Here is a 288,358-nt window from a genome sequence, read left to right on the forward strand (position 1 = left end):
TGGAGCTCAGTCTGATAATCTTGGACTTCTCCAAGAAAAGCTTGTTTCATCTGTGCCTGGTGATCACTCTGTATGCTTTGAATCATTATTCAAGTTTGGTATTGGGTAAGGTCTATGACTTAGGAGTCTGATGTGATACTCTTTGGGCTAACCAAGACTTTGCATACAAAAATTATTTTGCACTTATTAACTCAGAAACATTCCTGTTTTAAGTTCTATCAGTCCAATATGGACTGATACTATACTTTGGATAGAATTTGGCAATATGAAGGATTATCATATAATTGAAATAACCTGATAAATGACATACATGCATTTATTTGAAACTTTATTATATAAATTTTCATTTCTTTTAAAGATTACAAAACCTGTTCTGTGACAGGAATACAAGCAATATTGTTCCAGGATTATTCATGGATACATCTGAAAGAGCTTAGATTACACATTAATAGTATGATTTGAAAACTTCCCAGATTAAACTCTTAAGTAAAACAATTTAAAGTATTCAGTGATATTTAATCCTTTACAAGCATTTCATAATTATGGCAGCAGGTGCCAAGCATCTGATGTGATTTGACCACCGATAAAAGGTACAACACATAGGAACTCATGATAAGGTACCTTGGGCTTCTGGCATGCCTCACTAGAGAGAAACTAGTATAAAGTAAGATCATGTATAATAGTAGAAAAATACTTGTGATTTTTTTTCTTTTTAAAAACTGTTTAAGTAGATGCCCACCCCATTCCCACCCAAGGCCAGAAATGCAAAATAATTACAACCCTTAGGCGTATACCTTCCCTTTTGCTCAGGGTAAGAGTTAAGATAAACCTAATACATGTACATAATTTTAAGAATTAAAACCTCATCACCCACAATTAATAAGGATGCTAAGGAATGGCAATTATATATATATATATATATATATATATATATATATATATATATATATATATAAAGCTTTAGATGGTAAACTACACTTAGAGAAACATAAACCAAAACCTTTATCCTTATGCCCTTGCTTTGTATTTAAAAGTTCTACTTTAAATACTTGTTTGAAAAACTCAGTATACAGTTCATTCAGTACTATAGTGATAATAGGAGTAAAGATTTTCACTTCCATTAGATAATGAACTAATCTACTTAGACTATTACAGAGACTTCTCCTCTCACATACGTTTACATATTTTGTATTCAAATGGTACATGCTCTCAAGAGGTTTTCTTGAGGTCTGCATCTCTGAATTTAGTCTCTAAATTTTCCTTTCCACTAATCTCTATTCAATGCCATATACTTTGCTAGTTGCTTTGAGAGAAGTCATGGACATTTAAACAGCTTATCATGCACTTCAAGGTTATATGGCAAAATAATGAGGAAAGTGCCTTAAGAGGTAGGAAGTAGACTCTCATCCCAACCCTTGGTATGCCCTGTTATGAACAGTTAAAAGACTAGAATCAAAGTGGTAAATGTGAGACTGATAGTAATACAAGGCTTAAGAAAATTAAGTCGACTTAATTACCAGAATTCTTTGAGAACACTCAGTCACATTGGAACCAGTTACAAGTCACCTGACCACAAAAAATACAGCAGTGTCAGAAGTACATAAAGCACACTGTAGATACAAATTTTTCTTGGCCATCCATATTTAGGTACTATAATTCTGTAGATTCTTCACTAGAAAAAGTGGTTAAACGTGGCTCTGCAGAATACCACAGTCGCAAGAAAGCAAATCTCATTCCTTCATTAATTGGTCTCCACCAATGGTCACTTGGGGAAACCAGCAAGATATAAGCAATCTGGAGGTGAAGAGAGGACTATTTTCACTAATTGAAATATAAATACTGAGTTAAGTCAACTTATCTGTGAAGTAACTAAAACTCAAAGTATACATCTAGTTTGTGAGTCACAAGGAGTTGAAGCTTTTGGAGGGACAGAACTCTAGGACTAGAATTGGAACCTCTTGGTTTAAGCACCACGGGTCAACCATGGAACCCGTTGCATTTGTTAATCACTGAAAACAGACCTTTTCTAACCCTTCACATTCCTGAGATATCTGTCCTAATGCCTTCATAAATCTCACAAACACTTGATACTACATGAGAATTTTCTCTATAAAATACAGTAAAGCGAGCTGAAAAATGTTCATTTATAAAGGCCAGCAAGTAGAGAATTTCAAAGCCATGTTGAGATATATATTGCTGACTTCCATAGTGATTAAGTACATCTGTACCAAGGCTCCCAAATCTTGAATGCTTTTCTGCTCTCATCCCAGGCTGAACCCCTCAGCCCCTTTCCAACCCAACCCATTCTGCCTACTCATGAAGCCGTTGCACCCCACTCCCCTTATAAGTCTTTCCTGTACTGAGGGTGCATGGCACAGCAAACAGGCTAGCCCCACCTCCCATAATGTGTCCTGGCCCCAACAGCAACGACTTCTTAAAATTAGGTGAGAAACGGTTGATTCAAACCCATACTTTGCAGCCCCGGGCATGTGAAATGTGAATCTCTACTGCATACACATCACACCACTCACTAAATGGCTTTTCCCACACATTAACCTTGCAGCATCTTGATTCTGTGCATTGGCAAAATCACTACATTTTTGGATTTCTGGGGTTGCATGTGAATGAACAAATCCGCATCAAAACTGTTAAAGTTAAGGAAGGGTCTATTATTGTACTTAGAAAAAGGCATCTCTATAAATTAGAAGGAGCTGAAATGAGTTATATAAAAAATTAAAAGGACAAAACTTACCTTAATTTAACATCATCACTTGAAAGAGAAGATATAAAACTCATGGTAGTGTAATCCATATTTTTCAGCGTGTGCTTGGCAAAGTTAAATGCAATCTTCAATTCTAGGTATTATTTTGGATTATAAGGTAAGAGGGGGGTTGTAAAAGTGGCCTGATAGTTTCGTTCCTTCTTTCACACTGAAATATCTTTAAGACTGAACTTAAACCTTCCTGGGAGAAGCCCTGGTAACCAGCAAAACTAACTGGTGAAGGGCCCAGAAGTGGACTCAGAAATTAATGAAAAGGTAAACCCAGTGCAAGCACTACATTTAGAGCACAATTGTTGGCCAACTCGCCTGTTTTAAGTCAAAGGCAATAGGAAACCCAGGACCACAGATGAAATAAATTAAGGTTATGAACTGCATTTTAGGCAAAAGCCTTCACTTTTGTGAACATATGACTTGATTTTCTCCAATAAAACTAGCAGCTGGAGTAGGCAAAGAAGGCAATATCTTTGAGAGCAATCAATTTGGCATTCATATACCAGTAGAGTAAATGTCCTAAGAACTATATATATATGATTTGAACAAGTCTGCTCATGGTTGGGTGATAATATGAAGGGAAGGCAGCATGGTGTTACGAGGGTAAAAAACCAAACGAGAAGTCTTTGCTTTGGGTCTTAGGTTCTTTACATGCAACGTGAGAAAGCTGGACTAGATAATTTATAAGGGTTTACACATTTACTTCTGGTTCTAAGATTATGATGGACAAAACACCTAAGCAATTATGGAATTGCAACAGTGTCCAAAATTTGCAAGTGTATCTTTTTTCTGTCCAGAGTTACATTAACATTTTAAAAGTGACAAGAATTTGGGATGGTCATAGTTTGAAATACTGAATAGAGAGAGAAAGGAAAAAAAAAGTTTTCTTTCCAGGCAATGGGAAGCAGCTTTTGATAGTTAGCATTTGTATACTCAAAAATTAAAAAAAAAACAACACTTTCTCCTACTAGATCTTCTGATATCCTTCCTCCTATATGTTTTTTATTTAGAAGATAAACTTACATTTGATTTCGATGTGATAATCATTTTGTGTCACTTAAGCAAAATTAACGTTACAGACTTTCCCTTTCTCTTTAGTTGCACAGAGGAGAAATTAAGAAATGATAAGTGGCTTCCAAGACATTTAACTAAAGTATGCTTTCTTGGCTTTGTACTTTCAAGAGAAGATTTAAAGCTTCAGGCAGGAAAAAAAAAAAAACCTTCTGATGTAAATGGCTTAGTACATGACTATGATCCGTTGGGTACATTTCTGATAAGGCTAAGCTAAATCACTTTCTCTTTGTTCATGTTTTTCATATTATAAATTGATGTATGGTAGATAGCTTGACCAAAATACAGGTAATAATGGATACAAAAGTTTCCTTAATTAAATGAAACTGTGAAAACTACCCAGATTAGATGTAGATAATGAATACTGTAATCGAAGCAGACCCAGTGACCACTATGAAAGCTGATCAGTTCTGAAGTTAAAGGAAAAATTATAGGGCTATAAATCATCAGAAGGAATTCAGAAAACACTCAATGGTGAACATTCACTTAGCCTACCTTAGCTATGATTTCAGGTGAGAACAGATATTGTTTGATCAAGAATGTTTTATTCCCTCGAATAAGAAAGTTTAAATCCAATTTCATATAGAGGCTGGTGGCCTTTATTACATTCAAATTAGTGTTTAATATAGAGCATTGTAATGGGACAGAACTCATTATGATTTACCTTTTTTTTCCAAAAAAAAGCATACTTTTCTTGCAGGTATACAAGAACATGTATCCTGTTATTCATAAGTGAAATTCTGCAACTTGATCTATTTAAACATGAAAGATCCAATGGACTTGAATGACCTGTTGCTAAATTTTCCTTTGCCAATCTCTTCACCATAACTCTTAAAGGCCTGATGTATACTGGCAAAATCCCAAATTATATGCCAAATACTAAATATGGATACTATTCAAGATTAAAAGTGCAAGAACTACTTCCTCAACTAAGGAAAAAAGAACCCTAAGGAGTTGCAACGTATATGGACTAACTTCATAGTTGTACTCTTGATGTCATGCCACACACATGTGATAACTTTCTCTATCATAACAGCTCTCTAGGTTAGTCTGACAAAGCACCTGACTTTAAGAAACAAACAAATGAACGAACCAGTGAAACAGACATGGGGAAAGATATGTACATTTTGGAAGTATTACATTCAACAGCTGTTCCACAATCTGGCCATTTTTAGGGCTGTCCAACAATACTGTTAATCCAGGTGAACTATTTAACCAGATTTAATAGTCAATTGATTAATAATAATAGATTCCAAGTTAAACAAAGCATGTATACATTAAAGAAAGCAGTACAGAAATGTACTGTATATGAACTGTTTACAAAAACATACAAAATGTTGGATGGCACAAGGGATACAGTGCTAATAGAAACGGATTGTTTAAGCTAAGTGCTTAACATAAACTGTCCATCCCTATAACTAACAAAGAATATTTCAGGGACATGAAATATTTCCTATAAAAATAATGCTATATGGTGTAGAGTACTTTATTCAGTGTATTTTTAGGTGGTATTCATATGTTCATTATTCTCGTTGATTCAGTGAATATGTCTTCATCATGTTTCCATTTTCATTTCATCCGAAGCTCCAGGAAAATCTAACTTGCTAACAATCATTTAAAGCGAGAAGAGACGGAAGCAGGAGCAGCAGCAGGAGCAGCAGCATTATGGGTACCAGCTGGGACAGTGTGTGCTTGCAGGTGTCTCTCAGATATGTGCTACCTGTCGCCAGAACTTGTGCTATCAGCTTACACCATGGTACCAAATATCTCACTGAGGTCACTTCACAGGGCTGTGGAGGTGATTTTTTTAATACCTCTCCGCTGAGCAAGAGTAGAACGGCCTACTGGTTCCAAAACCGGCGACTGATTACGGTTTAAAGCAGAATACGTAGCTGCCATGGCACCCTGAAAACAGGAAAGAAAGGTCACAACACAAATGACAATGGGTAGTCACATGTACACAGAATATGAAATTGAGATTCCCCCCTCCCTATTTTCTTCATATGAAAATTTATACAGATTTAATAGGGCTCATAATGAAAACCACCACCCTGGTCAAACCCTCTGATTTACCTAAAGTTGAAGATGCAAATGTGGGTGCCTGAAATTATGGATGAGAAAGGACAGGGATGGTCTTATAACAAGCAGTCCTCACTTTTCTCAGGACTATTCAACTTGTTGTTTCTTTGCAATCCTTTAATGTGAGAGGTAGCAAAGCATGCTCTTTGGAACCTGTATTTTGCCACCACTGGTGACCTTAAAGTTTGTTTTGGGTTTTGCATAAGAAAGTAAAGTATAGAAAAAAATTAGGAAATGCTTAAGCTTATCTGAATGATAAATTCAGAAGTCATTCTTTTTTAAGAATTTTTTTAACATTTATTTTATTTTTGAGAGACAGAGACAGAGCACAAGCAGGAGAGGGGCAGAAGGAGAGGGAGACACAGAATCCGAAGCAGGCTCCAGGCTCTGAGCTGTCTGTCAGCACAGAGCCTGATGTGGGGCTTGAACTCATGAACCGTGAGATCATGACCTGAGCCGAAGTCAGACGCTTAACTGACTGAGCCACCCAGGCAACCCAGAAGTCATTCTTAAACTAGTTTTTTTTTTTTAAATTTTTAAAAAATGTTTTTGTTTATTTTTGAGACAGAGAGAGACAGAGCACGAGCAGGGGAGGGGCAGAGAGAGAGGGGGACACAGAATCCAAAGCAGGCTCCAGGCTCTGAGCTGTCAGCACAGAGCCTGATGTGGGGCTCGAACTCACTGACTGTGCCACCCAGGCTCCCCTTAAACCAGTTTTATTGTGATATTTTGGTGTGTCTTGACTTTTCCTTTTCTTTTTTAACGTTTATTTATTATTGAGAGACAGAGAGACAGAGCATGAGCAGGGGAGGGGCAGAGAGAGGAGGAGACACAGAATCCAAAACAGGCTCCAGGCTCTGAGCTGTCAGCACAGAGCCTGACGCGGGGCTCGAATTCACAAACCATGAGATTGTGACCTGAGCTGAAGTCGGACACTCAACCGACTGAGCTAGCCAGGCACCACGACTTTTTCTTTTCTAAAGCACTCACTATAAGGGAACTCCATTCGAGAAATGGAAACAGGATGAGGGAAAGGGAAAGGTGGTGCGGGCATGGAGAGGGCGGCTCAAAGTCTTCTGCAGAACATGTGGAAAAGGGTGCCTGAATAGGGACACTCACCTTGACTAGATGGGGCGCGTCCTGTCTATTTAGTTGGTATTGCGGCAGTTGGTCCCAGTGGACAATCCAAGGATGCCTGAGCACGAGGGCAGCCGTCAGTCTCTGATGAGGGTCCACATGAAGCATCTTTGACACCAGGTCCTGGGATGGGAAGAATAATAATAAGACAAATTTAAATCTTTCTGTTTGTTTTCCTATAGCCCTTGACACTGGTCAGCATTCTTCCTTAGCTTCTATGACACTATTTTTTCCTGGTACCTAACCTTTGGGCTCAAAGCAATTTGGTCAACATGATAATTTCTTAAAAAAAAACAAAACAAAGAAAAACAAACAAAAGCAAAAACCTAAGTCTCTGTTTTCTCTTCCCTTAGTTAACAGTAATTTTGGTGCATTACAAAGAGTAAATTTACCACATTTATGTATCTTGAAGTACTTTGGCTCTTTTTTTCATCTAGATATTCTGATTTTTCTATACCTTTGTAAGTTTATTTCTAAGTAATTTTTAGCTACAGACTTTTTTTGTGCTGCTAGTAATAATGAAAAACAGAATGTAACTGCCCAATAATATAAATTTAATTAGAGGGCTCCAAATGCCCCCTACAAAAGATTAGAGTTTTTTTTTTTTTTAAATAGGATCCACGTTCAATGCAGGGCTTGAACTCACGACCCTGAGATCAAGAACTGAGCCAACTGAGCCAACTACCAACTGAGCCAGCCAGGGGCCCCAGATTGGAGTTATTTTTATTTTTTCCCACTTCATAAACAACTTATAGGCATTATAAAAAAAAAAATTAAGAACTACAGAGAAGCAAAAGAACATGAAGAACTCCCAGAATCCCATTCTTCAACAAGAGACAAATGCCATCTATCCAAATGCTTTCCTATGCTGAGGTATAGATCCATATAATTGCTAGTTTTATACTTTCAAAAATAACACAGTTACGATTTATAAAAGCCATCTCCAACTTGATTTTTCATTCTGAATGTATCTACTAAGTATCCACTGAAGGCCAGGTATCCTGCTAGGCATTGGGTATTTAGCAATGAATAAGATAAAATGAACTCTAACCTCATGAAGCTTTCAGCCCTGTGAGGGAGAGACAAAGAATCAATTACAAAGCAAACAGTAAGTTCTTGGATGGGATGAATAAAGAGGTACAGTTGAACACAAAGAGATGCTTAACCTGAACAGGGTGCTGTGGCTTTGGAGTGACTTCCTTAGAGGAATGTGAGACCTGAAGGATGAGCAGGAGATGGATTAGAGAAGAAGGCGGGGGGGGGGGGGGGGACAGAGCAATTCAAGTAGGCAGAGCCCTCAGGGATAGGAGAACTTGCCACAGTTAAGGAAGTGAAAGGAACGGGGCAATGTGGCTGTAACAAAATCTGCAAAGGAGACCGTGGCAGCAGATAAAGTGATAAAGGTGAGAAGGGACCAGACCCTGAAGGCCCTTGTAAGCTACATTAGCAAAGTTGCACTTTTTCCGGAGGTAAGAAATCATTTAAAGCAAAGGAGTAATACAGTCATGTTTGTACTTTAGAGAGATTATGCTTACTACATGTGAACGAAAATGGATTGCAGGGTACAAGCCTGGAGACTCCAATGTGAGACCGGTGAGAGTTGATGGCTTCAGGGCAGTATAAGAAATGGAGAAATATGGATGGAACTGAGGTACTTAGAAGAAACAACAGAACCCGGTGGCTGACTGGATATTGCGAATCGAGATGTTATTCTAAGGATTCCTCTGCTATTAGATACTACCAGTTTCTTATTTTTAGTTTTCATTAACAGCTAAGAGCGGGAATAAGTTACTGAACAGAATTAGAAATAAACGGTGAAACAACCAGTAACTCCCCTTCCAAATTCTTAAAGTGCAAAAATGTTCTTCAAGTACATAAAAGATTGCAAAACTGCTGAGGGACACAACAAAACTCTACTATAACTTTAATCAGACCTGCGCATTAAGCAGTGCACTTGGGCCAAGTCACTGAGAACCACTTCTCTTCCTCCTGTTCTGTTATCCTTCAATGGCTATTCCTCCTAAGCTTTCTCGTTAAATGGTGGTGGCTCCCTTGAATTCCTTCCATAGCTCTCATCACTCTGCTCAGATAAGCTCCTTTGTGCTCATGGCTGTAGCTACTCCAGATGATGACAACTTCCAACTCCACAGTCCACCCAAGACCTCTACTTCTTCCTAAAATCTACATCCATATAGCCAGGTGCTTCATGGACACACATCTCTTAATTATATATCACAGTCACATTTCAAATTCTTAATTTCCAAATCTGTAGTCATCACTCCTTTCAAAACTACTTTTGCATTCCACATCTTGGTGAAGGGACACCACTACCCTGCTCGTTTGCCTGACGTGGAAATAAGGACTACATGCTTGCTATCTGCTTCTCCCTTGCTTCTTATGTCCAATTAACCACCGAATCTATTCTGCCTGCTAAATTTCTCTTCCATTTGGCTTAAATCCTGCTACTGCTCTAGTGTAGGTCTTCATCATTCATGACCTGAACTACTGCAAAACCTTACAAGTAAAGTCCCTAATATTAGGTCAGTGAGGAATGAATGAAATAATGTAGGCAAAAGTACTACCATAGTTCTTGGCACATAAATGCCCAGTAAATGGTCCTGTTCTTCTCAAAGCCACATATGAAACATATGGCCCATATGACTGATGACATTCACATGTGCAATGTACTCTTGAGGTGACATAGCATATTGATAGAACCCTCCTTCTTCCCAATATTGTGGGTATTCAATTATCACATTATACTTGCAAATTCAAGTCTTTAAAAAAATTTTTTTTTATGTTTATTTATTTTTGATAGAGAGAGGGAGAGCACAAGCGGGGGAGGGGCAGAGAGAGAGGGAGTCACGGAATCTGAAGCAGGCCCCAGGCTCTGAGCTGTCAGCACAGAGCCCAACATGGGGCTCAAACTCACCAATTATGAGATCATGACATGAGTGAAGTCGGACGCTTAAGTGACTGAGCCGCTTAGGCGCCCCAACAAACTCAAGTCTTAACTGGGCAAATTAGCAAAAGTTGTTAGTAATAATGTAACATTTATAAGAAAGGCTGTGACTTAGATCCCATTTTTATCTCATCCTCACTTTTCTTTTTCTTTCGCCCAAAACAGCATACTGGCATGCAAGTCAATGAGAATGAAATTATCAAAATTAGAGCAAGGTGAGGTTATCTCTAGAATTTATTTAAAAAGCAGGCAGTGGGTAAGCTCTGATACTTCATATGGTGACATTACTTGATATGCCTCACAATTGATCATGGCAATTTGTGGTAGACTCCATGGATAAGAATTACCCCACCACAGAATAAACTTAAACAAGGAAAATTTTCAGGGTGCCTGGGTGGCTCAGTTGGTTGAGTCGGTTGAATCAAGACTCAGTCTTGATTTTGTCTCAGGTCATGATCTCATGGTTTGTGAGATCGAGCCCTGTGCTGGGCTCTGTTCTGACAGCACAGCCTGCTTGGGATTCTCTCTCTCCCTTTCCCCCTGCCCCTCCCCTGCTCGCTCTCTCTCAATAATAAACATTTAAAAAAAAGAAAATGTGATCATGAAAATGCTTAAGATTTTTCAACACTTCTCCAATACCTAGAATAGACCCCAAATCCTGAGCATAATCTACAAAGCCTTTCATAATCTGGGTTCATCAGCTACCTTCTCACGTGTACCCTGTACTAGTCCCATCACACCGTGCACAGCCACCTGGAGGCGTTCTGCCATGCTCAGGCTGTCGTGACCACAAATAGCATGTGCTGCTCTCTCAGCCTGGGATGGAATACATCCTTCTGCTCCCTAAAGCTGCCAAGAAAGTCCCTTCACTGCTTCTGGAAAGCTTTCCTGGAAATCTTTCTGACTGAGCACCATCTGTGAACTTCTTCAACATAAAAAAATGTACCACTGTTACAGCACACGTGACACTGTACTGTATACTTGGGGCCGTCTCCCAACTAGACTGTGAGATTCCTGAGATCAGGAATTCTATCTCAGTCACATCTTTTATCCCTGGACTTTCACTTATTAAGTAGGTTGTAGGTGCTCAATACATGGAAGAAAAAGAAATCCCAGAAAAATGAATCATCTAGTTTAAGAAATGTTATGGCTAATAAAAGGGAAAGGATACCAGGTCGTTTTAAATCAGTTATAAAGCCAAATGTTATCTATATAGACATTAAATTGGCTAACATAGGCTTCATCTCTAGGCCAAAAGTATCAATCGACATTTGTTACATGCCCTATTTACTTACACAATCATCTCACCTCAGGCTTCCACCTCTAAGAGACACCAGCAAGCACTTTTACCAGTAATTATCTTCTTTATCTCCTCTATGTTTTTCTTCCTTGGAAGTGGAAAACTCTGCTCTTCTTTTTTTTAGGTTTTTTAAAATGTTTATTTATTTTTGAGAGAGAGAGAGCACAGGTTGGGGAGGGGCAGAGAGAGGGAAGGAGACACAAAATCTGAGGCAGGCTCCAGGCTCTGAGCTGTCAGCACAGAGCCCGACGTAGGGCTCTAACTCACCTACCTTGAGATCATGACCTGAGCTGATGTTGGAAGCCTAACTGACTGAGCCACTCAGGCGCCCCTCTTTTTCTTTTTAGTTTTTAAATTTTTTGCTCTTCTTTTTAAAAGAGCATTTTCTACGAGTAAAGTGGAAGTAGAGCAGAATTGGAAAGCAAGTCAGCCAGAGGATGGCAGATCTTTCAGGGACAAAGGCTTTTCAAGTGGATTTCAAACAGATACTATAAAACTATACTACTGTTTACTGTGAAGAAGAGGAGACCCCTTTCTACATAATATGGACCAAAAAGAGAACATGGTATAGTCTATTCTAGGGAACAAGGGCTTTGCAATCAACTGTTTAATTTGAAGCACCCACATGTAGCTGGTGGGTAACCAAAAACAAATTCACACCAAAATTCTGGGCCTTGGTTTCCTTCTGTGAAATGGAGATACTAACGCCTATTTTACAGGGTTCGTTAAGAAGATTAAATGGGATAATTTAGGAGAAGTGCAGTGTGAGGCACAGAATAGACACACAAATCATGAAGACAACCACCATTATTATTCATTATGTTTGTAAGTAAGAAGTAGTTTTAGATATATAGACAATAACAAAGCCAAACCAATACCTCTGGGAAACAAATTAATTGGTCCATTTGTGAGTTCAAGTTATTTGGTAACATCACTTCAAAATACTACTTCATAAACAAAAGTTTTTAACTGGCATTATTTTTTCTCACTAGGGATTATGAAAAATTATTTTCTCAAAAGTTTATTATAGGAAGCTATACTTGCCTTTGCTGTGTCTGAAACAGAATTCCAGTAACCACCACTGAGTGAGAATTTCCCGCTGCCTATCCGTGCCAATATTTCCTCTGGTGTATCATCAGGGCCATTTGCAAATGGAGTGTAACTATTTTATAATAAAATTAAAATGTTAATGAATAAAATTTCTTTTTGGTTGGTAATCTTCACATTTCTTTGCAGTATCCAAGAGTACTCTGAGTAATTTAATGTAATACTTCACTGAAATCTCCAAAAGTGAAAAACATCAACATCATGAAGCTTCATAAAGCGCCAGTTCAAGGTATAAGCTATGAACTATTAATTAGACTTAATATATTATAAAATAAATATTTTAAGATATGACATACAAGAATAAAATATTTAAAGTAGTATATATTTATGACATAAGAATACAAAAAAAGGCATGGAAAAAAGTCAAGGTAAGACCTTAAGACATTAGTAAATGGTACATTATAGAAAATCATCAATGATACAGTTATAAATATATATTTACAAATCCACACACACACTACAGGATTGTATTATTAGGTAATAGGAGAAAACATGAAAAGAAGGATATTATAATGCAGAAATGAAAGAAATAAAACTAGATAATTTGAAGAAAATATTGATGAATAAATGCTTGCAAAATATGGTCCACTCACCCAGTAAGCATTGTATAGAGGAGGACACCAAGACTCCATATATCACAAGCAGCATCATAGCCTTGTCGTTTTAAAACCTAGAAAAAATAACAATTAGTATTAATACACCACTGTTTACTTAGAGATGTGAATAGGCCATGAACTACACTGTATCTTCTAAATCAGTGTATTTAAGAAAAACTTCAACAGAACATGATTAGCAAACAAGGCAATAATATATTAACCCTATTCCAAAACATTCTATGACTAATATTTCATATATATGTAAAATTTCATTTTGGTATTTGAATTAGCATTTATTGAGTGCTGCTGTAGCATAGAGAGAACTATAAAATAAATTGAAGCTAAGTTTCTTTCCTTCCCATCCCCACTCCCCTCTAAGTTTCTTATTTAAATGAATATATATTTAGTTTGTATAAGGCTGCAAAACTGGTTACATAAAACCATACTTTTAAGAACACATATGAAAGTACAAATGATAGAGTGTAAAATTATACTTCTACATATATAAAATGATTCACTTGAGCATTTAGTAGTCACCAACTATTCCTAGGAATGAACAGTGATAAACACAAAACACTCTGGTTTCCTTAAGAAAATCAGAATATGGCAGGGGAAATAAATAAATAAATAAATAAATAAATAAATAAATAAAGTTAATAATCCAATGTGGTAAGTATTTTTTGGCTGTTTTTTTTTAATGTTTATTTATTTTGAGAGAGAGAGAGCAAGCAGGGGAGGGGCAGAGAGAGAGAGGAATAGAGAATCCCAAGAGGCTCCACGCTCAGCATTGGGCCCAATGCGGGGCTTGATCTCATGACTGAAAAATCACCACCTGAGCCGGAATCAAGAGTTGCACTTTGACAATGTAGTATTATAACAAAATTATATTTAAAGTGGTCTGAGTATAAAGATGAGGAAAAAATTCATTCTTGAAATGTGGAGAGAAGGAAGGCTAGAGGGCAGCCTGCTTGTACTGGGCCTATAAGTAAGAATTCAGGAGGCAAAGGGCAGAGGCAAGCGAGCAGAGCATGCTTAAGGAGAGGCAAGGATTCAGTGTGGCCAGATCTCTAGGTAGGGTACACTGGAGAGAATGAAAGGCTTTTACATGTATCTTGTTAAGGAATTAAAATATTTTTCCTGTAGGCAATCAGTTGTCACTGAAGCATTAAACAGGGAAATAAAATAAGTAGATGTGTACACCAAAAGGATAACTCAAGGTATAAAGGAAATACTGGTAAGAAGACAGAGTGGAAAAAAGGCCAAATGACAGGAAACAATTTGTATCAAACCAAGTGAAAGGCTGTGAGGAACCACACCAAGGCAGGACATGGATAGAAAGAGATGTAAAGATAAAAGAGGAACAACTTAGTTCAGATGAGATGTACAGGGTAAAGGATAAGAGGTCTAAAATATTTAGGAATCAGAATGGAAAGGGTTTGGTGACCCACTGGATGTAGAGAAATGATAGGGAAGGAGGATTTTAGGAGGGCTTCCAAGTTTTAACCTGGATGACTAAGTGGTGAGTAGGAGACGAAGAGTTAAAAGCTCAAGTCTAAAGAGAGTTTAATTATGGAAGATTTCCTGAAAAAGATGAATTCAGAGGCTTTGAAACAAAAACATCCAATGTGCCAAGGCAAAACAGCTACATGGTGATTTCAAGAAGCAGATTGATTGTCTGAAGCAGAAAACACTGATGGGGAAAAATGAGATGGCTAGATGAAGTGACTATGCTTGGATATGTGTCAGATGCTGTGGGTATGTGGACAAACAAGCAGAGAGTCTGTCCCTCATTAGCTCTAGTACCACCAGAACAGGTGCAAGGAGTCTTTTTAAAAGTATTATTTTATAACTCAAAGTAAGAAAATTACAAATGTTTGGTAAATATAATGCAACCATTCTAACACTACCAACTATTATCATTTTTTGTGAAATATATAATGGTAAATGCACAGACTTTGCAGCCATATTGCTGGGGCTCAAATCTCGACCTGACCTCAAACAAATTATGTAACCTTTCACTGTGCACCTGGTTTCCTATAAGAATTGAGTGAAAGTATTTACTTCACAAAGTTATGATTAGAAGGAATTATTACATGTAAACCCTATGTTGTGAGGATGAAATCAGTTAATACATGTGACTGGCACATAACCCCTATGTTAGGTTTGACTATCTTTTTTTAACTTTATTTATTTGTTTTGAGAGAGACAGAGAGAGCATGAGTGGGGGAGGGGCATAGAGAGCGGGAGAGAGAGAATCTCAAGCAGACTCCACGCTATCAGCGTGGAGGCCAATGTGGGGCTCGAACCCAAGAACCGTGAGATCACGACCTGAGCTGAAACCAAGAGTCAGATGCTTAACCAAGTGAGCTACCCAGGTGCCTCGGTTAACTATTATTTTTTCTTATCTAGTTCATAGTTATGTGTTTTTACACAATGATAATAAAAAGACAAGAAATCTTGAGGGCAAAGCAGTGGATTTTAGATTTGCTACAACGGGGAACAGAAATTTCTTAGGAAAAGAAGCAACTTGATCAAAGTAGGGCTTGAAAAAGACTTCAGTAACACTGCAGCTCTTCTGTGGAATGATCAGAGATCGAGAAAGGGAGCAAGGTGAAATTAGGCCATGGCAGTCATTTGGGGTGTGGTGAAGGAAGCAGGGCCTAGGATGGCAGTTTTGTGAACAGAAGAACCTCAAACTGGTTTTTGAGGATAACAGAGATGATACCTAGTTATGTAGCTAAAGACAAGAAGAGACCATGATGTTTTAGCCTCAGAAATACAGGAAGATGGTGTCAAAACCAGTAAATTAAAAAGGATATTAGGAAAGGATGAGAATAAGCTACTTTCCATTTAATTCCATGCGCTGACAAGCACAAAAGTGTTAGTGACAGTAGACCACTACAGATGATTGATTATGTAGAAAGACAGAAGTTAAGGCAAGAAAAGGACTAAGTAGTAGGGGACTGAGGACAGGATGAACTACCATCAGAAGAAAAAGAGCTGACATTTTATTTTAATTATTTGTTCAGTAAGTCTTCAATTAAACAACTATTAACTACTCCATATTAAACACAGCAAATGAGTTTTTAAATATACTGAAATACTGGAAGCAAATAATTTCACAATTACCTCTGGTGCAACAAAATTTGCAGTATAACAAGGAGTCATGAGAAGACCGTTTTCTGCTCTTAGCTGTTTGGCAAAGCCAAAATCGCAAATTCGAATAGATTCTGGATTGCCAGATTCATCCACGTAAAGAATGTTGCTAGGTTTCAAGTCTCTGTGAACCACCTAATTGAAATACAAATTAAAGAGGTACATTAACAATACAACAACACATTTCCATGATGGAAAATTCTTTATTCACAAACTGTCAAGCAATGTACTTAACAAGAGGATGTGAGTGCTGACCTTCAAATGATCTCAACATTATAAAAGGCTGATAATGTAAGCATAACTCTCTAATACAGAACCAGGGCAAGGAAAGAAGGAAGAAAAAATAGTATGTACTTCCCTCCTCTTTGTCCATTGAGTACGTAGGTTAGGTTAAGGTAAAATGCAAATAGCAGTAATATCTGCCCCTAGGTTATTCATTTATTCAACAAATATTTATTGAATGCCTATCATGTGCCAGGGTATTATATAAGAAGCTCCAGATACCATATTAAACAAGACCTGTAAGATCCTTGCCTTTCCATGCTAGGAGCTTGCACGGTAGTGAGGAAGGCAGAGAATAAACAGGTGAGAGATGCGTCTCTAGAGGAGGTAACATCTGGTCCAAACAAGCTGGAACAGTGGGGGACAGTCATTCTAAGGAGAGGGAACAGCATGTATAATGGATGTATACAACAAACAAGTGCTGACAGGCTCAATGGAACAGGCACTGGGTTTAGGGGTAAAAAGGAAAAAAAAAATCCAGACTTTAAGTACTGCCTATTTAATATCCAAGTGACAACGTCACACATACTAAAAGATATTGTTCCTTTAGATTTTTGTAATATTTCTCCCCCTTCAGTTACCTACTTGAGTACTTCTTTCACATAAACCTTGACATTCCTTATTAGACTTCTATGTTTCTTCTACCACTAAATTCTGAGTCTAGATTCTAATCAATCACCTCAGTTTTAGTTTCTAACATTGAGAACATTACTTCTCCAGATCATCTGAGTAACTAATTACTGCTGAAGCAATGGAAAAGAATATAGAAGACTTAGATGACTGCAAAGTCATCAATTCTCCAGTGACTATGGAGTCCCACTAATTCTTAGCTAGTATACTAGGCAAATCTTGACCAGCTAGAAATCAAGAAGCTCTAGAATGAAAGTGACACTTCCCAGTTGTTAGCTTCTAGGAGTAAAGACAAACAAAATGAGAATAACATATTGAAAATAAACTCCTTAAGAAGTAGTCTCTTAATTTCCTTGTATTTATTTAAAAAAATTTTTTTTATGTTTACTCATTTTTGAAAGACAGAGAGGCAGAGCACAAGCAGGGGTGGGGCAGAGAGAGAGGGGACACAGAATCTGAAGCAGGCTCCAGGCTCTGGGCTGTCAGCACAGAGCCCGACGCGTGGCTCGAACTCACGAACTGTGAGATCATGACCGGAGCCGAAGTCGGATGCTCAACCGACTGAGCCACCCAGGCGCCCCACGTATTTATTTATTTTTTAATGTTTATTTATTTTTGAGAGAAAGTGCGAGCGGGGCAGGGGCAGAGAGAGACATGTGGAGAGAAGATCCGAAGTGGGCCCTGCACTGATAGCCGCGGGCCCAATGTGGGGCTCAAACTCACAAACCAGGAGATCATGACATGAGCCGAAGTCGGACGCTCAAACAACTAAGTCACCAAGGTGCCCCTCTTAATTTCTTTTTATAAGTGAATACAACCCATGATTCTATGGTTGTGCTTCTAAACTTGCAATGGATCTAATTCTCAAGAGCACAGAGTGGCCTAGCAAAAATGGTGATACGTCTTCCTGGTCAGAAGACCTCACTCACTTTTTGTTGGGAAGCATAAGAACTTAATATAAACAAGTCAGGATTTCAAAGTAGCACTTCAACCTTGGTGGGAGAAATTTTAGTAAATGAAGAACAGCAAATAATTAAGCTAATAGTATTTTCCATTAATGCATAAAGTAACTTCTACCTTTGTAATTTTAGTTCAAACATTCAGAAAGAATAGGTAAAAAAAAAAGAAAAGGTGAAAGTGTGTGTGTGTATGTATATATATGTATGTATGTATGTGTGTGCATGCGTGTATTTGTATATATAAAATGTTAAAAAGACTTACCCCTTGTGCGTGAAGATATTCAACAGTTTTGGTTATAGTAAAGAGGACAGCACTGGCCTCTCTTTCGGAGAAAAATTTCTGTCTAAGAATTTTATCCAGCAATTCACCCCCTTTCATAAGTTCTGTCACTACATACACGTATTTTCCATCATCATATACCTGTAAGATTTAACACCAAAATGTCAAAAATTATTTGAGGCTTTACATGTGCTCAGAACAAAGTCTATAGTCAAGGAAATTTTTATTTATCACAACTGATGGAGGATATAAAATTTGCAAGCCATTTTATACATGCAAGAATATTAAAACAGGAATTGATTAGATTGAATGTCAGAAAAATAATCTGCAACTTCCTTCTGTGAAACCTAAGTCATGGCAATCAAAGTAACGATGGGCATCGTATATGAAGGGGTACTGAACTGTTGCTCTCAGGTTTGTTTCTCTTGATCTTTCTATCGATGACAGCGGGGACTATGATTTTCCTGGAACTTCTGCAACTGCAGAACTTCTATATTTACATAAACAGTACAACGAATCAATTCTGGTTTTGATTAAACTGAAATACAAGCTGTGGCACAAATTAAGTAGGAAGATCAAGTAGCAGAAAGATATTCCATCTAACCACACAGAAGCATACAAGTTTCCTCCCAATGCAGAAATAGAAAGCTCATTGTAATTTTGGATTTGTACTTCAGGCAATCCCAAACTGAGATAGCCTCTTTATTAAGCTTCAGTTTCTTTTATTCCCCGTCACCACCGGGTTACTGCACACCTTTATTTAGCTCCGTAAGAGGTAGTGGGTGCTGGGGCCCCAAATATGTAGAAAACAAGGTACCTGTCCTCAATGTTTTTATTCTAGTAGGGAGAAACAGACATAGAAATAAGTTAAAAAAAATGTTGGAGATGCTGTGATAAAAGCAGGGAAAATTTTAGAGACCTTGGAATTTGAAATCAAAGAAGGAGGAAAGATGTAAAAACCAGTAACAGCTTAGGGAGTTTCCAAGTCAAGGAAGAAAGAATTTTCTGTATTTCCTTTTTTATTTAGTTGGTCAGATTCTTGGAGGTTATAGTAATTAAAGAGTCACTTAAGATATGCAGCTTCACATTTTAATGGGACTAAGTTAACATTCTTCTTCTAACAATGAGCAGTGATAAATTAATCTCAGGAAACTGGAGTTTTGGTTAGGAAAAAGGAAGAGTAAACTTTGGAATTCACAAAATCTCAGAGGTGAAAGGCAAAAGGTACCTTAGAAATTCTCTGGCTTAGTTGGCCATGTGACATATCAGGTCTATGACACCCAGATATGGCCTTTGAGCCTATGTGAGCACCATGAGCAAGAGAAGGTTTAATGCTGCCTGGGGAGTTCACACCCTTCGCCAACAGCTCTGGTATGATAAAACCACAGGCAGAAAGGAAAGGATACCTCACTTGTCTAGGGTGTGGCAATCCGAAGAACAGACCTCCTGGAGGAAGTAAGGTTTTAGCAAAGTTTTAGAGGAACGGTGGTTAGCCAGGCAAAGAAGGGAAGTGGTACTGTTCATTGAGGAAATCATAAATTCAGACAGAGCAGCATGAGAAAAGGAGGAAAGCTGAAAGATGTGTACATACTAGAGCATGGTTAGAGCATGGGGTATGAGAGGAAGTGTGAAAACTACTGCAGACAGAGGAAGGCAAGGACTGGAGGTGAGTGGGGGTATGAGATGTAGGTAGGCAAGTAACATACCTGAGTGTTTGCTTTCTCAGGCAGTACTGTGGAAGAGAGTTTGGGGAATCCATAGAGTCTGAGACTAGGTAATCCCTAATACTAATTAATACCCACATGTTCCAGTAAACATAGGTATTAAAAGCAATAATGTCAGTAACATTTTTCTTCTTAAAGCAAAAATACAAAAATTAACTACATAAACATATTTTTCTTTATAGCTGAAATTATGCTACATATGTTGTACTCCAGTCAATTTTTTTAAAACTTACGATATCGAGTTCTTTGTCTACCACATGATATTTGAAAACATTCCCAGAGTGAGTTAGACAACTGATTCAAATGATCGGAGTTAAAGAATTTACTACTTACATCCTTTAGAGTAATGATGTTTGGATGCTGTCCATAACGAAGAAGTATTTCAATTTCTTCTGTTGGGTCTCTCTTGCTTTTATCAATAATCTAAAAGGCAGGTATTTATCATAAAATCTCATGAACTATACAGTCACAAACCTTAAGTATTAAAGCTACAGATCTTAAGTATTATCTTATATAAATACTAGACATATGAGCCATTTATCAACCAGTCTTATTTAAGTCCCTGGCCACACTGTCTAATCAAAATTTGAAAGCCAGTCTAAGTTTAGAACTTACTAAATACTCAAAGGCCTCAAGAAAAGGTACCAAGAACATCTCTTTCTTCCATCCTTGAATGTCTTAAGCCCTTGTAAATGTAGTCAACTTCTAACCCCTATCAATACAGAAAATTAAGGAAAAGACGTATATATGTATATATAATACCACCACTAGCCATCTGTTTACTAAATTACCTTTACTTCCTTTAATAAAATGCTTCAGTGGAAGAACCCATTAGTTGTAAGCTACTTATAAAGAATTAATTAAGAGTTAAGTGGAACAAGCTCATTTTTGAAGCTAGGCAGAAAGCTAAGCAGAAAACCACACCTAGAATTTTACTTGGCTAAAGTTAAGTTTAATTATTATAATAAAGCCCTTTAAAATACTAATGTAGCTTTCCAATCCTTTTATGTCAGCTGTTTCTTAAAAATACATCTCTTAAAGTTTTAATCTGTTAAAGTAATATTATATATATTTTTTAAATTTTTTTTAACGTTTATTTATTTTTGAGACAGAGCATGAACGGGGGAGGTTCAGAGAGAGGGAGACACAGAATCCGAAACAGGCTCCAGGCTCCGAGCTGTCAGCACAGAGCCCGACGCGGGGCTCGAACTCACGGACCGTGAGATCGTGACCTGAGCTGAAGTCGGCCGCTCAACCGACTGAGCCACCCAGGCGCCCCAGTAATATTATATTTTTAAAAGGATAACACGTTTTGCTTTCATTTTGTCCAGAGGGTAGTCTGAAACAAATTTTGTGACCTACATATTTTCGATTTAGGCTTAGTAATTAATGTACACAATAAATAACTCCAATGCTCCAGCAATCTAGGAAAGAGTTTGCAACTCACAGTGTGAGCCAAATCTGCTATCAGAAGTGTATTTAGTTGTAAAACAGTTCCGTATGTGAAGAACAAGGAATACAAACATAGGTGTACACTGTAATCAAATGCAAATGACAGTGTGGAATTAGGCAAATGGATGATTAAGAAGAAGGTATATTGAATAGACATGCAAATTCAAGGGAGATGAGTCTTCTGAAGACGAGAACACACTGGAAGGTGTTATTCCTAGCAACAATCTCTTTCATCTGTTAATCTGAGCAGAGCTTACATTTCATTCATACTTTTGCTTGCAGATCTTTGATTTGTAGTAATTTCAGTAGAATGAATTTATGCTGGAATTTGTTTTATGAATCTAATTTAAGTCACAAGACTCCACACATAGCTTGGAGATATTCTCAAGGTTTTGGTATACTGCTCCTGGTTTATGTAATTCAAAGGGGGCCTCAGGGCATTTCTACTTTTTTCTGATGTGTTTATGGAGACAAGATACATCCTTAAACTGCCTACCATGTACATTACTCACCTTATCTCCTTTCATGTAAGCAATCAGAAAATTTCTATGTACTCTAGATTTCACTATGAGCAAAGAGTAGAGAGCAAATTAAAATGCCTTTTTATGGTTCATCCTTACACTTTACAGAAGGCCAGACACTGATGACTTTTAAAGCAATTACATCCAAGTTTAGAATAGTAGTAACAATTTTTTTGTGTATGTGTGTCTTCCCAGCTATTTGCTATGCATATATAAAAGACATTTATTTTTACACAATGAAATCATGGTAGATCTGTATGATAGATGGATGTACAGAAGTAATAACAATTAATGCTACTCCCCTACTAACTAAACATTTATAGATCACTAAACACTTATAGATCATTTCTAAGGTTCAAAATAAGCTGAAAGCTTTAGACATTAAATTGTTTGCAATGGGAGAGCAGAGACTACCATCCCAAGAAGTGAAAAGGCAGAAACCTGAATACAGTATTTTTTCACTTTCAACTAAAGGTTTGTAATTCAAACTTTATCATAGAGCCATGTGCTTTGGTTTTTGACTTAGAAAATTCTTACTGTCTTGACCCTTGATGAAATTAAAACAGCTAATGATAACAAATTTTATAACGGTGGTGCATATTCTTTTATTGGTGCACAGATCCTTTTAAATGTGAAGGACAGTATGAACACTTTTTGCCAGAAAAATGTAAACATAAAAAATTTGGCATACAATCTTGAGGAATTCCTTGACTCTTAGACCACAAAATTGGGGACTTTTTAGAGTAAAAGAGTGTTACTAAAAATCAGGTGTAAACGATACTGTCTTGAGCAAACTGTAGGTATGCGCTTACCTTTAGCTTACAGGTGAATCCATGGTTCCAGATTAAGGGCCCTGAAGGTTGCAGATATTTCAGTTTACCATACCCTCCCCCCTCCTTTTTTAAATAAGAGAAAGCACATTTACCAAAGAAGAGTGTAATTTTTAAGTGGTATGGACATGCATGAATAAGAACTGTTAGAGATGCATTTTAAACCTAAAAATATTTACCTTCACTGCAAACTCCATGTTTGTAGCTTTATGTATGCATCTCTTGCAAACAGAGTAGGAGCCAACGCCAATATCTTCTTTTACTTCATATCCATCAGTAAACTGAATACTGTTTCTGTGCAACTGCTACAAAGACAATTATAGGTTGACAAAGAGTTTTATAGTGACTGTGGTATAATTCATAATAGTGGAATATGTTACTCGGTATGCATTGTTGATATTAACAATAAATATAAATGAGTATCGGCAAAAATAAAAATGAATCTTTACAGCATTTATTCTTCCACAACTGTGTATTTTAGCAGTGTCTACCATAAAATGTACAGCAAAAAATAGGCTAAAAAACTTGTGTTAAAAAGAAATAACTGAGTATGTACAACAGAAAACACAGAGTTATTGATAAGGAGCTGAAAGCCTTGCCTGTGATTGAACCCTATTCCACTCCCCAGCCAACGCTAGGTCCCTGAAGTACTTTTGCAAACAGGGAGCAGTGTGAAGCCTCCGGTACGGGAGAAAAGATTTAGGAGGATTCAGAATGAGAACATCTGGATGCTTGTCTCAGATGCACCTCTTGCAGGCTATGTAAGCCTGAACGTGTGTTTTTTCAGAGAGCAATGGTGAGGATTAAATAAAATATTTGAAGGTGATACCTGTTATTGTCATTGGGGACTATCAGTAGCCATGCCCTCTGTTCTCTACCCTCAAGTCAGAGCTTCAATAGACCTTCTGCTAGAGAAGCTGTTAATGGGTTAAGGACTAAATAACATGGGGTAGGATGGTGGCTAGCAAATGAGCGCTTTCATAAGTACGCTGAGGGAAGTTGTGCTGCTCTTGGCTATACTGAAGGGAGAGCATCCCCTGCCACATCTGGTGTCTATGTGCTTTGTATAGGTTAAAATTTGAATTCTGTAGAACATATGTTTGTGACTTCTATGTTAGGTAGAGAAGTTATAACTTATAAACTTCCTATACATCACATGCTTGTTACAGTAAAAGGGACAGACTATTTCAACCATGAATTTTATTTAAAAACCAGTGCTTAAAATGGTTTTCTCGAAAGTGGAAAGCAAGATGACTAACCCAGGAAAGAAACGTTAGAGCAAAAGCAACTTCATCATGGAGCAAACTCAAGCATTACTTAGTACCCTAAAAAACAATCAATGCTTCAAAAGACATATCTAGCTCCCTCTATGATTAGGAAGATGAATTACATTTATCTTTCCATGATACTAGGATGGGAAGGAATAAATCTAATGGTTTATACTATTTGTGTTCCTCGAATAACATTTAATTTACTAGTCCAGTCTCCTGTTACAAACACACAGACATCTAGAAACCTGCTTCTGTGGCTTTTACCTCCTTCTCCAACTCTGATACACAGATGGGATAATGAGGAAGGGCACACCCTAAGGTAGTACCTGCAACCATTTCTTCCTAATAGCAATGGGGATTCCCAATGAACAAGGAAACAAAACACGGAAAACATAAGACTGAAGTTCACTCTTATTTCTTATACATTTCTATGGCAGAAGTTGGCAAACTATAGCTTCTGGGCCAAATCTGTTTCACTGCCAGTTTTTTTTCACTGCCAGTTTTTATAAATAAAGTTTTATTGGCACACAGCCATGCTCATTCACTTAGCTACTGGTCTATGGCTGCTTTTGTGTTACAATGGCAGATATGAGTGGTTGTGACAGAGATCATGTAGCCTACAAAGCCCCGAACATTTAACTGGCCCTTTAGAAAGCAAGTCTGCTGAACCCTGTTCTAAGCTATCAGGGAACCAGGAGACCTCAGTTCATCATAGCTGACCTGACAGAGTCAGAAGATGAAACAAACTAGGCCTGATAAACATTTTTTCCTGATAAACAGGAAAGGGTGGAGACAAGATGGTGATATATGTCTCAACTCTCTTAGAATTCCCCTTTTAAGTCAGACAGATATCCAGAATTTTAGTGCATGCCATCTTTTTAAAAGCAAATGAAAGGAATTTCTAAAAGCAATGTCAATGGTATAAAATTTATTTTAAGCTGCCCACTTAAAATCAGATCAAATATAATCATCCACACAGTGAACTCTATCTTACAACATTTCAAACTTTAAATTACTTATACATTCACTCACCTGCACAATTGAATGCACACCAACTGTTTGCATAGCTTGGCTTTCATCATCTGAGGTGATAGCAACAAAACTAAACCCCCGAAAAAGCTGATGTGCATTAGCACTGGGTGGAATGCCAGGTGAGTCTGAAAAGAATAATACATTACTGAGAAGGTAATACTTGAAAGGTAATTAAGGGAATAACTGTTGACAGTATGGCCTTTCTCACTAATTCTGGAATTTTACTTCTTAGGCACCCAGTGCTTCCAGGATAACTCAGTAAAATCAGCCCTGTCCTGATGGCTTATGGGTATCAGAGCTCTAACATCCCAGTTCTTCTGAGCCCAGAAAATAGCTAATTCGTTGAAGAATATAATAAATCGATGAATTACTGGGCTAATGTTATTGTAAATTAGCAATGATCCATAGAATTTTCTGTAGTGATGTAAATTTTCTTTATCTGTGCTGTCCAATATGGCAGCCCCCAGCCACATGCAGCTCCTGAGCATTTGAAATGTGGTTAGCGTGACTGAGAAACAAAATCTTAAATTCAGTGCTATGGCTCCTGGTCATGTGGAGATACATGTTCATCTACAGATAATTTAGGAGAAAGGAATTTAGGCCAGTAATCTTAATACACAATATCAGAATCTGGAAATCTAAACTACAAGTTAAAAATTACTGTATTTAGGGGCGCCTGGCTGGCTCAGTTGGTTGGGCGTCTGACTTCGGCCCAGGTCATGATCTCACAGTTCGTGGGTTTGAGCCCCACGTCGGGCTCTGTGCTGACAGCTCAGAGCCTGGAGCCTGCTTTGAATTCTGTGTCCCCCTCTCTCTGTGCCCCTTCCCTACTCACGCTCTGTCTCTGTCTCTGAAAAATAAACATTGAAAAAAATTACTATATTTATATATATATATTTAAGGATCAAAAGTAATATTGAGGAAAATCATGGCATGTAGTCCTTAAACTGTATCTTATGACATGACATATATTGTTATTCAAATTATTTATGTGGAATCTACTGGCATTAACAAAAACAGAAAACTACTTTTAAAATATAGTTAATAGTTACTATAAAAATAAAATCATAACAAATATACTACTCATAAATGTAAAGACACAATTAAGCATACTAATATTTATAATCATATTATAAAGGCTAAGGGCAAAAACCAAATAGGCAAATCTACTTAAACATCAACTCTGCATAAAGTTCTTTTTTAACATCAGCTTCATAGTATCAGCAATAAATACTGTTTAGTGAATTTTAAATCAAGGTGACAGTATTCTACTGAAGACTTTTGCTAACTACCTGGGCAGAATACAATATAGAATTGTGCTATTCTGAGATCTTTCCTCTATCAGGACAAATTGTAATGAGAAAGCAAAGTAAAACATTACCATCTATCACCAATTCAATGCATATCACTGTTTATGTTTTTGAAAAAATTGTGCTGATGTATTAATTCAAATTTCTAAGACTGTCTTATAAAAATAATAAACATCCATCAATGCTTAACACAAATTATGAGGATACTGACTGGAAAGCTTTTTTTTTAAATTTAAATTTATTTTTTTAAATTAATTTTATTTTTTAAAATTTACATCCAAAGTAGCATATGGTGCAACGATTTCAGGAGTAGATTCCTTAATGCCCCTTACTCATTTAGCCCATCCCCACTCCCACAACCCCTCCAGTAACCCTCTGTTCTCCATATTTATGAGTCTCTTATGTTTTGTCCCCCTCCCTGTTTTTATATTATTCTTGCTTCCCTTATGTTCATCTGTTTTATATCTTAAAGTCCTCATATGTGTGAAGTCATATGATATTTGTCTTTCTCTGACTAATTTCGCTTAGCATAATATCCTCCAGTTCCATCCACGTAGTTGCAAATGGCAAGATTTCATTCCTTTTGATTGCTTACTAATACTCCATCATATGTATATATACCACATCTTCTTTATCCATTCATCCATCGATGGCCATTTGGGCTCTTTCCATACTTTGGCTATTGTTGATGGTGCTGCTATAAACACGGGGGTGCATGTGTCCCTTTGAAACAGCACACCTGAATCCCTTGGATAAATGCCTATAGTGCAATTGCTGGGTCGTAGGACAGTCCTATTTTTAATTTTTTGAGGAAACTCCATACTGTTTTCCAGAGTGGCTACACCAGCTTGGATTCCCACTGACTGGAAAGTTTTATAGCAAGGTTTGAATGATGTGCTCTATGGAAAATACATACAAGCACACTTTTTATTTATTTGCTTGTCAGTGATAAACCTGGGGTCTGGTACACCTAAATGAGGGAGTATTAGAGCGCAAAACATACCCTTATGTGTATACACACACTAATAAATATAGATTACCATTTCAAAGATAATTTCTCTGTAATAGTCACTGTTAATGCAATTTTAGGATAAGGCATGACACAGGATATGAAGCATTTTTAAAAATGTTTATTTATTTTTTAGAGAGAGATAGAAAGAGAGCATGCACAAGCAGGGGATGGGCAGAGAGAGAGGGAGACACAGAATCCCAAGCAGGCTCCATGCTGTCAGCACACAGCCTGACGTAGGGCTGGAACTCACGAACCATGGGATCATGACCTGAGCCGAAATCAAGAGTCAGAAGCTCAACCAACTGAGCCACCAGGTGCTCCTGAATTACTTTGAAATGATGACACCTCATACAAAGTTTAAGCTATGTTTTGGATTTAAACTTTACAAGTACTTGCAGAATTGTACTTAATATTAGAGTTTTAAAGAGCACTATCTATACTGAATAGTGTTTTAAGTAGAAACAGCTACAGGTAAATAAACACACAACCAAATAATTTTTTCACATAAATAGTATCAAAGTTTAAGGCACAACATAATTTGCTAAAAGATTTTTTTAACTTTGAGAGAGAGAGGGAGGGAGAGAATCTTACACAGGCTCCATGCTCAGTACAGAACTTGATGTGAGGCTCGATCCTACAACCCTGGGATCATGACTTGAGCCTAAATCAAGAGTTGGATGCTCAACTGATTGAGTCACCCAGGTGCCCCCATAGTTTGTTATAAGGTTCAACATGGATCTTAACTGCTATAAAATGCTGTAAAGGATTTTCGAATTATCTAGTTACCTTAGCAGGCATATGGTAGGAAGGGGAGGTATGAGGATAGCATAAAGACTTATATATCTATATACAGTCTTACATTTGGGTTTTCACATTTTCTCCTTACCTTTGGGAGTTTTTGCAGTAAACTCAGGATCAAAATAGAACGTATCTTCAGGTCTGCCAGTTGCAGGTTTAAAAGGTGGATGAATTTCTCTTCTGTACAGTTTCTAGAGGAAAAAGGAGAGACTTAGGTATGCGTTAATTATAAAAAAATTCAAGCACATTTTCATTCTATACTTACATTCCAGTCTATTGTTGAGAAAAATGAGTGTCTTTTAATTTCCTCAACTCCATCTGGTCCTGCACCTATCAAAAATTAAATGGTTTAGAATTTTTGATTAAATATTTTTATTTCAAGGAGGAATATATAGTTTATTTAGACTTTGCTTTTAATATTTGCCCTAATATGTCATAATTACACATTAAAAACAAATATCCACCTCCCCCTGCCAAAAAACCCCAAATACCAACAAACACAAAAAAGAAACTAATTACAATTTTTACCTAATCTGTTTGCAGGATTTCGTTTGAAAAGCATTCGCAAAAGACTCTGGGCTTCAGGACTCAAAAACTGTGGCATCCCAAGTTTGGCTCTAAATAATAAATCCACATAACAACATTTTATTTTCTGGAAGTATCTGTATTTCATTTTTAAAACTTTTAAACTAGTCTTTTCATTTTAAGATAATTGTGGGTTTATACTAAGTTGTAAGAAATAATACAGATAGATCCTGTGTACCCTTTCCCCAATGGTAATGTCTTACAAAACTAGAGTATACTATCACAACCAGAATACTGACACTAATGCAATCAACTTATCTCATTTAGATGTCTCCAGCTTTAACCGCTGGAGTTTGTTTGTGTGTGTACATGGAAGTTTAGTTCTTTGCCATTATATTATAGGTATAGGTCCCTGTATCCACCACCATAGTAAAGATAATGAACAGTTCATCACTACCAGGATACCTCACACTGTCCCTTTATAACCATACTGGCCTCCCTCCCTCTCCAATTCCTAACCTCTGGCAATCATGAATCTATTCTAAATTTCTATAATTTTGTCATTTTAAGAATGTTATGTAAGTGGAATCATAAAGCGTGTAATTGTTTCACTCAGCATAAATTTCCTGAGATTCATCCAAGTTGTTGCATGTATGAATAAATCATTCCTTTTAGTTGTTGAGTAGTATTCCATGGCATGGATGGACCACAGTTCGTTTGTCCGTTTACCTGTTGAAGGGCACTCGGACTGTATCTAGTTTTGGATTACTACAAATAAAGATGCTATGAACTTTTGTATATAGACTTTTGTGTGAACACTTAATAGAATTTTAGTCCATAATCTTCTAATAAACTTTTCCATTTTTTCTGATTTTTGCAAAAAGCACTACTGTGATCTGAGTCTTAGTTCCTGCCCTGTTACTAAGAACTTTGTGACCTTGTGAAAAGACAATCCCTTTGGGTCTGTTACCACTCCCTCATAAGCAAAGGGTTGACCGTTACATCAATGGCTCTCTACTGTAGCCTTGGAATCTTTTTTCAAAAGGAATTTAAGAAATCCACTATTTTTAAAATTTTTTATTTTTAATGTTCATTTATTTTTGAGAGAGAGAGAGAGACAGAGTGTCAGCAGGGGAAGGTCACAGAGAGGGAGACACAGAACCTGAAGCAGGCTCCAGGTTCTGAGCTGTCAGCACAGAGCCTGACGTGGGGCTTGAAACCACAAGACATGAGATCATGACCTGAGCCGAAGTTGGACGCTTAACTGAGCCACTCAGGCACCCCAAAAACCCACTATTCAAAACTGCTAAAAGAAATGTGCTTCATATGCCTATTTTTTCCTCCCATTCCCTTTAATAGCCCCACAAGGAAGAGCAGCTGGTGGGAAAGGGGTCTGTGGGACACCTAAGAGTCTGTGGCACATAGTCTGAAAACCACCAGCCTGAATGAGCTTGAGGGTCAGTTTCAGCTCTAATATATAATTTTATTCTTTTTCCTAACCTACAAATTAAGGCAACTACTGATCCCGTAAGTATGAAAATAATAACAGAGCTGGGGAAATGGCTAGCGGAGAAATTTCTACTTCAGAAATAGATCCATTTATTATTCAGTGAGTTGTTATTGCGCTACTATGTGCCAGATATTGCCCAGTGCTGAGGAAATAGAGATAAAGATAGGCCCCCAGAGTCAGCAAGGAAGACGGAGACAGATAACCCTAGTACATTAAGAGAAAACTTCAGAAGGACATATGGAAAGACTGCTAAGGGAACAGCAGGGGATATCTAATTTAACATGAGAGACTATGAAAGGCCTTAAATGCAGTTTAAAAGTTGAGAATTTATTCATTTGGCCAGTGTCCCCCTAACATTTTACTAAATAACATTAATCTTGCTAGAGCTCAGCAACGACAATAAAAAGATTTCATGATCTAATGAATTTGTGGAATACTATCTATTTTACTCCCTGTTGGAGACACAGAATAAAATACATTGTATATAAAAGGCTGAAAAATCGAAAGTAAGGAAATCATTATTTTTCTAAACATTTGTTTCCAGTATGTCTTTTTCAGAGAATACCTATTCACATCTTGTAGAATTAGGGCTCTACCAAACAAATCTGGAAAATACTGCCATATTAGGTAATAGGTATATAGCAGAGGTTTCTTTCTTTTAATTAAAAAAATTGTTTTAAAGTTTATTTATTTCTGAGAGAGAGAGCGAGCGAGCGAGCAAGTGAGCATGAGCTGGGGAGGGGCAGAGAGAGAGGGAGACACCAGAATCTGAAGCAGGATCCAGGCTCTGAGCTCCGAGCACAGAGCCTGACATGGGGCTCGAACTCGTGAACTGTGAGATCATGACCTGAGCCAAAGTTGGACACCCAACCGAATGAGTCACCCAGGCGCCCCATAGAGGTCTTTTTTTTTTTTTTTTTAAGTTTATTTATTTTGAGAGAGATAGAGGGAACGTGAGCCAGGGAGAGGAGCAGAGAGAAAGGGAGAGAGAGAATCCCAGGTAGGCTCTGCACTGGCAGCACAGAGCCTGATGCAGGGCTTGAACCCAAGAACCATGAGATCACGACCTGAGCTGAGACCAAGAGCAGGACACTTAACCAACTGAGCCACCCAGGTGCCCTTAGCAGAGGTCTTTAAACAGTGCACTAACGTGACCAAATTTATTTCCAAGAAGGTAACTGCAAAGGTAGTAGTATAGAGTGATCTGGAGTAGAAAGCAGTGGTAGGTTGTAGGCATTCTATTTAGGAGCTTGACCCAAAGTGTAGGTAAGAGACCACCATGGTCTGAGAACCGTAAGCAGTGCAACGCAAAGGAAAAGCTGGGACACTGAAATATTTCTAAGAGCAAATTTGATGAATACCTGCATGTACAAGAGAAGGGAAGAAATCAAGAATGATTCCAGGTTTCTGGCTCGGGAACTGAAAATACAACAAGAAGAAAAGAACAGCAAACGGATAAATTTAATCATGTGTTTTCATGTTTTGGGAGAGCCATGCAGGTGAGGACATGCAAATACAGGTCTGATGTCTGGTTAAGAAAGAATAATTTGAGAGTAATTAAAATGCTGAGAGTAGTTACAGAAAAGACTGAGGTCAGCCAGGAAAATGAGCACAGAAGGGAAGAAAAGTCTATCAAAGATGAAACCCTAGGAAACAAGAACATTTAAGCAGTGGTCAGAAAAAGAACAATTTGGGCATTAAAAATAATGAATGCAATTATTTGTAATTGCTGAATCATCCTGATTATTAAATCCCGGGGTTCATTATAGTAAAGTAAGAAAAAGTCAAAGCTAACATAAAAGTCAACTCACTGGACACCATCCCCACTGGAGGTAACCAGGGCTCTGATAACTGGAAATAATTAAGAAAACAACCAAACACTTATTCTGCCTTTCTTGTTTGAGCCTTATTTCAAGGTATTTCAACAGCCCTAGCTGATGAGAGAAAGTTCACGGTTTTGGAAAATATCAGCTAATAAATGAAGAAAGAATAAAAGTAATAGAAAAGCACAATTTTGGAATCCCTACTAAAATTGTTATTTCAAGTAATGATTACCAATGTTTGAAACCACTAGATGAAAGCCTGCCAGGGAACGTCGCATAGAGAGATCAGGTGTAATCATGGGAACTCATCACTTAAAGTTGGGCAACCAGGTGTTGTAACCCTTCTGATGTGATGCAACAGAATGCAGCATGAGCTATGAAATAATCTTGCCAAAAAAAAGTTTAACCAGAAATGGAATAAAGGAACAAGTTCAACAATATTATAGGGAGAATAAAACAATTTCAATACTCCTAGGAAAAAACTAATTGTTGTGTAACCATGTTAACAAGAGAGCCACAAAAACTGGCTTTAAATTCATTCAATTGAGCAAAATCAACTTGCCCAGGTAAAGTTTTTTTTTTTTTAAATCAACCAATCAGTAACTGCTGTTCATCTGTGAAAATCAGACAAAAAGAAGGGACTCCAACAACCACACCTGAGTGCAAACTGATCAACAGTCCCACCCAAGTAACCACTCTTACAGATGATGTCGACCCATTTATGGCCCTGAAAATCTGCCAGTTCTTGAGCTGCACCCTTCCCCAAAATCCTCTGTAACAACAGTGGTCTGTGCTGCTTAGGCACTCTATTAGATCAGCATCACTCTTCCTTACTAGAGTAAGCAACAGTATCAGCTTTATGCTTTTTGTTTCATATACTGAGAGGTTGTCTTTTGACAGGATAAATACAGAAAGTGGAATTCTATAAAACTGTATTGGTTTCTTCTACAAGTAAACGGTAGGGGGGAAAAAACAAGGGTAGACTGTTCTAGAAGAATGGAAGCTTAAGAAATACAACCAAATGAAATGTTCAGATGTGATTTGGGGCTGTAAAGACAAAGTTCTGGAGAAAATCTGAAAAATCAGGTTATGAATTGGTGTTAGTGGATACCTTACCAATGTTTTGTTAGGTGTGGTTATGAATGAAAGAAAACATCCTCACTTTTTAGCAATGCACACTTAAGTGGGTGACAAACGATATGTCTGGAATGCTTAAAATATTTCAGTGAAGAAGAAAAAGAAAAAAGCAATAAATGAAGCAAATGTGGCAAAATCTGATGACTGTTGAATGTAGGTTCCTGGTATTTGTGTGTTCACTGTATTATTTCTATTTTTGCAAATTACATTAGATAGTTTTCATAATTAAGCAGAGAAAAGCAGGCAGAGAGGAATGGTCAAGCAAGAGATCAAAAGAGGAACTGTTAAGGAAGTAGGAGAAGCAGATGAGAAGAGGAAAACCTAAATGGGGAGGAAGGTGCCAACAGTGTCAAATTCTCCTCAAAGAGACTTTTTTTTAAAATATGAAATTTATTGTCAAATTGGTTTCCATACAACACCCAGTGCTCATCCCAACAGGTGCCCTCCTGAATGCTCATCACCCACTTTCCCCTCCCTCCAACCCCCCATCAATCCTCAGTTTATTCTGTTTTTAAGGGTCTCTTATGGTTTGGCTCCCTCCCTCTCTAACCTCTTTTTTTTTTTCTTCCCCTCCCCCATGGTCTTCTGTTAAGTTTCTCAGGATCCACATTCAGAGAGACTTTTCTTAACTGCCTCACCTAAATTGGCTCCTGCCCCTGCCCCTGCCCCTTCCCTCACACTTAAGAAATATTCTGGTTTATTATCCCTATTGCTATTACTTTCTGAAATATATTAATATTAATTCCTTGTCTCCCCAACTAGAATGCAAACTCTGTGAGACCAGAGATCTTCTCAGTCTTGTTAACACTGCATCCTAAGTATATGTTGCAAGACCTCAATCATCTGTTGAATGAATTGTGTGAACAAATGGTACAGAGAGTTGCCTTTCTAACAATCTGCCACTGATTTAAGCAACCAGATCACTGGTAACCATAACAAGAGGAGTTGCAATAGAATGGTGGAAATGAACGACAAACAGGGTGTGGAATAAAAGCAGCCAAAAAATGGTAACAGAAAGCACAGACTACTCTTTACAGAGGCTCTGTGTTGAAAGGATGCAGGAAGATGGTGCAAAAACATGAAAGGAAGGCCAGGTCAAGAAAAGGGTTGATTTTTCCCAACACTAGAGTATGTTGGTCAGCTGAAAAGAAGGGGCCGAAATAGATGGAGTGATGAAGGTTTAGTGAACATTCATTTATATAGCAAACATTTTTTTTTACCTTTTTTATTGTGAAAAATAACATAAAGTGTAAAACAAACAAACCCTGCACAACCCCAACACCAAAGTATACAGTTCAATGATCTACCACAAAGTGAATAGTCAACTGGCCAAAAAATAGAACATTGCCAGAACTTCTCATCCAATGTAACCACTTTTCTTATTTTGCCTTCCCTGTTGCCATCTGAATACGGACCTTAAAAAACTGTAGTTTGTCTGCTTTTAAAACTTTATATACAGAATCATATAGTATTTATTTTTTGGTGTCTGAACTGTCCTTGCTCAAAATTCTTGCACAATTTACCCAAATTGTTGCATATAACTATGATTTGTTCATTTTCTGCACCCCTGGACCAAAGGCCTCAGCCTGTTTTGGTATGGCTTTTGAGCTAAGAATGGTTTTTACATTTTTAAAAAATGTGTATTTATTTTTGAGAGAGACAGACACAGTGCGAGCAGGGGAGGGGCAGAGAGAGAGGGAGACACAGAATCCAAAGCAGGCTCCAGGCTCTGAACTATCAGCACAGAGCCTGATGTGGGGCTTGAACTCACGAACTGTGAGATCATGACCTGAGCCGAAATTGGATGCTTAATCAACTGAGCCACCCAGGTACCCCTTTACATTTTTAAAGTGTTGGAAACAAACAACAAACAGTGAGAATATATGACACTGTGTGTGGCCTGTAAAGCTAAAACATTTACAGAGAGTTTAACAACCCCTGCTGTATTCCATTGTATGAATATGTCATAATTTATCAATCCATTCTACTGCTAATGTCCAGTTCCCACTTTTTAGCTATTACAAATAATGCTGCTATGAACATCTTTTACTACTTTCTTGATGTGCAAGTACCTTGATGCATGTAAAATGAGTGCACCCTGAGGATTCGGATTATTGGATGAGGGTGTATATATACATTTGGCTTTAGAAAATAATGCCAAAAACTGCTTTCCAAAGTGGTTATAGGAGTATTTATATTCCTTCCAACTATGGATCAAAGTTGCCACTGCTCCACATCCTGCCAGCACTTTATATTGTCAGTCTTTTTACTGTTAGTCATTCGGGTGGGTGTGCAGGTGTAGCTTGTTGTGGTTGTGATCTGCATTTTCTGATTAATGATGGTGAGCAACTTTTTATAAGTTTATTGGCCAGTGAATATCCTCTCTTGAAGTCCTTATGTCTCCTACCCATGTTTCTACTGGGCTATCTTTTTCTTATTGATTAACTGGAGTTCTTCATATATTCTGGATACAAGCCCTCTGTTGGTTATGTGTCTCACATGTCTTCTACTCTCCAAATGGAATCAATGTGAAGTTATCAGTTTTAATGTAATAATAATTTATCAATTTTTTCTTTTATGGCTAGTGTTTTTTGGGTCCGAAGACTATTTTTCCAACCCCAAAATCATGAAGATACCCTCCTATACTCTCTTCTAGAATCCTTTTTGTCTTTTTACACATATATATAAAATATATGTATATTTGTGGCTCACTTTGGCAGCACATATACTAAAATAAATGTATATTTGTAATATTCTTGGAAAGGATTTTTGTGTGTGGTGTGAGGTAGGGATTTTGTTTTTATCTTTTTCTATATGAATAACAATTTTTCTTGCATAATTTATTTAAAAAGGCTGTTCTTGGAGCACCTGGGCGGCTCAGTCAGTTAAGCATCTGACTTCAGCTCAGGTCATGATCTCACAGTTCATGAGTTTGAGCCCCACATTGGGCTCTGTGCTGATAGCTCAGAGCCTGGAGCCTGCTTCAGATTCTGTGTCTCCCTCTCTCTCTCTCTGCCGCCCTCCCCCCACCCCCCACCACTCATGCTCTGTCTCTCTCTCAAAAATAAATAAAAACATTAAAAAAATAAAAAGGCTGTTCTTCTCCTATAATTTCCAATGGTCATAAATCGTGTCTATATATGTATAGGTCTGTCATCTGACTCTCATTTTATTGTGCAAGTCTATTTTTTATACTTCTTTCAGTGACATATTGTCCTAATTACATTTATAGTAAGATTGGATATTTGGTAAAGCAATTCTTCTTATCTTGATCTCTTTAGGAGTGTTTCAGCTTTTCTTGGTCCTTTGTATTATGTGTTATCATATTAGAATCAGTTTATCAAATTTCACACAAAAACTTCTAAAAATTTAAATTTGATTTGCACTGAGGCTATGGTTATGCTGTTCAATATGGTAGCCACTAGCAGCAACAAACAGCCACCAAGGACTTGAAATATGGTCAGCCCAAATTCTAAGTGTAAAATGCACACTGGAGAAAATAAAATGTACACTGAATTTCAAATAAGTACGAAAAAAAATAATGTATCGTATTGCATTAATCATGTTTTTGTAGTTTTTTTGTTTATTTATTTTTGAGAGAGAGAGAGAGACAGGGTAAGCAGGCGAGGGGCAGAGAGAAGGGAGACACAGAATCTGAAGCAGGTTCAAGGCTCCGAGCTGTCAGCATAGATCCCCACACATGGCTCAAACCCACAAACTGCGGGATCATGACCTGAGCTGAATGCAGAAGCTCAACTGACTGAGTCACCCTGGTGCCCCCTATCATTTTTTTTTTAATGTTAATTACATGTTGAAATGATAATATCTCAGACATATTGGTTAACTAAAATATATTACAATTAATTTTACTTTTTTTTTTACTTTTTCAATGTTGCCACTAAAAAATTCACAATTATGTATGTAGCTCACATTACATTTCTATTGGATGATGCTGATCTATACAAACCCACATCTTTACAACACTAGGTCTGTCATAATGTGAATACAGTACAACTTTCCAAGTTATTTTGGTCTTTAAAATTTTCTTTAAAATACAATCTTCCAGTTTTCTGCATGGAGTTCTTGCATAACTTTTGCTACATTTATCTAGGTATTTGAGATTTTTAAAATACTATTGTAAATACTATCTTTTTAAAAAAATTTATTTTCTGTTGCTAGTATACAGACTTGAAATAGATCTTATTTACTGACCTTTTATCCAACAACTTTGCTAAACTCTTATTAATTCCAAGAATGTATATGAAGATTTGGATTTTCTATGGACACAATCATGTTGCCTAAATAATGACAATTTTATCTCTTCTTTTTAAACCTTAAACCTTACTTCTTTTACTTGCCTTACTGTAGTTGCTAGTACCTCCAGGACAATGTGAACGGAAGTGGAATAATGGATGTCCTTGTCATATTCAAAATCTCAAAGGTAAAGCTTCCAATATTTTAGCATTAACATGAGGATTATATGAGTACTCGTTTGGAGGGTGTAAACCAGAAACCTGGGCCCCTGGAGTTTCTGCTTGGGGCAGGGATCTTGTCTCTGGCTATATTTGGTGGGGGGCATGAATAAAGGCCACAGGCTCCAAACATGTATGTGGCAAAAAAATAAAAAGGTAAGTTGAGTACTCTAAATCTATGGGGCTTGTTCATATTTCAAACGTCGTATCGATGAATTTCTTAGGTATTTCTTATACTATAGCCAACACTCTAAAATTTCATTTTTTAGTTTGAAGCATTTATTTTTAAATCTCACCAAAACATATCCACTAAGGAGTACTTACTTAAGAATCATAGTCATTGTTTCTTTTCGATCTTTTCCTTGGAAAGGTAGTGTACCAGTGAGCATTTCAAACTACAAAAGGCAATATCATTAAAGGTATTAGTCAATAAGTATAAAATCTCAAGGCCAGAAAGTAAAAAAGCATCATCGTAATTACAACCAAATCTTGTAAAATTGCTATATAATAAAACAAATGATTTATAGTTCTACTGTATTTATTACTGACCTCAAAAACACCCCAAACCTTACCATTAACACACCAAAAGACCACCAGTCTGCACTCTGAGTATGACCTCGACGATTAACTACTTCTGGAGCCATATATTCCACAGTTCCACAAAAAGAGTATGCCTTCTTTTCATGGTCAATAGACTCTTTACTTAGGCCAAAATCTGCCAAAATAAATATTGAATTAATAAATATCCTACAATAACTTCCCCACTTAAAGTTTAAACTCTGAGTGCCAATATTTACCTTAACTATTACAAAATTCTAATCCAACTTTTCAAACAACGTGCTACTCAATATTTGTACCATGATCAACTTAAAAGAAATTATATAAAGTAGAGGAGAATATTTTAATAAAATTAGGATTTTTACCTGTTAACTTGATGTGACCTTCTTCATCAAGAAGTATGCTGAAACAAAGTCAGAAAATCTTTTCAAACCACTAGACAGAGATTTATGGAAGCTAGGATGGAAATTACTGTGTTAAGGACTAGATTACTACATTATTCTAAAATATTTAGACTGTGAATAAAGCAAAGATAAAAAAGGAGAAATAGTTTTTAGATGCACATATGTAACAAATCCCAAAGGCAAAGTCTTACATATGTGTATTAAGGACACCTAAAAGCTATTAGAAAAAGAATCAAAACCTATATATATTCTTTCCAATTTCTAGTTGCTTTCCTTTTTTTTTTTAAATGTTTATTTTTGAGAGAGAGGGAGAGAAAGAGAGAGAGAGAGAGAGACTGAGTGCAAGCAGGGGAGGGGCAGAGAGAGAGGGAGACACAGAATCTGAAGCAGACTCCAGGCTCTGAGCTGTTACCACAGAGCCTGACATGGGGCTCGAACTCACAACTGTGGGATCCAACCTGAGCAGAAGTTGGATACTTAACTGACTGAGCCACCCAGGTGCCCCTCTAGTTGCTTTTTCTAATGCCATTCTTCAGGAGTAGCCTAATGCTTGCACAATAGACAGATAATCCACACATTTGAGTCAACTGCATTAAAGGTGTAATTTTCTTGGTCATATTTTAGGCATCTGACTCAATCATTCTTTCCTAGCTTTTCCATCCAATCCTGTTCTTTTTTTAAATTAAATTTTATTTTTTAAAGTTTATTTATTTTGAGAGAGAGAAAAAAAGTACGAGTAGGGGGAGGGTCAGAGAGAGAATCCTAAGAAAACTCTGCAGCACAGAACCCAATGTGTAGCTTGAAACCACAAACCGTGATATCATGACCTAAGCTGAAGTCAGACACTTAACGACTGAGCCACCCAGGTGTCCCCATCCAATCCTCTTAATACACCTTCCTTACACTCCTGGTTTTTCACTGACCTATCCCTTCACTGTATACAGTCTCCAGTGTTTTCTCTCTTTCTCAGTAAACTGTGAGCTCCTAGAGGGTTTTACCTTATTCATCTTGTAGAGCAGTGCCTGGTAGAGCAGAGACAAATAAGAAATGTATGTTGAATGCATGGGGCCACTCTACAATGGGTCAATAAGGCATGCCAAATAGTTTGGGCTTCTTCTCAAGTGCACTAACATAAAAGGTTTATATGCGTGGAGGGTAAGGATAATCAGATCTTCATTTTTATAAAACAATTTGGAGGGGAAAATAAAGGGTATTTGGTGATCTCTTAGATATGGACCATGATAAAGGACATATAGAGAAGACACTCAGGTTTCTGGCTTTAACAGATACTTCAGTGGAGAGTAACATCATTAATTAAGGAGCTATAAGAAGGGGTAAGTACTAAGCTGTAAGCCAATAATTCTATTTCTGGATAGGTATTTTAGCATACTGACTTGAAAGGCCAAGTAATAAACTGTTTCACTTATATTCAAAGCTATTCCATAACATAGGCATTTCCTTACTTTTAATTCTAACTAAAAATATGTGAAAGCCAAATTTTGCTCTAATATAATTTTACTGTGTCAAACTACTAACCCTCCTATGTCATTAATTCAACTATGATTATAATAAACTTTACAACTGAGGATAATTCATTAGGACATATTTTTCATGTCTCTTTCATAAGGGATTTAATATGAAAAAAATAAAAATCTTGATTATTCTTGATTACAAAGCAGACCAACCATTTAAGGAATATAAAGGGAATTATTAGGTATGGTGGAAACCATCCTTCCTTCTTTCCAATAAATACATAAAAGACAGTTCTAAAAACAAAACAAACTTCAAATCATTCTTAGTAATTTTGAGAAAAAAAGAAGACATGGCTAAAAGAACATTACTTATGCCTTCTATAGCAAATTCATTCTCTTAAGATAACCATGCTCACCCTTTATATTTGAAAGAAAAATATAGTTATATTAATAGGGAAAGTTCCCTTTCAACTATTAATAATCATTTTTAGCCATATTTATTATAAGAGAGTTCTGGTTTAAATAGAATCTGGAAAATCCTTTACAGTGCATAAAACAGTCTAAAAACTGAAATGTCTTCCAAGTTCTATATGATGGTATATATTTGGATTATTTAACAACTAAATGTTATTTCAATTAAAAGCATCATCTAGACATCTATATGAAAGATCTCACTTCTTACATACATTTGCTCTTATTCAACCCTTAAGAAGGGCTGATGTTTTATACATAATTTTATTACCAATGCTACTCCAATGGTCTACAGTAAATACATTCAATTAAAGGACATAAAACAAGGGGCACCTGGGTGGCTCAGTTAGTTAAGCATCTGACTTCAGCTCAATTCATGATCTCACAGTTCGTGGGTTCAAGCCCAGCGTCAGGCTCTGTACTGATAGCTCAGAGCCTGGAGCCTGCTTCGAATTCTGTGTCTCCCTCTCTCTCTCTCTGCCCCTCCCCTGCTCTCACGCGGTCTCTGTCTCAAAAATAAGTAAATATTTAAAAAAATTGAAAAAGGATATAAAACACTAACACATATTTTTATTACAAATGTTTAATCATGTTTATAGTAATTTTTTTTTCTTCTAAGGACTATATGCTTGAATATTTATTCTCACCAGAAATTATATTTTATGTCATGATAGTTAGAAATGGGTAAAATAATGTGAAAAGCTCAGTAATTATCTGGGGAGTAACAATGGAACCAATATGAAACTTATCCAAAACCAAAATATATGAAAAACAAAGGTAAAATGTGAAAGTGTAACAGTTTCTAAATGATCATGTAATAGGATTCCAAAGGAGCATTTCCTCTGTTTCCTGTTTAAATATATAATTTAAACATTGTATGTAATGTTTTAATGTAAGTAGTATCTAAATTCTTGATAAAGATGATGGTTGTACAATTCTGAATATACTAAAAACCACTGAACCATACATTTTAAATGGATGTTTTGTATGGTAAGTGAATTAAATCTCCTAAAAAATAAAGACTCTTATTTATATCTTTAAAAAGGAAAAAAAAACTTTCTTGCTCAACGCAGTAGATAGTAAACACCAGCTAATTAAAACACAGAAGTGTGTGAAATTTAATATCAGCTTCTTGATAGCTGCTACTATAAAAACAATGGGAAATTTGCTCAACTCACACTTAAAATTTGAAATTATGTGGAAAAGGAATAAATGGTATTTGGAGGAAAGCATTAGCTCTATGCCATCCTTCATACCAAAAAATTTCCAGATGCAGTTAAAAGTAAAAAAAGAAACCATAAAATTAGAAGAAAAGTATCAGATTATGGGATTGGAAAAAGCTTTATAAGAATAAAAGTCATGGAAGAGATCACAAAAGATTGATCTGAGGAAAAAAAATACTTGTGTAGGTAAAAAATACAAAGTTAAAATTAAAAAAAAAACTAGAAAAATCTATTTGCAATATATGTCAAATGGTTAAATTCTTAATTTGTAAAGCTCTCTTACAAATCAAAAGGAGAAAAACAATACTCCAAAAGATAAATGAACAAAGGCCATGAACAGAATAGTCACACAAACATACAAACTGCCAGGGACACCTGGGTGGTTTAGACGGTTAAGCATCCGACTCTTGGTTTTGGCTCAGGTCATGATCTCACAGTTTGTGAGTTCTGGCCCCATGTTGGGCTCTGTGCTGACAGCATGGAGCCTGCTTGGGACTTCTCTCTCCCTCTCTCTCTGCCTCTACCTGGCTTGCTGTCTCTTGCTCTCTCTCAATAAATAAACAAACAAACAAACAAACAAACAAACATAAAAAAATACAAATTGCCAACAAACATATGAACATGGATTTCAACTTCATTAGAAATAAAAAATGCGGGGCGCCTGGGTGGCGCAGTCGGTTAAGCGTCCGACTTCAGCCAGGTCACGATCTCGAGGTCCGGGAGTTCGAGCCCCGCGTCCGGCTCTGGGCTGATGGCTCAGAGCCTGGAGCCTGTTTCCGATTCTGTGTCTCCCTCTCTCTCTGCCCCTCCCCCGTTCATGCTCTGTCTCTCTCTGTCCCAAAAATAAATAAAAAACGTTGAAAAAAAAATTAAAAAAAAAAAGAAATAAAAAATGCAAATGAAAGCAAGATAACAATAACAGAGATTATGATTGACAGATTTTTAAAAGTATATAGTGTTAGCAGAAATGTGAAGCACAGGCGTTCTAGCACAATTCTTGTGGTAGTTCTATGAAGTAATTTTATTTTTTATTACCTCCTAAATAATCACATTACATTGTATTCGACTTAGTAGCATAATTCCTTACTTTTCTGGTTTTAAGTCTCTATAGATTATTCCCAGGCTATGTAGATGGTCTAAAGCAAGTGCAAGTTCGGCCAAGTAGAATTTGACATCTTCTTCTGTGAACATCACCTAAAATAAAATAATAATTTTTCTGTCTTTATTTTCTTTCTGTGTCTGTAGTTTTTATTTAAAATTCCATCCTAGAGTTCAAATATTCAAAAATGATAAATATGCTAATCACATGTAGTTTTATCCACAATTTACTTATGAAAGGAATTTGCAAAAATTGTTGAATCAGTTGACTAATCACTTTCTAAATGCTAAATGTGCACTGTGGGAGAAATAATTTTACATTTTGTTAAGTAACAACTATATTCAGATTGTGACACTACTGCCCCACCACAGTAACATCTTAGAAATGAAAAATGATCTTTAAAATGTATGCTGGATTTCCACTACTAATTGTTTAAGGATATCTTGATATATTATTGCTTCTGAAAAACTATAACTGAAAGAAGCAGGACAAAAGACAAAGAATTTATTAATTTAAAGTCCTACTTTCAGAACAACTTCAAAAAGGAGGAAAAGAACTCTTTTTGGCTCTAATTCCTTAATATAAGAATCTTGTGCCACTAGAGAAAATACAACACAATATTGAAATATAACAAAGCTTTAGTTAAAACAGTATACATATAGATAGATTAAAAACAGAGATTAATTATATACCTCTTTGGATAAGCGTGTAAACAAATCTCCTCCCCTGAGAAAATCCAAAATAAGATACAACTTCCCTTCAGTTTGAAAAGCTGAATGAAGAAATGAAAATTTGTTTAATCTACCAGGTTTTTTTTGGCTTATATTAGGTCAACTCATTCACAAATGAATGTCATTTTTAAGCAAATTAATGATTATATCACAGATCTAAAGAGATTTTTATTTAGAAGATAACCAATGATTTTCTTAGTTTCCATGTGGAAATGTTAAATGTAGTGTTTCTTATTATGGAACCACTAGAACATTTGTTACATTTTCTTCAGGCAATAGTCTCTCAGGAATATAATAGTTTTAAAACATGTGATTAATAAGAAAAATTCCCAACATGGTCACTTTACCATGAAACAACAACAACAACAACAAAAACATGTCACTTAAGTGCAGAAAAAATGTGGGTTGGTTAGCTTTAATCACACATAATAAGAATCATCACAACTTTACCCACTGAGAAAAAGCACATATACCTTTGGGGAAAAGAAAGGTGATAAAAGCTTCAGGATGTGACATTAGGGATTTTTTTCTTCCTTTTAAGAGAAGTTGGGTTGGGCTAACACATATGGACTACAAAATGCTGATACACTGTTATTAATTATTATAATAAAAAACAATGATTATTATTACCTATTCCTATGGCTACCACTCAGAAACATAAGTATAAATGCAATAAAAGCTTCGAAAGTTTAAGAAGTAATGGCTTAATTTCCATGACTTTATTTATCTATTAAACACATATAAATCTACACAAGCAAATATATACATTAATACATCTGAATGCACTCAGGGAGTGAGGCATTAGGTGGAGGAATGAGGCTGCAGGTGGTTCACAACTTACCATAATGCAACTTGACAATAAAAGGATGATTAACTTCTACCAAGATATCACGCTCCATTTTTGTCCGAACACGGTCTCGAACTACAAAATATTGCACATATGGCTATACTACAATAGCTTTCAGAGACAATCCTTAAGACAAAATCTCTTTGGGCACTATTTTAAATAAAATTTTGCTAAAATGTGAATCTACATTTTTATATATGCCAATAAAGCTATTTATACATACAAATAAAACATGACTCTTGAAGTTTTAAAATTAATATATTGTCTACTAAATTACACAACCAGAAGAAATTGTTTGTATTTAAAAATCTGTGCTTTAACTTAAAAAAAATACAGATAACATATCAGATGTTGAATCAGACGTTGGCTTTAAGATCAAATTTACAAACATTTTAATCTAAGTTATGAAAATGGCCAAAAAGGAGTAACTTTTGAAAAACAAGGCATCCCAATGAAATATTAAAACATACACACAAAAACGGAATAGATTTCACTACCCCTACCAACCTTATCAACCAAACAAGCATTCATTAAGCATCTATAAAATGTGGCAGACATGGTGAAGGATGAATGAATATACCGAAAAAGGTCTATTTTGAGTTAAGGAAGAGAAGGAGAGGGAGAAGAAATAATGTAGTGCAGCTGAAAGGGCGAAGGCTTTCTGGAGTTACAAAAAATATCTCGATTTAGATCTGTGTAATACTGAGCAAGTTACCTACTTAAACTCTGAGTCTCAGTTATCTCTCATAGATAAAACAGGGATAACACCACTGTACCTTTGGGGGCTGTGTGACCATTTGAGATAAGGTTTGTACATCCCAGAGCCTGGTACATAGGAGATACTCAATTAAATGGTAGCTATCGCACCATGAATACGGTAAAGGGATAAAATGAGTTATTACTGGGAATAAGGAGTACAGGAATTCAGAGAAGGGAGAGATGAGTTTTACTTGCATGGGAAAGCTAGAGGGAAGAGGTGGATTTAGGAACTTTTAGAGTGGAACGTAGATGGGTGGAAAGGATCAGGCCTAAAGAAGAAAAGTCCAGGTATGGAGTACCAGTGCAAGTGAGAACATGGAGGCATGCATGAAGAAAAGAAAGCAACCAAATCAGTATGGAAATTGGGGAGGTGAAATTGGGAAGACCCAGATTCTTGATAATTTGGAATGGCACGATAAATTTATGTTTGATCCTGTAGGCAAAGCTCTCTTTTACCAACCAAACATTTCCTGAGTAAATTTTGTGTGTCAGGCACTGGGAGATACAAATACAAACAAAATCATCTTCAAGAAGCTCATAATCTGGTGGGAATGACAGATGAGCAAAAAAAAAAAAAAATTGAATACATTCTGGTAAGTATTCTGTGTTGGCAGCTCAAGGGATTTGAGAGGTGAAAATAATCATTCATTAAAGTTTTAATTTTTTTCTGTTGCATAATAAGGATAAATCATAAATAACTTTTATTTTTCAGGCCAGAATGACTGAATGGTTGTGTCAGATATTAAGCAGAAAGAATGGGAAAGAGAATCTTTTGTGGGGGGAAAGAAGGGACAGAAAAATGAGTTGATGGGGTTTTTGGGTTTTTTTTTTTTTCAATTTAAAGTGACTGCAGATATTTAAAACACAGAAATAAGACCTCTGGAAAAAATAAACAAAGAAGCTAACACAAAATCCTATGTTTCCCATTCTACCAATTTTCCACTTCCAACTGGGAGATTTTGGTGCCAGTGACTGGAAATGGGCAAACCAAGTATAGAAACCAATTACTCTTGATACCTATAAAGCTTTGTTTTTTAAATGACTTGTCCAGCTGGTGTATCAAATTCAGTATCAATCTCTGATTTCATTATCTGTCCTATCACAACAACTCTGGTGTCTTCTATTATTTATGTGAATGAGGTTCATCACCTAGGACTGCTGATAATTCTGCTCCAGTCTAGCCCACATCTGTGTTTTTTCTACTGCTACCCATATGATCTTGGATTCAGTTCCTATTACCTTAAAAGGTAGATTCCAAATTCCTACCTCTTTCAATAATTATACAAACATTACAAATCTTATCATTTAAAACTCACCTCTCTGTTCAGTAAGCAGCAAAAACATCCACCAACATACTTACTGTATATCTCTCTTCTATTATTCTACCACAATGAAAAGAACAATCATTTGGGAGTCAAGAGCTACAGTTTTTAGTGGCTCTGCTAACAACTGAATTACCTTAGTCAAATCCTTACACTCCTTGGGGACTTCCTGCTTCCTTCTCTATAAAATGAGAGGCTAGAGGGACCCCTGGGTGGCTCAGTTGGGTAAGCATCCAACTCTTGGTTTCGGCTCAGGTCATGATCTCACAGTTCATGAGTTTGAGCCCTGTGTTGGGGTCTGCACTGTCAGTGTGGAGCCTGCTTGGGACTCTCTCTCTCCCCCTCCCACCCCCCTCTGCTTCTCCCCTGTTCTCTCTTTCTCTCAAAATAAACAAACTTATAAAATAAAATGAAATGCTAGAACAAGATGATTTTCAATTATGATTATCTTGTGAGGTGGTTTCCTTACATGTAACACTGATGAGACCTTGTTTAGTTGCAAATGAGCAGTGAGATATTGTCACTAAAGGATTCCTTCATTTTGTCTGAGGTAGGACTGTTTAATAATTCTAATCTGGTTTCTTTTACTTATGTAAAGACCTGTTGACAAATATAAACCATCCTACAATCAGGAGTTCTGATGAGGATATAATGCTTTAGAAAAAGGCATGTTTTATATTGGTAAACTCTAAATCCTGAAATAGAATTTGTTAATAATGACTCATGCTGGCAAAGCAACTACGTTCCTCTGAAATAATTTTTCTCATATAGTAGTTATTAGGTTTTAAATCCTCCTTGACTTGAACATGAGAGTGAACAAGAAGAAATGGTGTTTATGTTTCCAGGATTATATATTAAGAAACTGTTGAAGCAATGGTTTACAAAACTTTTAGGCCCACAGACTACTGTATTAGGACAAAAGTCCCCACAAACTCAACCTCACACTACTGACTTCTATTTGACCCCACTTATTGAATTAATAGGAACTCTGAAATGGAAACAAAGAGACTTCTGCTTAAATATAGATGTTTTATTTTCTACTTTCTTACAAACCCCCAGTGAAATTACATTAATGGAACAATTATGCATAAACTTGTAAGGACAAAGAACAGGAGAGGAAGCAAGAGCAGAAGTAGATAAGAGAAAGCTAAAAGCTAAGACTAAGGGAATGAAGCCAAGGAGAAATAAGCAAATTCTTGCCAGAGAACCCTTTCCAATTGGTTATTTGGTACTTCACTCTTAAATGAGAAAGAGTTAGCAAAGGACCCATAGGCATTTGAGGAAAGGCTCTAAAGATGAAAAACAGCTCTCAAAATAAATAGAAAGAAAAAGGAATATGGTGAAACAGAGACAATGTAAAGAACACAAGAAAACTTAAAAATCACCCTTGTCATTTATATCCACCAAGAGAGCAAAAATCATATGGCACCCATGAAAAAGAAGCTTTAAAAGGGATAGGGGGAAAGGAACCATTATCTTCAATAAACTACAAAGAAAAAAAGTGTAGAAGAACTCACAGATTAAAAGACTTAAAAGAGATTATCGACCAACTACAAAATATAGATCTTATATAGATCCCGATTCAAACATACTGCAAAAAGAAAAATGAATCATAACAATAGTCATAATTGGAAATGTGAATACTGACTGGATATCTGTATATTAGATTTTTAGGTATAATGTTAGAGTTGTATCATTTCTTTTAAGAGTTTTTATCTTTTAGAGATACATACTAAAATATTTATGGAAAAAATTGTACAATGTCTGGGATGTGCTCCAAAGTATCAAAAGAGGGGGAGGGGAAGAACACAGACACACACACACAAAAAAAATTGACTGTGAACTGTGAAATGCTGAAGCAGCAAGGAGGGTATATGGGTGTTCTCTATATTCTTTGGTTTCTTTCTTCTTTTAAATTTTTTTAATGTTTATTTATTTTTGAGAGAGAGAGAGAGTGAGAGACAGAAAGAGAGAGAGAATGAGCGGGAGAAAGGCAGAGAGAAGGGGAGCGAGGATCTGAAGCAGGCTGTGTGCTGACAGACCAACACGGGGCTCGAACTCACGAACCGTGAGATCATGACCTGAGTTGAACTCGGATGCTTAACCAACGGAGCCACCCAAGGTGCCCAATTCTTTAGTTTCTTTCCCTAAATGTTTGACACTTTCTTTCTTTTTAAAAAAATTTTTAATGTTTATTTATTTTTGAGAGAGAGAGACAGAGACAGCGAGTGAGTGGGGGAGGAGCAGAGAGAGAGGGAGACACAGAATCTGAAGCAGGCTCCAGGCTCTGAGCTGTAAGCACAGAGGCCGACCTAGGGCTTGAAATCACAAACCGTGAGATCATGACCTGAGCCAAAGTCAGATGCTTAACTGACTGAGCCACCCAGGTGCCCTGACACTTTCTGTGAGAAAAGGTTTTAAAAAATGGAATAGAGAACAAGGAAAATCTAGGAAATTAAAAACGGTGGTCGAGGGGCACTTGGGTTGCTCGGTTGGTTAAGCATCCAACTCTTTATTTCAGCTCAGGCCATGATCTCATGGTTCGTGGAATCGAGCCCCACATCAGGCTCTGCACTGACAGTGTGTAGCCTGCTTGGAATTCTCTCTCTCCCTCTCCCCCATTCCCTCTCTCTCTCTCAAAATAAACAAACAAAAATGATGGTAGAAACAAAAAGGTCAATAGAAAGGTTGAGAGACAGTTGATAATATTTCCTAGGATATAGGGGGAAAGGACAAAACTGGAAAACAGGAGGGAAAAACAAAATTAAGAAATGATCCAGGAGGTCCAACATATTTGAAGAGAAGCTGTCACAAAATGGGGAAGTAATGACAAAACACTCTGCCAAAACTGAAGAAATGAGTTTTTAGAATGGAAGAGGCCACCCCATACCTGGTATGATGAATTTTAAAAGTCCACACTAGGGGCGCCTGGGTGGCGCAGTCGGTTAAGCGTCCGACTTCAGCCAGGTCACGATCTCGCGGTCTGTGAGTTCGAGCCCCGCGTCCGGCTCTGGGCTGATGGCTCAGAGCCTGGAGCCTGTTTCTGATTCTGTGTCTCCCTCTCTCTCTGCCCCTCCCCCGTTCATGCTCTGTCTCTCTCTGTCCCACAAATAAATAAACGTTGAAAAAAAAATTAAAAATTAAAAGTCCACACTAAAGAAATACCACTGTACAAGTTCCAGAACACCAGGGATAAAGTATAGAGTGATTCTAAAGACTTCCAAAGAGGAAAAGCTGCTTATGCACAAAGGACTGAAGTCAGAATTGCAATAAACTTCATAACTGCAACACAGGGAACTGGAAGACAATGGAAACAATGCCTTCAAATATCGGAGGGAAAATTACTTCTCACCTAGAATTTTACACTCAGCCAAATTATAAATTAAGCGAGGGGCAGAATAAAGACATTTTAAGACATTCAAGGTCACAGAAAAATTAGAATCCATTCACCCTTTCTGAGGTAGCTACTAGAAGATTATGTTGCACCCAGAATGGAAAGTAAACTGAGAAAAAGGTAGAAACAGAATTTAGAAAATGAGATCTAATACAGCAAAGATGTGAAGGAAAAGTGACTCCACTATACTATTTGGCTCAGTGAGGAACAGTATGTACGTACATATGTACGTATGTATGTATGTATTTATGTAAATTTAGTTGTTTATTTTTGAGGGGGGGCGGAGGGACAGAAAGAGAGGGAGAGGGAAGATCCCAAGCAGGCTCCACGCAGTCAATGCAAAGCCTGACGTGGTGTTCAAACTCACAAACCATGAGATCAAGACCAAAGCAGAAACCAAGAGTCATATACTTAATTGACTGAACCATGCAGATACTCCAAGAAGTTTTTATAAACCTGCAATAATGAAAACATTACTGGGAAGACATGAAATGGGGAATTGTGTGTGGGTGATAGTATGAAAGAACTAAATCCTAATCTTCCATGTTACAAAGTCAATAAATTATAATATCACCAAATGAAAACAATCAAAGAATTGCAATAAAGAATACTGAATGTGGAGGTAAATGGCAGAAGAAGCAGTTGAGTAGATAGACGAAAGTCACTGTCTCTGAGGGTCAACAACTGGATGGGAGGGGTTGGTAAAGCTCTGCTATTTTATAAGATTCTATATATAAATTACTTTGATAAAAATAAAAATTGAGTTTAAGAATACATTAAAAATTATCTGACAGTTTACAATTCCAATATGTCAGATATTTTCACTTTTCTATGGTTTCTTCTATAGCTCATATCCATATAATTTTACATACTTGTGGTAGCCAAATTTGTTACAATTGTTTACTTTCATATTTTCATTAAGTTCATTTTGGGGATTATATTTGAAATATTTCCTTTAAATAATATTCTATTAAATTATATGCTATATTAAAATATTCCTCCATTTTTCAATGTTTGTGTGATTTCTAAATTATCAACATTATAAATTAATGTTGCTGTGAGAACTGTCAAGTACATGAATTCTTTCTTTGAGATTATTTCCTGAGGTTAATTTAGCAGCAATAATGGCTCTGTATTTACTGCAAAACCACTTTCCAATTTATGTTGCCATCATATGAAATAACTCATTAAAAAAATTTTTTTTAACATTTATTCATTTTTGAGAGACAGAGAGAAACAGAGGGTGAATGGGAGAGGGGCAGAGAGAGAGGAAGGCACAGAATCCAAAGCAGGCTCCAGGCTCTGAGCTGTCAGCACTGAGACCGACTGGGGAGCCCAAACCTACACACCGTGAGATCACGACCTGAAGACACTTAACCGACTGAGCCACCCGGGGACCCCAATATCCAATTTTTTACATGTATTTCTTTATTAGCAAAATGAACATTTTTCCAAAGATTATTTTATCCCCCTGCATAAAACTTATCCTGAAATCCTTTAGGTAGAGGTTGTAATGTTACCTTTTAGGAACTCCTATTAATTGTTCCTTTTACATTTATTAGTTGGAATTCTACTATAAGGAAGAGCCTTCCCTTTCTCCATATTACTTAATATATGGATCAATTCATGGATTTTATACTATCACTATCATGGATTTTTGCAATGTTCAAATTGTCCTAGATTTGGCTGTAGGGGTCCTTTATTGATTCTTCATATTATTATTTTGTAATATTTGAAGTGAATGATTTCATGATTTCCTATTTATACTACTTTTCATTTTATGAAAAGCTAAAATTTTTGAAGTGTCAATTTATTTGAGATTTGTAATTTGCTCAATATCTCTTCACAACTTTCTTAGATGTGTTAATTTGTAAAATCCACTTAGATTGTTCAGTTAGATTGCTATATTTTTTATGACATAGAGTTTAAGAGAAGACTAATTTTTTTCCAGGTTGCCCAGGAATATTTCGAACAAAACTTATGAAATCATTATTTCTCAATGTTCTGTATACCTGGTTTGTCATACAGCACAGCAAGTACTCGATATTTTTATAAATACATTAAAATTTAATATGTAATACTTTTTTTCATTCCAATTCACATTCAATCAGTGTTTACTGAGGGCGTAAAATATGCCACTTTCCTTTTTTAATTTTTTATTTTTTTCCCTTTTTTAAATATATAATACTTTTGTGATGTTTTATTCTGATTTGTATGCCTATGTTATTCCCCCCAATAACATAGTGAATTATTACTGTTTTTTTTTTTTCAACGTTTTTTATTTATTTTTGGGACAGAGAGAGACAGAGCATGAACGGGGGAGGGGCAGAGAGAGAGGGAGACACAGAGTCGGAAACAGGCTCCAGGCCCCGAGCCATCAGCCCAGAGCCTGACGCGGGGCTCGAACTCACAGACCGCGAGATCGTGACCTGGCTGAAGTCGGACGCTTAACAGACTGCGCCACCCAGGCGCCCCGAATTATTACTGTTTTAAATAAGCTTTAAACCTGAGAGAGCTTATTCCTTTCCTATTCTTCTTTTTTCAAATATTTTTTGAGGTGTATGCTTTGTTTCAAATGAAATTTTAAAAAATTTTTAAAAATGTTTATTTATTTTTGAGATAGAGAGAGACAAAGCATGAACGGGGGAGGGTCAGAGAGAGAGGGAGACACAGAATCCGAAGCAGGCTCCAGGCTCTGAGCTGTCAGCACAGAGCCCGACGCGGGGCTCGAACCCACGGACCATGAGATCATGAGCCAAAGTCAGACGCTTAACCGACTGAGCCACCCAGGCGCCCCTCAAATGAAATTTTAAATATTTAAAAGAAAATTCAATTGGAATCTTGAGGATATGGAGCTAATTGGATGGATGGCTAGATGAATACTGGGATTCTTAACAACAGTTGGCCTTCTGTAAAAGGAATTGGGCATTTATTTTCCTTCCTGATATCTTTTAGATTTTTCAGTTTCATAGTTTATGTATGTTATGCACAACACAGATCCTGTTAAACATATGAAACCTACTTTTGTTGCTTTTGTGAATGAACTCTCTTATGTAAGTTCCACCTATGGAGTTTTTTAAAAATTAATTTTGAGAAGGGGGGGGAATGAATGAGTGGGAAAGGGGCAGAGAGAGAATCCCATGCTGACAGCGTGGAGCCCAACACAGGGCTTGATCTCACAAACTGTGAGATCATGACCTCAGTTGAAATCAAGAGCCGGACACTTAACCAACTGAGCCACACAGGCGCCCCTCCACCTATGCAGTTTTATAGCATGGAATTCCTAAGCATAAAGTTATAGAAGTACTGATATAAAGGAGGGGACTGAGGATAAAATTTAATTTCCTGGTTGTAGCAAGAATCAACTATGTAGTGTTCCAGGAGTAGAGACTGGATAGGAAAGAAAATACATTCAGGAAGGGAGCAAGAGAAAGGAAGCAAAGGATGTTTATAGAAAAATGTGGAATTTCTTAGAATAATGATATCCAGAGTGGGTGACTAGCTGGGAAGAATAACATCAGAAATAATAAATGATCATCACAGATATTCCTTTCAGAATATTCTAAAATCTTTAAAATTACATGTAAATTGAAGAAGAAAAAAATGATGTTGGGAATCAATACAAAAACAACTGGAGGTTATGTGGTAAAATAACCAATACTACTACATAAAAGATGTAAATATTTTAAAAACTATGTGTAATTTCCTTTAAATGACTATTTACCTGTAAGAGTCAAATCCTACATTAGATTGTTCAAAATCTGAGGCTTAGTATAAAAATTTACTTGGAGAACAAGATGATAAAGTCCTTAAAATAAACGGTATTTTGCATCCAGTAAATCAGTAAGTTTTCAAAACATTAAAATAATGACAATAATTTGAAGATGAATCAAACCCAGTTTGAATCTTCTCAACTTCTACTTGCATAAGCCCAAGATGAATTTACGATACTTTTATAATATGGCAACTCCCATTCTCACTAGCCATATGATTCCTAGCCCAGTAGGAAAAATTCACTAAAAGAAAGTCTAAATTTAAAGACAGTAATAGGAACAGATTCAGAATGTAAGTAACTGGCCTAGGAGTCACTGGAGATCTACTGAGACCTTTCAGTCTGTTTACACTACACAAACGTTATAAATAGTCGCAGCACTTACCTTTCAAGGTGGCCTTCTTCAATACTTTCATGGCATAAAGCTGTCTAGCATCAGAGCCTGAGATTTTTTTGACTAAGAAAACCTGTATTTAAATGAGAGAAAGAAAGTTTGACAAAGTATCACAAACGACACCACTGTTAGAAATGAGACCATTTCTATAATACAGTTTATTATTAGAAAGATTCTAATACACTGTAGAGGCCGATTTTCCTTATGTATCAATTATAAGTACAATGAGTTGTAACAGCTGGCTATAACTTGAGGTGTCAACATAAGTGAATACATTGTTTTCTTTCTTTTTGTTGTTTGCCAATTCTCGAAAAGCATGTCACATATAAGACACAAATAAAAATTTTTAAGCTATGTCATAATTAGATAAAAGTCTAACTTGTTTGAAGTATAACACAGGTGGTCATTGCTCTGCTTTTAACAAAACAAAAATTCTTCTGATTCCATAAAAATTGTCACACAGTTGTTCCCCTTGACCACAATTTTCTGTTGATACAATTATTCATTGATGATTGGTCTTTTCTATGTATGAAAACTACACATAAATTTCTCATTGCTGGGCAGAACAACTTAAAACAGTTACATTGAAGAAGGCTATTCACAAATATTTTTTTAAATTTTGATTATTTATTTATTTTTGAGATAGAGAGACAGAGTGTGAGCAGGGGAGGAGCAGAGAGAGAGCGGGAGACACAGAATCTGAAGAGGCTCCAGGCTCTGAGCTGTCAGCACAGAGCCTGATGCCGTGCTCGAACTCATGAAATGTGAGATCATGACCTGAGCCAAAGTCGGCGCTTAACCGACTGAGCCACCCATGCGCCCCGTTGACTGTTATTTATTTAATATTCTAGTTTTAAATTCTTTTTAAAAAAAAATTTTTTTTCAACGTTTATTTATTTTTGGGACAGAGAGAGACAGAGCATGAACGGGGGAGGGGCAGAGAGAGAGGGAGACAGAATTGGAAACAGGCTCCAGGCTCCGAGCCATCAGCCCAGAGCCGGACGCGGGGCTCGAACTCACGGACCGTGAGATCGTGACCTGGCTGAAGTCGGACGCTTAACCGACTGCGCCACCCAGGCGCCCCTTAAATTCTTTTTTAAAAATATAATTTATTGTCAAATTGGCTTACATACAACACCCAGTGCTCATCCTAACAAGTGCCCTCCTCAATGCTTATCACCCATTTTCCCTCTTCCCACCCCACCGTCCACCCTCAGTTTGTTCTCTATATTTGTTTCTTGTATTCACAAATATTTAATGTGACTTAAGCCAGAACCCCACCTTTCAAAAATCAAATTATCACATATATCTAAATATGCAAAACACAGTTCCTAGGTATGTTACTGAGCTTCTTGACTTACCAAATATTTTTAGCTGCTTTCAAAATACAGTGTGAAATTTATGCAAGATGAATAAAGTCTGCTGTAAATAATTCATGGTTGTGCTATAACATGGCTAATACAAGACTACCTATAAATCTCTTCTATTCATTTTGATCATTAGGCTTGTGATCTTTTTTTTAAAAAGTTTTTATTTAAATTCCATTTAAATAAAATGGGCACCTGGGTGGCTCAGTCACTTGAGTACCTGACACTGGCTCATGTCATGATTTCATGGTTCGTGGGTTCAAGCCCCATGTCAGGCTTTGAGCTGTTAGTGCAGAGCCTGCTTCAGATTCTCTGTCTCTCTCTCTCTCTGCCTCTCCCCCAGTCGTGAGCTCTCTCGTGCTCTCTCTCTCTCAAAAAAATTAAATAAACATTAAAAAATTCCAGTTAGTTAACATACAGGGTAATATTAATTTCAGGTGTACCACATAGTGATTGATGATCTTTTTCATGAAATCTTTACACATACTTGCTAAATGGACCTGAATTCCAACTCTTTTTTCTACCTAGCAGTGTTATTGAGCTGCCACAGATGGGAAGAGAAGCAATTATAATCAACAATTAACTTTAAGGTCAGCTCTCAATTATATGCACTAGCATGCCAGGTTATTAGCACAAAATTAAAAAAAAATATTACATTCAACTGATTCTAGGGCAAGGCAGAGTTCCTCACTTTGAGAAATTGTGCTAAAGGTGATTGGCAATGACCTCAAGCCTAGTAAAGAGCACCACAACTTGCACAGAAACCCTGATGCATTGGAGGTTCCTCTCCCCAAACCAAACCCCCCATCTTATCCCCCTCTGTGATGCTCCACTCTTTAGCTCCTTGTAGCCAGTTAGCACGGAGCCAAACTACGGAAAAAAAAAACATTCTTAATCAGGTTCCTAAGATGGAATGACATTCAAATGTTAAAGGTAAGCAACGATTATTAGTATTTTTGAACAGAAATAAATTTTAATTAGGTGGAGATAATTAGGATTTTTCTAATATTTATTCTTAAGATTCCCTAACCAAGCTTCTTTGTGCCACTGTACAAGAAAAATTCTCCCTGTGGATTGCAAGCTTTCTTCACCCTTCTTTGAAAGTACTTTACCACATCGGCTGCCTGGGTAGCTCAGTTGGATAGGCATCCGACTTCAGCTCAGGTCATGATCTCATGGTTCATGAGTTTAAGAACCACATCACGTTCTCTGCTGTCAGAACAGAGCCCACTTCAGATTATCTATGTCCCTCTCTCTCTGCCTCTCCCCTATGCTCTCTTTCTCTCAAAAATAAAATCATTAAAAAAAAAAAGATTACCTTAATACTTTCAGCACATGTTAGTTTGCAAAGGACCTTCACAAGCATTTGTAATACATCATCATGATAATTTTGGGAGGCAGGAGGACTGAGCAATGCCTATTTATAACTGCCCAAGCTAGGGCTTAGCGAGGTTAAATAATTTGACTAGTGTCACAGTGGATGTATTGGAACGAGAACCAGGCCAGCCACCCAGTTCTGTGCTCCTGCTTAGGGCACTATTAATGTTCCCTCTGGCAGGTTACCAGTCAATGTAGCAGGACCAGCAGCGGTCCCAGATGCCATCGGATCTTCCCCCACCAGAGCATTTGTGACCTTTCGAACTCCCCCATGAAGCTATTCTAAGCTCTGACAGGTCATTCCTGTTTCCTTGGCTTACGCTGACTTTTTAGGATGAGTAAGAAAGGAGACGCTGTATTTTTAATGTTTGCTATTTATAGTAAGGTATTTAAATTACTTTTAAAGAAATAAAGGGAGATGCATGCTAACTTCTGGCAACTTAAATACTCTATTCCTTGAAAATCTAATGTATAGAAAGGAACCCATCTATTTGGGTTTATCTGTAATGCATTGCAGGATAATACAACTCCACAGCAGATATTATGTGCATGGCCTTATATTATTTAATTCTCACGACTAACCTATGAGGTCAGGACTATTATTTACTCATTGCTTCTTTCCAGAATTATATGATAGGTACTGTGTTGCCAGCTCAATGCTGAGACATGTTACAAAGCATGTCCCCTGCACTCATGGAATGAATATATAAGAGACAGCCAATAAACAACTACACAAATGAAAAGCTGCAATTGTGGTGAGTGCTGTGAAGATGAGGTATAAGATGTTCTGACAGGGTAAAATAGAGGAATATGACCTAGTCAGAATGGCAGAGAAGACCTCTTTGAGATCATAAGCATGAGCGGAGTTAACAAGATGAGGAGGGGGTGGGAGTGGAGCGGAGTGTTGCGTGCAGAGGGAAGTGCATGTGCAAAGGCTTTCTAGTGGGATGGAGCCTGGTGCATCAGGACTGAAAAAGGTGGACAGCGTGGCCAGAACACAGGTAGTGAAAAATACATAAAGTGATGCTGCTGAGGTAGCTAGGCAGCACAAAAAGGGGCTCCTCAGATATCTTAAGAATATGTCTTTATCCTAAAGACAAAGGGAGGCTACTAAAGTATAAGATTAGTTCTTGTTGGCTGTTATGTAAATAGTGGCTTGAGAAAAGAATAAATTTGGGAAGCCCCAGTTAGGAGTCTCCTTCAATAGGCCAGGGAGAAATGGTGGTTCCATAGACTTGAGGAGTGGCAGTGGAGAAGGACAGGATAGACAAGATTTGAGAAATCATTACTAAATCAATAGGACTTACTGACAGATTAGATTGGTGGGGGGGTGGCAAGAGGAAAGGGTAGGCAGTAGAAGGATATGTCAAAAATGACTCCCTAGTTTTTGGCTTAACTGGATACCATTCATAGCTGCAGAGAAAAATGAAACAGGGCAGGTTTGGGGGGGCAGGGGAAAATCATGAGTTTGGTCTTAGACATGTTGAGTTTAAACTGCCTTGGAGACACGTTAAGAGAAAAAAATATGCAGCTGTCCAGAGTTCAGAGCTTAGAGGCATGATCTAGATTGGAGATAGAAATCTGTTAAGACAGCTGTATATGGGTTATAATTAAGATAGTGGGTATAGAGAAAATAATTAGTAGGGAGTGTAGAGTGAGGAGAAGGAAGCCTAGAATGGAACCTTGAGGAATTTCAATACTTAATGACTGACTGGGAGGAAAATGAGGCTCTAAGAGGTTAAATAACTTGCTCAAGAACATGAAGCAAGTTAAGCAGAAGGAAAAAAAAATCGGATCCAAGTCTGACTGACCTATAGGGCCCAAACTTGCAACCATTATGTTATGCTGCCTACTTAACCTATATGTGAATTAAAAGCATCACTTTGGGGGGGGGGGGTTGAAAGAGGTTAACAGCTGTAATAAATTACCTATATTAACCAAGAATTGCTAAAGAGTCCCTCTAAAATACACAAGGAAGCTCAAGTGTTGTTTTGAAGTTTGCAAAGCACATTATCTTCAAATGTCTCCTCACAGGGAGGTGGTAAGGAAGCACTGCAATGTGCAAGTTGAATGCAATCTCAGAATTTTCCTATCACTGAGAAACGGATTAGCAGAAGAATGAAGATATTGCATTTTGCGGAACAATTTTAGTTGGTGGGTTTGGGAAACATTTTTTTTTTTTTAATTTTTTTTTTTCAACGTTTATTTATTTTTGGGACAGAGAGAGACAGAGCATGAACGGGGGAGGGGCAGAGAGAGAGGGAGACACAGAATCGGAAACAGGCTCCAGGCTCTGAGCCATCAGCCCAGAGCCTGACGCGGGGCTCGAACTCACGGACGGCGAGATCGTGACCTGGCTGAAGTCGGACGCTTAACCGACTGCGCCACCCAGGCGCCCCAACATTTTTTGATAGTAAAGACAAACCTGGACATCACTGAATACAATGCAACCTTTGTATTCATTTTAAATTTATTTTATTTTTATATTTAAAATTAAAAAAAATATTCATTTATTTTTGAGAGAGAGAGAGAGAGAGAGAGAGTGAGCACATGCAGTAGGCTCAAACTCACGAACCGTGAGATCATGATCTGAGCCCAAGTCAGCGGCCTTAACTGACTGAGCCACCCAGGTGCCCCAATATTCATTTTAAAGACAAGATGTAAGTCCCCAAAATTTCATGACTCATATTGGCAATCCCCACCCTAATTCCTTAGAAGTATTCATCTACTTTCTACGGGTATTAGGGATAGTCTGGAGGGAAAACTGAGACATATTGTGATAATGTATCTGCAAGAGCACCTTCCAATTCTACATGAGGACTCAAAAAGAGTATCATAAAGTGTACAAAGGGAATATTTTTTGATTTTTAATCATTTGCAAAGTGCAATTAAGAGAGGTCACATGTTCTTTTTAAAAAAAATTTTTATGTTTATTTACATTTGAGAGAGAGAGAGAGAGAGAAAGAGAGAGAGTGACAGTGCACGAGAAGGGGAGGGGCAGAAAGAGAGGAGACAGAATCTGAAGCAGGCTCCAGGCTCTGAGCTGTGAGCACAGATGTGGGGCTCCAACTCATGAGCCATGAGATCATGACCTGAACCAAAGTCGGCTGCGCAATCGACTGAGCCACCCAGGCGCCCCTTAGAGAGGTCACATGTTCTTGAAGATAAAATGAATATGAAGTGAATACTGCCAATTTACAAACATTTCCAGTGTAATTTTCAATGACTTTATTCACTTTCCAACACTTACTGATAGTGAGAAATGTAAGAACATAGAAACACTGCTTGTAGGGAGATCAGTATTTCATAAAATAGTTCCATTCCCCATCTGTACTAAATACACATGAATTCCCCCCAAAAAACTTTTTAAAAACACACACTCATGACTTACCTTTCCAAATGATCCCTGTCCCAATACTTTTAAAAGTTCAAATTGGGAAGGATCTGCCTTTTCATGTCCTTCCTTTACATGATGTGTGATTGCAATTTCTTTGATACTGCCTTCTTCCTGTTGATGCAAATATAAAGAAAAGAGAGTCAGAGATACTTTCTCCAGCTAAAAGTTAAGAAATATAAATTTAACATATCATATTAGAAATCCTCAAATTATTATTTTTTTAAGGAAGCTTTATGCCCAACATGGAGCTTGAACTCATGACCCTGAGATCAAGAATCACATGCTCTACCCACAACGTACTTTCAACTTAAATGTAAGAGAGAATAATAGCAGCCCACTACATAGACCAATTTAACTTCTACTTGACATTAGCACTGAGTATTTCCAACTCTTCATTCTTCCTACTGGAGATAATTAGAACAAATAGTTTCATGGGGTGAGTGCAGAGGGTGTAAAGAAGTCTGAAAACAGATTGGAGTAATCTGCTGTGCTTTGACATGTGCTTGTATTTGGTAGAACCAATGTTACACACACACACACACACACACACACACACACACACACACACTTTTTGGGAGATGAGTTGAAAAATATTCCAAGGCAAACATAGAGATTTCTATCCTCAGTAGGGCCATTTGAATCAGTATGCTGAAGTTTATTCTGTTGGAAATATGTTAAGATACGTTCTGTTTCTAGGACTACTTGAGATCTGACAGTGGAGAAAGGAATAGCTCTAAAACACAAAACCCAAAAAGATTTACCATTTGGACAGAGGATTAGACATAGGAAAAAAAAAAAAGTACTATTTAGCATAATGAACAGTGGAAGGTCTTGGGATTAAGAAGATTTTTAATTTTTTTAATGTTTATTTATTTTTGAGAGAGACAGAGACAGAATGCAAGTGGGTTAGGGGCAGAGAGAGAGGGAGACACAGAATCTGAAGCGGGCTCCAGGCTCTGAGCTGTCAGCACAGAGCCTGACACGGGGCCCCAACTCACGAGCTGTGAGATCATGACTTGAGCCAAAGTCAGATGCTCAACCGAGCCACCCAGGTGCCCCGGGGTTAAGAAGATTTTTAAAGACAGTGGGTGCTTCAGTGTATCTGAGCGAAAGTATCAGAAAGGAGAGAAAGGTTGAAAATACATCCAAGTATACACAGAATTTCAGTTACTTATTCACTCTGGGATTAGCAGATTAAGTATACCTTATTTAATCAAGACATGTACTATATGTTACAGCCAAAAACTACAATAAGACAAAACTCAGACTGTCAAAGACTGTTTTTACTTCTTTTTTTTTTGGCCTATGATGTTATTTTTCTTAGTGCTTATTAGTAGAATCTAAATGTGCTGTACACAAATAATTCATTATTTTTATTATTCTTGTTTTACATAAATGTTTGAACTCAATTAACACTGAGACAGAATGTTGGCTATATATGGAATTCAAAGATTTCTGAAAAAGAATATTAGGTATCCTAATGTGGCAGGTTTTGAAAATGAATAGTAAAAGGAAGAAAAGCTCCTATAACAGGTCAAAAAATACATCCAGGCCCAGCATTTTACTCTGTAAGACACAAGTTTGTAGGCTGTGCTACAGTGAGGCAGCTTAATCATGTTGGACTCTCTCAGAACTTTGGCAACAATAAAACAATCTCCTAATATGGTTTAGTCCTTTATTTGGTAATTTCACATGCACTACCCCCTGTACTTCTCACAAACATCTTGTGCAGTAGGTATTAGGGTAGGATCAAGCATTACCTGACTCTGAGACTCTGCCCCATTCCTGGGCACCCCTTCTCTGCAAATGACACTGGTGTACAAGGGCTCAAGAACAATAGCTATTTGTAGCTATATTAGCAAAGGCAGGAAGCAAATTACTAAATTCTTTTAAGAAAACTTTCAAAGAACAGTGCATATGTGGAATTAAGTAAGATTTGGATTAAAATTCAGCAAATATTTATTAAGCACTTACCACGTACCAACTCTGGGTTAGGTACTTTTTCACATTTTTATCTTATGCTTCATGACAAATCTTTAACTACATATCAATGTTAGAGTTGATAATAACAGGGTGGAGTATACCTCAGAGCAAGCAAAAACATCTCTGAATTCTCTACAGACTCCCCCATTCCCCACTAGAAATTTGACAGACCTTTTAAAGGTCAAATGGTTTGAATATAGTCTGAAGTTTAAAGAGATTAAGTAAAGAACATAAGCCAGTAACTGGTAGACTTATGGCTCAATTCCAGGTTCTGACTTCTAGTGACTTCTAAAACAAGGCTTTTAGCATTATTCCACACTGAGAATGTCATAGGCTTCTGGTGGTTCCCCATCCAAGATCAATGGCAGGAACATACAGACTTATTCCCTTGATCTTTGTAACTGGTCTGTATCTCTTGGGTCAGTTAGCTAAAGTGATTAGAGAAATGTCTCAGAACCTTTGGTAGCATATCCTTACCAACAAAAAATAATTTTTTTAAATTAATTAGCATATACCCAATATTTGTACACTTATTGGCTTATAAATTATATATACTTTTGTATTGCTAAATTATATACCTTATGCATGGAATGAAACTATAAACAAGTTCTCCTTTTCTGTAACCCAAAGTGCTGTCACATCACATTTTAAAGACTAGTGGATTACAGACTTAAGAGACCAAGTTCATGGGTTGGATTCCAGCAATGTGCCAGTTAGCCTCCTATGGAAAAAATCATCCGTTCAAGAGCCCAATGGGAATCTAACAGCCATTTTTGCCCTTAAATCACGAGGCTGTGAAGAACTATACTCTATAAGGTTCTATATGTCTTACCAGTTTTCTTTCTTGGGTAAGTGGGATTTAATTTTAGGTTGCAATATTGTTTCATCTTTTATTTCATAACAAATACTATAGTTGTGTGTCACAATGATGCAACACAGGGAAGGCATCACTTAGTTAAAATGTTTTGCATTTTGTAGCAGGCATATAGAATCAAGCCTTACTTTCATAGTGAGAGCTACAATCAGGTCATGGATATCAAAATAAACAGCAGTAACTATTTAAGAAAGATTTCATCTTTGATGACTACCCTTCCTTTCCTCTCTTGTCAAACAGGTTACCAAAAACCATGGAATCTCCCTTTGATCCTTTCATTCAACATACACTAAAATATCTACCATGTATCAAAGATGGTAATGGAAATATCCTTTCTTTTCTTTTTCTTTCCTTTTTTTTTCTTTCTTTCCCTCTCCCTTTCTTTCTTTCTTTCTTTCTTTCTTTCTTTCTTTCTTTCTTTCTTTTGTTCGTTCTTCCATTTCCAACAGCACCACTCAGGTACAATCCTTCATTACCTTTCCTGTGGAAAATTGAAACTAGCTTGGTTACTCAGAATGCTCCTTTGTGCCACTGCCAGTCCAATTTATCCTCCTGACAAATTCGTTTTCTAAAAGGAGACAGCTTCAGTCATATGACCAGATGGCTCACTCTTCTCAGTTTTCCCAAATTAAATGTACTGCTTCACCTTGGAATTTGAGGCCCTCTACAATACGGCTGCAACTTAGTTTTCTGGTATTTTCTCCCAACATTGCCTTACATGTAACCTTTCATCAACCTGGGTTATTTCCTGTTCCTTAAATGTGTTTTTAAAATTAAAGTAATATGTGCACACAAATGACAAATCAAATAGTGACAGAATACCTTATGATGAAAAGCAAGTCTCCTTTCACCCTCATACCTAGGCCTTTAAACAAAAGTTAGTTCTTTCTGCACTTACTTTGATAATTCCTTGGTTGATTAACTTTAAGACAATGCCTGCTGATTTAAAAAAAAATTTAATGTTTACTTATTTTTGAGACAGAGAGAGACAGAGCGCGAGTGGGAGAGGGACAGAGAAAGAGGGAAACACAGAATCTGAAACAGGCTCCAGGCTCCAAGCTGTCAATACAGAGCCTGACATGGGGCTCAAACCACGAACCTGAGCCAAAGTCAGACACTTAACCGACTGAGCCACCCAGGTGCTCCAAGACAATGCCTGCTGATTTAAAAATTAGATGATTCACTTATATCCTTTTATCATCTTTCTCTCCACTGTTTGATAATTATATTACTTCTACATAAACTTTTCTTTTTTTAATGTTTATTTATTTATTTTGAGAGAGAGTGCCTGAGCAGGGGAGGGGCAGAGAGAGAGAGAAGGAGAGAAAGAATCCCATGCAGTCTCCAAGCTGTCAGTGCAGAGCCCGACACAGGGGCTCCATCTCACAAACCCTGAGATCATGACCTGAGCCAAAATCAAGAGTTGGACTGAGCCACCCAGGTGCCCCAAACTTATGTTTTCTCTTAGTTTTGGATAGAATCCTAACTCCTCACTTTGTAAAAGGAGGCTAATTAGTGCCTGTACATTTTTTTCTCTCAAGCTTCCCCAATCTGCTGCTGATCGTATTTTTACATTTTTATTAATATTAAGAAAATTAACATTCTCTGCTATAACCACAGCCAAATCCTTCACGTTGTCTCCACAGTCTGATTTTAAAAGCAGAAGGCTTATAAGCCAGCATCCACATATATTTTCATGACAATATATTGTTTAAATGTAGGCTAGAAAGTACATTTAAATTTCCTTTTATATGGGCCTGTAACAGTGACTTCCAAAACAATCTGAGGGGACTTAAAAAACCACCATTTCATCAAATGCTTAAATTCATGATACATTTTACTTTGAGTTCTATTGGGACCATGAATTTTTTGCATGTTTTTTTTTCCGTTTGTAACAGCAGCAGCCCCCACCCCCACCCCATCATTCTGGGGGAAGGGAAAGGTTAATCTGACCATTAGTCTTAATTTCTCCTTAACCCTTTACCATACTTCCCATTCTTCTGAGAGCACTCTCTTACTCTCCCATCAGGAATGGTTGTTCTCTAGGCCTTGCTGCGCAGCTATTACCTCCGGATATCTCTTCAGTGCTTTTCTGGTCGAATCCACTATTCTCAGTTTCCCATGTCTTTCTCTTTCTTAGATTACTCCCTTGTAACCTCCTAAGAAAGGTGATGTAGAAAAAAAACTTTCTGAAGCTTGCACATCTGAAGATATCTTTATTTTGTCTTCACATTTGTATAATTTGGCTTTGTACCAAATTCTAGAATAAAAACAATCTGGCCTCAGAACATTGACACCAATGATCCAATGCCCTCTAACAGCCAGGACTGCTACTGAAATGGGTGATGTTAGCCGGATACACATTTTTGGGAAGGTGAACTGGTTTTCTTTCCAGAAGCTTTTTTTTTTTTAACTTCTTTTTTACATTTATTTATTTTTGAAAGAGAGAGACAGAGCACAAGCAGGGGAGGGGCAGAGAGAGAAGGAGACACAGAATCCAAGCAGGTTCCAGGCTCTTAGCTGTCAGCACAGAGCCCGATGTGGGGCTCAAACTCACGAACAGCGAGATCATGACCTGAGCCAAAGTCAGACGCTTAACTGAGTGAGCCACCCAGGCACCCCTCTTTCCAGAAGCTTTAAGAATTTTCTCTGTCCTTGTGCTTCTGAAATTCCTCATTAGTGAGATAAATATGGGTCTTCTTTCCTTCCGAATGTTAGATGGTTAGTGAGACTTTATAATCTAAAGACCTGAATTCTTTGCCTCTGGGGGAAATCTAACATTTCTTTGATAATTTCCTTCCATCCATTTTTCAGGGTTTGTCTTTTTTCAACTCCTCTATTTAGTTGGGTATTGTATGTCTGGGATTGAATCCTGTATGCCACTTATCTTTTCTCTCCTATTTTCTGAGACACTTCCTTGATTTTATTTTCCCACCCTCATACTGAATTTCTTATTCTGGCAAATCTTATTTTATTTTATTTTGTTTTTAAAGAGAGAGGGAGCATGAGTGGGGGACAGGGAGAGGGGGAGAGAGAGAGAGAGAGAGAGAGAGAGAGAGAGAGAGAGAGAGAATCTTAAGTAGGGTCTGCACTCAGTGCAGAGCACCACATGGGGCTTGATCCCACAACCCTGGGTTCATGACGAGCCCAAACCAAGAGTCTGAGGCTCAACCAACTGAGCCACTCGGGTGCCCCCAGCAAATCTTGTTTTAAAATAAATTTGAAAGTGCTCCTTTTCTCAATGTTTCTTAAAAAAAAAATAGCAACTTTGGGCGCCTACGTGGCTCAGTGCGTTAAGCATCCGACTTCAGCTCAGGTCATGATCTCGCGGTTTGTGAGTTGGAGCCCTGCGCGCATTCTGTGCTGCCAGCTCAGAGCCTGGAGCCTGCTTCCGATTCTGTTTCCCTCTCTCTCTGCCCCTCCCCCACTCGCTCTCTCTCTCAAAAATAAATAAAAAGTTAAAAAATTTTTAAAAAATAGCAACTTCCTCCACTCCCTACCCTCTTCCCCCAAAATGGATGCAATCATTCCAAACCTCTTTGAGGATATAAACTAGAATTTCAAAAGTCTTTTCTAAATTGGTGCTAGGGAAGTACAAAAAAGTGTTCTTGGGTGTGGAGACAAAAGATCAAGGCCTATGGCCCAAGTTCTGAAAATCTGTCACTGTTTTATCTTCAACACATGTTTTTGTTCCTTCCATGTTTAAATTTTTACTAGTTACATTAGCAAGCTATTTTCTATCTACTTTTATGTATATGTAGTCATAGTAGTATAAGAGGTAAAACATCCTTGGTTGGTATCTCAATGTCTAGCCTGTACTTAATGTCACCCGTGTTTCCAAGTTATGGGACCATGAGTATTTTAGAAATGAATTTGAGGTTCACCTAGGACGTAATATTAATAATGTTTGGGCAATCTTGGACAACAGGTAAAAAAGCAAACATGTGCTCTTCTAGCTCATACCTAGAATCCAATGAGATGGATGCAGAGAGGAATATCAAATTTGTGAAGTCAGGACTGACATTTGCATGTGAAAAACATATCTTGTCAATAAATCACCTGTTACTGAAATAAATCTGTCACATGAAAACATAGAACTACAGTTTGACAGTTTATAAAATTGTGTTTTTGCCTGCAAGTACACAGAAAGCAACTATAATTTTATGAAATAAGAATGTTGCCAATGAAGTAGAGCACATATTTAACTTATATCCATTATTACTCTGTGAGGTTCACATATTTATACATTTTCTAGTACAAGTGTATTTTCTGCCCATTCATCATCACAAAAAAACTTACTTTGTGTATTTTCAAAAGTTATAGTAAATTCTGTATTTTTCTTTTTACAAAGTCTATGTTTATTTTGTAAGTAAAGTTCTAGTTGTAGGCAAAACTGTGAGGCTGGCAGCTGTTCTATACCACAATCCTGTATCATTTGTCTATACTATCACTTTCGGATATTTGCCACCCCCAGTCTAGGTGTTCAATACCTTCAAGCTATGTATGGGAACTCGTTTGTCCATTTAAACATTTCTTTCCTGAGTACCTAATACATGCCAAGCACTCTTCTAGGTCTCCGAGATATACAATAAATGAAACAGACCAAAATCTCTGGTGTTTTGGGGAGAAACCAAACAATAATAATAGGTATATTCATGTTAGAACATGATAAATATCATAGACAAAAGATATTAAGTTGGGTAAGAGGGATCAGAAGTGCAGAGATGAAAAGGACAGCTTCCAATTTTAAATAAAATCATCCGTGTAGGTTTTATTGAAAAGGTGCTATGTTAGTAAAGACCAAAAGGATGTGATGGAGTCAACCATTTGGGGAAAGAGCATTTCAGGCAACAGACAAGCCAGTGCAGAGGTCAGTGTGGGAGCACACATGGGAACCAGTGTTTGCATAAGAGAACGCAAAAGAGAAGAAAATAGGTCGAAGAGGGAACTAAAATTCAGGAGGCTCTGTTGCTTCTGCTTCTTTCTGATTGGTTCAAATGGAAATGTTTCTGATCTATGACAGACTCTCTTAGAAGACAACTCAGATCATAAGCCAGGTAGTGTGCTAGGTGTTACAGATACTAAGATGAAGAATAGTGGGGCGCCTGGGTGGCTCAGTCGGTTAGGCATCTGACTTTGGCTCAGGTCATCTCGCAGTTCGTGAGTTTGAGCCCCATGTCGGGCTCTGTGCTGACAGCTCAGTGCCTGGAGCCTGCTTCCGATTCTGTGTCTTCCTCTCTCTCTGCCCCTCCCCCACTCATGCTCTGTCTCCCTCTGTCTCAGAAATAAACATTAAAAAAAATTAAAAGAAGTTTTAATATCATCACTGATGACTGAAACTATGATACATCAGGAAATTAACAAATTCACTGTTCTATTTATACTGTGATTAATACCCACATCCAATAGTGAAATAAACAGGAACAGTTTCTCAGGTGTGACAGACTTAGGTTAACAAAAATTCACTCTTTGTGTAGCAAAGAAAGACAGTAATTTGATCAAGAAAATGTGCCTATAGGGGCGCCTGGGTGGCTCAGTCAGTTGAGCGGCTGACTTCGGCTCAGGTCATAATCTCACAGTTCGTGGGTTCCAGCCCTGGGTCAGGCTCTGTGCTGACAGCTCAGAGCCTGGAGTCTGCTTCCGATTCTGTGTCTCCCTCTCTCTCTGCCCCTCCCCCACTCTCACTTTGTCTCACTCTCTCAAAAATAAATAAAATGTAATAAAAAAAATTTAACAAGAATAGTATCTTCCCTCTAGGAATTGACCTAGGGATTCCAAGATTTATTATTGGATAAATACTTGTTGAGATATGACCCCTGATAGAAAAAGCAAGGCCAGTTCAGCTAAAAAATATATAATTTTAGGAATTCTGCAAAGAATGTCATTTTAGACATCACAGAAAAATGGCAGAAGAAAATTTATGGACAGGTAGATCTTATGGTGTTTCTCCAATCACACAGAAAGCCACCCTGTTTGTTTCCCAGGACTACCAAGAGGTCCATAGGTTCCTTCCTAAATGACCCTTAAAGTTCACCCTTTAATGGGGAAAAAAATTAACTTGGCGTTTCCTTTTTAAGTTGAGAGGGAAAAGATACAAGTTTGTTCTTAAAATGTAAAAGGATTAAAGAAAAGGAACAGAAAGTGATGTTATTTGAGTTATAGAAAACCTAATATTGTAACATACTGCCATTAAGTAAACAAACTGGGTGATATTAATTGATTTTAAAGAATGATTCAACATTTGGCATTATGCCCTGACTTGTATACATAATTTCCTTTTTCCTGCCCTCCCGTGAGTCAGGAAGTGTGTTCTTAAGGCATTTGTATTTTCTAAATTGTTTTGAATGTCAGAAAATATGGTTGAAACTTGAAGTAAACTATTTAAATGTTTCTTGGTAAAAACTAATGAATAAATCTTTTCTAACCATGAATAGTAACCAGTTTTTGGCCGAACATAAAGACCTTACAAATGAAAAATGTATACTTTATTTGCCTCTTAAATGTAACTCAAAATCAAAGCATTAATCTCTATATAGATACAAGGTTCTATAATGTACCGTATTTTTTAATTAAAAAAATGTATGCTAATTTTTAGATGATCAAGATACATAAAAACTATTTGGCTGTGACATAATTAGGCTGGTTATTGAAGCCATGGTGAAAGCCATATTTTAATATATTCCAGATTACAATTTGACCAAATCCAATTTACCTTTTTTCTAATGGATTATAAATATGCTCAGCATTTTTCAGTTAACCACAGTTTCTAAGAGAGTATTCCAAGCCAGCTTCTTATATTTGTTTGAGAAAACAGCATTGCTGTTTTCCAGACTAACTCTCCTAATCACTGCCGCAGAGAGCACAATTTTCTCCTAATCGGGAATCCCAATCAACAAATTTAATTCTCTTTAAAGAGCAGCAGGATAGCACAATTCTCATGGCAAAATATCAAGTTAATTTGGCAGAATTTTAGATGACATAAAATGCAAATTATCATTTGTTAAGCACATTTCAACAAAGTAATGCTTTGAAAACTCTGCCTACTCTAAGTCAGATAAAATTACTCAAAGTCACTTAAATATAGTTGATAAAAAACTTCAAAATTTTAAAAGAACCAATTTCAACAAAAGTCTGAATTTAAGGTCTTGATTCTTTAAAATAAAACATTCTCCTACCCATTAAAATATTGCTTACATTATAGTAATCTCCTATTAGTAAGTTCACAATTTTTTTCATGTCTAGTTTAATACTGAAAGTTACCATCATCATAAAAAATTATACCATATAAAATTACCATCACTAGCAAAGTAAATATTACTCTACCAGTAAAAGCTAATGCAAAAATAAGTTTACAAAATATACAGAGTTGAAATGTATAATACACATGACTGGCTTACTTTTGGCCAACAGCCTACAAAAACTGGTTTTGAATTTTGAAGAGCTTCTTAAAAGAACATATAAAATGAAATTACTGTTTAATTAGTATAACTATACTTAGCTCCAACTAAAACATTTTAGTCTTTAAAGAAGTTGAACAAAGCTTACCTGTATAGAGCGAACACGAAAAGACAAAAATTTAAACATGGCTACGAAACCATGATGGTGATACAAGAATTTCTGACCGTAAAACTTAGGTTAGAAAGGGAAGGCCAAGCCCCTGCAAAGTTTTCTCCTACCAGCTGTTCCGGCAATTAGAAAATTTCCTGTCAGGCGGGTCCTGAAATGCTAGAAAAAGAGGCCTGACAATTTTCCTGTGGTAAAAGAAAGGAGAAACGTAATGGCGAGGGCACTAATGTAGCTGATAGGTAGGGAGGCCAGAACAGGAAACCAAAACAGATTTGCTGATAGCAAAATCCTGTTGAAATGTTCTTAACTCCTGGTTCCCAGCAATCTAGACAATTTTCACAATCAGTGAGATGAACATTATTTCATTTCAAAATCCTGAGAAATTCTAGTATTTCTTAACTACATGACTCTTCAAAAGCAAATGAAACTAGTCAGCACTATTAAAGTCATAAAAGTCATTGATGCACATGTGAAATTTTATCCTTTGTAATGTTTACACACACACTCCAAAGGGTAGTCTCAAGACTATTTTAAGGTTATATATAGACAAGTCATGGGTGTTCTCTGTCAGTGAGGAATTGCTTCATAACTATGGGAAGAAAATGACCACTTGTTGATTGCAAGCAACTTTTTGATTGTGATATAAGGACAAATTTTTTCAGTTTTAAATGAAAGTAAATTACATTTAAATTCACATTGGTTATAGACATCAATTATCAGCCAGGTTAAAGCCTTTTAGGTCCATGGCTAAAAATCCTAGTTGATAAAATCTAAATTAAAAAAAAAAAGTCTAATCCCTGGGTTATTAGTGAGCAAAAAGAACACTTACTGAATGAGCCAGACTGGAAAAGGAGAGGTCAAGTTACCAGACAATACTTTACTCCATTTCATCCTCTAATAGTCTCCAGAAGTTTTTCTAAGGTATTTTTATTTTGGAAAATATTTTGTAAGTATTCCAAGAGTCAGAATATGATCACTGAGATAGTGGCATTTAAACAAAACTCAAGGGCAGAAACATCGAGAGCTGTGGGAAAATGCTCTACCTGATGTACATTAACCTATGTGGAACCAACAAAAACATCACGACCTAGATGAACTGAATAAAATAGCTGCATTTTCAAAACCCAAAGAGTCTCTAGAAAACCCCAAAAATGACCAGCTAGTTTTCTGGATGAAGGAACCATGGTCAAGGCAGGCACATACTTGATGATATATCTATAATGGAAGTTCAGTTCAGTACTCCTTTACTGAGCAAACATTAGAGTGTCCATTGGGTGCTTACAGGTGCCATATGGCTCTTCCTGTCAGATCACAATTTTGCAGCTATGTTCTATAAATGTTGCTGCTAAATTTAATTTTTATGGCAATATTTTACAAATGACATAATCGAAGTTAAAGAATAAAAAAATTGCTCAATTTAAAAAATTATCCTATATAATACATTAGAATCAACTGGGAGGGGTGCCTGGGTGGCTCAGTCGGTTGAGTATCCGACTCTTGATTTCAGCTCAGGTCATGATCCCAGGGTTGTGGGATCAAGCCCCGTGCTGGGCTCCATGCTGAGCATGGAGCCTACTTGGGATTCTCTCTGTCTCCCTCTGCCTCTCTCTCTTGCTCGCATGCGCTCTCTAAACCCCCCCCCCCCAAAAAAAAATCAAACCAAAAAACAAAAAAACAAAACCAGAAAAATCTTTAGAATCAACTGGGACCCAGATAAACGTCCAAGATAAAATTCTGAATTCTGCTAGGAGATTGTGCTGTCCTCTTGATTAAAAATGCATGCCTGAATTTTTCACCAATCTTAAGGAAAGCACTTAAGATTGATTTTCCATCAGAACATGAACCTGCCCATCTCCAGAAGGAATTATTTAAGTCTCATAACAATGCTACAAAAGGGCAGCAAGGTTAGGACAACCACCTAACATAAAACTGCAGTCTAAACATGAGGTGTCTCTTAAGACTGCCAAGGAGCAGCAAACAAACAGCATGGTTAATGCACAACTGATTAAGACGTACAAAACAAAATAGGAGTGTCTCTATACAGCAGTCATCAACTTTATTCAAGTAATACTTAAGGAACAACCAAATAACCTTTTTGGAATTTAAAGGATTAGTCTGAATTGGCTTTAATGACTACTGATGCTCAGGTTAACAGTCACATTTTGCTGTGTGCTGTGCTTTTTAATATCACCACTAAGAAAATGAAGCAGTATTTCAAGTACCGAAACCTAAAATAAGTTTTCCTGAGTTGAAATAATACCTTAATTAAAACAGTGTGGTACTGCTATGTAAAAGATAAACAGGGCGAGAAAAAGAGTAAAAGAATAAACTTGACACTTTACATCTGAGGGAGGGAGATATTAGGACAGTTGGTTATTTGGGAAATGGAGAAGCCATAGAGGAAAATATTGATACAGATTTGATTATAATATTCAAAAACTTCTCTACATCACAAGGTACCACAAATAAAGTTACAAGACTAGTTCAGGTGATTAGAATCCCTTATAATTATATTACGACTCATCACAGAGCAACTGCTTTATTTGGGTGTTAGCTATTTCCTAACCAAAAATGAAAGCTCTTAGGCCCTTTGGTACACTGCTTAGGGCACTGATTACTGTTTAAGTCCATGCCACTGCCCCCGCCAGATTGTTCTTCAGAACAGGCACCATACTTACTTTTGTATCTCCATAGCAAAGAGCATATAGTAGGAATTCAAATAAAGCCTGCCTGAGTAAGAAGCATATGCTGAAATCTGAAATGGACACTACTTGTGCGGTTGTGTGCATGAAACTAGATATTATTGTTTATGTTTATCCTGCCTCTTTTAACTTTACTTAAATTTGTTATTAAAATTTCGGCTAGTTTTTCTTTATCCTTTTATCTTACTGGTTTTAATGTTTTCCTTATTATTTAAAAAAGTAAATTTTATTATAAAAAGTATGCATGTCCATTACAGAAAACTTAAATAATGAACAAGAAGGAGAAAAACAAAAGAAAAAAACCACAATTTTATTTGGTGCTTTTCTTTCCAGTTTTTTTTTCTGTATACACACACGCATACACTTGAATCCTACTATATGCATGTATCCCTTTTTTCTATAAAGGGCTGGACGGTAAATGGTTTTTGACTTTGTAGGCCATATGTTCTCTGTCAACTCTGCTACAGTATACTCTGTATACTGAGGCTTAGTATACAGCCAGAATAATCTTTTAAAATTTATTTATTTATTTATTTATTTATTTATTTATTTATTTATTTATTGAGGGGGGTGGGTAGGGCAGAGAGATAGAGAATCCCAAGTAGGCTCCACACTGTCAGTGCAAAGCCTGATGTGGGGCTTGAACTCACGAACTGCGAGATCATGACCTGGGCTGAAATCAAGAGCCACCACTTAACTGACTGAGCCACTCAGGCGTCCCACAGCCAGAATAATCTTAAAACAGAAATCAGACTGGGTCATGCCCCTGCCTCAAATTCTTCAATGGCTTCCCATCACAGAACAAGACCCCAATTTCTCAGTCTATGGACTGTAAAGCAAGCACTAATAAACACTACTTCATCCTGACTTGGGAATATACTCCCTAAATCATTCAGATACGATGTCAATATTTGGTTTTAGACAGTGTTTTATTATGTTAAGGTCAGACTTTCTCTTTACTAAAACAGGCATGAATAGTCTATTTTATAAAATGTCTTCTTATCTATTAATATAATCACTTAGTGTATCTCCTTTGACCTAAAGATTTGATAATGCAGATCAACAAATGTCCTACAGTCTGTATTTCTGGGAAAAATCCATTATTTTAATATATGTATTTGATTTATAATTTATTTTATTTTTGATGTTTTATTTATTTTTGAGAGAGAGAGAGGATCAGAGAGTGAGGGGGACAGAGGATCCAAAGCAGGCTGTGTGCTGATAGCAGCAAGCCTGATGTGGGGCTTGAACTCACAAACCATGAGATCATGACTCGAGCCAAAGTCAGATGCTTAACTGACTGAGCCATACAGGAGCCCATGATTTGTAAATTTTTAAAAGGATTTTTGCATCTACACTCATAAGTTAAATTGGCACAATTTCCTTTTGTGTGTTAATTTTCATTTTTAGGGCCTTGTTAACTTTACAAAATAAACTAGAAGGCAATGCAAATTTTTCCTATGCTTTGGGACAATTTAAAAACCACAATTTAAATGATCTATTTCTTAAAATTTTCAAAGATTTCTCCAGGAAATCATAGGCACCGTAGTTGGGAGGCACAGAGTTTAATAGCTTAAATTTCTCCCTTGCTATTGGTATATTAAGTTTTCTATACCTTTGTAAATGATACCACCTAGATTTTCCTAGAAAAGCACATATTTCAGCAAGACTTTTGTATTAGTATATAGTTACACTTAGTATTCTGTTTTCAAAATTAAACTTATGGAAAATTTCAAGCATATCCAAAACTAGACAGAATAGCATAAGAAACGCTCATGTCCCCAGCACTCAGCTGTAACAATGACCAACTCACCGCCAATCTAGCTGCATACACTCACTTCACCCTACTCCCATAATTAATTATTTTGAAGCAAATCCCAGACATTATATCACTTCACCTATAAATATTTCTGTTGTTACAATGTTAGAAACTCTTTCCTATCTATGATTATATTGTGTTTTGCTTTCTGAATGTTGTATATCTGCCTTTTATCTCAACCTCCTGTTTTCTCCTTCACTGATTTTGGAATCTGTATTTAGTTCCTTCCTCTGACTTTCTGTAAGTTCACTTTGTAGTTATTTTTCTAGCTTCTTTCACTGAATCCTTAGATCCTTTATTTGAATTCTCATTTATTAATAAATTTTTCTTTCAAATATATTTCTAACAATATCATTTAAGATACTGTATTCTAAGCACTGTGGTTACATGAAATTATTTGTTAATTCTTACCACACTGAGATAAGTACTATTATCCATACTAGAGATGAAATAACTGAGGCATAAAGAGAAGTTAAGGAAGCTGCTGCCCAAGTTCACACTTTCTTGAAAGTGGGAAGGGCTGTGATGTTGGTGGGAGCATAACCAGGCAAGTCTATCTGGGGAAGGAGCACGTATTACGTACGGCCAGTGGCTGACTTAGGACACAAACCAGGAGGTACTAAAACTTGTGATAAGACCCAGAAGAAAGATAGCTCAGTAGAGGGTCCATAGCAGAGTTTCTGAATGCTTTTCTACACCATACATTATATTCGTCTGGAAAAACACCAACCCTGGCCAAACCCAATCATCAACCATTTTCATAACTCCACGACAGCTGAACCATGCTGGGGAAAAATCAACCCCTACGACAGCAACTTAAAATGAACATATTTTCTAAAATGAGTTCTTTAAAAACAAAACAAAAAAGATAAAAATAAAAAATAAAAATAAAATGATTTATTTGGATACAATTTTTGTATGGACAAATTTTTCAAACCCTGAAAGGTTTAATATCTAAGGTTTTCCACTTAAGTACAGAAGAGTTACTCTCTAGCACACATCCATCAGTAGATAATGTTACAAAGAGCTAAAGCTCTAAGGTTTTAAATCAGAGATAGGAAATATCACGAACCCGAACCAGATAGTAGTGACTTCCTAGAGCACTGAGAGGGGTTCCTTCTAAGATGCTGTCTCAATGGAAAGCATGCTGTGTTCCACTTGCAACATCTCCCATGAGTATGGAGAGAGCGCAAGGGGGCAGCTGCACCAACGCCCGAGGTAAGAATACTGCAGTAAGCAGGGATACATCCTACTTGGTACTGCTCATCAACTAATCCACACGTGTTTTTGTGTTGTTTTCTTCATTTAGGTACAGAGGTTACGACTTTGAATATATGACAGTATTTCAGATTGACTTAATAAACCATTTATACTTAAGCAGAACTTAATCAAATCAGTTTTCTCTCTTTCCAATTGTGGATTAGATCACTCAAATTGAAAAAAAAATGTGTAGACTCCAGCAAAGGAGAAGCAATTTTGGATCAGAGGTCCCATATGAGGTAGGCAAACCATGAAAAAAGGGGGGATATTTTATGTTTTTAAAAGCTCTTAGGGGTGGATGAAAGGGACACTAGGGAGTGAAAAAATAGCCCTGAAAGAAAGCCAAAAATGTAGCAAAGGGAAACCTTACATACTTGGAAATTTTGCCTATTGTACACATACTCCATTTAATGCCACCATGCAGGCTAATTATAATGCTATTTATCTCAGAAATATTTTCCTAACTGATATATACTTACATGTACTAGAGTGTATTTTTCCCATGTTCTGAGTGCTAAAATATACTCTCAGCCAATGAGTTAGAACAACACACAATACTCTACACAATTAGTAAGTGTCGTTAATATACCACTCCACAAATGTTCCCTGCCAATGAGCACTCTATTGTACTTGCCTGTGTTGAGTGGGGTTTTCACTGTCTATTGTCTACTCTGCTAGTTTCCCTTTCTATAGATTATTTTGTGTTTGACCCATGGTGACTGCAAGAGGTGTGCAAGTTATATGCTGGACTTGTGGCTATGAGTATCACTTTGGATGTTCAAATGCAAGTTTTAAGGCAGCATGAGGGAAACTTCAAGGAAATGGAGGAAATCAGCAGACAACTGGGAACTGGTAAAATTCCCTGGATACTATGAAGGCCATTATACACATTACTGCAGCCTCAGGGTTGCTATATGAACCAAAGCTAGAGCATCATGTGGAAATTGGAAGAAACTACTGCTAAAGGTCTATCATGACTTCAGGGGATGTTAAAAGAATAGGGGGAATTTCAGGGTGCTGCCTGTGTCCTTCATAGGGGTACTACTCCTTAACCTGGCATTTAAGGTCATCTATGACCTATCTTCCCTGTATCTTTTTAAGGCATTTTTATCACTATTGCTTCTAACAAGCTTTCTCCAATTAAAAAAAAATTTTTTTAATGTTTAGTTTTGAGAGAGAGAGAGAGAGAGAGAGAGGGAGAAGAGAGGGCAAGCGAGCTTGAGTCAGGGAGGGGCAGAGAGAGAGGGAGACACAGAATTTGAAGCAGGCTCCAGGCTCTGAGCTGTCAGCACAGAGCCTGATGCAGGGCTCAAACTAGTGAACCATGAGATCATGACCTGAGCCAAAGTCGGATGCACGACCGACTGAGCCACCCAGGTACCCCCAAGCTTTCTCCAATTCTTGACAATCATGCAAGGGACTATGATACAAGAGCTACAAAGACTGAGTTGATAAATACAGTGTTTAAGACTATAGTCATATAATATTATGAAGTTGATGTCATAAGTAATTAATGTATTCACAGTCACTGGAAATAAATAAGAGAAATGGAAGGGTCAAAGGACCAAGTTAAGAGAAAAGTAACCCATTTCATATTTTTTTTTCTGAGGCCAGGCCTATTGTCAGCCACAAAATTACTGCATATCACCATAGTTCCTAAGAGGCATACTTTATCTCTGGTGAAGTCTGAAAGACTAGGATCACACTCTGGAAGGAAGAAGACAGAAAAATGAACACTTACTGGGTTCCTACTTTGTGCTAGGCACTTAATTATCTCCTTTAATTCTGAAGCCTCAGAAGAACATTTGCCTGGTACTGCAAGAACCATTAAGATAATTATTTCCCTACTAAGCAAGAAATTGTTTTAATGACGGTTCCAGGATGACTGTAGAGACTTAAACAATCAAGACTCCCTATTTCTTCAGCATGGATCCTGAAGAGCATGGACTCCTCTAGCCAGCTGAGAAAAGATGGAAAATTCTGGAGTCCAGGAAGATATCTTGACTTGATATACTACATAGCACTCTACCTTCTGCTATGAAGGTAGTCTCTCCCCAGCTCCACCAGAATAAAGGCTAAAAATAATCAAGTGTCCAGCAGGGGGTGCGGAGAACAAAAGACACTGGCTAGAACAAGTTAACTGGTGAGAAATTCAACAAGTTATATGTAAATATGGATTAATATGCAAACATTCCTGTTATATTCCAGTATGAAACAACTGGATAAATTTTCTTACATTTTATGATACATGGAGGAAATAAAAGTTTTTACTTCAGGTGAGTAAAACAGGAAAGGATTGAACCTTTTAAAAGTAAAAATAAAGGAAAAGAGTACTGAAATTCCAGAAGATGGAAGAGAAGTGGATCTACGATATGGAAGAAGGCAGAGTGCAGGACAAAGAACAAAGGGAAGAGAGAAGAGATGAGGTGGGAAGAAGGCAAACAATCCAGCTAGAATGATATGGCTCTAACATAAACAGAAACCAGTAGACATGTTCAAGAGACAACACAAGGGCAGCTCCATATATCAAGAGGGTCTGAGTGGAAGTATTTTGTTTAGGAGAAATTTGGCTTACTTTTATGATTATCATTTTAGTCAAACTGATGTAGCTACCTCTCACATTCCTCTCCCCACTTTTGGCTTTTGTTTACTCCATTTTCCCATGAGAATGCCTTCACCCAAATATTGACATTTACTTCTAAAAACCTATACCAAAATTTTATGTCTTCTGTGAATTACCTAATTACATCAGTTATACTAATTTTATTTTAAATTCTAGTCAACTTAAATTTTTATCAATGGTTAAATGGTCAAATAGTGCTGCAAGGCTTATATGACAAACAGCAGTACCTAGTGCTTCTGGTACCCTTCCAGCTCTTTTCACTGCTCCCTCTGGTATTTATCTCTAATCAACAACATAAGAAACAACAGGCGTTGGCGAGGAGAAAGGGTAACCCTCTTGCACTACTGGTGGGAATGCAAACTGGTGCAACCACTCTAGGAAACAGTACAGGGGTTCCTCAAAAAGTTAAAAATGGAACTACCTTACTACCCAGCAATCACACTAGGTATTTACCCGAAGAATACAAAAGTACTGATTCAAAGGGTTTCATGCACCCTGATGTTTACAGCAGCATTATTTATAATAGTCAAATTATGGAAAGAGCCCAAGGGTCCATCAACTGATGAGTGGATAAAGAAGATGTGGTGTGTACACACACACACACACACACACACACACACACACACACACACACAGGAATATTACTCAGCCATAAAATGTAATGAAATCTTGCTGTTTACAACAACATAGATGGAGCTAGAGAGTATTATGTTAAGTGAAATAAGTCCATCAGAGAAAAACAAATATGATTTCACTCATAGTGGAATTTAAGAAAGAAAACAAATAAACAAAGGAGAAATAAATGAAAGGCAAACCAGGAAACAGACTCTTAACTATAGAGAACTGATGGTTACCAGAGGGGAGGTGGGCAGGTGGATGGGTGAGACAGGTGATGGGGATTAAGGAGTGCACTTGTTGTGATGAGCAACTGGTAATGTATGGAAGTGCTGAATCACTATATTGTACAGCTGAAACTAATATTATACTGTGTTAACTGGAATTTAAATAAAAACTTAAGAAAAAGAATAACCTTATATTACTTCCTTTTGACTCATCAATTTCAGATATTATCTTCAGACATTCTATTCTATGATGACTTAACATTCACATTGCAAGGTATGGTTAAGTCAATATTTAGCTTTTATAATTATTATGACTATGCAAACATTGTTCACTGCTAAGAAATATACTCCAGTTATATTTCTTGTGTACAACTTCTGTTTTCTTCTTAAGTTTGAAGTTGGTTTGTTTTAGAATTTGCTTTCTTGGTGCCTATCTCAAATTCTTCTCACTGTGCCTCTTAAATGAATTTTCAATACTCCAACCTATTGGATAATTCATCACTTCTATTTTTTTTCCCTAGGAGACAGCCTTCCTGGAATCATCTGTCTGCTTCAATCTGGACTGAGTACTCTCTAAGCCTACAGAATGAACCAGTCTTCTGAAGCACCCTTTATTCATCACAATGGGAAGGAACTGTCTTCATTGTGCTTATAAATGTTGGATCCTTTGTTGCCTGAATCACATGTCTTTTTCTTAGTTAACAACCATCTAGTGTTGGCAAAGCCCATTTTCCAGCAACTTCCTAAAAATAGGTATATGTCTGAAAATATCCTGGTTGAAAATCATTTTCACTAAGCATTTCAAAGGCATTATTCCTTGCCTTCTAACTCAATGTTGAAATGTTTCATATCATTCTTATATCCAGTCCTTTATATATATTTTAAAAATCTCTAAATGGGGCGCCTGGGTGGCTCAGTCGGTTGAGCTTCTGACTTCAGCTCAGGTCATGATCTCACGGTCTGTGAGTTCGAGCCCCGCGTTGGGCTCTGTGCTGACAGCTTAGAGCCTGGAGCCTGCTTCGGATTCTGTGTCTCCCTCTCTCTCTGACCCTCCCCCATCCATGCTCTGTCTCCCTCTGTCTCAAAAATAAAATAAACATTAAAAAAATGTAAAAAATCTCTAAAAGCTTGTCTTAGTCCATTTGGGCTGCTGTAACAGAATACCATACACTGAGTCACTTATGCTAAACAGAGATTTATGTCAGAATTTTGGAGGCTTGGAAGTCCATATCCAAACTGTCAGCAGAATCAGTGTCTGGTAAGAATCTGTTTCTTCATTCATAGACAGTCATTTTCTTGCTGTGTCTTCACATGGCAGAAGGGGCAGGCAAGTTCTCTGGTGTCTCTCTCTCATTTTTTAATGTTTGTTTTTGAGAGAGAGAGAGAGAGAGAGAAAGGGAGGGGGAGGGTGGGGAAGGAGGGAGAGGAGAGAGAGAGAGAGAGAGAGAGAGAGAGAGAGAGAGAGAGAGATAAAGAATCCAAAGCAGGCTCCAGGCTCCACACAGAGCCTGACACAGGGCCCAAACTCACAAACTGTGAGATCATGACCTGAGCTGAAGGCGGAAGCTGAAGTCAGAAGCTTAATGGACTGAGCCACCCAGGAGTGTCTGTGGGTCTCTTTTATAATGGCACTAATCCCATTCACGAGGCATTTGTCCTCATGACCTAACTACCTCCTACAGGCCCCACCTCCAAAAACCATTACGTTGGGGATTAAGCTCCAACATATAAATTTTGGGGGGACACATTCAGTCCATAGCAAAACTTCCAGGGTTGTTGATCACTGGTGTTTGAGAATTCACAATAATGATTCTTCTTGAGAGTAGGTATTCTTGTCTGTTTGTTTTTATTAATAGGCTTTCGGTATGCTGTTTAAATCCAGAGACTCACAGTCCTCATGTTGGGGGAATTTTTTTTTTAATCTAAGAGAATGATTATCACTGTATCATCATGGAAGAAAAAAATACTAATTTGAATGTGTCACACCATTGACTTTAACAAACATTTTGATTTTAGAGATATTAAAATGTGGGGGACAAGTATCTTTATCTAATTTCTTCCTTTCCATTTCCCTGTTGTCTCTTTCCGGAATTCTTATTAGGCAGATGTTAGATTGCTTCTTTTTCTTTTTGTCTCCTATTTTCTATCTCTTTCTCTTATTCTCTTTTTTGGGAGATTTCCTTAACATTAGCTTCTAAATATTCTACTAAAATGTAAGATATCCCTATCCCATTTTTTTTTAAAGAGAGAGAAAGAGTGGGGAGAGGGAGAGAGAGTATCTTAAGCAGAACACAGAGCCTGACATGGGCTCAGTGTTATGACCCTGATATCGTGACCTGAGCCAAAATCAAGAGTTGAGCCCTTAACCAAGTGAGCCACTCAGGCACCCCCCCACCCCATTTTTATTTCTAAGAATTTATTCTTTTTCTGATTATATAAAAACAGCATCCTACTCTTATTTTAAGATTATCAATTTTGTCTCTTAACACTCAAAAGATAGTAATTTGACTTTTCTTTTTCCTTTTTTCTACATTGTTCCTTCAAGAGCTTATTCTTTCATTTAGAAGCCTTCCTCAAATGTCTAGTGATACTTGGCTTTTTAGTCATACTTAAAAGTGAGGCACTAGGGAGTAGACCAGATGTCCTGGAGCTTGTCAACTGTCAGGCATTTTTGTAGGTTAGTTGGCCAAGTAGGCAGCCTTTACATTAAAGATCTCCTAAATGTCACTATCTGAAGGACTTTTATGAAAGACCATTCAATTTATTCAGGAAAGAAGACTTTACTTTTCTGCCTGAAGATATGGTCCTGGTTGGTGTAATGGGTAAGGGAAGGGGGGCATAACACCATTTAGTAGTAGGTTCTCACTTGATCTCCCTGTTTCTAGCCCAGTGCCTCACCTCACTTCCTACTATACTTTGGGTTCTGTTAAGTCTGGAGCCACTGTGATTCATTTTTCTCTATAAAATATCTTCTATCTCTTCCAGGAGTAGGAGAGGGAAGAGAATGGAGGCTGTTTATATTGACATTCAACCAATCTCTGCTTTAAGCCTCATGGCATTCTTCCACTTTCCATGGTACCTGGCAACCTCATTCTTGAGCTCTTCTGGGGCTGTGAGGGCAATAAATAAGGCATACTTCCTGCCCCTATAGCCCTCTAAAAGCACTTAGGTCCTTTAACTTAGGTCCTCTTGTTCTGACTCTTTTTCTGCTTCTCATATTTATATGTTGTGGTTCAAATTACAGAAGTCTTCTAACTTCAAAGACCATGTTTCTGTTTCTTATTCTCCTTGCTATTTTGTGTGATTATTTACCAGAAGAGAAGAGGACAAAAACAACTTTATTTTTCCATTTAAAGACTTAAAAGTTTCCCTTAAATGCCTGTATGCCTCCAACAGCCTAGCAGAGTTCTTGGTACCCAGCAGAAACTCACTAAGTACTTGGCTAATGAACGATTAGAAGTAGAGTACAGACTAAACAGCTATAACAAAAAGACCCCAAAATACAATGGCTCAAACAAGGTAAGTGCCTATTTTCTTTCTCATGGAGCAGTCCACAGGTAAGAGGGTAAATTAGGGTGAAGAGGTGTCACAAGACCATTAGGTCAATAAAGGACCCAGGCTAATTCTCTCTTGTTACTCTCCATCTATCCTATGGTCTTATTGTGGTCAAAACTGGCTATTCATCATATTCTACATTCTACATTAAAAGGTGCCAATCAACCTACAAGAAAGCCCACCAGTTAAAAAGCTCCCATTGATATAATTATTAATCACAGTTTCTATGGGCCAAGAATCTGGGCTAATGAACATGTAAGCTTGGATGCAGAACCTTTTTCAGTCAAAGTTCAGATGAGAATCTAGCCGTGGCCAACTCCTTCACTGCAATCTGTGAGACTCTGAACCAAGGGTTCAGAGAACCAAGGACCCAGTTAAGCTGGGTCTCCCAGATTTATGACCCATAGAAACTGTGAGATAAGAAAAGTATGTTGTTTTAAGATACTAAATCCAGGGTAATTTGTTATGCATCAAACACATAACTAATGCAAGATCTCCATTTTTGCTATTTAAATTATCAGTAATTGACAAAATGAAAACTTTTAATTGTACATTAAAGCCGAATACAATTTAAAAGTATAAGGCTAATATAGATTTTGACAATCTTTTGGATTTAATACCATTAAAGAACTAGTAAATATTAGGCTTTTGTCTTATACTCAATCCTAATTCCTATAATCTGGAATGATCTGCTAAACAACTTGATCCACACTGCTAGTAATATTTTAGTCCTGCATTTTTTCAACCCTATCTCTAAAATGCGATGTTCTTCCAGATGTAAATGTTACTAATGTTCTGAGGGAAAGTATAAGCCATACAATATCACAATGGAAAATGGTTTTAAACTAGAGAGAATAAAAAATTTGAAGGTTTTCCTTCCAAAGAAAGTGTTACATAAGGAAAAATAGGTAACTGGTGGCATAAAAATCAATATTAACACTTACTATTTGTTTTTATGTTTGCTTAAATGCTAATAAATATATACTACAGATGAATGAAGTAGAATGCCTCAAATAGCTTGGGAGGTGTAGAAATCCAGACTAACTGTGAAGGTACCCTCAGGCACAGGTCCCAGGCACAGGCCTGGGACCCTGTGTTAGCCAACACTTAGTTTATGCATTCATTTAATTAACAAGCACTTATTGAACACCTACTGGGTACTGGATTTAAAACAAGGAATAAAGGGGCGCCTGGGTGGCGCAGTCGGTTAAGCGTCCGACTTCAGCCAGGTCACGATCTCACGGTCCGTGAGTTCGAGCCCCGCGTTGGGCTCTGGGCTGATGGCTCAGAGCCTGGAGCCTGTTTCCGATTCTGTGTCTCCCTCTCTCTCTGCCCCTCACCCGTTCATGCTCTGTCTCTCTCTGTCCCAAAAATAAATAAACGTTGAAAAAAAAAATTAAAAAAAAAAATAAAACAAGGAATAAATCAGACACAGTCAATGCCTCATGCAGCTCACAGTTCACTAGAGAATAAGTAAATAAGTAATGGGATCTAATGTGGTATTGCCATTTAGGGTATACTCACAGGTTGCTATGGAAGCACAAAGGAAAAACACTTAGCTCAAGGCAGAAATGGAAATGGTAGTTCTGTCAGGAAGATACCTCAGTTGAAGGGATATCAAACTTGGACCTGAAGGATAACTGGGAATTAACTGGAGGGAGGTGCTAAGGGAAAAGAAATCTGGGACAGGGACTATCACCCATGAAGGCCCATAAGCAAAAGAGAACCTGATACACTGGAGTGAGTACACTTTCAGGAGAGGGCAGAGGAATGTGGCTGACACAGAGAAGTACACAAAGGCCTTATTATACAGGGCCTGATAGGTCACACTGTAGTGTTTGGACTTTATTTAAAGGAAGCACAAAACTACTGATGATTTTAAGAGGAGTACAATGATCTTACTCTTTCATAAGTGACAAAATGTTTATGACAATTTGCATGATTTCTGAAAACTTTCCCAAGATGTTAAAAAGCATAAAAAACATAACATTTTTATATACTAGCAATAACTGGATGGAAGACAGCAGAAAAGAAATCCCACTTATAATATAACAAAAACTATAAAAAACCCACGAATTATCTTAATAGATTAATGTATAATACTATAAGAAACCATAAAATTTTGATAAAGGATATAAAAGAGTATCAGAGTAAATGTTCTTGGGAAGTGAAGATTCAACATTATTAAAATAATTTTTAAATTATTTTAATAATTATTTAATAATTATTAAAATAATTTTCTTCATGTTATTCAGAAAATTTAATGGAATTTTGATAAAAATCCCAATAACCTTTTCAGGAGTACTTGATAAATTGATTGCAAAGTTCATCTGGAAGATGTATAAGACCACAATTCTGAAAAGTAAAAAGGTGGGAGGGCTTGCCTTGCCACATAAAAAAAACATAGTAAAAGTACAGTAATTGAAAATGTATGTGAGACATTCAGGGATGCTATGAAGTGAACTGTGTCCTCCAAAAAGGTATGTTCCATTTCTAATCCCCAGGACCTATGAATGTGATCTTATTTGAAAATAAGGTCTTTGTAGATTTAATAATGTTAAGATGAGGTCATAATGGAATAAGATGGGCCCTAATCCAATGACTAGTATCCTTATGTGAAGAAGGCAATTTGGACATGGAGACTTATAGGGAAAACACCATGTGACAACAGAAGTAGAGATTGGAGTAATGTGTCCAAGGAGCACCAAGGACTGCTGACAGGCACCAGAAACTGGAAAAGTCAAGGAAAGATCCTCTCCCAAAGCCTTCAGAGAGCATTACTCTGTCAACACCTTGGTTTTGGACTTCTAGTCTTCTTGACTGTATGAGAAGAGAATAAATTTCTGTTATTTCAAGCCACCCAGTTTGTGGTACTTTGTCAGGGAAGCCCTAGGAAACTAATACATGGAGTACATGGCAATTTTATATATGATAAAAGAGGAATCTTGAATGAGTAAGCTGTATAGATTTTATTTGTTCAGTAATTAGAGGTTAGGACAAAAGGCTATTTGGAAAGAAAAGTGAGATTTCTACATCATAATGGGAACTAAAATTCCAAGTAGACCACAGACCTAAATGTAAAACACAAAACCATAGGTGGCAGATGAAAATGTAAGAGGATATTTTTATCACCTTGGGGCTGGGAAGGATCTTCTAACTGAAATATAAAACCCACGGGGCACCTGGGTGGCGCAGTCGGTTAAGCGTCCGACTTCAGCCAGGTCACGATCTCGCGGTCCGTGAGTTCGAGCCCCGCGTCGGACTCTGGGCTGATGGCTCAGAGCCTGGAGCCTGTTGCCGATTCTGTGTCTCCCTCTCTCTCTGACCCTCCCCGGTTCATGCTCTGTCTCTCTCTGTCCCAAAAATAAATAAACGTTGAAAAAAAATTAAAAAAATAAAATAAAATAAAATAAAACCCAGAAGTCAGACCTGACCATTTAAAAATGAAAACTTCTGTACACATACAATGAAAGACCACGTAATAAGTGTTAAATAGGGAGAAAAAATTTGCAAGAGACATTATAGACATGGAGCTAATATCCAGAATGTATTTGATCACATAGACCATGAGGAGATAATAAGCAACACAAAAGAAAGTTGGTGAAACACAAAAATACAAAGGCCAGTAATACATGGATACTCAACTTCACTAATAATCAAATGAGATGCAAACTGAAATGAGAAAGTATTATTTATTTAAAATGGCTTGAATGAAAAATAATGTCTACTAATATCCAGGGTTGAATAGGATATGCTTGAACAGATACTCTCATACACTGACACTTTTACAACCTTTTTGGTTTGGACAGCAATTTGGCAATGTCTATTGAAATTTAGATGTTCATACCCATTGTTCTAGCACATCCTTCTCTAAAACTATATCCTATTGAAACACAAGTTCCCAAAAATAAATAGGAGGAAAATTATATTAAGTCTAGGACATGCATAAAATAGAATATCATGCAACAATTTAAAAAGAGGCAGATTGGGGCGCCTGGTTGGCTCAATCAGTTAAGCGTCCAACTCTTGGTTTTGGTTCAGGTCATGACCTCATGGTTTCCTGGGTTCAAGCCTTGTGTTGGGCTCTGCGCTGGCAGCATGGAGACTGCTTGGAATTCTGTCTCCCTCTCTCTCTGCCCCTCCCCACTCGTACTATCGCTGTCTCAAAATAAACAAACTTAAAAAATAAATACAAAAGGCAGATCTACATGAATTGCCATAAAAAGATGTTCAAGACTTAGTAGGTGAAAAGAACAGTTGGAGAGTATATATATTTTGTAAGTATCAGTAATAATGATCTTATGTATGGAATAAAAAGATAATAACTGAACTTTTTTTTTTTAATTTTTTTTTCAATGTTTATTTATTTTTGGGACAGAGAGAGACAGAGCATGAATGGGGGAAGGGCAGAGAGAGAGGGAGACACAGAATCGGAAATAGGCTCCAGGCTCTGAGCCATCAGCCCAGAGCCCGACGCGGGGCTCGAACTCACGGACCGCAAGATCGTGACCTGGCTGAAGTTGGACGCTTAACCGACTGCGCCACCCAGGCGCCCCAATAACTGAACTTCTAACAATGAATCTCTTATAGGCAGGGAATTTATTAATTCATTCATGTAATATTTAATGAGTGTCTATTATGTCCCAGTCACTGGTCTAGGTGCTGGGGACTTAGGAGTAAATAAAAAAACAAGATGAGGAAGGGGTGAACGTTTATCTTCTACATTAACTATTTCTTTCTTAAAAAATGTTTACTTATTTTGAGAGAGAGAGAGAGAGAGAGCTAGAGAGCAAGAGCCAGTGAGTGAGTGAGGGAGGGAGGGAGGTAAGGGCAGAGAGAGAGAATCCCAAACAGGCTCCACACTGTCAGCTCTAAGGCTCATACGGGGCTCAAACTCAACGAAACCTGAGCCGAAATCAAGAGTCAGATGCTTAACCAACTGAAGCACTCAGGTGCCCATACATTAAATATTTCTGTAAAGAATCACTTTATATTTTTGTCCTAATGTGTCTATGGTTAGTGTGATTTTTTAAAAAAAAATAAGCTGTAAGGTACTAATGAAAAACTTTCAACAACATAAAGCAAATTATTTTGTCTTTTTCGTAAGATCAGTCTTATCAAACAGTTCTTTTTTAATGTTTTATTTATTTTTGAGAGAGTGCGAATGGGGGAGGGGCAGAGAGAAAGGGGGATAGAGGATCCAAAGCAGGCTCTGCACTGACAGCAGTGAGCCAGATGTGGGGCTCAAACTCACAAACCGTGAGATCATGACCTGAGCCAAAGTCAGACACTTAACCGACTGAGCCACCAGGCATTCCATTAAACGGGTTTTAAAAATGGCACTGGCAGGGGCCCCGGGTGGCTTAGTAGGTTAAGTGGTTGACTCTTGATTTTGACTCAGGTCATGATCTAATGGTTCATGAGTTTGAGCCCCACATTGGGCTCTGTGCTGACAGTGCAGAGCCTGCTTGGGATTCTCTCTCTCTCTCCCTTTCTCTTTGCCCCTCCCCTGCTCATGCTCTCTCTCTCTCTCAAACTAAATAAACTAAAAAAAAAAGGCACTGGCATATTCAAGATTATATTTTGGTAAAATTAAGAAATCATAAACAAGTTTCTAATACCGTAGAATCATTATTTTGTCCAGTTAAAAAATAAGAATACTTAAATTTTATGGTATCTGATTTATCTATATCCCTTATGATACAATATTTTACTTACAGTTTGTGGATTAATCTCCTCCTCTCCCATAGGTTCATCCATAATTTGCTGTCCATTCTGTGAAAAGCACAGCAAGCAGAAAGTTACCAACAGAGATTTCACATCAGTTAACATTAAATGAAGGCAGACAAAGCAAAATCATAATAGAATATTTTCACCCCTACAGGATTCTAATGAAGTACCAAACCACCAGATAAGTATGTAGTTGTCAATATGCAACCGGTTGTGTTTTAAAAGTTAACTATAAAAACATTTTTCCATGGAAATTATATAACAAATGATGATTAACTTTCCAGGTGAGTCCTTGAGTTTATTTTAATAGTTAAATGAATTACAAATAGTATTATTAAATCTCACCAAACATCATTTATAATACTTTCTATGGCAAAACACATTCTAAAATCCAACTCCATTGACTGATTAATCAGGGCAATGATTAGTTATTTCAGGATTTGAAAAGTAAGCTAGATCTCCATATCAAAATCGATTCCAGATGGATTAAACATTTAAATGTCAAAAATAAAATTATATAAGTATTATAAGAAAATATAGGTAAATAATACTTATGGGGTAAGGAGGGTGGAAATAATAAAGGAAAAAAATGACATTTGAATTGATAAAAGTTTAACATGTCATCTACCAGACACAAAAAAGATAAAAAGACAAATTGATTACAAAAAAAGCAACATATGACAAAGGGCTGGTATCCTCAATGACATAAAGACCTTTGTTTTACCAACCTGTAAGAGAAAAATGATGAACCTCAACAGAAATGAGCAATAAGGGAAAAAAGAGTTTAGCCTTAGTACTAATCAAAGATACACATTTAACCGAAAGATACCTTTGCCTCTCAAACTGGTTATGATTTACAGAAAAAATAAAACCCAGCACTAATATGAGTATGGGGAAAAGAGCACTCAGGATATACTGCTAGGGAAAGTATAAATCAGCACAACCTTTTAGGAAGATAATCTAAGTCTGTATTAAAACAAGTGTGCAAAGATGTACATACAAGAATGCTCACCATAACTTTTTCCAAAAAGAACTCCAAATTGGAAACCTAAATTCTTAACAATAGAGAACTAGTTAAATATATGATGGTACATCCATATAATGGAATACTATACAGTCATTAAAAATGATAATAAAGATGTAAATTTATTGACATGGAAAGACAGTCACATGTAATAAGTGAAAAAGCAGTTTACAAAACAATATGGATTGTAATGATCCCATTTTAAATAAATATATACATGTTCCAATGTATATATTTCTATGGGAAAAACTCTGGAAGGGTATACACCAAAATGTTAACAGTGGCTATTTCTGGGTGGTAGAATTTTAGACAATTTAAAATGTTTGTTTTGCATATTTGAATTTTCTGATGTGTCTACAATGAATATGTATTATTTGTGTAATTAATAACAAAACAAAACCAGAAGTCAGGAACACAACATCTTCTCTATTAGTTCAATGAAAAAAGGAGTAAATGCCCCTGACCACTTGTCAATTCAACAAATGTACAAGGATCTAAGCTAACCATCTTTGGAGCATTATCAACTAGGATATGAAAGGTAGCCCACCCATTACCCTACCCACATGAGGCAGATGCTTTGAATTTGAACTCTGTCTACTCTCTAAATCCCTGTTTATCCATCCATTCATCCACCCATTTCATTTCATTCACGCTAAGATTTAGGTGCCAAGCTGGAGATGAAGGGTTAAGAAAACATGACCCCCAACCTAGAGATCCATCCTAGAGGGTCTCACAGGTATACTGACCCATAAAAAGAGCACCTTTTATTTTCAAACACTCATAGAGTATGCATCTAGGTTAGGGAATACCTATACAATATTACAAAGCACAGAAACGGTGCTAAAATGCAGAAAAGGAGGAGGCAGGTATAAAATCTTTATTATCCTAAGACACTTTCAGAAGCTACAGTATTGCTCACTGCTATGGTAAGGGCTCAAATAATTCCAGGATACATCTTTCTACCAAAAGCCACAACCATTTACTCAATTGAATACTGATCGTTTTTATCCTAACATCACAGATAAACCTTAAACTAGGTCATAGGAATGCTGGTTTTGGAGTCAGACACCTAGATTCAAATTTCTGCTCTTACACTTAGTATGAAGCCTTGGACAAGTTATTTAAAATATGCTTTAGTTTCTTCATATGAAAAGTAGAGATTAAAAAGTCTCATCTTCAGGGGCGCCTGGGTGGCGCAGTCGGTTAAGTGTCCGACTTCAGCCAGGTCACGATCTCGCGGTCCGTGAGTTCGAGCCCTGTGTCAGGCTCTGGGCTGATGGCTCAGAGCCTGGAGCCTGCTTCCAATTCTGTGTCTCCCTCTCTCTCTGCCCCTCCCCCATTCATGCTCTGTCTCTCTCTGTCCCAAAAATAAATAAACGTTGAAAAAAAAAATTAAAAAAAAAAAAGTCTCATCTTCAGAGAGGTATTGTAAAGGCTAAGTGAGATAAAGGATATAAAATCCTAAGCACAGGGTCTGGAACTTAATAAACAATCAATGGTAGCTATTTTAATTATATCCAAAATTCAGTCACCCCCTTCACAGCCCACCAATTTGCTACTTCTCCTGTATTTGCTATCTTAGTGAACGGTACCATCACTCATCTAGTAGTGCAAACTAGGTTTTCTCATTAATTGTACACAGAGTTCTCTTTCTATAACACAGATCTGCTGAATGGATCCCCATTATTTGACTCTCAGAACCCTTGGTCTAACTGAGCTACAATTACACTTTCCATGGGAATATAATTTGAGAACCATCTGTTCCGTGTAATTTTCAGTGCATACAAAGCCAGAATCACAACTTATAACTTACTTTTTAAGGCAAACTGGTATAGTAGAAACAGCACTAAACTTGGAATGGTAGACCAGAGACAGAGCCCTAGGTCTGCCACTTACAAGTTTTATGACTTTTAGCAATTCAGACAGTCTCTAGCCTACTACCTTATCTGCTTAAAATGGGGATACGTGCCCTGTCTACCCAAAGGGTTAGTGTTAGACTCAAAACTGAGATAACTCAAAAGAAAGTACTTTATAAATCATAAAGAACTGTACCAATGTAAATTACTATTATTAAGGTGAGGTAGCTTCATTGAGGATAAAATAACACTTCCACAAAGTCCTTTTAATCTTTGAATCAAAAAAAGTTTAGGATTGGTAAGGGATCTTGAAAGTCTTCTGTTCCAAATAAACATCATATGCTTCAATTCTTTTTTTGCCATTCTCACCTAGATTTGAACACTATCAGAACAAGAATATACTACTCATGTGGCAGCCTACTAAACTATCTCAGAAAAAGTACTGGCTGCTAGATAAGATTCTTCATCATATAGTAATTTTCCTCAGCTACAAATTCCCTTTAATAGGATTACTAACATACGATGACTAACTTGCCTATAGTCTATCTGCAAAATCACAGGAAGTAAATCTACACCTATGACTGTAAATCATCCTGAGTCTGTTCTTCACTAGATAACTCAAGTTCTTTCAAACATTCCTTTTAGACAGATGAGACTAATTTTCTGAGCATGCACTCAATTCATCTTAAAGGGTGATATACAGAACCGCATTCAATTAACACTCCAACCTTGATACAACCAATGCAGAGTAAGGAACATTATCGCCTCCCCTGTCCTAGATAACAAACTTCTATTAATTCAGTTCACATATGCATTGTTTTTGAAATGTCTGAAACACATTGCTGAGTCATACTAAGTTTTCTGTCAATTAAATTCTTGTCTTCCTTCTACTGCAACTAAGTCCCATACTTGTTACGCTTAATCTCATGAAGAAAACCTCAAATTTTTGATTCATCTTTTTCTAGTTGTGATCTTCTATAGTATTACTACAGCCTCTACAGAATGACTTCTGAATCTGCTAATCAGCCTCTTCACTATTTTCATCTTCATGTAATCCATAAATTTTACAATGTATTTTCTTTTCTAAGCTCCTCATTCACCTAATTAACAGTAATATACTAACAAAGCAATCTGAAAAAAAAATTAAGTGAAACATGATCTAAACGCAGTTTATGCTCTACCTTTTGCAAAAATATCTACTTCCTTTGTGAGTTTAGCAAAGACTGAAAATTTTGAACAATTTAATTTTAAGGCAGGAAAATATAAAAGCCAATGTTGTCCTACATATTGGGGAAGCTTTACAAATATCTACTTTAAAAAGCACTTTTACTTCAACAAATCTTTTGTATCATTTCATCAAAATAAGGACTCAAATGTTATCTATTAGAAATGAGCATAATTACTCTTGCAGCTAAGAAGTTTCCTTTTTGAAAATGGCCTTTGGCTTCACTAAAGATTAGGCTACAATGGGCCATCAGTCTGACTTGATATTTCAACTTCTACAGTTTCAAAACACATGTGGTCGAACCTCGCTACCAGGTTTAAACCCCAGCTGTTACCTGATGTTGGGGAAGTTACTCAACATTCTGAGCTTCAGTGTCTTTATTTGTAAGATGCATATAATATCTATCTCAAAAAGATGTTGCACTTAAATGAATACATCAAAAGACAGTAGACGCTAGGTAAATGCTACTTCCTGTCCCTTCTCTTTTGCCTGAACTGTGTAATACATACACTTCTACAGTTAACTTCTAAAGATGTAGAGCAATGAGAAAGTACAGGAGAGTGTTGAGATACTTATTTTACCACCTAATATAGTCAATTTCCCACCAAGCAGGGTGAAAGAGATCATTCATACATGTGGTATATTTTTATACGATGTGGCCAAAGAATGAGTACAGACAAAAAGGATAGTTTAAAAGTGAGGCAAATGTATTTATCCTCTCTCATCCCACCATTATGCCATCCAGCCAAAAAACTACAGAGCTTGGCAGATTGTACATATGCAAATATTATGTGAAATACTGGAAAAGGTTAGGAAATGCTAATCATGCTTTACTCCGTTAGTCTGAAATGTGTAAAAGTCAAAAATTAGAATAACGTACAATATGGGTCTCATCAGAACAAATCAGACAAAGGAGACTGTTAGCTTGCATTTCAGCAGGAATTGTTTTCAAAATAACTTCTAAGGTTGTGATATAAAATGATCACTTAAGATCATCTTTCTGGTTTCAAGAGGATGAACAATTCAAATCAGTAACTCTGAACCAAGGTTTCAGGACTTCTAGGGTATTCCCAAGTACTTTAAGAAAAAATCTGAAATGTTAAAAAATATGAATATTTTACTAAATAAAAGTTTCATTTTAAGCAACTTTATTAAACAGATTGTTTTACTGTAATGGCATGTTACAACAATGCACATTTCTGGGTTGCTGTTTGATACCTTTGAAGAAAATATAAAATACGTTAAAAATGCTTTGAGCCCAGTAGGAGATCATCATGTATGAGTATACTAGAACTAAAAAAAAAAAAAAAAAGAAAAGAAAAGAAAAGAAAAGAAAAGAAAAGAAAAAAAAAGATACGTGATTGGTAAAATGCTACCTTGAGATTACTAGAAAGTATCTACTGACATCCTCCTATGTAAAAATGAAATATATATATGAACACTGGGAAAAAAGAATTCCTCACAGAGAATAAGAACCTGAAATAATAGGAAGGGGGGAGGAAAAGAAAGGCTCCAGAGCTCTACTGTGCTAATCTGGAGACCCAGGTTGTAGGAATAAAAAGGACAATATATAAATATTTTTTTACCACCCTCAAGTTCCCACAAGTATATTTGCCTTCCAAGCTCCCTGATATTAGCAGTGGTCTTCTTGCCCAAAGCATATGGAATAGAAGTTGCATGAAGGTGCTGAGGATGAGGCATAAGAAACCTCTCTTGAATTTCAGTTCAGATACCATCAAATTATTCAGAATCCAAAGAATCTTCTATGCAATCACATCGAAACAATAAGAAACAAGCATTTTATATTCTTAATAAGGAATGTATATAATCCTTACCAATATGACAGGATTAAGAATCAGCTCCTCATTTATCCTAAGGAAATATCAGAGATGTGCATAAAGACTTATGTACAGTGATATTCATCATACTCATTATACTGAAAAATAGAAAACAATCTAGATGACCAACAGGGGACTGGTTAAATAAATCATAACACATCTATTCATATGTAGGAATACTTTGCAATGCTTAAAATAAGGGCCTCAAAAAATTAATGATGCAAAAATATGCTTGTAATATATTAAATTAAAAAGGATACACAACTATATAGTATGACCCCAATTTTGCACCCCCCCCCCAAAATGTGTGCATGTAACTGGCAAAACATATATAAAATCTTAGCAGTAGTTACCTGGGTCCTAGGATTTTCTTCTTGTACTGTATTTTCAAAATTATATGCATTTATTATCTATTCTTTTTATAATGAGAAAAAAACAACCAATATATTAGAAAAATCCATTATTTCTAGTTAAGGTGCCCTTATGCTTGCTTTGCTATTCCTTGAGTAACTAAACACCTGCTATTACTCAGGACTGTTCTACTTTCTAGACTAGGGTAGAAATGACCTCTGGTTATATCTATGTTTTTAAGTTTTAGAGGACCCTTTCAGAAGCTTTTTTTTCTGTCTGGTCCTGTGGTTATGGCCTCAGAAAATAGATCAGTTTTAGGCCTGAACCCCATCTTATGTTTCTTAGAGTGTACCCCTAAGGGAAATTCTGCTTATGAAACAGGAGTATGTTGAAGTAAGAATTAAGAAATGAAAACACAGTAGCCAAAATTAAATCTGCATTGTGAACAGCAAATATCAGAATTGACACTGCAGAAAACAGAATCCATGCCACAGAGGACAAACTTGAATAAATGAAAAAAAATGAAAGAAAATATTAAAAAACTATGGAGGACAGACATAGAAATAATCTATGAATAACAGATGTTCCTAAAGAAAAAAAACAGCATTTTAATCAATCAAAAGTATAAGAAAACTTTCCAGTTCTGAAAAAAAATACCTGAGACTGGAGACTGAGAAGGTTCAACAGAGATCATCAACACCAAGACATGTCCTGGCAAATGTTTTTAAATTTCAAGGATAAAGATATAATCCTACAAGCATACAAGCAGAAAAAAACAGGTTATTTTCAAAGGAACTAAAATCAGACTGACCTCAGATTTTTCCTCTGCAACAATAAAATGCCAGAAGACAATGAAGTAATGACTTACAGAGAGCTGAAAGGGGAAAGTTATGAGCTAAGAATTGTATACCTTGTCCTAGTTTTTCATGTACAAAGGTCACAGGAAATTATTCTTAGATCTGCAAAGTCTTATAAAAGTTCACCATCCTGTTAGTACCTTTTTTCATAATTTGTTCAAAGGTATGTCCTAGACCATTGAAAGAGAATCAAAGTAAGAACTTAAGAATATTGAGGTCGGAAAGAACTGGTGAAGTATACTGACACCAACTTAATATTTACAAACAAATGAATAAAATAATTAACCCCACTAAAGGAGAAAGGGTCAGTAATGAAGAGTAAATAGCTGATATAAGTATATAAACAATATAAAACCTTAGAAAGCTAAAGGTAGGATTTGTATTCTCAGGCTAAATTAATGTGGACACAAAAGAGGTAGTGGAAGAATGGAGAAAAAGATTCTCAATTCTCTCTTTCCTAAAAGGATTATTTAAAAATCACTATTTTTAGTAATTACCTAATAAATATACATTTTTCAACGTTCTGAGAAACCATACGATAACCAAAAATTTTATTTATTTATTGCAGCCCAAATCACTAGAGAAGATAATAACTGACAAAGACTATAAAAAGTACTTTACGAAAGCATCCCATTCAACCCTAAGAACATGAGGTAGGTATAATTCAGTCCTATTTTACAGATGAGGAAACCAAGGCTCAGCAAAGTCAATTAGTGAACAGCAAGAGTAAGACTCAAACCCAGGTCTTTCCAGCTCTATAATTCTTTCTTCAATATTTCAGAACCTCCTCAAACAAAAACAATCTGCATGTCAAAAGAAAAAAAACAAACCACAAGAATAAAAAACTTACAACAGAAATTATTCCAAAAGTAATAATGTAAGAAATGTAAAGTTTAAAGTGTCTATTTAAAAGAAAAGTATCTTACTAGAATTTGATACTATTACAGAATTATTGGCATTTTTATGAGTTTTGATGGTATGGTGGTTAGTTATTTTAAAAGTCTATCTTTTAAGAAATACAAATGAAATATTTACATATAAATTTATGTATCTAGGATTCCCTTCAAAATAATCCACTGGAGGCAGGGAAAAGAAAAGAGAGTGTGTATGGGGGGTGAGGGGAGTATAGATGAAACATGAGTTGATAATCTTTGAGGGTGGCTTATGGGAATATGGTAGTTCATTATACTATTCTCTTGGGGTGCCTGGGTGGCTCAGTCAGTTAAGTGACTGACTCTTGATTTCAGCTCAGGTCATGATCTAATGGTTCATAGGACAGAGCCCTGCACTGGGTTCTATGCTGACAGTGTAGAGCCTGCTTGGGATTCTCTCTCTTTCCCTCTCTCTCAAAAATAAATAATTAAACCTTCAAATATATATATATTTTATTTCATTACTATATATATTACTATATATGCACAGTAATAAAATTACTACTGCCTTAAAATTTTTTTTACCCTTTATTTTTGAGAGACAGACACAGCACAAGTGGGAGGGGGCAGAGAAAGAGGAGGAAACACAGAATCTGAAGTAGGCCCCAGGGTTAGGGTTAGGGTTAGCTGTCAGCACAGAGTCTGATGTGGGTCTCCAACCCATGAACTACAAGATCATGACCTGAGCCAAAGTCGGATGCTTAACCAACTGAGCCAGCCAGGTGCCCCTATTTACTGCCTTTTTTAAAAAAAGTTTGTTTGTTTGTTTATTGAGAGAGAGAGAGAGAGAGAGACAGACAGACAGACAGACAGAGACAGGCAGAGAGCCAGGGAGGGGCAGAGAGAGGGAGAGAGAATCCCAGGCAGCCTCTGTGCTGTTAGTGTGGAGCCTGACATGGGGCTAGAACCCATGAACTATGAGATCATGACCTGACCTGAAATTAAGAGTTGGACGCCTATTGGACTGAACCCCCCAAGCCCCCCAAATACTTACTGCTTTAAAGAGAAATTCAAACAAAATAGGTAAAAATAGCACAACGGACAAATAAAAATAAAGTGTTTGTAATATTAAGGCCAAAAATAAAATGTAAGGCAAAAACCTTAATCCAATTAAAAAGGTCATCTGATTTGGACTAAAAATATAATTAGTGCTTAATACATATAGTGATAATAATTGCTATTGTTTACTGAGCAATTACCATACACCAGGCAAATGTTAAGTACCATAGATCACCTTTGATGCTTTTACCAACTCTGTGAGGCATTATCACTAATTTACAAATGAAGAAATTAATTCAAGATGAGTATGTCCATCTATTTAAGCACTATATCCTCAGGCCCTAGCAAAATGCCTGGCACACAGTAGGTGTTCAAAAAATACCTGTCACAATAAATAAAGAAGTCTAATATCTTGCCTAAGGTTAATAAGCAGGGCCTAAATTCAATCCCAAATCTGAATCTAAAACCCCTACTCTTAATCACATTTAAATCTTTTAATAATGATATTTCACAGAAGAGTAAAATTGTTTATTTTCCTTCTGCATAGGTTTCACTATTTTTTAGATCTTCTATAATTAGCATGTTATTTGTTCAAACAAGACATTAAAAATAATAAATGTAAAGTAGTATTCAACATTAAGTCACAGAATAACAACAAAACACAAAAGATGTTTTGGGGACTATAACATGAAATGAACACAAAATAGAAGGGGAAACTTTAGCACACTCGTATAAGCTAGCATAATGAACAATATAAGGACAAAGTATTTGAAGTAATTTACATTAGAATAGGTATTGAATTTTATAATGTAAAAAGAATGTTCTTTTCAAGTATCTATGAAAAACTATAAAGATTGTATCTAGATCATAAAGTAAATACAAAATGTTTCAAATCAGGAATTGTACAGATATTTTCTGATTATGATAAAGAACCTGAATAAAGAAGTAAAATAAAGCACTCATTCAGAAATTAACATTCTTACAAATAACTACTGGTTCAAGAAAATATTAATGGCAATCATCACTTACACAGTGGTTTTTTTGTTCGAAGTACAGTGTTAGCCATGTTACATACATTCTCTAATTTAATCCCAATTAACCATTAATAAACCATGAGGTATGTTATTATGTATAGCAGAGAAGAAAAACTTGAGTTACGAACTTGCTCAAGATCACAGAGCTATCAGGTTTGCAGATAACCAAACCCAAGTCTGAATTCAAAGCTCATCCTCCTACACAGAAATGCTATCATATTAGTCAGAATTCATGTACAGACATCTACCTATGCTCATTTCTCTCTATTTATAAAATAAAAATTTATACTAACAAGTAGAGAAAGCTTGAGTTCCTCCACAATTTACACATGTTCTGAAAGTGTCCATTTGTTAAATACACTATTCTAAGAAGGCAATGGTTCATTTTCTAACATATCGTTCAGACACAGTATTTCAAATTGCATAATCTCCTAAAAGCAATCCCTTTGAATATATTTACACTCTCAGTAGGGCATTTAAAGAAGGAAGAAACCATAAAATTAGATAAAGTAGGGAATCTATGGTAAACAGGATCTGCCACTAAACTAACTTCTAAAAAGCAATATGATTGTGGAAAAGTCATTATTTTCTGGTACTTATCTGCAATCCATGAGTTTGATGGAACCTTGGTCAGCATGGATTTGAAAGTCTGCCACAGGACTGTGGGCAAGCCCTTAAGCCTCTCTGAGTTGTGGTTTCTTCATCCATAAAATATGTGGATATCTAAGAGCTCTTCCAGCTTGAGAATGTTATAATCTTGTGACTTTAAGGATTAAAGTTATTTAAAATTTGTAGAGCTTTTACACCTGAGGAAATTAGATTCTGTATTTAAAGGTGTTTTTATGTTATTTTTTTTAGTTTTTTACATTTATTTATTTTTGACAGAGAGAGACAGAGTGTGAGCAGGGGAGGGGCAGAGAGAGAGGGAGACATAGACTCTGAAGCAGGCTCCAGGCTCTGAGCTGTCAGCACAGACCTTGACGCGGGGCTCAAACCCATGAACTGTGAGATCATGACCTGAGCCAAAGTCGGAGGCTTAACCGACTGAGCCACCCAGGCACCCCTATTTTTTTAAATTTTGTAAATGTTTATTCATTTTTTGAGAGAAAAAGAGCGTGACAGGGGGAGGGGCAAAAAGAGAAAGACACAGAATCTGAAGCAGGCTCCAGGCTCTAAGCTGTCAACACAGAGATGGACACGGGGCTTGAACCCACGAACTGTGAGATCATGACCTGAGCTGAAGTTGGACGCTTAACCGACTGAGCCACACAGGCACCCCTGTTTTGATGCTATTTCTAAGTCTAACTCCTTCTTTCTCTTCTGCATCAAAACTACAGTTTTATCTATATCCTTCAGTGGTGCCTTTGTTCCCAAGTGTAAACAAGGAGAATATGAAAGAACAATCATTTAAATGTTGTCATCTGAAAGAGAAATACTAAGAAAATAAAACACTGTTTTTCTGTGCAAAATAAGGAACCTAAACCAATTTTATGATTTCCAGAATCCAATTTTACTATTCTTTTTATTCTTTCTTTCTTTTTTTTTAAGATTTTATGTTTATTTTGAAGTAATCTCTACACCCAATATGGGGCTGGAACTTACAACCCGGAGATCAAGAGTTGCATGCTCCACTGACAGCCAGCAGGGTGCCCCCCAATTTTACTATTCTTATTTCATTTGTGTTGAAAACTAATTGTCAACTTGTTGTTTAAGGTCCTCTAAATTCCCAAACTTATTCCTGCTTTCCTAATACGTTCAAGTCCCACCTCTTAGTACTCTAATGGAGTTGGTAGTATTTTCCAAATCTGTCTGATGACCAGAATCACCTAAGACTCCTGGTAAGGATATACTACCTGGCCTTATCCCAAGCTGAGTCAGAAGTTCCAGAAGCCCCATGGCCTCATGGTATTTCATTTTTTAAACAGGTACTTTAGGTGACTCCTGTGATTAGACAAGTCTGGGAAATCACAGGGTAGAGAAAAGGTCACGGGCTTTGGAGTCTGACATATTAAGCTTCAAAACCTGACTTTGCCCTTTACTGTAGGTGTGACTTTGGGCAAGTTACCTAACATGAGCCTCAGTTTTCTAATCCGTAAGATCTGTATACTGGTTATGCTGCAGGTTTTGGTAAAGTTCAGGGTCTAGGGGGTTCAGTGTTAGCTTCTCTTTCCTCCTGCTCATCTTGCCAGAGAAAATGACAAGTACAAATATTTGAGGGGATTCTGATGAGTCTCATATCCTAATGCATCCACTTCCATGTAGAGGACTAAAAATCTGAGTACTAGATAACTCTTTAGTGCATTACTTGGGTTGGCTAATTTAAGAGTCTCAGGAACAAGTCTAATGATTTCATCTGGTTTCCAGAGGCTTAATGAAGCCCTCCTATCTAAAACAGATACAGTGTGATGATGGGCTTCAAAGCCCAAACTTCTGGGGGGCACCTGGGTGGCTTGGTCGGTTAAGTGTCTGACTTCGGCCCGGGTCATGATCTCACGGTCCGTGAGTTCGAGCCCCGCGTCGGGCTCTGTGCTGACAGCTCAGAGCCTGGAGCCTGTTTCGGATTCTGTGTCTCCCTCTTTCTCTGCCCCTCCCCTGTTCATGCTCTGTCTCTCTCTGTCTCAAAAATAAATAAACGTTAAAAAAAATTTTTTTAAAAAAAAGCCCAAACTTCTGTTATGTGACTGTGGCAAAAGGACCTGAACCTGTTTCCTCTGTCTCCACATTGGTAAAACAAGTGATGCTTAAATGTTTGCTGAAGTGAACCCAACATACGTTACTGATAATATAATGGTTAAAAATCACTTAAAATAAAGATATACAGTCTTACAAACATCCTTATGAACAAAAAGAAGGCAGCAATAATAGCTTGCAAGTAAGTAAAACAAGACAGAATGGGATTTGCTCAAATACACCATAAATTAGAGCTTAACATTCAAGCAAAATTCCTATTTGTGTAGTAGAAGTTGGATCTTAACACAAAGTGTTTTAGACAAGTTGGGAGTTGAATTTACTTGGGGAAAAAACAATCCAAACTACTCACTCATTAAAAAAAATATGGGTATACATATTTAAAAATTACCACAGGTATAAACACAACCTGGCAGGAAGGCTTATTTCTGAAAAAATAATGAAAGATATAGTTTCCACTTATAACTCCATGACTAATTCTAGCTGCATATTTAAACATAAACACTATTAATAACAGCATTTTACTAAAAATTGTTACTATTAATTGCTCAGATAAGCTATAAAGTAACTAAACGCGTAAGAAATTTTTTAAAAACTAAAAATCTGGGTTCATTCAAGACAGAATAAAAAGTTACCCTCGATTCTTAAAAAATAAACAATAAGAAAAAACAAACCTTAAATCCTACTGAAAATAATTTAAAGAACCACGGCTTTCCTATCAATTTATTCAAATTATTCTTTAATGCAACTAATTTTTTCATTTAGTTCCTGCCCTTTGATTATTATGTTAATTTTCAAACATTTAATCTTTTTTACTATTTTGGATGACTTTTTTTCCATTACCATTTCTAACTAGGAAAGCCACTTATTGATTTCTTAATATATTTTGTATAATACCACCTTATTAGACCCTCACTGGTTTTAAAGAACTTTTTTAGTGATTTCCTTAGATTATCCAAGTAGATGATTATATCAACTATGAATAGTAATCCTTTATTAATTCTTTTTAATACTCTGATTTTCTGGTCTAATTGCATTAGTAAACTCTCCCAGAATGTTAAATAGAGGTGAAAACAGCAGGCATAATCTTAATGAGATTGCCTTAAAATATGTCCCCATCAAGCATGATGCTGGCTATTGGTCTGAGACTGTTTTTTTTTTTTTTTTTTTTTAACGTTTATTTACTTTTGAGACAGAGAGAGACAGAGCATGAACGGGGGAGGGTCAGAGAGAGGGAGACACAGAATCCGAAACAGGCTCCAGGCTCTGAGCTGTCAGCACAGAGCCGGACAAGGGGCTCGAACCCACGGACCGCGAGATCATGACCTGAGCGGAAGTCGGCTGCTTAACCGACTGAGCCACCCAGGGGCCCGTGAGACTCTTTTTTAATAACATTAAGGAAACACCCTTTTGTTCCTATTTTACTAAATTTTTAATTGAGAATAGACATCGAATTTTATCTAGTGCTGACTTTTTTTAACTTTTAAATTAGAAATGATTATAGATTCACAGGAAGTTGGATAAATAAGAGAGGTCCCATATACCTTTAACCCAGGGGTTACATCTTACATTAACTTCCTGTCAAAACCAGGAAATGTATACTGTACAAAGCCCAGACCTTATTTAGATTTCACTGGTTTTACAGGTTGTGTGTGCATGTGTTCTACAGTTTGTCACACTATAGGTTTCTGTATCTACCACCACTATAAACATACTGACAGTTCATCACCACCAGGATCTTGTGTGCTGCTCCTTTATAACCCACCTCCCTCCTGCCCTCTTTTTAACCCTGGCAACTACTAATGTAGTCTCCATGTCTACAATTTTGGCATTTCAAGAATGTTATATAAATGGAATTATGCAGTATGTAACTTTATTCATGAAGTATGAATTCCCTTGAGATCCATCCAAACTGCTGCATGTATCAATAATCTATTCCTTTCAGTTGCTGAGTAGCATTCCACAGCGTGGATGTACCACAGCTTGTTTAACCATTCACCTACTGAATGACATTTGGTTTCAATTTTTTGATATTACAAATAAGACGCTATGAAAATTTGTGTACAGACTTCTGTTTGGACATATATTTTCACTTCTCTGGGATAGATGCCCAGGACTTTCACTGCTGGGTTACAGAGTAAGTTTATGTTTAGTTTTTGAACAGCCAAACTATTTTCCAGAAAGGCTGTATCCTTTTACATTCCCACTAGCAATGCATGAGGGATCCAGTCTGTCCACATCTTCACCAACATTTGGTATTGTCACTATTTTTTAATTTGGCTTTTCTAATAGGTGTGTAGTGATTATCTCATGATTTCAATTTTAATTTCCCTGATAGCTAACCATACTGACATCTTTTCATATGCTTATTTGCTATCCATATATCCTCTTTGGAGAAATATCTGTTCATTTCTTTGGTCAGAATTCTAAATGGATTGGTTGGCTTAAGTTAGTTAAGTTTTGAGAGTTCTTTATATATTCCAGATACAAGCCCTGTCTCAGATACAAGTTTGCAAATATTTTCACCCAATCTATGCCTTGTCTTTTTATCCCCTTAACAGGGTCTTTTTCATAGAGCAAATTTTTGAATTTTTTGATAAAGTCTACTTTTTTTTTCTCTTATGGATTGTGTTTTTGGTGTCTGGTCTAAAAACTCTTGGTTTAGCCCAAAGTCCTGAAGATTTTCTTCTAGGTTTCAATTCTAAAAGTTTTATATTTTACATTTAAATCCATGATACATTTTTTTTTCTGTTTGAGTTGATTTGTGTGTCTGTGTGTGTGTCTTTTTAGCAGAAAGTTTATTTTCTATTTTTTATTTTAAGTGCTGTATAGTTACCAGTGTTACATTAGTTTCAGGTGTACAACATAGAGACTCAACAATTCTTTTTTTTTTTTTTAAATTTGTGTCTTTAACATTTATTTATTTTTGGGACAGAGAGAGACAGAGCATGATCGGGGGAGGGGCAGAGAGAGAGGGAGACACAGAATCGGAAACAGGCTCCAGGCTCTGAGCCATCAGCCCAGAGCCTGACGCGGGGCTCGAACTCACGGGCCGCGAGATCGTGACCTGGCTGAAGTCGGACGCTTAACCGACTGCGCCACCCAGGCGCCCCGAGACTCAACAATTCTATACATTATTCAGTGCTCATCAAGATAAGTATACTCTTAATTTCACCATGATATATTTTGAATTAGTTTTCATATGAGTTTATTGTTTTACCCATGGATCTGTAATTGCTCCACATACCACTGTTGAAAAGGCCTATCCTTTTTCCAGTAAATTACTTTTGCATTGATAAAAATCAACTGGCTGTACTTGTATGCATCTATTTCTGGGTTCTATATTATATTCCATTCATCTATGTGTTTATCCTTTCACCAGTACCATAGAATTTTGATTGCTAAAGCTATATGGTAAGTCTTAAAATTGGGTGGAGTGGATCCTCCCACTTTATTTTTATCTTGTAGTAGATATTTTAGTTCCTTTACCTTTCCATATAACTTTTAAAATAAGCTTGTGTTAAACCTATACAAGAATTTGGGGAGAACTGATATCCTTAGTATGCTGAGTCTTCCAACCTATGAACACAGCATGCCTTTCTCTATATTTAGATCTTTGAATTTTTTTTATTGGCACTTTTAGTTTTCAGTATTTAAGTCCCATAAAGTCCTATACATGTTTTGTTAGATTTATACTTATTTTTTTGAGCAATTACAAATGGTACTGCTTTTCATTTTTGTTTCCACACATTGTCAGTATGCAGAAATATAATTTATTCTTGGATTCTCATCTTGTATCTTACAAATTTGCTGAACTTATTATTTTTAGTTTTATGTAGATTCCTTCGGATTTGCACTGGAGATAATCATTTCACTTGTAAATAGGGACAGTTTTATTTCTTCCTTTCCAATCTGTATGTATTTTATTATTTCCTTTTCTTGCCTATTACACTGTTAAGAACTTCCAGAACTATGTTGAATAGCAGTGGTGAGAAAGGAGATCCTTGTGGCGCCTGGGTGGCTCAATTGGTAAAGTGTCCAACTTCAGCTCAGGTCATGATCTCATGGCTCATGGGTTCAATCCCCACGTCAGGCTTTTTGCTGACAGCTCAGAGCCTAGAGCCTGGAGCCTGATTTGGATTGTGTCTCCGTCTCTCTCTCTCTCTCTCTCTGCCATTCCCCTGCTTGTGCTCCATCTCTCTCTCAAAAATGAACAAACATTTAAAAAAGGACATCCTTTTCTTGTTCCTTCCTGATATTAAGAGGAAAGCATTCTGTCTTTCACCATTGAGTATGATGTTATCTGTGGGTTTTTTTGTTTTTGGTATATGTTCTTTATGAAACTGAGAAAGTTTCCTTTTATTCTTAGTTTGATCAGTTTTTGTTAGGAATGTTTAATCCAGTTTAATGCATTTCTGCACAATTAACAATGTGATTTTTCTTCCTATTTAATATGGTGGACTATACCAAATGATTTTTGAATACTGAGCTAGTTTTACATCCTTGGAATAAAATCCATTTGATCACAGTGTACGTTTCTTTTCATATGTTACTTGATTTCTTTTGCTAATAGTTGTTGAGGATGCTGTGTCTATGTACTTGAGGGATACTGGTCTATACTGCTTTCTCTTCCGTACTGTCTTTAGGTCTTGGTTTCAGGCAATAATGTCCTCATAACATGAGTTGTGAAGTGTTTTCTCTTCTTTTTTTCTGGAAAAGACTGTATAATTCATGTTATTCTTTTATTCTTGATATTCCAGATCCTTCTTTTAAAATTTCTTTTCTGCTTGAAGAACTACCTGTAGTCATTCTTCCAGGGTCTGCTATAGACAAATTCTCTTAGCTTTCCTTTATCTGAGACTGTTTTGAACATACCTTCATTCCTGAAGGATATTTTCACTGGGCATAGAATTCTGGGTTGGCAATTCGTTTCTTTCAGCACTTTAAAAATGGTGCCATTTCCTTCTGGCTTCCATGGTTTCTAATGTGGGATCTGTCATCATTTGAATCATTGTTCCCTTATATGTAATAGTTCATTATCTTTAGCTGCTTTCAAGATTGCCTTTTAGTTTAAATTTTTAAAAATTGTGGTAAAATACAACATAAAATGTGCCATCTTAAACACTTTTTAGTGTACAGTTCACTGGTGTGTTAAATACATTTACAGTGGCACCTGGGTGGCTCAGTCTGTTAAGTGTCCTACTCTTGGTTTCGGTTCAATCATGATCTCACGATCTATGAGGTCCAGCCCCACAGTGGGCTCTGGGCTAACAGCATGGAGCCTGCTTGAGATTCTCTCTGTCTCTGCCCCTCCCCTGCCCATGTTCTTGTTCCCTCTAAGTAAATAAACATATTCACATTGTTGTATGACCGATCTCCAAACATTTTCATCTTGTAAAATTGAAACTCTATACCAATTAAACAAGTTCTCATTTCCAAAGGTTTGATTTTGATGTGTCTGGGCATAGATTATTTTGGGTTTATCTTGTTTGGGTTTCAGTTTCTTGAATCTGTAAGATTTTGTCTTTTGCCAAATTGGGCAAGTTTTAGCCATTATTTCCTCAGGTCCACCATAAATCTTTTGTTAATGTTCCCCAGAATCCTAATGCTCTCTTATTTTTTGTCAGTTCATTTTTTCCTCTGTTGTTCAAATCAGGCAATTTCTGTTGTTCTATCTTCAAATTTATTCTTTCCTGTTATCTCCATTTTTCTATTAAGCCCACGTAGCAAATTTCAGTTACTCTATGTTTCAGTTCTAAAGTTTCCATATTCTGCTTTGCATCTTTTCTGAGACTAATTTTTCATTTGTTTCAAATGTGTTTGTGATTGCTCACTGGAGCATTTTTATGATTGCTGCTTTAAAATCCTTGTTAGATAATTCCAACATCTGAAGCATCCTGGTGTTGGTATCAGTTGACTTTTTTCTCATTCATGTTGTGATTTTCCTGATTCTTAGTATAGTGTTCTTCAAATGAAGAATGGACATTTGGAGATAAGACTCTGGATCCTACTTAATCTTTTTTAGCAGGCAGTCTACCAGTTGAGATGTAGCGTGAGGGCAAGGTGAATGTGTATGTTCAGCTTACCGCTGGGACCCACAGAAACTACCCTGGGAAAATAGGAGCAATGACTCTTGCTTTTTTGAACAGGGGTAGGATGGAAGTTCAGCTACATTCTTGGTCCCAGTGAAGGTTGGGCAACAACCTGCACCATCGCATTGCTTCTGAGTAGGGGTGCAAGCTCCCTGATGGATCACATTGACAAAAGGGAGACAGAAAGCAGAGGGATGACTCACACTGCTTTGTTGCTATAAGGTAGAGTGGAGAGCTCAGCTTCCAGAAGGGCCCATCTAACAGGATAAGTGGAAGGCCAACCAGCCCTGCCATCCACCATTTTGTTCTGCCTTATAGATGCCAGATGGGGGTGGAGGCTGAGCTGTCCACCAGGCCCCAATCACATCAGGAAGGAACGGAAGCAGAGTTGACTAGTCCACCTCCAATCATCTTGTTCTGCCTTGTTGATTTTGAGTGATGGGGTAGGCTCAGCTCCTCAGTAACAAAGGGGAGGGGGAGGCTTACTGGGGACTAGCCTTGCCTCACATCACTTTGTTAAGTCTCGTTTCCAGATTGGGGTTGAGGCTCAACTTGGCTCCTAGACCCCACTGACACTACTTTAGTGACAGCATCACGTCCTTCTGCAGGTGGTGGGATGGGGGGGGGGCAGTGAGGGAAGATCAGACTCCTACTCCACTTGTCAAAACCACTCAGCTGGGGGAATCAAAGTGTTGTCTGCTTTTGCTAGTCAGGGAATGAGATATGAGGTCCTTGATCTGCATAGCTAAAATCACCAGGTGGAGGAAATCAAGCACTGCCACTTGCTTCTTTGGAGTAAGATAGGGCTTTTCTGGAGTGTTTGGCTATAGTAGGGAGTGTCCTACCAAAAAATCAACTGTTGTTCAGCTACCCTTTCCCCAGTCACTTGGCTAAAGAGAACAGACTTTTCCTGATGCCCTTTTTGTCTGTGCCTGTTTGTGGTTCAGGTTGGAGGCTTTTACAGGACCCTGTCCAAGATACATGGGAGGCAATAAAAAAAAAACCCAAGGAACTCACTATTAGCGTCATTCCTTGAGTACCAAAGTCTGTAGGAAGTCTGCCTTATTTCCACATTTCAGTGTTCCTGTGCTTGTTTGATGTGTTATGTCTAAGGTGTTTTAGCTGTAATAGAGAACCTAGGAGGAATAGGGCTCCTCCAGCGGGCAGAACCAGAAGTCTACCCCCAAGTAATTAATTTTATGTTGAAAATAACATTTATCTTCTTTGTGTGTGTATGTGTATTTTAAAAGGAACTTTATTGGGTGTCAAGGGTAATAATATTTACTTTCTAGTCTTCTACATTATGGTTAAAAATGCACTATGGAAAATTGCTATAGCATTATGGATCATAATTTTCTCTTAAAGTTCCAATTATATCTGTTTATAACATTCCTGGCTAATTTAGCTTGCTTCATGTTATTTAACTACCCGTCCACTTCAGTACTTTTTAACTATAATATTCTAAAGGAAAAAATTCTGTTTCATTCATCATCACCTAGTAATATACTTTACACACTCAGAACAGCCAGGGTGAAAAGTTCACTTTAAAATTCATTTATGAGCTCTTTTCGATAATCCAAAGGTAATCTTATTTTTAATTTGTCTGTTACATTTCTCTCTTTAAGAAACACCAACTCTGCTACCAAAATCCATTGTGATAGTTATTCCTCTTAAATTATACCAATAGCCAGCAGAACTTGAAGGAAAGGAGGCAAACGGTTTTGTTTTGCATTTTCCTAATTCTTTAAATGAAACACCTGTATATCTCACCTAACCTAAGAAATGGATTCTTGAATTCATTTATCTACTGACTTATATTTAATTTCGGAGAGTCTAGACATTTGGTTTTGACTGACCTTCCATTACTTCCTGTACTCTTGCTTTAAATAAGAAACTATAGAACAGTATAACAAGACTGAAGAGACTGTAAGGAAAAAACCATTGCTTTGCTCTTTGCTTTCTTGCTATTATTTCCTATAATTAACATTCTTCATTGTGTTCCTCTAGAAACTCTGCTCTGGCTGGGAAAAGGGGTAGTCCAGGTGATGAGGTAATATAAGGTGTCTCCATAGAATATAGGGCTCTACTGACCCAGTTGGAAAACCAGAATTCTAGGAAAAGCTTTGAATTTATCATATATAAAGATGAAAACAAATCTATTGAAAGCACAGATTGAAACTAAGTTTTCTGAAGAAATATGTACAAACAGTCCTTGACTTATGATGGTTTGACTTCTGATTTTTCGACTTTACAATGGTGCAAAAATGAGTATTTAATTTCATTCAGTAGAAACCACACTTTGAATTTTTATCTTTTCCTGGGCTAGCAATATGTGGTACAATACTCTCTCATGATGCTGGGAGTGGCAAGGAATGGTTCCCAGGTGGCTATGTGATCATGAGAATAAACAACCAGTAAACTTAAAATAATTGTTTTTCACTTTCAGTTCAGTAATCAATAAATTACATGAGATGTTCAACACTGTTATAAAATATGCTTTGTGTTAGATGATTTTGACCAACTCTAGGTGAATGTAAGTGTTCTGAGCATGTTAAAGGTAAGCTAGGCTAAGCTATGACGTTTGGTATGTTACGTGTATTAAGTGCATTTCCAACTTAGGATATTTTCAACTTATGATGCAACATAACCCAATTTAAATTGAGGAAGATCTGTATACAACAAAGCATAGATAAGGATCTTCTATTAACAGCATTAGAGCAAACACTCCATTTAAGTCTCCAAATCAGTAAAAAATAAGCACAATTATGTATACAAGTAGACGAAAAGCACGTGAAAAGATCCTTAACACTCTTAGTTATTAGCAAAATGCAAATCAAAACCACAATGAGATCCCACTTATTGCATACTACGATGGTTATAATGAAAAAGAAAGTAACAAGTGTTGGTGAGAATGTGGAGAAACTGGAACTTTCACACACTGCTGTTGGCAATGTAAAATGGTTCAAGCAAGTTGGAAAACAATTTGTCAGTTATTTAAAACATTACATATAGACTTAACATATGACCAAGCAATTCCACTCCTAGATATATATCCAAGAAAATCGAAAAATGTATGTACAAAATGTTCACAGCAGCATTATTCACCATAGCCAACAAGTGGAAACAACCCCAGTGTCCATGAACTGAGAAGTGGATAAACAAAATGTGGTATATCCACAGAGCAGAGCATTACTCAGCCCCCAAAAATGAAGCATTGATACATGCTATAACATGGATGCATTTTGAAAATATTGCTAAATGATGTGAGACACAAAGGTACATATTATATGATTCCATTAATACGAAATGTCCAGAAGAAGCAAATCTATAGAGAAAGTAGATTACTGGTTGCTAGGAATGGGGACAAGAAGGAATAGGGACTGACATCTAATGAGCATGGACTTATTTCTGGGGTGACGAAAATGTTCTGGAATTACTGGTTGCAGAACCTTGTGAATACACTAAAATCCACTGAGTTGTATACTTTACAAGAATGAATTTTGTGGTATGTAAATCATATCACAATTTTTAAAAAATTTAATTAGGGCTATTTAACCTAACAGTTAAAAAAAAAAACCCACACAAAGGAAAAAACCCGCCAATGATTATGCAAAATTTCTTTAATTTCCTTTTCTTATACTGTAGCAAGATAGATGGTAACTTTTTCAGACTGAATCATATCCTATTTTCTGATACTTTGAGGGAGTGTCAAATACACTTTTCTGAAAAGATGCAAGTATAAGGAGATAATGATTTAATATGTGGCAATTCAAAAACAGAGCACAGTTCCCTGAGCACACACCTAGGGACTTCTATGTGAAGAGCTGATAATTAACATCTGGGCAGCCCCTCTTTTTCCAAATACTGTAGTTTTTATTTCAAATGTTCATTTGTAAGACAGCTGTTTAGAAATACCAAAACATTTTCCTGTACAATGTCACACTGTTTCTCAGGCCAGCTCACAAAAGCCTATTTAACCCATAGTATGTTTGGAGAGTAATACCAATTTCACTTTTAATAACTCTACCTATACTTTCCCATAGAAATATCTTCTCATGTAAACCACCTAGAACCTCTCTCCCTATAGGAGATTTCATCTTGAACAAGTCACTCACCTACATGCTGTTCTCAACTCAAGCAGGGTAGTCTAGTGGAAAGTCAATGGAATTTGCAACCTGTGATAATTGGGTTTGAATCCTGCCTTCTCTACTTACTAGTTGTGCAACCAAGAGCAGCTTAGTTAACCTTTCTAGGCTTCCTTTCTTCATCTGTAGGTTGAGAAGAATTAGATCTACCTCATTCAAGTTGATATAGACAGTGTCCATTCAGAGAGGGCATTCAGTAAACATTAATCTATGGGATGTATCAATCCACTTTTCTAGTATTAATTAGCACAGTATAGTGAACAAAATATAACATTTTTTGATAGCTTAATTTCCCCAGTGCTTGGTGTTATCACTTCAATGATAAAGGTCACTGTAAAACTAGCAAAACTGTAGAAAGTGCAGAATGGTGATTTGAAGGGCATATACCATGTAGTAGAGTTTATAAAAAATCTTCAGGGTAGTCGAGGAACAAGACAAAGCTGATTAAACATAATTTGAAAACGCATAGTAAATATGTTTTCATTTAGAAAAAGCTTTAGCCTATTAATTTCAAAATAACAAATAATAGAATGCAGGGCTGAAAAACACTGGTGTAGAAAAAAAGTTGGATTTGTACTAATCCCATAATCTAGAACTGTGGTGTTCAATGTGGTAGCCGATAGCCACATGCGATTATTTAAATTCAAATTAAATTTAAATTCAGTTCCTCAGCCACACTAACTACATTTCAAGTGCTCAATACCCACATGTGGCTAGTGACTACCGAACAATGCTGATCTAGAAGTTTTGTTTTGTTTTTAAGTGAATCTTTCAATTATTTTATATTGTTTTCAAGCTCCTAAAAGTGAAAAATTGAAATAACGTTTTGGGTAACAGAGGTGTTTAGCATAGGTCCTATGACATTTCTGGAGACAAGTTTTCTCCCAAAACACTGTATGTGAGATACACTGCAATCTATTATGTCAAAGTGATCTTTGGCTTCAGACTATCACTTGACATCTACTTCTAACACATATCAAATGACAGAACCAAGTTTCCTGTAACAAGCTTTGTGGACCACAGGATTAGAGGCAAGCTCACAGAGATCTAGATGACCAGGTCAGGTTTGAAGATGAGATCATCATTATCAAGATTATAAAAGTCAATTTACATGGTAGATTAAACATTAACTAGTTTTTAAGGTATGTAAGATACCATGGATATACTAGTTAAGATAGGGAAATCTGATTTAAATTATGCTACTGCTGTAATTCTATTCATACTAATAGAAGAATGACAGGAAGTGTAACAACATTTTTGGTTTACACATAAATGTAGGGTAGCTAATAGTCAGGAAACTAGCACTATTTCATGAAAAAAAAAATCCCAACAAAAATCTCCAAAAGACAACATGGACACCTAACTCCAGGAGGGGCAGCAGGACTAGCTTTCCGTCTTATAGCTGCCTGCTCTTTAGCTTATTCACAGTCGTTTCTACTGACACCTTCCAGAGAGGAAGGTAAATATGCAGAGCAGGCAATGCCAGGAAGTGAGCCATTCAGTCACTGTACGCTGAAGCATAAAACACTGTTTATCAGTAGGTAATGTGTCCAAAATGCCCTCGATCCCAGAGGTATGTGTATACGACACACAGAGATCATGAAAAGGGTAAGGATGTTATTTTACATTATTTGGTAAGCTGCAAGTGTAACAAGGTTCCCAAGTTAAAAATGACTGCATCAAATTATCATTAACCTTAGCTGTTTTCTAGTAACTGCAAATTACAAGCAATTGATTTAAAAAGGAGAGTGGGGGAGGTAGGCAGGTTGATGGCAGCATAAAGTTGCCAAATGATAAAAAGAGTTTTTAAGAATTAAGAATTTGAGACATAAGTTACAGAGCAAGTCAATATAGAAACCACTTAATGAGGGCAATTAGCTTGATATTATGGTAGAATATGACCATTAATTTTCAGAACATGGAATAAAAAAGTTTAAGTTATCTTAAGCTTTTATTTGAATTATATTTGCCCACTATTAAGATGGAAAATTGTTCTACAATCTAATTTACAAGATTTCAATCCAAAATCAAACAAAAACTCTTGACAGTTAAAGAAAAAAGCTTTGATAGAGTCAATTAAACATAACAGCTCATTTTCAGGCAATACTGGATCATGTTACTATAGTTATCAGACTGTCCAAAACTGTCCTTCAAAGCACTTGTGTCCTCTGAGACTTCAATATGGTTCATGAAAAAGGGGTTCTGACATCAAGTCTCAAATGCTGTCGGCTATATCCTTTTTGCAGATTCATCATAGATAACATCATCTTCAAGGTTCTATGAAGTTATGCAGTAAAGACATTGGTCAAACCCTGTTTAACTCTATAATTCCCAAATTCATTTGATTAGGTCTCACTCCTTTGGTTTGTATGTTTTTGGTTTTGGATGGCAGAGATGGTTGCTGGGGCACAGATACCCCATTAACATTTCCAGAGACTTCCCAGCTAAAAATGCTGCATACCCTACATAAAGTTCTTTAAGTACAAATACCACATAACAGACTAAATCCAAAGTATTATATTTCTAGACAGAAAAAACCAGTTCCTCATGGCATATTCAAATAACCAAAACAAATGTATTTAGAGTAATGAGGAGGGAGGTGTGCCATATTAATTTCTGTCCCTAAAAGTGAAATTAACAAAATCAATCCTAAAGTATAAAAAGTGTGTACATTTTGTTTTGATATGTTTTAAAAAGTAAGTTAAAATTCTACTTCTTGAGACTATATATTGACTTCATACATTTCTTCAGGGACATACTTCCTTCAAGAAGTTGACAACCAGGATACACCAGGTTTCATCAATTATAAGGCACTATCATGTGTAAGATACACTGTTATCTTCTATATCACTACAGAAAAAAAAAAAACACACTGCTAATTGAACAATGGTATGCCATGGACTATGAGATGCCTTCCAATTTGACCAATGTTGAAATGTGAACTTTTCTTTCTTCCTTCTTCCACACATATTCTTCAAATGTTCTTTATCTGTTTTCCCCTTTTAAAGAAGATATCAAAGAGGGGAACAATACAAAAAGGGACAAGATTCAAGAGATTTGCATTTACCGTACCCTTACAGTTATATTCGGATATTATAATGGCTCTGTTTAAACAGATCAAACAAATCATTTTTAATTGCTCTACTTGATTCTGAAAAAATCACCCCAGAGGAAAAACAGAGAACTTCCTCAGACAATTCAGTTAGAGACAGGATTCATTATATTACTTATTAAACACTTAAACCATGCACTGAACCACCTACCTTATGTATATTATCATTTAATTCTTACCACAACTCTATGAGGTAGGTATTATTTCATCCCTCTTTTTACACATTAGAATGTTGCAGCACAGAGACCTTAAACAACTTGCATAAGATTACTAAATTATTAAGTGGCAGAGCCAGGACTCAAAACCAGGTCTGTATGGCTCCAAAGCCTAAGTTCTTTAACACTTTGCCATACATTCAAATTATCTCATAAAGTGCCTTCTCAATTTCAAGGAGATAAGTAAAATTGAAATATTTAATTGCTAGCAACTGACATATAAAATGTATGAAAAACTTATGTCTTATATGGATACATTTTATCCTAAATCTGCTTCATAAAATGCATACATTTGTGTTTTTTAACTCTACATTTCATAACAATTAAAATTTATAGTTATTTTATCTTTGCTTTTATGTTATTTGGTATTAAACTGACAAACTGGAATATATGAGATCTGCTAACTGTTCCAGATTAATGATACGGAAAACTGTATCAATTCTGAAGTGCAGGAGGGGAAGACATCTAATGCCAAGAATTAAAATACAGTTGTTTGTATTTTCTATTATGTGAATTGGGGAATCAGATATATAATATATATGTCTGCACAATTGTATCCCAAGGCTTTGAAAGTTGTTATCCACCAAAACACATAAACAACTGAGCTCTATCACACTCATGCATTACCAAGAGACCACCAAGATGTCACTGTTGTACACTGTAATCTGAATCACTGGGTCTAAAGCATCTGGTCTGCACTTGGCAAACCGGGGCCTTTCACGTCACCCAACATTCACAGCCTGGTATATCACATGTCCCTGGAACATGGAACTCTAGAGCAAATCTTGTTAATGATCACAATGGTATAAACTTCTTAGTACATGACAAATTTTTTAAAAATATTTGCAACAATTCTGCCATTCAGACTTCTGATAAATGATCTGCTACATTTTTGATCAATCTGTAATTCACTGATTATCATGTCCTAGGTCAAGAGTGAACATCCCAATTATGCCACTCTCCTTATATAAAAATAGGATATACTCATTGTGATTTCCTAAACATATTTTAAAAAAGGCAAAGTCGGGGCGCCTAGGTGGCTCAGTCGGTTAAGCGTCCGACTTCGGCTCAGGTCATGATCTCGTGGTCCGTGAGTTCGAGCCCCACGTCGGGCTCAGTGCTGACAGCTCAGAGCCTGGAGCCTGTTTCAGATTCTGTGTCTCCCTCTCTCTGACCCTCCCCCGTTCATGCTCTGTCTCTGTCTCAAAAATAAATAAACGCTAAAAAAAATTTTTTTAAAAAAGGCAAAGTCTGCCTATACTTGTTTCTTTAAGTTTATCTCTATGTTAAAACTTAAATGTACCAAATAAATTTCACATTTTGGGTCAACCTAATTAGTATAGGAGGAGCTGTCAAAATAAAACAAACTTTCCTAAGTTTAACAAAAACTGACATCCTATATCATAATCAGTGAAAACAATGAAGTGTTCAGTAATGTGTCACAGTTATTCTAACAGTTGGCATGTAACAATACCTGTCCTGTCCTCAGATCTTCACTTGGGGGAAAGAAAAAAACCCTGAAAGGTGGTACAAATGAACAGGAAAAGGAAAAGAAACTTAATGAAACATTTTTTTTCAAAATCAATGATCATACTTTAATAGAATGTTTTTCCCTACACATAAAATATAAGAAACCTAATATCAATGTAGTAGAAATACTATAGAATCCAGTATGATCTTTGAAGATAAAAATGGATGCATATCCACTGAAGATAGTTTCTAACACAAGGGTCTCAAATTTTTATAAAGAAAATATTTATGTAGTTAATATTTTAATTCATTATGGGTACTTGCTATTTAAAAGAATTCAAGGCAGCTATTTTTATACAGCACATTTCTATAAAGCAAACATAACCTTAATTTTATTATTTTGGAAAACTGTTCTTATTTAAATTTACTATCATTTATCCTTTATTGAAAACTGAGAAAAAGTGTCACTTGAGGTCAGGCTTATGATCCAGTAAGTGTTATCTCTGAGAGCGGTGGCAAGGAATTTACAGAAGAGCCACAGTCCTTGATACCCATCTCCTAAACAGTCAGATACTCAAAAACATACTAGCATCTTTCAATAACTCATTAAAGAGTTGTGAATTCACCTGGACTACTCAGGAAGCTATTTTGTTTTTAATCTTGTACCAACCTTGACTGCTTATATAGTACTTCCTTTATTATCCTAAATTTGCTTCTTTAAACATTTGGCCTAGTTCTAGCCTATCACGTTCTGACCCATGTTTGAGTTAACCACAAGGGTTTTTTTGTTTTGTTTTGTTTTGTTTTGAGCATCATGAAACCCATATGAGGTTTGAAAGCAGGAAGGCCATGTAAAGGAATGAAGAAACTGCCTGTACTGTCGGTGAGGTAGTCAGGTCTTTTAAGATTGTTCATATTTCAATGTAAGATTAAAATGATAAGAACAGAAAGAAGATTGATAATCACCCTATTCCTCACCATCATAATTCATTCAGTGGTCATCTACTGGGTCCATAATACATATGTGCCAGGCACTGTGTTAAGTGCTGAGGATACAGAGGAAAAAGTGTCTGCTTACAAGATTTCACAATCTACTAGGAAATTCGAGGCCACAAATTTAAATTCCTATAGAGACCAACCCTGAAACCTTTCAGCCTGGAGAGAAAAAACTTGATGTATTTACTCAAATACATGACTTTCAAAAAACCGATTTTATTCTAGTAAAATATAATTACTCTCTGGTAAGTACTCCTTACTGAGGAGGAGATGGCATAATAATAAATCCAATATTAGACTTCTGAATGAAAATTCTCAACCCTTTTCCTTACTGGCTCCAATTTCCAAAGTTGTAGCAGAAGTAATTTACTTGAAACAGCTGAACAACTAAAGGCAAAATATCTACAGTCAATTTTTAAAAATCTTTTTAAAATTAATCTAGGCAACACTAGCTCTGTGTGACATACCTTATGCCAAAATATCAAGAAGATTCTTTGAACATGGCAAATTATGGAATCCTATCTGCCAGGTTCTGGAGACCATGACAGTAACTGAAATAACTAGGCTTTAACAAGTGAGACTGCTTATATTATCATAACTGTTTCTGAAAAATACATTACCTCTAACTACTGGCTTATTTATACCCTAAATTTTTCCACAAAGGATTGGAAGCAGCTAATATAAAGCGAAGCACATGAATTACATGCACCTGGGTTTGAATTATGGCTCTGCCATTTACTATTTATAATCTTTGGGCCCTTAACTTCTGAGATTCAGTTTCTTAATCTGTAATAATGAGGACCACAATCGTACTATGTTGGGTCACAGGAAGGATAAGATGAAATAGCATGTAGTATCTGGCATATACTAAGTGTCAGTTTTGTGCCTTCCTTATCCAAAAGTATGCTATGTAGAAAAAGGATAAGGTGGAATTTTAAATGATTTTTTTTAACACATTGATACGTGCCAAGCAGAAATGTGGACTGATTATGAGTTGCAAATGTTACCGTTTGCATGTAACAATCAGGCTCAAAGCAAATTCAATTTCTTTTCACAAGGTCAGCACTTTGAGAACATGTTATTAACCTTTTAGCTACACTGTTTAACGCAAAAAAAAAAAAAAACGTGAAGGAAAAAATGAATGAAAAGACCCTATTGGTATACTGATTTTCACACTATCCATTCAAAGAATGATTAAACGTTCTAAATTCAATTTTCTTATAAAACATCTATAGAATTAAACGGGCTAACATAATTTTAAATGTAATTCTGCTAGTCTTATAAACGTGATTTCCTTTAAAAAATATTCAGTAACTTATCTCAAGATCTTTTCTATTGAAAAGCAGCGTTTAGTTTAGATTTTAAAAATATGGTCCAAGTCACAAAATACCAGTCGTAAGCACTATTACAACTCTGCTCACGTTAGGGAGAGCAAGTGAACATTTTAAACAGCAGTGGAGGTGACTAGGAAAAAAACTGAAAAGCGATTTGAACTGATCCCCCTCCCCCTCCATTATACCCGAGAATGCAAGTGTCCCGCATCTCGCTCAGATCAAACTGAGCCTCGGTCTTACTGACGTAACCGGTAACCCTATCCACCTCTCACACTGCGGAGGCCGGCAGGGCAGCGGCTGCCGCCAAGTACACCACTCATCCGAGCCTGCCCCATTCCACCCCCGCGTTTCAGTCATGCTTTCCAGAAATGGGGTCACTCACTAACTATTACACACACGCAGCCTATCATCCTGTAATCCCCCAAAGTCCGCTGCGGGGATAGAAGACAGCAAAAAGTCAAGAAGGAAGAATCACAGACAAGCCACCATCAGGAAATGATTTTCCACTTCGGAGAGGAGCGCTGATGCCCAGGAGTGGGTCTCGTCTGGATTATTTTCGCAGACCCCGAGTTGGTTCTGGGACAGGGGCGGCTGCAAAAGCTCGATGCTGTGCTGTGTCCAGGGAAATTCTGTTTTGCCGTGTTTGGGTACACTGTTTGGGTTTTGGGCACTCGGTTGGTTGTCTCAGGGACGGTCACCCCGGGCGAAGAAAACCTGAAAGCCCTTTACGGCGGCTGCTGATCGCCTTGAATATCACCCTCTCACCTCCAAGGACAGGAAAATCGAGTTAAAGCTCCTAGGGATGGGGTCCTTGAGCTCAGTGACCTCAGATATGGGGGAGGAGGAAGGACCTCAGGCTTCCACTTTCCCCTTTGCACCAGCAGAAACCGCTGCGGCAGACAGACTGGGGGAAGGCAAAAACCTTGGCTGTCTTGCACCCCTTAACCAAAACCCCCACAGGTCGCCAACCCTGCCTTGGGCCCTTCCAGTCCCCGCGCGCCCGACTCAAAGCACCAACTCTCTCCCCTGGCCGGACTCGAGAGTCCCTGCTCCCCAATGAACCCAATCCATACCCCTCCCTTACACCCCAGAGTCACCGGGATCCGGGGGGGGGGGGGGCCCAACCAGGCAGGGCCAAACTTCCCAACTCCTCTCCGGCCCCCGCTCCGCTTCCCGCTCCCCCCACGCAAAGTTGATTAAAATCGGCTTCTTGCAAAGCCCCAGCGCCCACTCCAAACCCCACGCGCCACCACACCACAGCCCCCCGAGCGAGGGAGGGGAGGTGCGGGTGGAACAGAAGGGCAAACAGACCAACCCCAACTACCCAAACCGGAATCACGGACCAAGGGGAGACGCGAGCGGCAGAGGAAGGGGCCAAGTGGCCAGCTCCAGGGAGGGGAGCTGGCCGGCGGGGGCGAGGGGAGGGGCGCACCAGCCCCCGACCGCCGGGCTGCACTCACCTCAGCGCTGTCGGACGGGCTCTCCACAGCCATCTTCTGCCACGGGTCCGCCAGCTGCGCCAGCGGCATCTTCCCCCCCGGCCCGCCGCCTTCACCGCCTCCTCCCTCCCCGCCCGCCCCGCGGCCGGCCCCGCTCTGTCGCCACCCGAGCCCCACGACAGCAGCGGCGGCGGCAGCAGCAGCACCAGCGCAGGCTGCCCGGGAGAGGGCTCGGCGCCGACACCGAGCCTCGAACGCCGCGCGCCTGGCTGACGACGTCCGCGCGCCAAGCGAGAGCCTCGCGCCGCTGCCGGGCACCGGGTCTCGCCCCTTTCTTCCTCTCCTCCTTCCGCCGCCGGGACTACAGCTCCGCCCCCCCCGCCGGTTCCCGCGCCCGCTCCCAGCAGAACAGCGGCGGCCGCGCGCTCCCCCACTTCCGCTCACAACATGGCGCCTAAGCGATACCTGTCTCTCAAAGCGAGGCTCTGCCGCCGCCGCCACCGCCGCGCGCACCCGGGGGCGGGGCTTGAGAAGACACGCCCCCTGCCGCCGCGCTTTGCCCCTCCCTCCTTCCTCGCCCTAGCCGGAGATTCTGGGCCTCGCCTACTTTCAGGAAGGGCGAGCCGGAGAGATCTGGAGGCGTCGGCGGGTGGTGGGGGAAAGAAGAGGGGAAGGGCAAGAGGAGCGAAAGGCTAAAAGCTTTTAACTGCCAAGGGTCCGAGCAGGTCGGAGGATACTTAGCGATGTAGAAAACAGTGGCCCCGCCTAGCTGGGGAGAGAGATGGGCGAGGTGCAGTGAGCGCAGTCCGGTGCCAAGGACCCGGGGAGGGAGCGTGGGGTGTCTTTTCGGTCTGACTCCTCGGTGGGTATTTGTGGGCACGTCATGTCTATGGGCACATCCTTTAATGGGCCAGGACCCGCCCTATCCAGGCTCACACGCTGAGCATTCACCTGCCCCCCCTCCTTAACGCACCCCACGACGGGGACACGTAAGGCTTTGTGCCCTGGAGCCCCCTGGAGGTTTGGCTCTCGGTTTAAGGCTCTCCAAATCGAGGATTTTTAATGTTTGGAATGTGTTTGTCTTGCTTGAGTTGCCCCCCACCCAAAGTCTGCAGAGCCCTCAGGCATCATTAGCCTCGGTTCTCGAAGTCCTCCACTCCCTGCTACCTAAATCTGCACGAAGAAAACAAGGATGTTTCTTGAGGCCGCCCCTCTCGGCAGAGGTTGGGGAATTATTTTAAAATATATTGTTGGCAGGAGCCTGGGGTTCCTGCTCCTCTTGTTGACTTTAAATAAAAGATTAGATTAAAAAACCAGGCTGGCCAAGGGTGGAGGAGGGAGAGTGAGGGAGGGGCTCTAACTCCTCCTCCGGCCTAAGATAGGGAAGCCCTGGGTTAAGGAAACCCAATCCCCAGACGGCAACGGAATCCAAGAGGACGGAGTGTTTGTGGGGAGAGGCCTGGGCTCCTGGACTGAGTCCCGCCGGGGGTGGGGGTGGGGGTGGGGGGTTCTACCCCGTGTTCTCCGCGCCGGGTGCCTTGCGAGCTCCGTACGCGTGGGCAAAATTGCGTAAAAGTCCCCGGGCTGAGTGGAAAGGTACTGCAGCCACCGGTCATTGCCCGACCCCCCCACCCCCACAAGGAAAAGGAAAAAAAGTAAAGGGAAATCTCCAGGCCGGCCAGTGCCTTCACCCCCTCCGGCCTCAGCTCAGGCGCCCCAGTCCTCCCACGCCCGGCGGCCACAACGCGTCCCCCACTGAGCTTCCGGTGCACGCCTCTTAACAGCTCCCTTTCATCATCCCGGGACCCAGACACCTGGCGAGCACTCGTCCTCCTCCCTAACGCAGGTGTGAGGTTGAGATTAGAGCCCCACACCTAGCTGGCCTGGTCTGCGCGGGCGGTGCAAGGTTTCTCGCTGGGCCCGAGGGAGGCAGGTGCTGGGATCTTTCTGCTGCCTTCGCCTGCGCGCCCTCTGGCACAAGCTCGAGGCCCGGGAGCCTCGTGGCCACCTGAAGAGGCTCCATCTGTTTAGGGAACCTGAGGCCGGAAGTCCTTGCTGCGCGCCCTGTCTTGCAGCCTTGGACTCAGGGGGACAACTCAGGGTTGAGCAACATCTGGGTAGGCTCAACGTGGTCTGGGGGGTGGGGAGGATTTAGCTCGTGATTTTGTCACCTCCCCCAACATGCTTGATTCAAGTGCTGCAAATCCAGTCTGAATCCAAACTTAACTAATTTTGGTAGCACCGACTCCGTAATTCCAGACGGTAAAAACAATTCACAGAAGTTTCAGGATAAGGAGTTGTGTATTGTTTTGCATTTACGTAGGAAGTGCCTAATTTGTCTTTCATTTACATTGCAAAGCCACATTACCATTACTTATAGCGAAAAGAAGTTGGTCAGTTTAGTTGTTTTAAGGTAAATTAGCTCGCTAAACAGTGATCAATTATTCCAACTAACATTCTTGCTTTGATAAAATCATACCTATTTAAGGAGACAATTATGTGTCCTAACACAGCCCCGTGTGAATAATTCACTGTAAGGGTGAACCAGCCTTTTTAAAATCAAATTGTTTACTGAAAAGTTGATTTCAGTATCAACTTTTATTCTTTTCACTTCGAGAACTAGAAGAATAACTTCTAAAACAAAGTTAATGTGAACAGTAGTCACATTGCAGGAATGAAGCATGAAATGGACTGTTAATAATGGTCTGTGTACCTGATAAGTATTTGTGAATTGATTTAGAAAAAGCACCATTCTCCTTCCTTTGGCCCAAAGAGAAAAGCGATATTTTTTTCTTTCAGTTAACAACCGTTTTCGTTTATTTATTTTATAAATACAAGAGAAGTGCAAGAATTGGGGAATTGGGGTGGGAGAATTTGGGAAAATCAAATGAGGCTGGGGGATATTTCTTGTAGGTGGCTGCAAAAAGAGTTATTTGAATAGAGAAGCTGACATTACCCTGAGCAGGAGTAATTTTTTTTTCTTTCCTGTTTAAGAGAGGAAAACCCTTAAGTGTAGTTATTCAAAGAATAGATGCCTCTAGAGATCACCCTGTGCAGGCTAATATGGTAGCTACTAGCCACACAGGGCTCTTGAAATACTTAAAATAAGATTGGCTGGTCGCAAATGAGATGTGCTGTAAGTGTAAAGTTCACACCAGATTTCAAAGACTTAGTACAAACAAAGAATTTAAAGTAGCTCAGTAATAATTTTTATATTGACTACATGTTGAAACAATATTTTGAAAATATGGAGTTAAAATATTTCATTAAAATTCATTTCACCTGTTTCTTTTACTTTTTCACATGACTACTATAAAACGTACACTTATACACTTATATATGGGGCTTACTTGTCAAGAATGGAATTATAGTTCTAGAGGACAACACTACTTTAGAACTTTCACATTCAGCCTTTTATGTCCTAATATAATGTTAAGTGATATCCTCACATCCTACTGTCTTTTTGCTGCTTGGTGTACAACCAGCACAAAGGGCTGATTCTATGCACCCCCTCCCCCCGCATAAGTCTCTCAGTCAGAACCGAAATATTGGAAAGTTATTACTTGAAGCTACAGCAAAAGGAAACAGCAAACCTCAGTCGAAAATCTGGACTAGATTTCCAAGAAATCATTCCTGATGTATGACAAGACAACCAAATTTAACTTCCTCTGTCCCCAACAATTTCCTGCTATAATTACAACCTTTGTATACAAGTTTAAATGGGCATTTACTTAACAAAATAACATTTGTTCAAAAAATGGAGTTCCATCAGTCTGGAAAAGTTACAAGATGACTAACTCTGGCTCATGGCACAATCTCTACCTTATATACATCCAGAATTCACAGCTCTATTACATATAGTTTTGTTACTACTATAGAAAACCCATGAGGTGTAATCACTGTCAACTCTCTGAAAAGTCCTTTCCCTTTACATTATCTGAAGCATGTTTATTATTCACAAAAAAAGAAAAAGTAATTGCTAGAGACTATTTAACAATTTCTTTACAGAGAGAAAGAAAGAAAACTTAGGTTCAAATTATCTCATGTAAGATAATAATCGAACAAAATACATGGTGACATATCTTGCATGTGTACAAATTTTGTGTTTTTTAAGTTCCCAAATAAATATCAAGAATATTTTCTTAATTGACACACATCTTAAGTGACAACAGGAATTTCTACATCTATTTGAACATTTTAGTTGAGAGAATTCAAATTTTGGGAAATGTAAGGATTTTCTCTAGGTTCCCCTCAAGATACAAAGTTCAATGATTCTAGAGTTGCCTATGATGAAAGACGCTGATATACTCTATAAAGAGCTAAGGGTATTCTATGATACAAATACTTGAAATGCGTCTTTAACATTCTTCCCAGTAAGGCAATATGGGATCATGATAAAAGCTGAGACAGGCCTTGGCCCAAACTGCAGGTTCCTTTATGTCTTTAAACTTCAACTTGTTGGCCTAGAAAAGGGTCTGGCACATAGTAGTTGCTCAGTAAATGTTTGCAGACTAAGCTTTGTTTTCCTCATTTGAAAATAAGGGTGATAATAATACACACCTGGTAGGACTGGTAGGAAGATTAAATGGAAACAACATCTGTAAAGCATTCAGCACAAAGCCTGCCACATAGGAACCACTCAATAAGTGGAGGCATTGTTATCAGCTTCAGAAAGGGAGTATTCCTGCCTATATAATGTAATTCAAATACTTCACTCAAAAGTTATGGTTGTGTGAGCATTTTATTATGGTATAATCTATTTCTTTAGTGCATTCTTGTATCACAAAAAAATGATATGGTGAGTAACTTCCTGTGGAATTCAAATAAAAGAGCATGTAAGGTAACTTACTGCTCTGTTTTTCAAGCCACATATGTTGAAATGCAAATGATTACAGGTCAGTTGCCTCATAGGCTATGATCAAAACTTTGTTTATGTAATGCTCAAAAGAAACTACCCAATGTCTGATTCAAAGTTAACATTACCTGACTCATGGAGGGAGGATAGGAGGAACAGGGAAGTATGGAGGAGAGGTCTGTGTCAGACATGCTTCAATGTTTTCTTTTATTGGTTTCCAAAATGCTTAATCCTTAGAGGTGTCATGTTGTTTCAGAGTTGTTTGAAGGGAAAGAATTATGGGACTTTGAGACATGACAAGGAACTGAGAAGCCATTCTTGGAGCTTTAATAAGCTACTGTTTTCCTTCAGTTTACATTTTACTAGAATAGAAAAGACCCACTAAATGTTCTTGTTTATGAACACTAATTCATAAGAGGGAGATAATACATTAAAATTTCATTTTCAAACTGATATTAAAAACGGCTGCTTTCACATTAACCAAAAATTGCAGTACAAAGTACTCCTTCAGAGGATAAACATTGCCGTTTTCTAGCTATCAATTTAGTTTGGTCAGAGCAGTGGTTCTCAAATTTTTTCACTCCACAAACCATTTTAAAGGAAAAACCAAAGGACCACCAGTTTCTACTGATCACTGTGAAAAAAAAAAAAAAAAAAAAAACTTTATGGGACTGTTGTTTTAGACCATGGATGTTATTGTGGTTACATTTTTTAAAAAGTTTATATTTGTGTTTTTGAATGCAGATTTGAGTCTGCAACTAGAAAAGATACTTTAAGAAAAGCCTGACCTTTTTTTTTACTGAGTTGGATCTAAGACTAGCCCCACAACAGGACCTCCACTGAGGAAGTGACTTGGAGGAAAGCTATGGAATTAAATGGAACTCTATTCCTTGACCACCAACTGAACTCCAAGTCTATATGCTTGGAAATCTGCAGCTTTAATCACGATAATTATATGAATGAAGGAGTGTTGAATCAAATCTGTCGCAGGAAAAACTGGCTGTAGATTATTAATGCCTTACTTGTGGATGAAATATATTTTTTATCAAAACAACACACTGATTATGATTTCAGTAGCTTATTTTAAAGGCACGTTCCTGTAGACTAGTAAATAAAATGTATACTTTGGGGCACATAAATATTAAAGAATTCCTTTATTAAATAAGAAATTGGTACAACTTCAAGAAAAGAAAAAGAAATTGAATTTAAATAACTTACAATTGCCTACTAAATAAGGGATGAATTCTATTGACCAAATGAAATTCAAAGAAACCTTACCTAATGAAACTACATGAATATGTTGAGTTCAAGTGGTGTTCATAGTTTCGAACACTTTACCATCTTATATAATGATGGTGATGTTGACAGTAATGCTAGACATTTACTGAGTACATACTATGTTTCTGGCACTATTGTTAAGTGTTTCACAGGTATTAACCTATTTAATATTTATTGCAATTCTTTTTCTTAAAGAAGTGTATTTACATTGAGAGAGAGAGAGAGAGAGAGAGAGCATGTGTGCATGAGAACAGGGGTAGGGGCAGAGAAAGGGACAGAGAGAATCCCAAGCAGGATCCACGCTGTCAGCACAGAGCCCAACACGGGGCTGGATCCCACCAGCCATGAGATCATGACCTGAGCCAAGACAAAGAGTCAGACGCTTAACTGACTGAGCCACCCAGGCACCCCAATAATCATTGCAAGTCTAAGACTACTAAATATATATTATTGGCAGCTAACACCTATTGAGTGCTTGCAAACTGTTAAATGTTTACATACATTATTTTGTTTCATTCTAACAATAGATACTGTTAGCAAAAATTAGCGTTTCATTCTGATAAAGAATAAATGTTTTTCACTATAATTTTTTCAAAAAATGTTCATGAGAATGCTTGGGGAAAATGTGCCATAAAATACAATTACAGAAGTGTGTAAAAGGATCTTTGTTAAATATGTTTGCATGTCATATCACTTTCTTATTCTTTCTTTTTTTTCACCTTGGTAGGGACAGCAAGATTCTGTGAATGTCATTTTGCAAAAAAAAAAAAAAAAAAAAAAAAAAAAAAAAGATGTTTCAGTTTCTCCGAACAGTAATCAATATAAAGCTTTTGAAATAATGCTAAAGGAGATAATTTTCAAATGGAAACTTTTCTTTCTGTAATTCATCAAGGGTCTTTAGACCACTCTAGTGGATTGAATTGTGTCCCCCCACAATGATATATATATATATTGAAGTCCTAACACCAGTGCCTCACTATGTGACCTTATTTGGAAACAGGGTTTTTGTAGATATAATTAGTTAAGATGAGGTCACACTTGAGTACAGTGGGCTGCTAATCCAATATGACTGGTGACTTTATAAGAAGATGGCCATGTGAAGACAGAGACGCAGAGACAATGTCATGTAAAGACAGAAGATTGGAATGATACATCTATAAGCCAAGGGACACCAAAGATTGCTGGCAAACCACCAGAAGCTAGGAAGAGGCAAGAAGTTAGGAAGAGCCAAAGAAAAATTCCCTTACAGCGGTCAGAGGGAGCATGGCCCTGCTGCCACCTTGATTTTGGACATTTAGCCCCTAGAACTGTGGGCAATAAAGTTCTGTTGTTTTTAAGCCCCCCAGTTTGTGGTACTTCATTACAGCAGTCCTAGAAAACTAACACAACCACTGAGAAGATTTTTGCTTATACACTTGTGTAGCGTTTTTCACTTCTGAAAACATTATACCTACTATTAAGGATTTCCTAAAATAGCGGGTACATCTCTGTAAGCAACAGAAAAAAACAATGATAGGTGGGAATTTGGAACGTGTTTAAAAATGGATTAGGAATAGAGCCTAAACTTTAATTTCTTCAGGTTAAACACTTAATGCTGACAAAAGAATCCCTGAGTTTTATTTATAGATCTCCAGAATCCAGATGATTGTATATCAGCATTCCACCGCCCCCCCCCAGCATAGTATAATATGCACTCACTATTATTTGTTAGATTCAAGCGAAAAAAATTATGCTGCAGCTTCATAAATAGTTCCTGCTGTCTGGGAGGTCTGTGTTTGGGCTGATTAAGTTTTTCATTTGGAAAGTAACTTCTTTCTACTTCTACTTCTCTTCCTGTATTTCTCAAGGTGGTTTGTGACATTACCGGCTACTTAGTTCACCAAATTAGAAATCTAGAGTTCATCCTGTCATCCTATTCTACTCCCTCTTGCCTTGCCCACCACGTTATTTGACAACTAGATTTTGTTGATTCTATTTTCTAATCTGGATTCTGTCAAACTCTCCTACTCGACCACCCCCACTAGAGCTCAGGCCCTCACCATCTCTGGCCTGTATTATGATGGCTCCCTCTAGAATCTTCCTGACTTTAACCCATTTTCCACACGGTGGCCAAAGGGTGCTTCCTAAAATGAAAAATTTCATTTTGTTCATCCTCTTCTTTAAAAACATTTTTTAAAAATGTTTATTTACTTTTGAGAGAGAGAGTGAGACAGACTGTGAGTGGGGGAGGGCCAGAGAGAGGGAAACACAGAATCGGAAGCAGGCTCCAGACTCTGTGGGGCTCAAACTCATGGACTGGGAGATCACGACCTGAGCTAAAGTCGGATGCCCAACCGACTGAGCCACCCAGGCTCCCCTTTGTTCATCCTCTTCTTAAAACCCACAATGGCTTGGGGCGCCTGGGTGGCTCAGTCAGTTGAACTTCTGACTCTTGACTTTGGCTCGGGTCACGATCTCTGGATCGTGGGATCTAGCTCTGTATTAGGCTCTGTTGTGAGCATGGGGCCTGCTTAAGATTCTCTCTCTCTCCCTTTGCCCCTCTCCTCCACTTCCACCTTCTCTAAAAAACAAGCAAGCAAGCAAACAAACAAACAAACAAACAAACAAAAACACCTCATAATGGCTTTCCATAGCTCAGGATAAAATCCCAGAAGCTTTGCATAGATGCAAGACACCTGCCTTTTTCTCCAGCCATTAATGGCAATTAAGAGAAATAAGGATTTATCATGCCTTTTCTTGTATAAACTGTATTTCAGACCAACCATACAAATTAGTTGATGAAAGTTCTTTGTAGAAGAATTTTGGCTTATAAATGTAGAAGAAATGATAGACCTAGAAAAGCACCATTTTGAAACCTGTAATGGAAGAACTGATTTAGGCAAAAACTGTAAATTAATGAAGTCATTAGATGAAAAGTGGATGGGGAACTTGAAATGGAAGGATCAGGCTATTTCCGCTTGAACTCACTGATCATTCTTAGCACTAGAAAAGGTGGGACAACTAAACACTATAAGCCTCTTATGTCATGCAAAGGGAATCATATAGTACTACCTATGAAGTCTTCTTTCTAAGAACCTGAAGGGATTCAATTAAGCCTCTAGAGCTGTGCTGTCCATTATGGTAGCCACTTGTCACATATGACTGTTTAAACTTAAAATAAAATAAAAATCTAAAATTCATGTCCTCAGTCCAACTAATCACATTTCAAATGTCAATTTTCATCTATGGCTAGTGGCTATGGTATCCGTGTACATTGTAAAACATTTCCACTCTGGCAGAGAGTTCTATTGGACAGTGCTGCTTTAGAGCTAAGTTCTGTTTTCAGGAAAAAGGAGGCTAGAGGAAGAAATTGAATGACACCAGAAGCAAGAAAGTAGACAAATAGATAAAGCAATATTGAAAGAGAAGAACAAAGCTGGAGGTATCACAATCCCAAATTTCAAGATATACTATAAAGCAGTAATAATCAAAACACTATGGTACTGGCACAAAACTACACACATAGATCAAGAGAACAGAATAGAGAGCCCAGAAATACACCCACACTTATATGGTTAATTAATCTATGATAAATGAGGCAAGAATATACAATGGGGAAAAGGCAGTCACTTAAATGGTGCTGGGAAAAGTGGATAGCCATATACATGCAAAAGAATGAAACTGGACCACTTACACCAGACATAAAAATAAACTCAGAATGGATTAACAGCCTAACTGTGAGACCTAAAATCATAAAGCTCCTGGAAGAAAACTAGGTAGAAACTTCTTTGACATTGGCCTCAGCAACATTTTCCTAGAAATGTCTTCTGAGGCAAGAGAAAATAAAGCAAAAATAAACTATTGGGACTACACCAAACTAAAAAGAAGCTTTTTCAGAATGAAAGAAACCATCAGCAAATGAAAAGGCAACCTACTGAATGGGAGAGGATAATTGCAAATGATATAACCAATAAAGGGTTGATATCCAAAATATATAAAGAACTTAGACAACTCAACACCAAATATCCCTACAGATAACGTGCCTGATTAAAAAATGGACAGAGGATCTGAATAGCATTTTTCCAAAGAAGACTACAGATGGCCAACAGACACATGAAAAAAATGCTCAACATCACTTTCAGGGAAATACAAATCAAAACCACAGTGAGATATCACCTTACACCTGTCAGAATGGCTAGTAGCAAAAGCACAGAAATAACAAGTGTTGGTGAGGAGGTAGAAGAAAGAGAACCCTCATGCAGTGTTGGTGGGAATGTATATTGGTGCAACCACTGTGGAAAGCAGTTATGGATATTTCTCAAAAAGTTGAAAATAGATATACCACATGATCCAGTAATTCCACGACTGTGCATCTACCCGAAGAAACAAAAGCACTGGTTCGAAAAGATACATGCACTCCTATATTTATTGTAGCATTATGTACAATAGCCAAGTATGGAAGCAGCCTAAGTGTCCATGGATAGGTGAATAGATCAAGAAGATGTGGTATATATATAAAATGTAATATTACTCAGCCATAATAAAGAATGAGATCTTGCTATTGGTGATAACATGGGTGAACCTAAAGGATATTATGCTAAGTGAAATAAGTCAGGCAGATAAAGACAAATACCAAATGATTTCACTTATATGTGGAAACTAAAAAACAGAATCAAATAAACAAAAAAGCAGAAACACCCACAAATACAGAGGACTGGTGGTTGCCAGAGGGGAGGGAGGCAGGGGGATGGGCAAAATAGGTGAAGGAGAGTAGAAGGCACAGGCTTCCAGTTCTGGAATGAGTAAGTCCCAGGGATAAAAGGTACAGCATAGGGAATATAATCAATGGTATTGTAACAGCACTGCCTGGTGACAGTAGCTGCACTTGTGGTGAGCACAACGTAATGTATAGAGCTGTTGAATCACTATGTTGTACACCTGAAACTAATGAAACATCGTGTGTCAACTATACTTCAATTGAAAGATAAAATATCACTATTAAATCATGAATTCTAACAACACGAAAGAGAAAATAGGCAAATATAAAGAATGTGGGGGAGCCTGTGTGGCTCAGTCGGTTAACCAGCCGACTTCGGCTCAGGTCATGATATCATGGTTTGTGGGCTCCAGCCCCGCGTCGGGCTCTGTGCTGACAGCTCGGAGCCTGGAGCCTGTTTCAGATTCTGTGTCTCCTTCTCTCTCTGCCCCTCCCCCGCTCATGCTCTGTGTGTCTTTAAAAGATAAATAAACATTACCCCCCTCCCAAAAGAATGTGATTATATTCTTCAGGTTTAGTTGGTCCAATGTCTGCAACAAGTCAATGAAATGAATAAAAAGGGAGGGGAGGAGGAGGTAATTCATGCTCTATATTAAAAAAAAACAACCAGATGTAATGCGTGGACCTTGTTAGGATCTTGATTTAAACACACGAATTGTAAATATGTTTTTGAGACAATCATGGAATTTTGATTATGGATAGAATTTTAGTGGTTTTAAAATTTTTACTAAACTGTGGATCCCATTTAGCTGTTAGGGCACCCATTTCCCTAACTTTAACATCTGTGGCAGCTTCAAGTGAGAAAGAGGACTCCAAGTCTGTCCACAGGACATCCTGAATGTAGTGAGTGAGCAAGCAGGGAACAAGGCAAAAGCAAGCAAATATGGACATTGGGGAGAGAAGAGTTGTCCCTTCTGTTTGGCAAAAGGACCGCCCACGGCAAACAGTCCCCGAGTGCGGCAGAACTTTAGAACTAGTCTAAGGTGTGTATCACTCTCCCAGGTATGTCTGCTCTTTGGGAGCAAGATGGGGCTGTAGTTCTGAGAAGGATTGGAAGCCAACTGTATTGTTAATAGAGAATAATCAGTTTGATGTGAAGCCAAGAGACCAGAATTGAGGTCTAGGACCGGGAGATGGGGCTGGCAGGAATGAGAAAAGAAGGTGGATCTGGGGTTGGAATTTCCACCATGGTATTATAAGCCTGGATGATTGGAGAAATCAGGTGAACTCTAGAACCCTGGAGAGAAGACAGCCAGATGAGCAGATTGCTCTCCCCTTTCCTTTACGGAGGAAAGGCTCAACTCCAGAACCCTGTATCTTACAGTGGTCCTTAAAGACAGAAGGACCATTTTCAAATCCCATTTGCTAGATTGGATTCCACTAGTTTCAGACTGCACAAAATTTGCTTCCTTTGGTTCTCCTTTTCCTCTTCCCCTACCCGCCCCCCAAATATGGGTCATATCCAAAGTTCTACCTTTTAAAAGGTATTTGATTTTTAACTATGATAACAAACACATAATGTAAAATTTGCCATCTTATCCACTTAAGGGTATAGGTCAGTCAGTAGTGTTAAGTATATTTACACTATTGTGCAACTGATCTCCAGAACTTTTTCATCTTGCAAAACTGAAACTCTGTACTCATTAAACAACAACTTCCATTTCTCCCTCCCCTCTCTGGCCACCACCATTATACTTTCTGCTTTTATGAATTTCACTATTTTAAATGTGTCATATAAGTGGAATCATACAGTTTTTGTCTTCTTGTGACTGGCTTATTTCACTTAGCATGACATCTTCAAGGTCCATCCATGTGTAGCATGTGTACATTTCTTTCCTTTTTAAGGCTGAATAATATTCCACTGTGTGTATATACCACGTTTTATTTATCCATTGTTCTGTCGAACACTTAGGGTTGCTTCCACCTCTTGGCTATTGTGAGTAATGCTACTATGAACATGGGTGTGCAAAGTCAAAGTCCTTTGACTACTTTGGTAGATTGCAAAATGGCCATAAATTATTCCCCTTTCTGTATCCATGCCCCTTTGTGATGTGACTTTGCAGTTCTCCCATCAAAGCGTGGAGTTTACTTCCTTACTACTTGAATCTGAGACAGCCTGATGACTAGCTTTGGCCAGCAGAATGAAATGGAAGCAGTGTGTTTCTGGTTCCAAGTCTGAGCCTTAAAAGGTTTTGCACACTTATGCTTGCTCTCTTGGAATTCATGTGTACAAGCCAAGGTTAGACTAACAAGACAATGAGAGAGCATATGGAGCAGAGATGAACCATCTCTGATGAGGTCTGAAGGATGTGCATTCTACATAATAGATAGGTAGCAATTATGGAGTCATACTCATAAAGTTTGAGTGGTAAGTTTTATCAATATCCACTTCTACATAATTCCAACAACTATCAGCAAAGCTGATACATGAGTGAGCCTGCAAGAGACCAATATAAATGTCCAGCTGAACTCAACCCAAATTGCTAACCCACAGAATTATGAGCTAAATAATTGGGTGTTGTTTTAAGTATTTTTGATTTGCTATGCAGCAATAGATAAATGCTACAGATTATTTATCTTTTAACTGTATGACTTCCTTGGAAATTTCATCCAATTTCTCAGAGACTTCAATGATCACTTCTATATTAAATGACTCCAAATCACCCTCCCTAGCCTTGACTCTGATCTTTTGCACAGCCTTATCTTGAATTTGGAAGTTTATGTTGCATACTCCCTCTGGATATATTGTTAACACTTCAAACTCAATGTTTTGAAATCTGAATTTATTATATAATATCCAACCTTTATATCCTCTACTGATGTTTCTATTTCTGTTGGTGGTACTATCATTCTTTTAGCCAACCATACTTGAAACTTCAGTGTCGTCTTTGATACCTCTCACTTCTTCCCATAGATGATATTTTTCAAAGTAACTTTTTTTTTGCCATCTTTCCTATCTTTATGTCTATAGAACTACTCACTCATCAAAGCTTTCTTACTGTTCTCCCATCTCTGGCCTCTGCATCCTCCAGTTAATCTCATACACTGATTTCAGTTTCACTTTTCTGAGATTCAGAGTGATGAGTTCACTCCTCAGCTTTTCTCATTACAAGCATATTTTCCTTATGTCTGCCTATTTCAACATCTGGGTCATCTCCATTGATTTTCTCCGTTGTTATTTTTTCTCTTGAGTGTGGTTCATGTTTTTCTCTTTCTTCATATGTCTAATAATTTTGGATTGTATCCTGGATATTGTAAATGACATGTTTTTGAGATTCTGGATTCTGTTCTCTTCCTCCAAAGGAGCTTTTTGTTTGTTTTTGCAGGCAGTTAACTTGGCTGAGCTCACATTCCAAACTGTTTCCCCTATGGTGGGCAGCAGCTAAAAATCTCAGTTGTTGTTGTTGTTGTTGTTGTTGTTTTTAACCTTACCTAGACTTTTTGGAGTCTGCTCTCTATATGTGTACTTCTAGGATCAGCCAGAGATTTAGGCGAAGTTTAAACATAGAACTTAAAGTATTCCCTTTCTGCCTCTCTGTTCAGATTTCTATCCCCTCCCCCGCCTCAGTCTAAACTCTGCCCTTGGGTTTGTCAAACCAAGAAAACTGAGGGTTTAGCTGCCCTGCCAGGTGAAGACTGGAACTTGCCTTCAGGCAAGAAGCTATAAAATAAATATGGGAAGAGCTGATGCTGTCCTTCAAGTGTTGACGCTGCCCCCCCCCCCCCCCGCCCTGCCTCCTGCCACCCCAGCATCTGCCTGCTTTTGTTTTGCTCTCCAGCGACTTCAGGTAGGATTTAAAAAACAATCTTGTCAAGAGTTTATACTTCTCATCTAGAGAAGAGTGGTCACAAAGGAGCTACTCCTACTTTATCAGGAGCAGAGTCACTCCACTGATTCCTACTCAACTTTGACCAAATCTAGGACTTGGTATCTATTACAGACTCTCCCTAAATGGATTACCCATGTTTCCCCACTTCTGCTCAGCGCCTTGCTGTCCCTGAGCTTTTGTTCACTTTGTGAACAAAATGCCTTTCTGATCTCTGCCTATCAAAATGCTATCCACCTCTCAAGTGCCCCAGGGCTTGGTCCTAGGTCTCTGTCCTACTCTATCAACACTTTCTCCCTACTGATCTTATCCAGGTCCATGGCTTTAGAGACCATCTATATGGTAATGATTTATAAATCTATGTCCTCAGCCCATTTGTCACCACTGATCTCCAGATTTGTATATGTAACTGTCTACTTGATATCTCCACTTGGATGTCTAAAGGTTATATCAAACTTAACATGGTCAAATTAGAATTCTTGTTTATCTCTTCCCTCAGGCTTACTCCTGATGCAGGTCCTCTCAATTGCAGTAAATGTCACCACCATATATAAGCCAAAATCCTGGGAGTCATCTTTAATTCTTCTACTTCCTTTACACTCCACATGCTATCTATCAGGAAGTCTTTGGGCTCTAACTTCACCATGGATCTTGAATCTAGCCACTTCTCTCTCACCCCCGGTCACCATTGGAATTTAAATCACCATGATCTCTCACCTGTACTTTTTCAATTGCTGACTCCGAGGTATTCCTGCTGCTATGCTTACTTCCCAACAACACCTCCATCCTGCAACCACAGGGATCTTTTAAAAATGCAAACCAGATCATGTTACCTTCCTGCTCAACCCTTCAGTGCCTTCCCAAAGCACTTAGAGTAAAATCCAGACTCCCTCCTATGGCCTACATGGTCTTACATGATTTGAACCCCACCTACCGCTTTGACTTCATCTTCTATTGCTCTCCCCTTTCCTCATTACGCTCTGCCCACACCGGCCCTATTTCTATTTCTTGATTTCACCAAACTCTTTCCCTTTCCCTGGAACACTCCACTCTCAAATCTTTATCTTCTTGTCATCTACATTCCCCATTGGATTGCACCTTCTGTGAGGGCTGGGACCTTTCCAGTAAATTTTTCTTGAAAGAAGGAATGAATTCAGCATCAATGTACTTTCTCCACAAAGCCTTTCCTATACCTCTCTGATGGCAATATTCTCTCACTGTCCTTGAATTTTATATCCACATCTCATTTAACATTTACTGCTTCCTATCTCTTGTTGCAGTCATTTGTGTATGTGTTTTATCTTGTCAAATTAACTCTGATATCAGAATGGGCAGAATCCCTGTCTGATTCATCTAAATATTTCCCACCTGGCCTACTACAGGGCTTTGCACGGAGTGATGCTTAGAAATGTTGAGTGAGTGAATAAATAGCCAAGACACTCTTTATTTCTCTTGAAGGGGAGTATTATTAACATTAAAAACAACACCAACAACTGTCTTAGGCTATTGCTAAATTCCTTTGAAATTAATGAAACATAATTCACTAAAGCCTATTTTATGAAATGTTTTAAGTGGTTTGCAATGTTCTAGTGCTTAACTAGAAATGGCAGAAGCTACTGAAGTATTCTGATTGAGGTACATTTGAACAACACTGCCTGAAATGCTCATGCAACCAATATATCTAAATGTCCTAAAAACATACCAATGAGTCATGACTAATTCAGCCAACAGAATTCTGTGGGTACATTCTATATAATGGATAGGTAGCAATTTATGGAGTCATACTCATAAAGTTTGAATGATGAGTGTTATCAAAACTCATTTCAACATAATTCCAGTCCCTGAAATAGAAAAATTTTCACTATGATTATACAAATCTTAGAGCTGAACCTTAAATAGACTGCTTTTTATGATCTCATCTTCTTCCTTAGCTCCATTTTACTTATTCTCTCTAGTTTTCCAGCTCTTGCTTCTGAACTATGGTTTTCCCTCATACTATTTCAAGCCCCTATTCAGAATCTAAACTCATTCACTAAGCCCGTTAATATCATACCACCTTCATCTCAGAGAGAAATACTTTTAAATATATTTTTTCATCTCATAGAACTATTCACAAGTTTTATTGTCACAGTTTACTGGTCATCTTCAGCTCTTTTTACTTGCTTTATTAACTTTTTATATAGAAAAATCAATGCTTTAGATTGTGGATTATTTATTTGGGGGTGACTGTTTACTTTTCCATTTTCTCTATTTTTCTGTTTTGCATGTATTCTGCTATATTTTTCTTAGGTTCAACACAGAGGAGTTTTAATAAATTGAAAAGAGAAATTAAAGCAGAGCCAACATGGAAAAATGACTGAAAACTATGTGACTAAGGTAAATGAAATGCAAAGTTAAGATGCTTCTAATCTTGAACTGCAAAAGACATTGCTCATAAATGACACTGTGGAACAAAGTATTAAATAATTCAAGACCATTGATGTCATTGTTATCTGCACAAAAACATTTAACTGAAGATAAATAATCTTTTCTCTCTTCAAGTTATTTTGTATAAGAGATTTCCCCTTCTTGTACAAATTTAAATTCTACTCATCTTTTTATCCCAGTGGCTAAGCTTCTAGAGTAATGCACAAAAGTCTAGTTAACATGAAATGAAGCTAAAATATTGCCCTTTTGTATTTATACCAGAAGTGGCTTATCAGTTAGGTTGTTTTTGACTGCAAAGAGATGAAGACCCAACTCAAAGAAGCTTAAGGAAAAAGGAAATTGTTATCTTATTTACCAAGAAAACTAAGGATAGAGTGATTGCAAGGTTAATTAATTTAGAGGCTTGATAATGTTATTGAAAGCCCAGGCTCTTTTCATAGAATTCTCTGCCATTCTCGGAGAATTGGTTTGGTCCTCAGGCATGTCCCATCATATCTGCAAGATTTTTACAACAATTCCTGCTGTCATATGTAGACAACAGAAATTTATTCTCTTGTAGTTCTGTTGGCTAGAAAGAAGTCCAAAATCAGTTGTCAGCAGGATTGTTTCCTTCTGGAGGCCCTGAGAGAGAATCCATTTCATGCTTCTCCCCTAGTTTTTGCTACTTACTAGCAATCCTTGGCATTCCTTGGCTTGTAGATACATCCCTCCAACATATGTCTTTGTCCTAACATAGTGCTTTCCCCCATGGGTCTTTGTGTCCTCACATGACTTTCTTATAAGAACACCAGTTATTGGTTTAGGGGCCTTCCTAATCCAGTATGAGCTCATCTTAACTAATTACATCTGCAAAGACCTTATTTCCAAGTAAGGCCACATTCAGAGGGTATGGGTGGACATGAATTTTGGGGGATACTATTCAACCCAGGACAGTGGTTAATTGCTTTCCAGACCCTTGTATAACTTAATGGGAAAGAAAGAATTTTTCCAAAGGCAAGTCGATGGTAAGTGAAATGAAGAACACTGTAATGAACTTCTTTCACTATTAAAAAAATGTACTTCCTGGGCGCCTGGGTGGCGCAGTCGGTTAAGCGTCCGACTTCAGCCAGGTCACGATCTCGCGGTCCGTGAGTTCAAGCCCCGCGTCAGGCTCTGGGCTGATGGCTCAGAGCCTGGAGCCTGTTTCCTATTCTGTGTCTCCCTCTCTCTCTGCCCCTCCCCCGTTCATGCTCTGTCTCTCTCTGTCCCAAAAATAAAATAAATATTGAAAAAAAAATTTAAAAAAATTGTACTTCCATGCATAAGCATTTAACACATTCCAATAGAATGTGTTAAAATGTGTACATACAACTCTGTAAAAACTGCTATTTTATTTTTGAAGGGCTCCTTCTATATTCTCTGAATACATTATAGGTATTGAGCAACTCTCTCTATAATGTTCATGCACAGATCTGTATACATGTGTGAGACTACATGAATACTGTAGGTACCAGACAGCTTGATTTGTAGTGGATGATTAATGGCAAATATACGTTTGATGACGTTTTAGGAAAATTATATTAAAATACAGCAAAATCAGAAACAATAATCCTGACTGGATAGTATTTAACAAAGAAGGATTCTCAATATAATTTCCCCAAGTATGTCCAATAAGTTGTAAAGTTCTTGATGCAATCTTTCCCAAGGCTTCTTCCTTCCATAAATAGAAGCTCATTTTTAAATACCTCTGGCACTATTATTGCTTTACTCTTAGATATCAGGATGAACATAGATTTTAACATACTGGCTTCTCAGGGTAAAAACTGGCCAGCAATTTATCAGAATACCATGGAAAATTATTGAACTCAGACCACTTAAGCATTGCTAGAAAGATCAGGAAAGAAGACAGGAACTGGTTAGTGTCTTAGAAAACTCCTTTTTGGCTTTTGTGATAAATATGGGTAATAGATATCATGTTCTTCCCTTGTCCAGAGACTTTAGAGGCATTGGTGGATAAATTGTCACAAATATAAGAGCATCTTGTTATTTCTCTTATGTAACAATCATCACACTTATAATTACTTATTTGTGATCTTCTCTATTCTAATATAAGTCCCATGAAAAGAAGGACTAAGTGTGTTTTATTTTTGTGTCCCTAAGGCTTGGCACAGTGACTAGCAAAGGTGAGTCAAAATAGAAATGGGCTTAACTTCTTATGGATATGGATAACTCCACTGGTAAATATTGAATGAGATTCCATGGTACCCTATTAGAATTAATACTTTTTTAGTGTCACGTTGGCTGACACTGCAAGGTACTCCCCAGTAACCATTCTCTTCATCTTTAGTTGGGAACATGGCTACCTAAAACAAAGACTACATTTCCCAGTTTCCCATTTCCCAGTGTGGCCAATGGATATTAGCAAAAATGATGTGTGGTAGTTTCCAAGAATCCTCCTTAAAAGATGGCCAATGTGTGTTCTTTGTCTCTAATCTTATTTTCCCTTTCTTCATCTTGCTGCCCAAAGCACAGGTATGATAACTGGAACTCTTAGCTACTATTTTAGGCCACAAGGATGAGGGCCACACCCTAGGGTTGTAAGGAACTTGGGTTCTTGAGGATTTGTGAAGCAGGGCTCTTATATCAGCCCTGGATTGCTTACTTTTTTAGAGTCCCCCTCCCCTCCGCAAGGTTTTTATGTGAGAGAGAAATAAATTTTTACCTATTTAAGCCACAGTTATTTTGGGTCTTTGCTATTTGCTACCAAATCTAATCTAAGTGATAGATAGAAATAAGATTTTAGGATGCTACAGCTGGAAGATGGCTTGATTGGAGCTCACCACTCTCATTTGACAATTGATGACCAAAAATGTTAAATCCTTGACTCAGGTCATGAAAATGGAATGGAGGTAAAGTCAGGTCTAAAATCCAGTTCACTTCAGATCTCTTTTTCCTACTCCATTTTGCCTATTTAATGAAACAGATATGTCAAAAATAGTTGGTATCTTCATTCTTATTTTTCCATTGACTTTAGTTACAATATTACAGGTATTACTAGTCACAGGTTAATAGTCCTTTAGTTAATTGACTTGAAAATTTGGTGGAAAAGGTGGTATTTCTTCCATATCTACTGATCCTCAGCTATATGCTTGAAAATGTCAGAGTTTTGTATTTGTTTATGAAGATATTAAATTAGGCTAATACAACTGGATTATAAGATAACGCCTCACCACTGGTGTATGTAACCACATCCACATGATCTACCGTAACTTGAATATTCTTTGGACATAATTTTAGCTTGATACAAAAAATGACTACTTTACCAAGTCTTTGTGCCAAGTTTATCAATGAGACATACTTCTTGTGGACTATATAATAAAATCTGAAATAGCAGGTCATGAAAGTTAATGCTGTTTCCAGAAGTTATTACCTTACAAAGAAGCTTGGGTATTGGGAGAAATCTTAACTATAAAATATATTGAGTAACCAAGGACAGAGCCAGAGACTTCTCTAGCTGAGTTCTGGTTCTCAATCTTAAATATTTCATGCTCCATTTCTTTCTAGTATAAATCTTGAAACTATAATTGCCAGATATTAATCAAAGATCACATATATAATGATGATTTTTATCTAGCCAAAGATGTGACTGGTGCCCTCATTACAATAAACTGAATAATAATGTATAACTTGAAAATCAAACATTGCCAAGAGATTGACTATGGAATCTTTCTGGCATGATAAAGTTGTTGGTTTGATTCCAATAATTTAGAATTTGTGGGAATTTTATTGTATTTATTTTGTAAAATCCTTAAAAAGTTGAAGTAATAGCATAATACAGAAATATTTAGGGGAGTATATGTTTATCTGCACTAGTGTGGGAGAATGTTAAAGGACATAAGTTGTACTAAGGCAGTAGTTCATAAATATTTTGAGGTCATAATCCCTTGAGAATTTGATGTAATTTATGGATCTACCCCAAGAAAATACCTATACCCAAGGTAGCAGACTTAATAGGGATTATCTCCCTAGTACCTTTCTTCTGGAAACTGCTTTTCCATCTACTTGGTTATCACAGGAGCCCCAATGCTGGTGCAACAAGAGCTCACCCCTGGCTGCAACTTATTGGTCAGTAGATAAACCAAGTCAAGCCAATCAGAGTCAGCCCAAGACTTGCAAACAAAAAAGGAGAAAGATAGCCAATCTGTCACCAGATACTTTAAAAAGTGAGATTTAGGGGGGGTCCTGAGTGGGTCAGTCAGCTAAGCGTCTGACTCTTGATGTCAACTCAGGTCATGACCTCAGGGTTCATGAGTTCAAGCCCCATGTTGGGCTCTGCACTCATGGCACAGACCCTGCTTGGGATTCTGTCTCTCCCTTTCTCTCTGTCCCTCCCCTGTTCATGCATGCTCTCTTTCCCTCCCTTTTTCAAAATAAATAAACTTAAAAAAAGTAACATCTTAGAGTTTGTATGCTATATAATATTATTTTAAAAAGTGAGATTTAAAGGTCTTATGTATTGGTTAGTCATATTTTCCATCACCTGGACAAAGTCAGTTTGCAGCAAGGAGAAGAATAAAGCCAATGAGCAGAGAGAAATGTGATAGAATTCATCAAGTGTGTGTCTTATTCTAGTAGTTTCTAAGGCTCAGCCAATCATATTTCTGACTTTGGATTTTGTGAGAAATCGTAATCCTAACTTCCTCTTTCTCCTGGAACAACTTTAGCTTGAGTATTTTTCACTTGCAAAAGATAGAGTACTACCTACAGCACACAGATACACATGAAACTGTCCCTGCAACATTAGGGGATTTGCCAAGGGCTAAGAACTCCATGTATTAGTGTGATTACTCATGATCAAATGGATTTTGCTAATTAAACATGAATCATCTGAATAAATGAAGTAATTTCAATGTGTCTCATATTTACAAAAGTCTGTAAACAGTTTAGATTATTGTATATATGTATGAAACAACTTTTGTTTCGTTAGCAGTGTCCTACAATTTATACTTTCCCTATTTCAGACTTCTCCATCCATACTCTCAAGATTTTAAAAAAGTTTTAAGTGCTTTTAACATTATTGCATTGATTTTCCTTTTGAATATAAAATGAGAGAAAAGAAACAACAGCATGCCACTTTATTTTCTCCTGCTCTAGGAAGCAACTGGGTCCTAGTAAACCATAAAATAAAATTTATAGTAGTTCAGTTTGTGAACCAGAATGAAAATTTTATTAATTTATAAAAGGGTGTAGACTTTACTAGTGATTTGAACCACAGAGTCTTTTCTCCAAGGTACTCCTTTCATGATACACAGAGAAACCATCGTATTTATCAGAAGGTCATGCTGATGAAGATGGAATTGCAAAGAGAAGAAATTGGATGATAAGAGATATAGTATCCAGGCTTTGCTAGATCCTAATGAACTACTCTTCTCAAAAACAGAATTGTAGTCAATTGGAAAGTTATAGATAGCCTTCTCATTGCACTGACAATTATTTTTTGGCATCTGTTCTGCTGGATGGATTCTGGATATCTTCTTGAATTTTTAAAATTTTCATCAGAGACATTACCTTCTCTCTGTCTTTTGACTGGTTCGCTTATCATGTAGACCCTGGCTTTCGCCTTTACTTCCTGGACCAGGAGCTCTTTATTACTTGCCAGGTCCAGCAGGTTTGACCAGAAGGTCCACAGAAAGCTGACTATTGGAGGCAATTCCACTTCCAATCATGAGAATAAACTTAACAAAACTAAAAGAAAAACATGGAACAGCAACTTGTGCAAATTATAGGGTCACAGCCTGAAAATAAACTTGTAACATAATTGTGAAAGGAGAGGCTAATCTTTTGGAGGATGGAATGATTCTCTTCAGCTAAGTCTGCTCCCATTTCATTTACATGAGGCCTTCCCTTTTATAAATAGGTAGATGTAATAGAGTCTCCATTATAGGAGATATTGCTTTTTATTATATCTGTGATAGAGCTACACACAGTATTTCATCAAAGAGAGTGTCAAAATATAGAGGCTCTCTGTATTTCCTGCTTTAAAATATTCATGCTTCCTTTCTTATATCCTTTTGATCTTATAAATACTATTGTATTTACAAAAAAGAGAAGTTATAAGCTTTAGAAATATACATGGGTTGTGACATTTGAAGCCAGTCTCTGACATTTAGATGGACTCATATTCAAAACACATCTTTCAAAATTAGCATACGACACAGGGAAATACAGTCAGAGAAAAGTGACTATGCACACACTTCAAGGTTTTACTTCAGGTATTAAGTAGGAATCGATTTGATTGAAATAAAAAATGTCTGCAGCAGGGTTCTTGTGAGTAAACCATCTTAGAAGTGGATCCTCCAGCCCCAGTCAAGCCTTCAGATGACTGTAGCCATGGTAGACAGCTTGACTGCAACCTCAAGAGAGACTAGGACCCTGGACCTCCCAGCTAAATGACTGACAAATTCCTGACCCACAGATATTGTAAGATAATAAATGTTTATTGTTTTAAGTTGCTAATTTTGAGGTCATTTGTTATGAAGCAATAACTGATAAAGCCTATAAGGTACTATGTAATCTTTCACAAGGCTACTGTTTTATATCTTCTACCACTGTTCCTATTGTCCACTGCCTCCTGTGATTGTTTTACTATTCATTGACTCATTAAGCATTTCCCAGCCTCAGAGTTTGTGTTCTTCCTGTTCCTCCTATTTGGAGTGCTATTTCTACTTCTCTGTATATAATTCACTCCTTCAAATCACTCATGTGGAAATAAGAAAAAATATATTTTAAAAATCAATAGTTTTTCTCTTTTCTAGCAATAAGTGTCTAGAAAGGGAAATTGAAAACATCTATTGCATTTATAATATTGAAAAAAAAACCATGAGATTCTTAACAGAAAGCTAATAAGAAAGGTTCAGAAATGCCATAAAAAGGCTTATAAACTCAAACTGAAGGTTATAAAATAAAATCTTACCAGATGGAAAAACATTTCAAATCTTGGAGGAGGAGACAATATAAAAGACTTGACTCTCTCCAAATTAATATATTAATTCAATTAATTCTAGTTAGAATGCCAATAGGTGAATTTTTTATTTAGAAAAAAAATTATTTCTTTTAACCAGGTGAAAAAATAAAGGCCTGAGTAGAGTCAGGCATTTTTTTCTTTTGAAATACCAGAATTGGGGTGCCTGGGTGGCTCAGTGGGTTAAGTATACGACTCTTGATTTTGGCTCAGGTCATGATCTCATGGTTTGTGAGATCGAGCCCCATGTTGGACCCTGCATTGGTTGTGGAGCCTGCTTAAGATTCTCTCTCCCTCTCCCTCTGTCCCTCTTCCACTTGCTTTCTCTCTCTCTCTAAGAAAGAAAGAAAGAGGAAGAAATAAAGAAAGAAAGAAAGGAAGGAAGAAAAAATGGGGCACCTGTGTGGCTCAGCCAGTTAAGCATCTGAGTCTTGATTTCGGCTCAGGTCATGATCTCACAGTTTGTGGGATTGAGCCCCATGTCAGGTTTTGTGTTGACAGTGCAGAGCCTGCTTGGGATTCTCTCTCTCCCTCTCTCTTTGCCCCTCCCTGGCTCATGCTCTCCTTCTCAAAATAAATAAACATGAAATATCAGAATATCAGGAGCAATATTTTCCAAATGAGAGAACATATTATAAGGTCTGATCAATATGAACAAATAGTTCAATGGAGAAACATGGAGTCGAGAAAAAGATTCCAACATGTATAAGAATTTAGTAATGACAAACAACTGTGGGAGAGAGTGGAGAATTGTGTGAGAGAGCTGAGAAATGCAAGAGAAACAAAAATTATATGAGAAAGAATTTTTAGGACAGGGAATCATGCAAGAGACAGGGATTTGTGGGAGAGGACATAGAATTGTAGGAGAGACAAGGAATTGTGGGAGAATTGTGAATGCAACAAAAAACTGGGAGATGGAATTTTGGAAGAGACAAAGAATTGTGGGAGAAACTAGAGAATCATGAGAGCAAATGGAGAAATGTGGGAAAGATAGGGATTTGGGGGAGTGAATGGAGAATTGTAAGAGAGAATGGGGAATTGTAGGAATAAATAGGGAAGTGTGGAATAATTTTGGGAGAGACAGAATTGTGGGGGAAAATGGAGAAATGTGGGAGCAACAGGGAACTGTGTGAGAGAAGGGGGAATTGTGGGAGAGAATGGAGAACTGTGGGAGAAATAAGGAATTGTGAGAGAATTGTGGACAGAAGAATAATTGTGGGCCACATGGAGTTGTGCGAGAGACAAAGAATTGTGGGAGAGACCAGAGATTCATGTGAGAAAATGGAGAACTGTGGGAGAGACAGGGAATTGTCAGAAAGAATAGGGAATTATGGGAGAGACAAAGAATTTTGGGAGACCTAAGGAATCGGAGCAACAAAGAACTGTGGGAGAAATCAGAAATTCATGAAGAAAACTGAGATATCTGGGAGAGAATTGGGAACTAATGGCAAGATAAAGAATTGTGTGAGAGACAAAGAGTTGTGGGAAATATAATGAACTATGGGAAAATTATGGAGAAATAGGAATTGTGGGAGAACTCTGTAGAGAGAATTGTGGGAAACAGAAGGAACTGTGGAAGGGACAGGGATTGTGGGAGAAAATGGAAATTTTTGGGAGAAACCAGATAATTGTGGGAGAGAATAGGAATTGTGAGAGAAACCAGAGAATTGTGGTAGCAACCAGAGAATTTTGGGAGAGACAGGGAAATGTGGGAGAGAAGGGAGAATTGTAAGAGAAGGGAAAAGTGTGGAATAAAGATGGACTTTTTAATACATACAGCAGGCATAACTGACCTGTGCATCTGGAAGAAAACAAAATTGGACCTTACACATACAAATAAATTTGAGATGGATTAAACACTTAAATGTTAAAAAGAAAATAATAAGTATCCTGTTAGAAAAATCTAGGAAACTACATATAGCAGGAGGGATAGGTTAGACTTAACCAACACTGAGCCCAGGTATATATGATTTTAGAAAATTATGAAAATATTCATAACTTTAATGGACAAACAATATATTTAGAAAAACTTTAGCAACAGTAGGCAGACATAATGATATATTTAATAAAAACGAACTTTTTAAAAATGTTTATTTCTGAGACAGAGAGAGACAGAGCATGAGTGGGGGAGGGGCAGAGAGAGAGGGAGACACAGAATCTGAAGCAGGCGCCAGGCTCCGAGTTGTCAGCACAGAGCCCGACCTGGGGCTCGAACTCACAGACCGTGAGATCATGACCTGAGCCAAAGCCAGACGCTCAACTGACTGAGCCACTCAGGTGCCCCTATAAAAAAGAACTTTTTAATTCAATGTAAAAATGGGCAAAAGATTTAAAAAGGTAATTATTTAAAAACTCACTCTTGGGGCGCCTGGGTGGCACAGTCGGTTAAGCGTCCGACTTCAGCCAGGTCACGATCTCGCGGTCCGGGAGTTCGAGCCCCGCGTCAGGCTCTGGGCTGATGGCTCGGAGCCTGGAGCCTGTTTCCGATTCTGTGTCTCCCTCTCTGCCCCTCCCCCGTTCATGCTCTGTCTCTCTCTGTCCCAAAAATAAATAAACGTTGAAAAAAAAAATTAAAAAAAATAAAAATAAAAATAAAAACTCACTCTTGAAAATATTTATTAACCTACGTTGTTGAATGAGAACACATTTTATTGAATGAAAACATTTAAAAATATAGATCAGTTTACATTTATTTATTTATTATTATTATTTAAAAAAATAGTAGTGATATAATTTCTTTTTTAAATTTTTAATGTTTATTTATTTTTGAGAGACAGAGAGAAACAGAGTGTGAGTGGGCAAGGGGCAGAGGGAGAGGGAGACACAGAATCCAAGGCAGGTTCCAGACTCCAATCTGTCAGCACAGAGCCTGATGCAGGGTTTGAACTCACACACTGTGAGATCACGACCTGAGCCGAAGTCGGTGGCTTAACTGATTGAACCACCCAGGCGCCCCTATCAGTTTACAATTTAAATGTTTCAACAATGTTCTCTGTAAGATAGACAATTTGAAGATAAGTATCCAAAAAAATTGTAGTTATATCTCCTAAGCTTTCTACATTTCTATTTTATACATCTAATTTCTCTGCCAATAGAAGAAAAAAAACAGGCCAAAATGCAAATCCAGATGGTCAACAACACATGAAAAGATGCTCTTAGCAAAGGGAAATGCAAATTAAGGTAACCATAAGACATTGCCTAAGAAACAGGTACAAAATTTAAAAGGATCTGTAACTTATTACTGGTTGGATTCAGGGCAAAGGGTACTCTCATTCATTGCTGGACATATCTGACCTACTACAGTTTTTTGCAAGACAGTCTGGCAGCATCTATTAAAACTAAAAATCTCCAGGCCATTTGAACTAGTCATCCCTTTTCAGGGTATCCAAGTCTTAGAAATGAGGACCAACAGGGGCACCTGGGTGGCTCAGCTGGTTAGGCGTCCGACTTCGGCTCAGGTCTTGATCTCAAGGTTCATGGGTTTGAGCCCCACTTTGGGTTCTGTGCTAACAGCCTGGAGCCTGGACCCTGCTTCAGATTCTGTGTCTCCCTCTCTCTCTTCCCCTTCCCTGTTTGCACTCTGTCTCTCTGTCTCTCTCTGTCTCAAAATAAATAACCATTTTTTTAAAAATATAAAGGAAAATAAATGAAGAACAACAATTATGAATGAACACACACACACATACACACACTGCTTGTAGTGGCAGAAGATGATTATCAAAGTAAATGCCCATCAACAAGGAATAGTTAATTAGATTATAGTATATCCACCAATTGGGATATTGTGCAATCAGGTAAAAAAAGTGATGGAGAGGTATACCAGTTTACCTGGAAATTTCTAAATGCTATTTTTTATTGAGAAAAACAAGGTGGAAAAAAGCATGTATAGTATAATCTTATCTTTCTAAAACAATGACCAAAATGATACCTTAAATGTATATGTGCAGAGGTATATATATATATATATATATATGTTTGTGTGTGTGTGTGTACAAAATATGGGCTTGGATAAAACATGTATGAATAGATACGAAATTGATGTCATGGATTGTTTGGAAGGGGGATAGATGCCAGAGAGGGAGGAAAGAGAGGAGGAGAGGGAAGCCAAACTGAACAGGAAAAGAATTAAAAAAGACTGCACCAAAAATCCAAATATGTATGATATTATCACATTTATGCATTTTTGTTAAATTATACTTAGTAGAAATATAAAAAGGAAAAAATTTTGAATGTGAATACCAGATTTTTTTTTTTGTAAGAAAAGTAAGTGCTCTGAGCTTAGGGCATAATTTGAAAACCTTTTTGTAAGGTGAATTCTTGCCATGAAATTCTTTTCATTTTTCTCCTTTCCTTTTTCTTTTTCACTATGAGCCAAAGACCAGAAAAAAGTGGTAATGTCAAAGTTCTAATTGAGTTCTGGTTACCATAAATTTTCCCTAAGGAAAGAGAATTACATTCGCTACTGTGCCACAAATTTCCCACAGAGATCCCCTTTAGTAGAAAACAGTAAATTTATATTTTGCATTTTCTCTTTAATATATCCATGCTTGTGCTAATATAAAAAGATTTAAATACCTTAGTCAAAGTATTTAACATCTTGTTTGGCTATCAGGTATGGTCTTTCCTGGGAACAGAGGGCACATTTAAATTGGGTAACTGAAGAGGGTTTAATAGAGGGACTGTTTACAAAAGCACTTGCAGGGGTTAGGGGAACCAGGGAGGGAGAGTGCATTACCCTGGAAGTAGTAATATTGAAAAGTTGTTATCATCTCTGAGCCTGGAGAAGCAAGGGGAACGAGTGGCTACTGAGACCCAGTTGTGTTGAGCGAGCTGACAGTAGTCATGGCCTTCAACAGAGGGATGCAGCCAGCTTATAGATCCTGTGGAAACAGATCTGAGGGAATAATACCCCAACCTGCTCTTCTCCCCACCGTCTGACCTACTGATGCTCCCCATTCTTCAAACTCAACTGGAAGCCAGAAGACTAGGGAGCCCTGATGCAGTCCAAATAGGTCAGCCTCCAGGAGCACAGAACTGGGCAGAGGATTTATACTAACGGGAATCCATATTTGAAAAGCTTAGAAGCCATATGGCTCTTGTTATCATGTGACCTAATTAAAGTAGTTAGATGCCACCCAAAACACAGAAGAGAAGCTCCTGGGTTTAAGACCCATAACAAGTAAACTCTGATAGGAGTTGGGAAGGAGAATAGAGAATAAAAAATTTAAGTTTTCTCAAGGAGGAAGGAAAAGTCTCAGGACACGGGGGATGAGGTTCAGAAAATAAATTTTACTAATGTAACACTTTTATCTAAAGTTGGTTATGTTCAGATGTACATACTCTACATGTAGACCAAAGATCATTTGTTCATGAGTTACAATATCTGGGTTTGGATACGTGCTACTACTTAGCTCTGTCACTTTGGGTAAGTCATTTCTCCCCTTTGGGTAAGTCAGTTCTCCTCTCTGAGTTTGTTTTGTTCTCCACATAAGAAGAGAGTAGGACTAAAGATCTAAGCTTTCATTCAGTTCTACACTGTATGATGCTACTATTTCACCCAAAAAGAAACTTTTAAAAAGGTTTTATTTTTAAGTAATCTCTACATCCAATGTGGGGCTCGAGCTCACAACCCCGAGATTAAGAGTCAAACACTCCACCAACTGAGCTAGCCAGACGCCCCTCAAAGAGAAATCTTAAAAATAACTTGACTAAAAGCTTAAAGTTGAGTTAGAAAAATAGTTCAGAGCATTTAGAACAAGAGTGTAATTAAAATTATGATTTCAAGCAACTTCTAATTTTCCCCTTAGGATACCTCACCATAGAATTCAGCAGGCCACTAAGAGACAATAAACCTCCCTGTTTGATGGACACCAAGTTCAAATCATTATATCCATAGGGAACACTATCATTGGGTAATGACAATAGAGTACTTTAGGAAGAGGCAGTAAAAAGCAGGAGATAATCTGGTTTCAGTGGATTGTATTATAGCTGAAAACCACTGAATAATCTACATCTTTCTCCTTGTAGAAAATCTCAGAAATCTCAGAAGAACAACACTGGTAAGAATGTAAAAGGAATGGAAAAATACAAAGATGGAACCATGGTACCCTATGGCCTATTGTACCCCTTTCTATTTAGCAAAGGGAGTACCTATCTCTAGGCTACCCCTGAATTATATGAATGGGTATGAAAACATTGCTGTGGTAAAACTAACATTGCTGTGATATGCCAAGAAAGTGGCAATGAAAGTTGCTGTTTGACTCTTTTTTTCTTTCTTTACTCCTTATTTTCATATGTATCAAATGTCCTTGGAGCATTTTTTATAAATTGATTCTCTCTCACTGCCATGACTGGAGGACCAAAGCACCGATATCAATAATGATTTTTTTGATGATGGCACTTGTTACCAGAGTCTCTCTTAATTTCATTTTCTTTTCCTTTATTAAAATTTTTTTAATGTTTATTTTATTTTCGAGAGAGAGAGAGAGAGAAGGAGAGAAGCAGAGAGAGAGGGAGACACAGAATCTGAAGCAGGCTCCAGGCTCTGAGCCTTCAGCACAGAGCCTGATGTGGGGCTCAAACCCATGAACTGTGAGATCATGACCTGAGCCAAAGTCAGGCGCTCAACGAACTGAGCCACCCAGGGGCCCCACAGAGTCTCTCCTAATTTTATAGCAACATTGGTTTAGGTCTACTTGATTAACTCATATCCAACAATAAAAAAGGAGAGGGTCCCTCAACCAGGGAAGAGGTGAAAGCAACTTATAATTTGTCAATAGCTTAGTATGAAAAATTTTATTTTTAGAGATATAAAGCCCTGGTAGTAGGCAATAATATCTAGAAGACTAGAAAGGCAATGTTCTATGATAATTAGTCAATGTTGAATAGAGGAAGATGTTCTATGATAGAATATGGCATAACTTGTTAGTCAATGTCAAGTGGGGAAAGATCAAGAAAGGTTAAGGCCTGGGATTTGGCCCATCTGCCATGGTCAGGGTAGTGGGTATTGGGAAAAGAGGGATTGACTTTAGCAGATGAAGTACAGCATCCACAGGGCGTGGTAAAAAGCTGTTGTAATTTCAGGCAAACAACTCGCGCTAGGAACCGAAGAGGTTCCGGGAGTTCTAATGAGCAGGTCCAATGCATTTAGAAGGAACTGGGGGAGAGAGAAATGGATGAATCCAGGTAGACGGGCAGGGAAAGCAGGTAGCACGCCAGCCTGATGGAGTTTAGAAGCTGCGGTAACAAAGCACCATAAACTGGGTGGCTTAAACAGCAAAGACTTCTTGATTCATGATTCTGGAGGCTAGAAGTCTAAGATCAAGGTGTTGGCAGGGTTCATTCTGAGGGCTGTGAGGGAAAAATTTGTTCCGGGCTTCTCTGAGGCTTGTAAATGGTTGTCATCTCCCTGTGTCTTCATATAATCTTCCCTTTATGGATGTCTCTGGGTCCAAATTCCCCCTTTTCATAAGGACACCACCAGTCAGATTGGATTAGGGCCCACTCTAATGACCTTATTAATCTTGGTTATCTGTAAAGATCTATGTCCCAAATAAAGGCACATTCTGAGGTACTGAGGGACTTTAACACAAAAATTTTTTAGGGGGTAGGGAGTACACAATTCAACCCATGACAAGGATTGATGACCACAAGATGAAGCCCTAGCACTAGAGGAGATTGGAGGATAAGACCCATTACCAAGACAGGAATTTAGACACAGGGACCAAGAAAGAACTGGACTATTCAAGCTGGGGTATATGGTGGGGAAAGCCTTGGAAATGAGACAATTGCCAGAACTGGAGTCTGGAGCCAAGGCTTATGGATGCCCAGGTATCTGAATTGAGGTACAAGAACTATTGAAAGATGGGCTAGAATTAGCTGTCTAAGCCTGTGTGCACAGTCAAGAGGAGGTCTCAACTTCTGGGAGACGGAGGCCAGCAAAGACAGAGACTCCATGGGACTTCATGACGCATTGGAAAATTCCACAGGAAATGGAAAATTGAAGTGGGAGGCATTGAATTGGTATACTCCTGAGTGAAGCCTGCATAGAGAAGTTTTGCCAAGATTGACTGCTCCTGATCCCTTCCCAAACGGGTATATCCAGAAACTGATTATCTTTGCTCCCGATTCCCTCAAAACGGGAGTGTGACAACCCTAGGTTCTTAAAAGCATGCGAGAGACAGGTACTTAAAGCAACCAGATCAATATAGTCCATATTCCTAGAGCAGCACTTTCATCATATGGAGATTATAATGAAAATAGATGCAAAGTTTGTGAATTTTATGGTAAACAGAGACTTGAGGCAAGTCAAGCTTGCACTCTCAAGCTTGTAGAGTGCAGCCGACTATTTGGGACCCACCCATGTCCCCTTGACACTCATCATTCATGTATAAGCCAATTTATGTCTTAACTACAACCACGTGCAGCTATCTGCTTGAGCCCTTTCTATTGGTCTGAGTAGTAGACAGTTCATCATCCAGGGATCTGTCCTTAGTCAATGATGAATGGGAGCTGGGATTTAAATACTCCAGCTTTCTTGACCTTGGGTAGGGGTGGGGGAGTGGGGAGGAAGCTTTGACTTACCTCTGTACTGTTTCCCAAAAGCCCCCAGTGGGATTGAGCCCCATGGCCACAGAGATAACCTGTTCATTAAAGCACCGTGTATTTACTTCCTTACCTTTTTGGCTCACTTCCTAACTCTCCCATCGGTGCTTCTTGGGATTGCCTCCCAAATAAACCACTCACATTCTAGTCTCCAGGTATGCTTTTGGGGGCAACTTGCCCAAGCCACTGAATCTAGTTTGAACCAAGCCCTCAGACCAGACTCTAGGGTAGGTGGGAAGATGGTGGAACTTCAGGAGTGTATATCCCTCTGCCTTTAAAGTAGCTTTGCAGGTAAATTAAGAAACACTGGTTTAAGTGACTTAATCATCTTTCATTTGGAACCGTTAAACCAGTAGCCCTCAACCTTTATTCGTCCCCTCACTTATCTGTGAGGTACCACCTATTATCTTCAATGATTCAGGAAAACTGACAAAAGCACTTTATGACCCTCCAAATACAGAAACCTAAAAAGTAGCACCATAGAGTGTGGAGGAATCACCATGATTCCCCCAGAACTAGCTTCCTTCCCTCGAGTTCGATTTACCTTTTATTCAAAAGGTACGTATACTTGAAAAGTGCTAGTGGATTTCTCTATTGTTAGAAATAAGTCTTTTTCTTTGGCTCTTATTTAAAAATGAGAATTACAAGAGAATCTCCCAGGACTCTTTATTGTTGCTTAATAAAACGTGTTTAATAGCAGCGATGTCCCTTGACTTGAGCTCAAACAACACAGAGCAGTAAGTGTGAATTATTCCATCAGCCTTCACCCTGCTCATGCTTTATTACTTAATAATGCTGCTTTGCATGGAGTGTCAGCAGGCCGCCTAAGAAATGATTACAGCATCATGCTAAAGAGGTGGTACAATCAGTTGCTGCTGCTTCTACAAATATTGCTCCATGATCTATGCACTTAATTTTTATTTCAATCTTTTTTCATTATTTTTGTAAACAAATTTTGGTAGCCAATAAAGGAATACAATAAATAAATGAAACAATAAACAACTTGCTCTTGGGGTAAATTGAATGCTACTAAAGGCATGTTATCATTGATAATTTAACTAAAATGTTTATAGTTTACCATCATTCTTTATTAAAAAGCACAGGGGTTATTAAACTGTACCAATTTAGTCTTCTTGCCCCTTGAAGGATTCCTTGAGATAAACAAGCAGGTATGTCTGAAAAAAATTTTTAAATAACAGGAACAGAATTGCTAAGAAAGATTGAATTTCAAAGTGAATCTACTGGGATGCTGGAATGTTCTCTATTTAAGTTTGTTTGTTTTCACTCACATTTATATGCAAGAGTGTGGAATAATAATTAAGGTATTTCTAAGGAAATGAACACAATTATTGAATTACAATGTTATTTATGGAGAAGGCACTAGCAAGACACGTTTATGTCTACGTTTTACTTTTGTCATGATTAGAAGATAACCTCATGAAATTTATGCTATTTTAAATGGATTATTCATCTCACTTTGTTTACTGAAACACTGAGTTTTTTGTGGATCTGGACCTGAAGGGAACGGTAGGGTCCTCTCTTCATTTTCCTCCAAGTTTAGAGGCTTATTCCAGTTTTACAGATATTTTATTTTCCTGCAAGAATTGAGTCTCTTGGGCCTGGGCTTCCATTTTTGTCATTGAAAAAGCAATATGTATACATTATGAGGTAATTTTGTAATACATTTATTATTTATAATCTTTAAAATATTGTTGTCTTTTCATGAGGGTTTATAGTGATTTTCTCTTGCAACTTGATCCAGGCTCTGGGATCATGCAAAATATCTCAAATTCTCTGTATTTTGGGATTACAAAAGTGGCTGGTAAGACATTTGTAGTAAGTAGGATGCATGTGACATTAAAACTACAGGATTATAAGTGTCCTACTATGACCACTTTGATTTTTTTAGAACATTTATTAATGGTCACAGAGATGGCCACTTTTAGGTGTCAACGGAACCAATGATGATTTGAAATTTAAAAGAAATTTGATTATTGCAATGATACGCTATCCTTTCTACAGTTAAATTGCCTTTCTCTCCTTCCTCCCTATCCTGTACTCACTTAAAAAAATTTATTTTAATGTTTATTACTTTTGAGAGAGAGAGAGAGAGAGAGAGAGACAGAGACCAAGCAGGAAAGGGGCAGAGAGAGAGGGAGGCACAGAATCGGAAGCGGACTCCAGGCTCTGAGCTGTCAGCACAGAGCCCAATGCGGGGCTTGAACTCACAGACCACGAGATCATGACCTGAGCTGTAGTCGGCCGCCCAACCGACTGAGCCACCCAGGTGCCCCCTTCCTCACTTTTGATTGTAAAAACAATATTATGACATCTAAGAGTATGAAGAGAAAAGAAACAAAATTCCTGGTACAACTGCCATTTTTATTTGTTGCCTTCTATTCTTTGCCCATACACATTTATATTTTTAAACATAGTAGCAGTCATATACATGCACGATATTGTATTCTGCTTTTTTATTGTCAATTCTCTTTTGAAGGGAGATCTGGAATTTTATGAGGAGATTGCAAAACAGGACTAAAGAAGCTATGTCACTCTAGCTGAAAAAAAAAAGAAGAGGGGAACGTGTTGATTGTATGAGTTTCAAGCTTTTTAAAAGTGGTGTAACATTTACCTTAGATTTTCTTAACCAGAGATTTGAACCCAACCATCTTGGGTTGGAAAAGGGTATGGAATGTAATCAAACTAAAATTTGTGAATGAAAGTAGAGCAGCATTTGCTTTCTGCCAGATTGCTAATTAAATGCCATGGAAGACTTTGCGTATTTAATTTTAGTCATGTAAAGAATGTGCAATAGTTGGTAGGCAAGAGTTTTGGCCGGGAAAGAAATGACTATATTTTTAGATCATTTTGCTACCTCTGTAAATTTATTATCCTTTAAAGTAGCTGAAGTGTAGAAATGGAAAAGTTCCTTCATTTGATCCAGAATTAGGGTTTTGTTGGGTTAAAGGGCAAGGTCCTTGAGGGAATAGGCAAAAGAATGGTTGAAAATGATGTGCCATGAATTCTAGACAGAAGAGGCAAGGAGACAGATGAAGATATGGAGAGCTGAAGGGGCTGGAGATCTCTGTAATAAGAACAGACATAATGGTAAAAATAGAGCAAGAGAGCTGGAAGAACGGAGGGTTGTGTTCAGCAGGTTTATTAAAACTAAAATAAAACTGAAATAAAATTTGAAATGCAAGTGAGTTGGCCTATTTAAAAAGCTCTTTTTTGTTTTGGTTTGGTTTTTATGTTGTAAAACATTAAGCCCAGAATAGAGAACAATGCATGGGAATTGAAATCCATTCATTATCGGATTCACACATTAATTCGACAAATACCTTGCTAAGCCCCTCCTATGTGTCAGGCACTATCTGAGGGGCTGGGAATACAGTAGTGAATGAGGCAGAAACATTTCTGATGGTTTGGAGTTTCGACTCTAATGGAGGAGTCAGACAAATAAATATCTAATTGTAAGATATAAATGATAGCAAGGGCATAGAGGCCTGAGGGGTGGGGAGCTAGTTTAAACATGATAGAGAAGTGAAGAGGGGAGATGGGAGGGGAAACAGCAAGTGTGAAAGTAGGCCTGTCCCTAACATTTGTGAAACCCAGGGAAAAATATGAATGGGGTTCATGAACTTTATATTTATTTATTTATTTATTTACTTATTTATTTATTTATTATTTTTAGTTTTTAATCACTTTATTTTAGAGAGAGTGAGCATGCAAGTAGGGGAGAGGGACAGAGGGAGAGAGAGAGAATCTTAAGCAGGCTCTATGCTCAGTGTGGAGCCCGATGTGGGGCTTGATCCCACGACCCTGGGATCGTGACCTGAGATGAAATCAAGAGTCAGACCCTCAACCAAATGAGCCACCTAGGGGCTCCGGACTTTATGTTTAAATGTTAAAAATTGTAAAACCTACTCTGCCATTCAAACTTGAGTATTGGCCTCGCAGGTCAGGTTTAGATTTAGTACTTTTGGATTTCTCAGGGTTTTGCAGCCGAACTTGGTGGTACAGGGTAAGCCAGCTTCTGGCTTCTGGTTCCAGCCAGAGGTCAATCCCTCTTTCTCTTCCCACGCCATGACCTTCCCATTACCATGAGGGATCTTGCACAATGCGAGTGGTCACCCCTGCCTGCATGTCTGAGTTCCGTCCACACTGCCCCCGAACAGCTACCCTCTGATGGCTCTGTGAATTAAGGATGTGCACACTTTTGATACAGTCAGCTCTTGGGAAGATGAACCAGGGAAGGGGCCCATGCTGGCCCTGGAAACCAGCTCTTGGCCCTTTGGGCAGTGTATTCTGGGGTTGTGTACCCAGAACGTGGACTAGATGGGGCAGGGGCTCTGGATGGGCACAACGTTTTGACATCACTGGCTGTGCTCTGCGGGGAAGGGTGTGTCTGGGGGAAGGTCAGAGCAAGACCCTGGAAATCAGGGGGCCCATGGCAGTGGTCTCTTTTGCCAGCACCTAAGGATGGTACCTCGGCTTGTCACGCTTACAGAAGAACAAGGAGACTATTCCCTATAGCCTCAGGATTTTGTGCTGTGATGATGGAGGAGATATAAAATTTCTCTTCTGTGGCCAATTATAAAAAGTAAAGGAAGGAAGAAAAGGAATCCTTGGAGGGAACAGTAATGAAGTTCCTGGCAGTTACACTGGTGCGAACTGTAGAGCTAGCACAACCCTCCCATCTTACAGATAAGGATAGTGAGTTGCACACCAGTTGTGACTTCGTAGGTTTTCACAGCTAAAGAATGTCAGATCAGTACCAAAACCAGGTTTTCTGAAATCCATTCTAGAATTCTCTTGACCACACCATGTAGTTTCCATGCCACTGAAGGTGATCAAAGATGAAGGAAGAAAGAAGAAAATGTGATGTGGAGGCAGGAGGAAGGAAACATTTCATAAACACAAGACAAAAATGTGGTATTTTAAGGAAGAGGTTTGCCCTTCATATGAATGATTCTTGGATTTTGGTGTATATTTTTGGTAGCAGTATGCGGTGAGTCACTAACAAAGAGCTTAAGACAGATGAGTTAACATAAATGGACCAAAATAAGCTGTGGTCTCTAGGCTGAGCAGCTGTTGGACAAACCTGCCAATATTTTATTTCCCAGAGACACTTGCAGCAGATGAAAGTGAGCAGGCGGTGAGTGCCACATTAGAAAATTCCACACCATTCAGTTTCCTGTGCCTGACATGTGACTATCCAGGGGAAGGGGAACCCCCCCCCCCCCCCCCGGCTCTTTAGTGAAGCTCCACTTTGTGGAAGAGGATAGGCAGGGTTGCACGTCACAGCAGGGTGTGGTAGTGAAGGGACAATACAGAGGCATGGGAATCGGACACCCTGGGTTTTCGGCCCTGATTGTGCCACTAGCTGTGTAACCAAGGGGGATTCCTTCAGCTTCTCTGTGGCTCTGTTTTCAAATTCTGAAAGAGGGGCCTGGATTGAATGACATCCTAAGTACATTCCAGCTTAAAAATGTATAGTCCACATTCATTGAGCACTTATCTTTTGGTAGTTACCTCCAGGTGTGCTTTACATATGGATTTTCCCCTCCATTAAATCTTCAAGGTTGTTTCAACAGTGGACTCATTTTGCAGATTAAGAAACTGAGGCTGAAAGGATAAGAGACACGCCTTAAGTCATACAGTGAGCAATTGCAGAGTCTGGACTCAAACCTGAGACTGTCTCAGAAACCTGGCTTCTTAACCACCATTCTGCGCTGTCTCTTCTCCCTAAGCAGGAAATTAGGAACACGTTGCCCTCATATCTTTTCCCTCTCCACAGCTATATATCTGTTTCAAATTGTTATGCTTCAATTGCACTGTACTGGATTTTCAGGCCCTAATTGGAGCCCTTCATGGCATCTACCCACTGCCTTGTGAGTGAATGGCATTAAAGATAGTAAATCAAATTCAGAACACACACCTCACACGGAACAGAAATAGTGTTGAGCAGGGCACAGCAGGGCCATTTGATTCACAGGATCATCAGCGTCTTGAATATTTTGTATGTTCTCTCCAGTGAACACTGTGTACTTCATGTTCCTGCTGATGTCACTGGCAGAGATGTCTCTGGGGAGACACCCTGTTTGAAAAGCCAATTCAGTAACCTCTTCTATCCTGATTTAATATAATATGGCCATGGTAATGGTGGTAATAGTGACGGTTTCTTTGTTCCTTCTCATAAATTACACACACTTTAAACACCTTCTTGTACTGCCTGTCTTCCGATGAAGATGGCAGACAGCAGAGGAACATCCCTCTCTCCAATACAAAATAGAGAAACTCTAAGATTGTGGGTGATTTGATCTAACTTTGGCTCCAGATTGATCTTTAGTTGGGGACTGACAATCCTGTTTTCAAAATCTGTAGGGATATTTTATGACTGAAATCACACTTTCCATAGTTCTTTCTTTGATGGTTACATATATAGAAATAGAGAACTGAGGCAATATCTAATAATTCAAATCAGTAAAGCACTGCTGCTTGTATTTATTTGGATGTTTTAAGCCATAGAAGCTTTGAGCTGAAAAGGGAAAGAAACATACGCTCAACCTTCTAAGTCAGACAACAAGTAGTAAAATATGGTGGAATAACTTAATGATCTTGATTCTCTACCTCTTCCTTTGGCCACATCTTTTACCACATGACCTTGGGATTTCGTTCACTAAAGAGGCAGAGTTTATTTTCCCTCCCTTGAATTTGAGTTGGCCTTGTAACTTTCAGCCAGCAGAATGTGGTGGAAGTGATGGTGGGTCAGTTCCAAGTCTAGGCTTCAAGGAACCTTGTGTGTTTTCATTTTCTTGCTCTTCTTCTGTGTTTGCCATGAGAACATGCCGTGGTTATCCTGCTGGAAAATGTGACATGAGGAACAGAGCTGAATTTCCCCAGTCATTGCTGCTGACTTACCTATCTGAGCTGCAGCTGACTGAAAGACCAGTTAGTGAGTCCAAGGGAGATTAGAAACACTGTTGAGTCTAAACTGCCAACCCACAGTTTTATGAACTAAATAAATGCTTATTGTTTAAGGACATTGAGTCTTGGGGTGTTTTGTTACACAGCACTATCTGGCAACTGACAGCTGACACAGAAAGTGAGACTTTAGTTGTCAGGAAAACACAAGAATCAAACTGAGATATAACACAAATCTGAAGTCTTTCCAAATCAGCATAGTTATGGATTATCCCTCAATAGTTATTCTGTACACATATACTGGGTCTATTATTGGTGAGGTCCTATGCTAATTGGAATGCCCAGTGAATGGGAGCCTAACAGAAGCAAAAGAAAATAATTAACATGATCCAGAGAAGCTGGCCACGGGAATGAAGTCAATCAAATGGCTGATGATATTTAGGGTGGTAGAAAAGGGTGAATTCAAGGAGTTGGCTGTGGGGCCAAGAGTCAAAGAGAAAAACATTGACAGTAGGATGAAGTTAAAAGCTAAGATCAAGAGGAAGGTATTGAATGTGTTATGAAGGAAATACCTATATTAGAGGTGTCTATGTGTGATTGAGTATTTAAATAGAAAATAGGTCAAATTAACACAAGAAAGCATAGCAATGCCATCAGTATACCCCTGCCCTGCAACTATCCAGTTTAATGGGCTCTAGACAATTTCCAGCTGCCACTATCTACTTTCCTGTACCTGAAGGCTTTTTCCAGAGTTGTGGAAGGTCAATTTAAAGGCAAGATGTATTGGGAAACTAACATCTATGCTCCCCCTTCCCCAATATGTCAGCAATCCTCAGCCAATGACCATGGCGGTCAATACGTAAATACCCCAGCGCTCTTGGCTCTCTTGGCTTGTGGGATAGTTTTGAAGCATGTATTTTATGCTTTTTAAATGATTTGCCCACAGAACTAAGCTCCAGTCACTTATTGTGGCAGCTGGCTTAACAATATGCCCTTTATTTGCTGCTTTCCCATCCCTTCCCTATCTCACTTCCCCCACTCACTCCAAGGCCACTAGCCTCCCTCCTGCTCTTCTTCCCGCCCCAAAGCCCTTGTAGCCGCTGCATTCCCTGCCTGAATTTCTCCTCTCCTGACATGTTTGCGACTGATTTCTTCTTGTTGTGCAGGCCTCAGGCTAAATCTCACCTTGTTAAGGAAGACTTGCCTGGCCATCAGACCCAATTGAGCTTCATCATCTGATGTTAATTCTCAATGTCACTTCTTCTATCGGATGTTTTTCTTATTTCTTACTTTGTTTTCATATGTTTTTGGCAAGGGTATAAGCGGGCAAAGGCCTTTTAGGAAGGTCATTCAGCAGTGTGTACTAAAGCCACCTATGACTCAGCAGTTCCATTCGTAGACATACATCTCAGGAGAATGCATGCTTATGTCCAACAAAAGCCATACGCAAGGATGTTTATCACAGCTTTATTCATGATAGCCCCAGACTGAAACCAAACCGAATATCCCTCAATAGGAGAATGGATACATTAATTGTGGAATAGTCAACGGAATATTCTGCAGTGGAACACTACATAGCAATAAGAAGAATGAGGTGCTGCTATGCATGCCTCACAGATGAATTTCTTAGAAATTTACAGTGAACAAAAGAAAACATATTATTTGATTCCATTTCTATGACATTCATGAACAAGGAAAAGTAATCTGTGGTGGTAGGAGCTGGAATAGTGGTTATCTCTGGGTGGGAGGATATTGACTGGGAGGGAGTCCAGGGTGCTGAAAATATTCTATATCTTGATGTAGGTGATAGCTACATGGATACATACATATGTGAAAGGCCAGTGAGGTACATACTTAAGATGTGTATACATTCTATATATGTCATACATGAATAAAGTGAAAAATAAAAAAGTAGTTTCCATGAGAGCAAGGACATTTTTTTGACTTACACACTACTGCCTGACACAGTGTGCCATCAATAAGTACTTCTGGACTGAGCAAATGAATAAATGTGGATTTGCATTTTTTAAAAAACTTTAAACCAAAAATTAAGTAAGCTCTTACTGAATATCTATTCCACATGCTGTATATAGTAGGGGCATCAAAGATGAGTCAGCCAAACGAGAAATATACAACTGATTGTATAAAATGGCAGCATATAATAAATGCTATAGAAACAGATGCCAAACAAAGCGTTAGCAGTGCTAGAGAGAAGCATTTCAATTGCAGCTTTGGGTAAACAAGATTTGATCTGGCCCTGGAAATATTTGGGCAGGTAGGGCTGAGTGGGAGAGGAAACAAAGAAGGGGGTGGGTGTGAATGGCAGGGAACAAAGACTCAGAGACAGGAAGCCCAGGGAAATGTTGAAACCTGAGGTGGCTGCAGTCAGGGTTGGGGAGTCATGGGGGAGGGAAAGATGAACATCTGTCAAAGCAGCTTGGGGCCCCGCTCACAAAGGGCCTGGACTACTTCGCAAGGAGTTTGGCCTCCATACATTCATAGGGATAAAGTTTCAAAGGTTCTAAATCAAAAGAGTGATTTTGAAGGGAGACTTGTTATCCTTCCTAAATTAATATTAAAAAATATGTTCACTTACAGAAGAATCTGAAAAGCCAGTTCAATGCAAAGGACACACTGATAGAATCACTGCTTTCACTCTCGCATACCGACTCTGGGACACCTAAACCAAGTGACATGGAATTCACATACCATAAGATTTACTATTTTGAAGTATACAGTTCAGTGGGTTTTTAGTATGTTCACAAGCTTGTGTAACTATCACCACTAATTCAGAACATTTTCATCACCCTGAAAAGAAACTCCCAAACTCATTGTACTCATGCTCTCTATTTCCCCCTTTCCCCAACCCTGGCAACCACTAATCTACTTTCTGTCTCTGTAGATTTTCCCAGAGGTATTTTTCTTTTTATAGTGTTTACTCTGAGCTGTCAGCACAGAGCCTGACAGGGGGTTCAAACTCACAAACCATGAGATCATGACCTGAGCCGAAGTTTGACACTTAACCGACTGAGCCACCCAGGTGCCCTGCAGAGGTATTCTTCTATGTGTACATGGACAAATTTGCTTCTCCCCCCATTCACACAAATGAGTTTATACATACTGTAAAGTAAGACTCTTGAACATACATCTTGACTCTTACTCTTGAACATATCAGATTAGTTTGTAAAAAATTCTGGGTGGCAGGGTAAGGATGGATAGGGAAAAAAGGTCGGGGGGCACTGAGACCATTTAGCAATGCCTACAGTACAGAGGAGCAAGAAGTCCTACAGGCAAGAAGCAGGATGCCAGCAATCTAGTTGATGCTGGGGTGTGCTACCAAGATCCACACTTCAGGACTGGCATGTGCTTCCAGGATCCCCACTCATTAGCCCAGCTAGAGGAAATGCTGGTGGCCAATGGACCTCAGCTGAGTCTCCTTCTGGGCCTTGCCTTCACCTAAAGAGAGCTTGCTAGCCCAAGATCACACTCTTTCTCTAGGGAAGCTTACATCCAAAGATTGGTCGATGCTGGGGTGGGGGTAATACATGGCTAGACACCTTCCCCAACTTGAAAAATCTCTGAAGGGCCATCCCAGCTCCAGAGCTCCCTAAAAGCTGAAGCTTTTATTGTGACTGTATTGCAGCCCATTTCTTCCCTCTGCCCAAACCTGCTTGCTTCAATTCTCCACAGGCATTGTCCCTAACAAACATCCTGCACTTATATCTCTGTCTTAGAATAGTGGCAAATAGTGGCAAATAGTGAGGATGGAAATGGAGCTCATGTGTGTCGAAGTCTTTGTGGAGTAACTGAGTGGACAGAGCTTAGTGATCACTTGGACGTGTGGTGTGGGAATGGTGGGAGAGTTAAAGAGAAGGAGCAAAACAAACATATATAAATAAATATATATATATATATATAATTTATACATTAGGTTTATATATACATACACATATATTACTTACATGTATGTAAATACATAATCCATCCTCAGGCACTTACTCAGTGTATACTTGTGTCTACTTTGTACCAAAAACAGTTCTAGAACAGAGAGGTTCAAGGTGAAGTAGATCTGGTTCTTCTGCTTAGTGAATCAACAGCGTTTTGGGTCAGACGGGGAGTCAACAATGAATTCGAATACAATTTGTTGCACACCATGGTAAATGATAAGGAAAAGTGATGAGGAAATATTAAGGGAGTGAAGATACTGCCAAGATTTGAAGCTGAGGTGTTTTGAAAGATGGTAAAGTCATCATGTGACATGGAGAATGGAGATGAAAGAGTCTGCAGGTAGAAAATAAATGTCAAGGTCATGTCCTTTAAAGAGTTAGAAATATGGGGCAACTGGGTGGCTCAGTTGGTTAAGTGTCTCACTCTTGGTTTCAGCTCAGGTCATAATCTTGCAATTTGTCAGGTTCTGTGCTGAGTATGGAGCCTGTTTGGACTCTCTCTCTCTCTCTCCCTCTCTCTCTCTCTCTCTCTCCTTCTCTGTCCTTCCCTTGCTTGTGCTCTCTCAAAATAAATAGATAAACAGTAAAAAAAAAAAAGAGTTAGAAATATGGGTTTGGAACTCCTGAGAGACGTCATGGATAGAAATATAGATTTAAGCGGCATCTATATAGAAATGATTGTTAATGCTTTGGGAGTAAATGAGATTGTCAAGGGAGATCGTGTAAGATGGAAACTTGAGAAAGTTCTGCACCAGAGCTGACTAATTTCTGAACTTAGTCAGCTACTCCCTATGCCAACACCCATGGCAGACGTAGCTAACTGAACATACAGCCTCAGAATTCTTCTTAACTCACGGTTCGGCAGCCATTACCAATAAATCCTCTTACCATTCCTGGTTTCTTCTCAAAGTCTAGGTGTGGTGACCAGGAACAATTGTGGGCCTCCAGGGAAGAGTGAGCTGCTCTGATTATAAGATGCAGAGAGAGTACCCAAACAGGCAGGAGAAATAGTAGGGGAGTGGCGGTGGTGCAGTCCCAGGAAGAAGAATAGTGTTTCAGAAAGGAAGTAAAAACATTGGTCAAAGGATAGAGTAAGTTGAGAACTTGAGGAGACAGTGAGATTTGAGTGGGTGGCCAATGATGACTTTACAGAGAGTGCTTTCACTAGTGGTTTGCAAGAGAAGTAAGATGAAGGAGGTTTGAGTACAGAACGGGAGGCATTTCCAAATGCTTGTCTATAAATGGCCTGCCTTGGACCCCTCTGGGGAGCTTGTTGAAAATGCATTTCTAGAGAGCCATGACTCCGGCTGTACTCTGGCCTCCCGGGAGCACTTCTATCGGGGTTATCTGTATAGCAGAGAGAGGCTAGAAGCTACGGGCAGTTGCTCACTGTGGCAGATGCTATTGATGTTCCTTTCACATGAATTAGCCCTCACCACTCAATACACACTGTTGGTGTCATACATAAGCACATGTGACTCTCTGCCTGAGGACTTTCTTTGGCCACTGGAGCATGCTTGCCTGCTTTCCAGAAATGCCAAAAAGTTAATTTTTCAGGGAGCAGCCCTCAACCAATGAAGGAGAGAAGTTGTTTGATAAATATTTCAGCTTCTTCTCCTCTCAGGGGGAACAACTGGGGGCTTGTTTTATGCAGTCTCTCACTAGTCCCCTGTAGGATCGAGTCTGAGGTGTCTAGAACATGCTCATTAACATACCCTGCATTGACTTCCTTCCCTCTGTCTCACTTCCCTACTTTTCTATTGGTCCCAGATCACCTTTCACCTAAACTATTAGTACCCATTTCTTTGTCTCCTGGGGAACCCCAAAACTCACCATCTCATTTCCTCTTCGTGGGCACACATAACAACCACATATTCCAGGGGCCCTTCCAGTCTGGTTGAGCCCATGTGACTAGGCTCTGACACATGGGCAGAAGTGGTATACATCACCTCCAGGCCTAGCCACAAAACTCCTGGTCTGATCATCCCTCTCAGTCTTTCCTTTCATGGTGACTTCAGAGGCCATGTGTTTAAGATGGCAGCATCACAAACTAGAATTGACGTGGATTCCTAAGTCATCATTTGGAAGGAATCTACTAGCGAGAGCTGTCTCACTTATATAAGACTGTGGCATGATTGAATGAGACAAAGAAATTTACTAGGTTAAGTCACTGAGATTTTTTTTGTTATAGCAGCTTTCATTAACGACCCTGAATCATGTACCTGCCCTCTCAGTCTTCCCTCATTCAATTCTCCAAAATGACTGTCCTCCATCCTCCTTCAAAAATTTCCATTGCTTCGTGTGGCTGACAACACAGCTGAAAACAGCCATGTGTTAAAGTCAAGGCATACAATTATCTGATTAAAGTACACTCAATTATGAACACTAAGAACCAAATTAGCTACTGAAAGATAGTTCTGTTTTCAAATGGATTCCTGCTTGGTAGGGTCTATGAGGGAAATTTTCCTACATATGCTTCTTGGGGTCTTTGCATAATGATTGGCCCAGCCCACTTCCAACCCTACCTGTGTTGTATAGAAAAAAGAGGGGTCAGCCACTTCTAAGGTATTGCTGACCTCTAGCTCCAGGGATAAAGTCCAAACTTGTTAGCCTGACATTTTCCAGTGTCCCAGGTGGCCCCAACCTACATTCTTACTCTGATCTTTGCCCTCCTTCCCATGAGACCTCTCAAATCGTACTACTCATGACAGGTTATGCTTTCCCACCTCCACACCTTGGCTCCACTGTACCCTCAACTTGGAGCATCCTTTCCTCTCCTCTGCTCCTTACCAGACCCAACCCCCACTCATGGGCCTGACTCAAATTTTGTCTCCTCTTTAAAGCCCTGAAATCCCATTTTGACTTCCCTTGCCACTATTCATTTGGTCTTCAGCATTTGCTCTTATTACTATTTTTATCTTTTCATGTGTTTATGTCCTCTCTTCTGAACTACAAATGAACTATTTAAAGAAAAATTATGCCTATCTCTCTTTTTAATCTCTATAGCTTTTAACATAGTTCCAGGGACATGATTACTAAAAATAGACAGACAGCAAATTGAACTTTGTAAATATCAGAAATGCAAAGTCTTGTTCACATATAGTTTTTAAAAACTTATTCAGGAGTGCCTGGCTGGCTCAGTCAGTAGAGCATGAAACTATTGATCTTGGGGTTGTAAGTTCAAACCCCACATTGGGTGTACAGATTACTTAAAAATAAAATCTTAAAAAAAACCCAAAAACTTATTCAGAAATAATTTTGAACTTGCAGAAAAGTTGCAGGAATAAAAATAGTATAAATCACATCTGTAAATGCTTTGCCTAGATTTACTTGTTTACCTATTATAATTTACCTCATTTCCTTTATATTTCCCTCTCTATCATCTACTATTTTCTCTTTCTCCATACACACACACACACACACTCACTCATTATGATTTTCTGAGCCCTTCGAAGTTTACTTACATACATCATGAGCATTTACCCTTAAATACTTCAGTGTGCCTTTCCTAAGAATAGAAATAGTCTGTTACCTAATTACAGAGAAGTGATCAACTTCTGCCAACTTAATACTGATACAACACATTTGTGTCAATAATTTGTTCTAATTCCAATTTTGTCAATTGACCCAATAATGTCCTTTATGGCATCTTTCCCCTCCAATACAGGATCCAATATAGGGTTACATATTGCATTTAGTTGTCATGTCACCCTAGACTCCTTTAATCTGGAGAACATTTTTGTAGCCTTTCTTTGTCTTTTAAGACAAAGTTACTTTTCAAGTTAACCCTTCTCCCCCTTTCTAAAGAATGTCAGAATTTGAAAACATCTTCTAGGTTTGGCTGGCTGTACTATATGTGCGCACATGGATGGGTGTGGGCGTTCTGAGAAGTGCCAGAATCACTCCCAGCAAGACTGCACACTTGAGCCTTCTCATTTTGAAATTATAATCAATGGCAATATTTTTTACGCTTCTATACAGGAACCTTTGACTTATTTTATTTACAGTATCTTTCTCCTTCCTTAAGAGGAGTTGGAGTGGAAGAGGAAATCGCAAATCTCTCCTCCAGCTTCTGCTGGCCTGAAGGCTGCAGGGGAGGAAAAGTCAATAGAGGAAGTGAGAGAGTAAACTGAGAAGTTGAAATCAAAGCGGTGGGCTGCTGAGTCTTGCCTGTGGTGTATGTCTTCTCTGAAGTCAAAGCATTTTTACAGACAACATTCAACCATAGCTAAATAAAATCCCTATGCCATAGAAAGGGAAGGCATTAGTAATTTCCGTTGTCTCTGAGTGGAAACAGAGACACTGACAGGCACAATGGCTTTTCTACTTTGAGTCTGAGAGGCGGTGAGGAATCATGGAAAGAGCTGATAAAGGATGAATCTGTTCAGGAGATATGAATCTATTTATTACCATTGCTGCCAAGTAGTTATGTAGCTCAGCAAGTCACATCCTCTCTGAGCTTTTATATCATTATCAAATGAGGGTTTGGAGTGGAGTAGACTGGTTCTAAGTTTCCTCCAATGCCTCTAACATTCCATGATGAGGAGTTCCAGCATACTTCACTACACATCTATGGCGTGTCTACTACATGTAGGGCATTGGCTAGGATGAATAGGGCCTTGTCTTTGTTCTCAAGCATCTCCCAGCATGGTGGTAGTGCTAGAGGGAAGAAGTGTAAGCAAAGAATTGTGAGAAGGGCCATGACAGGGGCAAGTTCAAGGTAGAAGTGTGTTACAAAGGACAGAGTAAGCAAATTTCCCTGGGGAGAGGAATGTTTCACCAAAGAGGTGCCAGTGGTTGTTGAACAGAGTCTTGATAGTGGGGACAAGGCATTAGAGGCAGAAGGTGCATGGCTGTTGACTGGATATCCTTTGAATTTGCTGGAACACAATGTGCCCAAGGTAAAGTGAGGGTAGTGAAGTTGGAGTGGGGGCAATACAGGGCCCGATTTCAGAAGGCCACTTTGTCAGGCAGAGAGGAGTTTGAGGGGTGGGGTGAGATTCAAGGCCAGACCATTGGGGAATCTATTGCAGAAGATAAAGGAAAAAGGACTCAGAGATTCAGGGGACACAAAGCAGCACAGTGGTTGGAGGCATGCTTAGAAAGATTGAGGAAGTTCTCCAGCTGAATGTGGGGCCAAGGGAGAGAGAAGGGTGTCACAGGACTCTGGGGTTTCTGATCTGGGCAATGGACTGAACTGTGGTGCTAAGTGCAGTTGGAAGTCCCTAAGGAGGAGCAGGTTTGGAGATGTACAATGAGATCTGTTTAGGATATGTTGGATATGTACATGGATATGAAGCTCAGGAAAAGTCTGAGCTGGAGGCAGATTTGATGGTTAACATGTTAGAGGTGTTAAGGATGTCACCCAGGGAGACAGTAACTTTAGGGAAAGACCATGATTGACGGGGAAGAATAGGAGTTCTGTTGTCTCAGTAGGTGTACATTCTTTATCTGCTGAGATCCTCTTAGCTATATGATACTGGGCAAGTAACTTTGAACCTGTTTCTTCATTTTTAAGAATGGCCTCAATTTGTAGACATGAGAGTTTGATATAAAAAAATCCAATCTATGAAACTTATAAGCAGAGCAGGAAGGACACCCTGGGAAACACTATTACGCTGCTTCCTACAGGCATCAGGAGGAGCCATTTGGTAAGTTCCCCTCACCCGTACTGCCTTTCTTGCCACAGTTATCTCAGAGAGTTCTTATGAAAATTAAGCGAGATTAGGTTTGTGTGAACACTTCAATATAAATGTTAGCTATTATTGGGGCACCTGGGTAGCTCAGTTGGTTAGGCGTCTGACTTCGGCTCAGGTCATGATCTCACGGTTCGTGAGTTCGAGCCCTGCATCAGGCTTGCTGCTGTCAGCGCCGAGCCCACTTTGGATCCTCTCTGTCCCTCTATCTCTCTGCCCCTCCCTGCTCTCTCTCTCTCTCTCAATTTCTCTCTCAAAAATAAAATTTTTTAAAAAGTTTGGTTATTATCAAAATGAATGAAACAGAGACATGACCAATTTGTCAGCATTTTCTGTGGTGTTACCACCGCGGAGTGTCTGTCAGTATCAACACTGAGGAATGTTCCAACTAGCCAGTGGCAAAACTGCACTAAAACTGAGAGTCTCTGACTCTTGTCCATAGTTAAGCTAATCACTGTGTAAGGCTATTTTACAGACCTGGGATTTACCTGGTGTTGTGGGGCAGAAAGGAGAACTGTAGATTGGAGCATTTGTGAGACCAACAAGGGCTTGTGGTCTCTTGTGATCACTACTTGTCTACTCTGCTGTGCCCCCAGTGAGGAAGTGGAAAGATGAACTCTGCCCTTAACCATGTGATCACAACTCCTCCCAGAACTTTCAATTCTCGTCTCCAGGCAGGACGGATAACCCCGCTACACAAGCAGAGGCATTACTCCAACAACACGTAAAGCATGCCAGTGCCCAGAGGGTTCTTGATGGATGAGTTTGCTGGACAGGCCAGATATTCAGCACAGAAGACAGCAGTATTTACTGGGTGAGGCAGGCCCCGGTCCAAATTAGCCCATGATTACTGAGGACCCGGGCCATATTCTGGTGTGGGTGGCAGGGATGGGCAAGACCGATAACCTGAGCTCACCGCAAGGTTGCTTTAACTGTTTTGTTTTTTTTTTTCGCAAAGCAGCTAATAAGCCAAGCAGATGATATATATGACATAATAGTGCAGGGATGTAGATGGAGCTCCCTGTCACTTGTTTTGCTTTTCTTAGTGAGCTTGGCAGCCTGAAAACAGTGAGATGGCCCTTAGGTCAGAAGAGCCCAGAGTTGTAAGCCCATTGCCGTTTAAACTTCAGCCATGGAAGCATCCAGAAACTTGTACAGCCATATAAGGTAGCAGTCTGGTACTCAGCACCCCCCTCACTCAAGACAAAGCCTAGGATTGGTCCCTGAAATTCTGGCTGGACCACCACAGGAGCAACTGCCTCTTACGCATGCCTGCGCTGTAAGCCCTAGGAGCTTTTCATCAATGGTTACTTCCAGGGTTTCTTCAGCAGGCATGCAGTGGCTTACAGTACTACGGTAATACCGAGTTAAACCCTATATCCTCTGTTTCCTTTCCATTCCCTCTCTCTCTCCCACTCTCCATTCCTTCTTTCCTGTTCTTTCTTTTTAATAGACTTTATTTTTTAAGACACTTTTATATTGCAGAAAAAGTGATCAGATAGTACAGATACACAGATAGTTCCCACATACCTCACCTCCTCCACTACCTTGCATAATTTCCCCTCTTATTAACATCTCACCTTAGCAAGATACATTTGTTATGATTCATGAACCAAAATTGATACATTATTATTAACTAAAGCCCATATTTTCTTAAGATTTCTTTAGTTTTCCCCTAATGTCCCTTTTTCCAGGATCACATCCAGGATACTTGACATTTAGCATGTCATGTGATATCTAACATCTCTTTAGGCTCCTCTTGGGTGTGACATTTTCTCAGATTTTCCTTGTTTTTTGATGACCCTGACAAGCTTGAGAACTGATCAGGTATTTTGTAGGATGCCCCTCTATTGGGATTTGTCTGATGTTTTCCTCACAATTGAACTGGGGTTATAAGTTTGGGGAGAAAGACCACAGAAGTAAAGTGCCATTTTCATCACATTATATCAAGGGTATGTGCTATCAACATGACTTTTGACTTCTGATGGTAATCTCGTTCATCTGGCTAAAGCAGTGTTTGTTAGGTCTCTCCACTGCAAGGTTACTCTCCTCCTTGCCCACACCGTTCTCCTTGGATGGAAGTCATTCTACACAGCTCATATTTAGAGAACGGGAAGCTATGGTCTATTTCCTTTAGGGTGGAGTATCTACAAAATTTATTTCCAATTCTTCTGCATGGAAGATTTCTTTCTTCTCCCCATTTATTAATTTATTCAATCATTCATTTGTGTCAGCATGGGATCGTGGATATTTATTTTATATTTTGAGTTATAAAGCAAAACTATTTTATTTATTGTGTTGTCCAAATTGTTCCAGCTTTGGCCATTGGGAGCTCTTTCAAGTTCCTACCTTCCTTCCTTCCTTCCCCTCTCTCTCTCTCTCTCTCTCTCTCTCAGCATTTCCTTCCTTTCTGGCATTACAAGTCTCTCTTGAAAAATAATCTTGTTCAGTTATTCACCCAACCAAAATGCAGTGTGAGCTTACTGTATATCAGGCAGAGAGAATTCAAGGATGAGCAGATCTTAGCCCTGCCTTCAGGGAAGTGTCAACGTGGGGTGGGGAGGTGGGCAGAAGGAAGGAGAGACAGGCAAGAAAAAAGAGCCTGGTGAGTGCTTTGGCAGAGAGTGGAAATCAGGATGCTTGCCTCAGTTATGTGTACTCACTTCTCTGCCTCTCCTGAGCATTTCTGACTGATTCTCTTAGAAGAACCTTCAGCTCTACCCCCTGGGCTAGTTTTTCTTTCTTCTCTTCGTCTCTGCTCAATCTCTTCACTTTTCTAGGTAGGGGAATATTTTAGAAAGAGCATAGCAGCCACCACAGATAAGTGTTAAAGATTATCTACATTGATATTTATTATGCATAAAATGGCTCCTGACTATAGGAAAGAAGGGCTATGACAGTCCTCTATTAGCGCTTTGCAACTCCCGTGGACATGGGGTGGCTTGTAATTATGGATAAAAGGGAAAGTAAGTGAGAACTTCAGTAGCAGGAATTTGATTTTCTTACCTCCCAACCTGCAGCCTTATCGAAGATCAGTGTCCCAGGAACCTGCTGTCTCATTCCCAGCTTCACATTTCCAAAGTCCGGCTAATGGCCAACTCTTGGTTAATCGACATCTGAGCAGTAATTATTTTTAGATTGCCCACTATATGTTCTGCCACTCAGTGTTATGTGAGCATGTAATGAAATCCATGCCCTAGTGCATTAACTAACCTTTTGAAAAAACCTTTCAATAGCATCTCCCCCTGCTTCCCCTTTCACAAAGAGCTGGCAAAAAGCCCCTGGACTTGAGTGCTAAATGTTGAACCATTAAAAACTCTGGTGAAAGCTATGAAGTCATCAAGTATTGACCTGAGAGAACATTTAGCACCATCTGATTTCTCCATCCTGACATCAACATGAAACGGACCTTACATGCCAATGAATCACTTTCTCTATTTAAGTTCAGAGGGTTTGTCTAAAATAGCTCCCTTGGTACAAAATGGAAACTCAGCCCAGGGATTATAATGGTGAGTGGTATACTCAAGTTTTGTGCTTTCATCATAAGAAAAGGAAGGCTTACTAAAATTAGATTTTTTTTTTTTTGGCCGGGGGAGGGATGATAGGGTAGAAATGTCTTCTTATTCACTGAAGCCATTAGGAAATAAGAAATCCAGTCCCACTTATACATTTTCTTAATATTCTATGTTTTCCAAATGTACTGTGAGGATCTTATTCAAAATGTAGATTCTAGCACCCCACACAGACATGCTGATTTAGTTGGTGTAGTAGATGACGTCGGGTCCCTGTTCATATTTCTTCAACCCTCACCATTTCAGTGCACCCCAACCTGTACCCCAACTCCTGGCACCTTCATCTTTTTGCCAGAGGCCTCCTATTTTGCAGGCCAAAAGTGTCAGGGAATTAATGCCCCCCAAGTGCAGCTTCAATGACTGAGAGAAGGTGGTATCCAAACACAACTCCCTCTCTTCCTCTGTGGCCTAATTGTGAGATGCAGGTACTATATTGTTTCCAAAGTTCCCCAGTGGGATTAAGCCCCAGTTGCTTACAGTAGTAATTGGCAAGAGAGTACATCTTTTATTGGCTGCCTTCCTTCCCTGTCTTACTTCCTCACTCTTCCCTACTTGCGTTTCCTGGAACCACCTCCCAAATCAACCTTCTGCAGTTGAATCCTTATCTCAGGGTCTGCCTCTGATGGAACTCAAACTAAGACAGTTGGTCTGGAGTTGAGCCTAGTAACCTGCATTTTTAACAAGCACCCTAAGATGATTTAGTGCATATGGCCTAATACAACATTTGGAAAAGTTCTGTTCTGAGACTTTTATGATAATTAAATGTAAGGTTATTAGCATTCTTTTTTTTTTTATTGTTCTGCCATTTTCTAGAGCCTTTGCATTTCCCTCAAGTCTTATGACTCTTGCTTAGGGAGAGAGATAGACAGAGGTAAGTTTTGTCTGACCTCTTTACTCCAGGGTCCAGGCAGAGGTGGGGGGTGAGAAGCCAGATGGTGCTCAGTTGGGTCTCTTTTGGAAGTCAGGGGGTATGAAGGGGACTTAGAGAGGAGTTTAAGGGGATGATTCCTGAAAGAGCTGTCTCAAGAGAGCACCACAAGTGGAAAAATAAGAGTCAAGGAATGAAATAGCATCAGTGAGTGTTGGAGCAGTAAAGTTGTTGGGTCACAAACTGGAAGTGTGGAACCAAAATAAAGTCAGAGAGGTGAAGGTATTGGCTGAGGGCATAATGGGAGGAGGTAATGAGATTGAAGGCCAGTTTAAGGTTAAGCACATGAAAGCCAGTGGTTCATTCTGCAGTTTCTACCATATGTCTTTGACATTCTCTGTGGAGCTAGGGACAGACCAGTATAGACGACCCCTGAGACAGAATGAACATGAAATTATGGCACACGTGCACATGCACACACACACACACACCCGTTTGTAGGAATTGGACATTGAGACAACTTTGAAAAAGAAATCATGGGTAAAGCAGAACTTTGTTGGACTTCCTTATACTTACTTTTCACTTTACTATTGTTTTAGTAAAGTCTTTTCAGAGTGTAGAGTCTGTAATGGTTTTAAACTGGACCTGGAACACACCCTTCAAAAAGCTCAGCAGGTAGCAGCCACATGCCCATTGAACTGCCCTTTGTTCTGAATCTAATCCAGGGTGTCCATTCCAGCCTATGAGCTAGTTGTTATTCCTAATACTAAAATTGCCAAGTGAACACCAGCTCATGTGACTAAGACCCTACGCCTGCCAAGCCCACACCAGGTCCCCTTCCTTGAAGGAGTTGTACTCTGTCTCTTGTGCCTCCAGTTCCTGGCTGAGATTGGGTTCCTTCTAGATCACACTGAAATCAAGATGCTGCCACTCTTAGTTATCTTGCCCAGAGCCTTCTGCTCTTGTGTCCATGCCCACTACATTATCAGATAACCTTGACTATCAGAGCCAACTGTACAAGCCCTGGGTTGCTGGTCATACTCCTTGAGATCAGCCTTACGGGCCACTTAGAATATTTAGCCAAACTCTACTGAACCCTGCTGTGTTGCTCCTAGATCCCAGCATGCTTTGCAGGTGAACCTGCATGGTTAATTAAAAAAAGCTTTAAAAAGTAACAATTACAAATATGATCTCCACTAACAATATTAATCTGTGTTTTCATTGGTGTTTCTCAAGCCCTTTGAACAGCACTTGGCACAGTAGGCATTCAATTAAACCTCAGTGAATAGACGAATGATATGATGTTGACAGGGAAGAAAAGGAATATGGCATGTCACGTAGAGAGCTTTCCAATTAGCTCAACTATGTATGTGTTATAAGTGGAAAGGGGACTAGACATAACTGTTTCACGAAGAGTTTTAACTCGGTACGGGTAGAAACATGTAAGTGTTTTATTTAACTGTAATCTGTGCTTCCAACTGTGCTCAGTCTTATTGCCCTGCCTGTTTTCTTAATAACATCTTGGGCAAATTCCATAACTTTCTGATCACTTCTGATTATTAGAAGTCCAGTCCAGTTTAAAATTTCAATCTCAACTTTGATCTCAATCTCATTTCCTCTCCGTGACCAAGCCTAAAGTAGAGCTGTGTTGGAGCGGCCTGGTCTAGCTCTAAAATACATCCTCCCCTCTTTCCAAGTCCTACCTCACCAAATATGTTGGCTGGAGGGTGGTGGGAGAGGAAAAGAAACAAGGGTATCTTTACTAAATGGGCTGTTATTGTTGCTGTCTCTTGGTTGCTCTGCCTTCTTTGGTGGCACACTGTTAGGTCTCCATACACTGTGGTGGCAGCCTTCCAAATGCTGACTTTTGATGGGGCACATGGTGAGTTCTTTAGGGTAGTGGTTCTCAGAGACCCTTTCTTTGGTCTGTAAGATCAAAACTGTTTGCATACTAATACTGAGACATTACTTGTCTTTTTCACTGTGTTGGTATTTGCAATGATAGTGCAAAAGCAGTGGTGGGTACAACTGCCTGTGCCTTAGCATGGACCAAAGCAGTGGCACCAAACTGTACTAGTAGGCACAGTATTCTTCACTCTTGTCACTTTCGGTAACAAAACAAAACGGAATCCAATTTCATTGAAGACTGTCCTTGATGGGAGTAAACATTACTAATTATGTTAAATATTGACTTTTGAGTATATGTGTTTTCAATATTCTGTGTGATAAAAATGTAAGCATGCACTTTTGCCACACACTGAAGTATGATGGGTGTTTTAAGAAACATTATGTGTATGAGTTGTGAGCTAAACCAGCCATGGAAAATTTTCATGGAAAATCATTTTCACTTGGAATAATGCCTGACAGACACACTATGGTTATTTAGAAGTAGGTATCTAGCACCATTTTTCTTGTGACTGATTGAAGTAAGCCTGCTGCTATCACTGCTACAAAAACAAAACAAAACAGAAAACAACTGATGGCTGTTATCAGTGATAGAATTTGAGGTTGAAGTGAAAATTGAAATTTTGTAAAGCTTGTACTCACCATTGTGAGCACCAAAGCTTCTGAGTTCTTAAAACCTTTTCTGGTGAGCTGACTGGTGAGATCAGCAGTGATATTAACAGATGTGACTTGTTGAAATTATACAACAAAATGTATGAATGTTTGAAACATCTGCATGACTCAGTGAATCAGTACCTTCAGATTTCCAATGCATGATTTGACAAAATTATGTAGGGGTAAAAGATCCATTAAAAGTGTGAGATAGACCAATGGATTTTAACGTAACAGGATATGAAAATTTCATTGTTATGATTCTGGATTTCATGGTGCAACTAACCTTCAAGAAAATATCTATCAAGTTTTAATGTAGTATCAAAGTATTTATAATTACCTGAAAAGCTCATTTTAAAAAGTCATCTCTTTTCTAACTACATACCTGTATGAGGCAACAGTGTGAATGCAGAGGCAGATATGAGGATCCAGCTATCTTCTGTTAAGTCAGATTTGCAAAAACGTAAACCAATGCCACTCGCTATTTTTTGAAAGTTACAGCTATTTTTCATAAAAAATGTATTATTTATGCTAACATGTAATGGGCTTTAAGTTATTTTTAAATGAATCAATAAATATAAAAAATTATCAGTTTCAGATTTGAGCACAGTAAATACTAATAGTTGTAACTCATATAAACAGAAGCTCTTTGGGATCTCAACAATTTTTAAGAGTGCCAAAGGATCCTGAGACCAAAGAATTTGAGAGCCAATGATTTAGACCTTTGCCGCTCCAAGTTGGTCCACGACCCACATAATCTGGAGCACCAGGGATCTTGTTAGAAATGTAGAGCCCCATCCTAGACTCGCTGAATCAGAACCTGTATTCTAACAACATGCCTGGATGATCCGTGGGGGCACAGTAGGGGTTGATAAGTATTGTTTAGAGGGCCCTGGAGGCCTCCCTACTATATAGGTCCCCAATGGAAGAGATCTGTCTCAGCTTCTTTTTCCTCCCTCTTCTTCTGCCACTACTTGGGCTTATGCCCCAGGCCTCCTGCTACTGGGGGTCCCTGTGTCTAGTGGGCAGCCCTCTTGAGGGGGATGCTGGCATGGTTGCTTAAACCTAGATACCTTCTTCCTCAATGTCTCCTCGGGCTGTAGGAAACACTTGCCTTGCCAAACTGTGGCATGCAGGAATGTCCACCACAGCCCTCGTCACTGTCCTTTTAGCTGCACTGTTCATCATCCACCTTGCCCTACCCTTTCTATACTGCCAGGCTAGGGGTCCTTGGGTGGCTTAGTCGGTTAAGGGTCTGACTTCAGCTCAGGTCATGATCTCACTGTCTGTGAGTTCGAGCCCCCTGTTGGGCTCTGTGCCTGGAGCCTGCTTCCGATTCTGTGTCTCCCTCTCTATCTGCCCCTCCCCTGCTCCTGCTCTGTGTCTCTCTCACAAAAAAAAAAGTAAAAAAACCCTACACTGCCAGGCTAGAAGCAGGCACCAATTTCCATGTTCACACAAGCCTCCAAAGTCCCAAATGTCCCTCACTGTGCTCTGATGTGTGCTCTAGGATGGGCCTGCGGATTCTGCCTTTCAGCAAGTAACCAGCTGGAAAAGGGGGATGGCAATCCATGCCTCCTCTTCCTCCTTTTCATCTTCTTTTTTGGTAACAGCTTTATTGAGATACCAGACAGTTCACTCACAGAATTTACTGGCTTTTAAAACGTTCACAGAGTTGTGCGACTGTCTACACACACAATTTAAGGACATTTTCATCACCCTAAAAAGAAACCCTATACTGCTTAGCCATCATCCCTGCCATCCTCCCAACACCCCCTCCCCCTAGCCAGTGGCAACAGCTATTCTGTTTTTTGTCTTTATGGAGTAGTTTTTTCTGGTCATTTCATACAATTGTAATCACACAATATGTGATCCTTTGTGCCTGGCTTCTTCCTTTTTTAAAAAAAAATTTAAATGTTTATTCATTTTTGAGAGAGAGATTGAATGGGGGAGGGACAGAGAGACGAAGAGGATCGGAAGTGGGTTCTGTGCTGAGAGCAGAGAGCCTGATGCAGGGCTCGAACCCACAAACTATAAGATCACCACCTGAGCTGAAGTCAGACGCTTAACCCACTGAGCCACCCAGGTGCCCCACGTGCCTGACTTCCTTCACTTGGCATCATGTTTTCAAGGTTTATCCATGCTGTAGCATATTTTAGTACTTCATTCCTTTTTATGGCTGAATAATATTCTGTTGCATGGGTGTACCACATATTATTTATCCATTCATCCATTGATGGACATTCAGTTTGTTTCTACTTTTTGGCTGCTGTGAACATTCATATACAAGTTTTGTGTGAGCATATGTTTTCATTTCTCTTGGGTGTATACCCAGGAGTGGAATTGCTGAGTCACGTGGTAATTCTGTGTTTAACCCTTGAGGAGCTGCCAGACTGTTTTTCAAAGGGGCTGCACCATTTCACATTCCCACCACCAGTGTATGAGGGCTCCAATTGCCTCACTTCCTTGTCAACACTTGTCATTGTCTGTCTTTTTTATTATAGCCATCCCATGCAATGTGGCCAAGGTCTTGCAGTCTGTGCTTCTTGCGGGGACTTCTTTCCCAGGTGGAAGTGATGGAGTACCCATGTACCACTCTGTGTTCCCACACAGACTGATTACTCTGTGACTTCTGTGACTCATTCCCAGTACTCAACTCATAGAGGCTCGAGGGAATTGTGCTACTCCCTACTGTAAGGCGTGATGTTTGACAGGATTGAGGGCCATCTGTCGGGTGACTGGTCCCAGTAGTTCATGGCTATCTTCAGAATGTACAGCTACTTACTACTTCTCTGTCCTCAGCTTTAGGCCCAAACTTCTGTCCAACATTCTCTAGTTTAGAAAAGAACAAATACAAACCTGTAAAATTATTATCAGAACTATTTCAACACCAGATGAATTGAGGTTTGTCCAAGAAAAGCTAACTCTTCTGGGGGTTGGTCTTTCAATTTATCCCTGGCTTACAAAGAATGCAAATGGGATTAGACTGGCTGCTTGGGTCTGATGGGGTCATGTCGGTGGGGCAGCGGGAGATAGAAAGAATGCAGAAAGGTCAGAACACATTTGGTTAAGAGGAATTGAAGGCAAAGATAAGTGAGGAGATCATCAGAGAGCCAGAAGCTGCTATAAATGTATTTGTGTCTTCTGACAGAGAAAAATGACCATCAGAGAGGATTTAGACAAATGCATATGAAATTGCCGAGCAACCGCTGGTATTTCTGAGGAATTGTGGGAAGAGGAGAGCTCAAAGACTGGAAAAGGGAAAATGTCAGAATTTCCCAAAAACTCTAACCTCAAGCTAGAAATTGAATTCATTCAAACATTCTAAAGTGACTTATTAAATTGAGTGGTTTCTGGGTACTTGGACTCAGAAGAGGGGTTGGCTAGCAAAGAGTGTGGTCACTAAGTCAAGCCCTGTGAGTGCCCTGGAAGATTAGGGATGTGTTCCAGCATGGACACTCTATGATTGGGTTTTCGTCCTGTTTGTCATAGCACTTTACTTAAATCCATTTCTTGATAAGACGGAGAATTATGGACTAGATGAAAACCAGTTGGAGATGGTGTGCATACGGAACTGGTTGAACAGCTCTCTCCAGGGAGTGCTAATTAATGTTAAATCAAAAGCAGATCTCCAGTAATAATACTAGCAATTATAATAATGATGATAGAAATAGTAGCTGTTACTGAGTTCTTACTGTATGCCAGGCACTGCTAGAAATGCTTTACTTGTATTAACCTATTAACCTTACAATCACTCCACAAGATAGGAGCTGTTACTAGGGCTGGGTTTACAGATGTGGAAAATGAGGCTTTGAGCAATTAAATTATTTGTCTAATGCCACGCAATAAGTGATGGAGCTGGCACTTGAACCCAGAGTCTTCCCTCTCAGCAAACATGTTCAGTCCTGCTGAGGATGAGGGTATATGTTAGAAGACAGACTCAGGATTCTGCTATAGGAATCCTGTCCCAAGGAAGTAGTATTTTATTTTTTCCATACTAGGTCACTGTTTTTGGGTACATGATTCAAAAGGGATTGGGGTATGGGTTAGTAGGTAGATGATATACCCACCTCAGGCCCAATGCCTGGTACCTAATGCTCAGGCACTTCAGTTCACCCCTATTTTTCCAGCATGGGTCCTTTTTGCCCCGTGGGAAGATAAGCTTAGGGAATGGAAACACCTGACCTATGGAATCAGAACAAGCAGGTTTGTGTGTGAATTTAGCTAGTGCCTTCCTTTTCCTAGGAGCTGTCTTTTCTTAAAACTTATCTCTGATTGTGGAGGGAAATGTTATGACTCGCATTTAAGGTATCTATCTCCAAATGGCTGTATTTTGGGGGTCACTCTCTGGGCCCCATGTATTCCCTCCAGAAAGTCCCCATCACTGAAAACCATTTTTCTTCAGCGTTTTATAGCATTGCTTCTCAGACTTTAATGTGCATGGGAATTCCCTGGGGATCTTCTTAAAATTCAGATTCTGATCCAGTAGGTCTGGGGAGGGGCCCAAGACTGCATTTCTAAGGAGCACCCGGTGGATGCTGATGCCTCTGGTCAGTGGACCTGCTTCAAGTAGCAGCATTCCATATCACTCTTCAGAGCTCTGAGCTTATTAGCTCAAAAATGCTTAGTAACTCATAAATTGATCTGCACATATCTCTAATTTAAGAACACTAGTCCTGGGGTCCTGGGGTGCTTCAGTCAGCTGAGTATCCGACTCTTGATTTTGGCTCAGGTCATGATCCTAGGGTCGTGGAATCGAGCCCTGAATCAGGTTCTATGCTCAGCATGGAGCTTGCTTAAGATTCTCTCTCTCTCTCTCTCTCTCTCTCTCTCTCTCTCTCACTCTCTCTCTCTCTCAGGAACAAGACAGGGATGTCCACTCTCGCCACTGTTATTCAACATAGTATTGGAAGTCTTAGCCTCTGCAATCAGCCAACACTAAGAAATAAAAGGCATCCAAATCAGCCAGGAGGAGGTCAAACTTTCACTCTTCGCAGATGACATGATACTCTCTATGGAAAACACAAAAGATTCCACCAAAAAACTGCTAGAACTGGTTCATGAATTCAGCAAATTTGCGGGATATAAAATCAGTGCACAGAAATCGGCTGCATGCCTATACACCAACAATGAAGCAACAGAAAGAGAAATCAAGGAATCGATCCCATTTACAGTTGCACCAAAACCCATAAAATACCTAGGAATAAATCTAACCAAAGAGGTGAAAAATCTATACACTGAAAACTATAGAAACCTGATGAAAGAAATTGAAGAAGACACAAAAAAATGAAAAAAGATTCCATGCTCCTGGATAGGAAGAACAAATATTGTTAAAATGTTGATACTACCCAAAGCAATCTACATACTCAATGCAATCCCTATCAAAGTAACACCAGCATTCTTCACAGAGCTAGAACAAATAATCCTACAATTTGTATGGAACTAGAAAAGACCCCACATAGCCAAAGCAATCTTGAAAAAGAAAACCAAAGCAGGAGGCATCACAATCCCAGACTTGAAGCTATACTACAAAGCTGTAATCATCAAGACAGTATGGTACTGGCACAAGAACAGACACTCAGATCAATGGAACGGAATAGAGAACCCAGAAATAGACCCACAAACGTATGGTCAACTAATCTTTGACAAAGAAGTAAAGAACATCCAATGGAATAAAGACAGTCTCTTCAGCAAGTGGTGCTGGGAAAACTGGACAGCGACATGCAGAAGAATGAACTTGGACCACTTTCTTACACCATACACAAAAATAAACTCGAAATGGATGAAAGACCTCAATGTAAGACAGGAAGCCATCAAAATCCTCGAGGAGAAAGCAGGCAAATACTTCTTTGATCTTGCCCACAGCAATTTCTTACTCAACATGTCTCTGGAGGCAAGGGAAACAAAAGCAAAAATGAACTACTGGGACCTCATCAAAATAAAAAGCTTCTGCACAGCGAAGGAAACCATCAGCAAAACTAAAAGGCAACTGACAGAATGGGAGAAGATATTTGCAAATGACATATCAGATAAAGGGTTAGTATCCGAAGTCTACAAAGAACTTCTCAAACTCAACACCCAAAAAACAAATAATCCAGTGAAGAAATGGGCAAAAGACTTGAATAGACACTTCTCCAAAGAAGACATCCAGACAGCCAACCGACACATGAAAAAATGCTCAATATCACTCATCATCAGGGAAATACAAGTCAAAACCACAATGAGATACCACCTTACACCTGTCAGAATGGCTAACATGAACAACTCAGGCAACAACAGATGCGAAGGATGCGGAGAAAGAAGATCTCTTTTGCATTGTTGGTGGGAATGCAAGCTGGTGCAGCCACTCTGGAAAACAGTGTGGAGGTTCCTCAAAAAATTAAAAATAGAACTAGCCTATGACCCAGCAATTACACTACCAGGCATCTATCCATGGGATACAGGTGTGCTGTTTTGAAGGGACACATGCACCCCCATGTTTACAGCAGCACTATCCACAATAGCCAAAGTATGGAAAGAGCCCAGATGTCCATCGATGGATGAATGGATAAAGAAGGTGTGGTATATATATACAATGGAGTATTACTCGGCAATCAAAAAGAATGAAATCTTGCCATTTGCAACTACGTGGATGGAACTGGAGGGTATTATGCTAAGGGAAATGAGTCAGTCAGAGAAAGACAAAAGTCATATGACTTCACTCATACGAGGACTTCAAGAGACAAAACAGATGAACATAAGGGAAGGGAAACAAAAATAATATAAAAACAGGGAGGGGGACAAAACAGAAGAGACTCATAAATATGGAGAACAAACTGAGGGTTACTGGAGGGGTTGTGGGAGGGTGGATGGGCTAAATGGGTAAGGGGCATTAAGAAATCTCCTGAAATCATTGCTTCACTATATGCTAACTAATTTGGATGTAAATTTTAAAAAATAAAAAAATAAAGTTAATAAAAAAAAGATTCCTTCTCTCTCTCTCTCTGCCCCTCTCCCCTGTTCATGTGCAGTCTCTGTAAAAAAAAATACATGAAGTGTTTTTAAAAATTAGTCTTCAGTTACCAGGTTATGGAAGGCACCGTGAAATATAAGGTGGACTTTGGAGGGAGGTTGGGGTAAAAGAATACTTTATTCGCAATTCAGAGAAAGATTTAACTGACCTTCTGACTTTAGTCATTTCAGGGTTCAAAGATGACCGGGCTCACTTGAAGAATCAAAACATTATTACATAGATGGCCAACACAGGGCTTGATTTTCATGACAAAGATGGCAAGACAAGCATGGCAGAAATTTAGTACTCACATGATGAGTCAGTGGTGAGGGAAACCTACAGGGATGATGTCATCAACTCTTCTCAATTTATATTTACTACAGAATCTATAGTTTTTTTTCTCCCCAATACTATCTTTAAAAAAATGAGCCTTTTTTTAAAACTCTCCTTCTCTCTTTGTCACTCTGGAGGTTATAAAAAATATTTTTGCTTTTTAGCTAAAAATCTTCATGAGATCTAAATTTGATTTTTCAGATTTTTTCCTTAGCAAAGTTATAAATATTCTCATTTTCTACATTTTGCACAACATTCTTATCCCTTCTAAAATTAATCAGGCTACCTCTTTACCCACCTTAGAGTAAGAAAAATGGAATGAGCCATGTCAACATTTGAAAGTCTGGGGAAACATGCTGGAAATGAAGGTCTGTGGAGATTGATGGAGGAGATAAATGCACAGAGAGACAACACCCAGTGCAAATCCATTCTCCATTTCTAGTTTTTTTTTTCCCCCTAAAGCAAACCCACTTTAGGGTGAGGGTAGGAGAGGGAATTAAGAATGGATAGTCAAACATTAACTTTGAAGATCTCTCTTGTTGATTTTTTATTCTTATGTTTGGACACTATGTATAGTGTGCCAAGAGGGTTATTGATATAGGTCCAGGTTTTCATTGACTTCACTGATTCGTGTTTCTTATCAGTGGCCTTATATCTGAACATTAATTATAACTTTAGAAAAGCAGCAACATCCATAAGCAGCAAAATGCTAGACCTGGATGCAATAGTACATCCCCCAAAAGCTCTGTTATTTAATATCCCTTTGCCTTATGAGATCAATTTCTGCTCTGGCATAGAGATTTCTGGAAAAGGTCAGTTCTGATATTAGAAGGGAACATTTAATCAAAAATAGTATGTAAAAAGATAATGCAGAGATTATATCAAATAATAACCTTTATTCTCTCTGACATAAACCAACCATTACCAAGAATATTGAAACTCAAAGCTGTTGTGTGTTGAGTCATATGTAGAGAATTAATATTAGCTATAAAGTAGCTATTATACAGAATATTATAATGAAAACCACTGTTATATTTATAGAATTAGTATCATCCATGGAAAAATAACTTTTTATATTATTAAAGTCAGCAAATGCTCTTGTTTCACTCAAGGCAAGGCATCATTTAGTTATTATTCATACTGTTGGTAAAACTGTCACTGAATTTTAAAATATATCTCATTTAGGTTCAGTTGAATTATGTTTTATTTTAGAAGAAAAAAAGAAAAACAAGTATAGTAAACATTTTGTTTTAAATGATAAAATCCTCAAATATTGTTAATGTAAAACCATGAAAAAATTAGTTATATATGTCCGCTTTTCACCAACTTGTTAGGGAATAGAGAATTGATGATATAGAATGTACAGCAAAATTAAAGGACTAATAATGATTTTAGTAAGAACTAATAGGCACTGGTGTTGTGTGTTTTCCTAGGAATTTTGAAATTTTGCAGTATGACAGTTGGGTAATTCATACCTGACTTTGTTGTCATCACGCACAAGATAGTCTATGGAAATTCATTCCCATCCCCACCCCATGCTTTCTCCCTGCAGTGAACTGCCCCAAGACCCCTCCTGCTTTAGCTCTTCCAATCAGCCCTCTTTGTACACTCCCATCTGGTTCTCTCCCATCCAGGTGCAGAGGCCTCCTTGACTCTCACATTAGCCATAGTGGTTACCAGCATGAGTTTTGGTGGTAGACTACTCTGGGTTCAAATCCCAGCTCTGCCATTTTCCAGATGTGTGCTCTATACCTGGGCTAACAGCACCTCATTGTCAGAGTGGTTGTGTGATTCAAATGAGATAAGGAATGGAGACTGTGGGTGTGTAGTATGACCACATTCAGCCATACCACTTCCTGTTTCTCTTCTCATCTCTTCTTACTTGCCATGGTCATGTATATTTTCCCCATCTGGTACTGGCCCCATCTTCTGCCCACTCTTGGCTTCACACCAATTTTCATCAAAGGGTGCACTGTAATCAGAACCTTGAAATGGTGTCTAACGAAATCCTGCAATTAGGCCTGTGGTGGGACCACTGGGTGGTTCAAAGGGCTGCAAGCTCTAGAAGCTTCAGAGTGAGTTCTACCAGGGAAGAAGCCATGTATTCTTTATTGCCAGCAAATCCCTATACCTGGAAAGTAGAAGGCACTGAATAAATGTTGATGGAATAAATCCAATGGTGCCTCCTGCCATCGGGGGTTCCAAACTGGGCTGGAAGAGGGACTAGAGGAGAGCATTCAATTGTGTAAATAGGGACTTCTAGAGTAATTTACCTCAGGACTCAAAACATTTCGCTTGTTAATCATCTCCACAGTTTACTTTGTGCTTTCACATTCATTGTTTGATTTAAGATAAGATTTTACTCCATTTTCCTCTCCACAGAGCCTTCATTCTTAATATGAACCTAGACTTGTCATTTTCCTGCTTGATATTTTTTAGGGCTGACTGGCTGACTTCAGGATAGAATTTCAACTTCTTCACAGGAAGGCTCAGTCCTTCTACAGATAATTTCTGCTCCTCCTGTTGTCATCACTTGCCCACTCTTGTCCTTAGACATACAGAACTCCCTAGACATACAAACCGGCCCTCCCCCCCACCCCCAGCTAGTCCCACTTCCACACAAGGATCTCTGACTTCTGTTTGTGTTGTTTCCTTTGTCTAGAATACACTTTCATTTATCTAGGCTACAACATCCATCTATCAGTCAAACTCAGAATAATTTACAGGGCTATGGTATTGGTGATGGAGGTTTGAGGCACAATTGGCTGAGACTACAGGGACAGGAAATGTGTTTAGAGCATCTGTATCCAGGATAAGAGGAAGCCATGAAAAGGGTTGGAGGTAGGGTCAATCAGGAACTTGGTAGTCAAGGTGGAAGCAGTTTGTTTGAGGCCAAGGGAATGTTTTTGAATAGAACAGTTTCTTCATACCCAAGGTTGGCAATCTCAACCAGGGAGTCAAGTTGGGATGAAGGGAGAACCCATACATGTTGTCTTAATTTGGGTTCCCTCAGAAGCAGACTTCGAGACAAGGATTTGAGTGTAAGTAGTTTGTGTGGGAGTCAATCCCAGGAAGCACTGGGTAGGGAAGTCCTAAGTGAAGTACTAAGGAAGTACTAAACGAAGCAGTGAAAGAAAAGAATCCTGTGGAGAAGATGTTATTGAGCAGTATATTGCTGTGGGCAACTGGGGCTCAATCCACCTGGGAAACAATATGAGATAACGTAGAATATGCTTCATATTCTACCAAAGTGTAAGGGAGCTGGGGAATGTATCCACCAGCTCCCATATGCCACTGGTTGAGGGCTGTTTCTGGGTATGCCAGGGGGAGGGGGAGAATTAGCCCTATCCATACAGGCTGAGAGGACTCCAGCAGTGTTTGTAGCTGGGAATCACTGGGTCAGCACATAGAGGAATGGTAAGCTCCAAGGAGATATATGCAAGACTTGTGCATGGTGGTCAGAGATGAGACAGGTAGAACCAAGGGGACAGCAATCTCAAAGGCAGAAGGCCCAAGAAAGTTCAGGCAAACAATGAGGAGCTACTAGGGTGGTTTCTTATGGAAGATCATGGCTGAATAAGCAGGGGAATAATTGTCAGAGCACTGAGTTAGGTAACAAGGAGTTTTGAGTCTGACTCCCTTCTCTAGTGCCTTCTATCTGTGAGCTCCTGGCCAGATTATTAGACCCTTTTATATCTCAGTTTCCTCACAAGTAAAATCTGCCTTACCTGCTTACAGATTGTAGAGAGGAACAAGTGGAATAATTCATAGGAAGCTCTTAGAAACCTGTGCAGCATCATAGAAGTGTCAAAAGGAACAAGATGGTGAGGAACACATTGGGAAGAAGTTTAATTCTAAAACAATTTTTGTGTCTCCAGCTAAGGGGCTTCATGCCACTTCCACGAAGGCAAAAGCCAATGTCAGGTGACCAACCAAGCTTAACACTGAGTTATAAACATCTGGCTGTGGTAGAAGGCCTATAGAAAGGACAGACAAATTGCTTCTGGCAGCAAGGAATTGACTTTTAGTACTGCCATTGAAACCAGCAAAGGCCATGGCGAACAACACTGACAGGTGACACTAGTCCCTTGGAGAAGTGTGCTGGGATAAGTGGGAGATGAAGATTTCATATTTTTTTTAGAAAAGGACTTGCATCTTGAAAGGAGTGAGTATAATCCAAACACTAGCACTTTTCACTTATGTTCCACAAATCAATCATCCCGATTACCCTCTTAGAAATTTTATTTATATTTACTTTTTTAATTTAAAAAAAGTTTATTTTGAGAGAGGGAGAGAGAGAGAGAGAGCACGAGCAAACAGAGATAGAGGGAGAGAGAGAGAGAATCCCAAGTAGGCTCTGCACTGCCAATGCAGAGCCTGACATGGGGCTCAAACCCACAAATCCCTGAGATCATGACTTGAGCTGAAATCAAGAGTCGGATGCTTAACCAACCGAGCCACCCAGGCACTGCCCAATTACACTTCTTAAATAAGGCATCAACTAGATATGAACTTTCCCCTGAAGTATAGGTCGGCCTTTCTGTTGCCAGAGGAGATATGCGGGTAGAACTAATCAGTCACGCTTATACATAAAATACAAGTCTGCTGAGATAATCCTGGCAGTGGCTCTTGTTAAGTATAATTTCTCCTGGTGTAAGCTTGAGCTGTCACGAAGGGAAAACAAGAGGGTTGTTTCAGCAGCTCGAGAATGGCTGCCATTTTCACCAGGATGTCTAATATCATTGTCCTCAAGGGATCTTGATAATGGTGTAATTTTTGGTGAACACTGTTTAATGGAAGGCATTTTGTGAGAGTCTTGCAAAATATAAAGGCTTTACTTGATGGTTCAGCTCTCATACACTGGGATTTTCCAAATGTGGTGCAATAGAACCATTAAAAAAAAACAGTGAATGAACATGAGGGAGGATGTTGCCTGTGATAACAGAGAAAATGTAATAACACGGTTTTACTGGAATCAAGTAAGATAAAAATATTATAGTGGGTCTATCTGGGAAGCCCCTAATTCTGGGAAGAGGAAGGACACAGCTAGTATTTTACAGTCTCTTTAAATAGAATTTCCCCCACTTCAGCAGATTTCTCCCCCACCTTATGCAAAAGTCTGTTACACTTCACTTTCTATTTGCTTGTTATTGTTTCATCATTTACTAGTTTTTCCCATTCCATTCCTAACTGGTAAATTACCACTGATGTGAATTATTTTCAGAAACAAGGAGACGGTACTGGAGTTTGCCAAACAATGACACAATCACTCATGGCAATCCAAAGTTGGAACTCTAGGTATCTATGCTGGACTTAGAAGGAAGAGCTTCCAGACAACATGATTTTATTCGGCAAAAACTAGCCTTTTCTGTTCTTTAGCATTGCCTGTACATTGCCCAGAGTGCAAGGAAGTAAGTGTGTGTTGGTTTGCACAGATTTCCTAAGTTCCCGTCAAGGAATTCTAGCTTATTTTGAGCACTTTCCTCCTCTAATTTCACAATTTGGGTATCTATAGGAATGCCTGAGTTTAGCAAATCCACTTGGAGCCTCTCCTCCCTATCTTTGCCTAAAACTGTGGAAGGGCTCCTATGGCATTCTTTTATATCATTAGCTTAGGCACGCCCTCACAAGACCATAGAAGTTTCCTTGGAGGTTTCTTTTCTTCACATTGGGTAATGTAACCTCACTCCAAATATCTTAGTCACATACTCATTATTTGTTTCTGAGGCTTATCTCTGAAATGACATCAACTTCTCCAAGACCTTCTTATAGATTTATTTGGCCAAGAATCATAATCAGTAGTTTAGGAGGAATAGTCACTAGGGATACAATAGATGTATCACGTGCCTCTCCTGCTGCACTTGCTGGAGGTTGGCATTGTTGGAATTTGCAGTTACTAAAGGAAACTCTACCAGGCTTTGTCCCTTCATATGACCTTTGTCTCTCTCCTCAATCTCATCTGTTGCTCCTGTTACCTTTGCTCTCTGTTCTCCAGCTTACTGAATTATCTTCAGTGTCCTGAAGTTGCCATGGCCTGTTTCAGTTATGTTGCCAACAAGAGAACTCAATTGTATCACTAAGGTAATGCTAGCTGCTGTCACAGATAAACTCCAACATCTCAGTGGATGAAAATAATAGAAACCTATATATCTCTTCCATGAATCCTGAAATGAGTGCTCTTGAGTGATTGGTGGTCTTCTAGGTTGTTATTCAGCACCCTGGTTCTTTTCCCGAGGTGAAAAAAGCTGCAGGATGATGCCTGGGAGATTTTTATGGGTGGGACCTGAAAGTGATATAGCACCTCTATTCATGTCCATTGCCAGAATTCAGATATTTGGCATATCCAACTGCAAAGGATGCTGGGAAATGTAGTATTCATTCTGCTAGAAGAAGCGGTTTGGTGAGTAACTAGCTAGCTTCTGCTTTGCCACTCGAGCTAGTTTAGGCCCATGGTAATTTGTTATAGAGCATCTGGTGGCTCAGAGAACATTGGGAGGATCAGCTTAGAGGTTATATGTCTAAGGACAACACACAGGTTACATCGCTGAATTGCTCCAGTAGAGATCTTGCTATGTTACTGCTGCCATCACAGGGGGGTATAGTCACCCTAGGCTCATATCATGGCTATGCTGTATGGGACTCTATGGCCTCCACTGCTCAAGGCTTTTCCATCATCCTCTGCCATCACTGCCTGAACAATGATTTTGTGTAATGCCTGCTTTCTCACCCTGCTCTCTTCTGAATCAAAGTTTCATGTAGGTGCATCTGATTAGCAGAGCTCAAACACCCATGCCCAAGCTGCAAGGGAGGCTGGGAAAGCGATGTGGGGCATAGGAACCTAACATGAAAATTCCTCAAATACAAGGAAGTTGTTCAAAAGATGCCAGGAAGAACGTATGTCCCCCACTGTTTTAGTTTGGGTTCCCTTAAAAGCAGACCCTGAAAAATGGACTTGCGAACAGGCAACTTATTTAGGAGATGGTCCTAGGAAGCAGGAAAAACCACTTACATGTGCCTTATTGAGCTGGTGGTTATCCCTGTGGGCAACTGGGGCTCAATGACTCTGAAGACCCTTTGAAGAACTGTGTAGAATGTATCTTGGAAATGTCTTCCCAGTGTCGGGTGATGCTGGAACATTTATCCACTCTCATTTCTCATTGGTTGAGGGTTTTCTTGAGAACAGTAATTGCATCCTCCCCACCTCAAATGTGCTTCTAGACTGCCCTTGGATTCCTGGAAGAAGCTTTGGAAAAAGTCCTGAGACAAAAAAAAAAAAACAGAGAGACATGGAAGGTCATGAGATGGCATGCTTGTAGCATGCATGGTAATAACCAACCACTTCACACAGCTGAAGTGAAAATTGGACGTGCACTGAGGAGACATGGTGCAGACCACAAAAAGTGTCTGCCATACGGGCGCCTGGGTGGCGCAGTCGGTTAAGCGTCCGACTTCAGCCAGGTCACGATCTCGCGGTCCGTGAGTTTGAGCCCCGCATCGGGCTCTGGGCTTATGGCTCAGAGCCTGGAGCCTGTTTCCGATTCTGTGTCTCCCTCTCTCTCTGCCCCTCCCCCGTTCATGCTCTGTCTCTCTCTGTCCCAAAAATAAATAAACGTTGAAAAAAAAATTAAAAAAAAAAAGCGTCTGCCATAGTCACCTTTCCTTGGACTCTTGGTATTTGCATATTGCTGCCTGCTGTATATCAGACTCTGTGACAGGCCCTAGATACTTAATGAGGAACAAATGTGCGTAGTCCTACTTCTCATGAATCTTAGAGCCAGTGAAGGAGAGAGATGCTAAACAAATACATAACACATTTAGTTACAAATTACGTCATTGCCACAAGGAAACTGAACGATGTTCTGGAGAGGGAGGGCAAGACAATAAGGATGGGCCAATCGTGCAGGGCTTTGTAGAGAAAATTAAAAATTTTGCTTTCTGTGGGGGCGCCTGGGTGGCTCAGTCGGTTCAGCATCTGACTCTTGATTTTGGCTCAGATCATGATCTCACGGTTCCTAAGTTTGAGTCCCACATTGGGCTCTGTGCTGACAGTGTGGAGCCTGCTTGGGATTCTCTCTCTCTCCCTCACTATCTGACCCTCCTTTGCTCAGAGTCATTCCTTCTCTCTCTCTCAAAATAAATAAATAAACATTAAAAAATTTTTAAGTTTTTTCCCCCTAAGCAGTGTTGGCAACCACTGGAAGAGTTTTAACCAGGGCAATGACATGCAGTCAATCCCCATTTTTCATAGGTGCCATGTTTTCTAATTCCAACAGGGTCCAAAATGTATTTGTAACCCCCAAATCAATACTTTCAGCACTTGGTCCTTTGTGCATATGTGCAGACTGGCAGAGAATTTGAGTTGCCTGCCATGTTCCCTGCTGAGGTCAAATAAGGCAATACTCTGCCTTCTTGTTCTAACTCTCATACTGCAAACAAGTGACCTTTTTGCAGTATATCTAGTGCTGTGTTTTTCACATTTTTGTGATTTTTTTTTTGGTCAGTGATTTTGTTGTTTAAATAGCTCCCAAGCCAGTGCTGAGGTATTTTCCAGTGTCCCTAAGTGCAAAAAGGCTGTAATATGCTTTATGGTGAAAATATGTGTGTCAAATAAGCTACGTGCAGGCATGAGTTATAGTGCTGTTGGTTATGAGTTTAATGTTAATGAATCAACAATATATATAAGATGTCTTTCAACATAAATACACCTAAGACAAGGTTATATATTGATTGGTTAATGAAAATCTGAGCAGAGGCTCACAGGAACCTAAGTCTGTATTTCCCCTAGGAACAATGCTTCACTATTTGCTAATGCTGTGTCCACAGTAATTTTTAGAACATAACCACTTGAAGAAGAAGACTTGACTGTATCTGGTTATGCTTTAAAGGAGGTTCCTCTGGTTGGTCTGTGGAGAACTGATGGGAAATAAACAAGAGTATAAAAGTAGAGTTAAGTTATAAATTTGTTGTAATCATCCAGATGAAGGTGATGTTCATGTGGGTCAAAATGTTGGCAGCGAAAATGGAGAAGAGTGAATTCTACCTTCAAGATGGTAGATGAAGCATGAATTGGAGATGGATTGGGTTGAGAGGGGGACAAGAAGTGGGTGGGGGTAAGGAGAGAGAGGTGTCAGTTATGAACGACTTCCAGGTTTTCAGCTTGAGCCAGGAACTCTTTGCTAAAATGGGAAAGTTTGGAGGGAAGATTTGGGTGTCCTTTTTGGCTATGACATGAACTTCTAGGTCCTCAGAATGCAAAGAAAAACTAAAGTTTATGGAGGAGACTATCAGATGAATTGATACTTTTAAGAGAATGTGTTACCAGCTCATGTAGAGAAATGCACTGGAACATCTGACAGCAGAGAAAACAGGCACTTGGCCCAGGCAGTGTTGAGAGATGGCTTCCTGGGTGATGTTGCATCTGAGCTGAGACTTGGAGGATGAATTCTGGTTGTTCAGTTGAGTGTGGAAGGATGTTCCAGAGGTAGCATGTTTATGTGCACTGCTGCGAAGGCTTCCCAACTGGTCTTTTGGGATTTCTCTTCTTAATGAATTCTACACCTCATTAGCTGATAAATGCATGGCTGTAGTCATACTACCTCTCTGCTGGGAAACTTTTGAAATCCATTCCTGACATTCACAGTCCTCTCAGGCCTGTTGTCACAGGCCTTTCTAGCCTTCTCTCCTGTGATCAGTATATAAAGGTGCAGTGTGGCGTTCCTAAAATTGGGTGATAATTGTAAAGCAAACCAGAAAGGTAGGGGTGTTGCTGAAATCTGATCAGAAGGCTGATGTCACGGAGGGGTATCTGCCGTGGATGTATCAGGCTAGCACACCTTGATGAGGCCGCCTATAAAATCATCTCCCAGATTTCCTTTCTCGGGAAGAATAAACTAAAAACTCTGGATCATGTATGTGGGAAAAGGTTTAATAAAAAGATTTGGAGCAGCCACAAACTGTCTCCAGGCTGGCTGGACCCTAGCTCAGTGAACACTGGATGCCACAGCTTGCACCACCATATCAGTGGCAGTGGACAGTGGCTGCTGCCTCCTCTGCCATGGAATCTGGACGCGGCTGCTGTTGTTGCCACTGCTACCAAAATGGATTCTCCATTGTCCCTGCTTCTTTGTTTTGCTATCTCTCAACTTCAAGTCTGGGAAGAGTGTGTGCAATTGTTAAAGTAGTCTCAGACTGGCAAGTAATCTGAAATAATAAGTGTAATAAGACATCATCCACCTTGAGGCATCTTTAGCCCATTGCAACTTCTTTCTTTCAAAAAATAAATTGCACAGCTTGGTCTACATAATATCACATGATCTTTAAGGTCCTTTTTGCCTCTGAGAGGCTATGATTTGCTCATGTTCTATAGCTAACTACTTTTTCAGTGGGGGATTTATTCTCCAGGGCAAGGCTATTACAAAAAATATGGACATCTTTCTTGGTTCATTTACTTCTCAATTTTATGCTACCAATTTTTGTTTCAAACTAGAATGGAAGCACAGAATCCACATTTCTTCAGAGCAGCAGACTGCATTAACTTAATGTCTCTGTATTACAAGACAGCCAAAGGGCTGTGTCAAAGATATTTAGTTGTTTTTACTCTCATAATTACACTGGTTTTAGCAAGATGGGTGTGATTTCTCAGGCACTCTATTACAGTTGGGAATATGAAACTGCTTTTCAAAATTGCTAAAAGCACCTCAGTGTATCTGCAATATGATAATACTAATCCTAGCCTGACATAAATGCTAGTTTTATGGCTGCACACTCTGTAGAAAGTGTATTTTAGCCTGAAGAAAATGCCAGTGTTCAGATAGTTTTGGCTTTATTTTGTCTCCCTTGGTCTGTAATAATCATGTTTAATTTTGACACCTTTAGTTAGACATCATGAAACCCTAAATGCTCTGTTACAGTAAAAGAACTTGGAGCTGAACTAAAATTTCAGTAATTTGTTTAAGAATTGTGTAATCTATGGGGGAAAATGCAGTCCTATGCACACTGTCACTTAATTATATCAAAATGTAAAAATCACTGTCATATTTGTATTAGGCCTTCAGTGGAGGAGAAAGTAATGGAAATTACAAAATCTCTGATTTGGTAAGGATTTTTCATGTTCATTTTTTGCGGTGTTGCAGTGAATTATTAGATTTTCTGTGAAAAAAGGGTGGTTCTGAGGTCAAAGAAGCATGGGAAATTCTACATTCTGTGTTTCTTCTGTGCGGGTTTAGAGTGCACTTTAATACTTTACAGGCACTAAGAAGTTGTGAGGTAAAGAAAGATGTTTAACTTTGTAGCACACTTCTTAAATTTGATCATAAAATTTGTCTCTGTTTTTGTTTTGTTTTTTTTTTTTTTTACAAAAACATGTTGACATAATGAGATAATCAAAGGTTCCATACAGTTTGCAGTTCCATACAAAGGTTCTCATAGTCTCCTACCCCATTTGTAACATTCTTGCCAGACATATGGTCATCCAGGATTTGTCTGATGGTTACCTTGGCAAATTCAAAGAAAGCATTAAAGAAATAGACCTTGGTACTGAGGTGAGCAGCGTAGTGACTCGTTATTACATTGGCATCTTCAAAGAGAGAACTCCCCTGAACAGTTAAGTTACAGAAGGAATAATTTGATGAACTAAAGCATAAAGTTAGCAGTTTATCAATATAGCTTTCATCAAACTATCCTACAGCTAAACATTATTATTAGTAAAGAATGTCTTGACAAATTCTCAAGTACTGAGTACTGCCCCCCAACGTGTCATCTCATATTATTTAGTTTTAACTTTATTTTCTTTTGGTATTACTACTGTATTGCACTTAATTATAGTTGATGCACATCAGTAATGTGCTACAATATTGTGGTTCTCCTGCCAAAGTAGAAACTTTTGATATTAGCCAAGAGGCATTTTCACAGGTTTGTTGCCAAAGAGTGATGGTTTCCATCATTTGTCACATCTGGAAATGGAAGGTGTGGTGCTCCTGTATGGTTTTTGTTTTGTGGACAACTCCTCTCCCCAGTTCTGGGAAATGACTCGGGCCTGGCTAGGCAATGCAATCCTTCCCTCTTACCAAAGTGGTTGATTCAGCAATGAGCATGTGACTTAAGGCAAACCAATCAAAGTCAACTCTGGGGGCACCTGGGTGGCTCAGTCAGTTAAGTGTCTGACTTCAGCTCAGGTCATAATCTCACTGTTTGTGAGTTCAAGCCTCGCATGGGGCTCTGTGCTAACAGCTCAGAGCCTGGAGCCTGCTTCGGATTCTGTGTCTCCCTCTCTCTCTGCACCTCCCCCACTTTCTCTCTCTCTCTCTCTCTCTCTCTCTCTCAAAAGTAATAAATAAAACATTAAAAAAAGAAATAAACTCAATTCCAGAATTGTGTCAGGAGACAATTCTCCATTGGTCTTTCACTTTTCTGCACATTTTATAAGGGAGGCACTGAGTGCCCTTGTTCTTATCTTTTCAAGGAGGTTTTTTTTTTTTTTAGTTTTTATTTAAATTCCAGTTAGCTAACATACAGTGTTACTTTAGTTTCTGGTGTACAATGTAGTGATTCAGCACTTCCATCCATCACCCAGTGCTGATCACAAGGGTACTCCTTAATCCCCATCACCAACTTCACCCATTCCCCCACCCCCTCCCCTCTGGTAACCATCAGTTTGCTCTCCATAGTTAAGAGTATGAAAAAAAGAGATTAGAGTGGGAGAGAGCCAAAGCATAAGAGACTCTTAAAAAATGAGAACAAACTGAGGGTTGTGGGGGGTGGGAGGGAAGGGAGGGTGGGTGATGGGTATTGAGGAGGGTACCTTTTGGGATGAGCACTGGGTGTTGTATGGAAACCAATTTGACAATAAATTTCATATACTGGAAAAAAAAAGAGTCTGTTTCCTGGTTTGCCTCTCTCTCACTCTTTTCCCCCCCTTTACTCATGTGTTTTATTTCTTAAATTCCACATATGAGTGAAATCATATGGTGTTTGTCTTTCTCACATGGACTTATTTCACTTAGTGTAATACTCTCTAGCTCCATCCATGTCATTACGAATGGCAGGATTTCATTCTTTTTTATGGCTTAATAATACTCCACAGTGTATACATAGATACATACACCATATCTTTATCCATTCATCTGTCTATGGACACTTGGTCTGTTTCCATAATTTGGCTATTGTACCTAATGCTGCTATAAACATCAGAGTGCATGTATCCCTCTGAATTAGCATTTCTGTATTCTTCAGTAAATGCCTAGTAGTGTGATTGCTGGATAAGGTAGTTCTATTTTTAATTTTTTGAGGAAACTTCATTCTGTTTTCCACAGTTGTTACACCAGTTTGCATTCCCATCAACAGTGCAAGAGGGTTCAAGGAGATTTATGTAGCCAACAATCTTGGAAGACTGAGATAGTGTCTCTCTCCAGGGCAAAAGACAGGCATGCTTACCGTCCAGTATAGTAAATATAATAGTTCTCTCCAGACCATTATAAAATATTCAGTTTCAAAAAGTTCAAGGTTTCTCTCCTATAATGAAATCCTCTGTGCAAACCTGGCCTTCTTTGTATTGCCCTGTGGGGATTTGGTCTGGGGAACTGGTATAAAAACCTGATACTCTAGCTACTGCTATTGCTCTGAGTAATAAACTATCTTTCATCTCTGTGCTAGAAGTCTTGTGTCTTCTCCCAGCATCCATGAAACTGTGGCAGGCTAAATTGTTAGTGTGCAAGTAGGGTAAAATCTCAGACCCTTCACAATTCTTGACACTGTACTTTGGTTGTAACTCTTAGTTGTCTTCCTGCTGAAGTTGCTGAGAAGATGGGGTGTACACTTGACCTGCTGGCAGCCATCTTGCCACCACAAGAAGTGAGCTTGTCTGCCTCAGAATGGAACCAGCACAGAGGAAAGTAAAACATAAAACGGGGGAGGAGTGGGGAGAAGCACTGTTATAGCTGCCACTTATTAATTACCTACAATGTGCCAGGCAGTGTTAGGCATTGTTTGTACTTTTGCCATAAAATCCTTTAGCAACCTTAAGAAGTTGGTATTTTATCCCCACTTTACAGAATAGACAATTGAGTATTGGCAGTTAGGCTCCTCTTAAATGTGGTTAGTAAAGAGAAATACAAATATTATTCTCTCTCCTTTTTGTTTAGGCCTTTTAAATTAAAACATTAAATAGTATAAACATTAAATGATTTTCCAGTAATAACTTAAAAAAATTTTTTTTAAATGTCTTTATTTTATTCTGAGACAGAGTGCAAGCTGGGGGAGAGGCAGAGAGAGAGGGAGACACAGAATCTGAAGCAGGCTCCAGGCTCTGAGCTGTCAACACAGAGCCCAACACAGGGCTTGAACTCACAGACTGTGAGAGCATGACCTGAGCTGAAGTTGGACACTTAACCGACTGAGCCACCCAGACGCCCCAGTAATTATATTTTATATGTACTAAAGAGTAATCTTTGAGGAGGAACAAATCTTAGGTTCAAACAGCACATTTTTCTTACAGTAAACTGTAACCATTACCTGCTTCACCAAACCCTACACTTCCCTTCCCCCCCGCTTAGAACTCTCAGGCTCAGAGTGCAAGGACCTTGGACAATCCATTTACCTCTGTGTGCTTTCACTGTCTCATCTATACAGGGAGGATTGGTAAGAGTGCCCACCTCACAGGCTTGTGGTGACTGAATGAGTTGCCACATGGGAAGTGTGTAGGGGGTGGCAAGGAGTGAAGGGAGGAAGGAAGGGGAAGAAGAGGCAGAGCTAAGGACTTCACAGAACCTTGTTCACTGGGAGAATATCCTTCCCACCTCCCAGCTTCCTTCGTTCTTTTTCTTACTCCCACTCAATAAAGAAAACAAGCAAAAAATTACTTTATCCAGAACCTTTTTGATAATTTTGCTCAGATCAGCATCCTAGGCCCCAGGCTCTAGGTTTCTCTTCTCTATGTCATTAGTATTCACAACTTTGTTATGCTCTTCAGTTGAGTTATCTGCTTGAATACCAACTTTTTTAAAGTTTATTTACTTTGAGAGAGACAGAGACAGCATGAGTGGGGGAGGGGCAGATAGAGAGGGAGACAGAGAATCCCAAGCAGGCTCCACACTGTCAGCACGGAGCCAGATGTGGGGCTTGAACTCATGAAACCATGAGATCATGACCTGAGACGAAACCAAGAGTTGGATGCTTAACTGACTGAACCACTCAGGCTTACCCTGCAACTATTCGTTTTTAAAGACGCTTTACCTCTCCTCCATTTCTGACCTCCAAGACTCACAAGAACAGAGCAGTGTAAAATATATTTACACATGGCTTCTTTCTGTGTAATTCTGAATCTTTAGTTAACAAAAAAAAGGAAAAGAGGAAAAAAAATCATACAAATCTTAAACAACATGAAACAGATATCTCTTTAGAAGTTTTTTTTTAAAAAGAATTGATCCCTAGGGGCGCCTGGGTGGCGCAGTCGGTTAAGCGTCCGACTTCAGCCAGGTCACGATCTCGCAGTCCGTGAGTTCGAGCCCCGTGTCGGGCTCTGGGCTGATGGCTCAGAGCCTGGAGCCTGTTTCCGATTCTGTGTCTCCCTCTCTCTCTGTCCCTCCCCCGTTCATGCTCTGTCTCTCTGTCCCAAAAATAAATAAACGTTGAAAAAAGAATTAAAAAAAAAAAGAATTGATCCCTAAAATATCCCACTCCTTAATTTATTTCTTAATAGTTTATTTTAATACCAATCTTACTAGCAGCCACTGATTTGAATGCAAATCTTGCTCAAGTCAGTGTTCTTTTGGCATCATACCCTTTGGGTTTGGGTTTTTTTTGTTTGTTTGTTTCAGCTTTGGACTATTCTCTAAAATGGTAGGGCAGGTTGAGGGAGAAAAGGGCTAAGAGATGGGAGGGACATTTCTGCGGCTCATTCTCATTGCTTGCTGTTCTGCTTCCTGGAAAGATGCTCATTTTACTCATCTACCAGTGAGACAACAGAGCCCTTGTTATCCTGTCCAGTCCATTTTCATTCTACAAGGGATTTGAGATGATTGTCTCCTTAATGCTGCTGCACATAAGCTGGGAACAATAGGAAAATCTGGGCTGGAACCAGTCTTTCTTATCCAGTGATGGGTATATGTCAAAAACATGAATGAAAACGAAGGTGAGCAATGCTATCATTAACACTTAACATAGCTTGGCACTGCTCAAACTTTTTCATCTCAGGACCCCTTCACACTTAAAAAAAATTGAGGACCCCAAAGAGTTATTATATAAGATATTACAGTTTTTAAAAGATATAAGATATTAAAACATATATTTAAAATCCATTAGTTAATTCCTTTAAAGATAATATTAATAAACCATTACATGTTATCATAAATGACATTTTTTTGAGAGAACCAGCATGAGTGGGGTAGGAGCAAAGGGAGAGGGAGAGAAAGAATCTTCAGCAGGCTCCATGACCAGTATGGAGCCTGACACGGGGCTTGATCTCACAACCATGAGATCAAGACCTGAGCCATAATCGAGAGTCGGATGCTCAACCGACTGAGCCACCCAGGCACACCCATAAATAACATTTTCAAAAATAAAAATAACTATTTTCCAAAACAAAAACATTTCATGAGAAAGTAGCATTGTTTTTACAATTTTGCAAATCTCTTTAATGTCTGGAATAAAAGAAGATGCATGGATTATCAAATCGCACATCATGTAGCTTCTTGAAAACTCCACTGCACATTTGGAGGAAATGAAAATGGAAAAGATAACATCTTATTATTATTCTGAACATAGTTTTGACCTCACAGGCTCTCTGAAAGGGTCTTGGGGACCCTTGGGGATCTCTGGGCTCTGCTTTGAGAATGGCTGACATAGATGAACTTATTTCTAAAGTGAACTCAGGCAGTTAAAAGTCATAAAGGAACAAAAGGATGGCACTAAAGGCAAAACTAGATTGTGTATAATTAAGGAAAAAGAGATTTTTTTCTAGGTGATTCTGAGAAATGAGATTTTGAGTATATCAACTATAAGGAAAGGTAGCACTGTCCAAGAGAACTTCCTGCAATGACGGCAGTGTTTACATCCGTGCTGTCCAATACTGTAGCCACAGCCACAAGGGGCCAGTGAGCCCCTGAAATGAGGTTAGTGAGATAGAGGAATGGACTTTTAAACTTTGTTTGATTTGATTTAAATTTAATCTGAAATAGCCACATGTGGCTAGTGGCTACTATGCTGGATGGCACAGTTCCAGACAAAAGAAAAGAACTGGCTGGAGAAAGCCACTTCATCAAAGGAACAAGAAATCTTCTATCAGAAAGGGACATCATTTCTTTTCAGAAGAAAGAAGCCTCCACTCCCAAGTGACCTTAAGGCTAGGGTTGGAGAGATGAAAATGAGGCTATAGATGGCTTTTCTGGGTGGCCGTCACCACTCTGCTTTTCACAAGGGAGTTTGTGATTGCTAGAACACAGGGTAATCTGTCATTGACTATTACTGCATGACACCATCACTTCTCAAGGTGCACTCTTCTGCCACAATCGCGTGCATGATGTCACTTGAGATGATTTGATTCTGTTAGGGACACCAGGATCAGGCCATCCCCAGAGGGTGTTTGTTCCCACCCTGAAGGTGGTGGTTCTTATTGGGGTTAGGCACTCTTCTTGCTTCACCCTAGTCCTGACGTTGGTCCTGGTGAGATGTGTAAGGGAGATCAGGAGATAGAATATATAATAGGCCTGGTGCATTGTCTTGAACACACTAGGGTCTCAATAAGTGTTATCTTTATTGTTTCTTGGGGACAAGGAGCCTGGAAAGCAAGAGGTGGAGCTGGAGTTGGCACACTGGCTGCTGTTGAAGTTGTTGGGCTGTGAAAGGCCCCAACCTGGGGTCCTTGTTCTCAGTCCCTGGACAGGATGTTCAGCGCTCTAAGGCATATGCCTGTGAGTGGGGCCTCAGTTACCTCATCTACAAAACGAAAGGGTTGGAGATCAGTGACCCATCCTCACCCAGGTGTGAGAGCTGTTCCTTTGTACCACAGGGCTACCATCCATAAAAAGTGCTGAACTAGAGGAGCTCTATAAGTCCTTCTAGAAAAGAAATGAGTTCTTGTGGGTGATTAAAATGAGTTGGATAATTACCCTGTGGTTTTAACCAATGTAGACATAACCAATAAAGGTAATTCACACTATGCTTTGAAGGACTTCGCATACATGTACAGAGAGAGCATCCTCATTCAGTTTTTACAGGATTCCATTGTGGGGATATACCATGATTTCTGTAATCAGCACCCCTGTTCAGAGCCATTTAGATTATTTTCAATCTTTGGCTTCAATCTGATGTTTGAAAACTATTGGACCACATAAAGTTGTCTGTATAAGTGTGATTCTCCGCAATGTGGGTGCCCCACATTTTTAGTAGTCAGGTGTTCAGGAGGGACAATACGCCTTTCCTAGGGGGTCATGTTAAAGGTGTGAGGATTGTATTATGGAGGAATTTCCCCTTTACAGAAACCTGAAGTATGAAATGATATGAAAAAAAGCACATAACTTAAGAAGTGATGATTTTCTTTTAAAAATGCTTTGCTTCATTTAAGGGGCACCTGGGGGGCTTGGTTGGTTGAGCGTCCAATTTCTGCTCAGGTCATGATCTCACAGTGTGGGTTCAAGCCCCGCATCGGGCTTGCTGCTGTCAGCGAGCCTGCTTCTATCCTCTGTCTCCCTCTCTCTCTCTGCCCTCCCCCTGCTCATGCTGTCTCTCAAAAAATAAGTAAACAACAAAAAAATGCTTCATTTAAAAAGAGGTTTACCCAAGTGTTGCTTTAGATGGAGAGTTGCTAAGTCTTACAAATATGTTTTGATCTTACAAAAATTGAAATTACCTTCATCTTTGCAGGAATATAGCTAGTGTATTAAATAAAGCGAGCTGCTCCTATATTGTATCATATTTATCACATACTGTATATGGATTCATAAGGACCATTTAAGCATTAATATTATTGTGCTGCAATTTTGTTACAGTGAACGGGTATTGGTTAGGGTTTGGCAATCTCACTGTTGAGTAAACATTTTTGTCAAAATGATACTTATTTTTATGAAATTCAATCTGAAACGATCCTTGGGGATCTTGAAAGATGTAGCTCACTTCTTAGAGCCTAGCTTTGGAAAATATTTTGGCTTGGCATTGTAGATATTTTATTTTTAATCTGAAAAATCTTTTTAACTCTCTTTACCAGTTTTCTCTTTCGTTTGTTAGAATAATTAACATTTTCTCCAAGAAAAAAGGAGACATTCCGAATATATAAAACAACTGGTTTGCTAGAAAGCAAACTTTTATTTTTCTAATTGCTGAGGAAAGCCTAATTAGAGCGACTCTTGTCGTGACCAGCAGTTTTCTAAACGTTTTCTCTTTTTTGATACATCAGAACTATATGGCATAAGTTACCATTTCATGTCCAAATTTTGTTGTTTTCCTTCACTTAAAGTATCACTTTGCTGTTACTTTCCACCAATGTTACACCTAAACAGATTGCAAATACAGAGAAGTGTTACCAATACTGTTTCCCCAGAGCAGGGAAGTTGTAAAATGTTAATTGAATGGAAGAATTTGGTCTTTATACGTTAGTGGGGCTTCACTTATCTCAAAAATTGGGATTTAAAAACCTTGAAAATGCAATATTATCCCCTGAAAATGCAAAGTAAAAATAGCAGTTGTTGCCACTTTGGTATATATATACAGGTAAGCAAGGCAAGAGGAGGGAGAGGGGAGAGGAGGGAAGAGGGAGAGGGAGAGAAAGAGAAAGACAGAGAGAGAGAGAGAGAGAGAGCGAGAGAGAGCACTCTCATTACGCCAGGGGAGAATTTGAACTGAAAGGGCACTTTCTAAATTTCCGGATGAGCCCACAGAAATGACAGACAGTGAAGAGTCAAAGACAGTTTTGAGCAGGATTTTGTGGCAAAACACGGAAAACAGGGAAAGCATTTCATGTTTTATCCATGTGCTCGGTTGTGCCAATAGTGGCTGAATGTTGCATAACAACATAGTAGCTGTGCTTACCGCAGCTGTCGTTTAAGGAATGTGGCAGATTTGCCTGACTTAAAAAATCTTCCGGCAAAAATTCCATTTTTACTTTAGGAATTTTACTTAGGAACTGAGGAGAAGGCTCAGAAAAATGCAGAGTGGAATGCTCACTGCTCTTTACTTGTCCTATCCCTCCCCCTGATATTTGGGCTAGGGGAGGGCACAGCTGAGAGGGGATCCCCAGGGGCTGGACAGGGGTGCTGGGGGGACTATTGTTCCACAGGCTGTGAGGCCAATGGGCAAATAGAATCAACTCTGTTGGAGTTGGGGAGGGAGGTGCTCACCCCAAGACAAGACCAAGTACAGAAAATCGAGGCCATCTGCCTAATAAGGACATAGGAAGCCAGCGGCTGCAAAGTCAGCCTACAGAATCTGGGGGCCCAGGTACACTTTTTATGTAGTTTCCTAGCAGGCTCTCTCCTTTCTCTCCCTTCCTTCACAGCCCCCTTTCACCAATTGACCTGGTGTGGAACTCTGAAAATCTAAGAGCTCACCCATCTGGAATGTTAAGAGGCAGCATCTAGATAAGAGGGCTTGGATTACACGGCTGCATTTTCCTCATCTTTTTTTTTTTTTTTAACCTTCTATCAATTTCGTTTTTAAAAAGAAATTGTTGTAAATAAAACATACGTAATATAAATCTACCATTTTAACCATGTTTAAGTATATGCTTCTGTGGTTTTAAGTACATTCGCATTGCTGGGTAACCATCACCACCATGCATTTCCAGAACGTTTTCATCTTCCCAAACTGAAACTCTGTCCCCATTAAAACTAGCCCCCCATTCCCTTTGCCCCCAGGCCCTGGCAACCACCCTTCTGCTTTCTGTCCCTAGGCGCTTCATGTAAGTGGCCTCATTTTTGACAACATCAAAGTCCTTCACAGTCCTGTTTGCTATGTACTTGCTGGCCGAGGCCTTGCATTTGAATGTAGACGCTACTGATGGGGAGAGACATGAGGTGTCTGTCCAGTTAGGCAAACGCTGAATGAGGACTCACAGCACATCAAGGACATGTACACGTGCCCATGCAGACCGCCAGGGGTGGGGAAGAGGAAGCTGCCATTTTAGATTGGACTTTGGGTGGAGAGTCTCTGTATTTCAGTTACTCACTGGTAGACAGAGGAAGTTGAATTTTAAAAGCTGTTTAATGAGGGAATGGTGAGGGCTGGGCAAACATGATTAGTCACAGAGCTCCGGGCCTAGGTTATTTATTCTCTGGAGAGGCCCAGCGCCTGTGAGTGGAATGGATTGCCGACTGGGACGCTGAGTAAATTTGACCAAGAGGCCTAAACCGAGGGGGAAACTGGTCTCTTTATGAGCTCTATTGACACTGAATAGAAACGTGGGCTTAATTCCAATTTGTTTCCTAGCAAAATAAATACACAAATATCAAGGGAACTTCCTTGTTTTCAGAAAGAGGAAAGAGTCGAAGTTATTATAAGTATGAAAGGCAAATGAAAAGGGGATGAGTGGTTTTGAGGATAGGATAAAAATATCTTGGTAGGCAATTCCATGTAAGTGTAAAAGGATACTCTGAAATCTTTCCTGGCTGCAAGGGCAAGCAGGAGTGGATTGCATCCCCCAGAAAGGTTGTGGATGTGATTATATTCAGGGACATGCTGGGCTTGGACACCAGACCAAATCACAACATAAACATTAGAAATAACGCCTTTGTTTTTGTAAAAATCACGACAAACTCATTTCTCTTCAAATGCCAACATTATGTTAAAATCTAGATCCACATATGCATGTAATTATTTATGGAGTGAATGAGTGAACAATATAGATACTTGAGAACTATAAAGAGGTCCCAGTTTAAAGAAACCCTATGTATTTTAATAATCAGCGACAAATCTCCCATTCGTACACTATTTAGCAACCGGCCCTCACCGCTGCAAATAGCACCGCTATTTGCTTTAAATAGGGGATTATGATGTGGACCTCTTCTTGTTAGAAGCTAAACTGTTACATCCAATGTTTTGTGCTTTCCAGCAGAGAAGAGTCTGTGCATGGGCGGTGTCTATCAGTTACTCCATATAATAAATACATCAAACATTTAAAAGTGAACTGAGAACTGAAGGTGAATCCTTTCAAACTTCCGGTGTTTTATAGCAGTTTTGACCATTTATTATTCATTTAACGTTTTCATGCCCTGATTCTAAAAAATAACACATGTAAATTGTAGAAAATTTAGGAGATACAGATAGGTATCACAAAAACAAATTAAAATGGTAATCCACTATTCAGAGATAAATACTGTTCTACTCTAATGTGTTTTCTCTACTCCAGTTTGTTATATATATCAAAAATGGAGGTGGACAGTTTTATATCTTCCTTTTTCATTTAACATTCTATCATAAGCATTTTTCTCAGCCATTAAAGATTTTTCAAGCATGGTTATGCTAATGGCTGCATCATTTTATTAAACATGGTTATTTTATCATGTGGCCATACCATACTTTATTTTACTATTCACCTGGTGTCCGAAGTTTAGGTTCTTGCAAGCTTTTGTTATCAGAAATGGTTCTGTGATGAGCTTTTGTTTTCCAATGATCTTTGACCTTTTCCTCAGGTCAGGATCCCAAGGACGGGGAATGAAAACTTTTTAAGCTTCTTAAAACATTGTACTACATTCCTTTCCTGCAGTTACTCTCTCCCAAGTAGAGTAAGAGAGTGGCTGTTAGTATTGTCTTTAAAATAGAGTAAGCACAAGAATGTAAAAACAAACATTTCCACTATGGCAGGTGTAAAATGATGACCTTAGGGTTGTTTGAATTTGCACTTCTTTGATTGCTAGTTAGCCTGAAACACTTCAATATGGTAATAGGTTATTTGTGGTTCTCCGGAAAATTGTCTGTTCATGTTCTTGGTCCACTTTTTTGTCTATTTGTCTGCCTTTTTTATCCTTGATAAGATTTTTTGTTTTTGTTTTTGACGCTAAAAACACAGTCCTTTGTCACCAGTAGTAACCAATAGAAAACTCAATAGGAAAACAGACGTTCATACTAGCAGTGCAAATTAGAAAGCTCCTGGGAGGATTTTATAAAGAAAAGTTTTAAATTTTACTGAGGGATCTGAATACATGGAAAGCTTGATACATTTATGTTTAGGAGGCCTCAATACTCTATAGATGCAAATTCTCCCTACGTTAAGCTATACATTCAGTATAATTAAAAACAAAAACCTCCACAGGATTACTCTGGGAAACTCAACAGTTGATACTTAAATTAATATGAAACAATGACAGTGCACAAAAATCTTAAATAATTTTGAAAATAACAAAAGATGGTGGGGGGTGGGAGGGAGAGACTCGTTCTACCAGATATCAAGATGTATTTCAAAATTACAACAATCTGAAACAAATGGTATTTTGACACAGGAAGGGACAAACTAATATATGAAACAGAGGAGAAATACTGCCTCCCCCAAAAGGAGTCATTGATATATACAATGGCCTGTTTCACAAATCAATTGGGAAAAGACCAACTATATTCAATACACAAAGTTGGGACAATTGGCTCTCTATACGGAAACATGTTCAAACTAGATCCCTACATCATATCCTCAAATAAATTTTGCTACATGGAAGTCCTAGAAGTTAAAACAACAGCAACAACAACAAAACAAACATGCTCTCAAAGAGAACAAAATGTCAAGAAGATCTTGATGATCTTAGGGCGTGCAGTTCCTATCTCTTGCCAGGACAGTGCAATCCCTTCCAATTTATCTGCCTGGTTTCACTTAGGCCTCCCTCCACCTGTTCTCTGCTTTGCAGAACACAGTGACCCTTCTAAATTGTAGGTAACATAAGGTCTCTTTTCTGCCTCTCTCCAGTGGCCCACAGGTGGCCCCTCCCCTGCCTATCTCTCTCACTTCGTTTCCAACCTCTTGCCCCCTGCTCACTGAATTCCAGCCCCACTGACCTCCTGCTGATTGTGTCACAAACATTTCAAACACCTTTACCATCCCAGGGCTTCTTTTCTGGCTTTTCCATCCATCTGGAATGCTTTTGCCCCTGATATGTACATAGCTTATTCCCTTATTCCTCCCAGGTCCCTGCCCAGAGTGGCATCCCCTGACCACCCTAGGTAATGCTCCCTTCTCCGTCTCTATCCACTTACACTTGTTTACTTTTCTTCATAACACCTCCCCTCCCTGGCAATAAATTCCATGTTTATGTAAGCTCTACAAGGGCAGAGGCTTAGTCTGTCTAGTTTATTACTGTAAGTAATAGAACAAAGAACAAAGCAGGCATTCAATAAACATTTGTTCAATGAATGAATGAATGAATGACCTTAGGTTAGATTCCTTCCTTCCTTCCTTCCTTCCTTCCTTCCTTCCTTCCTTCCTTCTTTCCTTCCCTCCTCCACTTTGTCTCCCTTCTTCCTTTCATCTCTCTCTCTCTCTTTTTCAACAAGACACAAAAAGCACAAGTCATAAAGGAAGAGATTGATAAATTTGTGTACCAAAATGTAATGTATCCATTGGGCACATGATACCACAAAAATGTTAAAAGCCATATGATAACAATAGTAGGCATTCAAAACAGGGCAGAAAGTCCAGAAATAAACCCATGATTATCTGGTCAATTAATCTTTGACAAAGGAGGCAAGAATATGCAATGGGAAAAAGATACCCTCTTCAACAAATGGTGTTGGGAAAACTGGACAGCTATATGCAAAAGAATGAAACTGGACCACTCTCTTACACCATACACAAAAATTAACTCAAAATGGATTAATGGCAGTAATTTTTCTGACATCAGCCATAGCAATACCTTTTCAGATATATCTTCTGAAGCAAGAGAAACAAAAGCAAAAAGAAACTATTGGGACTACATCAAAATAAAAACTTCTACACAGAGAAGGAAACAATCAACAAAACTAAGTGACACCATCCTGAATGGGAGAAGATATTTGCAAATGATATATATGATAAAGGGTTAGTATCCAACATATATAAAGAATTTATACAGCTCAACACCAAAACCCCCAGATAATCCAATTAAAAATGGGCAGAAGACATGGACATTTCTTCAAAGGAGACATACAGATGGGCAACAGACACCTGAAAAGGTGCTCAACATCACTCATCATCAGGGAAATGCAAACCATCACAATGAGATATCACCTCACACCTGTCAGAATGGCTAAACTAAAAAACACAAGAAATAACAAATGTTGGCAAAGATGTGGAGAAAAAGGAACCCTCATGCACTGTTGGTGGGAATGCACACTGGTGCAGCCACTGGGGAAAACAGTATGGAGTTTCCACAAAAAAAATTAAAAATAGAACTACCATGGGATCCATTAACTATACCACTGGATATTTACCCAAAGAATATGAAAGCACTAATTTGAAGGGATATATGCACTCCTATGTTTATTTCAGCATTCTTTGCAATAGCCAAACTATCGAAGCAGCCTAGTGCCCATTGACAGATGAATGGGTAAGGAAGAAGTGGTATAAATATACAAGAGAATATTATTCAGCCATAAAAAAGAATGAAATGCTGCCATTTGCAACAAAATGGGTGGATATAGAAAGTATAATGCTAAGTGGAATAAGCCAGTCAGAGAAAGGCAGATACCTTATTATTTGACTCATATGTGGAATTTAAGAAACAAAGCAAGCGAACAAATGAAAAAAAAAAAAAGGAGATAAGCCAAAAAACAGACTCTTAACCATAAATAACAAACAGATGTTTACCAGAGGGGAGTTGTGTGAGGAAATGGGTGAAATAGGTGAAGAGGATTAAGAGTACACTTATCTTGATGACCACTGAGTAATGTATGGAAGTGTTGAATCACTAGTTGTACACCCGAAACTAATATAACTCTGTATGTTGACTACACTGGAATTAAAATTTTAAAAAGCAAAACTACAAGGATTAGTACCCAGAATATACAAGAGCTCTTACAAATCAAACAGAAAAAGACACGTAAGGCAATAGTATTGAATAAAAAATATGGCCAGTCAATTTACAAAGGAGGAAACACTGAGGACTACAACCCCTAGGGATGAAAGCACAAAAGGAAAAGGTTGGAGTTTTTTTTAACTTAGAGGTTTCAAGGAGAGACCCTACGGGGCTTGGACTTACACTTCCGAGGAGGCAGGAGCTTATTGGTTGATAGTAGTGTTTTTGAGCTCAAAGGGAGCATGATAAGCTTGCTCTGGGAGTGTCAGAAAAATTGCAAGCTGGAATCTCCTCTTCCTCCTCCTCCTACTGGCATGATTCACCACTGTTGGGGTGAAGAAGCATTACTAGATGAATGCTGACAGCCACAGGATGTAAATGGGAAGAAACCTTGACTTTTCTTTCTTCCCCAGACTTCTGGTTTTCTTTGAGTCCTCTACTGATGGGGCCAATACAGGGAGCAGCTGGCAAAAGAGAAACTTGGTTTACACAGTCTCAGCTTCATATCATAAAGTGGGATACAGGAGACAGGGCTTGAAGTTGAGAAGAAAATAGCTTAATAACTGACACTCCCCAATTTTGTGAGTCTTCTTAGAAGACAGGGTCTTGCCTCTGCAAGGGGGTCAGATATACTCTGTCCTCAACCCTGGCAGTTGGAGTGTGACCTAGGCCATTTAAATGGACTACGATTCTTGAGTGAGTGACATCAAGATTGAGGAAGAGTTGAAAAATTACTCAGGGTTGAAATTGCCATATTGGGAGTCCAGAGGTGGGGTGTTTAATGGGCAAAAGTGGTAGGACCAGCAGTGGCACTGAGTAAGACTCTACTTGTGCCATTGCTTGGCTGTGTTCCCTACTGTCTGCTTGCCATTGTTCTTGCCTGTCTAAGAGATGGTCTCCAGACGTTTCTTCTGCAGTTTAATGACCCAATAACCAGGATATCCTTTTTCTGCTTACTTGCATTCAAGTACTCAAACTGATAAAAATATCATGCATGTGAATTTTTAACAAATGGAAGCAAACATTAGAAAATATCAAGAGTTGTTAATTCTGGGTGACAGGGCCATAGGAGTTTCTTATATTTTTATTTGTATTTTTGTAACTTTTAAGTTTCTCAAAAATAGAAAAATTAAAATTTAAAAATCGTGTGAAAATTACTTTAAAAATGCATAAAAGGCAGAAGTCAGCTAGTCACCCATATATTTTCCTATATTTAAAAAAGATGCATTTAACTCTAAAATGTATCTGAAAATTAGCTGGTAGGTATGGGAAGTGAAGCCTCTATCCGGAAATGTTTTTCCCAAACTTTCAGTTTTCACAGTGTCTAATTTCCTAGGCCCATTGGCCAAGTAATACTAATGTGAGTTAGTTTTTTTAAAGTCTTAATACATTTTAGGGCTATTTTTCCGGTGTTCTATAAATCTTTTAGTGATAGATTTGGACAAGCTGTATTAATACCAGCCAGAGCTAATTACCATTTTAAACCCTGAATTTCAACCACTCATTTTTTCCATAGTTTCCTACTGTAGGTTGGGTCATTCGGGAAGCAGTCTTGGAGACAGAGTTTAGTGGGCAGGATGTTTATTAAGAGTGTCCTTGAAGTCAACACCTGTAGAAGGGAAGGGAAGGAAGCAGGAGTGGACAGGGGGAGAAGTCGACCTGTGAAGCCGTCCCAGGGACAGCTTAGGGCAATCTCACAGGGAGCTGTGTGACAAAAATGGCCCATCAAAGTCATCCTGCGTTGGGCCCAAGTGGTCAGGCCTTTATACACCTGCCTTTCCAGGGTGCGGGCCTCTGTAGCTGAGGTGGTCCCTGAAGGGGCTGACAGCACTCCCTACAGTGGGGGCAACTAGGCCCTTCACTGATGGGGGCTCCGCGTAGCATGACTCCATGTCCACCACGTGCTCTAACATTGGAGAAGCACTTTCTATGTGTTGGGCCTGTGCTAGGACATGTTCGCATTGGTTATATCACATAGTTCTCACGGCACTCTGAGGGACTGGTTGCATTTTACATTTTACACATGAGGAAACTTGGCTTGTGTTTGTTTTTCCTGATGAAAACCCAGCACGGGGCAATGTTTCACAGGTGGCCAACCACTCGGAGCAGCCTGCCTGCTTACGTAGAGGAAGAAAGCCAGCTCTTTACTGGAGAGTGTCAAAAATTTGGACTTGAGGTTCTTCTTTTAACTTCCTTTTATACCCTCAGGTAATCACTCTTCCCTCCTTGCTGTCATTCCCTCTTTCATTTCAGTTTATAATTTTTTAAAGAGGTGTAAGTCAAAAGAAGACCAGTGAGAGCTAGCTGCAGTTCTCATTTCTTTTTTTCCCTTTAGGGTGTTTGCAATGGGGAGGGGGTTGTTTTGACGTGGTAAGTACAAGCAGGGTTGTATGAAAGAATTGATGTCTGCTCCTCTGACTTGTTGCCCCAGGATTGCTTCCCTGCCCTTCATTGAATTTCTCATTAGTCAGCAACTGGATGTCCCAGCCACACGGAACACAGAGGTGACTCAATTTGTTATCTGATGATCTGGAAAGTTAACACCAGCAGGGCGGTGCTTTAGTATCATTAAGAGAAGCAAATCGGTACCTATTAGAACTTGGGAAGACATTTCTGCTAGGGAAATGGTGAGCATAGCTTTCTTTTTTTAAAAAAAAAAAATTAATGTTTATTTATTTTTGACAGAGAGAGAGAGAGAGAGAAAGAGAGAGAGAGAGAGAGAGAGAGAGAGAGAGAGAGACATAGACAGAGCATGAGCAGGGGAGGGGCAGAGAGAGAGAGGGAGACACGGAATCCGAAGCGGGCTCCGGGCTCTGAGCTGTCAGCACAGAACCCAACATGGGGCTTGAACTCACAGACCACAAGATCATGACCCGAGCCGAAGTTGGATACTCAACCGACTGAGCCATCCAGGCGTCCCTGAACATAGCTTTCTATGTGAGGATGTTGACAGGGAGACTGAAGAAAGCCAGATATCAGGAGAAAATCAGTGGGGATGAGGCAAAGCAAAGACAGCATGGAGCAGGAGAGAGTACTGGAGTCAATTTCAGGACTGGCTCTCACATCAACTTGTGAGGCCGAAGACAGCTCTTTGGGCTTTGGCGTCTTTTCTCTGTGAAGTTTCCTCAAAGCTCTGCGTTTCTACAGAGAGTCACTTGGAAAGACAAGCATGGTAATGATGAAGACACAAAATTTAAAAAACTGTCATGGGAATACAGGGCTCAGCCTAAGGAATATAGTCAATGATAATAGCACTGCCTGGGGACAGATGGTAACTACACTTGAGGTGAGCACAGCATAACTTCCAAATTTGTCAAATCGCTGAAACCAATGTGCACCTGAAACCAACATAACATTGTCGCTATACTCAAACAAAATTTAAAAAAATTTAAAAATTATATAAAAGCATAAGAGATGAAGCAAAGGGATGGTGTTAGATGTTCCTCTCACTTGGATTCTTTTAATCATATGAAACTGTTAAAACAGTCAACTTCTTTCATATTAAGATTTGATGATCATGTGGACTGATGGGGGAAGGGAAGATTGCTCAGTATTTCGGGAAAGGAAGACTCAGTCAATTTTCTTTTGGTGAGTTATTAAGTTCAGTCTTGGGATGACCATCTTTATACTTGGAAAGGGTAAAAGTGATGCTTTCATAATGAAAGGAAGATTCTGAAGAACTTGGCACATCACAGAGAAAATTATAAATTCTTGGATCTAGCAGATTGTGGCTCATGTTTACTAAAAATACTTTGTGGGCCCAAATCAAATGACGAGAGAATAATAATTCAGATGAACAAAGGCACCAGAGGTGGAATTAATTTTGAAAAGTATACAGAGATGCAGACTTAGTAGAGACTCTCTGCTACAACAATGTAAGGGAAATGCAGGCGTCTACCTTTTGAGTAAAAGTAATGGCACTGAGCTCCAGGACTTTAGTGCAGCACCCTCGCTTCAGATTCCAGCTTCCAATTTACAAGCTTTGTGTCTTTAGGAAAACTCCTGGGGTGTCTCTGAGCCTTACTTTGTTCATCTGTAAAATGGGGATAATATTAGTACCTGTCCTTATTGAGGATTAAAAGTACTTGCATAGTACTTGACACAAAATAGAAGCTCAAAAATATTAGAAGAGTAGGAGCGCTTGGGTGGCTCACTCAGTTAAGCAGCTGACTTTTGATTTCAGCTCAGGTCATGATCTCACAGTGTTTGAATTTGAGCCCTGTGTGGGACTCTTGGCTCGCAGCAAAGAGCCTCCTTCAGATCCTCTGTCTCCCCTTTCTTCCCCTGCCCTCCTCACACTTTCTCTCTCTCAAAAATAAATAAACATTAAAAAATTTAAAAACATATTAGAAGAGTATAAACATGAAATGAATGTCTTCATTTTTACAAAGCTATTCTGAAAATAACAGCAATTACAGAACAGATAGAGATGCAAACTGAGGACGTCTGTCTAATGTAACTAAAGTCATCTACAAACTGAATTGTGGAGATTTTAGCACAGGGAAGAGAAGCCAAGAGTTGAAATTTTATATTCTAGTCATTATGCTGTTTTTACGCCAGAACTCCAAAGCTTCATTACTATTTCCTGTCGCTTTAAATATTGCACTAATTACTGTGTCCTCTGAGAATGAATTAACAAAATTACGTCTAGACTCATGAGTGTAGAAATCATCTTACTTTGTATAGAGATTTTAAATGGTTACATTGTGAGTAGATACACATGCAGCAGGATAGGATATTCATGTAATTCATTCTCTTATCTTAGAAAAAAAGGTTAATCAAATGCCCTGTTTGAGAAAGAGATAGAAAACAGCCCGGCTTGTGCTTCTTCAACATGCTTTCCTGGCATTATCAGTTGGTTGCCTCAAAATGTGACCTTATACTGTGAGCATTGAGCCAATTCCTTTCTATCTAATTTGAGAACTATTTACATATATGTAATATATATATATATATAGTGTGTTGTATATAGATTAAACATTCATACATGTATATATAAAATATATATAATTTTTCCCTTGGGGACATTTTAGCTATTTAACTCTAGTAGTCTGTGCTTTACCTGTTGTGAATTTTCCAGAGTGGAATGTTTCTTTTGGCTCCTTCCTTTCTCCTTGTTGCTTAAGTAGTTTGTTGTGTGTAAATATGTATGTATAAGTATGCATATGAACAAAATACTATGATAACACTTCGCCTCAAATGAACACAATGATTGGGCAAACTGACCTTTTAGGAACTTGGTCAAGAACGAATAAATAAGTAAAACAGGTCTCTGAGTGCCTAAACTAGATATCAGTCAGTGCATGTGCAAAAGCTCATGCATTTTATTATAGTAAAGCATCCCAGATCCTTACTCAGCGCTTTTTTATTTGTACTTAACACACAGTTTTTTTTTTTAATTTTTAATGTTTATTTATTTATTTTATTTTTTTAATGTTTATTTATTTTTGAGAGAGAGAGAGAGAGACAGAGTGTGAGCAGGGGAGGGGCAGACACAGAATCTGAAGCAGGCTCCAGGCTCTGAGCTGTCAGCACAGAGCCGGACGCGGGGCTCGAACTCACAGACCTCGAGATCATGACCTGAGCCAAAGTCAGATGCTCAACCGACTGAGCCACCCAGGCGTCCCATAATGTTTATTTATTTTTGAGAGAGAGAGAGAGAGAGGGAGAGAGAGAGAGAGAGACAGAGCATGAGAGAGGGAAGGTCAGAGAGAGAGGAAGACACAGAATCTGAAGCAGGCTCCAGGCTCTGAGCTGTCATTAGAGAGCCCGACGCAGGGCTCAAACCCACAAACCAGGGGATCATGACCTGAGCCAAAGTCAGATGTTTAACTGAGCCACCCAGGCGCCCCGCACACAATTCTTACCCACATGATTATCTGCCCTCACCCCTTCCCCCCACAGTTCACAACAGATTAGAAGCAGCAAGTGAGAAGTGTTATTTTGGGAAAGTACATTCATGGGGGTGGGATGGGAAGGCATGTCACTGCTAACTTATCGGAAGAGGGGGGAAGAAAAATTATAAAGCAATAACAGGATTAAAAAGGCCCCAGAGTCTGGTAACATTTAGAGTTGGGCTAACAGAATCTGAGGGCATCGATTATATATAAAAGAGAACAATTGTTAGATTTCACAATTCTTTTCAAATCCCAAATCAATAAAGAAAGGTCAGTTTATGTTTAGAGGTAGAACACACAAGACAGTAGGCAATAAGATGTCAAAGTATTTTAACCTGAACTGATGAAGAATGATTAGGCAGGTTTATAGAGGTGTAATTTACATATGGTTAAACTTCTCTTTTTTAGGTGTATAGTTGTATGAATTTTGAGGAGTGTACACAGTTGTGTAACTACAGTATACAGCCCTTCAAGTTTGGCTCCTTTTGCTTGTCATAATGCTTGAGATGCATCTGGGTGAACTGATTAAAATTTAAAAAATGATTTGTGCTTAAAACTGGAAGAACTCGCTTATCACCTAAGGTTTTCTGATAACTGAGATCTGCTCTACAGATAATATAAAAATAGTGGGTTCTCTTAAAGAAAATCCATGCTGTGGGAATACAGGCAACAGCATTCACCATTGGGTGGGAAAAATAAATTGGTACAAACTTTTCTATTCTTTCCTAAGTTTTTCCTTCTCCTCTCTTCTTGTCAAACGAACACACCAGAGAACCTGTGGTCAGTGCCCAGCATGTTGTCTGGCACAGAATAGATATTCAACAATTAGTCATCTCCTTCCCCTTACCTTTCCCATTCTCTGTTTATATCCCACTTTCCCTTTTTTTCCCACACCCTTCAATACTCTCTCTTCAAGCAGCTGTACAGGTCAGCCAAGGTGAGTAATTATGTTAAGAGTTGCTCATTATTGCCCCAATTTCCATGAATTCTAAGAGCCTCTGAGACTTAGTCACCTGTGGAAAAGTCATCCAAAGAAAACAGGGCTTATGGTTTTGGCCTTTCATTCTGTATTTATATACATGTGTGTGTCAGGCCCATTTTAGGATGCCAACTGAGCTCACCCTTCTTTGAAATTGCCCTTGTGAAAGGGGTGGGCCCAGACAGCCATGTTAGTACTGCATAACTTTTGGCCTCAGCTGACTAGGCTGGGAGTAGACAACTGATCAGGGACAACAAATCATAAGCTGGGCTGGCTTAATCAGACCATCTCTCTTGAGAGCTGAAACAGAAGAATCCAGAGAGAGACTCTGGTGGACTCTTGAATTGAAAAGTTATGTAGAGCTGGCTCTCAGCCGTGGTGCTGAGAGAAACTGGAGCATTACTCAGACAGGCTTAGAGAACTTTGGGGCCCATGAGAGGCCTCAGAATTAGTCTCTGTCACCAACATGCCAGTCTGCCTCCTCATGGCCTGACAAGATTATACTTCCTCTTTTTTGTTTTCCTTTTAAAATATCTTTTTTTTCTGTTTATTTACGTGTGTCTGAATAAAACATGGAATAATATAAACTTATGGAGCAATTTAAATAATATAGCTGCAAATCACTTAGTAAGCATATAGATTCATGAAGAGAGCTCTGCCAGGGAAAATGCTTACTGAGTTGATAGGAACACAGTCTTCTACATGCTTTTCCAGGAAAGCCTCATAATTGCTTGGAAAAAATGTATAATTTGTTTACAGATAAATATGAAATATATGTGGATTTTCAGAATTGTTCATTTAGAGAAGAAAAAGGAAAAAATATGGATAGTTTAGAAACAGTCACAATGAGAATGCTCCCGTGTATAGGCACTTATTGGTGCTGGAACACATGACATTCGACTATGCTCATTACCCAAATGTGTGATATATTCTGAAAAAACTAAATATGATGCTAAACAAAATTACATTCTTGAATATGGAGCTCTTTTTAGTTTGAAAAACTTCTGATGCCTGGTGATATATTAATTTTGGATAAAATGTTTGATGAAGGGAATAACATATGCAAATAATTGCATGTTTAGAACATCTCACTTTACCTCATGTAAGAACTATCTTTATGAAAGCTGATTAAAAAAAGTAAAACTTGATGACTACGAATGCCAAATATGGATTTTAGAGTTCACTCTTGGAAGGTGGCTGAAAATGAACTATTAAGTTATCAAAATCATGAGATGCTAATTAAGCAGATAACAATACAGGCTTATAGTCCTTGTTGAAATGTGGAAAAGCTGAGGATTGCAGTATATAGTATCTAATGAATTACATAAGCCTCTGCCATTCTTTGTTTCTCTCCTATATTAAAAATAAAAAAGTGGGGCGCCTGGGTGGCGCAGTCGGTTAAGCGTCCGACTTCAGCCAGGTCACGATCTCGTGGTCCGTGAGTTCGAGCCCCGCGTCAGGCTCTGGGCTGATGGCTCAGAGCCTGGAGCCTGTTTCCGATTCTGCGTCTCCCTCTCTCTCTGCCCTTCCCCCATTCGTGCTCTGTCTCTCTCTGTCCCAAAAATAAATAAACGTTGAAAAAAAAATTAAAAAAAAAATAAAAAAGTAATGCTGGTGTTATTGCTAGTGTTATAAATGGGAAAAATTTGGTTATTGTAGGAAATCAAGGTAGATAAATGAATAAGGTCACTAGAAACTTGATCATAAAAACAGATGTATTAAACAATAGAAATTCATAAAATGTGGAATTTATTTTCCTGAGGACACTGGTGTACTACATCTAAGCCAGAACTGTTGAATCATGTAAGTTCAAAACAGTATTAATGATCTTGTACATACTTCCTCCTTGAATGTCTGCTTGCTTGTCGTACCTTAATAGTCACCACTTCTCCTACTCACACAAATGTGAATGACTTCCAGTTCACAACCAAACAATGTCTAGTAGAACACTCGCCTTGCACTTAGGATTTGTTTTCGGGTCTCCTGATAGAAATGTGCTTATATATAATAGAAGCTTCAAGGAATATTTCAAAATTGCAGGGTAATGAGTATAATAGTTTCTTGTTGCTGTTGTAACAAATTACAACAAATTTAGTAGCTTAAGGCAACATAAATTAAGTTCTTACAACTCTGGAGGTCAGAAGCCCATCAGTTTCATTGGGCTAAAGTCAAGGTGTGGATAGGGTTGCATTCCGTCTGGAGACTTCAGGAAAGACTCGGTGTCCTTTCCTTTTACACCATCTAGAGGTCATGACCTACATTTCTTGGCTGTGGCCTCCTTCCTCACATCCCTCTAACCTCTTGCTTCTGTCATCCTATCTTCTCCCATCTCTTTTAACCTTCTTGCCTGCCTCTTATAAGAAACCCTGTATTTATATTCAGGACCCACTCAATAATCCAGGATAATCTCACTACCTCAAAATCCTTAGTTTAATCATATCTGCAAAGTTCCTTGCCATGTAAGGTAATATTCATAGGTCCCAGGGATTAGGAGTTGGATATCTTTGGGGACCATTATTCACCCTACACAGTGAGGATTTTTTTTTTAGTGTCACGTGGACAGAGGATATCAGGAGGAAGGATGTATTACTGGAGGGTGGGAAGCTGAGTGAAGAATGGAGGAGGAATTAAGGGACAAGCAGATATAAAGTCTTACAGATTCTGAGTCCCAAAGGCCAGGTGGGAGGATTAGAAGTATATTGTTGTAAGGTTCTTATACCATACCTGAAGTAGCATGTTACTTGAAGGCAGACTGTGATAAGTTAAAGATATGTATTAAAAACCCTAAAGAAAGCACTAAAATAACACAGCAAAGAGTTTTGCCAATGAGCAAACAAAAAAGATAGAATGGAATCATCAGAAAACTGAATCCAGGGGCGCCCGGGTAGCACAGTCAGTTGAACATCTGACTCCTGATTCTCCTCCGGTCAGGATCTCATGGTCTTGAGATTGAGCCCCACGTTGGACTCTGTGCTGGGCATGGAGCCTGCTTAAGATTGTCTCTTCCTCTCCTTCTGTCCCTCCCCTGCTCATGTGCACTCTCTCGAAAGAGAGAAAGAAAGAAAGAAAGAAAGAAGAAATAAAGAAAGAAAACCCAATCCAAAAGGAAGGAGAAAAGAGGAAAAAAGGAACAAAGAACAGATGGGGCAAATAGAAAACAAATAGCAAGATGGTAGATTTAAAAATAACTGTATCTTGACAAAGAAGGAAAGAATATCCAATGGAATAAAGACAGTCTCTTCAGCAAGTGGTGCTGGGAAAACTGGACAACGACATGCAGAAGAATTAACTTGGACCACTTTCTTACACCATACACAAAAATAAACTCAAAGTGGATGAAAGACCTCAATGTAAGACAGGATGCCATCAAAATCCTTGAGGAGAAAGCAGGCAAAAACCTCTTTGATCTTGCCCACAGCAATTTCTTACTCAACTTGTCTCTGGAGGCAAGGGAAACAAAAGCAAAAATGAACTACTGGGACCTCATCAAAATAAAAAGCTTCTGCACAGCGAAGGAAACCATCAGCAAAACTAAAAGGCAACTGACAGAATGGGAGAAGATATTTGCAAATGACATATCAGATAAAGGGTTAGTATCCAAAGTCTACAAAGAACTTCTCAAACTCAACACCTAAAAAACAAACAATCAGGTGAAGAAATGGGCAAAAGACATGAAGAGACACTTCTCCAAAGAAGACATCCAGATGGCCAACTGACATAGGAAAAAATGCTCAACATCACTCATTATCAGGGAAATACAAGTCAAAACCACAATGAGATACCACCTTACACCTGTCAGAATGGCTAACATGAACAATTCAGGCAACAACAGATGTTGGTGAGGATGTGGAGAAAGAGGATCTCTTTTGCATTGCTGGTGGGAATGCAAGCTGGTGCAGCCACCCTGGAGAACAGTGTGGAGGTTTCGCAAAAAACTAAAAATAGAACTAGCCTATGACCCAGGAATTGCACTACTAGGCATTTATCCACGGGATATAGGTGTGCTGTTTCGAAGGGACACATGCACCCCCATGTTTATAGCAGCACTATCCACAATAGCCAAAGTATGGAAAGAGCCCAGGTGTCCATCGATGGATGAATGGATAAAGAAGGTGTGGTATATATACACAATGGAGTATTACTCGGCATTCAAAAAGAATGAAATCTTGCCATTTGCAACTACGTGGATGGAACTGGAGGGTATTATGCTAAGTGAAATGAGTCAGTCAGAGAAAGACAAAAATCATATGACTTCACTCATACGAGGACTTTAAGAGACAAAACAGATGAACATAAGGGAAGGGAAACAAAAATAATATAAAAACAGGGAGGGGGACAAAACAAAAGAGACTCATAAATATGGAGAACAAACTGAGGGTTGCTGGAGTGGTTGTGGGAGGGTGGATGGGCTAAATGGGTAAGGGGCATTAAGGAATCTACTCCTGAAATCATTGCTTCACTATATGCTAACTAATTTGGATGTAAATTTTAAAAAATAAAAAATAAAGTTAAATTACAAAGTTAAAAAAAACCAACTCTGTCAATAATAAGACTAAATATGAATGGTCTAAATACCCCAATTGAAAGGGAGAAATGATCATATTAGGTTTAAAAAAAAAACAAAGCAAGACGCAATCATATCAGAAATATGGAGAAGGCATGTTAGTTATATTTGATTATTTGATTATTTGTGTGGTTATTTTCTTTCAAATATGGTTATGCGTAGTTGATATAACTTGAAATGAACACCTCACGTGTGTTTTGTACTGAGATTTTACTCTTCTGTGAAGTTTAGAAATCTATTTCTTATTATAAGACTAAGATTTGTTAGTTTTAATTAAATGATTAAGAACTCTAAGATAGCTAAAAAAGGAATAGGTGTACAGATAATAGGAGTATTAAGAGTGTCTTAGCTTAATAACTCTAGGAACTTCACTATATCCTTTCTGAGTCAACAAGTGTTTGCAAAAATGTAAGTAATAATATAAGGAGAAACTTCAAAATCACATATAACAACTTTCATGAGATATCATCCTCAATCCCTACATAATGAAGAATATAGAGAGTATGAAAATAAGAGGAAATTACATTAGAAAAAAAAGGAGTTAACTGAAAATATCTTGCTCTTCCACCAGCCTCAGCTGAAAGAGAGCATTTACTGAATACCCCAAATTATTATTCCTATGCCATAATGGCAACTTTAAATTTTGGACTACTAAAATTTTATAATAAAATTGTAATATAATTAGGGGTGCCTGGGTGGCTCAGTCCGTTAAGCATCCAACTTCAGCTCAGGTCATGATCTCATAGTCCGTGAGTTTGAGCCCCGTGTCAGGCTCTGTGGTGACAGCTCAAAGCCTGGAGCCTGCTTTGGATTCTGGGTCTCCCTCTCTCTCTGCTCCTCCCCTGCTCATGCTCTTTCTCTATCTCAAAAATAAATATAAACATTAAAAAAAATTTTTTTAATTGTAATATAATTAAATTTTGGATTAAAGTTCTGATTTATTCTTGTATCTCGGAAGTTCATTCTGTGATGGTGAGATTCACTTTCAGCTAAATATCTATTTTAATACTCAGTCTTTTGACATTCAGCCAAGACATGATGAGTGACATGTGACATTCAGTGTGGTTCTTCCATGTGCATGTGTCCATATCCTGGTTTTTAAACTAAACATTGTAATAGGAAAGTGAAATGCCCTCCATCTCCAATACTCTTTTATTTAAAAATTTTTAATGTTTATTTATTTATTTTGAGACACAGAGCGAGAGAGCAGGGCAGGGGCAGAGAGAGAGGGAGATAATCCCAAGCAGGCTCTGTGCTGTCAGCGGAGGGGGCTCAATCTCACAAATGGTGAGATCATGGCCTGAGCTGAAATCAAGAGTTGGACACTTAACCAACCGAGCCACCCAGGCTCCCCATCCAATGTTCTTTTATAAAATGATTTAAAATAACTGTATAGGGGGGCCTGGGTGGCTCAGTCTGTTAGGCTTCTGACTTCAGCTCGGGTCATGATTTCATGGTTTGTGGGTTCTAGCCCTGTATGGGGCTCTGTGCAGACAGCTTAGAGCCTGGAGCCTGCTTCGAATTCCGTGTCTCCCTCCCTCCCCTGCTCATGCTCTGTCTCTCTCTCTCTCTCTCAAAACTAAACAAACGTTAAAAAGATAATTGTATAAAATGAAATCACTAGACTATATCATAATTTAATTATTCCCTTATTGTTGGCTATTCAGTTTTCCCCCCAAATTTATGAGTGATTAAAAATGTTCTGAATGTCTGGTACAATGTATCTTTAAATTCATCTTTGAACTTTTTTCAGAAACTCTATGCTAATTTCCACTCCTACATCTAATGTATAAGAGTGCCATTTTCCTAAAGCCTTGCCAACGCTGCCTATTACTCATTTTATAATTTCTGACAATTTGATAGGCAAAATTGGCATCTCATTATTAATTTAGCTTGCAGTCTCTCTGATTACTTGGTCAAGTTTCTTCTTTTGCAACACTCTTATTTATGTCTTTTCCCTATTTTCAATTGTTAGTATTTTTCATGTTTATTTACAAGAGTTCCCTGTTTATAGTAAGGATATTGACATTTGCTTGTTAAAAATGAAAAATGTTGACTTGGGAATGACTTCTATATTCTCATGTGTTAGCTACTTTGATAGGCTCAGATGGAGTGGGTGGAGAGGGAAGGTGAGGGTGTTTACTGGGTTTACTGGGTTTATTGGTGGAGACCATGTGAGCATGAGTGGAAATTCAGTTCATCCTCTATATGCCTCCAGATTGATTCTCTTAGACTAATACTGTCAATGTGCCTTCTTTGGCTCAAAATATCCCCAGTTATCTTTATCAGCCATCTAGCAAAACATAATTTCATCAGTCAGCCATTAACATTTTTGCATATTTTGGCTCTAAATATTTATTTTCAAATTGTGTCCAATCCAACCCAGCTCCATCTAGTGTAGTGTGTAAGTGCTGAAGATACAGTGATGACAAGGTGTCTATCTTCAAGATGCTCACAGATGAGGTAGAAGGGATAAATAAACAGAAGGATTGCAAGTGGTAATGTAGACCTTATGTCAGAAACATTCAAAATGCATTATGGGAGAATAGGGGATGGATAGTCTGACTGGAAGAGAGAGGTCAGGGAATCTTACCAAAACAGAGGATGGCTAAAATGCGTCTTTATATATGGATAACTGTCAGTCAGCCAAAGGTCATGGAGGAGGGAAGGATATTCTAAGAAGAGGGGAAATCAGGCGAGACTCAATTCAGGTCCAGTAGAGGGATGCAGACGGAAGTGGTCAAAGCTGAAGGGGGCAGACTTGAGATAGTCTGTTTTGTCAAGGATTTTAGCCTTAGGGTAGTGGAGAGTAATGGAAGAGCTGTCAATAGAGGTCTGACTTCATTAGGGTTATGCTTTAGAAAGACCACCCTGGCTGCATCCTGTAGAATCAGAGGGGAATATTTAGAATCACTCTAAGTGCCAGTTGGCTTGAGACAGCCTTGATTTACACCTGTTGTCCAGGCATTCTGACTGGTTTAGCATTAGTCCTAGGTTTTTTATTTTTAAATTAACTATTACAGTTACAAAGCATTAAAATAAGTCTGGATGAGTTTGGTAGCCCTCCCTCTTGTACTTCCAGCTCTGTCATGGTCTTGTCTGGTAGTGAGATGCATATTCACTGAGCATAGGTCTCAATTTATTGTGCAGTTAAATCTGGAATAAGACCAGTGACAGCCTATCTCTCATTCCCCACCCCTTTCCAGATGTAAGCTAGCTAACACCTGTCTTTCACTGAAGGGGAGCAGGCAGGCTGCTCCCTGACAAAACCAAGTGGTTCAGACATTAGCAGCTGGGGGGATCGAAGTCCTTCTGGTCTCAGGTAGTGGTGGGGGAAATATTTGAAGCTACTGTCCCTGCCAACCTCTTTGTGTGCCAGCCAGTTGCTGTGACTCATGCTGAGCAGCCACTTCTTGGCAGTGTCAGTGGGAAATGCAGGCATCATAGGTTAGATGTATGTGAAGTATGTACAGGAAATAGGAAGCTGAGCAGTGCTGCTGTGGAGAATAGAAAGAGTGGTCTCAATGCTTTTGCCAGGATTTTTGTTGTTGATTGTAGAGCACAAACCTGCGGCTATTTCCTTGCTTATTATTATTTTTTTTTGCAATAAACCCTTTGGACATCAATGAGCTTAAGGGAATGTTAAATGAAATATACAGTACTGGATTTTCATCCCTCAAGCATGTTGGTGTTGAGTGTGTAACCTGCAGAGTGTTTGTGTACATCTATCACCTGCCATGGAGGCCAGATGTCATTGACCACGTGGAAAATAGAAGACTCAAAGCTGCTGAAGAAGCATTATCATTTGCTTCAAAAGATAATTGTCACTGTGTGGAGACTGCCTGGAGATAGTGATTTACCACATGCAGCTGCAGACGGTGTGTTCTGGCTGCTCCTGACATGTGTGGGCCTTGGGCAAGAGGACAAATGAAAGCCCACATTCCATTAGGTTTAAATATTTACAAGTTATAAATCAAGCTAGCAAAGTGTTAAATAAAATATGTTCTATGCCCCTACTTAGAAAAAATACCTTCATTATGAGAAAAAATATGTAAAGCTATGGTTTTTATATGGAGTTGGCAACAACTCAAAGGTGATTGAACTTAAATAAAGAGCATGACTGAGTGTTGTCTTGATGGGCTAGCCAAATCTGGATGAGTAAGAAAAGTCAAGTAATATGTAACTCAGGAATTATTATTTATTCCACAATTTTTCCTTCATTTCAGCAAAATCACTAATTATGTTTTTATATATGAGATCTTCACATAATTTGTTTTCTATTGACAGTCATGATCTAAAGGATTAAAAAATAAAATCTGGGATGCCTGGGTGGCCCAGCTGGTTAGGAGTCCGACTTTGGCCTACGTCACAATCTCACCATTCCCGAGCTCAAGCCCCATGTAGGCCTCTCTGCCGACAGCTCAGAGACTGGAGCCTGTTTCAGATTCTGTCTGCCCCTCCCCCACTCACGCTCTGTCTTTCTCTCTCAGAAATAAATAAATATTAAAAAAATAAAAATCTTTTAAAAATAAAATCTTACAGCATTAAAAATGTATAATACTTGAATATAGGTTCATCCAAATATTTAAATTAAAGTGAATTTAAAATATAAAAAATGAAGTTACTTTTCATGTTTCTTATAAAAATGGTATCTCTCTTCTGAAATATTTAAAGTTACCAATTAAGATCAAAAGAAAAATACAAGTTATAATTAACAAATATCATCAACTTTCACAATCAAAATTAAATGAAGGTGAACATTTCAATTTAAGTCTGAAATTGAAACTGAAATCCAACTGTATTAAGGAATTTTATAAAAACAGAACTATTCACAATCCTAGGGTTTATTGTCCATCTAGTTGCCAATTTAAAGACTGCAGCAAGCTTCACTCATGTTATAGCTAGACTTATATTTACTTACACACAAATACAGAAAACTAAAATAGATAAACGTATATGTGTGGATACATGAATTTAAGAATAATATGAATTGTTTAGTATTAAAAAATATTACAGATATATACTAAATCATTAGGACCTTTGGAACCAAGAAGTGGAACAAAAATAAAAAGCAAGGCAATGGATGCTCACATTAATTGGAACTAATTATGCATAATCTGCATTCTTGTTATCTGCAGGGAGATATTTGACAAGTTAATTGATTTGCCTTTTCTCTTATATAAGTCTCTCTACCACCCAGCTCCTCCTTCCACATTATAACTGCTTCTGTCTCTGTTTCTGGAACGTTGGGAAAGATTGTGGAAAAGAGATCCCTGAGCTGTGGAAGGTGTTAGTCTCAAGTGTAGATATGTAGAGTTTTGTTCCATAGACTACCAACCCTGGGTTTTGGATCTTGAGTTACAAAGCTGTCCATGATCTTTTGAATGTACTTACTTTTTTTGTGTTTGTGATGTTCAGGGCCCCTAAAATTCAGGGCCCAGGCCCGGGGGCCTTCTTGTCTACATCTAAGGGTGTTTACATCTCACTTTGTGCTGAGCTTAATTCAGCTTATTTCCAAGTTTTCTCATGCACATACAAAAAGTGAAGCCATACCTTTCAATGTGTTGGCTCTAGCAGAAGATGAAGAAATTCAGAGTTAAATGATACATTTTTATATTGCTGTTATTAGATGCCTCAAGTAAAAAATTAGTTCATTCCAATTATACTTTGATATTTGCATTCAGTTCATGGGATTAAATAAAGCTTTTCAAGGTTTATTCAAAAGTGAAAAGTGAAACATCTGCCATTATTATTAGTAAAGTCATAGTAAATTCATTCAAAAAGTTCAGCATTTGCAGATAAAATTACTTGTTTTGAGGGTCATCGATAAAACACAAATCTGAGGATAGCACAACATCATGGTGAAAACAATGTTCTTGCTAAAATTAAGAAATTTATGGAAATAAAACATACTTGGAATTAGTCAAGGCACACGCATAATTTATAATTAATTATGTATAAACAAGCTGCAATGTTCTACCAATGAAAATAGAGGATGTGGTTGTCAAAATTTACAAATGTTTCTATTATATAATGTTATAGCAACTGAAATGTGAAATTTTCTATGACAAAACTGATGTTGAATTAAAAATGCTTAGCATGATAGTATTGTGTTTTCTGTTTTTCCTGGTGGTCAACAAGTAGATTCTTGAAATGTTTGAGGCTCTGAAGAACTACTTTGTAAATCAATCTAAGTGTCCTACATTGTCATTGAACATTTTGTCAGTGAGTCCTCTAAATTTTATTTCATTGTTTTCTCAAAACCATTTGGAAATCTCTAATCAAAGCATTCAAAGAATGTTCACATTTGAAGATTTTAGAAAAATAAAGTCATTGCAAACAAAGCTTGCAAAGAGAAAAACAGTGAGATTAAGCTATTCAAAACTAGAGAGGAACTAAACAAACGTGGAATTTAAGATGCCTGCTTACAACTGTTCAATGATTTCCCAACGGGTTTACCATTATCCTTAGAATTAAGACTAAAATCCTTCAAATCCCAAACAACTGACTTACAAACAGACTTGGAAGAAACCCACTCTGGAGTTAGGGCAAAGAATTGCATATAAGGCAGTATTTACTTTGTAGGAGATGTTGATACAAGGCTGAGATGTGGTCACCAAGGAGACAGAAGATAGGAATGTGGGTGCTGGGATTGGCTAGGAATGCAGGGCCAGCAGCAAGAGCTCATTCAAGGTTGGCAAGCAAGTGACCTGGTATCATACTGGGATGGTTTGGAGAGCAACCCTGGGAGGGAAGTGGGATGGGGAATCAGGCAGAGCAGGGGCTCCTGTCTACACTTGCACTTTTTCCGAATGCTGAAAACCAGGGCTAGGGTCAGGCAAGAGTGCTGCAAAGGGCACAAAATTCAAGGTGGCATTCATTCTCAGATGTGTAGAAGAACACCTGAGACTCCAGCAGTGACAGTCTCCTTAAATGTTGCACTGTAGATGCTTCTCTGTGCTCACTCTAGTCCAGGCTCTGTAGAAAACTCTTTCAACACCCCAACAAGGGCTTTCAAATCTAGCTAAATATCATAGTCCCCTAGGGAGTTATTCTTGAGTAATTTTTTCATGTAGATTGTAAAATGCAGACTCCTATATCTTCACTTCAAATGTACTGAATCAGAATGTCTGAGGGTGGAATTCAAGGACCTATATTTTAAAAAATTGCTTAGGTGATTCTGATGCATGAGGTGTATAGTAGTCACTGGCCTTTAGCAATTAGATGTTTTTCTTTATGCCTGACCTCACAGCTTGATCTTGGTAGGTACTGGGTAGAAGATCTTAATTAAACACATGTCTTTGTCATATGCATTCTAAATTAACTGAGAAACAGATGCAGGATCCATGTGTGAATTAAAGAATATCATCACCAGTCAAAGAAGAAACTACAAAGCAAATTAGAAAATACTTGGAATTGACTGTATCAAAAATTGTGGGATGAACACAATACAGTGCCTAGACGAAAATGTATAGCATTAAATGCTTATATTTGAAAGGGATTCTTAAATCAATGGGCCATGCTTCTACCTTCTGAAACTACTAAAAGAAGAACAAATTAAACCCAAAGCAAGTAGAAACAAGGAAATAATAAAAGAGCAGAAATCAATGAGAGAAAAAATGAGAGAAAATCAAACCAGAAGTTGGTTTTTTGAAAAGATCAATACAATTCATAAACCACATTGATCAGGAAAGAAAGATAAAATGCAAATTGCCAATACCAAGAATAAAAAAGGAGACATCATTAAAGATCATACAGACATTAAGAAGACAATAAGGGAATAATGTGGACAACTTTGTGCCAGTAAGTTTGATAAATTAGAGGAAACATTTTGAAAGATGCAAATTACCAAGAGCTCATTGAAGAAGATACAGTAATCAAGATAACTTTACAGCAATGAAATAAACTTCTTTTATGATGAACCCTCTTTCTCCAAAAAACTACAGATGAATTCTACTAAGCACTCAAGGAAGTTATAATACCATTGCCATACAAACTTCTCAAATAAAAGAGGAGCAAAATTTTCGCAACTCCTTTTATGAATCCAGCATTATCCTGATACTAAAAACCACACAAAGATAAAACAAGAAAACAAAACCATAGACTAATATCTTTCATACACATAGATGCAAAAATCTTTAACAAAAACTTGCATATCAAATCCAGTAACGTCTGAAAATGATATTATACAATGAAGAAGTGGGGTTTACCCCAGAAATGCAAGGCTGTTTCAACATCTGAAAAGCAATCAATGTAATTTACCATATTAACAGATTAAAAAAAGAATAATGCTCATTCCAATGGTTGCAAATAATTTTTGACAAAACTCAATATTGATTTTTAATAAAAATGTCAGAAAACTAGGAATAGACAGGAGTTTCCTTTACAACTAAACTTAATGGTGAAAGACTTTCCCCCTAATACCAAGAACAATGGAAGTATATTTTCTCTGATTCCTTCTATTCAACATTGTACTGGAGGTCCCAGCTATAGCAGGAAGACAAGAAAAATTAATAAAAGGCATGCAGATTGGATAGGAAGAAACAAAACTTTCTTTATGAAGAGATGGAATGTTCATCTATGTAGAAAAGCCAAAGAATCTACCCAAAAGCTACTAAAACTAGGTGAGTTTAACAAGGTTGCATGCTTAAAAAATGCAAAACATTAGCAACACCTAACTGGAAATTGAGGTAATCAATATTATTTACAATATCATAAAATATGAAATACTTAGGTATAAATTTAATGAAATATGTGCAAGATTTTAATGTTGAAAATTATAAAACATTGCTGAGAAAAATTAAATAAGACCTACTAAATGGAGAGATATATCATATTTATGGATTGGAAAACTCAATATTTAGATGCCAATTCTCTCTGGCTTGATCTATAGGTGCAATGTATTCCCAATCAAAATCCCTGCAGGATTTTTTGATAGAAGTTTGCAAATTGATTCTAAATTGATTCTTGTATTTATGTGCAAAATATAACATCAAGTTTTATTGCTAGATAAAATACTGGCAACATTTATTGAATGTTTACCATGTCCCAGGTATTGTTTCACCTACTTTGAATGCATTAGGAAATTTAATTGTAACAAAAACTCTCTAAGGGAGGTAGAATAGTGTTATCTCCATTTTATGGATATGTAGACATAAAGCAGGCAAATAACTTGTCTGGGTTTATCAGCTTTTAGGTTGGAGAGTTTGCCATTGAATCCAGGCAATTGAAATCCAGAGTCTGGCTGTTTAATTACTTGGAATCACCAGTTTCTGTACCAATTAGCTATTGCTATAAACAACCACAAAATCTCAGTGGTGAGTAATAATAAGTATTGAATTTCCACATGTCTGCAGGTTGGCTGGTATGGCTTTGCTGGTTTTGGCTGGGCTCAGATGGGCTGTTCCAAATATAGGTAGAGTTCATGTCTGCTTCACGTGTTTCTCATCCTCCCTGAATTATTGGCCTAGCCTTGGCCTGTTCTTCACATGGCAACAATAGAACGCAAGAAAGAGGGCCTCCCATTAGAACCAAGGCCCACAAGTCTTCTACTATTTCCACCTTTTAATTGCCCAAGCACAGGGGGAGCAAGTGGAAAACTGTAGGTCTCTCCTGCAGGGCAAGGGAGCCCACCCTAGTATACTTAGGGGGAAGAGAAAGCAAGCTCTAGAGATTCCTCCCATAGGCAAGAGGTCTCCAGAAAGTCAAATGCAAGATTGGAGGGGCCATTTGTGTCAGGGACATTTATACTACCTGACAGAAGATTAACAGATGTCAGCTTTTTGTCTATATTCGTGTCTCACGAGGAGAGGAATGAAGGGTGAAATTTCTGTCCACCACTTCTGTAAGGGCATAGAAATCTTAGGGGGACTTTCTATTTAAGGGACAATCAGGAACGGCGGGAAGAGAAGGTGAGGACTGGGTTCTAGAGTTCCCAGCATTCCTCTTCCCTTACCAAACGCAGAACTAGTAACAAAGAAGGGGCTCAAGAAATGTTTGCAGTTGAGCAATAAGAGAAACTGTTGCATTTTCACTCTTGAGGAAACTCCAAAATTTCCCTCTTTCAAACCTCACTCCTGGGGGTTCTTCTTGGCTTTGCAACACAAACAGTTGTTTGCATTCTGAGGAGCATTTTAGCCATTTGTTTCAGTTGCCCCGAGTTCCTCCAATATGGCACAAAAGAAGCTTGTCCTGCTGGAGTTTAGAATTGATTGCAAAACTAAACCCTGGCTAGTGAAACTGGTAAATTTCATTTAGTGTGTGTGCATTTTTGTTGTATTTGTGTTTGTGATGTGCGTATGTGTGTGTGTGTGTGTGTGTGCATGCGCACTCTCTGTATGGAGTGTCTATAGGAAGAAGAAAGGCAAGATGTGGCCCAGCTGCATTGTTCTGGCAAGACTTTTTCACATAATTCTCCATGGAAGTTTCTGCAATGCTCCTCTCTCTTCCTGGCTTCCTGTTTCTATAGATGGCAAAGATTTGCTGAGTCTTTCCAGCTGTAGCCTAAAGCCATCACTGAAACAACTTCGGACTGCCCATTCTGAGGTAGAGGGTATAGGATGGGAAGTAAGGAGCCCTGTGCTCTTATTATATACACCAATCATTAGCAGAAGGAATTTGGGGTAGGCAACTAGTAGTGTCTGCTCCAGATGTTTTATTTCCAGCAATACCTTCCAGCCCGAGTTTTCTAAGAAATCATGACAGAAATGCTAATGTTTTAGGGATAGAAATGTAGCTCCCATGCCCCTCTGGGTTTCATTCAATAGCCTACAGAAGCTCATTGTGCCTCAGACCCAATTTATTCTCCTCTTTGGACTCTCTGAACCTCACTTGTCTCCTGGACCCTCTGCCACTTGTGTAGGTCTGGCAATTGTCTCTGTGAGGGCCCAAGTCATCCCCTTTCTGGATGCTGAGGCCTAGAACTTTTGACTCCTCTCACCATTCCCCAATTCAAATATAACCACTGTGGGTGGGATCTAGTTTTCCCAGAGACTGTCAGAGAACTCAGGTAGTGCAACAGGGACGTGCAGGTGAGTTCATTCACATGGAGTGAACTTCGACCTATGGGAAACAAGAGACAGAGGTGAGTCAGCAGGTAAATTCCTTCTCTGTTCCACTCTTCCATGGATGGTTCTGAGATACCACTTTTTTTGTGCATAGCTTGTCTGAAGTCATATGCATGCTAAGTGACTGGCTGTGTTTCTTTGAGAAGCAGTGTCAGTACAGGAATGCATCATTTTACATTTGCAGTTGATCTTTCCCTGCCTCACTTCCTTTCCCCCATGCCCTCCTAGGATTGCACTTCCTAATAAAGGATTAGCACTTAAGCCTGGACTTAGGTTTTCTTTTATAGGAAATACAGTTATTTGGCAATATAGGAAATATTGTCAAAGTTTCTGCAATCTCCTAAAAGCAAGGTTTCTGATAAATTGTGTGACTAATGTGGCCTAGACCTGAGGCTTCTGACCTCCTACCTCCAATGCATATACTTGGGGTCCACATTCAGGCATGCTCATGGGGATATGACTGAGCTTGCAGAACAGACTCAGCAATCAACCAATTATGAAGAATGTAGGCCTGTCTCCTACCTAGTCATAGGGTGGACAGAGAGTAATATACAACACAGGTATACCACTATGGGAATACCTGGCTTGGTGTTCCTTCTGCATTGAAACAGGGAGTGAAAAAGTAGGCAAGAGCAAGAGGTGCTCATACCCCTGAGTCCCAAAAGTAAGATGGAAAGAATAATGGGAAAGCCCTGCTGGGTGGGCTTACATGATAGGAACTGGCAGGAGAAACAAACCCCGGTTTCCATATGCAATCCATGAGGCCATAAAAGAGGAAGGGTGGAGCTATGTTCTCACATTAGAGGCAGGGAGGTCCTGCCCAATGGTAAATATGCCAGATTAGACTACCATAACTCAGATCAGTCCCTTCTCTTCTCTTGAAGAGGAACAAGAGATTAAAAATGAAAGGGGAGTAGGAAGCCCATTCTCAAGGGAAAGCTAAGGAGAGAAGGATAAGTAGTGCCTCTGTAAGAGGAGATAATCTCATTTCTTTCTTTGAAGTGGTAACTATAATTTTAAAAACTCAGACATAGATGTTAGAAATAGGAAATCTGGATTTCAACAAGACCTTGAAATCCAGACAAAGTCAGGATAACCTTGAACTAGGTTTGTTATCCTTGGCACTACTGACACTTGGGGCAGGATAATTCTTTGTTGTGGGGACTCTCTTGTACACTGTAGCATATTTAGCAGCATCCATAGCCTCAACTCACTAGTTAGTAGTGGTACCCCCTCCACCGTTATGACAACCAAAAATGTCTCCAGACATTGTCACATAGCATCACCAGGCTACCAAGTCACCCAAGTGAGGAGAGGAGTCATCTTTGAGCACTTCCCTCTGTATCACTACCACACTGCATTAGTTACCACACTTTCAGTCTTGCTTCCTTCATAGCTCTTTAAACATCCATTGTTCTCCAGCCCCAAGACTACTGCCTTAGATAAAGCCCCTATAATCTTTGGTCTGGATCCCTGTCCCTGACTCCAGTCTTACCTCCTTCAATCAGTTCTCTATATAATGGCAAGAATTATCTTTCAAAAACCTGAATCCTTTGCGTAGGCTCCTTCAAAGCTTCCCCATAGCCATTAGGATGTAATCTAAGCTCCATGCTTTGAAAACAAGGCTCCTTGTATAGGGCTGGAAGTAGGGTGAAGCAAGCAAGACACCGTGGGTGCAAAATTTAAGAAGACACTTATTCTCAAGGTTCGTTCAAATGCAGGGTTGGCACTTGAGAGTGAATGCCACCTTAATTTCTACTCCTCTGGTGGCTCCCTTGCCTCAGCTTTGTTGCTTTGCCTTTGCACTGGCCCACTTACTCTCTCTGGTCTGGTCTGTCATCCAACGCCTACTCAAATCCTCATTTCTAACCCAGGAGGCTGCTTGTGGTCCCCTGAATTCACCTTATTCTTACCATTGTTACCTTAACACCTGTCTGAGCAATGGATTCTTCCTGAGGCTTCAGATAATGATAGAGGGACAGGAACCCAGAAAATACTGGTCTCATGATGAATCCCAAACAGCAAAAAGGCAGCAAATGAGATTTTTTTCAAAATTTTATTGTGATAAAATAACATGTAAGATAGAACTTATGATTACTTGTACCATTGAATGCATTCGTATTATTGTATAATCATCACCACCGTCCATTTCCAGAACTCCTTTCACCTTGCAAAACTAAGACTCTACACCTATTAAACAATAATACCTCGTATTCCCTCCTCTCCTAGCCCCTGGCAACCATAGTTCTACTTTGTGTCCTTATGATTTTGACTACTCTAGGTATGTAGAATCATATAATATTTATCTTTTGTGATTGACTTATTAAACCTAGCATAATGTCCTCAAGATTCAACCATGTTATATATTAGAATTTTCTTCTTCTTTTAAGACTGGATAATATTCCATTGTATGTATATATCACACTTTCAAACCCATTAATCTGTCTATGGACATTTGGGGTGCTTCCACCTTGCAGCATTGTAAATAATACTGCTATGAACAAATATCTCTTTGAGACCTTTCTTTCAATTCTTTTGAGTATAACCTGAAGGAGAACTGCTGGATCATATGGCAATTCTAGCAAATATGTTTTAAGCCTAGCTCAAAGGCATTCATTTTGAAAAGCTTTTACATGTAAAACAAACAAAATATTGAAATCCATCTTCTATTATAGTCATTGCCATAACAACATCATATCTCATAGCATATGGTCACTGTGGTGTAATTTACTTTAAAATACTTCAGCAAAGATACTATGATATATATTTGTGCACGTTAGTTTTAATCTCTACCCTAGAGCAGTTGTTAAAATTCAGTTTTCTAATTGAGGACATTCATTCCAGGGATTATTCTCCCTTGAAAGACTAATCAGAAATCAACACTTCCTGGGGTACCTGGGTGGCTCAGTCGGTTGGGTGGCCGACTTCAGCTCAGGTCATGATCTCACAGACTGTGAGTTCGAGCCCTGCATCGGGCTCTGTGCTGACAGCTCAGAGCCTGGAGCCTGTTTCAGATTCTGTGTCTCCCTCTTTCTGACCCTCCCTCGTTCATGCTCTGTCTCTCTCTGTCTCAAAAATAAATAAACGTTAAAAAAATTAAAAAAAAAGAATTCAACACTTCCAAAGCAACTACTGTAAGCCTGCAAATATCTTTATCTCAGATCAATATCACAGGCTTTGTTAATTAGCCTCATGGATGTTAGACATAATTTCTCACTGGTGAAATGCATGGTATTCAAGCAGTGTGCATTGGCTATAAATATTGTTTAGGAAGTCCTGCCCCTTACATGACAGGAGTCTAAGACTCTGGTAAAGCCAGTAGCCCACAGCCCTTGAGAATGGCACTCTAGGCTTAGGATTCCAGATTGGTCCCTTGTTTAGCCACTTATGGGGGATTTGGTTGTCTGAATATGACTAGAGATTTTGGTAAATTCAACAGTTCCAGTACTGCACATGTATCTCATGTGAACCTTTCATGCAGGATGCAGTAGGAGCAGCTAAAGGGTCACCAGATTGGGACTTCGCTGAACTTCCAGGACAGATTGTATGGACATCTAGGTATCTTCTTGCTATGAATGTTTATATGACTGTTAGAATTTGGTCTGACACTTGCTCTTAAGGAGACCACTGCCCCTACTTCCTTATAAATATCGAAGACTACTCCTATCCATCCAAAAAAAAAAAAAAATCCTAAAATCTGTGACTCACCAATTTACTCAGGTCATTTTGTGATTTATTGGAGGCAAATGGGAGGGTAGACCTGCCTAAGCAAACCTCATCCCGTTTTTTTTTTTTTTTTTTTTTTTTTTTTTTTTTTTTTTTTTTTTTTTTTTTGCAAGATGGCGGCTTAGGAGGACGCTGGGCTCACCGCACGTCCTGCTGATCACTTAGATTCCATCTACACCTGCCTAAATAACCCAGAAAACCGCCAGAGGATTAGCAGAACGGAGTCACTGGAGCCAAACGCAGACGAGAGGCCCACGGAAGAGGGTAGGAAGGGCAGCGAGGCGGTGCGCGCTCCATGGACTGCCGGGAGGGAGCCGGGGCGGAGGGGTGGCTCGCCGGCCAAGCAGAGCCCCCGAGTCTGGCTTGCAAAAGCGGAGGGGCCTGACGGACTGTGTTCCCACAACAAGCGCGACTTAGCGTCTGGGAGGTCATAAGTTAACAGATCTGCTCGGAAAGCGGGAAGGCTGGAGGACAAAGGGAGGGAGAGCTGCTGAGCCCCCGGACGACAGAGCTCAGTTTGGTGGGGAACAAAGGCGCTCGCCAGCGCCATCTCCCTCGCCCATCCCCCAGCCGAAATCCCAAAGAGAACCAGTTCCTGCCAGGGAACTTGCTCGCTCTGCGCAAACACCCAACTCTGCGCTTCTGTGGAGCCAAACCTCCGGCAGCGGATCTGACTCCCTCCCGCTGCCACAGGGCCCCTCTTGAAGTGGATCACCTAAGGAGAAGCGATCTAAGCCTGCCCCTCCTGCCCCCGTGCACCTTGCCTACCCACCCCAGCTAGTACGCCAGATCCCCAGCATCACAAGCCTGGCAGGGTGCAAGTAGCCCAGACAAGCCACACCACCCCACAGTGAATCCCGCCCCTAGGAGAGGGGAAGAGAAGGCACACACCAGTCTGACTGTGGCCCCAGCGGTGGGCTGGGGGCAGACATCAGGTCTGACTGCGGCCCCACCCACCAACTCCAGTTCTACACCACAGCACAGGGGAAGTGCCCTGCAGGTCCTCACCACGCCAGGGACTATCCAAAATGACCAAGCAGAAGAATTCCCCTCAGAAGAATCTCCAGGAAATAACAACAGCTAATGAGCTGATCAAAAAGGACTTAAATAACATAACAGAAAGTGAATTTAGAATAATAGTCATAAAATTAATCGCTGGGCTTGAAAACAGTATACAGGACAGCAGAGAATCTCTTGCTACAGAGATCAAGGGACTAAGGAACAGTCACGAGGAGCTGAAAAACGCTTTAAACGAAATGCATAACAAAATGGAAACCACCACAGCTCGGCTTGAAGAGGCAGAGGAGAGAATAGGTGAACTAGAAGATAAAGTTATGGAAAAAGAGGAAGCTGAGAAAAAGAGAGATAAAAGAATCCAGGAGTATGAGGGGAAAATTAGAGAACTAAGTGATACACTAAAAAGAAATAATATACGCATAATTGGTATCCCAGAGGAGGAAGAGAGAGGGAAAGGTGCTGAAGGGGTACTTGAAGAAATCATAGCTGAGAACTTCCCTGAACTGGGGAAGGAAAAAGGCATTGAAATCCAAGAGGCACAGAGAACTCCCTTCAGACGTAACTTGAATCGATCTTCTGCACGACATATCATAGTGAAACTGGCAAAATACAAGGATAAAGAGAAAATTCTGAAAGCAGCAAGGGATAAACGTGCCCTCACATATAAAGGGAGACCTATAAGACTCGTGACTGATCTCTCTTTTGAAACTTGGCAGGCCAGAAAGAATTGGCACGAGATTTTCAGGGTGCTAGACAGAAAAAATATGCAGCCAAGAATCCTTTATCCAGCAAGTCTGTCATTTAGAATAGAAGAAGAGATAAAGGTCTTCCCAAACAAACAAAAATTGAAGGAATTTGTCAGCACTAAACTAGCCCTACAAGAGATCCTAAGGGGGACCCTGTGAGACAAAGTCCCAGAGACATCACTACAAGCATAAAACATACAGACATCACAATGACTCTAAACCCGTATCTTTCTATAATAACACTGAATGTAAATGGATTAAATGCGCCAACCAAAAGACATAGGGTATCAGAATGGATAAAAAAACAAGACCCATCTATTTGCTCTCTACAAGAGACTCATTTTAGACCTGAGGACACCTTTAGATTGAGAGTGAGGGGATGGAGAACTATTTATCATGCGACTGGAAGCCAAAAGAAAGCTGGAGTAGCCATACTTATATCAGACAAACTAGACTTTAAATTAAAGGCTGTAACAAGAGATGAAGAAGGACATTATATAATAGTTACAGGGTCTATCCATCAGGAAGAGCTAACAATTATAAATGTCTATGCGCCGAATACCGGAGCCCCCAAATATATAAAACAATTACTCATAAACATAAGCAACCTTATCGATAAGAATGTGGTAATTGCAGGGGACTTTAACACCCCACTTACAGAAATGGATAGATCATCTAGACACACGGTCAATAAAGAAATAAGGGCCCTGAATGACACATTGGATCAGATGGACTTGACAGATATATTTAGAACTCTGCATCCCAAAGCAACAGAATATACTTTCTTCTCGAGTGCACATGGAACATTCTCCAAGATAGATCATATACTGGGTCACAAAACAGCCCTTCATAAGTTTACAAGAATTGAAATTATACCATGCTTACTTTCAGACCACAATGCTATGAAGCTTGAAATCAACCACAGAAAAAAGTCTGGAAAACCTCCAAAAGCATGGAGGTTAAAGAACACCCTACTAACGAATGAGTGGGTCAACCAGGCAATTAGAGAAGAAATTAAAAAATATATGGAAACAAACGAAAATGAAAATACAACAATCCAAACGCTTTGGGACGCAGCAAAGGCAGTCCTGAGAGGAAAATACATTGCAATCCAGGCCTATCTCAAGAAACAAGAAAAATCCCAAATACAAAATCTAACAGCACACCTAAAGGAAATAGAAGCAGAACAGCAAAGGCAGCCTAAGCCCAGCAGAAGAAGAGAAATAATAAAGATCAGAGCAGAAATAAACAATATAGAATCTAAAAAAACTGTAGAGCAGATCAACGAAACCAAGAGTTGGTTTTTTGAAAAAATAAACAAAATTGACAAACCTCTAGCCAGGCCTCTCAAAAAGAAAAGGGAGATGACCCAAATAGATAAAATCACGAATGAAAATGGAATTATTACAACCAATCCCTCAGAGATACAAACAATTATCAGGGAATACTATGAAAAATTATATGCCAACAAATTGGACAACCTGGAAGAAATGGACAAATTCCTGAACACCCACACTCTTCCAAAACTCAATCAGGAGGAAATAGAAAGCTTGAACAGACCCATAACCAGCGAAGAAATTGAATCGGTTATCAAAAATCTCCCAACAAATAAGAGTCCAGGACCAGATGGCTTCCCAGGGGAGTTCTACCAGACGTTTAAAGCAGAGATAATACCCATCCTTCTCAAGCTATTCCAAGAAATAGAAAGGGAAGGAAAACTTCCAGACTCATTCTATGAAGCCAGTATTACTTTGATTCCTAAACCAGACAGAGACCCAGTAAAAAAAGAGAACTACAGGCCAATATCCCTGATGAATATGGATGCAAAAATTCTCAATAAGATACTAGCAAATCGAATTCAACGGCATATAAAAAGAATTATTCACCATGATCAAGTGGGATTCATTCCTGGGATGCAGGGCTGGTTCAACATTCGCAAATCAATCAACGTGATACATCACATTAACAAAAAAAAAGAGAAGAACCATATGATCCTGTCAATCGATGCAGAAAAGGCCTTCGACAAAATCCAGCACCCTTTCTTAATAAAAACCCTTGAGAAAGTCGGGATAGAAGGAACATACTTAAAGATCATAAAAGCCATTTATGAAAAGCCCACAGCTAACATCATCCTCAACGGGGAAAAACTGAGAGCTTTTTCCCTGAGATCAGGAACACGACAAGGATGCCCACTCTCACCGCTGCTGTTTAACATAGTGCTGGAAGTTCTAGCATCAGCGATCAGACAACAAAAGGAAATCAAAGGCATGAAAATTGGCAAAGATGAAGTCAAGCTTTCGCTTTTTGCAGATGACATGATATTATACATGGAAAATCCGATAGACTCCACCAAAAGTCTGCTAGAACTGATACATGAATTCAGCAAAGTAGCAGGATACAAAATCAATGTACAGAAATCAGTTGCATTCTTATACACTAACAATGAAGCAACAGAAAGACAAATAAAGAAACTGATCCCATTCACAATTGCACCAAGAAGCATAAAATACCTAGGAATAAATCTAACCAAAGATGTAAGGATCTGTATGCTGAAAACTATAGAAAGCTTATGAAGGAAATTGAAGAAGATTTAAAGAAATGGAAAGACATTCCCTGCTCATGGATTGGAAAAATAAATATTGTCAAAATGTCAATACTACCCAAAGCTATCTACACATTCAATGCAATCCCAATCAAAATTGCACCAGCATTCTTCTCGAAACTAGAACAAGCAATCCTAAAATTCATATGGAACCACAAAAGGCCCCGAATAGCCAAAGGAATTTTGAAGAAGAAGACCAAAGCAGGAGGCATCACAATCCCAGACTTTAGCCTCTACTCCAAAGCTGTCATCATCAAGACAGCATGGTATTGGCACAAAAACAGACACATAGACCAATGGAATAGAATAGAAACCCCAGAACTAGACCCACAAACGTATGGCCAACTCATCTTTGACAAAGCAGGAAAGAACATCCAATGGAAAAAAGACAGCCTCTTTAACAAATGGTGCTGGGAGAACTGGACAGCAACATGCAGAAGGTTGAAATTAGACCACTTTCTCACACCATTCACAAAAATAAACTCAAAATGGATAAAGGACCTAAATGTGAGACAGGAAACCATCAAAACCTTAGAGGAGAAAGCAGGAAAAGACCTCTCTGACCTCAGCCATAGCAATCTCTTACTCGACACATCCCCAAAGGCAAGGGAATTAAAAGCAAAAGTGAATTACTGGGACCTTATGAAGATACAAAGCTTCTGCACAGCAAAGGAAACAACCAATAAAACTAAAAGGCAACCAACGGAATGGGAAAAGATATTCGCAAATGACATATTGGACAAAGGGCTAGTATCCAAAATCTATAAAGAGCTCACCAAACTCCACACCCGGAAAACAAATAACCCAGTGAAGAAATGGGCAGAAAACATGAATAGACACTTCTCTAAAGAAGACATCCGGATGGCCAACAGGCACATGCAAAGATGTTCAGCGTCGCTCCTTATCAGGGAAATACAAATCAAAACCACACTCAGGTATCACCTCACGCCAGTCAGAGTGGCCAAAATGAACAACTCAGGAGACTATAGATGCTGGCGAGGATGTGGAGAAACGGGAACCCTCTTGCACTGTTGGTGGGAATGCAAATTGGTGCAGCCGCTCTGGAAAGCAGTGTGGAGGTTCCTCAGAAAATTAAAAATAGACCTACCCTATGACCCAGCAATAGCACTGCTAGGAATTTATCCAAGGGATACAGGAGTACTGATGCATAGGGCCACTTGTACCCCAATGTTCATAGCAGCACTCTCAACAATAGCCAAATTATGGAAAGAGCCTAAATGTCCATCAACTGATGAATGGATAAAGAAATTGTGGTTTATATACACAATGGAATATTATGTGGCAATGAGAAAAAATGAAATCTGGCCTTTTGTAGCAACGTGGATGGAACTGGAGAGTGTGATGCTAAGTGAAATAAGCCATACAGAGAAAGACAGATACCATATGGTTTCACTCTTATGTGGATCCTGAGAAACTTAACAGGAACCCATGGGGGAGGGGAAGGAAAAAAAAAAAGAGGTTAGAATGGGAGAGAGCCAAAGCATAAGAGACTGTTAAAAACTGAGAACAAACTGAGGGTTGATGGGGGGTGGGAGGGAGGAGAGGGTGGGTGATGGGTATTGAGGAGGGCACCTTTTGGGATGAGCACTGGGTGTTGTATGGAAACCAATTTGTCAATAATTTCATTAAAAAAAAAAAACCTCATCCCAATTTGGATATGCTTGCCTGCTTGTCACCCAGTAATCCTATCATCCTTTGACCCTTAACATCTTGTAAATACAGCCCTGCCCAAGAGAACTGGGAAGAAATTGTTCCCATGGAACTAGGTACTCCAACACTGTGATAACTTGTTCCCATATAATTGCCTCCCCAATGTCCAGCAATAAAGCTCACATAAATTTAAAAATTACACATAGATGAAAGGTGAAGGTAGAATGTTCTTCTACATTTTCCTTTTATGGCCTTGGCCCTAGGAAATACAAGATTTTAGATATACTAAGCACAAATGAAGAGAAACACTGCATATTAAAAGTGCGTCTGTTCGGCTCGGGTCATGATCTCATGGTTTGTGGGTTCAAGCTCCGCATTGGGCTCTGTGCTAACAATTTGGAGCCTGGAGCCTGCTTCGGATTCTGTGTCTCCCCCTGTCTCTGCCCCTCCCATGCTCATGCTCTGTCTCTCAATAATAAATAAACGTTAAAAAAAATAAAAGTGTGTCTGAAAGAAAGAACAAACACTTTATGGTGCCACAGTCAAGGATCATTGAATTATTTAAATACAAAATCATAGAATTTTTATAAACAATTAAATGGAGAAAAAGCAATATATGATTTGAGTAATAGTTAACATTTTCTTTAATTGTTTTAAGCTGGGACCATATTTTATGAACAGCAAATTACAAAGACGGAAAATTCATGATATAATTATAGAGTGTGAAGATTGATTTTCATATATTGCTTACAGAGTGAGTTGCATGGATTACTGTCATAATCAAATATAACTTGAACCATATCAACAGGACACATTTTAATGATATGCACATAATTGCTATTGTGCTGGGTGGTGATTTAGCTGAAACGGTAAATAGATCACTTAAAGGATATAATTAGTATTATATTCACAGAGTTGAATTAATTTTTGTGCTTTTCTCTTCTTACTCTGATGCATATTGTACATCTTGGAGAATTAAGGCTGACAGCTCTCATCCTGAAATTATCTCATGCATACAGAGAAAATGGCACCCCACCTAAAGCTGAGGCTGGGCTCAAACATAGCAACACGTGGGATTCTATTGTCTCTCATTCATGAACCCTCTGGGCCTCAAGGTAGAAACTCCTATGCTGCCTCTCCCCACCTTGGGGTCTTTGTATCAGCTGTCTTAATGAGTTGTAACATCAACCCAGTGAATGTGGTGGCATCATGAGAAGGGTGCACTCCTGGGGTCCAGGGGAGATTGCTAAGAGAAGGGGAAACTTGAAATTTGAGGAACAGTGTGCCCAAGAGTGATTCAAGTAGGCCCTCTCTTGTCCCACTCATTCTTTAAAAAAAAATTTTTTAACTTTATTTATTTATTTTGAGAGAGATAGAGGCAGCATGAATAGGGGAAGGGCTGATAGGGAAGGAGGGAGGGAAGGAGGGAGAGAGAGAGAGAGAGAGAGAGAGAGAGAGAGAGAGAGAGAGAGAGAATCCCAAGCAGGCTCCACACTCTTAGTGCAGAGCCCAGTGCAGGGCTCAAACCCACAAACCGTGAAATCATGACCTGAGCTGAAACCGAGAGTCAGACGCTTAACTGAACCACCCAGGCGCCCCTAGCCCCACTCATTCTTTGTTCAGTCTCTCCCCAAATCATCTTGGATCCCAGTGCAAAGAAAACATGAACAGCATCCAGCAGAGCCCAGCCCTCAACCAACCTTCCAGCTGAATGCAGGCACATAAGTGATGGCTAGTAAGACCAGCAGAAGAATTGCCTAGATGATTCCAGTTCAGATTGTGGAATTGTAAATAACAAAAATACTTGTTGCTTTGAGACATTAAGCTTTGAGATAATTTGTTATGTCAGAATAGATAACTGAAACAGGGATCACGAATGTTATACAGATTTTTTAAACTATAGTTAATCCATATCATTCATGAGGTGTGTGCCCTAGGCTCTTCTTGAATACATTATGGCATTTAAATTCACTCATAATATGAATTCAGGTAGACTAAAATATTTGAGCAGCCCTTTCAGACTTAAGATGATTTTTTAATATAGTGTATTTGTAGTCTATTTATAAAAGATCTTGTCACTTCACATTAGCACCAACATCAATAGCTGCCTCATCTAAGGGAAGCTTTCACTAAGGAACAAAGTTTGCCTCTATTAAGGTTTTCTGTGCAGATGCAGGAGAGAAGAAACTACAAATAACTTATCAAAATCAACACCCAAAAAACAAATAATCCAGTGAAGAAATGGGCAAAAGACATGAAGAGACACTTCTCCAAAGAAGACATCCAGATAGCCAACCGACACATGAAAAAATGCTCAACATCACTCATCATCAGGGAAATACAAGTCAAAACCACAATGAGATACCACCTTACACCTGTCAGAATGGCTAACATGAACAACTCAGGCAACAACAGATGCGGAGGATGCGGAGACAGAGGATCTCTTTTGCATTGTTGGCGGGAATGCAAGCTGGTGCAGCCACTCTGGAAAACAGTATGGATGTTTCTCAAAAAACTAAAAATAGAACTACTCTATGACCCAGAAATTGCACTACTAGGCATTTATCCATGGGATACAGGTGTGCTGTTTCGAAGGGACACATGCACCCCCCATGTTTATAGCAGCACTATCCACAATAGCCAAAGTATGGAAAGAGCCCAATGTCCATCGATGGATGAATGGATAAAGAAGGTGTGGTGTATATATACAATGGAGTATTACTCGGCAATCAAAAAGAATGAAATCTTGCCATTTGCAACTACGTGGATGGAACTGGAGGGTATTATGCTAAGGGAAATTAGTTAGAGAAAGACAAAAATCATATGACTTCACTCATATGAGGACTTTAAGAGACAAAACAGATGAACATAAGGGAAGGGAAACAATAATAATATAAAAACAGGGAGGGGGACAAAACAGAAGAGACTCATAAATATGGAGAACAAACTGAGGGTTGCTGGAGGGGTTGTGGGAGGGGGGATGGGCTAAATGGGTAAGGGGCATTAAGGAATCTACTCCTGAAATCATTGCTTCACTATATACTAATTTGGATATAAATTTTAAAAAATAAAAAATAAAAAATAAAGTTAAATTATAAAAAATAATCACTTGGAGATGTGGTTGATAGGTGGTCAGTCAGGCTTATTTACTAGCTAAGCATCTTTTCAATGCTCTCTGGCCTTGTAGCATGGGTAATGCAATCTTGTACCTTAGCTAAATTACAAATTATGAATGTCATGGACATTCAGGGTGATTCAGGAATAGCTGGAACCATGAGTGTTAAATCCACAAATGGAAAGTGTGATAAACCTGGGTGGGTGCAGTTATTGTCTACCTAATATTCTGTCCTTCCCTCCCCAACTTTCTTCTTGTAGCAGAATTTATTTTGCTTATGGAAAATCCATTCTGGATGGACAGGGTTGAGATGACCCTTTCCCCCTTGCCACAGGGTTGGGCATGTGATCTGATCTGGCCATTCAGCAAATGTTGGGTTCCCTTGGAAAATGTGGGGAGCCTCTGGTGGTTAGTCATTGGTGGAAGTCACGTATCCTTTTCCTATAACCCAACTCCCAGGTAGTATCTTACAGTGAAAAGCAATTCTTCGACTAAGTCTTACAAAAAGTATAAGTATTTAGTAGCAAGTAGCTCAAAATACACTACTCAGCCTGTTCTGTAGTTTAGGGAAGTTGTGTTCTTACCTACACACTTAAAATAGCATTTAGCATGAGAGTCCTTTGTGGATGCCTCTATATTCTGAAAACTTTTTTCTTTTTTTCAACGTTTTTATTTATTTCTGGGACAGAGAGAGACAGAGCATGAACGGGGGAGGGGCAGAGAGAGAGGGAGACACAGAATCGGAAACAGGCTCCAGGCTCCGAGCCATCAGCCCAGAGCCTGACGCGGGGCTCGAACTCCCGGACCGCGAGATCGGGACCTGGCTGAAGTCGGACGCTTAACCGACTGCGCCACCCAGGCGCCCCGTGAAAACTTTTTTCTTAATGTTTATTTATTTTTGAGACAGAGCATGAAAGGGGGAGGGTCAGAGAGAGGGAGACACAAAATCTGAAGCAGGCTCTAGGCTCCGAGCTGTCAGCACAGAGCCCGACGCGGGGCTCGAATTCACGGTCTGTGAGATCATGACCTGAGCTGAAGTCGGATGCTTAACCGACTGAACCACCCAGGTGCCCCTGGATGCCTCTATATTCTAACAATAGGATAGGTCAGCCCTATAAGTGGGCCTTCTGGAAGTGGAGTGATATATGGCAGTGGGGTTCCATCCCTTAAGTGCTGCCTGTGACATTAGACTGCCCATCTTGCCAGAATTCCCTGCAAGGGTGGTGGGAGTTCTACATTATTCCTAACCATTTACTACTTTGCACATTATTTATTTTTACCTGTATCCTTTTTTTCTAACAGTCTTTATGTTAATTAGGAAACATTCCATGTGTAGATTTGGATAATATAAGTACTATATCACCATATCTGTTGCTGAATATTTTCTGTTCACCTGTCCAAATTGCACTCTCCACACTTTCTGTCCCTGCTTTCTGCCCTGGGAAACTGACCTGCATGGACTATATCAATGGGCTTCCTTATCCTCTGGCTTATAGCTGGGTTTGACTAATGGTGAGCCCAGCAGGTGATTGGGAATAGGGAGGAGAATGAGGTTAGGATATTTATTCCCCCAATTCCATCCCTGCAAGGCTGCCCCAGGCTGGCTGTGACCCATCTTGAAGGTCACAGCTCCTGCCAAAGTAGCAGTTTACATGACTTTCTCCTTCCAGATTCTGGTAACTGATTTTTTTCTCGCATCTCTTTGGATCTAGGGATGGTAAGAGACCTATTGTTACCAACTCCTAAATACCATACTATTCTTTCAGATTTTCCTATATCCTGTTCACACCTTTGTAAATCATACTTTTATTAAATCCTCCTTGAATTATGCTAATTTTAATGAGCATTTTTCCTGCTGGGAACTTGGGAAGGTGCTGATTTATGATTAGGGTACTTCTATGCTAGTTAGTCATTCCTGGGGTGTTGATTCCTGATTAGAATATTTTAAATGCTAACTACTCCTAATGTGGATATCAGACTTGACTTATACACATATTTCACTTTGTTCATACTGGAACATTTAAAAAATAAATTTTCACATAGTTTATCATAAAACTTCTTGGCAACAGTGATTGATTCAAAAATGGACCTATAACCCTAGATGGACCAACTGGAGCTTTCCCAGGAATTTTTGCCAGGACAAATAGTAAAGAGGCAACTTTTTGCTGTTCTTGCTGCTGTGATTGCTAGATGTAATGACAAGTAAGTCTTGAACTTCTAATGGCTATGTCTTCCACCCAGAGAAGAAAGCTTACCAAAGCTTTTGTCTTCAACAAAAGACAGAACTGAGAGATGGGTAGAAAGGAACAAATTCCTGGTTATATCATTGTACTCCTGGATCCAGCTATGCCTGTATCTGAAGCCTTCTCTTTGAACATCCCAGTTATGAGAAGAAATAAATTTCTTTTTGGCTTGTGCACCTAAGCTAATTTGAGTTGGAGTTTATTTCACTTGCAATTGAATAAGTCTTGACAAATATACCAAAGGTCTATCTTCATAATGTTCTTCTATCTTTAGGAGAAAAGGCTGCACCTATACTGGTACTGGAAACAAGTTCAACCAATGCAGGCAACTGTTATATCCTGACAGAGGAGATCGAGATGTTATCAAGGAAAGATGGCCAGCTGCCCAGGCTGGGGGTCAGTAGGCTGGTGACATCATCATAAATTTTCACACTGAGACTTTAACATTGCAGGTCTAGAAAATTGGTTCCATTGGTGTGATGGAGGCTAATCAAGTTTTGGGGGAGGGGTGGCTTCCACTAGCCAGTCTCACAGAGACTGAAACATAAATCTAAAGTAAATTCACAATAGAAAATCTAATGCTGCAGCACACCAAAAAGTTTGTCTCTGGTTGGTGTAGTCTCTCTCTTTTGGCAAATCTATTAAAAATGCTAAAGTATTATCCAGAAGGCTAATTGGAAAGCAAGGAATTAGAAGCAGACAGCAGGGAGTGAAGGCTGAGGGGTAAGTAAAGAGAGGGTCCTTTGCATGAGTGGAACAGTGAGTGTCTCCAAGTTGCAGCTGCCTGAGGCACTCATCCTCAGATGGGGGTTGTATTAGCTCCCTGTGGCCACCGTAACAAATCACTACAAACTGGGTGGCTTAAAAGAAGAGAAAACTCTCTCACAGTTATGGAAGCCAGAAGTCCGAAGTCAGTTTCACTGGGCCAAAATCAAGATGTTGGAAGGGCCACATTCCCTCTGGAGGCTCTAGGGGAGAATCTGTTCCTTGCCTTTCCCAGATTCTAGCAGCTCCCCCATTCCTTGATTGGTGGCCATGTTACTCTAATCTCTGCCTCTACCTTCACACTACCTTCTTCTCTATGTCAAATGTCCCTCTGCTTCCCTCTTATTAAGATACATTTGATGGAATTTAGGGCCCACCTGAATAATCCAAGATAACCTCCCCATTTCAAGAGCCTTAATCACATCCACAAAGTCAACTTTGTCATATAAGGTAACATTCACAGGTTCCAGGGATTAAGATGTGGATATCTTTGCAGGGGCAGGAGGATAGGGGCATTTTAAGCCTACCACAGGGGTACATCTGTTGAGTAGGGTGGAATGCCTATTTTGGTTACTGAGGGTAATAGAGATACTGGAAAGTCATAGAAACACTGACTGATTCCTCCTTTCTGATTGTTCTTTTTCTAACCTCCAATATGAGCATCCTTCTTCTACCATTAAAGTCTTAAAAAAAAAAAAGAGTCTAATCCAACCAGCTTTTTCCAATCAGCTTTTTAAAGTTCCAGTCATATTCCGGTCATATTCCTTGAGACCATTCTCAAAAATTTTTTTATAGTATGTGAAGGTCCTCAAATATCTTCAGTCACAAGTTTACAGGGAATATATAGTTTATTTTGTTGAATGCTAATCATACCTGTTACTTAATCTCACCCTTTTCTGGATGTGCCTAAATGTCACCCCTCCATATATTGACTGCAACAGACATTTTGGAATATCCAATACCAAAACCTCTTCCCATCCATTCTGCTCTCCTTTGCCTCCCTATCCCAGTGTGCATGTGTATGTGCATACACAGAGCTTCTGACATTTCTGGAGCCTTCTGGATACTTCTCCCACTTATGTAACTCTTTTGGCTTGTTTAGATTTAGGCAGAAATGAATCTTTGCTTTTTATCAAACATCAGTACAAATAAGATTTAGCTTGATTAACAGTCCCAGCCAGCTTTGAATTAGGTAGGACTACAAGTATGTACAATGGCACCCTTGTTATATTCTGATTTTTTTCTTAGCACAGAACATTTAAAACACCTATGATTCTGGGAAGCTTTCAGACAACTATAAGCCATTCCTTCAACTGTGGCAGGCACGATAGCCATGAGTAAACTGTTAACATCTGTTTGAAAATTTAAAGGGTAGAAAATAGAACCAATACATTTGACAAGTTCTTTATGTTCCATGTATAAAGGTTTATGATAAATGAATCTTGATTAAATGCTTATTTTTAGTGTTATTGGCTTTTGGAGGAAGAAAATATTTAATTCCACTATAATTGTAGATTACGCTTCTTGGGACTCATGCCTCTCTTTATCAACAAAGGGTAGATTTGATTCAATATTTAATGTGTAAACACATGGCTCAGTCTCATGGGTGACCACTTCTGGTCACCAGGCCCTAGTTGAGTGCAGCATCTCCATTCAACACAGGTGTTTGTATTAGTTTACAAAGGCTGAGGGACTTGTGCAACTTTTTTTCTCTTTTTTGCTATACACTATTTTCTCTATTAAGTAGATGACTTGAATCATTCAGGTCAACTTGTAATATGTAGTATAATAGTGTTTTACCTGTTGAAAAAAAAACAACTTGCAGAGAAAGCTGAACTGATGCTACCTTCTTGCTTAAAATATTCATCTGTGATGTCTTATGACTTACAGAATAAAGACTGAACTCATTTTCATGTATTTCTGTCTGTCTCCCAACTGCCCCCAGGAAACCTTTCCCATCTCATCATCACTAATCATTTGCTATTAGGAAATGATCCCTGAACATTAATTTCTACCTCATTCTTTCCCTCCCTTCCTCCCTCTTTCTTTCCTCTCCTTCAAACCCTCTTTCTTCTTTCTTTCCCCCACTTCTCCCCCCTCCCTCTTTCTCCCCGTTGTGTCTTTCCAGAGCATACTCATAGGGCACCTCTATAGTATGATAGACTCTGCTTCGTGTGGTAGGAGAGATGCCATCATCAGTGCAGCTCCTAGCACTGTGGGAAAGATGGACAGAAGCAGCACTACTTATAGTATTTACACTGGTGGATGAATCACCCAACTTTGCTTGAGGAGATCAGTGAAATATTCAGGAAAATGGTGGCTTTTATCCTGAGTTTGAAGGGCTCACCAGGTAGACAAAGCCAAGGCATTTATTGTTGGCAGAAGCAACAGCACAAATGGAAGAGCAGGGGTCAGAAACATCTTCCCTCCCTCCTTGCACACATATTTACTGAGTAGGCCCCAGAAATACAGCACTAAACAAGAGAGATGATATCCCTGCTCCAGGGTAACACACCTACTAGTGGTGGAATGGCATGTTATTTGCTGAGACCAGAATGTCTCAAATGTGTCCAGGGGCACCCTTGTCCCACAAGACACTTCACACAATGTTCGGGAAATGTTGCAATCTTAATATTCCCTCCTGCTGGAGATTCACAATGTACAATTTCAGTCAAGGCCCTGGGAAGCCCTACATCAAGAAACCTGTTATCTTCATTTACTCAGCATTTCCCAAATGCATTTAAGCAGGGGAGCCCTGTTTTAAGTAGTAGTTATTAATATCACACAAAGCTAGTTTTCTAAATGAGGCTCTGCAGGAAATACTCAAGTGTTCCATTCTTCCAACCTCTTTACCTATTATATCAGTTACCTATTTTCATAATAATGCTGCATAAAAACAGTCACAAAACCAGAGTGGCATATAATAATAAGTGCTTCGTGCTTGCATATCTGGGGTGGTTGGCTAGGTGGCTCTGGTGATCCAAGCTGACCTGGCTCAGATGTCTGGGGTCTGGCTGGCTCTTGTCTGGGACAACTGGGAAGAACTGGCTTTGTCCTGCTTGTCTTTCAATCTCCAGCTGACAAGCCTGGCCATATTTTCTTGGTGGTGACTGAAGAGTAAAAGGCAAGTGGAACTATGTAGGCAAATTTTTCAGAATGCTGCTTTGTCAAGTCTTCTAACATCTCATTGTCCAAAGCAAGACTCATAGCCAAGTCCAGAATTGAAACGGCCAGGGAAGGGGGGCCCTACAAAGTTATATGCCAAAGGGTGAGGATACAAGAAGGTGGAAGAATTTGGGTCACTTGAGTAATAGACCACACCTTCTTAGGGCCCCATGTCAGGTATCACCTCTTCCATGAATCGTTTTCTGACTTCCTCAGACCCATACCCATTTTTACCTTCTGAGATTCTCTACTGCACATCCAGTCCTTACTTCAAAGTTGAGTGTTCTCTGGAACTCTCATCAATTCTCAGCTTGCTTCACATTGGCTCCCACAGTTCAATGACAAATCCTTTGAGGGTAGACACCATATTTTATACTTCATTTGTACTTATCAGACCACCTAGCCCAGTGCTAGGCATGCAGAGGACATTTACTAAAGACTAACTGAGGTCAGAGTCTCATTAGATGCATGGGAGCCAGAGCTCCACGTCAGGCTGTAGCCTGGGGGGCCACCCAGGTGCTACCACCTAGGTTTGTGGCCAAATATGGGGCCTGGACCAGCTCCAGGATGGTTGGATCTTGCAACAGGCAAATGTCAGAAAAGCCCTGCTGCAGAGCCAGAAATTGCTCCTGTGCACAAACTTCTTTGCTCTTGTTGTGCTCTCAATACTTGCAAGGACTCTAACCACTTCCTTGAACTTCAGGCCATACATGAACCTCACCTGTCTTGTGGTAGTGTTGCTCCTAAATTCAGGCCACTCAGCTCATTCCTTCCTGTCTCATTGTGGTCTTCCTGTCTCTTCTGACTGTGGGGTCCCAAAATTCTGGTGTCAGTTTCCCTCCCTGGCTATGCTATATTTCTGACCCCACAGTTGCATGGCTAGAGAGAAGAGTGGTGGTGTGAACAAAGTAATCTGGATTTGTGTACCTCAAAGTGACCATGGATCTGCAGCTGGGGGCTGCCCAGCGACAGCCTGACCCAGGGCCCTGGTTTCCCTGAGAGCTGGTTAAGAATGCAGACTCTCCTAAACCAGACTCTGCATTTTAACCAGATCCCTGGAGGCACAGCCAAGTCTGAGAAGCAAGTTGGAGGAGAACAAGCACCTGGTCACAGCTCCCCAGCCCCCAGCTCTATGACCGGGGTGAGTGACTTCACTTCTTTGTTTTCTCATCTGCAAAGTGGGGGAACTGGACAAACTGATATCTCTGATGTTCAATTCGATGTATTTATGCTTGCAATAATTCAGACTACTTTGTTTGTCAGATAAGTACAAAGGTGTGGAGAGTGTCAGAAAATTATATTCTGCACAAAGTCAAGAACTTTTAGAGTTAGAAAGAACTTTATTGAACATCTCCTCTAGCTCCCTCTTGTTCTACAGAACAGGAAACCAGTTTGCACAGCCACTTCTTGCCAAGCCTTGCTAAGGAGAACGTCTATCTGCTGTCTGAACCCTCACTGCATGAAGTGTGGTCCCCAGGCCAGCAGCATCACTGTCATCTGGGCATGTGTGAGAAATGAAGATTCTTGGGCTCCAGCCCAGAACTTCTGAGGCAAAATCTGAATTGACCAAGCCCCCCCACGCCCCTACCCTCCCCACTGCCGCCAGGTGATCTGTATGCACAGCCAAGTTTGGGGAGCACTGGGCTCACTGACATGGCCACTGGGAATGCTTGAAGACAAATGAACCCCAGAACAGAAATGTCATTTCACAGGCAGTAAGAGTGCTGGCCCTAGAAGCAAAGAGACCTGGATTTGAGTATCAACACAACACTTCCAACTTTGTGGTTTTCAGGAAGTTACTTAATCCTCTCTGAGCTTCAGTATCCTCTTTTGTAAAATGTGTAAAGCACTTAGTGTGCTGTCTAGCACTTGGGAAGTGCTTAGTAAATGTTAGCACAACAGGGCTTAGTGATTAAAGGCACAGATTCTGCACCCAGAGTGCCTCGGTTCATAATTCTTACTAGCTGTGTGATCTTCAGTAAGTCACTTAACCTCTCTGTGCCTCAGATTCCTCATCTGCAAAGTGGGGATAACAAAAGGATTGTGATGACAATTTTATGGGTTATTATCTGTAAAGCACTTAGACATTGTCTGGCCTATAGCAAGAGCTAAGTGTCTGTTAAAAAGTTATAATATTGTTATAGATTTGGTAAAAGGAGGACATCCCAGCATGTATACATTTTTTAAGCTTTAATAAGAGAGGGGTCCACTTGTCTCTCACATAAGGAAACCCAGGAAGTACGCAGCACTGTGTTGGATTTCTGATATTATTAGGACCCGACCCAGACACCTATCTTTTCGCTTTGCCATCCTCATCACATAGATTCTGCCCTCATGGGTGAGGATGGACCGTGCAGCTCTAGCTTACATACCCCTGCACCAGGGTGGCAGAATGAAAAGGGGGCTCTGTATTAGTTATCTATTGCTATATAACTAGTTGCTCTAAGACATGGGAGCTAGAAATAACAAACATTTCTTATCTCAGAATCTGTGGGCCATAATAGGGAGAAGCTTAGCTGTGTGGCTATGGCTCAGGGTCTCATAGGCTGCCACTAACGCATCAGCTGGGGTGGCAGTCATCTGTAGGCTCAACTCAGGAGGCTTTCCTTCTGAGCCCACTCACATGGTTGGCAGGGTTTAGAAGGTCCACTTCCAAGCTCACTTAGTGGGTTTCTTCATAGGGCAGCTTCATGGTTTGGAAGCTGGCTTCTCCCATTAGAAGTCCAACCCACACTCAAGCAGGGGGACCTGCACAAGGGCCTAAATAGCAGGAGGTAGTCCATCACTGGGCCATCTAAGACTCTGCCTATCACAGGCTCTTCCCAGGGACCCAGCTTTCTTCAAGCTGCCTTCCTGGAGCTCCCACACACAACTTTTCCTTTTAGCTCACAAGCTAAGACTTGGTCATGTAGCCGCATCAAGTTGCAAGAGAGGCTAAACAATACAGTCTTTCAGCTAGATGCGTTTCCATCCTGAGTTAAAATCAGAGTTTCATCACCAAAGAAGAAAGGGGGAAATGGTTAGTTCACTTTCTACAGCCTTTCTATATAGGGGTGGGTTTCAAGGTCTGGCCTCCTGACCATCAGCATCAGCATCACCCAGGAAACTGGTTACAAATGCAAATGTTCAAGTCCCACCTAGACCTGCTGGCTGAGAGACTCTGGGGGTAGAGCTTGGTGATGTGCTTGAGCAAGCTCTCCAGGGGATTTTAATGCAGGCTCAAGTATGAGAAACACTTCCAAAGAAGACAAGTTACCTGACATTCATATGAATGTTTTAATAAAACCTATTTTGTTTACAAGCACCAACAACTTGTCTTTAGCGTCAATCATGAACTAGGAGGCTTTTAAAAATGAGGTGGGAACTACTAACAATTTCATTACAATTCACTTTGTTGGTTTCATCTTGAGACTGCATAGAATTTTATCAGGTGATAAGCTCCACTATACAGATAAAGCAAAGGAGGTATGAATAAAGTTTCCTTTATGGTTAGAAATGAACCATAGTTTCTCAGTGATTAGAATTTCATACCCAAATGCTAGACCCATAGCAGAGATACATGATGGATCACTTAAATAACTGAATCCAACAAAGCTGAATGTTTTAATCAAAATTCAAGAAACAATAAATGAGAGCAGGCAATAAAAATTAGGTGCTATGGTGGGAGGTGCCTGGGTGGCTCAGTTGGTCAAGCATCTGACTTTGGCTCAGGTCATGATCTCACGGTTCGTGAGTTCGACCCTGCATTGGGTTCTGTGCTGACAGCTCAGAGCCTGGAGCCTGCCTTGGATTCTCTATCTCTCTTTCTGCCCCTTCCCTGCTCACACTCTGTCTCTCTCTCTCTCAAAAAATAAATAACACGTTAAGAAAAAAAAACTAGGTGCCATGATCTGAATGTTTGTGCCCCCCTCCACCAAATTCATATGCTGAAAACTAACCCCCAAGGTGGTGGTGGTACCTTTGGGAGGTGATGAGGTCATGAAGGCAGAGCTCGCATAAATGGGATTAATGCCCTTCTAGAATAAGCCCGAGAGAGCCTCCTTGCTCTTTACATCAAGTGAGGTTATAGCTCAAAGATGCCATGTATGAACCAGGAAGCTGGTTCTCACCAGACACCAAATCTACTGGCGCCTTGATCTTTGACTTCCCAGCCTCCAGAATTGCAAAAAATAAATCTGTGTCAGTTACAAGCTCCCTGGCCTCTGGTGTTTGGCTGTAGCAGCCCAGACTGAGACAAGAGGAGATTTCAATAGCCCACAAGAGGTTTGCTGGGAGGGACGCACATGGTGTGGAAGACAGAACATGGGGTCTGCAGCCCAGTTCCACCTGTGCATGCACCCAAATTTCAGTAAGATTCAGGATGGCTGAGCTCCATTTTTCTCCTAAAATGGAGACAGTCACAGCTACAAGTTTATTTCACAGGTGAGAGAAAATTCTCTGATGTGCTCCATATAGAGCACTGAACTCAATCTCTGGCACATAGTAGGGGTGGACAATATGATGTAGTCTCTATTCTTTCCCTTTATTTAAATAATGTGCAGGCAGATGATTCATAGTCATAATACTTTTAAGTAGTTTCAGAACTTATGAGGAAATAAAGTACTTTAAACTTGGTTCTGATTTCCTTATAAGTCTTTATTTTCTTTTGTTTTATTCCATTTCTCCTCATGATGCCGGTTTATGTCAAGTTACATGATTCTTGCTCCATTTAGGGTTTACCGTTAATTGCTATTTTTTCTTTATTGTTGTTACACTCTGGCTTTGCAAACGGATTTTGCCATTTAAACATGTTGGTTCTTCTTTGTTTTGTTTTGTTCTGTTTTGTTTGGCTCTCCTTTGAATAAAATATTCCTGACAATCTCTTGCTTTTGCAGAGCTGAGGGGAGCAATCAGAATCTATCATTTTCAGTGTGCCTCTACCATAGGAAGGAACAGTGACCTCATGCTGAGGTGACACACTGCTGAAAACAGCCCCATGTCTTCCTATTCCTGCGTGTGTGTGTGTGTGTGTGTGTGTGTGTGTGTGTATGTGTGAGGGGAGCACTCTCTGCCTTACCCACCTCTGCTCTAGCAAAGTGTGCGACCTCCCTCTTCAGCTCCTGCCTGCCACTGTCGGGAGAGGCCCCTCAACTCCCACCCGAGAAGGGAGCTGCTCTGTTTGCTGAATGCAAGGCCCCTTCTCCCAGAGTGGGGCTCAATGGTGGCACAGAGACACTGAGGAAGAAGCTCAACAGTGAACATGAGTGGGCCTTCTGAGGGCACTGGGCCCCAGTGGGGTGGCAACTCAGAAGCCTCAGTCTTTGGTCCCCTCTTCTCTGCCTTGGTTTCTTCCTGGCGTTAGCTTTGGCCCTTTGGCAGAGTTGGCGCATCCTCTGCAGAAGAAAGGGTCTTTCCTTGGGGGCTGTGGGACGTGTTCTTTATAGGTTTTCCTTGTGATGAGGAGAGTGGACTAGAAAGGTGTCTGGTTGCTGTGTGGGAGTAGCCTGTCCTTGGACCCTGTGTGTCACCTCAGGGTCTGATATTAGGCAGGGTCCAGTCAGGGAACAGAAACCACACCAGTTATTTGAATAGTGAGGATTTCTTTTTTTTTTAATTTTTTAATGTTTATTTATTTTTTGAGAGAGAGACAGAGCATGAGTGGAGGAGGAGCAGAGAGAGAGGGAGACACAGAATCTGAAGCAGGTTTCACAGTGAGGATTTCTTATGAAGACCTTGTTAACTAGGTATAAAGTTGTTAACTAGGTAATCAAAATGGTAACAGAAGAGCTCTAAGGTGTCATGGGGGTGGCAACTGCAGGAAGCAGCTCCCACCCTTGAGGCTGAAGGAACAAAGGAAAACTCTGGAAACAGGCAAGCTTAGAAACTTAGAGGAGGGCCCCATATGGCTGTAAGTCAGACCTCTGAGGAGGGGCACTGCTCGGCTGATGCTGACATCTCTAAACTAAGGAGGGGCTTGTGGGGGTTTGACACACACTCTTGAGGAGCAGGGGTCCTGCTGGCAGAGCTGAATAGCAAGCAACTGGCAAAGGAGAAATGTGGTTTGTGGAGTCCTGGCCCCAACATTATAGAACAGAGTGTGGAAGGGTGGGTTTGGGACTGTGAGAGAATGAATGAGTAATTGGACAGTGACTTAATAACTGGCACAAGTCTTTTTTTTTTTTTTTTTTTTTTTACAACTGAACAAGTCCTAGGACAGTGTATCTCAATTTCAATGTGCACCCGAATCACCTGGGGACCTTGTGAAAGGGCAGAGGGTTTGGGGCAGGGCCTAAGATTGCACATCTCTAACAAGCTCCCAGGGACGTTCTTGCGGGAGCAGCGAGATCCTAGGAGGCCTTGAGGCAACTGCGCTTGTGCCTTCCTGTCAGGTGCGGAGAGCAGCCCTGTGCAGGAGGACTCCTCAGTGCTGCTCAGCCAAGTCCTCATGCAGCCCTCCTTCCTCACCTTCCTGACTCTGGGGCTTTCTCATTTCTCTCCTCCACATCAGATTTGACAAGACTGTGCTGGCTGGCGGGGATTCGCAGTGCTCCCAGGTGGAAGCCTGGCCTCTTCTAAGTGGCAATAGCATTTTAAGCTGAGCCATGTCATGCCTTCAGTCAAATAGGGATACAGGAAGGGCCCTATTGATGGCTGCCAGTTTATGACAAGCCTACAGGGTATTTATTCTCCGATTTTCTGTTTAAGAGGTAAAGAAGCAGCCCAAACAGCACATGATCTCTATACAGGCTCAGTTCCATATCCACATTTTTTCTAAGGAGATCATCCTGCCAAGTTAGTTTGAGGAGAGAGCAGACTGTCCTCAAACAGCTTGAATTACAAGACCATGCTTCATAAACCAAGGTATAACAAACAGGGTCGCAGTCTTAGGCAAAGCAAATGGGAATATGGTAACGTCTTGAGAAAACGGAGCCAAGAAACGAACTCGAAGCAGCCAGGGCCAACACCAGCTCTTTGGTGGCTTTGCTATGAGATCTCAGATTGGTGTTGAGCTCGTGACTCCACGGGAGGCCCTAGATCCCAAATTCCCTCTATGGCAGCTATTTGAAGCTGGCCTTTTGCTTCCTTATCACAAATGAGCTTTCACAGGAGAGTGGATACGAAGGTGAGTGGGCAGTTGAGGATAAATACTGCAATTCTGAAACCTCAAGCTGCAAAATACAAGTTATTTCTCACCTAGGTCATGTAGTATGCTTTTCATGACGGTGTCCCCAGGGAAATTTCCTCCTGGCATCTGAAGTTAGAGGGTTTCAATACACTTCCCCATTCACATGTTAAGATTTTATGTATGATCTCTGCAGCCTTCTGAAATAGGACCCGAGTGACTTTTTGTGGGACTGATTTTGCAATGATAGAACTGGGCAGAGAGATGTCAAATGACTTTCCAGGGTTCCAAGACAGAAAAAAATTTGGTATAGCCCACTGGCCTAGAGAGATCAGTGCTCCACTCCAAACACCCTGGAAATATGGCTGCTTCATTCTGGTGCCCATCTTTTAAATCAGGGATTAGCATACTTGTTCTGTGAAGAACCCAGTAGTAAATATTTTTGCCTTTGTGGGCCATATGGTCTCAGTTGCAACTACTCCACTCTGCCACTGTGGCATGAGAGCAGCCACAGACAATGTGCAGCCAACAAAAGTTTATTTATGAAAACAGGCAGAAGGTTAGATATGGCCAGAAGGCTGTATGCTGCTGACTCCTACTTTGTGCCAATGGCAAAAGTGGACAACATCATAAATGCATCTGATTTAACTCTTAAAGGAAAAGAGAACAGTAAAGAATATGAAACAGAAAGGAAGAGGGGAAGTGCCAGGGAGACACAGGCAGGTAGGAATAGGAGAGCCAGGTGAAAAGGAAGAATGGGAAACCGATGGATAAAGTCGATGGAAGGAGACAACAGATGAAAGGAAAGAGAAAAAAGAAGGAAGAACTATTAAAACAACTTCAATTTTTTGAGACCAATAAGATAACAGAAAAGTAAGTTTTGAGCCTTTCATTGGGAGAGCCAATGAAATTTTATCATAGTTTTTCTGTGCAGATGAATTTACTTTCCTCAAACCATTTTATTTTCAAATGACAAACTTAAGCAAAGCAGGCACAATGAAATTTGCAATATTAAATCACTGTCAAGTTATGCCTCTGTAAAAAGAATTGTCCAACTGACTGTTAGCTGGCTAACAACAATTTAGAAATACATAATTTATGACCAGGCATGATGAAATCTAGAAAATATTTCCTAGGAAAGAAAAGAAATATGTTTTAGCTGCCCGATAGCAAAACAAGTCCTTTGTTATTAATACACTGATGCAATGACGTCTTCACTATTTCAGAGATAAAAGGGTGTCTTTTTTTTTTTTTTTTTTTTTTTTTAGATGTCAAGTGCCTGCTATTGGTAGAGCTATCAGAAAGTCCTGGAGACAATTCTTATTGTTTTGCAAACATATCCTCCTTCTACATACTTTAAAAGCTGATTTCAGATCTCTTTAGAGAAGCTTTCTTCTTCATAGTTTCCTTATTGGCTTTATTGCTTTCTTGTGCCAGCAAGCAAGCTATCTGAGCCAGCAGCACAAAGACTCAAAAACATTTGAAGACCCAATTCATGTTGTTAGCTTTAGAGAATGTGTTTTTCTAAAAACACAGGAATGTGGGGGCTGGGAAATTGCATGACTGTGGACAGCGAGGTGAATCAAATAGGACTTTATGATGCTTGCACAGTTTTCACTCCTCCACATTAGAATTCTGGAGTATGCCATGTGTCCAGAAGTCCTGTGGCTGTTGATGTCTCCTTCCACTTGGGGCAGTGGGGCACAGGGGTTATGGGCACTGGCTTTGGAGACAGACCACCTTGGCTTGACTCACTGCTCTGCCAACTTACAGGGCAGGCAATATTAAAAGTTTGTGGCTCACCCTGTTCATCTATAAAATGAACGTGACAATATCAGTATCTACCTTAGAATCTTTTCAAAGACTGAATGAATTAAAATATATGTGAACACTTAGGAAGATGCCTAAAGAAAGCATGCAATATATGTTACTATTAATGAGGGATGGAGAAAAACTGGATTTTCTTAAGAAAGTTTGTCACCTATGGAATGATGTGTGTGGTTTTCTTTTTTTTTTTCCAACCAGGCTGTTAAATATTGGCAATATATAGTTTCATAATGTACAAATGTAATGCAAAATTGCCATGACAATTTTTGTGCTGAGGCAATATTGCAGCTAGTGAGATTTTAACAAAGGACAATTACTGCTGATTGAAAGTCGCCATGACATTAATGTATTGGCGAGACTGATTGTATTTAAGGGCTGACTTGAGCCCTGATATCTCCTCTCAGCTCCAGACCCCTTTTGGATATTAAAGGTACCTCAAACTCAAAGAATCCCAAACTCATCTCCAACTCGGTTCAATTCCAGGGAACTCTAACTCAGTGGGTACCTCATTACCTGCCCAATTTTGCAAACCACAAACTTGTAGTCATTGACCATTCCCTATCTCTCATCATATCCAACCCACCATCTTGCCAATTTTAGAAGATGTGGTTTATATATACAATGGAATACTAGTTGGCAATGAGAAAGAATGAAATCTGGCCATTTGCAGCAACATAGATGGAACTGGAGGGTATTATGCTAAGTGAAACAACTCAGGTGGAGAAAGACAGATATATGTTTTCACTCATATGTGGATCTTGAGAAACTTGACAGATGACCATGGGGGAGCGGATGGGGGAAAAAAGTTACAAACAGAGAGGGAGGGAGGCAGACCATAAGAGACTCTTAAGGACTGAGAACAAACTGAGGGTTGATGTGGGGTGGGGGAGAGGGGAAATTGGGCGACGGGCATGGAGGAGGGCACTTGTTGGGATGAGCACTGGGTGTTGTATGCAAACCAATTTGACAATAAATTATATTAAAAAAACAACTCAAATGTGGGCATATCTTTCCATTACCATTGTAGAGAACCAATGTAATTCAAGCTACAACTACCTCATGTAGACTATTGTTAGCCTCCTAATTGGCCTGCAACCATCTATTCTTTGCCCCCATTAAATCCATTCTTCATAAAACCCAGATTCAGTTTTATTCTTGTAACTGACATCCACTTAATCAACCTGCTGGAGTCATCAGTGCTCCCCATTTATTCCCTCTGTAAAAATACACAATCCATGCACACGGCACACTAATTGCTCATTGCTGGTAGACTACTCTCCAGGGTGCTCATATATTTCTGCTCCTACAAGTTGAGCTGTATGTTTACCGAGAGTCTCTAACCTGTTTTTGTCAGTTTTTAAAATAATTACCTCATTTAATGTAGTATTATGTAAGTTGATGAAATATGGACACATTCATATTTCAGAGAATGTTTTTCTCTGAAAACTAGATTGAATGCTTTGGGAAGACTCAATAAAGGTAGATTGTTACAACGAATATTGTTCAGTTAAGTATGAGTGAGAAATCTGCAAAAGATCTCGTAAAATAAAACTCTAGAAGGATTCTGCACTCAGAAAGCTTTGCAAATGTATTTTAGTTCTTTCTTAAAAGAAACTGAAATGGAAAGCTGCAGACAACTCCTTAAAGATGAGAAAGAGGCCAAAGAAAGACATTAATCCAACCCATACTTAAAGACAAAGTCTTGAATCATGGAGAGATTGGGGTATGAATGCACATTTCAAATAAAACGTTAAAGGTATTCATGCGTCATTTTTAATGATTCTTATTTTATGGAGCTTTTTCAACCAACTGCCTAATCTTCTGTATGGATCGCATACCGTACTTTGAACTTAATATATTTAGATTCTTCTCTGTTTATTTTACATTATACATCAAAGTCCTTAAAATGGCCAGTAAGGTCATTGGCCTGACCTCATGTTGAAACCTCAAGGTCATCTTAAAAGTTGCCTCTCCCTCCCCCAACCTGCTACTAGCCAGTGCTGCCTTTTTCTACAGGGACTTTCCATGTGCTGTTCTCTCTGCCTTGAGCACTCACCCCTTTGTTTTTCAACCCGTAGAGCACTCCCTCTCTGAGGAAGTCAAATCCCTATGGTGAGTGTTTTCATTACATCACTTAATTTTTCTTCATAGCTTTTAGCACGGTTGCAATTTTATATTTATTTTGTGGTTACTTGACTCAAATATGCTGTATTAGTTTCCTAGGAATGCTAAACAAGTTACCACAATTTTGGTGGCTTAAAACAGCACAACTGTATTCTCTCACAGTTCTGGAGGCCAGAAGTCTCAAAGCAAGGAGTTGGCAGGAACACGCTCCCTCTGAAGGCTCCAAAAGAAAGTCCTTCTTTGCCTCTTCCAGCTGCTGGTGGCTCCTGGCATTCAGTGGCTTGTGCTGCATCAATCTAATCTGTGCCTCCATCTTCACATGATCTTCTTCCCTGTGTCTCAGAGTCTTCCTCTTGTCTCTCTTATGAGAGACACTGATTAGATTTAGGACCCACCCTAATCCAGGACGATCTCATCTCAAGAACCTTAATTATATCTGCAAAGACCCTTTTTCCAAATAAGGTCGTATTCACAAGTTCCAGGTGTACATGGCTTTTGGGGACCACTATTCAACCCACCAGATCTACCTGCCACCCTAGACTCTGAGTTTCACGATGGGAGAAATTATTTCAGTCTTTGCCTATTGCAATGCTGGAGTTACTGTGGGTCCTTAACAAATATGTGTACTTTGAAAGAATAAATGGATCTCCTGTGTAGTTTCTAAACTGATTAAAATTATTCATCAGTTAAACAGTAGTGTTGGATTACTGAAAGGCTGAAGTAGATATACTGATCACATTTTAAGTAAACAGAATTCATTCATCTCTATAAAAAATTCTATTGCTCTGCAAAGGAAGTACCTGCTATTTTGTAAATGTACCAAGCCCTCTTTTCAAATCAATTTGCCACCTATTGCATAATCCTTTAAAATAAAGCTTTAAGATCTAAGATTGAATTCCTTCTGGTGTATTATCATTCATTTAAAATTTAAAACAAGGTCTGTTTACACTAGCCCAGTTAGCATTCAGTCTTGAAGAGAGAACCATGGGGATAGCAATAGGAGAAAAGGAGTGACAGGAGGTGATACTAACAGCTAGGAACCACACTGTCTCACAAATGCAAATACCCTACCATAAATGTCCTTAAAATAGAATATCTTAGACTTACAGATTTCTTGACAGTGATGCTGCTTATTATGACTATTAGAGCTTCTAATAATACATGGAAGTTTCACTTAGGGACAAAGAGAAATAAACATCAGTGACTCCAAAATACAACCTCCCTCCTGAAAATTTGAAGCTCAGGCCACCCATTTTATGAAAATTTTTGCCTTTGAGTTAAATGTGGCACATCCAGGGTGATTTCAGCATTGGATTTATACATCCTGTAATTATAGAAAATATATTCATACTATAAGTTACTGGGTAGAAGCTGTGCCTAGGTTTCCAGACGTTACCTGGCACTATGGAATGTAAGAGAACAACAAGAGAAGCAGCACAAATAGTAGAGGTGTCATTAGTGACGATGTTCAATAAAGCAGGTCCCTGTAAGGTGAGGTGAAGGCTAACAGTCAGTCACTGGATCAAGGAGTCCTATCCTCTTCCTGATGAGAAACAACAATTGATTTCTATAAAGTTTTCTTTTGGCCAATGGATATGGGAGTGGGCTATTAACTTCTTTTCATTCCCAAGAGCTACAGAGAGGAGGCACTTGGAAACCAACCAGGAAAGGCTATAATGTCCATTAGCAGATAATGACACCAGCAATTTAGCATTTATTAAGCATCTAGGTGGTCCCAAGCACTTAACCTATATTATTGCAAGTCCTCATAACAACCTAGTATGTCAGACATTCCTAGACTCAATTTATAAACAGGGAAACCAAGGCTCAGAGAAGTTAAGAAAGTGGCTCTAAGTCACACAGCTAGCAGATGTCTCTTAGGGTTGGAATCCACACTGCCTGCCTCCAAGGCCACATTCTCTACTTTGTCAAGCTGCCTCCCAAGGTTTGCTTTCTAAGGAAAATGGCTAGTGCTTTGGTGACTTATTGCTGAGATAGTTTCAGATAGTTTCTTGCTTTGCAAACTGAGATATTTGTACCACAAGACATATGTGGTGACATGTCAGGGTAAGCAGAACCACATAATAAACTTGATGCATCTTTAATGCCAAGTCATCCATGATGCATATTTTTATGAAACTAAAAATTTTAACACTAGACAAGAGACTGAAAATAAATCTCCTGCTTTGGGACACTGCTTTGGGCTAAGCCATCAGATGCCAGGTATGCAGAGAAAAGAAATCGCATGCATCCTTCTCTACCTGTTGACTGGTTTCCATAGGAAAGCTTAAGAGATATTGCAGTAGTATGGGAAAACTTAGCTGTGTGGGTGTATCAGTCAGGAAGGCAGACCCACTCTAGGTCTTTCAGAGGGAATTTAATACAGGAAATAGTTTACAAAAGTGTTGGCAAGGCACAGGGAACATGTGGGGAAGGCGAGGAAATCCCAAGAGTAGTAACTGCAGGAAGTTACCTTAGACACTGGAAAACCCATTGCTAGGACTGGAGGAGCCAAGGGAAGTGGTGCTGTTACCACCACTCAGGAGCATGCTCTTTACTGAAATTGTCCCAATGCTGCTGATGCTTTGAGAATCCTGTCACTCCCCAAAACACCAAAGGCCACTGGAGCCTGCAGTTGTGTGTGGTATCAGATCTGCTACTCTCACTGTAGTCCTCACTTGCTGGCAGGTACCAGCAACTGTCCATCACCACAACTGCTGGAAAGATAGAAGGCCTCTGTCATGCCACAGACTCCACCAGAGGCTAGAGAAAAATGTCTTCTCCTTTTCCTCCACCTTCCAATATGCTGTCATTCTCTCCCATTGGCAGAACCCATCAGGCAAGGGAGTCTGTGAAAGGTAGTTTGCAGGTATCCAGAGTCCTCCAACAAAGAGAGGAAGGGTGAGAATGGTGTACTGAAGCAATTGAGAGGCCACAGCTTGCTATGTTATTATTAATATAAGGCATTTCTGTGAAGGTTTACCTTGTATTACCCTGTATTTCTTCCCCAAGGAAGTTAGGGCATAATTGTCTCATTCGAGAGAAGTCCTTGCTTTAACAAGTCCAGACAGTGAGGGGGATACCTATTTTTTTTTTTTTTAGTGACCAGCCTTTATTAAATGCTCCAGTGTCAAGTATCACACACAGAAGCATGCAAGTGCCAAAGACATCCATTGGACTCACTTCTAGGTCTAGCAAGCAATCCTATGATGATCTTATTGAGAATAATTTCCTCAGGTTAGGGTTTCACACACTGTACCCTACAGTTAATATGTATTCTACAAAAAATGCCCAAACTTTCCATGGGCCAAAACTTTCCTTCTGGTAAATGATGTATACCACAGCCTCCTTGTTCTTGGCGTTTGCATTGATTCTGTTTTCTACAGTTTGCTGAGATATAATTGGTATATAACATTATGTAAGTGTAAGGTATATATACAATGTGATGATGTGATATACATGCATATGGCAAACTGATTACCACAATAAAGTTAGTCAAAACATCCATCACCTCACACAGTTACCACTTTTTTGTGCGGTGAGAAATTTTAAGACTTACTGTCTTAGCAACTTTCAAGTGTACAATACAGTATTGTTAGTTGTAGCCACCATGCCATACAGCTGCTGTTTTATAGCTTTGCAGTGCACACATACATTAGCAGGAGACAGCCCACTTTAACCTAATCTTTTTTTTTTTTTTTTTTTTATCCCGGAAGCCTCTTTTCACTAACAGCTATGAGCCCTATGATGCCATGGGAAATCACCATGAGAGCCATCTCAGCCAAATTTTCTAAATTTTATTTCAGGAAATCCTAACCTTAGCTCTGAACTCTATTCTTTGGCTCCAACTTTCTTTGCTTTGTAACTCTGGCAAATTCTTTTCCACCCTCTGAGCCTTCATTTCTTCATCTACAAAATGGGGCAAGTAATATCTACTTCACAGGCTTATTCTAAGGACTAAAGGAGACTGTATGAAACTCTATGGCAAAGTGTAAAGTACCACACAAATATAAGGATCCCAGGCTTCTCAAAGGTCGGTTTGAGGTCCCCAACTCATAAGGTTGTTCTGGATGCTTCTGTTCAGCAGGCCGTCTTGGGCAGAGTCCCAGTTGTGGAGCCCTTTCTTCACCTTCCTGTGATTCAACACTTAACCTGGGTTTATCACGCTGTTCCCGTTCTGGCTCTCAGGTGAATCCCAACAGACATAACTGATTTACCTGCCTCTCTTCTCTGTCCCCCTCCAGATCATGCTAGACACTGGTGCTGCAGATATTCTAAAATAGATCTTTGGGGCGCCTGTGTGGCGCAGTCGGTTAAGCCGACTTCAGCCAGGTCACAATCTCGCGGTCCGTGAGTTCGAGCCCCACGTCAGGCTCTGGGCTGATGGCTCAGAGCCTGGAGCCTGTTTCCGATTCTGTGTCTCCCTCTCTCTCTGCCCCTCCCCCGTCCATGCTCTGTTTCTCTCTGTCCCAAAAATAAATAAAAAACGTTAAAAAAAATTTTAAGTAAAATAAAATAGATCTTTGATTTTTTTCATCCCCATACTTAAAATAAAACTTTCATTAATTTCCTTTTGCTTACTGCATCAAATCCAACTGTTTTTAGGGAGACATTCAAGACCTTCTTCTAATGACATCTTCCCCTCACCTCCAGCACCAAAGTTCTAGTCATATGACCAACCCCTTGCTCTCTACTAAGACTCTAAGAAACCTAAGTTCAAAGTCTGATGGAGCCACTTTTTAGCTGTGTGACCTCCAACATGTTACTTAACATTTCCTTGCCTCAGTTTTCCTCCTCTGTAAAAGGGGGTAATAATAAAACTCATTTTACACGATCGCTCTTTAGGATTACATGAGATAATGTGTTTTGAGCTCCTAGGACTGTTCCTGGCAGTGTGAAGTAGTCACGAAATAACAGCTATTAAGATTTTTGTTACTTTTAGAATCTTACAATTTTCTTTCTCTTTTCTTGCTGGGGCTCCATCTGGGGATGCCCTTCACCTTAGTTCCACCATTTAAAATCTTACTCATTTGTTCTTAATATAACTTTAGCAAATTATGTGAGCACTCTCAGCCTTCCTTTCTTCATCTACAAAATGGAGAAAGTCATATATACTTCACAGGATTGTTCTACAGGACACATGAGATCATATAGAAAGTTCTATGGCAAAGTATAAAGTATCTTGCAAACCTTCTCTGTAAGCTTTCTTTGGCCATTCCCTGCATATTCATCTTTACTTTGATGTTCCGTGAACACTAGAATCTAATAGGAGTTTGTGCTTCATTTTTGTATTTGTCATATCACAGTCTCATTATAATTTGCCTTGGTATTTATATATATGTAGAGATAGGAATCTTCTTAAGAGTAAAACTGATGTCTTCAGCTGTAAGACAGCAGAGTAAGTTTGCCGAATTGAGCTGAAACCCAAAATCATAATTTAGCTTTAGTTGATTACACAGGCTGGTATGTTTTATTTGCATATTTCTTTACTCCAGGAAAGGAATTTCCAAAGGTAAAATGTCAGCCTTCACTGAAGAGGCTACTGGTGTAGCACTGCTATTCAAAGGGTGGTTCCCAGACCAGCAGCATGAGCACTGACTGGGATCTTGTTAGAACTCAAGCATGTTGGTCTCAACCACAGACCTACTGAATCAGATTCTCTGGGGATGCGTAGGAATCTGCACTTTGACAAGCTGTTCAAGTCTTACATATGCTAAGGTCTGAGAAGTCCTGGTGTAGACAGTTTGAAGGAGGGAATTCTCATCTTATTCATTTGACATTTTATAGAGAAGGGCCTATCCAACTCATTCAACCAAGACAATTTATTTCTAGCAAAGTGAACCATATTTTCACATAAGCCAATTTCTTAGAATCTGACAGAGTTTTCTCTAGTTCCCCAAGGTGTGAGGAGCGGTAATTTTTATCAGTTTATTTTATGTGTGGAAAACTTTAATTTAAAAAAGAAAAATAGAGTAAGAGAAAAAAAAAAAAAAACCTGGCACCCGCTGGTACTTTGTTAATCAAATCTATACAACTGCGACTTGTTTTTGCAGGCATATGAGGCTGTGGACCATATCCTCCTTAAAAGGCTTATCCCAAAGTGTTGAATGAGAGAAACTATCTTTGGTTTTCTCTTTTTATACTTTGAAGGCTTTATCCTTCCATATTGCAAACAGTAATGGTTCACGGCTGGAACCTCTTATAAATGTTGTCTTTTCTGCTGCGGGAGTAAACACTTCAGAGCTTAGAAACTAATTACTGTCACATGAAAAGCAGGAGACATATTGTGACTTCTTGGGCTGTCAGAAAGCCCTTCTTGCAAATGGCAGCACTTCACAGGGACTTTTATATGATACAGTTTATAATTTCCATGGGTGATCTGTTATTTTAAAATACCGACAATAAGATTAAGAATGTGTCGACACAAAAGCAGCACTAACCAATGCCCTTCAGCCCTCCTAAACTTGAACCAGAAAGTTCCCTTGCCTTTTAAGGAAGATTATAATCTGCCAAGATAGAAAAAGTGGTTACAAAAGGATTAGGTTCTATAATAAGTTTAGGCAATCCAGAATTTTCTTCAAGCAACTGCAGACTGTAGCATGATTTGTTTACATATTTGTCCTGACTGGGTAATTTGGGCATATGTAATTTGCTTTGAACGCAAGACTAAGAGAAAAGATGGCTAGCTAGCTCTGGAAAGAGTTTTGCCTGGAAGTGTGATCTTTTCCTGAATTATGGACCATTTTGGGGTCTCATCCTTTGGTAGATTTCCAATGGAATAAATCATACAAGGCTTTTGTGAAACGTGTATGACCTAACGATGCTGGACTTCACTAGGCAGATAGAACTAAGTGCAATTATGTGAATTAATATTTCTAAAGCACATTGCATAATGCCTGGCACACAACAAGTGCTATATCAGTGTTTGATAAATAATGAGAAGCTCTACTTTGAATTAGGGAAGGTTTCATCAGTGTTTCTAGAAAGATTTTGGATTAGAAAATGGGTGGATCTTGAAATAATGGGTATACTGGGGTTCAGACTGTAGAACCCCACAGTTCACGTGGCACATAACCTTTCTTTTTGCTCAAGACTGTCATGTATAACAAATTTCTACCTGGAATTCCCGGTGGCAAAGCAGAAGAGCAGAAAGCACATTGCATCTGAAGTCTCATTCTAGACAGTACTGCCACTTATTAGCTGAGGACTTTGGGCAAGTTGTTTCACCTCTCCTTGGTCCTCATTTTTCTCAGATGTAGAGGCTCACATGAGATAATATGTATCAAAGAGCTTTGTAAACTTGAAAGTGCTATTCATATGGATGGTTTTATCCTTAGATACTCAATTCCAGTACAACTGTGAGGGGCAGCCCACATACTTGGTGAATCACTGGGGATGAATAGCTAAGAGTTGACATATTTCCCAGAGGGATGGGGGATGCTATAGCAGGAATGTCAGGAAACTCCCTTTGGGTGAAATGGTATGGTGGGAGGGGAGGTAATTTATCAGTTACTACCATTAAAACCTTGTCAGAAGGGTTATCTAAAATACTTCACAAGTGTCTTCCTAACTCACAGTAAGTTAATGGAAAACATTTATTGTAGTTGTCATTGCTTCTTGCCTACCTAGCATCTATTCTACTCTCTTTACTCTATATTCAGGGATTCCATCTTCAGGGATAGCCTGGTTGGTTTAAGATTATTCCCATTCCCCTTAATGGCAACACGACCTAATCTGGCCAGTGAGACTGAGGACAATCTACTGCGAGGCTTCTGGAAAAAGTTTCCTTACTCCCAAGAGACAGCCACAAAAATAGATAGTCTCTTTTCTTCCTTGGAGTCGCTGTGCCTGGAGGAGATACCTGGAACAGCTGCAGCCATCTTGCTGTTGGCCCGAGGCTGAAGCCAACAGTGAGGAACAGAAATGCTAAGGGGTGGAGGTGGGTGGGGATGGGGAGTGGAGTTGATGACATTGCGAGCTGAAACCATCCAACTGACACAGCACTCCCCATATGTTATCACATAAATCATCATAGCCATCTTTGAGGCGGTGGTGTTGTCCCCATTATATGGGATGAGGAAACCAAGAGGTGAAATTGCTCAGGCTTACCCACCACATAGGTGAAAGATTTAGAACTCAAACAGAGATCTGTTCAACTTCAAAGGCTATGCTCCAGTTGTTGCTCATCTCCTAAACCTCACCTCAGATAAAAAATGGTCAAAAGGCAGTCTATTCACTGTGGTCATGAGGCTAGCAGAGCCTGGGAGTTGGACAGCCTGAGTTTTTTCTTTTTTTATGTTGGCTTTGCTGCCCAACATTTGACCTTTCTGAACTTCCATTTCATCATGTGTAAGACAGTTGGACCAGATGTTTACTGAGGTTCTTTTTGGTTCTAAGATCTTTCGAAATGCTTGGTAAACCACAGGGAGGGATAAGAGAAAATAAATAACATACACTCAGTATCTTGAGAAAGGGCGCTGGGCAGGATTTCCCCTCTAAGCCTGAGGTTCAGGGTTACAATGCATCAGTGAAGCTGCTGAAGAACAACAGAAGGTTTGATTTGGCACTAAGCAGGAGAAGCCAAAACCAGATAAGAGTTGTTGCTCTGGTGACAGGAACAGAGCTAAGAAGAGGCCAGATGAGGGCTATGTTCTATAGGGTCCTCCTCATCACTCCAGCCAGCTTGATCGCTGACTTTCTAGTAAAGAAGTAGCTTCTGAGGGGCATTTGTGCTTTCATTTCCTTTGTGTTCTTAAGGTGCTTAAAACAGAGCAGGACATGGTATATCAGGCACTTGAAAATACTCGATTTCTGTTCCCTTATTACTGATAGGAAAGTTGCTTCTGTGATATTATCACCCAAGAGAGCCAGACTGGTTAGATAATCCTCAGCCATGAATCAGCAGGGAGGGAATCCCTTGGAGGAGACACTGAAGGCCCTTACCTGGGGCTGAGAAAGGAGCTGAGTCTCTGACAGACAGTGTGTAAGCCCCATCTCGTCCATTTCCCACCTTATTCGTTTTCTAGGGCTGTAGTAACTAAGTACCACAAACTGGGTGGCTTAAAACAACAGTAGCTTTATTGTCTCACTTTTGGAGGTTACAAGACCAAAGTGAGGCATTGGCAGGATGGCGCTCCCCTCTGCGACCTGTAGGGGAGAATACTTCCTTCCCTCTTGTAGCTTCTGGGGGTTGCTAGAAGTTGTTAGCATTCCTTGGCTTGTAGATTCCTCACTCCAGTCTCTACCACCATAGTCACATGGCCATCGTCTCCCTGAGTGTGTCTTCTCTTCTTGTGATAGGGACACCAGTCACGTTGGGCTAAGGGCCCACCCACTCCAGTATGACCTCATCTTAACTAATTACATCTGCAAGGACCCTATTTCCACATACAATCACATTTTGAGGTACTGGGGGTTAGGAGTTCAACATCTCTTTTTGAGAGACACAATTTAACCCTCAAGAGCCCCCATCTAGGCAAAGTCTTGCTGCTACTTAATTGAGTTCTTGCTTTATGAGGCAGTATGTTTGTCTAGTTGGGCTAGCTTTTCCTTTTCAAAGCCACTTTGTATCTTGAAAATCTTGAAAAATGATTGAAAAATGATTTTGTCAGCAAGAAATTTTGGGGGGTAGAGAAGGAGGACCTGGATGTTTCTGGAGCAGCAGCCAAAGGATGTGGTCCCCCAGACCAGCACTTCTCAAATGTTACTGTACACACATATCCCTTGAGCTTCTTAAGTAGCAGGTGCTGGTGTGGTAGCTCTTTGGTGGGGCCTGAGAGTCTGCATTTCTAACAAGCTCCCAGGTGATGCTGGTGCTGCTGGTCCACAGAGTAGCACAGCTCTAGGTCTAGACTACATGATGGTAGCATCTATTTACCCAGAACAACTAAAATTATCATTCTTGGGATGTTTCAAAACTTCAACTGCATATAAGCCAGAAGTCCCAGTAAACCAAGTTAGAGTATCCCAAAATGAGAAAGAGCAATTCAGCGACGTTTTTCATGTGACAGTGAAGTCAGTAACATCTATGCTCATTCATCTGGATGAATACAGTCTTTTCTACTTTCTGGGCTGTGGTGAATAGTGGAGGTGCATGTGTCAGAAGCCATGGTTCTTAGGGACAGACTGACTTTAAGGTTTAGGGAAATCAAGTAACTTCCTGTCTCAGTATGCCAGAAAAACTGCATTTGGAGAAACTCCTGGCCAAGTTTGACAGGGACTGCCCATTTCCTGCTGTGAGAAGTCAAGTAGCCAGATTTCCTTGGGTCTCAATCCTGTTGGATGCACAGTCCCAGGGCCCACTCAGATGATCTCTGAAGGCCACATCTGTGGCTTTTCTTGCACCCACACCTGTGACCCCCTTCACTTGCCACCTCACTCAGACCCTCAACGACTCCCAGATGCTCCCTATCCATGGTGGCCAAGGCTGAGACTGGTATGTAGAAGGACCAGGTGGATGACCCAGGGTGTATCCCTTGGAGGGTACAGTTTCCGGACAAACTTGTGCAGAGCAGGTTCCAAAGAAGAGCAATCCTTTTGTGATGTCAGGGGCTAGCAATTTGGTTTTCCAAATTCACTAATGACCTGATTATTTCCAGCTCAAAAACACCCATGCACTATTGGCTCTCTGACAATACTTAGTTGGAAGTTTCTAGGAAGATAGTTTTCTGAGTGTTTGGCACAGTGCGTCTTTTGGGTAAGAATGTTAGTTTGCATGGTCAGCATTGTGGCTACAGGATTTGTAATAAAAAGCCAACTCTGTCAGACTACACATCCCTATTAAATCTTCTTAGAGTTGAGAGAAGGGGAGAAAAAGAACAGCATAGAGAGTTTTGGTTACCTATTGCTGAGTAAGAAACTACCCCAGAACTTAGTGGTTTGAAGCAATAGTTATTTTACTTGCTTATGATTTTGAGATTCAGGAATTTGGAGAGGCACAGTGGGGAGGGCTTGTCTGCTCCATGGTGTCTGAGTCCTTGGCTGGGTGGCTCAAAATGACTGGGAATTGGCGGAGATGGCTTAGTTGGGGTCATATGTCTGGGCCCTTGGTTCTTTGTTGTGTGGCTTCTTCATATGGCTAGCTGGGCCCTCCCATTGTAGTCTCAGAATAGTCAGACTTCTTAACTGCTAGTTGGCTTTCCCCTAGATACTGGAAGCTGCCAGGCCTCTCAAAGGCTTGGCCCAAAACAAGCACTTTGTCATTTCTGCCATGTTCTGCTGGTCAAAATAAGTCACAGGACATGCCTAGATTCAAGACAGGAAATAGACTCCATTTCTTGATGGGAGGAATAGCAAAGAATTTGTAACTGTCTTTAGTCTACCAGAGAGAGAAGTGGAAAGAACATTTTTTATTCATGTTCTATTCAGGTTCTGATCAGATTAGGTCAAGCCCAAGTAGCCAACAGAATTCCCTGTGATTTCTGGACTCTTCCTCCCACTGGCCAATTTTTAACTTTGGGGTAGAGAGTCCACAAATGGTCTTTGAACCTTCAGCCACACACAGCCACTCAATCTTTTTATTTTTACAAAACTTCAATTTTGATTTTTTGCCTTCCAATACCCAGTGTTTTCTAGATGAAGGGTTAAAAAAATCTTTCACCAAAAATTTTTTTATCATGTATTTTTGTTGTTTTATAAAAATGATTTAAGCGATACATATTTACATTTTCACTTGTAAAATTATGACAATATTATAGTACACACAGTAAAATGTAAAAATTCCCCTTCACTTTGACTCTCCATCTACTCACCTTCATACAAGTAGAAACCATTGTTCATTGTGCCTCCCTTTATACCTCTGTCTATACATATATATTCAAGTATATGTACATATATTCATAGATATTTTTTGTTAAATGAGATCTGACATCATGTATTATTCTGCAAGTTGCTTTTTCCATCTAACAATATGTCATGGTGATCATTCCATATTAATATACTGACCCGCTTATTTCTTTTAACCTGCTGTATATTAGTCCATTGAACTGACATGACATAATTTACACGACTCCCCTGGTAACACTCCTTTTGCTGTTCGTAATCGTTTTCCAATGACAATAAATGGCAATAGAAATAACTATTCTTGCATATGTACTTTTCTGTACATGCATAGATGTTTTTATAGGATAGATGCTTAGAGGTGTAATAACTGGGTCAGAGTATGGACATTTGCAGTTTCAACAGATATGGACAATCAACCCTCAAAATGGAGAATACTGGGGTGCCTGGGTGGCTCAGTTGGTTAAGCGTCCGACTTCAGCTCAGGTCATGATCTCACAGTTTGTGGGTTCGAGCCCTGCATCGGGCTCTGTGCTGACAGCTCGGAGCCTGGAGCCTGCTTCGGATTCTGTGTCTCCTCTCTCTGCCCCTCCCAGGCTTGCACTCTGTCTGTCTGTCTCTCTCTCTCTCTCTCTTAAAAATAAACATTAAAAAATTTTTTAAATGTAGAATACCAAATTACACTCCTCCAATATTTTTCCACAACCTTGCCAATGCTGGCTGTTACTCATGTTTCTAATTCTTCCAGGCTAATTGATGGATGAAAATGATATTTTACCATTGCACTTCTTTCCTATAGCTATTGGTTCTTTAGATTTATTCCTCTGAAACACCTTCTGTTAAAGTCATTTTCCAAGTAAAAAAGTATGTTCTTTATGTTTTTGCTAAATATTTCTGGGGCTCTCCACATATCAATCTTTTGTTATTTCCTAAAGCTAAATTCCCAGATGTGGAATTGCTAGGTCAAAGGATTCATCAAGTCTTCTTGCAGATTGTACTCTTGGAAGGTACTCATCTCACCACACTGAGTAAGCTGAGTCTCTTTTTTTGTCATTATACAAGCTCCTTGTATATAGGAAATAAAGCTGAGAACTATACACTAATCACTCTAAGGTCACTGGTGCTCAGCTGTGCTAAGTTGCTGTACATGTAATTAGCAAAATTCTTCCTTAATGTGGCTGAGCTGATAGGTGGCTCATGGGCCAGGACAAGAGCTGAGAAAGATCTTTCATTCGATGATTTTAATTTTTTTCTTTTTCCTGAAGTTTTATGTGGAAAATATAGACTTGGGCGCATCACCAAGCCATTTGCTGAGTTCCTACAATGAAAAAGGCACTGTTTTAGACACTGCTGCTTATTATTATGATCTGGAATCTCTTAAGGATGGGCTAAATTTCTGAAGATGGCAGTACAATTGAGGAGGCCATTTGCAGTTTCAGATTTTGTGTGTGTGCGTGTCACTTGAACTGTATGCTCTCTGAAGCTGAGTTGCAGAACCGTATTACTGAACTCTTAAATTTTACTGACTAGCCTCTGAGCCTCAGAATTGTTCTTGTGTTTTCCACTTCAGGTACAAAGGCAGTTAAAAATGTTTCTTTATTAAACATAGTCATAAGTGAAAGAGAAAACATTAGTAAAAGTTGAAAAAGCAGATAACTTGTGGTGTGTGGACATGCACAGGAAATAAACTACTCTTAAAGGAAATATGATTTAGGAGATATCCAGGAACTTGTACAAACATTTCTGTCATATGAGAATTTGCATCTAACACGTTTTAGACACATTTTATTAAAAACTGTTCCTACAGAAACAATGGTGGTTAAATGATTTGTGTTTCAATTATCTGAAGGCTTTTAAAATGTGGAACACTAAATTTTGTACCACAAGTGACTGAATGGTTGTCATTATTGGAGGTAGTTTTTGTTGTTGTTTGTTGGATGGAATGGCAAATTGTTCATTTGAAATCTTTGAAGCAAATGTGGGTATCTTGCCCATACATAGTGTGGGATGTTTGCTGCTGATACTTGTTAATTGGAGGGACACAGTTAATCCTAGTATGATGCAGGCACAAGGGATTTGAAGTATGAAGAGTTTATTTGAGTCCTTTCTTCCTAATTGATCATCATCTTTGGGAAGTCACCTAAATCTTAGAGCCTCATTTTCTTATCTGTAAAATTGTTAATGCTGGCCAAATAATTTTGTAAAAACCAAACAACATTTGAATGGGAAGGTACATTCTAAACATAAAAGTCCTCTTCCAATGTGAATCTTTTTAGCCATAAATAATAAAAAGAGGGGAATTGCATTCATTCATCCATTCTTTAATAGTTTCTGATTATCTGCCATGAAGCAGGTATTGAGCTAAGAGCTACAATAATGAAATAAACAGGCGTTATAGTTTACAGGCCACTGGAGATGGCGGTCAAGATAATGTCCAGTCCACTCAAGGCTGTGCTGAAGTTGGCTCATTCAGGCTCACTAGAGCTGACTGCTAAATTTTCAGGAATTCTGTGAGTGGGTTGCCAAACATAGTCATTGTTAAGAATTAAGTTATGTATATAGTTGACTCTCACTACTTACGGATTCCATATTCATGAATTCGTGTACTCACTAAAATTTATTTGTAAGCCCCAAATCAATATTTGAGGCACTTTTGTGGTCAGGTTGCCTGATGTGCACGTTCCCAGCAGAGGTCAAACAAGGCCTTCTTGTTCCAGCTCTCATACTGTAAATAAGTGTCCTTTTTGTGGTATATTTAGTGCCAGGTTTTCCACATTTTTGTGCTTTTTGTGGGTGATTTTGGTGTTGAAAATGGCTCCTAAGTGTAGTGCTAAAGTGCTGACTCACGTTCCTAAGCACAAAAATGTTGTGATGTGCTTTATGGAGAAAATACATGTACTAAATAAGCTTTGTTCAGGCTTGAGTTACAGTGCTGTTGGTCATGAGTTCAATGCTAATGAATCAGCTACATATATTAAATAAGTTGTCTTTAAACAGAAACATGCATAACACAAAGACATGCACTGAGTGGTTGACAAATATTTTGACCAGAGGCTTGCAGGAAACTAACCCTGTATTTCCTCTAGAAGCAATAATTCAGTATTTGCTAATTCGGTGTTTGCAGCAACTTACAGTACATAACAATCGTGAATAATGAAATTGACTATATACACTTAAAATAAATTATATTACATAAAAGGTAGTAAAGACTCAAAACTCCTTATTTCCTAATTATTTTGCTACATATTACTATTATCTATGCTCTCGAAGTTATTTATGTGTATTCTATCTATATAGTACAAACACAATACAGTGGAGGGTCTGTTCATCTCTTTCCAAGCACCCATGGTCAGTGATGACAAGTTGGTAGTTGGACATTGGCCACAGTGGGAGTATTTACACTACAGAAATCAGCAAATGCTACAAATCAAGGCACCCCTGTCTCAGCCCCCAACCAATTGTTAAACTTTTACCAGAACTCAGCTGCCTTCAACTTTCTTTAGGAGTCTATCTTTGTGCTACCGGAGCCAACTTTCAGACACTAGTAGAGAACAAAGTTAGTGGGGGTTTGTCTCCTCCTACCTCTGCAGCAAGTCCATTAGCCAATGACTGACGGGTGCTCTCATGCCTCAAGGTGGGATTTAAGTTTCAGAGCTCCCCATTGGATCCACATGAGCTGAGATCCCCAGATACCTGAGATCCCACCCCTGTTAGGGTTCTTCGCCTTCTCTGTTATATTTCCCTCTTATCCTTACTGGTTTCTCCTGGGAGCTCTACCTTGATAAATCACATGTACATAAACCTGAGTCACAGGGTCTGCTCTTAAAGGATGCCATCAAAGACAGTACTCCAGAAAACCTGAGAAGAAAGTCAGGGGGTCAGCAATGAGTGTGTCAAGACCTGGTAGGTCTTGATTTTCTGGCTCGAACTCCTCTTTAAGAAGGCAGTGCTTTCCAGTTTTATCCTTCCATTTATATGTCCTAATAACCTGTAAACAGGTGTGAATTAAAACCCTTAGGTTTTACACTTGCAACTTATGTGCTTAATGCATTCACATTTTGATGTGAATACAAGATTGCTGGAGTGTCCTTTATTCAGTGTAGCTTATTGGTGGGTTTGCCTCTGCTGAGCTTGGCTAGTGGCCCTGAACTCTGACATGCAATCATAAATCAAGCTTTCATCAAGTTCTTCTCAGCCTGTTGGGAAACAAAACCCCTGTAAGCAATGCTGCAACAACTTCCTTTGAAATTCTAATTTGTTTTAGCATGATAAATAATGTGATAAGTAGTCAAGAAGTCCACTGTGCTGTTGTATACAGCTGGAATATGATTTTCTAAATAGTTTCTTTATTTCTAAATTATTCTTGGTATAGAGTTAACAAGTGGCAGTTCAGATGCAGGGTCTAGGTAATTGTGCAGTAATTAAATGCTTGCTTGGGAAAATAATTTTAGATCACTGAATTGCTTTATTGCATTGTGAAAAGCTGAAAGGGCCATTCAATCAGGTAGAGCCTGTGTGTGTGTCTTCTAAACCAGACTTGTCATAAATTATTCACATAGGCAAAGACTGAATTGGAAAAGGAAGAGACCTGGGGCATAGGGCAGTTATTGTTCCGACAGTCAATGTGGAGTTCAGTAGGCCTCATAAAAGGTGGCCTGGCTAGAAGATTCTCGGCAAGGTTTTTGGAATAAGGATAAAGTGTCTTCCTAGCAAATCTGGTTTTAAACTGAGACCACTCACTAAATGGAGGGATTTTGCTTACTCTCTTGGATGCTGCTACAGCTCAAACAGCCCTGGAGAAGAAAGGGTTCCCATCAACTTTTGTTCAATTACATAATTTAGAGGAAAGTATAATAATATGATTTCACAACGTATGACATAGGTAAGAGAAATATTAGTGTAAACACTGAGCATCACATATATTACTGCATGCAAGAGAAATTCTTCTCTGAGACTTCTAAATATATCATTTTGTATTTGTCCTAGATTTTTTTTATTGAGGAATAATTTACCTATGGTAGAATACACACATCTTGAGTGTATCATTTGCAGAATTTATATCTATATACTCATATAACTGCCACCTAAATAAAGATATAGAACAATTCCATCACCCCAGAAAGTCCCTTCATGCTCCTACACAAATGACACCCTCTGCCAGAGGTAACCATTACTCTGAGTTCCAACATGACATGTTAGTTTCACCTGTTCCTGAAATTCATCTAATTAGATATACTTTTTTTGAGGGCAGGGGGTCTGGCTTCTTTTGCTATGCACAATACATTTGAGATTGTCACAGTATACATCCATACTTCATTCCTTTGTATTGCTAGGTAGTATCCAATTGTATGGACGTACCAGTTTGTTTATCAAATCTCTTATTGATGAGTTTTTCTGCAATTTTGGCCTACTATGAGAAAAGCTGCTATAAACATTCTTGTATAGGTATTTTTATGGAAATGTACATTTTTAGGAAAATGTGCAAAACATGGATGTTTGGGCACTTATTGCTTTTGGATACATACCCAAGAGTAGCTTTGCTGGGTCTGTCTTTAGAATTTAGCCCCCACCCCATTATATATCTATTAACATGTATTAATACACACACACACACACACACACACACACACACACACACACACACCAGTCAGAGGAGTGAATAGAAAGTGATTGTTTTTCTAATATCTGTTCTTGGCAAAGTGAGGACACAGCCTTGTACTGCCTGATGGCATTATTTCAGCAATTGGACTTGAAATATTTCGTCATTGCTTAGCCATAGGGAATTGGAGAAAAAGAATTCCAATGGTTTCTTGGTGAGATGAATACAGGTCCTGTGTGTCTGAATAGATGGAAGCGTTCATGAGCCCTTGCAACGGAATGCTTAGTACCTTTGAAATTGGGTTAATTTGGGACTCATCACCTGCAAACAGTACAGTTTGGTTCATCTTGGGATCACTCATGGCTGAAGACAATCAAACTATGTTGGGGGAAGGAATCCAAGCAGGATGGGTTATGAGACCTCAGTACAGACAAAGGGCTATGGGGCTACCAGAATTGGCCTGGTTGTTCCCCATGGGATCACATTTGAGAGTTATTCTTTGCTACCAATCCTCTGATAATGGAACTGGGTTGCAGAACAGCCTCACCGCAGAAGTGGGTTGGTAGGTCTGTGAAGGGGTTATGGCGCCCCCCTGAGGGACACTGAAATGTTCCTCCTTACAGGACATAACTTCCCTGTCTCAGGCCAAGTTCAACTTGTGTTGAGTAATGTCTCAGACATCACTAGTTCAATAATCTTCTTTCAAGATTTCAAAATAAATTTAACGTATATTGGAGCTTTATCTGAAACAACCCAATTCAGAGAAGGCTTAAGAGAAACATATATAATGTTTAAGCTCTCACAAAGGGGAGGAGGAATCTTTTCTGGTTTCTTTCTTTATTGTTTCTGGATACAAGGGCATCACATGATTGGATAAGTTCTAATTTTTGCTTTGTTAATGAAGGCAGGATAAGGTAGGATAAGATGACAACTTCATCTTCAAAATTCTGTAGGCAAAATGCCTCTACAAGATGGCTGTGAGCCTTTTGTGTCTTGCTTGCTCAGGGTGTAAAATGAGCGATTCTGAACCCACGCCAGTACCACGCTTCCAGCGAGCATTTGGAAGTGTGTGGGTGCATTTTTGATTGTCACAATGACTGGGGGGCGTGATACTTCCATTTGCTGAAGTGGGGGAGAGAGTGAAAATGTCTAGCACGAGGAAGAGTTGTCCCATCTAAAATGCCAGTAGGGCCCTTGTTGAGAAATACTTTTTCTTTCCCCCTTCAAGCGATCTGGAGACGTTTATATGCAATTTATATTCAGAAGGTTTAACAACACAAACAAAATATGTCAAGTAAGTGAAAGTTAGCAGACTTAAAGAGCTTATTGAGACAGAAGGAGTGGAGCTGTCTGGTTTTGGACATTTTGAGTGTATGATCACTTTATATAAAGCAGAGATGGGGCAATACTCAGCACTGACCTTAAGTGGGATATGGAGGTGGGGAAATTTGTTTTCCAGGCTCCCCAGCATTTTTTTCTTTATTCTCCTCCAAACTTTCACTGATCCTGCCCTTCTTCCATGCTTCTTGGGATAAGGAAGCAGCTGATAAATTCATTAAGTTGTGAGAGTTTTCTCTTGCTCCTCCTAGCAGGATACCAGGAAGGAAAGAATCTCAAATGTTGGAATTTCAGATGTGGGGGAGGTAGGTAGGTGTTTTTGGCTGTGAGATATTTCTAGAACTTCTTAAATTATTCCTGGGCAAGTAATGACTTATTTTCCTGTGAGGCTGGCTTTAGATGTGGAAACCAAAGTGTTAGAATTTGCTGTAACCATGGCAAAGAGAATGAAGGGGGTGGGGACTGGATACCTTTGTGAGCTTATTGGCATAGGATTGAGCTGAACCAGACTTTTTTGAAGTATAAAGTTTAGAATGCACCATGTACTTTGTGAACTTTAAGGTTCTATGCAATTTTGATGTATTATTATTATACCAAAACTTCCTAGTATTTTTCATGGCACTTATTCAGAACTTTACACAAAATATCCATTCAGTAAATGTGTCCCAAATGAAACAAATGATCAGGCACAGGAGTTGCAGTGGATATTATGGAATAAGGTCTCATGTTGCCACATATATGTATTGATGGGCTGGCGTGCCTTAAGTCGGACTGAGAAGGAAATCTTACTGCAGCATTTCTTGGGAGAGAATTCTTTTCCTTTGTGAACAGGATTGATGATAGCTCTCCCCCAAGCTTCCAAATGACATGGAATTATTCTGTATCTATTTAATTTATAAAGGAAGGGTTTGGGGAACCACCATTAGTGTCATCATTATTTGGTGCCTGACCCAACTGGTGATCATGAGGATCTAAATACAAGAGCCCCTGGGACTACTGGACCAAGATTCTAGGATCAGAATGTTAGGACTATCTTAATCACTTCCTTCCCTAGTTGGGAGAGAATCAGAAATGGTAAGCTCTTAAATACATTGAGCAACTGTTGTGCCAGCCACTATGCTATGCAGCAAGGACATGAGATCAAGTATGACACAGTAACTGCCTTCATGGTGTTCACAGTGTAGAGAGGGTGTTGGCCAGAGGGTCTGAACCTTGCTTGCAGATTATAGCCACCTTAAGAGCTTAAAAAAACTCCTATGCCCCAGTTGCACCAAGTTCAATAAAATCAGAATGTTTGGGGCAGAATCCAGACTTCAGTACCCAGACTCCCCAGGTGACCCCAAAGTGCAGCTGACGGAAAGGGGAGGGAGGCAAATCTGTAGAGAAAATTTTAGATTAAAACAGGACAAATGCTCTGGAGAGGTAAAAACGAAGTGCAGCTGGAAGAACACAGAGAAGAAGAAACTACTTCTCACACCCAAGAGCTCTTCATGTCATCAGAATTAGAAGAGCAGTGACAAATGGTGAGCTCTGGAGATAAGAATGAGGGTGGTATCTGAATCATTTTCTGATGGAACAAATTTCCCTCTGCATTTTCATCTTTATTGGTGACTTTGGGGGTTTGAAAATGAGAGTTGAGAATTTGAGCAGTACATTTCCCACTCCTCTTCTTGCCTCCCTGTCCTTTCTTTATTACCACCTCTGGCACACATAGAGTACATGGAATGCTACGTACAGGTTAGTGGTTGATAACATGTTAAAATAAAAAGGGAAAATGAAAGCTTGCTGTTTCTTTCTCCTTGTGAGAAAAATACCCTTACTACAGTATGTGGTGTGGTCTTGTGGCTAAGCCTAGACCTGAAAGTAGTAAAACAAAAGAACCATTTAATGTATTAAATTTCTATCTCTAAGTACATTAACTGTGATCCTTGTAACACCCTCTAGAAAGTATGATTATCACTGGTTAATATATGAGGAAATCGGCTCAGGGAAGATAGGTAACTTGTTAAGCCACATGTCTTTTTGGCGGCAGAAGTGGGATCTAAATCCGTGTTGGTCTCACTGGAAAGCGCTGCTTTCCATGTTGCATTTGAGCTTGTTATAGCTGTCAAATGACTTTGTTGAGGTGGGAACGTTGATGTATTTATGGAATTCATCTCAATGTCACACTGACACAGTGGAGCTGGCAACTAATTTAGTGCTTTCACCAACATCACTACCCACCACTACCGCTGAGTGTATGGATCTGATGGATGAATTCTTGAATAAATCTCAGTGTAAGGGGGGAGATACCTTGTAGGGAGAAGTAATTTGAGGGTTCAATGGGCCGTGAGATTATAAAAATAATGGGAACTATAAAGTATCTAACTGGATTTTTAATTAAAAAAAAAAACACAAGACAGGATTTAATTGTGCATCCTAGAGGAATAAGCTTCCAAAACATGCAACCATGTGGAGAACTGTACCAACTCCATGTAGAGACTCGTTGCCACAAGATTAATAAAGTGATCTGAGCTTCTGAGGGGGAAAAAAGGAAAGAATGAAAAACAACCTAAACTCTAAAAAGCAAACTGCCTCCACCACCACCACCACCACCACCACCACCACCATCACTAATGGCAAAAACAGAAGCTAAGTACTATGGGCTGGATGTTCGTGTCCCCCAGCCCCCAAATTCCTATGTTGGAATCCTAACACCTAACATGACGGTATCAGGACGTGATGCCTTTGGGAGGCACTTGGGTCATGGCAGTGGTATCCTGGTGAATGGGATTTATTCCCTTATGAAAGAGACCCAGGGAGTTCTCCCACCCTTTCAGCCATGTGATGATACAGGGAGAGGACATCCCCATATGATCCATGAAATGGGCCTTCACTGGACATAGAATCTACCAGCACCTTAATCTTGGAACCCCCAGCCTCCAGAACTGTGAGAAATAAGTGTATGTTGTTTGTACACCACCAAGTCTATGGTATTCTGTTATAGAAGCCTGAACTCAGACACCTAGTGATTACTCCATTTCCCCTTTTTTCTTGAAGAAAACTAATGAATCTCATTTTTAAGGCTTTGTTTTAGATCCTTGTAGCAGAGTAATATTTAGATGGTGACCTCTGTGTTATTCATCCATGGGAATGTATATTTCCCTCTCTGTATCTTGCACCATTCAGGTAGCAACGAAATCTTTCTATACAGATTGTCACAAGTCAGGATGGCTATAGCAGGAAAAAAGAAAGACATGACCTCTCACAACTTTTGAGTTTCTAAACAGATTCACAGAAAAGGCTTTGAGATTCACCAGCATAGTTTTTAACAGTAGTAGAGCCCAAATTTATTCTGTAAACTAGTAGTTCTCAGTCTCCTCCTTGTATCACCATGACCTTGGGGTGTTTTAAAGTCTGCCAGTGCCTGGACTTTACCTGAAAAAACTCAGGTTTCATTGATTTTTGGTAGGATTTCATTTCATTTCATTTCATTTCATTTCATTTCATTTCATTTCATTTCATTTCATTTCATTTATTCATATATACACAAACTTCTGATAGTGCCAATGTGCAGCCAGGTGGAGAGCCAAAGCCTTAAAACAGTTGTTCCCAAACTTGTCTGCATGTTAAAATTACCTGGGGAGCTTTTAGAATCCCCAATGCCAAAGGTGCACTTATATCAATGAAAGAGAATGTGTGGAGGTGAAAAGTGGGTGCCTTAAACAGAAGATTTGGGAAGAATTCCTGTTAAGAGTTCTATTACATTTTACTTGGAAGTTTACATAGATTGACAAGTGAGAGGAGAAGTTAAAAGGACAGAGTAGCATAGATGTGACATGTGCATCCTACATTCCCCATCCCCATCAAGTTGTGAAGTGGCATGGGCAGTGATGTGCTGGTAAATGTTTAAAAGATGGCTATCCAAGAAAAAATCCCTGATTTATAGTGTTTCCCACTTGCTGTGGTGTAAATACTCCCACCATACAAGGCCAAGTTCAAGTTATCAACACAACATCATTGTTTGTAGAGTTGGAAACAGATATTTACACCTGGCTCTAGCGACACCATATGACCTGGCTCTAGTGACACCATATGACCTGGCTCTAGCATGCCACCTAAGGTGTATGAACACGATACAGCCTTCATGCAAGTTTGGGGATCTGAGGGCAGAGAGTCATGTGCTTTATTTCTAGGCATGACCCAGAAAAGAGGAGAAAGAGCCTAAGGTTTCCCCATAATGTGCCATCTAGCGTGGACATTGGGGCATATCTAGGAGGGTCTAGGTAGCAAGGGCAGAAGACCACTTCCCATGTCTCTTGTAATTTCCTACTGAGAGCCAGATTTTCCTATACCTCTGAAAGCTTTGTGGAAGTGGCTGGACATAGGCTGGAAGAGCTCGAGGGCCTTGGGGTTGAGATGAGAAAGCCATAGAGAGTTTTGAATGACTGATTATTGGTGGGTGAACAGAAATAGGCTATAAATGTAAATAATGGTGCCAGCAAGGGCAAAAGACAGTAACAATTAATAATCAGTTACCTTCTTTTAAAGCCATTGAGCTACTAACCTCTATAATCCACAGTCAGAGAACGAACAGAAAGACTAGAGGTAACCAAAAAGGTGGTGGCTGTTAATCACTATAATAATTAAAGGTTATTACAGGGAATAAAGCCAGAATCTCTCTCTCTTTTTTATTTCTTGGCAGAAGACAAAAAAGGAAAACAAAACCCGATTTTAGATTCATCTTGTTAGAGCTATTGAAATGATGCAGTAGGATATTTTTCTCCTTTGTTGTTTCTGAAAGACATAACTGGCAGTATTTTGTAAATTTACTCTGACAAAGAACAGCTTGCCCCAAGTTCACTGCAATGACCTTACTGAAGGTTGATGTAAGATGGAATACCTTAGAAAAGTGCACAAGTAAACATACCACTTAGAATAGGGGTGTAATGTGAGCTTCTGTCTTCTATCTGGGATGTGCGTTGCTGAACCTCCCCTTGGCCATTTGCAGATGCCAAGTGGATAGTACTAATTGAGTGTCTGGTGGTGTTTAAGCTAGTGTTGGCCTTGTGCACTGTGGTCTTCACATACTGTGTATGGTAGGAAAATTTTTATTAGGAGAGGCCGAATAGTAAAAAGAACACTAGAGTGAGGATCAGTAGACCTCAATTCTCATCCTGTCTCCCTATCAGCTATGCGATCATGAGCAAATCTACTTTTATTTTCTTTCTTTTTTTCTGTTTTCTTTTCTTTTCTTTTTTTTTTTTTTTGAGAGAGAGAGAGAGGGAGAGAGAGAGAGAGAATGCATGAGCAGAGGAGGGTCAGAGGGAGAGGGAGAGAGAGAACCTTAAACAGGCTCCACGCTGAGCCCGACACAGGGCTCAATCTCACAACCATGAGAGCATAACCTGAACCAAAATCCAGAGTTGGACACTTAACTGAATGAGCCACCTAGGTATCCTGCAAACTCATTTTTCTAAATAAAGTTGTATTGGAACACAGTCGTTCATTTACTTATCTATAGCTGCTTCCACACTCCAACAGCAGAGATGACTAGTTTTAAGAGATTAGCCTGTAAAGCTGAAGATAATTACCATTTGGCTCTTTACATAAAAAGTTTGCTGACCCTTGGTATAAATTAATGGGATTATAGTGCACTCAATTATTCAGGCACCAAACTGGAGTCACCCTTGACTCCTCTCTTTCTTTTACTTGGCCATCCCAATTCTTTAGTAATCCTCTTGGCTCTTAGAAAAAGATTCTGGTGTCTTCTCATTATCACCACTGGTCCAAGTCAATGTCAGGTCTCTTTTTCCACCTTCATCTCTTGGCTGGATTGGTATCCTAGGTTCTAGTTTTTTCCTGTTTACAGTCTGTTCTCAACATAGCAGGTGGAGTGATCCTTTAAAAATGCCAATCAGATTGTGTCACTGTCTTGTCCAAGACCTAGAATGGTTTACCACTGCAATGAGAGTGAAATTGAGAATTCATAGTATGGCCTCTAAGGCCCTATATTATCTTCCCAGCCTCCAGCCTGCTCCTATCATGTGATCCATCTCATCTTCCACTCTTCCTTTCCTTCTCTCTGCTCTGCCACACGGCCTCCCTGCTGCTAAACTCTCCTAGTACTAATACGTTCTTATCTGAAAGCCTTTGCACTTGAGGCTCCCTCTAACTGGAATACACTTGCCATGCACATCCATGAGCTAACTCCCTCCCAGCCTCCAGGGCTCTGCTGAAGGCATCCTAGAGAAGTCTTCCTTGACTGCTGTATCTGAAAGGGCACCCCTGTCCCTCTCCATCCCCTTACCCTGCTTTTTCTTCAGAGCAGTTATTTGCTTATTGTTCACTTCCCTCATTAAAATGCAACTCTAGATACTGTACTGCAAGCACAGTGTTCAATAAATATTTGAGTGAAGGGCCTCAGTTTCCTCATGTGTAAAATGAATGAGAGGGCCATCTGGCCAGAGCATCTGTTACTGAACTGGTTGCCAAGATTGTTTCCACTGATCTGACTGGCTAAGTGGGAGTCCCTTTCCTCCTTATGTCAGTCCCTCCCAAAG

The 288,358-nt window shown here is 39.1% G+C and overlaps 1 protein-coding gene across 4 annotated transcripts; it reads right to left on the minus strand.

Annotated features, from left to right (window-relative positions):
- Positions 1 to 311: 311 nt before the first annotated feature.
- RPS6KA3 (ribosomal protein S6 kinase A3) lies at positions 312 to 121,359 on the minus strand. Of its 4 annotated transcripts, none has more exons than XM_043570658.1 (24): positions 120,919 to 121,001; positions 96,242 to 96,335; positions 95,231 to 95,267; positions 89,279 to 89,335; positions 60,331 to 60,447; positions 54,187 to 54,268; positions 44,549 to 44,629; positions 43,669 to 43,748; positions 42,965 to 43,071; positions 38,673 to 38,710; positions 38,322 to 38,464; positions 38,074 to 38,144; positions 28,811 to 28,899; positions 28,548 to 28,612; positions 28,371 to 28,473; positions 25,163 to 25,287; positions 23,039 to 23,164; positions 20,390 to 20,479; positions 18,315 to 18,473; positions 16,155 to 16,316; positions 13,023 to 13,099; positions 12,367 to 12,484; positions 7,043 to 7,183; positions 312 to 5,749 (listed from the first exon to the last, which is right to left on the minus strand). In XM_043570658.1, the coding sequence occupies exons 4-24, from the start codon at positions 89,318 to 89,320 to the stop codon at positions 5,627 to 5,629; spliced, it is 2,139 nt and encodes a 712-aa protein (XP_043426593.1). In that variant the 5' UTR covers positions 89,321 to 89,335; positions 95,231 to 95,267; positions 96,242 to 96,335; positions 120,919 to 121,001; the 3' UTR covers positions 312 to 5,626. The 4 variants fall into 4 exon arrangements, with proteins under 4 accessions (XP_043426593.1, XP_043426592.1, XP_043426591.1 ...); XM_043570657.1 differs by having other exon boundaries at positions 95,231 to 95,331; XM_043570656.1 differs by lacking the exons at positions 95,231 to 95,267; positions 96,242 to 96,335 and having other exon boundaries at positions 120,919 to 121,359.
- Between the last annotated feature and the right edge of the window lie 166,999 nt (positions 121,360 to 288,358).

The sequence above is a fragment of the Prionailurus bengalensis genome, chromosome X, assembly GCF_016509475.1.
Source record: "Prionailurus bengalensis isolate Pbe53 chromosome X, Fcat_Pben_1.1_paternal_pri, whole genome shotgun sequence".
Lineage (NCBI taxonomy): Eukaryota > Metazoa > Chordata > Mammalia > Carnivora > Felidae > Prionailurus > Prionailurus bengalensis.

Bases quoted from the DNA above. Each gene is read 5' to 3' on its own strand.
- RPS6KA3 (XM_043570656.1), bottom strand. From the start codon at position 120,987: ATGCCGCTGGCGCAGCTGGCGGACCCGTGGCAGAAGATGGCTGTGGAG. The intron at 60,448-89,278 runs GTAAGTAAAATA...TTGCATCAACAG, and splicing joins AGGAGATTAATCCACAAACT to GAAGAAGGCAGTATCAAAGA. The intron at 25,288-28,370 runs GTAAGGAGAAAA...TATTCTTTTCAG, and splicing joins TACTGCAAAAACTCCCAAAG to ACTCACCTGGCATTCCACCC.